Source organism: Balaenoptera borealis (genome assembly GCF_965194805.1).
Source record: "Balaenoptera borealis genome assembly, chromosome: 1".
Taxonomy (NCBI): domain Eukaryota; kingdom Metazoa; phylum Chordata; class Mammalia; order Artiodactyla; family Balaenopteridae; genus Balaenoptera; species Balaenoptera borealis.
The window spans coordinates 155,085,695-155,310,821 of NC_138860.1; the positions used below are offsets into that span (position 1 = coordinate 155,085,695).

The 225,127-nt window shown below is 44.4% G+C and overlaps 5 protein-coding genes and 1 long non-coding RNA gene across 34 annotated transcripts in view; 1 reads left to right on the forward strand and 5 right to left on the reverse strand.

Annotated features, from left to right (window-relative positions):
• LOC309618222 (uncharacterized protein) overlaps positions 1–57,015 on the reverse strand; it is a 221,892-nt gene extending 164,877 nt beyond the window's left edge. For 7 of the 25 annotated variants that reach the window (XM_082371658.1, XM_082371657.1, XM_082371654.1 and 4 more), the window contains exons 1-5: positions 34,097–38,706; positions 32,615–32,705; positions 30,120–30,332; positions 1,917–2,103; positions 1,720–1,827 (exon numbers count right to left, since the gene is read on the reverse strand). In XM_082371658.1, coding sequence (XP_082227784.1) covers positions 1,720–1,827; positions 1,917–1,974 — 166 coding nt within the window. In that variant the 5' untranslated portion in view covers positions 1,975–2,103; positions 30,120–30,332; positions 32,615–32,705; positions 34,097–38,706. Of the gene's footprint in view, positions 1–1,719; positions 1,828–1,916; positions 2,104–5,326; positions 5,454–30,119; positions 30,333–32,614; positions 32,706–34,096; positions 38,708–51,470 lie in introns of those variants that run through there. The other 18 variants (XR_014238354.1, XM_082371665.1, XM_082371666.1 and 15 more) reach the window with 12 other exon arrangements.
• Positions 57,016–59,630: 2,615 nt separating this feature from the next.
• On the reverse strand, positions 59,631–65,811 carry FOXD2 (forkhead box D2). The gene has a single exon (XM_082371312.1). It carries the CDS (start codon positions 62,160–62,162, stop codon positions 60,705–60,707), a length of 1,458 nt encoding a protein of 485 aa, XP_082227438.1. The 5' UTR covers positions 62,163–65,811; the 3' UTR covers positions 59,631–60,704.
• A 9,385-nt stretch (positions 65,812–75,196) lies between these two features.
• On the reverse strand, positions 75,197–83,301 carry FOXE3 (forkhead box E3). Its single transcript, XM_082371590.1, has one exon. The coding sequence runs from the start codon at positions 79,383–79,385 to the stop codon at positions 78,432–78,434; it is 954 nt and encodes a 317-aa protein (XP_082227716.1). The 5' UTR covers positions 79,386–83,301; the 3' UTR covers positions 75,197–78,431.
• A 6,197-nt stretch (positions 83,302–89,498) lies between these two features.
• LOC309618438 lies at positions 89,499–104,022 on the reverse strand. The gene is made up of 4 exons (XR_014238480.1): positions 97,225–104,022; positions 93,855–94,001; positions 92,712–92,865; positions 89,499–92,016 (listed from the first exon to the last, which is right to left on the reverse strand). It is a non-coding gene; the product is annotated as an uncharacterized lncRNA (long non-coding RNA).
• Positions 104,023–110,069: 6,047 nt separating this feature from the next.
• On the reverse strand, positions 110,070–143,423 carry CMPK1 (cytidine/uridine monophosphate kinase 1). Its single transcript, XM_082371939.1, has 6 exons — positions 143,111–143,423; positions 117,768–117,914; positions 113,886–114,038; positions 112,562–112,638; positions 112,220–112,316; positions 110,070–111,155 (listed from the first exon to the last, which is right to left on the reverse strand). Exons 1-6 carry the CDS (start codon positions 143,279–143,281, stop codon positions 111,114–111,116), a joined length of 687 nt encoding a protein of 228 aa, XP_082228065.1. The 5' UTR covers positions 143,282–143,423; the 3' UTR covers positions 110,070–111,113.
• Positions 143,424–143,580: 157 nt separating this feature from the next.
• STIL (STIL centriolar assembly protein) lies at positions 143,581–211,110 on the forward strand. Of its 5 annotated transcripts, none has more exons than XR_014238107.1 (20): positions 143,581–143,758; positions 144,085–144,188; positions 154,480–154,981; positions 157,055–157,141; positions 160,915–161,022; positions 163,053–163,165; positions 163,485–163,672; positions 164,627–164,874; positions 167,431–167,514; positions 169,201–169,287; positions 175,298–175,448; positions 177,942–178,051; positions 183,410–183,524; positions 184,668–185,636; positions 191,527–191,692; positions 192,915–193,146; positions 197,497–197,710; positions 198,996–199,246; positions 207,170–209,761; positions 210,255–211,110. XR_014238107.1 is itself a non-coding variant. In XM_082370215.1 (20 exons), exons 5-20 carry the CDS (start codon positions 157,098–157,100, stop codon positions 207,957–207,959), a joined length of 3,870 nt encoding a protein of 1,289 aa, XP_082226341.1. In that variant the 5' UTR covers positions 143,581–143,758; positions 144,085–144,188; positions 146,927–147,111; positions 154,480–154,981; positions 157,055–157,097; the 3' UTR covers positions 207,960–211,110. The 5 variants fall into 5 exon arrangements, 4 of the variants coding, with proteins under 4 accessions (XP_082226341.1, XP_082226340.1, XP_082226342.1 ...); XM_082370215.1 differs by adding an exon at positions 146,927–147,111 and having other exon boundaries at positions 207,170–211,110; XM_082370214.1 differs by having other exon boundaries at positions 207,170–211,110.
• Positions 211,111–225,127: the final 14,017 nt, after the last annotated feature.

The window sequence follows — 225,127 nt, forward strand, 5'->3', positions numbered from 1 at the left end:
CGGTATTTAATATCTGTAAAACTGCCACTCGGGCAGCCAAGGTAAACAGCGTCCCTGGCAGTTCAAAGGTGAGCGAGTTTGAATGTTTCCCCTTTGCCTGAAAGGAATCCGTGCCGGGCCTGTGGCAGCGGGCCCCCGGGAGGCCTGGCCCCCCGCGCCGCCAGCCCACGGCATCTGTGCACACAGAGGCGGCGTCTCCCACGCAAATACTCAAAATTTCTCATTAAAACTTACGACTGTGTCAACAGCGCGGGCTGGGCCCCTAATCTGGAAAAGACATTTCGCCACCCCGCCAGCCGGCCAGCCGCCCGTCCCACGCCCGGAGCCCGAGCCCGGCCGCAGCCCGCTCCGCTCATCTCTCCGCCGCCCCCCGCCCGGCCGAGAGCGCTGCCCACGGGGACCCCGCGCCCAGGCTTCCAGCCCAGGGGATAGCGCTGGCCCCGACGCTTCCGCCTGGTTTCGGCTCGGAAAGAGCTTTCTCCCAGCGGGGGTTCGCTTTGCAGTCAGTTAAATAACGCAGCCCCCAGCTGCACCCCGCACCGCATCTCCCCAGACCTGTTCCCAGGGGTTCCCTCCGGCTTCTGCCGGGAAGATTTAGCTCAGCCCCCGCCCCATGCCACGGAACAGCTGGCACACCTGAGATGTGAACACAGGGACCTCAAGGCCCTCGGCCAGGGAGGTGGGAAGCCCCTGGGCAAGGGTGCAAGATAAGGAAGGATGAACTCCAGTCTCGGTGGGTCTAGACGTACCGACTCCAGTGCAAGAGGGAAATCAGAGAAACACTTGGGAGTAGAAAGAGTCCACCCTGGGTTCAAATCCCAGCTCTGACACTTGGGATACCTCCCTTTCCTCCGCTATGAAATGCGGTCAATAATAGAAAGTTAATACCTGTTCCCACATACTCCAGCTCCTGGCACAGCTAAGCACTCCACACACAGTAGTTATTCATTCAGGCAACCTATGTGTGTTAAGGCCCTCCTGTGTACAGTCATGAACAAAACAGCTGACAGCCTGGGGAAAACGGGCAAGCAGTTGGAACAAAAGAGCCTGAGTGTTATGAAAGGGGGCATAGAAAATGCCAAGTGGGTGCCCAAGGCAGGGGTCCCAGAGAAAAGGATAGATACACTGTGACTGAAAGGTGAGGAGTGGCAAAGGCAGCAGTGGAAGATATTCTAGAAGAAACAGCCTGTGCAAAGGCCAGGAGGCAAGAGACAGCATATGATCACTGGTGAAGGCACCGAGACAGAAATGAGGCTGATGGAGAGGGGCTGGGGGAGTGTAATACACAGTGTACAACTTTCAGTGAGCACTTTTAGATTTGATTCTTTGTTGTGTGTGTGTCTGTGCCTGTGCGTGCATGTGCACGTGCACCTGCTTATAAGCATGTGAGTATACACCTAAGGTATGTGAGTTTAAATATGCCTCCAAATGTGCACCATGCATGTGCTTGTTTCAAATGTGTATGTCCTCTTGGATGTGTGTGTGTGTGTGTGTAAATGGGTAAGCATTTAGATGTGAATATGAGTGTATTTGTGGGTGTACCTATACCTGCGACTATACGTCCATGCTTGTGAGTCTGAATAAGGACGTGTATATCCATGTTTGCACAAGCATCTGTACCTCTTGATGTGTGTCTTTAACAAATACTGATTCCCCACTTCCCACACCACCTTCTCTGGTGTCCGTATGGGGGAGCTGGGTGAACACACACACTCTTACCTTCCACGAGGGCACACATTCCCCCAGAGAGGCCATTCGACAACTGGTACTCATTGGCCTGATGGACCCACTTCCTTTTGAGGCAATGCAGACATTCTGTTTGCTCCACTTCGGGGAAACAAGAAAAAAAAAGCATCTTAAGATTTCCCTCCAGAAAACTGAAATCCAAGCACCCACCTCCCACCCCAGCATCCTACCTAAGTCAAGGTTTGTGGAGACAGTGCCGTGTGGAGAGCAGGAATAACTCCTCAGCATTGGGAGTGGGAAACTCAGCCTCAAGCCGTCTCAGCTGCTCTGCTGATGTGCTATGTCCTGGAACAAGTCGCTTTGGCTCTCTGAGCTGGTGAAAATGAAGACCATGTTTCCTGACTCCTTCGTCTTGGGCTGAAATAGAACACAAACAGGGATGTGGCAGCATGATGGCCGTGCCTCCAAATTTGTCACTGGACTGGGCTAGCCACCTTTAAAAGAAAGAAGGAAGGAAGGAAGGAAAGAAAGGAAGGAAGGAAGGGAGAGAGAGAGAGAGAGAGAAAGAAAGAAAGGAAAGAAAGAAAGAAAAGAAAGGAAGAAAGAAAGGAAGAAAGAAAGGAAAGAAAGGAAGGAAGGAAGGAAGGAAGGAAGGAAGGGAGCAAGCCTCCGAAAAGCCTCATGAAGTCCAAAGGGTCTGATGCACATTTTGCTTCCAAAGGGGCAAGAATTTTGCCTTGTCACATGTGTATTCCCCTCCTAGAACAGTACTGGGCACATAGTGGGCACTCACCACATATTTTTTGAATTGAGAAATGTGTTCATTGAGCTATTTGCTCATTCATTCACTCAGCTAAGAATTCCTAGCCCTCGTTCCATAGCAGGACTTACCTGTCCCCAATCAAAGAAGGAACTCTCTTGCATAGGCTTCACTAAAATTCCAGGAAAATCGGTACCACTTTAAATCCGTGGCTGCCCACCTCCATCAGGCCTCAGAGCTATTGCCCTGCTCCTTCTACTCCTCCCTGTGGCTGTTCAAATCTTCCCCCTTCTCCTCAGAACCTCTAACCTTCTTCCTTCCCCTGACCTTTTAACAGGTGACCTTCAGGGAGAAAACAAAAGCCATCAACTTTTAGCCACAAATCCTGTATATTTCCCTGTGCCTCCTCCAACTTTCGTCTCCTTTTCTCCTATTGGAATGACAGATGGGGTCCCTCCCCAGAGGAAGCCCAGCCCCCGCCTCTGGATCCCAGCACTCACCACCAGAGAGGTCACCCCCTCCACCCACCCCAGTCTCTCCTCGTACCTTCCACCTCAGGGTTTCTCAAACTGACCGTGGTGAACCATTCAAGGATCACAAATTCAATTTGGGGTGCTGTGACCAGCAGTTTAAAAAAAGTAAAATAGGAGAGGAAATATCAGCGTGTCACACTCAGTAAAGGTGAGTACATGTCATGAAACTTTGTTTCTGGTGTGTATCTGTGTGCAGGCGTCCTGGGTCTGGAAGACGATGTAGGTCTGACCTGGGTGCAGTCGGGAAAGAGTGAAAGGCATCCTTCTGCCTCTCTTTTTCTACTTCCTCCTTCCCTTCAGCGGTTAAACATCCTTTAGAATCTCAGAAACAGTCTCTCCTTTAAGTCCACATTTTCCTCCAATGACTGCACCCCTTCTGCCAAACCACCCCCCCAGATCTCTTCACAACCAACCTTCTCTAGAGAGTTGTCTACACTCAGTATCTACACACCCTCACCTCCCATTCTTCTGCAAATCAGCATACCCCCCGCCCCCAGAACCAACGTGAGCCCGTTGCTCAATCCAATGAAGGCTCTGCCTGCGGGGCTCTCAGGACACTGACTGTTTCCTTGGCTCCCACGACCTCCCCTTGTCTCATTTTTCTCCTACCTGTGTGACCTACCGTCTCCCCTGTGGGCTCCTCTGCTCCTACCCAGCCCTTGCTGTTGGCGTTCCTGGGGTCTCACTCCTAGACCCTCTTCTCTTTTCATTCTCCCCTCAGTAATAGTTTCAAGGTCCAAAGGCTAAGGATGCCCAACTTGATCTCCACATCCAAGCTCTCTTCCCAGACCCCAGGCTCACAGCTACCTTCTGGCATCTCTGCTGGGTGCTGCACAGGCCCCTCCTACTCAGCACACCCAAAGGAACCCAGCTTCTTCCTGCACCTTCTCTGAGGTTCCTTGCCTTTGTGGCAGCACCTCCGCCCACCACATCACCCAAACCGGAAAGCTGGCCTCATTCTGGACTCCCCCATGGCCCAGCTGTCCTATCACTATGTCTCAGTGGTATCCTTTCACTCCTCTCCACCAGCCACCACTCTCAGAGTCAGAGCTGTCATCATTCTGTCTGAATTACTTCCAGAGTCTTCTAACTAAGGGGTCTCCAAGCCATCTTTCTATTAGGACCATGTTGCTCTCTGCTTTAAATCTTCCAGTATCTCTTCTCAGCTGCTGGACTAAAGCCCAGGCTCCTCATACACACTTGGAAAGATGTGTCCACACTGACCCTTAATCTTCAGCCCTCTCATTTTATATTCTCACCCTTACTGGTGCTCCTTGGGCTGGGGGGCCTGTGACTGGCTGGGCCCTCAACTTGCTCGGCCTCCCTAGATCCCCTCACTCTCAGGTTCCTCTGGCCAAAGCTAGGCTGACCCAGAGCACCCCAAGCTCACGTTCAAAGACTTGGGCCGGGCCCAGCTGCTTGGCCCCATAAATGAGGATTAGGCGACCCCCTTTGAGGCTGGCGGGTGGGCTGTGAGAAGAGTTGGTTTGGTGTAGATTTTATGGCAGGATCACATTTCGTCATCAGACCCCCCTCTGAAGCTGGCCAAGGGCAGGTCAGGCGCAGGGGAGTGGGAACTTGAGCCGCCCCATCAGCCCAGAGCACAGAACTGCTGGCACAGGAGGGAGCCATGGCTGGAATCAGGAGCCCGAGTTCCAGCCTCCCCTTGCCGCCCCTCCCCCGCCCCCCACTGTGTGAACTTGGGCACATCCTTCCAATCTCTGGTCAGCGGTCTGTAAAGTGGGGGCCCTAGACTAGTGGGCACTCAGGCTGATTCCATTTCCAGGTCCCCAGGCCCCCGCCCCGTCTAAGCCGCAACAAAAGCATCACCTTCCCCAGAAGGTTTCAGAGCTGTTACGTGCTTACAAACTCATGGATTAGGGTTGCCAGATAAAATAGAATATTCAGTTAAACTCGAATTTCAGATAAACAACAAATAATATTCTGTATAGGTATATCCCAAATATTGCATGGACATATTTATATTAAAAACCATTCATTGTTTATCTGAAATGTAATTTAACTGGGTACCCTCTACTCTTATTTGCTAAATCTGGCACCCCTACCTCGGATGCACTGAGGTTTAAGGGCCATGGCCTCATGGTCCATCTAACCAAAACAAGTTAGGTTTTGACAGGTTAAGTGGTCTTGGGAAAATCATCAAGTTGGGTAGAGATCTGTGGTCAAGAGCCAGTAGGGGTTTTGTGGAAGGGTGCTCCAGGCAAAGGGAACAGCATAGGCAGAGGCCTAGAGGTTGGATTGTATTGGGCATGTTCCAGGAAAGGCTAATAGGAGCCGGAGGTGTGGGATGCAGGCTGTAAGAGGCAGAGATGCATGGAAAGATCACCTGGAGTCAGATCACACCACATCCGATCTGTGCTGCTGCTGATGTCGGGGGTGGGGGTCTGGTGGAGGTCTGAGCTGAAGCAGGATCACAGCCAGACACTGGGGTACAGGGAGCAGGATCCAGCCACCTGGAGATTAGGGGAAGGAAAACTGGCATGGCCTAGGAGGAGGGACCTCCAGGATCCAGCCAGGGAATTTGGGCTCAAATCTCTTCTATGTACAAAATAAATAGTAAAAGCAGTCAGTAAATGGTAGCTGTTTAGTTGTCATTATTATCAGGTGCTTAGTATATGCTGTGGTTTGGAACAAGCCGACCTCACCACCAGACTGTCCCCATGGAACCAAGGCCATTTCTTACCCACTGGGAGCCCAGATGATAGAACAATGGCAGCTGGAAGATTCCATACTCTACCCAGCTATGCCACCCCTCTCTCTCTCCTTTGTCCAATATCAGTGAGAGGTAAGCCATCAGGGAGACTATTGTTTCAGGGACCCAATGAAAATTATCCAAGGAAAGGAGCTGCTTTATTAGAGACCCTACAAGGTCTACTTACATGAATCTCTCATGCCATTTTCACAGCAACACTAAGAAGTATTTCAGCCCCATTTTAGAGATGTGAAAACCAAGGTCCAGAGACAGATACTCTCTTGCCCAAGGTCCTTAACTAACAGTAGGGAAAGGCTGGGTTTGAAACTCAAAGGCTCTTTCCTTTACATAAGACTGAGCCTGTGGATCAAAACAACAAAACCTGAAGCCAGTGCCCATGTCAGCCTGTGCAGGCACCCTCACCCCTAATGGGCCCATCCAGCTCAACAGACACCAAACCTCCCACCACCTGGTCCATGAGGCCTTGAAACCTATCTTGCCTCCAGGTCACACACAGGCTTCTTTCCTTGGTGCTATGAAAAGCCTGGAGAATTCAAAAACTTTGAATCCAGTCTAGAGTCCCCAGTTCTTGGTTACATGGTTTCAACTTTCTGAGCTTGCACTTCTTCATCTGGAAAAAGGGGTTAACAATGCCTTCCTCCCAGGAGTGTTGTGAAGATCCAACGTGATAACATATAGGAAAGTGCTTTCAAAACTGGAAAGCATTGTGCAGACTTGTTTCATTGCCCAAATCACAGACAAGCAACATCATCCTACAGACTGAAGTGCATTTTCTAGTTCAAATCTCCCAGATTCATGAGGAGTCCTTTGCTCTAACAAACAAGTCTAGCTCAGGGCTGATTTGTAAGACAGGGGTGATTGATGACACTTCATTTATTTATTTTTCAAACATTTGCTAATCTCTCCTTCTCAGGCCCTATACTGGGCAGTGGTGAATAGAGACATAGTCCTGGCTCTTAGGCAGGTGGTCAGTGGGAGAGAAAGAGACAGACAATAATGCTACAGTTATAACCAGTGACAGAGTATAAGCAAGTATAAAAACATTATAAAGAAGTGAGGTGAACTTGTCTGAGAATTGGAGAAGGCTGTCAAGTAAGACCTCTGTGATGGGGATATTTGCACAGGGTCTTAAATAATGTATTTGTGCCTTCATTCAACAAATATTTTCAAATCTCTTCTAAAGTATTGGGCTACATCAGTGAACCAAATAAATAGTCCCTGCCTTGAAGGAGCTTAGCAGAGAAGACAGATAATAAAAAGATGAATAAATAAATTATAACATAAAATCATACCCTATATATTATATGTATGTAATATGTAACTATATTGCAATATAGCAGGTGTTATGAAAAAAATATTTCAGGGTAAGGGATAATGACTGGTAGGGGTGAATTGGATTACATAGATTGATCATGAAAAGACTCTGAGAAACTGACAGTTGAGCACAGACCTAGTGGAGAGAGAGCATGGACACTGAATGATAATGAAAATAAAACATAAAATTTGTAGAATGTAGCTAAATCAGTGCTTAGAGAAAATTTTATAACTTTAAATGTTATTTGAAAAGAAGAATGCTTTAAAATCAGTGATCTAAGTTTTCATCTTGAGAATCTAGAAAAAGAATAGAAAAGTAAGTAGAGGAAAGAAATATTATAGATAAGAATGGAATACATTGAAATAGAAAACAAACAATAAAGAAAAAACAATGAAATAAAAATCTTGCTCTTTGAAGGGATTAATAAAATTGACGAGCTCCTAGCTAGACTGATCAAGAAGAAGATACAAACTGCCAACATCAGAAATAAAAAGGCTTCCCTGGTGGTGCAGTGGTTAAGAATCTGCCTGCCAATGCAAGGGACACAGGTTCATGCCCTGGCCCGGGAAGATCCCACATGCTGTGGAGCAACTAAGCCCGTGTGCCACAACTACTGAGCCTGAGCTCTAGAGCCCGCAAGCCACAACTACTGAACCCATGTGCCACAACTACTGAAGCCTGTGCACCTAGAGCCCATGCTCCACAACAAGAGAAGTCATGAAAATGAGAAGCCCACGCACCACAACGAAGAGTAGACCCCACTCACCACAACTAGAGAAAGCCCACGCACAGCAACGAAGACCCAACACAGCCAAAAATAAATAAATAAATAAATTTATTTTAAAAAAAGAAAAAGACATCACTATAGATCCTACAGACATTAAAATGATATAAGGGAATATTATGAACAACTTAATGCTAATTAATCCAACAACTTAGATGAAATGAACAAATTCCTTAAAAGACACAAATTGCCAGTACTAACACGAGAAGTAGAAAATCTTAATACAGCCTTATGTCTTTAAAGAAACTGAACTCATAATTCTTTTTAAATTCCCACGAATGAAGCTTCAGATGTTTCCAATGGTGAATGCTCCTAAGTGTTTAATGAATAAATAATACAAAACTGTTCCAGAAAATGTAGGAGGGAACTCCTCCAACTCATTATATGAGATAAGTGTAATCCTGATACCAAAACCAGACAAGGACATTATAAGAAAAGAAATTATAGATCAATATCCCTCACAAAAATCCTTAACAAATTATTGTCAAATCAAATTATCAAATTCATATATATATATATGGCAAGTTGACAGATATAATTCTCCACATTAACACAATAAAGCAGAAAATCATCTCAGTAAATGCTGGAAAACCATTTGATGAGATTCAATACCCATTCATAATAAAAACTCTCAGAAATCTAGGAATAAAAGAAAACTTTCTCAATCTGATAAAAAGACATTTGTGAAAAATCTACAACTAACATCATACTTAATAATGAAATATTAAATCCTTTTCCCCCTTGAGATCAAGAACAAGGCAAGGATGCCACTCGCAGCATTTCTCTTCAAGGTTGTACTAGTGATCTCAGTCAGTGCAATAAGGCAAGAAAAAGAAACAAAAGGCATAAATATTGCAAAGGCAGAAGTATAATTTTCTATATTCACAGATGACATAACCGTGAACATCAAAAATCCTAAAAACTCTATAAAAAATGTATTAGAACTAATACATTACTTTAGCAAGAATGCAAGATACAAGGTAAATATTAAAAAATCAATTATATATGATATATATGCAATGAACCATTAGAAAATGAAAAAAATTTTAAATTACATTTAAAATAACATCGAAAACAAAAACTTAGAGGTAAATTTAGCAAAATATGTGCAAGACCTCTACACAGAAAACTAAAAAACATTGCTGAAAGAAATTAAAGAAGTCCTAAATAAATGGAGAGGTACACCATTTTCATGGATTGGTCTGCTTACTATTGTTAAGCTGTCTCCCACATAAACTGATATATTCAATACAATCCCAATCAAAATCACAACAGCTTATTTGAAGAATTTTTATGGAAAAACAAATAACCTAGAATAGCCAAAACAATCTTGTAAAAGAAGAACAGAGTTAGAAGATTTAAGACTGCTTGATTTCAAAGGTCACCAAAAAGCTACAGTAATCAAGAAAAGTTGGAACTGGCATAAGGATAGACAAATAGATTGATGGAACAGCATAGAATCTGGGATAGATCCATACGTACATCAATTGATTTTTGATCAAGTCAATTCAATAGGGAAAAGAAAGTCTCTTCAACAAATAATCTTAGAACAACTGGATATCCATACGGGAAAAACTGAACTTCAACCACTACCTAACCTCATACCGATTAAAAAAAAAAAATTCAAAATTGATTCTATACCTAAATTTAAAAGCTTAAACTACAAAACTTCTAGAAGAAAACATGGACTATAATTGTGACTTTGGACTAGGTAAAAATTTCTTAGGACACAAAAAGCACCAACCATAAAGTAAAAAATTGACAAATTGGACTTTTGTCCACCAAAGATATTATTAAGAAACTCAGTATAGCTTGCCTATTACTTGTATTCAGAATATATAAGAAATTCTTAATAATAAAATGACAAACCAATAAAAACTGGGCATACACTGAAGAGTCACTTCACAAAGAAAGATATACAAATAGCCAATAAGTGCATAAAAAAGTACTCAGTATCCTTAATCATGTGTAAATGCAAGCTAAAATTATAAAGTGTTACAAGTACACACCCCAGAGAATGGCTAAAATGAAAACAGATTGACAATAGCAAGTGTTGACAGAAGCAGCCAAAATGCTCATATATTGCTGGAGGGACTGTAAAATGGTACAACCATGTTGGAAAACTCTTTGGCAGTTTCATATAAAGTTAAAAATGTATCTACTCTATGACCCAGCAATTCAACCCTTAGGTATTTACCCAAGAAAAAGGAAGACATATGCCCATTTCTCTTATACAAAAGATGTTTATAGCAGTTTTATTCATAATGGCTTCAAACTATAGTCAACCCAAATAAATGAATAAACAAAAAGTGGTATCTCCATACAATGAAATACAACTCAGCAATCACAAAGAACAAGCCACTGGGAATTCCCTGGCGATCCAGTGGTTAGGACTGACTCTCACTGCCGAGGGCCTGGGGTTCAATCCCTGCTAGGGGGGAAACTAAAATCCCACAAGCCAAGCAGCGTGGCCGGAAAAAAAAAAGAACAAACCACTAATCCACCAACAACATGAATGAAGCTCAAAAGCATTATGCTGAGCAAGAGAAGCCAGACATAAAAGAATACATACTGTTTGACTCCATTTATATGAAGTTCAGACAAAAACTCATCAATAGTGTTAAAACTGAGAAAATTGGTTGCCTCTGGGTAGTGGAACTGATTGGGAACAGTCCTGAGGGAGCTTTCTGGGGTGATGAAAATGTTCTATGTGCGATTTGGGTGGTGGTCACATAGGTATATGCATACTCATCCAATCACACTTAAGATCTGTACATTTCACTGTGTCTTAAATCAGCTTTAATTTTAAAAGTTGTAAAACTTGTGATGAGATCCATGAAAGGGGGGCAAAGGGAGTACCAAAGAAGTCTAGGGAAAGGTGGACCAGGGGAGGCTTCAAGGAGGAGGTGGCATTTGCACTGAGCGTTGAAGAATCTGAATAGGAGTACTGTGAGAACCAGACGAGATGCCAGATATGAAGGAACTTAGGGAATTGCTAAATATAAAGGATTGCTCAGCTCAACCACTGATGCCTCTCAACCACTGACGCCTCTTCCGAACAAAAGAAGAAAGACCAGAATAAGCATTTGGGGTGGGGGTTTCCACATGGAGCTCTGAGTTGCTGAAGAGAGATTGATCAGGGCCAGGTCCTGGAGACTGGGTATGTGTACTCCTGGGGGTGTGCAGCAATGTGCCAGGGGTAGACTCGGCACCTAGTCAATTGCTGGGCACATGGAAAGTACTCGATAAATGTTTTTCAAATGAATGAAATATAAATAAAGGCACTGCTGACAGATCTGAGCTTGAACAATGGCTTGGAGCCCCAGAGAGGACCCAGGGCTGGCTCTGGTTCACCCTGCAGAGAAGCCAAGCACAGTCCTGGAGTGCTGAACTTGGACACATTCTATCACGCAGCTCAAGCCGCCCTGGGGGCGCCATATAACTTTATTGTAAGCTCGTGCAATAACACAGGCAAATGGAATAACAATGTAAAGTTGGCTTTAATTAAAATGAAGGGTGTTTGCCTCTCCCTCCTTTTCCTACTAAGCCAGGGCAGCCTGCTGAGCCGTGCAGAGCAATCAGAGGAATGTTTCCAAAGCGGGAGGCAGCCCCCACCACCCCCCTTACGAGGTTCACCAATATTCGAGTGGCCCTTCCCCCTCCCCAGACCCCACCACTCTCCCTTCTTACATGATCTGCATGGCAGAAGGGCATGAAGAAGGAGAACAGGAGAGATGATGCCTTTCTAAGGGCATCAGGAAGGGAGAGAGAATGCTGTTAAGCAGTGTGGGGAAGGAAATCTCGTCCACTTAGCCAGTCTACAAATGTCTCAGGCACTACCATGTGCTAGACCTTGTGCTGGGTGCTGGGGCCATCCTCAAAGGACTCACTGTCTGGTCGGAACTCATCAGTGCAGAAGAGGTATCCACCCAGCAACACATGAACAAGCCACGAATCCAGGGATTCGGTTCTGACATGTGTCCTGACATCTGGAGAATAAAGTCGATGCTAAGAATCTGCTAACTGGGGAGAAGGACCTCATGCAAAAGGACCAGCAGAGATGGCACAGTGCTAGGCACACTGAATACCTCCTACCCTGTGCTCTAGCCTGTGCTGTGCTGGTGAATGTTAACCACATGAAGTTGCTGTTTCTAGGGAAAAGGGAGTCCCGATTTGTAGCCTTTGCCAATTTCCATGGTGTAAATTCTCCCACAGTGGTGAATTTCTAGTTACCAATGTTATATTAACCAGCTTGTAAAATTCCCAACAAGTTAACAATCAGCTAGTATAGGTCAGTTCCAACACACCACTCATCCTACCTGTCTGCAGTGCTCTGGGCTGGCGAGGGGAATTCTGAACACTAGCATCTCAGCCCAGGGTTTGCATTCAACCGAAATTTTTTTTTAATTTATTTATTTTATTTATTTATTTTTGGCTGCATTGGGTCTTTGCTGCTGTGCGCGGGCTTTCTCTAGTTGCAGCGAGCGGGGGCTACTGTTCGTTGCGGTGCGCGGGCTTCCCATTGCGGTGGCTTCTCTTGTTGCGGAGCATGGGCTCTAGGCGTGCGGGCTCAGTAGTTGTGGCTCTCGAGCACAGGCTCGGTAGTTGTGACACACGGGCTTAGTTGCTCCGTGGCATGTGGGATCTTCCCGGACCAGGGCTCGAACCCGTGTCCCCTGCATTGGCAGGAGGATTCTTAACCACTGTGCCACCAGGAAAGCCCTCAACTGACATTTAAAGAGTATCTTCTCTGTGCTAGGCCTTGGGCCAAGAGGTCTCGGACCTTTAATAATAATATAATAATAATTCTAGCTAGCACCTATTAAGAGTTTACTATATGTCAGGTTCTCTTCTAAGAGCTTTTTTCACAAATCAGTGCATTTAATCCTCACCACAACCCTCTGAAGTAGATATTAGTATTATCCCCATTTTGCAGATGAAAACACTGAGGCTCAGAGAGAACAAGTTACCTGCCTGAGATCACACAGCTAGTAAGAAGCAGTAGCAAAGGGCTGTCATCGCTGAATGTCCTCCTTACAGTTTGGCTATTGCCTGCATTTTGAGTCCAATATTCTCCAAGTAGAAGCCAGAAAAGCCTCATCCTCAGACCCCTTTGTGGCTCAGATGCAGACATGTGACCCAGATGCACACCAACGTGAAACCTGGATACAGAGAGGATGGATCAGTGGCCAGGGCAGTGGCAGAGGCATCCAGTTCTTCGGGAACGGCAGTGATGGAGCCTCTGGCTTCCAGCCCAGAACGCCATAGGGACTGAGTGACGGCGTAGTGATGTTTTCACTCAAAATGCTCCCATGGTTTAGTTAGGCCTCATTCCTGGGGTCCTCCAGAGATTCTGCGAGCTGGCCAACATCCTGTAATAAATTCCCCTCTGCTTAAACTAGCTATAATGAACTCTGTTGTTTGTAATTAGGAACCCCAATAAGATGGTGGATCCAGGGTTCAAACTTGGCTCCAGAACTCAAGCTTTTACCCACAATGCCACACTTCATTTTCTCCTCCCCCTGACCCTGTAACTAAGGCTCTACTCCCATTTCACAGATGAAGAAACTAAGCCTAAAAGAGATCAGATCAGCTGCCTGAGCACACATATTAAATTGAGCCACATGAAACTGTTGCTATTCAATAGTTTGGGGCTAAGACATGGCAATTTCATGTGGTTCAACCTGACAGAAATAGGATTTTAGTCTAGATTTGTCTGACTCCAAAACCCTTGCTATTTCCACTGCCTGTGCTTTCTCACAATCAAACTCGCTCATAGGATCTAGTGGGTGAGAATCTGCTCTCAGGTGGTACAAGCAGAGGTAGTGAGGAATGGGGCGGGAGGTTGGGGTGCCTCCCAGGAGAACCTGAAAGTCCAGGAGAGATGGAAACAGCAGACAGGAGCTTCGGCTGACTCAGTACACCTTCACATGCATCTCTTGCACCAGCCCTGAGCTGATCACTTCTGGGGAGAGCACTGAAAAAGAGCACCTGGTCCCTGCCTGCATGCAGCTGAGGTCAAGGATTCTTGCACGGGCAGTATTGGAGGAGAAATAGCACAGGACAGCAAGAAAAACAAGGGCTATGCAACCTGTTAGGAGGGAGACCTCTTGGCAAGTGGAGGCCAGAGCAGAGCCTCGAGGAATCTATAGGTCGTGGATGAGTGGGGAGAAGGGGCAGGGCGTCAGGCGGGAACACCAGCAAGGGCAGAGGCGCAGAGGCTGCAATGAGTGTGGCTACGTGAAGGGGAAGAAGGGAAGCAGCTTAGGTGAAGCGTGACGCGTATGAAGGGCAGCAACAAGCGACAACTTGGAAAGAAAGGTTGAGAATGTCATTCGCTTGCTCTTCAGCACTTACTGGGTGCCCACGATGTGTCAGGTGCTGTGCTAGGAATACAGCTGGGAACCACTCAGGCCCAGGCCCTGCCCCACAGACCTTCTGACCTTTCAGGGAAGCCACGTGCTCAACAAGGAAGGACCCAGACAGTTAGCTAATTGCAGTTGACGTAGATGTCGTCAACGTGAAGTTCAGGGAGCCATGATCATCTAACAGGGTGATGAGGCCTGAAAAAGTCAAAGAAGGCTTCCTGAGGACATGACGTTTAAACTGAAACCTGAAGAATGATCGCAAAGCCAGGATGAGGCTGGCTGAGGGAGCCTCAGGAGGGACACCCTGAGCAGAGGAAGTGGCAAGTGGCAGGGACCTGAGTGGGAAGGGGTTTGTCATATTTAAGGACCCGAGAGCAGACCATGGGGTTGGTGTGAGCTGCGTGAGGGCCGCGGGACAAGTCAGGAGGGGCAGCCAGGAGCCATTCTGGACACAGCCTGGCAGGTCATGGTAAGGAGTTTGGATTTTATCCAAGAACTGTGGAAAGTGATGTCATCAGCTCTGTATTTTCTTAATCACTAAGGCTGCTCTGGGGAGAAGAGACTGGAGAGAAGGAGAGTGGAGACCAGTTAGGAAACTATAGGAACAATTGGAACTGGATGGGGTTATGGCAGAGGAGATGGAGGGATGTGGAGCTTCTGGGTAGATTCTGGATGTGGAATTGACTCGGTAAAGCAGTTTAGCACAAGTGTTACGTGACATAACCTCCCCCTTCCTGGTTCTCTCGTCTGTAAAACGGGGCTGTAACAGGACCTTACTCTTAAGGCTGTTGAAAGTACGCAGGTGAGTTGATACACTATGAAGGGTGTGGAACGGTGAAAGGTAGCTATGACTGACAGGCAGATTTGGGGGAGGATGCGGGTCCTGTTTTGCATGCATTCAGCTGAAGAGGTATACGGGACATCCCGGCAGGGATGTCAGGTAGACTGCTGGACGTCAGGAGAGTGGTCTGAGGAACTCAGGGAATTACTGGGGTGCAGATGGTCTCCAGAGCCACAGAGAAGGAGGGACTGTCCTGGGGAAGAGAACAGAGTGAGCCCCACCAGTGCCCAGCTGAGCCCCGAGGCCCCGCTCGGCTCTGCATGCCAGGCTATGGCATTGGGCTGCTCCTGGGTCCCAGGAAGAATATTGGGAGCGACAGTGGCTTTGGCAGCGCCCCTGGAGACACCAAGCGGTTCCTTCTGACTCTGACCCAGGCTGTCTCAGCTAGTGGCCTTTCCTTGATTCCCTGGGGAGCCAGGCCTGAGTCAACTCCTCCAGGCCCTGAACCTGTCTGAGCCTTCAGACCCACGGCTTAGGCCGCTAAGCCCCAGCTCGTGCTGACAAATCCCTTCTAATAGGGAGATCAACCTTTCAATACTACTGCTGCTGCTCAAGAGACATGTCGCAGGGCAGTGGGAGAGTGGGCATCCCAGTATCGTGGGCTCTCGCTGCCTCTCTGGCTTGTCACTACCCACCCCAGCAACTGCAGGGGCTCCCAGGGCCCCGGCTTATCAAAGCCACGTGCTGGGAGCCCCGTGGGGAGATGCAGAGAGCAGATGAACAAAGAATCTTGTCCCTGAAAGGCTGAGAAGATCAGACTCACATCAAAAGGAGCTCTAGAGCCCCTGGGAAGCAGGGGGGCTCCAGCACACTCCCACCTCCAGGCCTTTGCTCTTCCTCTGCCTGGAACATTCTTCCTCCAGATATATGCAAAGCTGGCTCCATCACCTCCTTCAAGTCTTTATTCAAAACTCATCTTCTCGGGGAAGCAGTCCTTAACTACTCCACTTAACACTGCAAACACAACCCCTCTGTGCTCCCTGTCCCCCTTCCCAGCTTCATTTTTGTCCATAAGATCATCACCTGCTATACTATATGTCATCTTATATTTGTAACTGTCTGTCTCCCCCCACTAAAGAGACAGCTCCATGAGGGCAAAGCCTAGACCAGAGCCTGGCGCACAGTAGACAGTTGATAAGTATTTGTTGATTGATTGATTGATTAAAAGGCTGCCGCTTCAGCAAGTCACTGGACCCAGGATGAGAGTCCTGAGTTTGAGACTAATTGCCCCTTATGTCCTTGGTCAAACACTCCCTCTCTCAAAGCTTTAGTCTTAGTCTCCACATCCATAAAATGGGGATTATGTCACCTACTCTGGTTCCCATATAAAAAGAGCCTTTGAAAACCTCTTTAATATATTAAATTATTATTATATTAGTATATAACATATTGTATTATTTTTTTAATTTATTTATTTTATTTACTATTTTTTATTTTTTGAATTTTATTTTATTTTTTTATACAGCAGCTTCTCATTAGTTATCCATTTTATATGTATTAGTGTAGATATGTCAGTCCCAACCTCCCAATTCATCCCACCACCACCACCATCCCCACGTTTTTTATTTATTTATTTTTGGCTGCATTAGGTCTTTGTTGCTGTGAGCGGGCTTTCTCTAGTTGCGGCGAGCGGGGGCTACTCTTTGTTGCGGTGCGCGGGCTTCTCATTGCGGTGGCTTCTCTTGTTGTGGAGCACGGACGGGTTCTAGGAGCGCAGGCTCAGTAGTTGTGGCACTCGGGCTCAGTAGTTGTGGCGCACGGGCTTAGTTGCTCTGCAGCATGTGGGATCCTCCTGGACCAGGGCTCGAACCTGTGTCCCCTGCATTGGCAGGCGGGTTCTTAACCACTGCACCACCAGGGAAGTCCACTGTATCATTATTTAAATAATATTAAACATGTAAATGTGGAACAGAGAGAAGGAGAAGGTGGCAGGAGATGGGACCAGAGGCTGTGGGATCAGAGTACAGAGGTGGGGGGCACCCGGTGGCCAACACTGTCAACCAGGGAAGTGAACTAGCCTGAGACTAAATTGGGGAGGGCTTGATGGGAGTTTCTGGAGGGCCATCCGATTCATCCCTGAGGCCCCAGTGTCCAACACTGGGGAGGTCCCTTCCTGGGTCTGAGCCTACTCTGAGCACAGTATGCTCAAGCAGGCCTGAATCATCCTCCAAGAGGAGCCCCTTCATCTTGTGAAGAGAGGACTTCCTAGGGAGCTGGGAGAACCCCGACATCACATCCAAATGGCCAGACACCTTAGAGAAGGGGAGTTTCAGATGCGTGGCCCAGCATCCTGAATGAGGGACAGATTTGCCAGCTCCCTGCACTAAGGCAGCTGTGGGGTTAAGCAAGAGTCCCTGCTCCAGACCTGCCTGCTCCTCTTCACCATCTGCCTGGCAAACACCCATGATCTTTACGACTTGGCTCCAATATCACCTCCTCTGGGAAGCCTTCCTTGATAGCTCCTCCCCACCTCATTGCACCTTAAGTAGACTGACTGCTCCCTTATTTGCACCTCCTGTGCCCTGTTCAGTCATTCATTCCCAGAAAAAAAATATATTTATGAAGTGTTCACTATGCCCCAGGATGTCCACTGGCCAAGGACTGGGGATATAACAGTGAAGGGGACAGATGAATGCAGTGGCCTGCCCTCGAGAAGTTTACAAACACAATGCTCTCCTGACCTCGTGGATCCACGTTGGCTCTCCCACTGCACTGGGTGCTCATCAGGGCCAGAAGCTCTGCCTGATACTTCTCTGTATAATTGCCCAGGGCTCTTATAGAACTGGTACTAAATATTGAGAAGCTTCTGACCTGAGCCCCCCACCCCCGAATACCCCCTGAATTCCCTTGGCCAGCCACACTCTCCCCTGAGACCATCTGGACCTGCTTCCGTCCGCCACTGAAGCATTACTGCCCCGTGCCATAGCTGGTGACCTGATGATCTGACTGGTCAGCGCCTGTGCCCATTGTCAGGTATTTTAAATATCACTCTCTCCTGCACCTAGAACCACATGAAGCACACAGTAAGCACTTGGCTGGTATTTGTTGAAGGAAGAAGGAAAGGAATCAGTTCTGGCTCTCACACCTATGCAAACTTTGAGTTACTCATTCTCATTATTCAAGGGTGGTCCGTGGATCTACAGCATGGGTGTCACCTGGGGGTCTTGTTAGAAATGCAGAATCTCAGGCCAACCCCAGACCTATTGAATTAGGATCTGCAGTTTAACAAATCCCCGGGTGATCCCTGTGCACATTCACGTTTGAGAAACACAGTTCTAAGCTACAGAAAAATAATGTCAGCCCTGTTGCCCTATCAGGAGAGTTAAGAGTGTCAGATGGGATGACTAATGTGAAAACGGCTTGAACATTGGAACATGCCGGCCAAATGAAATAGACTGCTATGATTATTCTTATGATTAATAATAGTCTTTGCAGAAAAACCACTTTATAGTTCTGTCATTAAATTCTGTTCAAATGTGCTATTAAAAGTTATGTTCTAGTCCGCTTAGTTTTGTAAACCCCAAGGCTTTTAAAACAGAATGGAGTCTGGGCTCCAGGACAGGAACATGGGCCCTGCTTATGATGGTTGCCATGGGCATGATTGAATGCAAATTTCTTTCCCACAACACCCTGCCAACTGATTGATCCTGGGGAAGGAGGAGATGTTGGGAACCCAGTTCCTCAGAGAAAGGAAAAACTAAGTAGAGGCAGAGGGTGGAAAAAGACAACCATGGGGTTTCACGCTGGCTTGCGGGGTTGTACTGCATGCCTATAATCTTCTGCCTTTCAGCCTCTGCCAAACCACGTGGAAGGAAAAGAAGGGAGCTGAGGAGAAGGGAGCCGACTCCGGTGGGGAATTACCTCAGCTGCGGGCCGGGGCAGCGGGCTCCGCGGAAAGAACCCTTCAGCTGGAGCAGCCACGGTTGCAGCTGCAAGTCACTGCAGAGGCTTTTGATGCAAGGCTGGCCAAAGCCCAAGGCCCTGCCAACAGCCCTCTCGGCAGCTTTGGCCCCAAGACAAAGGCTAAGACCGAGTTAGGAAGATGCATCTCGGACTAATGTTTGGGCGGGGGCACAAGAGAACCAGGATGACGTTAGGTGGAGATTGATAATGGGTCAGGACTGGTGAGAAAAGCAATAACTACCAGGTGTGAGAGGCTCTCTCGGCTCTCTCCCTGCCCCCAGCCATGGTCCCACACTCAGCCTAGGCTGACCACCCCAGGGCTGGCCCCTCCGATGACAGACAGTGAACGAAAGCCCCAAAGTGGGGGGAACTTTCCGGCTGGGTCTTGAGCCTGCGGCTCAGCCTATGAACGCTGATCTAGCTTTACAGTCTCCTTCTCAGCTTCTCCTTTGTCTTTCCAGTTATAAATCTCCCAGCCCTCTGCCTGGTGCACACTGCCCCCTGCCAGCATGACCTCTCAACCCTTCAAAACCACCACCCTGATTCTCTCCATCAGTCAGTCAGTCATCAAACATTCCCTGGCACTTTCATCAGACCAGGCCCTGTGCCGAGTGCCAGAGACGAGGAGATGAATTAAACCTGGAGGCGACCCCAAAGGACCCCCCAGTCTAGTGGCAGAGACAGATGATTACCATACGTTAGGACATGTTCTATTGTGATGGAGAGCACAGAGGGTTAAGGAAACAAATGGGAGGCCGGAAACGCAATGAGGGGGCACAGTCAGGGCAGGCTTCCCAGAGGAGTGCACTTGCAGTGACACCTGCAGCACCAGCATGACTTGGCCCAGGTAAAGACGGAGGGGAAAGCCAAAGGGCAGCAGGTATGGGAGTGACGCCCAACCTCACCCTAATCAGAGGTATGCAAATCAAAACTGTGAGGTTCCATTTTATACCCATCAGATTGTAAGTGTGAAAGTTGAATAATACCAAATGCTGGCAAAGACTTAGGGAAACCTGAGCCGTTGGGCACTGTGGGATACAATGCAAGACTCAGGAAAATTAAATCCAGGTCTGGGCCCTCTGAGCAATGCTCCTCCTGGATATTCACCACAAAGCAACTCACACCCTGCTCCTGAAGGGAAAGGTACCAGAATATTCATTAGAGCACTGCTTGTGGCCAAGGAGCAAGGAGTCACAAGGGAGCGGGTAAGAAAAATGCGGTGAATGCACACAGCGTGTAGGCAGTTAGATGCAAGGAACTAGACTCTAGGGGGACATACAATGATACGGATAGATCTTAGAAACATTGTTAAGTGGAAAAAAATAAGAAACAGAAGGCGCTCGAAAGCAAAATACCATTTATATAAATTAAAAACATACACAAAGAAAACAACACCATGTATTTTTTCAAAGAAATGTGCATTTCCAAGCTCATACACCAAACACATTAGAGTTGGGACCTATGAGGAAGAGGGAACTGAGAGGAGGAATTGGGAATAAATGGGGTAGGAAAATCATAAACACAACAAAACAAGAGCAGGGCCTTGCAGGAAACATGAGACGGATGCTTTGCCATGTGGAGAAGGGTCATCAACTAAACTTGCTGCACCTACCTGAGATTTAAAAAGAAAAAGGAAAGGCAGGAAGGAATTGGAGTTAGGCAGAGAGAACCACAGGTGCAGAGACCCAGAGACAGTAGAGAGGCCTGGGGGAGGACACACAGGAGAGCAAGCATTCAGACAGAGGGCCTGGAGGTCAGGGGAGGCTGAGGTGGGCAGTGGGTCACGGTGAGGACTTTGAACTTCATCTCACATCCACCAGGCATCCCTGGGAGGGTTTTAAACTTTGGAGGGACTTGCTCAGATTTGGGTCTTAGATACTCTCATAGAATGACAGATTTGTGGAATGTCATAAAGAGAAGGGACCGGAGAGATCACACAATCTGCCCTCCCCCCCTGGAGTCACACACCTCCAAGGTCAGGAAGGTCACCCGAGCACTTGACTGTCTGCAAAGCACTTTCACACTCACAATCTCACTAATTCTCACAATACCCACAAAAGAGGAAAGGCAGATGTTACTGTTCCCCTTTAATAGATGAGTTCATTGAGGCTTAGGAAAGTTAAGAGAATCTTACAGTCTTCAAATTCTAGGATTGCAGCCCACTTGTCCAAAGGTTGCAAGGTCCAAAAAAGTCTTGTCAAAGTCCAACTGAATTAAAGTGCATTGAGTTAAATATGCTAATTAGGGTTAAATCAATTTGCATTATGCTCAGTTGAATCCATTTATTCAAAAATTTGTTTCCAAGTGGCTACTGTGTGTCAGCACATGACAGAAGCAGGGAATGCAGCCACATACAAGACAGTCCCAACCCTCTCAAAGCTAACAGACTAGCAGGAGAAAAATCTCTTGGATGTCACACTGCTCTAGCTGCACTGGCCTTCCTGTCTCTTGAACAAACGTAGTTCATTTCTGCCTCAGGGCCTTTGCACTTGCTGTATCCTGATCCTGGAAAACACTTGCCCCAGATAACCAGAGGGCTTGCTCTTTTGTTCAGGTCTCTGCTCAAATATCATCTCCTCAGAGAGGCTTTCTATGACCACCATATTTCTTCATAGCATGAAGACCACTGTTCCACCTCCATCATTCTCTACCCCTCTACTCTGCTGTATTTGTCTTCACTGTACTTATCACTACATAACATTATAACGTGCACACACACACATGTATATGTGTTTATATATTTTTATTTTATTCTTGTCATTCCACCTAATGTAAGCTCAAGGAAAGACTTTGTCAGCCTTTTTACTGTGATACTCACAGCACTGGAACCCTTCCCAGTACATAGTTGAATAAATACATGAAATTTTTACAAGTTGGATGTTTGATATAAGAGGCTGTAGAATCCGATTCAAACTAAGACTGAAAAGTGGAGTTAAATGGAGTCGGTTTAAGTTGGCCCAGGAAGGGTTCATTCAACTGTTCATTTTACAAAGATTTATTGAGCATCTACTATGTGTCAGATGTTGTTTTATGCCTTTGGGAAACCTGGGTGACTAAAACATACAAAATCTCTGCCCTCAGAGTTCATATTCTAAGGAGTTACTGAAGGGTTGAGATCAATTAACTCAAATCTAGAAAACTTTAGTTGAACCTAATTGAGTCAGATTGGGTTGATTCAATATGGACTGAGTTGTTTTGAACTGGGTTGGGATAACTGGGCAGTGCAGGGCTAGTCTTGGCTCAGCTGACTTGGACTGGGCTGGATAAAGCTGAGCTAAGGTAAACTCAGTTTTGTTGGGTTGAATTAGGTTGGGTTGTATTGATTAAGTCAGGCTGAGCTGAGGGGAGAGGGGTGAGTTGAGTCAAGTTGGAAGTGTCATTTGTGCTGAATAAAGTTCTTGTGCTGAACTGAGTCAAGCTCCTAGATGAATAGATGTGGGGTAGGTGAGCTGAGTTTGGTGGTTGGGATGGATTGTCCAGAACAAGGTTGGATGAAACAGACCTTCAATGAATTGGGTAGAAGGGAGAGAGTTTGTTCGAGTTTCTGAGCTGTGTCGATTTGAGTCATATTGAGTCAACTTTCCTTGAGCAGAGCTAGGTAGAGCTCAGACTAGAGGAGGTATGTGTAGCTGGGCTGAGCTGAGCTTACCTGCTGAGTCGAATGGACCAGTGCTGAGTTAGACTGGCCTGCAAGGACCTGAAATAACGCAGCCGCCAACAGCACAGACGCAGATGGCCTGGAAAAGAGTTACTCAACCTCTCCACGCAGTGTGCTCCCAAACCGGCCACAGCCCTCGGAGGACCGCCTGCCTTCCCCGCAGGCTAGTGGAGCCCAAGTCCTTCAGCCCCTCAACCTCAAACCATGCTGACAACTTTCTCAGACATTCATTTAAGACAAGTCTCTTGGAGGTCCCCAAACACAGATCCATGGACCATCCCCTACCCAGATGCTCTTTCTGCAGACTCCGGCAGGCAGTAACAGGCTGTGTGTGCTCAGACTCCTCCCTGCCCTTTCAGCCTCCCCATGAGCTCCCTAACTGTTGTTTGCTTGCAGCCCTGAGCCGTCGGGAGACTCGGCTGCAGGGTGTGTTCAGCTCTCTTGGCCACGTACAGCACACAGTAGGGCTTCAGGCAGCAGCCCCCAGGCCCTGAGCGAAATCATAGCCATGCCTGGCCAAGGGGACTTCAAGGTTGGGAGGGTCTCTTCTTACCCCCTTCTCCTGTCACCCACAGGCTAGTCCCAAAGCCTGAGCAGGGCTGAGGGCTGAGTTCTCCAACCCACAGCCTCCTGACAGTGACCACCAGCACCCACTCTTATCACTGCCTTTGGTGTGGTTCCCCCATCAACTCTCAGAACAGGGTAGGATTTCCCTGGACCTTGTGGAGGCCATGACTTCATGAAAGAGGTATGCGTGTGCACGTGTACACACACACTTCCTCTGGGTCACCTACACTGAGAATGAGTCAGTTTGACACAGATAACAGAAACAAAAGTTCTACATTTTTCTCCTCCCAACAGACATTGATAGGAAGCAGGGAGAAAGAGCCAGAAGCAGAGGAGAATAAATAAGAAATAAGAAAATCCCAACTGTCATCTGTCATTTCAAGATTGAGGAAACGGGAAAGAGAACCCAAGATACAAGGAATGTCTTGATGAGGCTTGAAGGAGGAATGGAGCTTCCCTTCTCCAGCTTCCTCCCTGCCCCTTCCACTCTTTCGGCCCACAGAGAACAGAGGAAAGGAAGGCCTAGTCTGAACATCCCATCTACTGTGAGAGGCACTTCCCATGGATCATACGAGAAAAAGGGTGCGTGTCAAGGACCCTCAGGTGGTGGAGCTGAAATAGTCCTTGTAAATCATTTGTGCTCTCTCTACCCCATGACCTTTGTACATACTGTTTCCTCTGCCTAGACCTCTCTCTTGCCCTTATGCACACACCTCTTTCTTCCCTTTGCATAACCAACTCCCACATACCCTTCAGGCCTGGCTTAGATGTCACCTTCTCAGGAATGCCTTCCCTGACTCTCCCCCGCCATCACTATCAATCTTAGAGAACTCTGCTCCTCTCCTTGAGCATTTATCACAGTTCTAATTACTTATTTGTTTGTCTCTCCCATTAGAATGTAAGTTCTACAAGGCCTGGGACCTTGTCTTTATTGCTCACCACTATATCCCAGCACCCAGTACATAGTAAGTATTCAACAAATATTGACGAATTAATAAATGAATCCAATACACACACACACACACACACACACACACACACGTGCATGCACGCTCATGCACAATTTACAAATGAGGAAAGTAGTCTGGGAGCCAGGGAGTGACATCCTGGTTCACACATGGAGTAGGCAGTTGAGCCAGGACTAGAACTCAGACCCCCCAACTGCCAAGCCAGGGGACCAACTCCCTTCCCACATCTGGACAAGCTGGTATGTTCTCCAAGCACGGGGTGGGGTAAGCACCAAGCAGAGGCTGATGTGAATTAGGGCTCCCCGCCTCCCCATTCCCACCCTCAGCTCTGAAAGTCTCTCCTCCCCACAGTCACTGCCAAGGGCTGGGCCTGGAAACTCCTCCCAGCCCTAATCCACTGCATCCACCATCAAAGTCCCGCTTGATTACCCACCGCAGAATGACAGGCTTGGAGTGGAAAGTCATAAGCCTTCTGTGTATCAGAAACAACTGTTCTGACAATTAGTTCCTGAGTCTCAACCTGCCGGGTGGGGGTTCAGCATCCCAGCCTGTGGACCCCCTCCCTGCTCTCCTCACTCCACCTGGAGATATCCATCTATTATGTACCAAAGCTGCAAGGCCATTACCGCACTTCAATTTCACAGGGTCATACAGGTGTAGATACTATTAGTATCCCATTTTACAGATTAGGAAACCAAAGTTTAAAGAGGTTAAGTAACTTGTCCAGGACCACAGAACCAATAGGAAACAGAGTAGGGTTTGGAAGCCAGATCTACACGACTTCAAAGCCAGTGGGCTACACGACCTTCAATCCCTCCTCCCTGGGCCTAGCACCAGATTCAACACTGTAAATCTCACGGATGTTTGCGGGGTTCAGCTTCCTTGGATCAGCGGAGCCCCCAAGACTCTATGAAAATTTCTTGGAGGCACTCTGGAGCAGAGGAGGAGTGCCTGGAGCTGGAGCTTCAGAACCCAAGCCCAAGAACACAGCTGTGTGGGCACACGTACATGCACACACAGACATACACACACACGTGCACATACACACGCCTCCGTCAATAGGAGCAGGGCCAGTCGCCATCACTTTTCCATGTATGACGTATCTGAACGGAAGATTCTGCTACTAAAAACCATCTCAGGAGCAAACCCTTGCCTCCTGAGCCTCTCCAGGGGAAGGGTCCCTGATGCCCTCATGTCTTCTGAGTGGGCAGGACAGGGTGGCCGCTCCACTCCTCCCACTCCAGTCCCTTGGTGCCAGAGCAGGTCTTCTCGCTGACCCAGCACCTAGGGCTGGGAATGGGGCTGGGCATGGGTGGAGAAACACTGACAAGATTTGGTGAGGTCAAGGGCAAGGCCTGCAGCAGCAGCGTGGGTGGGATGATCCAGAGAGAGAGAGAGGCTGGGGGCAGGGAGGACAGTACTCCTGCCAAAAATGGTTAACCTGAATCTAATCATAAGGAAACACTGAGGCAAACCCAAATCAGGAGACGTTTCCCTAAACCACCAATCTAGACTCCTCAAAAATGTCCCCGTCGGGACTTCCCTGGTGGCTCAGTGGTTAAGAATCTGCCTGTCAATGCAGGGGACACGGGTTTGATCCCTGGTCCTGGAAGATCCCACATGCCACAGAGCAACTAAGCCCGCGAGCCACAACTACTGAAGCCCGCGTGCCTAGAGCCCATGCTCCACAAGCAGAGAAGCCCCCGCAATGAGAAGCCCGGGCACCGCAACAAAGAGTAGCCCACACTCACCACAACTAAAGAAAGCCCCTGCACAGCAATGAAGACCCAACGCAGCCAAAAATTAATTTTTTTTAAAAAAGTTATTCTTTAAAAAAATAAAATAAAAGTCCATGTCATGAAAGATGACCAAAAAGGCTAGGAAACTACTCTAGATTAAAGGAGACCGAAGAGACATGACAACTAAAATAAAATGTTCTAGAGGACATTACTTAGAAAATTGGGAAAATTTGAATGTGGACTATGTATTAGATAATAATAGAGTTTCCAAGTTAAACTCTTAGGGCAATAATTGTACTGTGGTTATGTAGGAGAATGTCCTTTTTTAAGAGATACGTACTGAAGTTTGAGGGACGGTCTGTTATTCACTCACAAATGCTGAGAGAGAGGGAGAGAGAGAGAAGGGGGGAGAGAGGGAAAGAGGTGGGGAGGACGGAGGGAGGGAGGAAGGGGAGAATGTATTCAGACGGGTGAATCTAGGGAAAGGGTATGGGAGTATTTGTTGTATGATTCTTACAAATTCTCTATTCTTCAAATTTTTTTCAAAATAAAAAGGGTGGGTGGCTAGACTGAGAAAATAGGAGAAGGCATCCCAAAAGCAGAGGTGGGCATGACTGCAGGGCTGGTGGGGGAAACAGTGGGGCCGGCCTTCATTACAGGAGAAAGGGAGGGAGCGGGGGTGGGCTTCCTGAGCCAGATACCACGGGGCTTAGAAATCCAGAAGGGGCTTAGTCCTGGTCCCACAGAGCTCTGGGCAAAGAGAGGAGGGAGATGAGGTCTAAGGGCAATGTGTGGGCAGCAAGCTGGGTGGTGAGAAAAAAAGAGAGACAGAGGCAGACAGACACAGAGACAGAGGGTGAAGCTGGAAGCAGGAGATGAATGAGGGGCCTGGCCAAGTGCCATGGGGCGAGATGGACCGAGATGAATCTGCGAGCTCGTGCACGGGCCGTCCTGGTAACAGGTGGGAGGGCCAGGAGGGGAGGGGGTGGTGGCTCACGAGCTTGGACACCAGCTCACCCCACAGCTGGCCTTTTGTGGTACACGCACGCACGCACTCGGGGTTGGACGCAGCCTGGCGAGGCAGCCAGGACCCAGCCCTATGCCACTTGGTGCCTCCTTTCTTTCGTCCGTGAGAGAGGGCAATAGAGATGCCCACCTTATGGACTGGTTGTTGTGAGCATTTGGTGAGCTTGTGTACGTAAAGTGCCCAGAAAGCACATAATAAATATTGGCTATTACACTAACAACCCATTAACTCTCATCTACAAAGCAGGCAGTCACGCATTCACTCCACAGACGGTCGGGCCCTTTGCTGTGGGACAGCACTGTTCTAGGTGTGGACGATGCAGCTGCGAATGAAACAGACAAAAATCGCTGCCCTCAGGAGAGACAGCCAATAAACAAAATCAATGATTAAAATACACGGTGTAGGACTTCCCTGGTGGCGCAGTGGTTAGGAATCCACCTGCCAGTGCAGGGGACACGGGTTCGAGCCCTGGTCCGGGAAGATCCCACACGCCGCAGAGCAACTAAGCCTGTGCACCACAACTACTGAGCCTGTACTCTACAGCCCGCAAGCCACAACTACTGAGCCCATGTGCCGCAACTACTGAAACCCGCGTGCCTAGAGCCCGTGCTCCACAACAAGAGAAGCCACCACAATGAGAAGCCCGCACACTGCAACGAAGAGTAGCCCCCGCTCGCCGCAACTAGAGAAAGCCCGTGCGCAGCAACGAAGACCCAACACAGCCAAAATATAAATAAAATTTTTTAAAAAATTAAAATACACAGTGTGTTAGCTGTAGGGAAGGGCTATGGAGAAGGATAAAGTAGGAGGGGACACAGAGTGCTAGGGGGAGGACAGGGGGTGCTGTCCAGGAAAGGGCTCACTGAGAAGGTGACATCTGAGCAAAAACAACAAAGAAGTAGGGGAGAGGGAGACCGGTCCAGACAGAGGGAACAGTGAGTGCGAAGTTTCTCAGGCTGAGGCGCAACCAGGAGGCCAGTGAGGCTGGAGCATAGAGGCCAGGAGTGAGCGAGGAGGGAGGTCAGGGAAGGAAGGCGCGGACAGATGATGGAGGACTTTTAAGCCACTGTAAGAATTTTACTTTTCTTCTGAGTGGCTGGGAGGCCACTGGAGGGCTGGGAGCACAGGAGTGGCAGGATCTGACGACCATTTAATGGACCACTCTGGCTCCAACGTTTGAGAACAGCCTGAAGGGAAGAGGGCAGGAGCAGAGAGACCAGTTAGGAGGTTAATAATCCGGGAGCAATAGGATGGTTCTTGGACACAGATGGTAGCAGGGGAGGCTGAGAAGTGGCTGGACTGTGGGTAGGATTTTGAAGGTAGAGTCAGCAGGGTTTTCTAACAGAGGATCACACAACTCCGCCGCTCGGGATTGTGAAGCCAGGAGGAAGGTGTCTGGAGGGTCTCCATGTGGATGCCACGCTGCAGGGACCGGATGGGAGGCACCTGACCATTCCATGAAAGCCTCTTGAATGCCGCCCAAGGGGGGTCCCCAGGGCCTGCGAGCCCCTCCCCACCGCTCCCTGCCCCGACAGGACCGCAGAGGCCACAGGTTACGGAGAGGGAGCTCACACCCTGGCAAAGATTGATGCCTTTTAAACAGACCCAGAGTGAGAAGGACAGAGAAAGTCAATATTTGTCCGAGCAAGCCAAACAGGCAGGCTCACCCAGGAATGTGAGGGAGGGAGGGAGGCCCAGCGCCCAGAGAACATTATTTCAACAGACAGATATTTGGAAACCGTCACTGTCCTGGTGTGGGGGAAGGGAACAGTTCATCCAGCCCTTGTTTCTGCCCAGAGATGGATGGGACCAGGCCAGGCAATGAGAGGGCAGGCAGACTCACCCAGTCACAGCAGAAGAGCTGGCCCACCGTTTCCCTCGACTGGAAAGCAAGGGTCAGAGAGGGGAAGGGATTTGACCCAGGACATACAGGTAACCCCAGCCCCATCCCATGGATCTTCACGTCTTTCAGGTTGAACTGCAGGCATCTCAGCCCACTCTCGGCAGCTCCAGGATCCAGACCCTACCCACCTGCTCCCTGTCACCCACGCCACACTCCAGCCATTCTGAGTAATTTATGGCCCCAAAACACACCGGATGCTAAGCTTATTTTCACCACTATGCCGTGGCCCACACCATTCCTCTACCTGCCACACCTTTTGTTAACTCCAGTTCATTCTTCAAAACCTGGTTCAAGGTTCACCTCCACCAGCAGCTTTCTTGTTTTAGGGCTAAGAGCTTGAGGCCTAAAACCAGGGAGTGCTGGATTTGCCAGTTACTGACTAAATGACTCAGGAAATTCCTTAACCTTCATATCCCCTAGTTTTCTCATCTGTAAGATGGCGCGGTAGGCTGAATAACACCCCCTCCCAAAGACATCCACATCCTAATCCCCTGGAACCTGTGAATGTGTTACCTTATGTAGTAAAAGGGACTTTGCAGGTGTGATTAAGTTAAGGGTTTTAAGATGCAGAGATTATCCTGGATTATCTGGGCGGATCCAATGTAATCACAAGGGTCCCTATAAGAGGGAGGCAGAGGGTCGGAGTGAGAGTAGGGGGTATGGTGACAGAAGCAGAGATTGGAGTGATGCAAGGGCCAAGAGTTGAGAAACACAGGCAGCCTCTAGAAGCTAAAGGGGCAGGGAAATGGATTTTGCCCTCGTTGCCTCCAGAAAACACCCGCCCTTGCCAACACCTTGACTTTAGTCCAGCGAAACTGGTTCTGGACTTCTGGCTCCAGAACTGTAAGATTATAGTTCTGTGTTGTTTTAAGCCACTAAGTTTGGTGGGAATTTGTTACAGCAGCAACAGAAAACAAATTCAGATGAGTCCAACGTTCATGCCTAACTGCTGGGCTCTTGAAAGACCAAATAGCATTCCACATAGAGACCACTTAGCGTGGTACCTGGGACAGAGGAAGGGCTCAGGAGTGTCGGGTGTCCGAGTTGGGGCTCCCATAGCCCCCCGACCCCTTCACAGTCCCTGACCACTTGGTCTTTAATTGCTCGTTTACATCTCTGCCACTCCAGGCTGTGAGCAATTTGAGTGCAGGCTCACGGTACCCTATCAGTCTTGGTATCCGCAACTCCAGCCACAGAGCAAGTCCTCAGTAAGTGCGGAATGAATAAATGAATGCATGCTAGCTTTGGCCCATACACGGTGTGGCTTTAATCATACAGTAGAATCTCAGATAGAGTAAGACAATTTCAAATGCTAGAATCCAGGGGACCAAACCTTAGAATCCAAATGCCAGAAGAGATCTCTGGAAGTGGCTGGGTCCTGCAGGGCCGCCAGGTGGAGGTCTGATCACCGAGCTGGTCCTCTTTCCACTTAGATTCCCAGGGGGCCCCTCCTTGCTGACGGTGTGAAAGGCAGTGCCCAGAGATGGTTTACTACCTCTGGATGCAGTTCGCATACTGGCTGCTGCCTCCAGGTTAGAGGTGGTGGCTATAAAGACAGCACGTGTGATAGGCAACTTTAGGCATGGATCGTGGTGATGGTGAAGCAGACAGTCACCATTTAACGGCCTTTACTATGTGCCACATATGGTATAAAGCACTTTACGTCATTATTTCATTTCATGCTTAGTGTCTATTTTTATTCCCATCTACCAGGGTAGAAATTGAAGTTCAGACAGGTTACACAATTTGCCCAAAGTCACAGAGCTCACAAGAAGCTGGGCCAAGATTCAAACCCCAGTCTGTTTGTCTGGAGAGCCTGTTCCATAACCACCAGCCTCCACTGCCCATCAAGCTGCCGTGTTCTCAGATTGTGTTGTCTCGTCTGTAGAAGCCGGATAGGACCTCAGGGCAGTTAGCTTGGGGTACTTATCTGAGTTCCCCTCTAGATTTGTTCAACAAACGCTTGTCAAAACTCCTCTGGGTCAGGACTTGCTCTGTGCACGGGGTACAGAGGGGCGACCCAGCCCAATGGGGGAGACAGACCCTGAGCAATCACAACTCAGTGGCAAGTGCTGGGATAGTGGGACATAAGAGGTCATGAGGACGCAGGCGTAGGCATCAAAATCTGATGGGCCTCAGAAATAAGCTTCCTTGGCAACAGCCAAAAACATAGGCTGTGGGGGAAGGCACATCCTTTGAAGGGGAAACTCCAAGCCAAGAAAACTGCATATGCAAAGGCCCAGAGGGAAGAGTATGGAACATTCAGGAAAACACAAGTCATTCAGGGTGGCTGCAGGGGACTGGATCAGGGAGTGAAAGCTGGAGCATGAGCAGGGGCCACATGCAGACCACAGCACTGAGAATGCGCTGGAGCCCGAGGGCAATGGGACACGCTGGAAAGATTTTAAGCAAGGAAAGGACTTGGCCAAATTTTATTATCTTTCTAAAGTAATAATAATAACAACAACAACAACAGCATCTATCACTTGTCCAGTACTTGTTATGTCTCAGCCATTCTTCTAATCCTTCTACATGGATTAATTCACTTAATCCTCAGTATAGCATCATCACTAACATATAACATCCCAGTTTACAGATGAGGAAACTGTAGCACAGAGAGGTTGAGTAACTTGTCCAAGGTCACACAGCTAGTAAAGTGGCAGAAATTAGATTTCAACCCAGATGATCTGGGTTTAGAGCCCAGGTGCTCACTCTACTGAACTCTTCTTCTAGGAGGCAGGGTTTAGACGTGTCTGGATGACACCAGGACCCAACACAGAGCAAAGTAAAGAGCAGGAGGTATCCAGGAACTCTGTGCTAGGCTGCCCAGCAAGTGGGCCTGGCTCAGGGAGAGGGACCCTGCTCTCCAAGCTGCTCCTGGCCCAAGGCAGTCGGTTAACTACACACATCCCAGCCTGCCTTGGACTCACTGCCGGGCGCCCGCCCACAGTGCAGTGAGTTCTCAGGGCAGTGCCTTATCTTCCCAGATTTCTCTGGGTTTTCTCCCAACTCCACTCTTCTGGAAGGTCTTTCCGCTTTGCTGCAGATCCTATCTCCCCGCGTGCTTCCCATTAGGAAAGCGATTAGCACTCATCCATTTGCATAAGCACATGCCCCCCCCCGCCCCCCCGCCCCTGGACCCAATTGAGCCGTGGCCTCTGCTTGGCTGGAAAGGGAATCCTTCTGCAAAACCTGCCTGATGCCTTGCTGGAAGCCACTTGCCTTCTTAAGGTGCCTCATTTTCCTCATCTTTAAAGTGGGGATAATGGATTGGATGTTTCTGGGAGTCTGGGGAAGAATGGGTACATGTAAATGTACGGCTGAGTCACTTTGCTGTGCACCTGAAACTATTACAACATTGTTAATCGGATATACTCCAATATAAAATAAAAAGTTTTTAAAAAATTATGACATGCAAAAAAATTGAAAAGTGGGGATAATGATACCACGTACTTCACGGGGCTGTTGTGAGGATTACATGTGATGATATATATGAATAATATGTAATCAGTAAACAACAGTATAGGAGGTGGGGGGGGATATTACTATTATGAATGTTATTATCACTGCCAATCAAATAATCGTTGCAATTAAAGAGATACACATAGAGTAAAAGTTCAACTCTGTTGTAGCCATTCTGAAAATCAAAAAGGAACAAACCACATTAATCACTGACAGGCTACTACTTGGCAGGCAGTGAGCTGGGAGATTTCATATGTCCTCTCATCTAATTTTCACAATTTCTCTATGAGATAAGAATTGTCCCCACTTTACAGATGGGAAAACTGAGGTATAGAGATCTGAGGTCACTTAACCAAGGTTACATACCTTATAAGTAGCTTAGAACCCAGGTCTACCTGGCTGCATAAGCTTGGACTTGCTCTACTGGACCATGCTGCTCCCCAGATCCAGGTCTCCTCTGAAATGCAGAGAAATCAGTGAACATCTGTGGAGCTGCTGCCAACCCCAGTCCTAAGACTCATAAGAGAGACTGACAGGAAGTGTTGTTGTGCAAAATAATACAAATGACTCTTACTGGATGCCAGTGTTCATGAAGTCAATCTCACAACAACCCTATAAGGCAGGTTATCCCCATTTTCTTGATGAGGAAACTGAGACACAGAGAGGTGGAGTGACTTGCCTAAAGTCATACAACTAGTAAGTGGCAGAGTCAGGATTTGAACCTGGGTACTGTAGCTCCAGACCTTGTGCCCTTAAGCTTAACCTCTACACACAATACTAGAGATGCTGAGAGGTGAAACATGTCCCTGTACACACACACACACACACACACACAGCATTCCCAATGACACAGGCCACTATACCTCCTATGGCCCCACCCCACCTTCCACTACATTATTTCCAGGATGTCCCTAGATGAGAATATGTGGGCAGACGTACACACCCGGCTACCAAGACACCAGGTTCCCAAGGCCCGCTACAAAAGGAGCCATCTCGGTGCACAGGCAGCCTCGGGGCACCACTTCCCTGTCAGGCCTTGCTGCTAGTCAAATAACCATGGGCCTCAGACTGTGATCATGATATGAGGACTTGGCGCTGCTTTCCGGTGCCCGCACTGTGGTCCATCTGTTACCCTTTAGAAGGGACTCAGCAGTCCTGGCTGAGTTGCTGGAGAAGCAGATGTGTGGGGCACAACTCTCCCTGCACACATCCCCAGCTTTCAGCTGTCTTTGAGGAGAGAAAAGCGCTCCAGACCTCACAACTTCCTCCTTTCCCCACGGGTCCTGGGTATCTGAGCCCTGCTCCTCTTTTCCAGGGACAATCTGGGAACCCAGCAGTCCTAGGAAATGCCAGCACGCCACCCATCCAGTGCCCACACCTCAGACCCTTCCCCTCCATCCTCAGCATCCCAGGACCCAGGCTCCTCCCAGACTCTAGGGGTCACCCGGGAACCCCAGCACAGCAGCTCCAGCACCAGCAACCTTTGTAGATGACAAAGGACTCCTCCAGGAACTTCACTAACTGGCAGAACCAAACAACAGACAGAGGCTCTGTCCACAAAAGGAGCACAGTTTGAAACAAAGAAGAAAAAAATAACTATTCTGCAGGTGGAAACACAACTGCTGAGAAAATAGCCTACTAAGTGATGAGCCCAGAAGCCCAGGCCTCCATCATCTAATTTATCTACTTCTTGCTCAGATCAATGCCCATTGGACAAAGAAGTCAATGAACTAAACTCAGCACAAGCTCAGAATTCTAGCATCCGAGTTCTGTCACTGCCTTTTTGTGTGACCTTAAGAAGAGCCTTCCATCCCTGGGCCCCTGTAAAATGAGGGGTTGGTCTCTCACCCTCCAAGACTGAAGGATACAGATGTCGAGGGCTCTGGTCCAGCATATCTCTGCTCTTACTAGCTCCAGATTCTTGGAGAAGCACTCACTAGGGTCCAGACAGGATCATAGAAGGTGGTTGCTCCCCCATCTCTCATTCCAATTTGCCCACATCTTGTCTCTTCAGTAAGAAAAAGGAAAGAGGCCTGACTCTGAGACAGGCTGCGAGAAGATTCGCAGGATGGAATGTATCTGCCAGGGGGTGGACCTGTTGGCTAGAAGCCCTCAACCTTGAGCCAAGCAATTGTCCCCTTAATTAAAGACATGCCCTGGATCACGGAGCAGCCTGTGGGGACTGACTCATTCACACTGGGACCAAGAGCCAGGCTCGGCTAAGGAGCCTGCTCTCTGGCTCAGGGGAGGAGGTGGACCTGTTTATGGAAATGACTTGAACTTTTCTTCCCCCGGGAAAAACAAATTTTTTTTTTTTTTTGATGGAGTAAACAAAACAGGATTCTGCCATACGCCAAACCAAGAATTTCAAGCCTCATTCCAGCCTCCTTCCCTGGGTTTCCCTCCTCTGTGGGAGTATGGGCTATGGGGACAGTGAGGTATAAAGGGACAGAACTCCTCAGGTAAAGCTGAGACAGTCATGGAGAAGGATCTCTCCCCATATACATCCTCTCAGGATTTAGCCGGGGTTGAGATAAGCTGACCTCAGCATTCCTGCCCTTACTTTCCCTCAGGGACTCCCCAGTCTGACAGGGGAGACACAAGCCAGCCCACCCCTAAGGAGAGGGGGATAGGAAGCCCTAGCCCCACACACTCATGACAAAAGCATTGGCTGTAGCTATAGTCACAGATAGAGATGATGGGTCTTGTGGGAGGAGGGAAGGAGAATAAATGGAAGGGGGGGGGTCCCTGCTCATCCTGTTCCCAGTGACCCAGGCAAGAGGCTTGCCAAGGGCCCCCTCCCACTGAAAGAAGCAATCAGGAGAACCACATGTATATTTGCATAATATTTGCATTCAATTTGCTTCTGATTTACATAAGTCCCTTAGCCTGGGCCCATCCTCTTGGACAGTTCTCTTGGTGAACATATCCCTCCTATCCTGGAAAGGGCCAGCTTTGTCTCAGCACCTCTGAAGGCTCCTCTCTTAGCCTGCCTAGGTCACCTGGGACATGGGGTAGGGGGTTGGGGGGAAGCTGGATTCCCAAGGATCAAGCATGCCAGGCTGGTCAGGGGCCTGTATAAGGACACACAGCTAAGACAGAGGAGAAGTGGGAGGAGAAGAGAGGTGCCATCAGTCTCCACATGCTACCTCTTCCCAGTCCCCCCTCCATCTCCCCTTCAACAAAGCACTGGGACAATTAGAACAGGGAGTGGAAATTCTGACTGGGGCAGCGAAATCAAGGAAGATTTCATGAAGCACGTATCTGAGCAAAGCTTTCAAGGAAGAGTGGGGTGTGACTAGGTAAATGGAGACCACAGCGGTGAGGGACAGAGATCATTTACCCACAGAGTGAGTTAGTTATTCATTCCATAGATAGATAAACAGATTGATTGATATTAGACAGGCAATAGATAACAGATAGGTGATAAATGATTGATAGAAAATAAACAGATAAATGACTGATTGATGATAAATAATTGATAGATGACAAATGATGGATAGGTGATGATGATCATGATAGATAGATAGATGCTACTACTAGCCCAGCTCTGTGCCAGGTACAAGAAGTGCAGTGATGGGTTAAGCATGCTCCCTCCAGCCAGTGAGACAGACAAGCAAGCAATTAATTAAAATTCAGAGTGGTGAGTGCTGGGCTAGAGAGATGTACAAATTGTTGAGGGAGCACAGAGGAGGGGACTGTTAATTCAGCTGGAAAAGGTGATGTGGAAAGATGCGAAAGAGACAGTGTCACAAAAGAGTGACATTTGAACTAAGTGTCCTGGAGGATAAATAGAAAGTCACCAACAGGAAAGGGCATAAGGAAGAGCAGTCCAGGCAGAGGAAATGATCTGAGACAAGGCACAAAAGTCTGGATAAAATACAAAAAGGCCAGGCAAATGGGGAGAATTCAATAAGGAGACAATAAGACTGAAATTCTGGAAACAAACCAGGCCAAGGTGGTCCCTGGTGGAAGGACAACTGAAGAGTCCAGAAAATCCCCTCTGAGCTAGAAAAGGTGGTTACAGATACTCTGTAGAAGGTACCTACAATTTCAAACAGACATTTCTAAATTGGAAGGCTGAGAGATTGGGGAGGCCACTCAGAGAACTGAGGGAGTTGAGGTGAAGAAACGAGAGAGATATAAAGAAAATGGTGAAGGATGGATGGATGGAGGTATGGTTGGATGGATGGAAAATTAAATCCATTATCTAGCATACCATCTTTATAACAGTGGGTGAATTAAGAGGTCTTGGAGATTTTTTTTTTTAATCTGACACCAAAAGCAAAAACAACAAAAGCAAAAATAAACAAGTGAGACTACACCAAACTAAAAGTTTCTGCATAGCAAAGGAAACCATCAACAAAATGAAAAGGTGACCTACCCTACCAAATGGGAGAAAATATTTGCAAATCATATATCTGATAAGGGGTTAATATCCAAAATATATAAAGAACTCATACAACTCAATAGCGAAAAAACAGTCTGATTAAAACTGGGCAAAAGATCTGAATAGATATTTTTCAAAGAAGACAGACAGATGGCCAACAGGTACATAAAAAGATGCTCTACATCACTGGGAAAATGCAAGTCAGGACCACAATGAGCTATCACCTCATACCTGTCAGAATGGCTATTGTCAAAAAAACTAAAAATAACATGTGTTGGTGAGGATGTGGAGAAAAAGAACCCCCTGCACTGCTGGTGGGAATGTAAATTGGTGTAGCCACTATGGAAAACAGTACGGAGGTTCCTCAAAACATTAAAAATAAAATTACCATTTGATCCTGTAAGTTCACTTCTGGGTATTTACCCAAAGAAAACGACAACACTAACTAATCTCCATCCCCATGTTCATTGCAGCAATATTTACAATAACCATGATATGGAAACAACTTAAGTGCCCATCAATGGATAAAAAAACTGTGCAATATATAGACATAGACATAGATATAGATATAGATAATGCAATATTATTCAGCCATAAAAAGAATGAAATCTTACCACTTGCAGTAACATGGACAGCCCTCGAGGGCATCATGCTAAATGAAATAAGTCAGACTGAAAAAGACAAATACCATATAATCTCTCTTATTATGTGGAATATAAATAAATAACCACGCTTATAGATACAGAGAACAGATTGGTGGTTGTCAGAGGTGGGGGCTAGGCGTGGGGAAAATGGATGAACTGTTTTCGGGGGCGGGTTATTTTAAATAAATTGAAAAAAATGGTGAGTGGATGGTCGTTGGTGGATAGATCAGCATACATGATGGAGGAAAGGCAAGAAGGAAGGAAAGCAAGGAGGGAGGGAGGGAAGAAACTGATTGCATAAGCAGTTGAATGTGGATGAATGGATGACCCAGGTGCAGGAGCGGAGTCTACTTGTCTATAAGGAGATCTAAGAAAAGTGAAGCTTGATAGAGAAGGTAATTTCTCACCTTGAGAGAGATAGAGAGACCTTATGGATAACAGTAATAGTAATAGTGATGATGAAAGTTTACCTTTGAAGACAGCCCTTAAATTTGCAAAGAATGCCTACATATTTTTGTCTCATTGAAAATTTTCATAGCTGTGAAGCTCAGGTTTGACATTCTAGTACTCCCTCAGCTGAGGTTGCACAGCCATAGCAACAGGATTTTCTGAACTGAAATTCAGCACACCTGGCCAACTCCAGCCTCTAGGGAACAGAGTGACAACAGAATGGAATGTACGACAGGTATCGTCCTGGGGAATCTGGGAGTGTGGTTCCGGTCCACAGCTGGTCAGTGACAGCAAAGGTCTGACCCACAGGCAACCTCTGGGTCTGGAGGTGGGTAGGAGTGATGAGGGTACATGAAAGGACAAGTGGGGGCGCACACACACACCCTAGACCAAGGCCACTCAAGAGATGTCAGTCCAGGTAAGTCTGACACGACCAGAGGCTGGCAGAGCGAACGGGGGAGGCTTCCTGGAAGAGGTAACACCTAAGCTAAGGTGAAGGATGGTGTCATTTGCTGAGACAGGGACACCAGAGGAGGAGCACTTTGGTGGATGGGAGAGGCGACATCAAGTTGGGAAATATAAATTCATTTAGGGACCAGTTGATCCTGAAGTCTTTCTGTCCGTGCTTTCGCTTGTGCAGATCTCACCACCTAATGGACCCGCCCCTGTCCCCTTCTTTCCATCTCCTCCATCTACCTAAAAATCTTCCCATCCTTGGAGCGTTCCAAGGGTGAGGATGGCCCGGTAAGGGGTGACCACGAATTGTGCCCTGGAAAAGCAAACCCGCAGCTGGAGAGGGTAGGCTGCACACACATCAAGCCTCCTGCCTGAGCTCGCATGTCTTCTTGCACGTCTGGGGCTGGCCCAGCTGCCTTCCCCTCTTCCTCTTCCCCAGTCAGTAGCCCAGCTGCCCACACTCCCCAGCTCTCCTGGCTTAGTTGGAAGGGATTCCTCTCTCCTCCATCCAGAAGAAACAAAGTTAGCTGTGTGGCTTCAATCAAGTCAGGAACCTCTCTGGGCCTCAATTTCTTTGCCTATAAAACAAAATTAATAATCCCAGCCCTGCCTGCCCCCCAGGACTCTGATGAGAATGAAGTGAAATGCAAATGGTCACCTCCTGAACATCTGTTAAAGGTAAACAGGTTTTCAATGTTTCAGTAGAAACCAAATACATAATTATATTAAGCTGATTTTTAATTTTCTTCTCTTTGCTCATGGTAGTTTTTAATGTTGTTACAGTAAAGAATTATTTATTTAATAACGTGGGAAAACTAAAGTTTGAAAAAGTAAATTCTACTTAGGAATGGAGAAAAGTTTAGCATTTTGAAATTATACACAGGCATTTCCTGTTTTGCTATTTCTTGTGATGATTCTCATTTATAGGTATTGTTATTGTTACCATCATCATCATCATTGATAATGAATATTTATCCTCATCTTACAGATAAGGAAATCGAGTCTCAGGAAGACATACTTGCCCAGACACATAGCCAGTTACTGGCTGAGCCAGCACCCAAATCTTTGGTCTCCAAGTCTAGCGATCTTTACATTACAAAACAAAACACTTTTATATGACATCTTCCCGATGTTGGCAGTGCTTACATTCAATTTTTAATTATCATGTGTGTTCAACTGCCACATATCTAAATACACATATGGTGAAACTTCAGCTATCTAGAACCTTTGATTAATGCATTATTCCAGATACCTGAGCTTTTGGACAGCTACAGATTTAAACATCAACTTTGTTTTTTAATTTTAATAATTCTTAAAAATTGTTCTTTAAAATATGTACTCTTTCCCTGACTTCTTAATCAGCATATACAGAAAGTAAGGTAACCTTCCCTAAAGCCCAAAGGCAGCCATTCTAATCCCAGCTGGACCTGAGTGTATATAACCTCATCATGTCCTTTCTCTGACCTCCATTTTCTCAATAATAATAATAATAACAACAACAACAACAACTAACATTTATTGAGCACTTACCACATGCATTGTTCTAAGGAAATATTAACTCACATAATTGTCCTAACCCTGGAAGATAGATGTTGTGACTCCTGTTTTACAGACAAAGAAAGGGAGGCACCAAGATGTGGAGCAACTTCCTCAAGGTCACGGAGCTGGCAGGCCATGGACTCAGGATATCAACCCAGGCAGCAAGGCTCTGGCAGTGAGACCAGGTGCTTGCAGCCCTGGCATGGAGGGCCTTACCCTCCACACCCAAAGAAGTGTTTGATGGGCACGGGTGCCAACCCCCAGCATAGCCCAGGCTCCGGAGAGAGCGTATACCCTCTCCAGACACTCCACATGGTCTTCCACAGGCCACTGCAGAGGCTTCGTGGAAATTCCTCTTTCTTTTTCTCCCCAGCTCCCAGCTGTTGCTGCAGCTTCTGAAACGCAAAGATCCTCAGCCCTTCTCCTGTTGGTCCTCCAGCCCTGCCAGTTCTGAACTTTATACCTTCAGCCTTTTCCTGGCTGTTGACAAATGGAAAAAAAAATCATTCTCAGGATTGATGTGTGTGTGTCTGCCCACAGAGGGAAAATGACATTTTTGTCCCTTCCATCAACACCCAGTTGCGTAACACCGGAAGAGACGAGGGGCTGGAAAGAAACTCAGGAAGGTGGCCGCAGCCTCCTGCCACGCATCCCCAGTCTGCCATGGGCCACGCAGCAAACCCCGCTGCTGCCCTATCCTTTCCCCTGCCCTTCTGCAGGGAATCACTGCTGTGGCCTCAGACCCAAACTGGAAAATATAGCATTCCTGCCCACCTTCTAACCTCATCGCCCACAACTCCCCGGCACACACTCTATTTTCCAGACAAACCAGGCTCCTCATTGATCTCAACCCATGTTTCATGCTTTCCTACCTCTGTGCCTTTGCCCACACTACTTCCGCTCCAGGAATGCCTTCCTTTCTCCTTGCCCTGTGTCCAAACCCACCATCCTTCCAGGCCCTGCTGGGGATATAGAGATGAATAAGGGAGATAGGGTCTCTGCTCTCAAGATAGTTATTAAAAAGTGATTGTACAATTGCAAATGGTGAAGAGCCTTCACTGCTACACCTGTGCTCACATCCCCTCTGCCCCAGTGCCACCACCATCACCTGGCAGTGCTCAAAAATACCGTCAGTCTCTCCTTCCACCACTGTCTGCATTTAACGGAGATTCTCTTAAACCTTTAAGGCCTTCGACCAAAGCCCACTTCCTCCAGGTAATCTTCCAGAACCCCACTGTCCAGATATAATCATTCCTCCTCTGAACTTACTCCTTGCTGGTTTCAGTGGACCTTCTCTGTGGGTAGCCCTGTGCTGAATCTCATGATTCCATTTACACAGTGAGTGTAACCCCTGATCCCCACAATCTGGGGCTTCTGACCACAAGCCCTTTCCACTTACCCCAGTGTGCCATACAAAGACCAGGATGGTCTCTGGGTGCCATGTCGAGGCAAGGTTTGGATGCATCCAGTGAAGCCAGGATGTTCATAGGGCCCATCTGATTCTGTAATGTGCAAGCCTGCAATGTCTCAATGTTGACTGCACAGACTGAAGTCTGTGCCGAGCAGTGTCATTCTTATGGTTAAAGTCAGATCATTTATTTATTAAAATTTTGCTCAAAATTATTATCTTGGGTAGTGTTCTGAAACCTTTTCAATAGTTTGTAAGGGGGCTACTTGACAGACAAAACACCATAGGGCGGACAGACGCAGCTTCAAGCAGCAAAAATCACCTTGCCATTGACTGGCCCCAAAATTGTTCAGGAATTGGAACAATGAAAATTTTTCATGAATGACTGCTGTCCAAAGATAATTTGGTAGGACAAGGTAACACAGTGAGTAAAAGGCCAAATCAGGGTAAGGCCATGTTCATTTTAAAATAAATTTAAAAGGAGGTGAAAGATAAATCAAATTCTGTAATTATGACAAGCACTGAGGAGGGGACTATATCACACAAAGGTAATGAAAATCCAGTATGAGATGCAATCGTGTCCCAGAATTCTTGGAGAAACTGTTCAGCTTTCCTGGGGTGTTGGCTCCTCAGGGGAGTTAAGTGCCCTGCCCTGTTTGAAACAGGATGGATGGGAATGTGAGCTGGCGGGAAGTAGGGAGGCTTGGCCGCTGAGTGAAGTGGTGGCATAGTGTTGCTGCCAGCCCACCATACTCTCCTACAATGATCCCACGAGACGACCACCCAGGCAGCCGCGGGGGGACTGTGCACGGGCAACCATGTGCCACGCTGAGGATGATCTGCTCTCCTTGGCCAACTGCTTTAGAAGCCACTGTCCCGGGTGGCAAACCTTCATCCCACATCAGAAGGGCAGGTCTCGTGGTCCAAGGACTCACCTCCCTCAGTAACTTGTGCTTGGAACACTCCACACCCATATCCACAGGCAGAGAGTGCTCAAGACTCATCCAACAGACCTATGACCGAAGGTCCAGATGTCGTGGAGGAACAAAACACATCTGGAAGCCAAGGCTTCCTCTAGGATGGAAATCTCTCTCTGGCTGCTTCCAGCCAAGCACCTGTCCAAGACACCATCACCACAGACAGGACTTCTCACAGGTGAATTCAACACACAAAAGCCAATAATTGGAAGAGAAGCAGGACCGCTCACAGGAGCACTGAGAAAGTGGTCCTTCTTGGCGCTTTCACTGCCAGGGCCTGGGTTCAAAAGGGGAACTAAAGATCCCGCAAGCCAAGTAGCATGGCAAAAAAAAAAAAAAAGCTAAAGAAAAAAGAAAGAAAGAAAATGGTCCTTCTGAAAAATGGAAAGCTGTAGAAAGTCATGGTTATTATTTTAACTATTATCACGATTATTAACTTGAGGAAGAGGAGGAGAGAGATTCACTGCATCCTTACAAAAGAAAGCAAATAGTCTGGTGACAACCAACTGCCTTGAGCCCTGGAGAATGGGCTGCTGGAGAACCTTCCATCGTCCTGGGAACGCCCTTCCTCAAGGGGTCTGACCAGGAAACAGTTAACATGGTGCAGGAGGAAGCCAACAATAAAAGCTAAGCAACCACAAGACCTAGAAGGATCTTGTGATAACTTTCCATAGAAATGCAAGAAAAGACACTATTGCTTACAATATATGATAATTATATCAAGTTGTTCTGAATAAAAACAAACATCTCCAAGGGTATATATAGTTCAGAGCGTGCTCAGAAACCAGTGCAACTGATGCAATAATTCCACTCTCCCAAAATCAAAACAGGATCTCAGAAAAAGTAGAGGATAGATGAAGCAAAATCTTGATAATTATTGAAACTAAATGATGGGTATATAAGAGGTTCATTGTACTGTTCTCTCTGAAAATGTTCATAAAAAATTTTGTTAACAAGTATTCTCAAAAATTCAGAGGCCTGTGACAACTACTGCTCCTACTTTTTAAACACTGTTGAAGTCTTTGTCGTTTAGGAGACTGTTGATTCTTAGAACTACCCTCTTTTGTAGTACATGCAAAATAAAGATTCTTATGTAATTGCAGAAAAAAAGAAGGAAGAGAGGGAGGGGAAAGGGGGGAGAGGGGAGGAGGGATGGGAAGGGCAGGACAAAGCAGGGGAGGGCATGGCAGAAAGAGCTTGAGCTTCCACAGGAGCTGGACCCAGTTCCCATCGCACCTTTAGCTGTGTGACCATGGGTAGGTTTGTGATACTCTCTATGCGTCTATTTCTTCTTCCCGAAAATTAGGATATTGTCCTCCACAGGAGGAGGCTATATTTAAGTAATAGATGTTGAGGCTATAATTAAGTAATAGATGTTGAGTATTCAGCACATAGTAGGCACTCAAGAAATCCTGACTATTACTACTTAATAACTCTCTGTGCTTTACAAAATAGGTACATTCAGGAGATGCTATGCTTTACAAAAGAATTCACCCCAGGGTCCCTTTAAGCTCTCAGCCCTGCTAGCGCATTTTAAACGGGATTGAGTTTGCAGAAAACCATTTACACAGGACTTTTCAAGAACGCAGCAGCCAAGGCACTAATAAAGGCAGGCAGATCTACAGAGAGAGCTCCCTGGGCAGACTCTCTCAGATCCTGTCCAGCAGGATTCTCTGAAAGACTGGAAACTAAAAAACATCTTCTCTGAAAACCCACAAAGACCCACGGGCTGCCCTCTGAGAAGCCTTTTTTCCATGCATATTTGGAAGGGCTGTGGTACCTCCAGTTATGGGTCCAGGCTTACGAAGACAATAGTACTAGGCTAGGCTAACAGCATTGGTTAATGTTTATTGAGAGCTTCCTATGGGAGGGCCACTGTGTTCATTCCCAAGCATTATCCTACACAAGGCAGTAAAAGCTAATGTCTCTATAACTTCAAGTGCTTTCAGATGAAAGAAGTTCCTATAATTCCTCACAAAGATCTCTATCGGTTGTTTTTTTTTTTTTTCCGGTAGAGAAACCGAGGCACAGAGTAGGTAAGTCATTTGCCCAAGGTTACCCGGCTGTAAATGATAGATTATCAGAACCAGTCTAGCTCTGAAGTCCACCCCGTTACAGACCCACTGCTCTGTGCCCCGAACCCCCTCCCCACCAGCACTCGATCCAGCAGAGGCAGGACTGTAGGGCAGAGCATCCCTGCAGGAGGCACTGTCCCTCCCTCTGTCCCCTCCCTATCTCCCTTAGCCCTCCACAAGCTGTTGTCAATTGCACTGAAGTATTTACAGCAACCAGCGACCGCTGACACCTCTGTCCACGTGGGCTATAATTTGATGCTCAAGCTGTTAAACAGCCGCTTTCGAGCGCTGAGCTCTTCATTCATGAGTGTCTCTCCCAAGAGCCAGGCTGGTTGCCTCTCAGCTTCTCCTGATGCTTGCACAACTCTCCTGCTGGCCCCAGGCGTGCACACACGTGCACGCATGCCAAATAAGCCATCACACACAGACACCCCTCACACACACAATTACCATCACAAACTGATCCGAGTTCGCTGTTCAGGACACACCCACCAACACATGATATGTATCACAGATTCCCAACCCACCCAGTTCACACCCCTCTTGTCATCAACACTCAAGACACTACACGGATAATGGCTGAGGGTATTCTGTGACTGCTAGTAATGTCCACCTCATACCCAATTCCATGAAATATGCCCTCCCTGCGTAATTATTCATGGGAAAATTATCCACACACCCAACTCTGCATTAGTGTGACCAGAAAAATCCTGAATAAATTTTTTTTTCACGTACTTGTGCTAAATACAGCTGTCACTTGGATGTACCTGTACCTGATCGTTGTTTTATCTAAGTGGTGGCTGTATAGGGCGTTCATTGTACTATTCTCTCTGCTTCTGTGTGTGTTTGAAAACGTTCCTCCTGGTATGTATATCTAAACCCCTGACTACATCTGTGTGTCGGTGCCTGTGTGTGTTGTGGGACGGGGTGGGGCTGAGGGGTGTGCATGTGCTCTCACACTAGCACGGCTGCCTCTCTCTGTGTGTTTGCACAGAGCAGACCCAGCGCTGTGGCTCTGTTGCCAGCCCTCTCCCCAGGGAGTCTTTGCAGAGTAGGGTTGCCCTCTGCATAACTATCCAAGAGCAAACACATCAGAAACCAGATCCCCTCGCCGCCCCCATTAATGTAGCAATTGGGGGAGGGGCATTCTGAAAGAGGCGAGGGAGCAGGGGATACAGGAGAACAGAGGAAGGAACTGGGACCCGTCAGTCCAGAGGAGAACAGATTCAGGAACACGTGCTCCTCTGTAATCACCAAGAAGATGGTCCAGAGCCGTGGACACTGACCGGTTGAGGGTCTGAGGAGGACATGGGCTTCCAGCCCCTTGGGAGCCCTCCGGGGTCACCAGATCTGTGAGGACAGGGGTCAGCCTCAGCCCCCTTCCTGGAGCTGCTGAGGTAGGGTGCCTAGGAGGCTCCAGGGGATGGAGGCAACAGAGTGAGCCTGAGCTGAGAAGCCCCGCAGAGCTGCCTCCTGACAAAGGAGATTCAGACTGGGCGCAGAGATCCCGGAAAGATGAATGGGTAGAGAAAGAGAGGGAAGAAAAAGGGAGGGGGGAGGGGAGAAGGAACGTCTGAGTAGTATGGGTGAGAAGACTGAGGCCCAAAGAGGACCCAGGGCTGAGCTGAGAGATAAGGGGCAGGAACTCTCGCAGCAGGAGCAGATGAAAGGACCAGGGTCTCTCCAGCAGCCTTAGCAAGCCACTGATGAAAAGCAGGTGCTGCCCTACCTGTGCAAGCTGCTAGAGTCCTCAAGGAAACCTCCCTGGGGTCTGGACCATGCAGAGTAGGGGGAGGGGTGAACGTACTTCCCTCCGCAGACCCCGCCTGGAGGCCCAGGGAGGAGCAGGAAGCCGGTGAGAGGGAAGAAAAAAAAGACCTGCCAGTAGGGGAGAGGGAGCAAAGGGACCGGTGGAGTCGGAAGATCAGAGTTCAAGTCCTGTTGCTGCTATTTCTGGTACAAACTTGCAGCAGCCCTGCAACTTCTCCAAGTCTCATCTGGAAAATACAGATGCCTATCCCAAGGCCCCATGTGGACCAAACGAGACAATGGTGATGGAAATGCTTTCTAGCGAGGTCTGTGCACCTCCTCATTGTCGGAGATGCACAGCAGGGGAGAAGCCATGAGACAGAGCGTAGAGATGACAGAGAGCGATTATCTGCCAACATGGAGATTTTATTCTTAATACTTATGTGTGCTGATATGTCCTGCCTCATCCCACAAAGGATCTGAGTTGTCTGAGAGGGAAAAAAAAATCACTGACAGACTGACTGAAGGACAGATGGGTGGACAGAGGAATAAAGACAGAGGCAACAAGAGGGCAAGAGACTTCCAAGGGGAAAAGGTCATTCCTTCAGACATTGAACCTTTCCTTCCCAAGCATCTTCTATGTTTGGTTTCAGATGACCTTCCCCAGATAGAAGTGTGACAAGGTCAGTCTACTCCTCTCCCTATTCCTTCTCCTCCTGCCTACAAGACCAGACACTATTTCCCAGCCTGCCTGCAGTTAGCTGGAGCCGTGTGACTACTTTCTGGCCAAGGGAAATGGTCAGAGTGATATCTGACGCCTGCAGAACTGGCCCTTTTAAAAATTCCCCCCAGAATTCTCTACTCTCTCTCCTCCTCTGCTGAGTTCAGAAGGTCCAGTGGAGGATGCCAAGCACCTAGAACTGGGGTCCACAACCCCAGGGGGTCAATTATAGAATCTGTCATGTGGGAGCTCCATAAATTTGGATGAGAAAAATTTTACCTTTATTTTTACAAACCTCCAAACTGAGATTCAGTATTTTATTCGATTACAAAGAGAGGCAACAAACCACGGTGCTATTCCCCATACCTGTAACGGTGCCACCCATAGAAATCACAGATATTTTTCTATATCATGTTAAGTGGCTGCAGAAATATCAAAAGGTCATTTATGCTGAAATTGTACTATTAATCCCTTTGCTGTTTTCTATTTAACTTGTTACATTGTTATTATTATATCAAAATTTTAGTGTATTGTTTTATCACACATTCTATTGTGTCAAAAAATTTTTAAATATTTTGATACTTGAATTTCAGTATAATTGGTTGCTTTTGTAGTCCTGTGAATTGGATTTTATGCGTTGAAAAATCTTTATTCTTTTTTTTTGGCTGCGCCGTGCAGCATGTGGGATCATAGTTCCACGGATCGAACCCGTGCCCCCTGCAGTGGAAGCGCTGAGTCTGAACCACTGGACCACCAGGGAAGTCCCAAAAAGTCTTTATTCTTAAGGGTCCATTGGCTTCACCAGTCTGCCCAAGGGGATCTAGGACACAAAAAAGATAGGAACTCCTCCCCTAGATAATGATGGAGCCCTTAGAGGGAAGTCCCTGGGTCTCTGAATGACTCCCCACCCACTACCACCACCACTGATCTGACATTTGGATTATGAGATGACTGAAAAATAATCTTTATTTGTTAAATTACTAAGACTTTGAGGACCTTTTATAATACAGAGGGGACTCCTCGTGACTCCAAGAGGAGTCCAGGGCAGACCTCTCCACTTAAGTTAACTCTGAACTCACTCTTAGCTCTCCTAAATGCCCTTGCTCATAAAGGATGGAGTGCCCTGGATGCCTTCCCCTCATACCCAAACTTCTACTGTCCAAATGCTCCCAGACTTTCAAAGCCCAGCTCAAACGCCACCTCCTGCAGGAAGTCTCCTGGGCCTTCTCCCCCTCCCAGAAGTCCCTTGCCCCTGAGCTGAAGCACCGAGAGCTAGCAACATCAGACTGTGAGCTTGCCCAGGGGTAGGACGTTGGATAAATTCCCTTCCTGTCCCCCAACCTACACCCACCCCTACAGTGGGCCCAAGCCAGGGAATGCCCAACCATGGTAGGGCTGGTAAATGTTTGCTGCATGGGAAGCAGATGAGTGGTCAAGGAACTGTCTGTTTGATTCAGCTCTACTCCCTTATAACCTGGTCCAGGTCCACACTGTGTGCTTCCTTAAGGAAAATGGGGGGAAGGGGGAGGAAGGCACTAGTGCTTTCCCACACTGGGGCCCCAAGTTCCCTTCTCTTGAGATTATTTCTGCTCAGTCTGGATTTCCAACCAATACATTTTGTCCTCTAGGTCTCTGTAGTTTGGGTAGCCAGATGAGACTAGAAGTCATGAAGGAGTTAAAAACAAGAGGAGTCGGATGAAAGATACCTCCTGTGGGTCCCAGCTGAGTCATCCTCTTTGTCTCACACCCTTGAAATCCACTTCCTCTTGCCCACTCCCTTCTCTCCCACCCCACCCTCACCCTCAACAGGCACTTGAAGCCTCTGGCCTTGGACAGGGAGCACTCATCTTCTCTGTGCAATTCTGGAAGCCCAGACCTGCTCCCCAGACAGCTGCTGCACCATGGGAGAGTGGGGATGGCGGGGAGTGACTCTCTGGTCCCCTCTTTCAGAGGGTGCCTCCCAGCCCAAGCTCCTTTCAGCATGGAGAAGAACTGAGCTAGAGTCCAGGCCACCTTTCTCCCTTCAGGTTATCTTGCTACACTGCCACTCAGGGGCCCCCAGGCCCTGCCCTGGATACTGCTGTGCCCACTTCTCCCCCACCACACAGGGCACCAGAGACCATTACTGCTCTATGAAGGGTCAAACTTCTGAATAACATTAACTCCACTTGGCTTTGAGCAATGTGACGCATTTTTGGAGCACTTCCACACACACATGGTTGATTCATTCACTCGTGTGCCGGGCCTTGTGTCATGTGCTAAGAACACAGTGATGCACTGGATTCAACTCCTGCCCTCAAGGAGTTCCCAGTCTGGTGAAGGAGGTGGAGCAGTGAGCAGAAAACACTCCACAATAAGTTCTTTAAAAGCACCAGGCGTGTTAGAAGCACCGGGGACAGGATCTCACACCAGGCTTGGGGGATAGGGGTCAGAGAGGATGGAAGGCTTCCTGGAGGAAGAGACACCTGAGGTGGGATTGAACCAGGTAGAAAGGGGGAGAAGGGACAATCAGATGCATGAACCATAGAATCACTGGCTCTTGGGCTCATCAAAGGGTAGACTCAGACTCCTAGAATAATTCTTCTAATAAACAACCATTTATTGTGCCAGATGCCATGCTGGGCAAAGAGATCTCGGAATCAAAGGGATCTCATATCCCAAAGCCAGCCTGGCTTCCATACCCTGCTCTTGAGGGGCAGACTGCCTCTTCCAACTCCAAGGACCTGAGGAGAGGAAAAGGGGTCTGAAGATGCCTTGGGTGTCAGAATGAAGGGTGAATCCCTCCTGATGGTATTAAAGGATCTCTCGGGGATGGACAATGGCACACCAGGAGGGGATCCTGGCTCCCTGCAGATGCAGTGACTGGTAGCCCAATGGTCAGAGCTCTGTTGACTGGAGGCAAAGTCAAACAGGATGGAGTTTTGGGTGATGGCCACTCTTGCCAACAGGTTCCAGCCTGGCAGAGTGGGGAAGTGATTCACCTCCTCAATTACATCCTCCAGCTAGTCTCTCGCAAAGTCCCAGGTATCTTCCTTCAGAGCCCATATTACAGTTTTAATTAGATATGCACTTGTCTGTTTCTTCCTCTCCTCCGCTAGATCATCACCACCTTAAGGCCAGTAACAACATCTGTTTTATTCACCACTGTATGCTCAAGCACCAAGCAGGTAATAAGAGACTTGTTGAAACAAATTGAGACTGATGAGTGGATATGGAAGGACATTCCAGCAGATGAGGGGTAGCCTGGTGATAAGCTCATTTCATTTCACAGAGAGCGGCACTGGGTCCAGGAGAGGATGGAGTTGCCCCAAGATAGAGCTGCCAATGTATATGGAGGGGTGGGAGGGCAGGGAGGATTGTTGCAGAGGTGGGAGCACAGACACAGGAAGGCGCTCAGAGCCCTGGCCCCCGAGATGCCCCAGCCTCCACGGAATCAGTTCCCTGTAGGAAGCCCCCCTCCGCACCATCAGCCACCTTCACGGCACGCCCAGCCTTCTCTTCAAACGGATGTCCCAGAATCGGCCTATAGAGCCAGAGGGGGAAAGGCTGGAGCAGCGACCGGTGTGGAGGCGGGGGTGGGGATGAGGAGCCCAGTTTTGATGCCAGAGCTAGGGGACCTACGACAAGGATTGGACAGCTTCAGCACCTAATCTGTGCGGAAAAGCCTTGCGAGCGAGAGCACAGAGCCACCCCGGTCAGCCCAAGAACATCCCGTTAGCACTTTAGCACGGATCGGCCCGGGTCAGTGCAGGGTCACGCCTGTTAGCGCAGGGTCAGGCCCGCTCAGAGCTGGGTCGTCCCCGTCAGCGCAGGGTCATCCCTTTTAGCGCTGGGTCGGCCCGCTTTAAAGCAAGAGCTTCCAGGTTTGCAGAGTCAGCCTCTAACGGAGGGTCAGAGCGGGCGGGGCGGGGTCACCTCGGTAAGCGGTGGAAAAGCTCCGGGTACTTTGGGGCCAGCGGCGCCCCCAGGTGGCAGGGCCCCGCCGGCGCCCGGATCCGGGTCGGGGAGGGTTTCAGGAACCTCTCGTCTTTCACATTCAGGTGGGGAGCCTCGTGGACCCAGGCCCCTGGCCTCGCCCTGCAGGAAGTGCTTTGCTTCCCAGTGTTCCTTACACGCATCTTTGGGGCTCTTTCTGCTCACAGCATTCAACTGCGTGCCCGAGCGTATCTGAGAGCAAGAATCCTAGATGCTGGCGGAGAGCAGACAAGTCACCGGGAAACTCCAACCCCAGCTCCAGGGGAAGCGACCACGGAGCCCGGCCCTTCCTCTCCCGCCTCTCCCCACTGCCTTGGGTCTCAGTCTGCGGGCACACATTCTGCGGACTTGTCTCTGAGACAACGGTCCACCCCCAACCCCCAGGCTTTGGGTACTTCCCGCTACGACCCCACACACTCTGAAGTTCTCAAGTTTGGCCTGGGACGGGACACTGGGGAAGAGGCAGAGCACAGCCCGGTTCCCAGCCCGGCTTTGGAACTGTTCTTCTCACACCGCGGGCCACCTACACTGGCTCCAGTCCGTCCAGCCCCTCTCCCACCTCCTGCTAAACACAGGAACTCACCCAGCGCTTCCCAGAAAGGGGGGCGGGGTCTCTGCGTGAACAGAGACCGGAGCAAAGGGAGCTGCGGGAGAGGCTCCCGGTCACTTTTTGGGCCAGCCTCCTACCCCCTGCCACCCTATCCCGATGCCACAATGGGTGGGGCTGGGAGCTCAGCAGGCTGCCAGGTAGGCTGCCAGATGGTGACTCACCTTCACACTCACCCACATGGTCCACAAAGGAGATAGGATTATGCAGAATCCAGGGACAAAGACATACCTGGAGACTCGGCCACCCCCTATGGCCCTGGTAGGGGAGGAGAAGTCACAGGGTCTCGGTTGGAAGTTTCTTGGGTCCAGAAAGGAGGGAGCCAAGCCCATCACTCTCCTGCCCCTCTGTTCAATGGAAGCCCTGAGGTGGCCACCTGGACTGTGTCTCTGGAGTCCCAGCACAACCTGTGGCAGGCCAGCTCTGTACCATCCTGCACCCTCGCTGCAGAGTGATAGCTGAGGGAGGAGCAAGAACTCCTCAGCCAACTAGAGGGAGGAGCTGGGCAAAGTCACTGACTTCAGACGGGGAAGGCGAGTCCAGGCTCACATAATCCAGCTCATTTCTCACACAAAGAAACTGAGGCTCAGTGAGGGAAGGAAGGACTGGCCCAAGGTCACAGAGAGCACTGTGTCGAGAATCAGGAATCCTCTCCCCTCCTCCCCTTCTCTGCCCCCAGTATTAATCATCTTCAGGGTAGGTGCTAAAGTGAAGACTGCAAAGGAGGGGAAAGAGCCATCAAAGCCTGGTATCTTTTAGGGGTCAGTGTAACTCAGAACTCCTATGTGCCCCTGTGGGCGCATGCGTGTGCCCCAGCCACACACACACACACGCGCGCACGCGCGCGCACACACACACACACACACACACACACACACACACACACTGGCCTACAGTCCACCAACACCCTTCAAAGCCCTGAAGCTGGGCCAGCACATCCATCCTGATCCAGGAAGGAATGGTTCCAGCCAGGGCAGCCTCAGGCCTAGATGATCCAGATTTTGTTCAGTTATTCTCCAGTGTGTGAAAGGTCTAGATTCTGATGGGACATGGGAAGGAAGGCTTAGAGTAGCCAGGTGGATGGACTAACTGACAGATTTGCCAACAGACTCATAGAAGCAAGGAGGGAAGGATGCTACTGCCTAGGAAAACTGAAGGGAAAGAGGCAATTTACTGGCAGACTCTGACCATTCCCACTCCCCTTCCTCACAACCAAGCTGCTGCCCGGAATTTGGCTCAGTCTGGAGCAGGGTGAAGGACTCAGCTGCCTGCCCCAGACCAGGGACCCAGCGGAAAGCTGAGCACAAGATGCTCCTGCTCACCCACACTCCTCCCGACTGCCACCTCGTTCACTTAAGGGCAACCTATCTCATGCCCTGATTTATCCAGATAATTGTCTGCTCTCCCACACCTTGATCTCAACATTCCTCCAGTCCTGCCTCTGGGAAGAAAGGAGAATTCAGAAACATCCATAGTGCAGACAACACTTAAGATTTCCCTAGAGTACCAGGGGAGATGCTGGGTTTTTAGTTCCCTCAAAAGATCTAGGGGAATAATTATTGATGCCGGTGCATAGAGGCTGCAGGCTCCAACTTTACACCTGGCATCCTGCTGAGCAACTTTGGGCAAACCCCATCCTCACCCCTCCTCTAGACCTGTTTCCCCATCCATTCAATGTTAGCCTTGGAAACCTTGCAAGCTCCGGTGTTACCGGCTCTACAAACTGTACTTGCCCCCTTGCTGCAGGAGATTAGTTTCCTAGGAATGGAAGGGAAGACTCCAAAGCACCTGGGGACTGCTGACCAAGTCCCTGTGTGCAGGCTGGAGTGGGGCGGGGGCATCTCATGGCACCAGGCAGGAGAGCAGGTCAGAGGCCAGACAATGGAGCCTCTTAGCTACTCTGGAACAACCTGGATCTACCCATCTAAGGCAGGCTAAAGGGACTGGACACCAGCGGGTTAGGGAGGAAGCGGGAGCTTTGGGTGGAGGCTAGCCTGATCCACTGCTGGTCCGGTCACTGTGCCCCTCAGCACCTTCACTGGCTGCTCCGCAATCCCAGCTTTGTCTGCAGTGGGGAAGGAAGTAGGGAGAAGGTGGGCAGGTCTCAGTCTTAGGTAGAAGAATAAGGGAAGAGGCTCAAAACTGAGGCCTCCTTCCCACCCTCACAGAGACCCATTCCTAACCCTTCCACTCCAGTCCTCTGCACCCACATCCCCCCAGCCTCTGCCTCTGCCCAAGGAGGAGGGACCACACTCTCACACTCACAGTGATACAGTCACAAATATATGTGCTAGCACACACAAGTATTCAGCCCCAAGCAGTCACCCACACAGACACGTTTCCTCTCACACACAAACATATACACAAACACAGACCCCAAATACCCAAAAATCACATACACATGGACTGTGATACCTGGATACCATCATCACAAAGTGGAAAGCTACCATCCTTAACCCCTAAAATACCAAACATTTTTTTTAGCCTCAAATATGGTGAAAATCACTTCTTTTGCCTTTTCTTCAGTTCTCAACTATCGGAATTAGACTGCATCTAATGACACTAGGCACGTGTTTGCTGCTTGTACCTCCAGTACAATGTCCAGCACACAGTAGGTGCTCAATAAATATTAGTGGAACGAAGGAGCCAGAGAGTTAAGAGATGTCCAGGGTTGGAGGCAAATTAACTCGCTGGTGTTTGATCCTTACCAGGTACCTCCTCAGACAGGAAAACTGTTCTTCACACAAACTGAGCCCTGACGCTGGCCTCACACTCTTCAGATGGTCAACAGAGGGAGGAGGGATGGGGTAAGTAGATCAGAGGCCAGAGCTGCTGCCTGGGGCATCAGAACCCAGAAGCGGCCTCACACACAGTCCATCTGCCCTCTTGTTGCTGTATCGAAGACTCATGGGTTTGCAAAAGGACCCTCCGAACGGTCCTCTGATCCTCCAGCCTGCCTGGGGCTCCACAAAGCATGGCTGGCTGGGGCGTTGGGTGGTCCAGTCTGCAAGGCCATCCTACCAGCGTCTCCAACCCTGGAATCCTACTCCTTGTACTGGGAGCCCAGGTTCTTGGATCTACTCGCCGGCTCTGCAGCTGTTCCGCTGTGTAATCTTGGTCTGGTCGCTTCTGCTCCAAAGCAGTAAGTGGAGCCACGCGGTCCTCAGGACCCTCTAGGCTCCTGCCATCTGGGTCCGAGGCTAGTTTAAGCGATAACCTCACTAGCTGCCCTCTGACTGGAGTGACACGTGGGGATGGGAGAACTAGCTCAAAAAGATTGGATATTTACAAGGAATTCACAGTTGAGACGTGAGCCCGCAGGGCCCTGAAGACGCAGCCCGGAAGGAAGGCGTGGACTAGGGTATGTGTGTGGGGCGGGGGAGAGGTGATTTCCCCCCACCCGGCCGGGACCTGCACATCTGCATCTGAATGAGATGGGGGGACTAGTCAAGGAGTCCTAACAGCACCGACACCTGCTGGGGAAGGGGACACAAAGCAAGGGCCCTCTGTAAGGGGCGACGAATTAATTTGGACAATAAGCCCCGCTCCGGTACCCTCAGAGGCCCCCACCGCGCCGCACACACACTGTTTGGTAGTATCCACACATCGTTTGAAATACGCTTTTCAGGGCTGCGGTGATTTTTAGGAATCGAAGGGACTGATTTAAATGTCTTGTTCCCCCAATAATTCGCCCTTTCCAGTCCTAAGATCCATGTAACCGCAATTCCCAAGATACTTCTGCCTGCGTAGGCAGAAGTGCCCCGGAGGTGAGACCATCCTAAGGCGTTTTCCAACATCGCGGGAAACGAGCACAGACCTCCAAGGCCCCGGCTTCCCAGGGCGAAACGCTCAGGACCCCTGTAGCAGCTGCTGTGAGCATCTCCCCAGCAGCCCAGGCGTGCGGAGTCTGACGCGTACCCCTCGGGAGCCGAGCATCTCCGAATAACTGGGCGGGAAGGAGGCGGGTACGGGCTGAAGACCGGGGTCCTGTCGACCCCCTGCAGGAGGACGAAATTGCGGCGAGGAGGCTGGCGTGGCCGGGAGGAGGGCACCAGGCTCAGACCCCTGACGCGTGGAGAAAAGCAAAGGCGCAGACAACGAGCGACTTCCGCTCTGAGTCCGTGTGGATCGAAACGAGAGAGCTCCGCAGACACCCAGGACTCGGAGCTGAGAGCCGAGCGAGGGTCAGAAACAACCCCGAGGGTGTCGGCGCCCAGTCCAGCCCGGGGGCGCAGGCACCAGAGGAAAGCGCCTTCCTTCCGCCGCAGTCCGAAGCCTCCGGGGCTCCGGAGCGGCCCCAGCCTCGGGCCGCCCTGCTTCTCCGCTACGAAAGGAGGCGGTGCCCGCTCCGCCCTGCGCCGCACCCACTAGCTCGCGGAAAAATTCGTTCCCTAAACCAGAGCTGGGAATCTCAATCCTGCCTACATCTTTCTATATTGGTACGTCTATGTCGACCTTAAAGAACAGAATAATTCCGCTCCAAAACTCCAATTAGCATTTGTTTTGCTCTCAGATGCCCTGATACACGAAGCGCTAAGGACGCTGAATTATCCTGTACGACCTCTGCCCACCTTTAGTTCTCTTTCACCGTTTCCCCGGAAATCTCAGAGCTCCAGCCCCAAGGTCAAATGTGAGCTCGGTCTCAGCATCCCGGTTGGTCCTCCTGGATGCATCACCAGGCCCCAACCCAGACAACCTTTTGAACCACGTATCGGAATAATTTAGGCGCAAACCCAAACGCGCCTCGCTTCTCTTGGCGGCATGCGCAGCGTTTGAGTTAAACTCCGACTCCGGTCCATAAAGACCCTAGTCGATCTGCCTCCTCACACCGCCCCCCTAAGCTTGAAATCCTACGAGGCACGCTCCACACGCAAATCTTTTCTCCCTTTTTCTTGCCGGGTCCCTCGTTTAAATAGCGTCGGCGCCTTTATTCGCCTGACCCTAAGCAGAGGAAAACCCGCCTGATCATCATTGTCTGGTCCGCGACCGGCCCCACCCCCGCCCCAATCAGTGTCACAAAACGCCCCTTTCAACAGATTCCAAACCCTCTTCACCCGGGCTCACCGAGCCTTCAACTTCATTAAGTGCGCGCTACGGCGGCGCTGGAGGAGGCGAAGTTTAAATAAACCGGAGCGGAGAGGGAGGAGGGGTGGGTTGCTAGTTGAACGGGAGAGGGAGAGAAGAGTTTTTGAAAAGGGGAAAAAAGTCATCAGGGGAAAAGCGCTTTGTAACCACGAAGACGCGCCCGCTGTGGCGAGAACAAATTGGATATGGAGGGGAAGTGTCCGCCCCCACCTCAGCTCCCGCTCCTGGGTGGTCCGAGGAGCCCCAGGAGAAAGAAAGATGGGGAGGAATCGGCGGTGAAAAGAATTAACCACTCTAATTGGGCTGCAAGAGAGAAATGGGGAGAGGCTCACCGATGTGCCCCGATCACCCAAACAAAATACCCTTCAGTAAAATAAAATAAAATAAAATAAAAATGAAATAAAATGTCTGCCTTTAGCCTTGGCTGAAAGACGTATGTCAAAGTTTGAGAATCAAGGCTGTTCTCAGCCATAGAAAGTAAATCTGCAAGATGGGGAAATTCTGCCCGGAAAAACCCCCTCCCTCTTCTGTGGCCTCAGGCCTCCCGGCGCCGGATGAAAAGGAATGAAATTGAACGAAATTGAACGAAATGAAGTGAAATTGACCAGTGAAATTCGCCAATTTTCTTCCCCTTTAAACTGCCCGCTCTCAGCAGCACTCTCTGAACCCCAAGCCGATTTCTTAGCATTTTTTTTCTCACCTGGAGACATGAAGGTGTGCCCTGGATATTTTCTTATTATTGTCACCGATCGTTGTAGCTTGCGGGGGCTGAGGCTCAGCTGTATCCACCCAAACAGCCAGGGAACCCACAAGAGCCGCTCCAGATGGAATGGCCTATTTCTCCTCCCAGGAGGCTGGCCTCCCTCCTAGGTAAGCCGACTTACACTGAACACCCATCCTTATGCACCCAGAGGGTGGGAGGGAGCCACTTACAGAACCTCTCCGGTCTGGGGGAGAAAAAAAAGTCCCAGGACTCTACCATACAAACGTGCAATTCCCTCAGCCTTCTCCTTGCCCCTCCCTACAGTCCAGGTCCCAGGTGGGTCCTTGCCAGCTCTTAATTAACAGGTTCCCAGCCCACACAACCTGAAGAAGTCCTGAATTCAAAACACCCTCCCTTCTCCCCTGCCTTCAACGGTGCACATATCTCAACAATTCTTTTCTAGTATTTTTCAAGGCCAGTAATTATATCTGGCCCAGATCTGGCCTTCTTGACCCACGGGGAAACCGGGGTCTGAATCATTGGTCTGGGACCCCAAAGCTCCCTAGAAGCCCCCGCCTGGAAGGATGCATCTCACTCTTCCCCAATCCTCTTATTTCTCCCTCTTCCTGACGCAGACCCTCTGCCACATACATCTACACCAAGCAATAAGCATAGATAAATTCACACACACACACACCCTTCACAAAGACACACTGAAGAATCCAGAAGGATCTACTGCTTCTCCTGGAAGTAGCAGGTGTGGAAATATCTCATCTATCTACACCATCAGATATGAATTCTGGCTGACTTAATTTTCTCTCTTCTAGAGGAGAAACAAATTGGTGTCTTTTACTTGAAGCTCCAACCTACTATCTGGAAGTGACATATTCATGGAAAATGAGACCGTGTAAGCTATAAAGTGTTTTACTAAGGGCAAACACATGGTCATATTCAAATGTTCAACCTTCCTCAAGTGAAAAGAAATGAAATCAAATTCAGCAACAGAAGTCAATGAAGCAGCCAGCCAGAGGCCATTATCCCAGTATCAGCAGACATTTCCCTTTTTACCGTTGAATCTAACCTTACTTCTCCTGGACTATTCAATAAAATCATGGGAAGGTGGCTCCCTGCATTCAATCTCCCTCCACTCCTGCAGTCTCTCATCAAGATGGAGGAGAGGGCACCTCACCTCTGCATTTAACATACGTGCCTTGAACCTTGTCTCAGTTGGGGAAGGGGTTAAGAGACTTAGGAGTCCCAACCCCTCTTCCTCAGCCCTGGCGTGTTCTTCTCACCCTGATCCTGATTCTGACCCTCTTCGTACAGGGTACTCTGTCCTCTACCTCTTCCTTCTTTCCTACTGCTCCTAATGCCTGAGAATCTAGTTAAAGCAGCCTGTATGGCTTCTCCCTGTCTGCCCCTCTCAAGTTCTCTACATCTGGTTCTCTGACCCTTTCTTCTTCCTTCTCTGTCTCTCTGTCACTTGTTTCCCAACACTCGCCCCCAGCATGTGTCTATTTTCTGTGAAGGCTGAACTGCCTCTCACTGCACCTCCATATTCCTCTTTTTCTCCTATGACCGCAGTTGAATGTTCAGAGAAAAGAGCTAAGTAACCATCTTTGTTTCACCCCAAGCCTCACCTCTCACCCAACACACTTGCAAGTCTGGCCACTGGGAGTTCCAGGCACAGGGCTTATGGAAGACTCCAGCCAGCCCAATGGCTTTGCACTCAACTCAGGCAACAGGTTCCAGTTCTGAGCATGGCTCAAGGGTTGGGGAGGTTTACCTTAACAGAGCAGGGCCTCACGGACTCTCTCCCTTAGTTCATAGTGCCCCTCTAAGCTTCTCGGGCTAGAGGAGAGAGGGGTTTCACAGTCTCCAGTTCAGGCCTTTCACTCTAACTGTTCCATGTGCCAGGAGTGGGAGGGGGTGGCAGGGGGGAATGCAAAGAAGGCCCTACAATGGCCAGAGAGAGACCTCTCTCCTCTTAGGGACACAGAAAGAGATGGTGACAGAGAACAGAAAACACAGAGACACGTTCACAGACACACATAGAAATAAACACACAAGATATCCTGAAATACAACCAACGCCCCTGCAAAAAAAGGACAAAAAGCAAGGCTACATGACAACCCAGACAAACACAAACAGAAGCTCCATAAAAGCCCCCAAGTATAGAAGCACAGAAAGACTTACAGGATATGCATCAGTAAACACTTTCACTCAAATTGTACTTAATGGGTAGATAGTGTCCATGAGCACGAGGCACCCAGATCAGCCCAGGCCACGCTAAAGTCTAAACTGGAAGATGAGAATCCCCAGGTGCATTTGAAACAAAGCCTCTCTGCGGAACCCCAGGCAGAAACCTTCCTGTGACCAGAGCGAAAATGAAAGCGCTGGAGGGGTCACAGCCTTCCCAGAATCCTGGCCCCATTAACAGCCAAAGGCCAAGGCCACATTGTCCCCTGTATCTGATAAGCCCAAGCCCTCCTCTGCCTGCCTGGGCTGCTCAGGGCCCTTCCTCACTCCACTCTGCCTAGGAGTCCGGGAGACCCCGGACTGGGAAAGGGGAGTGCAGGCAAGCAGACAGAGCTGGTGACTGCTGGAGTTCACATACATTTATTCAATTGACACCAATGGGGAGTCGGGGGGTTGGGGGGAGACAGGTTTTTCTTTTCTTCCACACAGACCATCAGACAGTTTCACAGAGTCTCCCCAAGTGGAGAAGTCTAAATCAATGCACACCCAGTGGACAGAGAATGCAGATAGCAGCCCGCTGTACAGATATTTACACATAATTACAGGACCCCTGCCACAGGATGTGCCCTGGCCGCACCCCCGCCTCTCCAGTCCCTGACCCAGACCCTCCTCTCCCACCCCAACCTCACTGCCTTTAGCTACAATAAATATCCCAGGGCCTGGGACGTAGCAGACCGCTGAGAGGGCTGCTGACCCTGGATGGCTGGACCCAGCCGGCCACGGGAAAGGAGTAGAGTTCCTTCAAAAGCGCCCCAACACAAAAGAGGGAGGATTTTCCTCAATGGAGAGGGATTCCGGGATTGCGCAGGGATTGTGGAGATCCCTCGCTTCACCTGTCCGTTCACCTTCGCCTGTGTAGACATTGCTGTAGGCTTCCAAGAGAACGAAGTTCCTTGGAGAACAGCAAGGAAAAAAAAAAGTTGAATTTTTCTTTTAAGCACAAAGCAGATAATAGGTGTCTTTAAATTATAATATTGGACAATCAGGGCCTCAAAGTTGGGGAAGGAGTGAGGGAGAAGCAGAAAGGGAGACCTCTCTGCGAAGTTGGTGTTTCTGGCGGGATCTGCCGGGCCTGGGCGGGCACCTCTCCGGGAAAGCATTCTTCCGGGGCTGCCGAGAGGCGCAGAGACTGGGGAAAAGCGAAGACTTCCCCCTCCCCCTTTTACTGCTCAAACTGGAATGGGATCATGGCTAGCGACCTCGTCGCAGAGACTCGGGCCTCTGCCTGAGCGACGGAGCCCGCTTCGTCCCAACTATCGGACAGATTCTGTGCGTGGAGCCTGAAGTGCTAAGTCACGCGCGCCGGCCCAAGGTCTGGAGACTCTTCATAAATAGACTCCCTGAGTTCCGCTGCGACCGCAGGAGCTCTCGGGAGAGACTGAGGAGTGCGGGCTTAAGTGGCCCAGATCCCGACACGGTCAGAAGTGGCAGCCACTGAGGCCTGCTACTTTGCCGGCAAACGGGGGCCCTGAGGACAGGAGCGCGTCCCCGTGGTGCGAGAGGCGGATGTGGCCGGCCACTGGAGCTAGGGCCGGGGTAGTCAGCATGGCCAAGACCTGGGCCTGACCCCCAGGACCCGCCGCCGCCGAGAACGGCGATCCCGGGGAGCCCTCGCCCCCGCCCGGGGGTACTGCCCCGCCGCCACCGTGGCCCATGATGTGGTCTATAGAGAAGGAAGGCCTCTGCCCGGCCCCGGCGCCCCCGCCGCCCGCGTCCGTCTTGAGGCCCTGGCGCAGGAGCGCGGTGCCTGCTGCGGGAGGGCTCAGGGACGCGGGGTAGAAGGCTTTGGCGCAGCCAAGCTCCGCGCCTAGGAAGGCTGGCAGGCCTGAGGGGCCCGGGCCCGATCCTGTGCCCGGCGCAGGCGCAGGGGCCGGAGCCGAGGCTGCGCCCGCGAACACCGAAGCCGTCGGAGGTCCGGGTGGAGGCGCCGCGGCACGGCCTGGGGGTACCGACAGCTGGCAAGGTGCAGCGGCGGCGGCGAAAGCGAAGGCGTGCGGGTGTGGATGCGGGTGCGGAGCCGGGCCCGGCGGGGGTGCGCCGTAGGCCGGGAGCGCTAGCCCGTAGCCGTAGCCGTAGGCGCCGTAAGCCGCGAAGCCCGGCAGGAAGGCGCCGGCGTCCCCCGCCGCCGCAGCCCCGCCGCGCAACAGCAGCTCAGGGTGAGGGTGCGTGTGTGGATGCGGCGGCGGTAGCGGCTGCCGCTTAAAGCGCTTGCGGCGCCGCAGGAAGCTGCCGTTGTCGAACATGTCGGCCGACTCCGGGTCGAGCGTCCAGTAGTTGCCCTTGCCCGGGTTGCCCGGCTCGCGGGGAATCTTGACGAAGCAGTCGTTAAGCGATAGGTTGTGGCGGATGCTGTTCTGCCAGGCGGGGAATTTCTCCCGGTAGTAGGGGAAACGGCCGCTGATGAACTCGCAGATCTCGCTCAGCGTCAGGCGCTTCTTGGGGCTCTGCAGGATGGCCATGGTGATGAGCGCGATGTACGAGTAGGGCGGCTTCACCAGCGGGCTCCGAGTCGCCGCGCCCCCCGACGGCGGTCCGGGCCCGGGCCCCGCCGCGCCCCGGGCCGCCGCCGTGCCTGGCCCTGGGCTTCCCGCTGCGGCCGCCGCCCCTCGGGGCGCTAGAGCGCGGGGCTCGCCGTCCGAGCAGCCGCCGGACTCCTCCTCGTCCTCAGCGGCGTCCCCCTCGGCTTCCTCTGGGGGAGGCTCGGGGCCGTGGGGGAGTAGGTCCCGGGGGGCGCGGGGTCCGGAACGGGCAGGGGGCTCCCCCCCACCGCTGCCGCCGCCGCCGCCCACCACGTCTATATCTGCGTCGGCCTCGGACAGCGCGGCCGGGGAGCTCTCGGAGGACATGATCTCGCAGCAGCAGCTGCCCAGGGTCATGGTGCCGCCGCCGCCACCGCCGCTCTCCGGCTCCGCTCCGGCCGCGGCTCGGGCTCCGCCGCGCTGCCTCTGGGGCGAGTGTGTTTTGCGCGCGGGCGGGGAGGGGGCGGGGGACTGAGGCTGGCAGGGAGGGGTGTCCCCCAGCTCCGCAGCGCCCCCTCGTGGCCCACTCGGCCGCTCTCACCTCTCGATGAGCACCCGACTGGGGGCGGCTCTCTCCGCTGCCCTGGGAAACCGAGCGGGGGCCTGCGCCCCGGGCGCGGGCGGAAGGAGTTGAGGCCTTCCCTTACACAGCCGGTTTCGGCCCCCAACCGCCCCCCTACCCCGGGAGGGGAGGTCGGTAAATTAGTTCCTCCCGCCTGGCAGCAGCCTAAGGCGGAAGAGCGCGAGCCCGGGGCGGAGCTCCCTGAGCGGGGTGGGGCGGGGGCGGGCGGAGTGCCTCCGCGGAGGGGCCCGGCGGGAACAAACAGCCGCCGCGGCGGGAGTGCGGCTCGGGTGGCTCGAGGCGGGTCCTCCTTTCCCCGCAGATCCCGCAAACTCTCCACTCTCTGGGGCCGTTGCCTTCAGTGCGCTTAGCCCTGGATGTTAAGGTTCACGCGGGCTCCAGCCGGAGCTGGGAGTAGTAGCGACAGTCCCCACCCATCATCTCCCCAAGGCAGCGCCCGGGCCACCAAGGCCGAAGCGCAGTTGGCGCGCCAGCGGAGCCTGAGACGCCCGGACCAACGCCGCCGGAGGGGGGCCCGAAGGAGCCCGAGCGGCTTCCGGCCCAAGGGCAGTCGCACTTGAGTGATCGCGAGGAGCACACTTGGCATTCTCAGCCTCGGGCCTCGGAGAGGTGAGAGATTCCGGCTGCGCCCCTCGCCTCCCCTGCAAGGCCGGGACCCCGCCACCCATCCCGTCGCCGCGCCGCGTGGCTCCAGACGCGGCAGTGTGTGCGGGGAGACCCGGGGAGCGCTCCGCCTGCCCGTCGCCCGCTTCCTAGAACTTTTCCGGGGCGCTTCGGTTGTATTTCGGGAGCGCGGACCGGTCCATCGCCGAGTTTGCCTGTATCCGACCTTTTTCTGTCTTGGTATCCGTTTGTCTCACTCAAGCCCTGTAACTCTGTGTTTCGCCCTCGGTGAATCTCTGCCTCTGTTTCCTGTGGCAATCCTGCATTTATCTGGATGTCTGTTCGTGGGTCCGAGAATCCCTCGCTCGATTTCGTCGTTTCTCCCACCCCCAGTCGCACTGCAGGGCCACTAGCCCTCCTCCCCACTCCCCCCTTTTCTGGCCGGTCTTGCAGGCTCTACAGACAGGCAGCAGGACCCCCACCGAGACGTCCGTCAATGAACCCTGATCTCAACGGCAAGCCAGTGTTGCCTTCATCTCTCAGGATCCTGTGCACACGGTGTTGGTCCTGTGCCCTTTTTCTCGCCAGCTGGGGTCCTGCCCATAGTCCTCCTGCTCCCCTGGCCTTCCTCCATGAACCCAGCAACCAGTAGCTCCAGCTCACACTGGGCCCATCTCAACCTCTGGGGGTGACAGGGGAGATGGGCACTGGACGTGGTCAAGTACTGAGCCGATGGACGGGCTGCTGCCCCGACAGCGCCCCGCCGTGGTCAAAGCTCGGGCATGCGAGGCGCGAGACCCGGCTGCGCTCAGCTGCCACAGGCTGTAGGACAGTCAGCAACTTACTTCCCCCTCCCAGCCTCAGTTTCCTGCTCTGAGTAGAAGTTAAGAGCCCCTGGCGCCAGGCTGCTGGGATCCCAGTCCTGGTTTCACTACTTACCTGTTCTGTAATATGTTGCTATAATTCTTTGTGTCTTTGTTTCTTCCTCTGTAAAAATGAGGTTAAAAACAGCCACCCCCTGACAAATGTGTAAAAGTAGCCATATCACTCTAGGCTACTTACAAAGGAGGGTATTGAAGGCACTTTGCAGACTCTTGGGGAGAGAGAAAGGGGTTAGGGGTGCTATAGTCTCCCACCTGGATCTCAAACCATGGTCTAGCCCTGGACTGGGTTACTGCTGCTATCTAATCCTCTCCAGTGCTGAATTAGGTCCTCTATAGATAAGTGCTGGGAGTAGGGTGGGAGGGGATTTGCAACCTCTGCAGGCTGTATCTCAGCAGAGTCATGTGAGGGTGGATGAAATCTTCCTTTCACCCAACAGTAGTCTCCAATCTAGTGTATTCCACAGGTGGAGCAACAGAAGCCCGCGGTGGGCGGGTGGGCGGGTGAGGACTCAAGTTTCCTACAACATGATAGAGCATGGCCAGGTGCACCCTTGTCGTGGAATCCTCATGATAGAGTTCTCCATCCTCTCCAGCCATCCGGCTAGGAGCAGAAGAGAGTGGAAGGCAGGTCTGGCTGCTCATATCCCGTGAGAGCAAGTCCACTGGGCACCCCCTTCTGGGACCTCAGACCAAGGGGATCCACCCAGTATGCTGGGTCTGCATAAAAAGACTGTCCTTGGGGAAAAGAAGAGGTCCAGTCCTCAAACCATTGTCAGGAGATTGGACAGGGACTAGCGGCCCTGGAATCAGAATTTCCTAGGTGATAGGTCCCTCCAGGGGAAAAAAAAAGGCCTTGGAGAGAAGTATTGACATTTTGCATGAGTCCAGATAAACTCACATACCCGGCGGTGCTAGATTTAGCAGATTTATTTTATCTGGCAAACTTACACACACCCCAAGCTTGCTCATCACTACATGGAGCTCTCTCTGACACTCACCATCCACCACATACACACCAGCTCCAACCCAGCTCAGCTCTGCTAATGTCTAAGTAAATGGAGGGAAGTCAGCATTGACATCATGCTTCTCCATCTCACTTTCTAAATGTCTTCATTTCTAAAACGGCAAATGTGAACCAGTAGCTTCTTTCTCTGCCAGCACTCTCTCCAGGTTCCCCATGCTCCAGCACCCTGCCCAAGTTAAGGGTAAGACTAGCTGAGGCATTTGTTGCCCAAATATCCTGGTTCTTGCTCCAGTCAGGACTCTTAACTTCTCTATAGAGCGGCTGCAGCCACCAGCCCCCACCTCTGCCTGGCCCTGCTGCACACTCCATGCTGCTGAGACCCAGGTTAAGGAAAGGGGACATGGCCCCCCAACCCATTCTGCAAGGTGATTCTTAAGAAATCCTCCAGATGCTTAAAAACACCCACAGTTTTATAGGAGTGGAAACTGAGGGCCAGGAGATCCAGTGACTTGCAAGGCTTTTGAAGGGCCCCGAGTTGAGTTGGGCCCAGATGTCCAGGCTCCCAGTCTAGAGCTCCTCTATCCAAATAACTCTGCTTAACCCCTGGACGAGCTCGACTCTTGCCTGGGGAAGGGTGTTTCTGGGACCCTCTCATTCTTCCCAAGGCTCTGGGCAAATTTGTTTTGAACAATGCCAGGAGTACATGCACTGGAGCTGGGAGAAGGGCGACCCGGTATTCGGGGTTCGTTTAGGTTCCTGCCCGTCTCCCGTGGCTCCAGGCTTTCCCGTCTGCAGGCTCAGCCTCTCTGACGTCTTCGGGTCGTGTGTGCGTCCCCGGGTGAGTCTGTCACTCCGCTCCGCGAAAAACTGGGTGCTCTCCCAGAAGCCCGGGCACCAGCACCCATGCCTGCAGCCTCCAAGAAGCACGAGGCGACAGATTTAGCAGGTCTTGGTTACAATGTCACTGGTAGTTCCCAGTCCCCCTCCTTCCTCTATCTCACTATTTAGCCATCTCCCCTGAGCAGCTCAGAAACGATTGGGAGGATGCGTTTGGGGGGGCGCCTGTTCAGGGGTTTTCCACTCCAAAATGTTCGGAGCACCGGGGAGAGGTTGTTGCCTGTTTATTGCGATGTGTTGCTGTCAATGGCGTCCCTCCCCTTAGGCTCCTCCCTTCCCTTCTTTTACTCCCTGTAGACGTGCTGTTCTCCTCGCCTCGCGGGAAAGGAGAACTCTCGGATGGTTATGAGAATGTAATTAAGTCAATCGCGAAACCCGCCGAGCGCGGCGCTGAGCTGGCTGGAGGCGGGGGCGCGGCGCGGAGATTTCCCTCTGCCTTCCCAGGGTTCGAGGGCTCAAGTGCAGCGAGCGCGGAGGTCTGCCCTCGGTGCAGCCGGGCTGCAAAGCGCCGCCTGAGCCGGGCAGGGGACCCCACGCCTGCACACTTCTCTAATTTTATTCACAAACGTGGCCAGGCTCAGGCAAAGCGACGAGACCCGCGCAGCCACCCCCCCTTCCCGTCCCTCCCTGTGGCCGCAGTTCTGGAGCAAGACGGTTGTTTGGCCGCAGCGGGTTCATCTCCCGACCCCTTTCTCCTCCAGATTTTCGCCTGCTCAAAGGCGATCGGCTCTCTTGGCCCTGAGTGGGAGGCGGGAGACTCCAGATTGTGTGACCTGCAGGGGCGAACTGCAGGCGGCGGGGCTCCCCTCACACAGGAGTTCAGGGAGAGGCCGGCCCCTCTGCGAGCACGGAGACGGCAGGGCCTCCGCGTGTGCTCTTTCACCCCCGGGCGCGGGCTCAGGGGTCGGCGCCTCTGCGGCCCCGCACAGCTCGGATACCCTCCACCTCCTGGAGGAAACGTCTTTCTCTTCTTCCAGTGTGCACGGCCACCGCCCCCGGGCTACGTGGTCGGGACCCCCGCGAGTACCCTCCGGCCGCAGCACTGCACGGTCGCTGCTGGACCAGGGCGCCTCGGAGCATGTGCACTCTCGTTCGTTCGCGGGAAGAGGGCTGCGGGCTTAGGAGAGGGTGAAAACAGCGCGGCTCCCAAACCGCCCGACTTGGGGCGCCGGCTTCGCAGCGACCGGGGCAGGGCAGGCCCCACACGCGTGGGAGATGTGCCGCCGGGCCAGGGGAGTAGGGGACGCTTCCAGGTGTGTCAGAGCGTGGGCCTCAGGTCAAAGTGCCCTGCTGTCTACGTGCGTCCTGGGTTGCCGGGTCCGCGCGCGTGTGACTGCCCCTCCGGGCGACGGTGGCTTTGTGTGCCCAAGTACGTCCCTGAGCGACTGGCGCCGGTGCCGAGTTCTCCCTTCACGACCGCACATCTGTGACGGGGACAGCCCTGGAAGGCTCGCCAGCCAGGCCCACGGCTCCACCTCGGGGCCTGAAGGGGTGCGACCTGGTCGGGGGCTGCAGACCCACTTCGGGCCACAGCGTGACCCCGGCAGGGAAGGAGGATGTGAGAATGCGAGCCTGGGCAGGGGGCTGGGACAGTGGCGAGGAGAGGGAGGAGAGGGTACAGGGGCTTCGTGCGGAGAGCCAGGAAAACTGCAGCGGCCGCCTCCTTCCTACCCATTCCTCGCCGCCTGCGAGGGCAGCAGTGCCTCGGGAACCGGACGGCCTTTCGCAGACCGGAATTGGGGCGGCGAGGGAGGTGGGGGTGTGCAGAGCCGTCCGAATTCGGTCCCCTACCCTGTACACACGAACGCAAACACACGCAGTCATGTTTAGCCTTTCGGAGCCCCCGGCAGGGTAACTGGTGAGGCCGTAAGCCCCCGCGCGGGCGGGGAAACATTGCCGGGCCTGAGCCTTCCGAAGCTGCTGCGGAGTCACATAAGCCCCGCAGAAGCCGAGCGAGGGGACCAGCGGGAGTTCTGGCCCTGCGGCGCGGACGCTGGTGACGGATTCCTGGGAAACAGCGACCTCTGGAGGAACCGCGCATCCACGCAGAGAGGCAAGAACTGAACGACCGTGTCTGGGACCAAAGCGCCCCTTCCCCACCCCACTCCTTTGGCAAAGTCACCCAGAGACTCATAACCTCCAGACTCCTCTTTGCGCATGCTTGCTTCCTTTCCCAGCCTGTACCCAGGCTTCAAATCCTGGCTCAAATCCCGCCTTCTCCAGAAAGAAGCCTTTTTGAGAGCCCAACTCATCTTCCCCTCTTCCTGCTCTGAGCTCCTCAGAACCTAAAGCCTGAAGCCTTTACTCCAGCAGTACACTGCACTACACGACCCACCTGCTTCCTGCCTCCCCTTCACCAAAGAAACCATTAGTCCATCCACTCCACCCACCCTTTGCATTCCTCACTGGATGTGCTGTTTTTCTTCCCCACCCCACCCCACCCCACCAGTAAATAAAGAATGAAGTCATTTATCCCAAAATTGGACTGTAGATTTTCAAAGTTCCTTTCCCAGATGGGGAAATTGAGACCCAGAGAGCGGCTTACTTGCCCAAGGTCACACAGCAAATTGATTGCAGAGGTGGAACCAGATCCCTAGTCTCCCATTACTCAGCCCAGAGCCCTCTCCATTTCATCGGAATGGGGAGGGGAAATGCGAGAAGGAACTTGTGTGTGTGTGGCAGGGTGGGGGGGGGCGTGGGGGGGGGCAGGGGGTGGGTTCCTGTTCCAGGACCGGGCAGTAAGGAAGGAAGGGAGGGCAAAGTTGCCCTGGAAGGTCAGACTCTTCCTTCCCCCAACTCCCAAACCACTTTGAAGGGCTGCATATTTCAGGGGTTGGCTGAGTGTCTTACATCAGCAGGCACGTCTGCTGGAGGCTGCAAACAGCTTCAATTCAGGCAAATACCACCCTCCTTTCTGCCAGGGAAAGGGGGAGAGGGGGCATTAATAAATACCCAGAGGATGCTTCTGAGATCCCAGATCAGCAGGAGGAGGCCTTCTGGTGCTTGCAGTTAGAAAGTTAAAGGAGAAGCTGTGGGGGGGCGTGGATTTGCATGTAATTTGTATAAGGCTCCAGTGATACCTGCCTGGCAGCCTGAGGTCTCCTCAGAGATGCTTTCCTTCTGGGTAGCATGTGCTTCTCTGCACAGGCTACCAAGCAGCCTGGCCCCTGCCCGCTTGTCCAGCCTCATCGCCAACCCCTGCACTACACTACCTCTGATTTGCTTTTTCTCACCTCTTCAGCTTTGCATGCAGTTCATTCCTTCCTGGCTCATTCCTCCTAATCCTCTGTCCATTTCAAATGTCAAGTTTTATAAGCTGCTTCCCCCGATAACACCCCACACTGGCCAGGCTGTGAGGGGCTCCTGCCTCTGTGCTCACAAAATGCTAATTCCCTCTCTTGTCATGGTTTGTTTTCTAGTCCGTCACCCTCTGTAGACTGTGAGCTCCTTGAGGACAGGCATTATATTGTCTTCATCCTCATCTTTCCTTCTCTACAAAATGGGGACAATAATGTACCTACCTCATTTGTTGTTGTGAAGATTAAATGAGATAATGCATAGAAGGCACTTAGCCCAGTGCCTGAAACTTTGAAAGAAGCTCAATAAATGTTTCTTATCATTATCTTCATCATCATTAAACACTCTACCTCCTGCCAGGCACAAAATCCAACACATAATAGGTACTCAATTAATGTTAACTATGTGGAAACGTGAATGAATGAATGAGTGAATGAGTGCGTCATACAACATACTTCTCACTGTCTGTGACTCTAGATAAGGTTGTATCTAGCTTATGTCATCAACAGAGATACGTGTTCTCTAAGGACAGACATTGTTTCTCCCCCATCAGTCCCCATCCCTGAAGGGAGGAGAATGTGTGCCCCCATCAGAGAGAGTTATTCCCTGGTCCCTGACCCCAGCAGTCACTGGATTTCTCTCTCATGCTCTCTACCTCAGTTTCCTTCTTTTAAAATGGTTCTGACCAATCAAACCAGCCAAACCCTGCCAAAGTCTCCCAGGGGCTCTCCATTGCTTATGAGACAAAACTCAATCTCCTTAGCATGGTGAGCCGAACATGTTCAGTTTTGAGATGTCCCACCTCTCTGTTGGGTAACACCTCCCCTCCTGTATTCCATGTGGTCCTGATGGGACTGTCCAATCTCTGTACCCCTCACACTTACCTCCAGGAGCAGACAGGCAACCTGGCTGGATCAAACATAGCATTGCCCGTCCAAGGCCCGGTGATAGGTCTAGGCAGGAGTAAGTGACCTAAGCTGAGCCAATCACTCCTTCTACAAGATTCGATATATAGACTCTGAGACGCCAGGATATAAGGACTCTGGGGCTCTGGGAGGGGCGCTTCTCCTTTTGGATCAGAAGATTAGCACGTAGGCCTAGCTGCCAGCAACCATCCTTCCTGTCCTCTGGAGAGTGCTGTTTGACAGCCCATCCACAGAAGAAAACACCCTAAAGGGACACAGTTTAGTAACAATGTTGAGTCCTCTGGCTCTGCCTGAAACTAGAACCCTTAGACTTCCCAGATATTCTAAAGATATTCTCCTTTTTTGCTTAAGGTAGGTTGAATCAAATTTCTGCTTGTTTGAGTTTAACTTCACAAACAGCAGAGCCACAGGAAAGAAGGATCCTGGGTTCCTGAGACCATTGAGGTGCCATACCATCCTGAACTGCCTGCACAGACTTTTATGTGAAAAGGAAACAAACTTCAATCTTGGTTAAGCCACTGTTGTGGAATTTTCTTTGGTAGGCGAGGTTCGGGGGGAGGGGTGTCTGTTACTCACAGCTGAACTTAACCCTAATTAATACAGGGAGGGGTGGGGGAGTGTCCCATAGACATAAAGGCCTGGTCTGGGGTGTTAGCCTGGAGAATAAAGGGCTCGGGGCTGACACAGCTGCCATCTCCAAACCTCTGCAGGGTTGACCTGGAACACAAAGGCCAAGGCAAAAGGGAGCCTGAAGGTTGTAAAGAGACTCAATTTCTGTGACTCCATGGAAGGAAACAATTCCAACAGGGCTGTCCCTCAGAGATTCGATCTGCTACTTTGATGGTAGTGAGCTCCGCATCACTGGAAATGCATGAGTAGAGGCTGGATAATCACTGGGCAGGAATCTTAGAGGCATCCAGGTGTAGCAGAAGGAGTACAGGTCTTAGAGCTGGGTTTTAATTGAGCTCTCACCACTTATTAGTCTCAGACAAATAATCTCTCAGCCTCTGTTTTCTCATTTGTAAAGTATCCAGATAGCTGGGTTGGAGACAGAGACCAAGGAAATTTCCTAGCGCTACCTCACAGGGATTCCTGAGACCTAGTACTCTAGTTGGAGCAAACTATGAGTCAGGAGGCCTTTGTGAGGTTCCTCGCTCTCTTCAACCTTGACATTTCTGAGCATGCCTGCTCCAACCTGCCAAGAGAATGCACCTCCCCCTGGTTTGTCCATGAGACTGGAGAAGAGCAGTTGCACCTGAGTCCCGAGGCCTGGGATCTCCCAGTCCTGCCCCTTTCTTCCTGTGTAACCTCTGTCCCTCCCAGGTCCTCAATATCCTCATCTGACATGTGAGAAGTGCATCTTCTGTTCTGGACAGTCTGGATCCAGAATCAGGGCTCTTTTTTTTTTTTTTTTTTTTTGACTGCATTGGGCCTTCATTGCTGTGTGCGGGCTTTCTCTGGTTGCGGCAAGCGGGGGCTACTCTTCGTTGCGGTGCACGGGCTTCTCATTGCGGTGGCTTCTCTTGTTGCGGAGCACGGGCTCTAGGCACGCGGGCTTCAGTAGTTGTGGCACACGGGCTCAGTAGTTGTGGCACACGAGCTCTAGAGGGCAGGCTCAGTAGTTGTGGCACATGGGCTTAGTTGCTCCGTGGCATGTGGGATCTTCACAGGCCAGGGCTCGAACCCGTGTCCCCTGCATTGGCAGGTGGATTCTTAACCACTGCGCCACCAGGGAAGCCCCAGAATCAGGGCTCTTAACTACTGTGCCCTATCTATAATTCCAAATGTGAGCAATTACCATTCACAGCAATACTAATTATCATGTTTCTGCACAGCCTGGCCTTGTCCAGGTTCTTTCTCATCCCAGCCCAGGTCAGCCCCAAATGGCGCGCTATCTGCCACATGAGCTGATGTCACAGGTCTGAGATGACCCCCAAGGTTCCCAGGCTGTGGAGGGACTTGCTTTCAGCCAGGAGTTTGTCTCCCCTTAGTCACATGCTTGCCTCTCAAGGGGCTCTGCTTGATCTTCCCTTGTCCACTCTGTCTCACAAAGCAGGGGCTACTCAGATTTGGGGGATTAAAAGCAATGAAATGGGAAATCCGAGGCCAGAGAGGAGCAGATCTTAGAACGTGATTCTATGATCGGGAAAAGGGAGTCATGACTGGAGCCCGGATGGGGAGGACCAGGAGGGGAGATGGCAGCATCTGTCAGGAGGCCTGGAGGCTGGAACAGTAGAGATCCAAAGAGCTAGCTCCCTGCACCTGTCAATGATGCCCAGGGCTTGGGGGCTAGAAGGGAGAAGGGGCCATCACCTTGCACAGGTTGATGGCCAGAGCACAGACCCCACCCAGGTGGAGGTGGCAAGTGCCCGGCCTTCCCAAATCCAGAGGCCAAAGCATCTGCGGGAAGGCCACTGGGGAGGAGGGCAGTGAGGGTTGAGAAGGTGAAATTCTGACCACAGTCTCTAAGGGTCCCTTTGATAAATAAAAGAGGACAGCTGCCAAAAGAACCATTGTGAGCACACAGGGAGGTTGGTGTCTTGATAAGGGGTGTGTGGAAATGCACTTCTAGGAAGTTTTCCTGCAAATATACCTGCACACATGATATATGTACGAGGTCTCATTTTGGCTGGTTTGGGAATGTCAAAAGGTTGGAAACAAAGGAAATACCCATCAATAGTGGGTTTATTAAGCAAATAATGGCACATCTACATAAGGGAATAGTAGGCTGTGTAAAATAGAATAAAGAAGTTCTTTATGTATTGATTTGGAAAGAGTTCTAAGATATATTTGGGGTTTTTTTGTTGCTGTTTTTTGGTTTTTTGGCCATGCCACGCAGCATGAGGTGATCTTAGTTCCCCAGCCAGGGATGGAACCGTGTCCCCTGCAGTGGAAGCGCAGAGTCTTAACCACTGGACCACCAGAGAAGTCCCCTAAGATATATTGTTGAGTGAAAAAAGTCAAGATACATGACAGTGTAAATATTATGCTTCCAATTGTTTTTTTAAGGAGAAAATAATGTATATTTGTTTTGTTTTGTATATGCAACAAAAATATCTAGAAGGATGAATTAAAAACTAATAACTGATTACCTGTTGGGGCAAATAGGGAACACAAATGGAAGAGAGACTTTTCACTGAATACTCTTTTAACTTTCAAAGCCAAGTAAATGTATTGCCTATTTAACAATTAAATAAGTACTTTAAAAGAAACAGTGGAATAATTCCAATAAATAAGGCTGAGTGTGCAGCACATAAGAGTAATAAAAACCATTACTGTGCACTGAACAGTTTCTCTGGGCTCCAACCTGAGGAAATGGTTGGTGGCTGCAGTGTGGAAAGCAGGGACGTCAGAGCCCCACCTAGTGGGCACCTGTGAGCGTTGGCCTGCCGCCCTCAGGCAGAGCATTAGGGAGTCTGGAAGCTAGGACCCCAGACTTCCTTTCTTCCTTGCCCTCCTTCTCTTCTGTTCCCAGCCCTCTGTCTTTGGGACCTCTTGGTCCCACGTAAATGGCTTTGGAAGTAGTCAGACTTTTTCAGTTTGCCAGTCTGGACAGGGATTAGGATGGAGGAAACGGGATTTCATAGGAACTGGAGCAGCAGACTCTCCCCTCCCTTCCTTCAAAACCCAAACCAAGCTCACCTCCTCCAGGAAGAATTCCTTGTGAAACTCACCAAGCCCCAGCCCCTCCTCAACTCAGGGAGGTGGTCTGATGCCCAAGATGGGGCTTGTGTCTCCCTGAAGCAGGGTCCAGACCTCTTGTCTCTAATTCTCTTCATCCTCTAAACCCCAAGTCCAGCCTCTAGACAAGGGATATCTCAGGTGTGCCCAGCCCTGGCCAGGCTGTGCCCAGCCCTGGCTAGGCTGCCCAGTGAGGGAGATAGTGGACAGAAAAGACACAGACCCTGTCCTGGGAAGCCCCCAGCCGGGCGGGTCAGAATATCCTTACCCACGGTCGCAGTGGCTTGATTGGTTACAAAGGCCATCCCACCCAGGCAGAGAGGCCAGGGCACATTCCCCCTGTTTCAAAGGAGCCTGAGGCTGAGCTCAGGGCAGAGACCCAAGCCAGTGAGTGACCAAGGTGACCTAATAGCTCCCTCATCTTGTCAGCATTCTGCACACTACATTGTCACCCGCCGATACTTGACTCTTCTGAACAGGGCAGTGTCTGATTCAGCTCTGAGTCCTCAGCTGGGGAAGGGCACACAATCAGGGAGCTTGGAGAGAGTTGTGAATTGCTGTGAAGGACAGAGAAAGGAAAGGCCTTGCCTAAGTGTGTGACCTGGGACTAGACCCCAGGTTTCTGACCCCAGCCCAGCACGCTTTCTTCTCTTTCCCTCTTACAGAGTGGATCAATCCTTTGCACCTAGGACTGCTCACCCCACCCACTTTCCAAGCCCTTCTACAATGGGTCAGCATCAAGGGCTGCCAAGAAGAATGGGGGAGGACAGAAGATCTGGGAGGGCTTCCCAGGGGAGGTGGGAACTACAGCCAGTTTTCCTCTTCTAAAACAAATCACTGGGCTCCCCATGAGCAAGTGCCTTTCAGCCACCAGAAGCCACCCCCAGCCCAAAATAGCATCCAAATGGATCCTGGCTTCCTTCCACTGATTTTCTGCTCAAATCAGGTGCATACAAGGTGGCCAATAGGTGGCGCTTTTGTCTCCACAAAGTTAATGAGGGGAGAAGGGGGTAGAGAGAGAGGAGTTCAGGGAAAGGGGAGAGAGAGGGGAAGTGTCCAAGAGGGAGGAAGTGGAAAACTGGAAGAAAAAGGAAACCAGAACTTGTCATTTGTCTTGGAAAAGTAGCTTTCAAGATCAGGACTGTGGGTGTGAGTTGGGGGGGCATGGATATTGGGGTGAGCTGAGGAACTTTATTGGTGTCTGGGGCTTCCCATCTAAGTTTCCACCTCCACTGGCCTCTTTCTCAGAGGAAGAGAATGACTTTGGAGTCAGGGGAACCTGGAGTCCAGTTCTGAATCAGTTACTTTGCAGCTTGACCTGGGTAAGTCACTTAACCTTTATGAGCCCCAATTTCATCATCTATTAAGTGGAGCTAAGAATTCTAATAATACCATCCTGCATTCCAGGAATAAACTGTACTTGCTTGATTGTGCATTTTTGTAATACCCTACGGGCTTCAATTTGCTGATATTTCATTGAGGAACTCTGCATTTTCTTTCATATGTGAGAATGTATTTTGCATGTTCACCCCTTCTTTATCAGTTGTTTTTTAAAATAAATTTATTTATTTATTTATTTACTTATTTATTTTTGGCTGCACTGGGTCTTTGTTGCTGCATGCGGGCTTTCTCTAGTTGCATGGAGCGGGGGCTACTCTTCGTTGTGGTGCGCGGGCTTCTCATTGCAGTGGCTTCTCTTGTTGCGGAGCACGGGCTCTAGGCACACAGGCTTCAGTAGTTGTGGCATGCGGGCTCAGTAGTTGTGGTTCGCAGGCTCTAGAGTGCAGGCTCAGTACTTGTGACACATGGGCATAGTTGCTCCGCGGCATGTGGGATCTTCCCGGACCAGGTCTCAAACCCATGACCCCTGCATTGGCAGGCAGATTCTTAACCACTGCTCCACCAGGGAAGTCCCACTTGGTGATTTTTTAAAGACAGAATTGAATTAGGGTTTTGTTTTGTTTTTTCAACACCTCCCAAGGTGTCAAAATTCTTAAGGCACTCTATGACATGTAGCTTTCCAGACAATGAACTCTGTAAGGGCATAAACACTCTTGTATTTATATCTGTATTGGCCTCAGAGCCCAGCACAGGGCCTGGCACACAGTAAGCCCTCAATGCTGTTGAATAAAGGAAAATTAAAGAGGCATTTTTGAAATAAAATCTTTCTGATTTTCCAGTTCAGTAGTGACCTTTCTAGTATTTCTGTGCAGACATTTCCCATCTTGTCCTATTTCAAGATCCCAGGGACAGAGACCTACATGGTGGGGGCAGGAATTGAATTCAGAACTCAAGAAGCACTTCCTGGCTTCAGTAAAGTAAGAAGGGTCCTCACTTTCCCTTCCGTGGAAATTTTTTGGATTTAGAAGGAATTTTTCAAGAAGTGCTGTGAGGCAGGAGGAGGGGCTGTAACACCATTTGGAGCAGAAGAAAGTTTGCATTTTCATCTCTGTGGAGCTCTACTCCTTAGAGAACTGAGGGCAGGACCTTCGATACCTGTTGGGCCCCAGGGAGGGGCAATTTTCTTATTGGACCAATGGGGACCTAGTCTCCACCTCCACCTCTTTCACCTCTTTCAGCTCTTTTGCAGATCACCACGAGGACTAAAAGTGAGAATGGGTAAGAAGGTGCCAAAGTACTGTCAACCCAATCATTATTCAGTAAGTCAGGCACAATATTAGACACTAGGTGTTCATTCACTCAGTCAGTCAGTCATCAAATATTACGTGAAGGACCACTATGCATCAGGCAAATTAGATCTGACTCTTGCCCACAGGGGTTAATAGCTGAGGGAGCGGGGTCTATCCAGGGCATTTCATACCAGACTGTGCATACCTACTGCCCTACCTCCAAAGAGGGCCTTCTCCGCCTTCTCAGATTTCCTGAACTGGTCTTCTCTATGAGCTGCCTACGCTCCATGTTCACCCTCAATCACTGCCCCGGAGGTTTAAACTCTTGTATCTAAGAGAGGAGCACCAGGCACGTCCAACATGCAAATCACGTTCACCCTGGGCTCAGACACACTGATCCCCTCCCCCGCCCTTCCCCACACCTAATCCAGGCCCTACTAGACTGAAAACCCTGGGGCAAAGGAGCTTGGAAAAGCCTGATGCTTAGCATTTGGGTCAGCACCAGAGACCAGGATAGGGTCAAAGGCCAACTCCCTCCCTCATGCTGCAACCTCCTGGTCTCTGCTCAGTGCTGCCCTGTCCTTGGTGCTGGGGACAGTCATGAGTCAGGTCAGGTCCCTGCTGCCCCAGCTCCCAATCCAGCAGGGGAGGTGAGACAGGGGCCATAGTTGATGGTGCAGAATCAAGCTTCATCCAGCGGGGCATGTATGGTTCTGCAGCCTGGTCCCACTCCTTTAAGTAGGGAGTAGACTTTTAAACTGAGCCCCAGCCTTGGCACGGTGCCTTTCCCCCAGAAGACTATGCATATACTAATCACCCGGGAATTTTGTTAAAATATGGAATCTGATGATTCAGTAGATCTGAGTTAGAGCTTGAGATTATGCATTTCTAACAAGCTCCCAGGTCCCTGGGACCTGGACCACAGTTTGAGTGGAAGGCTCTAGAGCTCTTGTCTCATTTCTCTGAGAACTGATTGGTAATGTCTCTTCCCCACGGATCCATAAGCTCCTTAAGGCAGGGATCTTGCCCATTTGTTTAGTGATATATTCCCACTGCTTGGCACATTCAGTAAGTCCTTGTTGGAGGAGTAGCCAATGCTCCCTTATCCATGGGAGCTGGGAATAATCCCACACAGCAGACAAACCCACTGGCCAAATACACTCATTTGCACGCCCCATCTCATCTCTACCAGCCTCCGCGGCAGGTGGTGGCATTTTACCAGGCCTACTATGTGCACAGCTATGGCTTAATCACATCCTAATCCTACTTCATGAACCTCTGCCTAATAACTCACAAGGGGCTCACCCCATGTGGTGACCCAAGATCCTGAGCAAAGCTCCCCCACTGCCTCCCCAGACCACTCCCCCAAGTCACCAGCCGACACACCGGGCCCAGAGGAAGGTTTCTTCTTTCTTTTTAATTAAACTAGTTTTAATTAAAAATAATAATAACCTAACAAGTCCCAAGTTTTCCAGATGGTGGGGCAGCCCACTAACTCCCCTTGCAGTCAAGGAACCTCTGGTGCTGCTTGTCTCAGAGATGAAGAACTGTCCTCAGGGTCTGCAAGAGCTCAGCCAGGTGCGTCTGTGTGGAAGGGGAGCACTGTCCCAGTAAGAAACCGAGAACGTACAGATAACTGGGGGTGCAGGGACAAACTTGTGGGGGGATGAAGGGACAACAGCAAGGGAGTCATAAACCCAGTCTGACCTGGGTTTGACTCCTTGTCTTATAAAAACACCAGGGAAGGTTAAAGAAATGAGGAGCCAGTCAGGAAGTGGCTTGAGATAGAAGGTCTGGCTTCAGAAGGCTTGGAGTTCACCAGAAACCCGAGGTGAGGGCTCACAGGTGGTGATCCAGGGTCCCCAGACGTGGGACCCAAAAGAGCGCTGGCGGGTGGGGGGCGTGCACAGTGGAGGGAGAAGAAACGGGGGCCTCACAGTTCGCGGTGGGGAGGGGGGTTCAGTCCGGTGGAGAGACGGCGGGAGGCTCCCCAGAGATGGGGGGGGGGGCAGAGACAGATGCAACAGGTGTGCTCAGTCCATCAATCAGAGCTGGGAGCTCCGAGGTGCGCTCCAAGCCAAGGGGGCAGAGATGGGGGCTCCCAGGCAGCGCCCCTTCCCGGGGGAGAGGGGCCCGAGCCACTCCGCCGGGCTGGAAGGGCTCACAGGTAGCGCTCCAGCCCCGGCGCGTAGCCCGGCGGCCGCAGGTAGGCCTCCCCCGGGCCGAGCGGGCCGAGCGCGGCCGCCGGCCCTGCCAAGGCCAGCAGCGGCTCGACGGGCAGCGGTCCGGGGCCAGGACGCGTCGCGGGCAGCCCCAGGCGTTCGGGCGGCGGCGAGTAGAGTGGCGGGGAGGCGGCTGCCGCGCAGGGCGGGAAGGCGGTGTCGGGCGCAGCGCAGCAGGGCGGCTCGGGGGCGCCCAGCCCCGCCAGCTCGGGCGGCAGGCTCACCAGGCTGTCGACGCTGAAGAGGCGCGCGGGCGGCGTGGAGCCCGGAGCGGCGGGAGGAGGCGGCGCGAGCAGCGCGGGGCCGGGCGCGTAGGGCGCGTAGGGGAAGGGCGGCGGGCCGGCGGCGGGCGCGGGCGGCGCGGCAGGGAGCGCGGGCAGCTCGGCGCGCTTGAAGCGCTTGCGGCGCCGCAGGAAGCTGCCGTTGTCGAACATGTCGGCGGCCGCCGGGTCGAGCGTCCAGTAGTTGCCCTTGCCCGGGTTGCCCGGCTCTCGGGGCACCTTGACGAAGCAGTCGTTGAGCGTGAGGTTGTGGCGGATGCTGTTCTGCCACTTGCGCGGGCTGTCGCGGTAGAAGGCGAAGCGCTCGGTGATGAAACGGTAGATGGCGGCCAGCGTGAGGCGGCGGCCGGGGGCGTGAGCCAGCGCCATGGCGATGAGCGCGATGTACGAGTAGGGCGGCTTCCCGCGCTGCAAGGGCCGCCGGCGCCGGCGGCCCGGGCCCGGCGCTGGCGCAGGTTCCGGCTCCCCGCGGCCCGCGGCCCCCTCCTCGGGCTCCGGCCCGGGCTCGGCTCCGGCAAGCGGCGACGGCGGCGGCCCCGACGGCGCGACCGAGGGCGGGGCCGGGAAGCCCGAGAAAGCGGCCGGCGGCTCCATGTCGCTGCGCCCAGGCATGAGAATGTGGCGGGCTGCCCGAGCTCTCGGAGAGAGCTGGGGCCGCTGGCCCGCCTTATATGGACACGGCCCCCTCCCCCTGTGCCCCAAACCAGGGGCGAGGGCTCGGACCTTCTCCGCTGGCCAGCGCCTCCCCTCTAATTTGCCTTCCCAATCCTCTTAGGATGCTGACAATTCTTCCCCATCCCCATCCCCATCCCCACCCCCAACATTTCACCCCTCCCTTGGTCTCGTCCCTTTGGGTCAGTCAGTCCCAGACCCAGCCTCATCCCTTCCTCATCTCCATGGGGTCAGTCCCTGGCCCTGGCCCCATCCCACCAGATTCCGTCAGCTCCCTTCCCTTTCCGCTCCTCCCTCAACCTCCACCCCTTTGGCTCAATGCCAGTCACAAATCCACCCATTCAGAGCACTCTCTGGGCCCCCTCCCCATTATGCTTCTCCCAGCCAACTCCTGTCCCCTCCATCCTTCTCTCCTAGTCCCCTCCCGGTCCTTCCAACCCCAGCTGGGGCAGAGATGAGAGCCGCACAGGGCCTCCTTGCTAGCCCTCAGCATCCTGATACGGTGCTGGTCGGGGAGGTGCCAGGCCCACCCTGGGACATTAGGCAATGGAGAAAGGTACGGTGGGGGAAGGGGAGAGCAGGAGGCCGGCGTGTCTCAGGGGAGGATGTTTCCTGGCTCCAGGGTCAGCATCTCCGCTCTCTGCTACCTCCCCCACAATCTTGTCCCATCCAGGCCAGCATCCTTTGAAAAAACAAAATCGTGAAAAGTGGTCCAGCTAGCAGATTTGGGAACTGGAGGACTGACTACTTTAAATCAAGAGCCCCCTAGAAAATCTGTAACTTGGAATTGCCTTCTGGCTGCCTCTTCTCCATGCATCTTCTCTTCTAGAAAAAGGGCTCCCTTTCTCACACACTCATGTCATGCACACTGGGAAGATGCACAAAACACAGCCTGCACAGCGCAGAGTTCCAAGGAGCAGTTACTGGGTCAGAGAGTGACCCCCAAGTGCTTCCACAGACTGGAGGTCTGAGGGAGCTGCTTACTGTCCCAGAAATGCCAGACTCGCATCTCACTGGGGAAGGCGGGGTGGTCTTAGTCTTTATTAAAACCTGGCTCTAGGAAATACCACCACCCACCACATGGTTCAGAAGAGATGCAACCCTGAGCCTATTTCAGGAAACTTTTCCAAAGTGACAGGAAAGCCAGACCTGGCTTGGAGGGAACTAAAGGATGAAAGAGCCTTGTCTTAAAGAGACTTGTCTGTCTTAGAGATAGGCAAGTTCAAGGGAACAGGGCTGGGAGTAGGTAAGGCAACTGAAGTGGCCCAGATTTAAGGGGCCTCTCACTCTTGGGGTGGTGCAAGTGCAGGGTTGGCATTTGAGAGCCGACCAGTTCTGACCCTGATGTGGAGTGCCCCTGGGTACAGATGATCAAAGCTAGCTATAGCAGCCAGAGGGCCTAGGACTTCAAATTCCAAACTTGAAGCTCCAGGACTCCGCTCTCCCAGCTCCAATCTCAGCTGATAATATACCAGCCAGCATTACAGAGCATTGTGTATGTGGTAAACACTTATGCACATTAGCTCACTTAAACGTGAACACCTTGAGAGGTAGGCACTATTAATACCCCTATTTTGCAGATAAGGAAACTAAGGCTTTGAGAGGTTAAGAGACTTGTCTAACCTGACACAGCTAGTAGGTGGCAAGTGGGATTAAACCCAGAGTTCAGTGCACTGGCACCAAGACTAGGAACACCGTAGCGTAAAGCCAAGACTGTAGAAGTAATTTACTCTGGAGGCCTTCCAGCTCTCACGACTTCAGCTGCAAAGTTGATGCCTAGCCTCTCTGCTGACCTCCAGGTCAGCATGTCCAAGTGTGCATTGGACATGACGCTCAGCCTCATGCACCCCCGACCCCATCCTCCTCCCCTCCCTGCATTTCAAATCTCAGCCAGTGGACCCCTTGCCCCTCACCACCCAGATCAGAAATATGGACACCATCTCGGGCTCTTACCTCCCCCATCACTGCAATCTGCAAGTGCTGTCAATTCCACATGAATCCAAATCCGTCCTTCCTTCGGTTCTCTTGGCCTCATTAGCCCACATCATTCATCGAGCACTTCTGTGCTAGGCCCTTTGCCAGTGCTCAGGGGAGACAGAGGTGAAGAGACTCACAATCTGATGGAGAGATGGACACACAAACAATTACAACTCGGAGAGAGGCAGGCAGAGGGGGCTGTAGAAGCAGAGAGGAAGGAGAAGATGACACTCGGAGCTCTAGAGACAACCCCTCCCCCGCGCCACACTCACAGCAGTGAAGAGTCAGCCTGGTTTATACACAAACAGACCTGACCTCAGTACCCTCTCCACCTTGCATCCTACTGCCTGACACAGGCCTTAGGAGCATAAGATGGTACAGTTGCAATGAACAGCTGACCAAAGAGGAAGGCAAGACAAGCAGCGGCAGCAGCAGGGAACCTGGCTCCAAGAGCCGAGTGACCTGGACTGCCGATTGCTCATTTGAGCCGCAGTTTCCTCACCTGCCAAAGAGGGACAGTAATGGACCCTCTCAGCGTTGTTATGAGGTTCAAATGAGATCATGTATGAAAGTGCCTGGCCCACATTAGCACCTGGTAATAGGAGATTTCCTTTCTACTACACACCTGGCATGTCTGGTATTAAACCAGGAAGGGAAGGAGAGAGGCAGAGCCAGAGAAGTGATTTCAGAGCCTGCATATTTTCAACCAGGTGTAGCAGAACCCTGAAGCTAGACTCAGGCACAGAACCAGAGCCACCATCTTTCTCACCTTCCCTTAGGGCTGAAGCTCCCCTTCCAGATGCCTCTCCCACAGCCTCCTGGGGTAGGGGGCGGGTTGTGGAGAATGGCTCTTATTACCTCCCCTGGCAGACTGCAGTTTTCTTATACTTTCAATTTTCCAGTCCATGTGTAGAGACTGGGACATAGTATATGTTCAATAAATGATACTGAATGTGTGGTTGGCTGTGCTACTCTTGGGAAGGGTGGGGGCAGGGAGCTGGGCCAAGGGGGTGAGAACCCAGACTTTTCCAGTTCTCTGTGTCTGCCTGGCCCCCTCCATTGGGCCTGCTTCCCGGAGCCAAGCAGGCCGGTGTCAGGGAGTGGCCCAAGGGCTAATCCTTGTTTTCAGCGTGGCTGGGCCCTCTTTTCACAGGCCCTGGGCCGGACGGGATGCGGCTGAGCATCCGGGCATAAGATGGCCAGTGAAGGCGGCCCCTTTCTCATGGGCCTGGATTCCAGGCGGCCCAGCGTCTGAGTGGAGCCCCTGGGGCGGGAGGAACACAGTGGCTGGGCTGGGCAGGCCTTTGTCTGACCACGTTGGGTGGATATTCAGGCTGGCAGGAGGGATTAATGGCCAGGGATTGGCCCTGGGGCCGGCCTTCCCACTGCCCTTTGGAGGCCAAAGGCCCAGGTCAGGGCACGCAGTGTTGATGGCTCCCTAGATAGGAGTGGAAATTCCCACCCTGTCCAAAGCTGTTAGCGTCAGCCCCCAAGGCTCCCTGCCCCCAGCCCCACCTCTACAGAGGCACCATGAGCCAAGATGGGCTTCGAGGCAAGGAGCAGAGGGTGGGGGACCGAGCTTCCCAGCCACTCCGCCTGGGAGAGAGGGCTGAGGCTGAAAGTCATTTCAGGTCCTTGTCCCAAGATTCACAGCCACTCTAGGAGGGCCCCCTGACTGCCTCTCCAGAGCTCTGGAGAGAAAGAACTATGTTAACCCAATGAGGGTTCAAGGGACCAGCCTGAGCTGTCACCAGACCCCATCAGGCTTCCTAGAAAGTTTCTCAAATACCCCTAGTCTGAGACCACTCTAGAGCCATTTATTCCTAAAGCCCCCCATCATAGCAGCCACAGAACCCATAGCCCAGAGGCTGCAGAAGGGGCTCAGAGACACCCTCACCTCAAGCCCTGCCACCCAGGGATCCCAGGGGCTGCTGCAGGACCTCCCCTCTCTTCCCAGACCAGAGCTGTCCAAGATGGTGGTCCTTCCTCAGAAGCCTGGGGCAGGGACTTCGCTGGTGGTCCAGTGGTTAAGAACCTGCCTTTCAATGCACGGGATGCAGGTTCGACCCCTCATCGGGGAACTAAGATCCCACATGCCGTGGGGCAGCTAAGCGCATGTGCTCTAGAGGCCGCGCGCTGTAACTACTGAGCCCGTGCACCACAACTAGAGAGAAACCCGCGTGCCCCAACGAAGAGCCCTTGCGCCACAACGAAAGATCCTGCGAGCAGCAACTAAGACCTGACGCAGCTAAATAAATAAATAAATATTAAATAAAAAAAAAAAAAAAAGAGGAGGAAGCCTGGGGCAGACACTTGCAGCCTGGCGAGGGGGCATATTGGGTGCCCATTCTGGTGTGGCCTTTTCTAACCAGGCTTCTGCTGAACTAGGGATGAAAGCAGCAGCCCCAGCCTTACCCGCAGAGCCTGACCGCTGCAGTGCTCTCTGGGCTGGGGGGCCTGCGCCAGCCTCGGGAAAGGGAACAAGGGCAGGCCTGACTCTGGAGAGAGCATCAGAGAAGAACCCAGGAGGAGGTTGCCCCTCTCGGTGCCTCTTCATACCTCAAGCACTTCCATTCAGCAAACCCTGAGGATCTGTGTCCAGGCTGCCCTGGGTCCTGAGTCAGTGATGAATCAGACTGTCCTCTCCCTTCACTGTGTGGTCAGTGTGTGATGCGGGCAGAGAAGGGACTGCAGGGGCACAGAAAAGGGAGCCCACCCAGCCTGGCAAAGCCAGAAGGCTTCCTGGAGGGTGTAGAACTCCAGCTGCAGGGGTGGGGGGCGAGCAGGCCCAAGCTGGATGAGGGCTCATTCTCTGTGCCCCATCCCATCTCATCACTGCACTTACCTCACTGACTCTCCATGTGTCTGTCTCCCACACTAGACTCTGTACACTTTGAGGGCAGGTACCATGTCTCACTCATATTTGGATCCCTAGCACGTAGTGTAGTGCCTGGCACAAGTTGATGGCAGATAAATGTGAATCAGATGGCTGGAAGGATGGCTGGCTACCAGGACAAGAAAACCTCAGGTGCAAAGGTCTAAAGGCAAGAGGATATAGTCCATTCTGGGAAGTGCAAGACTTTCAGTGTTTTTCTACTAAAAATTAGATGAGCTAATATGTGTAAAGTTCTTAGGACACTGCCTGGAACATATCAATACTGTGTGGAGCTATTGTAGCTGTTGTTGTTTTTCTTGTTACTATTATAGTTCACTGTGGCTAGCGTAGAGTGTCAGGGGACTGAGACAAAGAAGGTAGATGGAATCAGATTGTAGATGACTTATTTGCCAGGCTAAGAAGATTACTTCTTTCTAGAGACAACAGGAAGCCTTTGAAAATTTTTCAGCAGGGGAGTGACAAGATCAGATTCCTTGTTTAGATCAGTGTGACAGCAGAGAGACTGGAGAGTGAAGAGGCTGGAGGCTAAGAGACCAGATGGGAGGCTGAGCATACGATGCCATGTGAACCGAGGCTCTGCTTCTGCGAAAGCATCAGACCCTTCACACCCATTCACTTCAGACCAGGGCAGAGAGAGGGCCTCCAGCATCCATCTCAGATGGTACCTTAAACCTCAACTTTGTCACACATCCAGGAACTGGCCATCACCCTCTCCTCCTTTCTCTCCCTCTCTGACCACCTCCACTCACCAAGACCTGTTGGTTCTCAGAAGTTTCTCTCAGTTGTTGTCTCTTCTCTCATCCCTCTGTCTCAGTCCTTGTTCAGGCCAGTGTCAGTTCTCGCACTGCCGACTGCGGTAGCCTCCTGGCTGGGACCCCTACCTCCCACTCCGATTCCTTCTCTCCTCAGCAGCTGGAGCAATGCCTCATCGGTTAAACACGTGCAGTGGCTCCCCATCAGCTCAGAAGTCAGCTGAATCCTTAACACGGCTGGCAGGGGCCGCACGACCTGACCCACCCGAGGCCCCACCGCCTCCTTTCTCCCCTGTCCCCCTGCACCCTGTTTCCCCCTCAGCACACACACACGTTCTCTACAGAGGCACTTTCAGCAAAGTGCCAAAGTGCGAGGTCCTCTCCCACTCGGAGCCTTTGCTAATTGAAGTGAGCAAACCCGCTTTGCCGGCTTTGGATACAAAGGCAGTCTCATCTACTTCTCCAGCCAGCCCCTCGATCTCCTAAGACTTTAATTAACGGGAAGGCCCATCTTTCCCTCTGAAAGATTCCACCTAACCTGCCTGGTGGACTCCTCCTTGTCCTTTGAGAACCATTCACAGAAGATATCATTTTTTCCTCCGGAAAACATTTCCCCATTTCTCCTTCGGCAGGTAAAAGGCCCACCCGCGCCTCTGGCCTGACTGAGCCTTAAGCACGTGCTCTGCGTTTGCTTTCCTCTGTGCCCAGTTCATCCCTGGACCCTGTGCCAGGCTGCAGAGCTGCACTGCTCAGTGAGCATTGTTGAGTGACTGACTGACTACCTTGCTGAATGAATGAATGAATGAATGAACGAACAAACGAACAAATGACCACAAGTGTCTGGAAAGGGAAAAGATCCCTGTGCCTGATTTCCAGCTAGGAATCTGCCTCCTGCCCTTGTTGCCTCTCTGCTCAGCTCCGTGGCCCTGGGCCGAGACCCCCAACGCAGTCCTTGCCTCTGCGAGGTCCAGACTCGGTTCAGGCTCAGACGCAGACAATGTTGGTGCAGCCCTGAGCGTGTAATTCCAGCTGCTCCTAAACCACACACCTGGCATCTGAAGCATGTTCCATGTCATTTGGGACTGTCAGCGTTCTGCCATCCACCTCACCTGCACCCTAGGCAATCTCAGGGCCCTCGGGCCTCCCTGCTTCTCATTTCCAGGGTAGCTGAGGGCGAGCGGTGCTGTCAGCCAGGCCGGCTAAGCCAAGGGAGTCGAGTGAGTTAGAATCCACCGCTCATTCGCTGTGTGATCCTGAGCAAGTTGCACAGCTCCTGTGGTCCATGTTAGACACATAAACCCAGGGCCTGGAGAACTCTGAGAGGACCTGGGCCACTGATTCCCAACCTACAGGCCCTTTAGCTAAAACAAGGCATCTGGAAACCACGTGGCACCCCGTGCTGTCTGTAAAGAGGACGCACAATGTATCTCACAGGTATGAATGCTTTGCAAATGGATGTCGAGGATGCTGTGACTGAGAAATACCCACAGTGAAAAGCTTTGTGGTCATTTTAATGTTTAATCCATCGGTGGATACTAGAAGCACAACTACTATCTTATGGAGTAGCTGAGAGGTTTTTTTTTTTTTTAAATTATTTATTTATTTATTTTTGGCTGTGTTGGGTCTTCGTTTCTGTGCGAGGGCTTTCTCTAGTTGCGGCAAGTGGGGGCCACTCTTCATCGCGGTGCGTGGGCCTCTCACTATCGCGGCCTCTCTTGTTGCGGAACACAGGCTCCAGACGCGCAGGCTCAGCAGTTGTGGCTCACGGGCCCAGCTGCTCCGCGGCATGTGGGATCTTCCCAGACCAGGGCTCGAACCCATGTCCCCTGCATTGGCAGGCAGGTTCTCAACCACTGTGCCACCAGGGAAGCCCTGAGAGGTATTTTTTAATCCCCATTCTTTTTTTTTTTTTAAGATTTTTTTGATGTGGACCATTTTTAAAGTCATTTTTTTTTTTTTTTTGGGCTGCACTGGTTCTTTGTTGCTGCACGCAGACTTTTCTCCAGCTGCGGCGAGCGGGGGCTGCTCTTCGTTGCGGTGGCTTCTCTTGTTGCGGAGCACGGGCTCTAGGCGCGCGGGCTTCAGTAGTTGTGGCGCAGGGGCTTAGTTGCTCCTCGGCATCTGGGATCTTCTAGGACCAGGGCTCGAACCCATGTCCCCTGCATTGGCAGGCGGATTCTTAACCACTGCGCCACTAGGGAAGTCCCTTGATCCCCATTCTTAAACTACCACTTTAGTCCAATATACCTTCTTCACAGTTTTGGATATTGAGGTCCAGGAAGGGGAGAGACTTGCCTAAAGTCTCAAAGCAAGTCAGTGCAAAGCCAGAAATGGAGCCTAGGACTCTGTCCCCCAACTCCTCCTTCTCTGCACTTATTCAACGGTATTTACTAGTACCTGCCTGTGGCTGACTCTGTGCTGGGCACCAGGGAGCCAGTGATGGAGAACCACGGTCCTATCCCGAGGGGCTGACATTCTCTGTCAGGGAGAGGAGACACTGAACAAAGACTTTATCCTAACTCCTCAAAGAAGCCATGGGAGGACTGGAATCAGGAAGTGATGTGATAAGATTGCTGTTGTCTAGTAATCACTGCATTTGCAATGTGGATGATGGACCAGAAGGGTTTTATCATTTAGGATGTTTTGGGCTTCAAGTACAGAAAATCTCAACTCAAAGTGATTTAGGCTGTAGGGAAATGTGTTTTCTCCCTAACAAGAAGGTCAGAGGCAGGATACAGTTAGGGCTCTGGCTCCCCTTTTCTGTGATTCTCTTGGCTCTGTGGTCCCTCATGGGTTGGCTTCATCTTCAGGCTGGCGACAGATAATTACAGCACCCAGAACTACAACACTGAGTTCCAAGTATCCAGAAGAAGAGAGGTTGTCTCTTTCTCTGCCTATTTCTTAGGAGAGGAAAGCTCCCCTCCCCCCACTCCAATGTCTCCTCAGCTCTCATTGGCCAGAGTAGGATCACTTCCCCACTCCTAAACCAATCACTGGCAAGGAGGAATGAATTACAGGTTTGACTAGGACTAATCAGAACCTACCTACTCCCAGAAGTGGGAATGGGTCACTTTCACATGAAGTGGGTTGCTGTGTGTTAGAGAGTGGATACTGAAATAAAACAGTTCCCTTAAGAAGGAGGAAGGGACAAAGTCTGTTATAAAGAGAGAAGCGAGGAGGCTGGAAGCCCAGCCTGGAGTCCACTGAACAGGGCAGCTTCTATAGAAGCTCTCGCCTCTCTGCCTCGGGTGTCTGCCTCCCTACCTGGCTCTCAGCTCCTTGAAGGCAAGGCCTGGGACCCAACCTCTTGTGGATCCAGGCACTGGAGTCACCAGAGAGGAAGAGGAGTGGTTAGAAGAGCCAGCGTATTCCCACAGTAGCAGGCACAGGCTCTCATTGAGAAGTGCCCCCAAGCAGGGGCCAGAGGAGAACACCCTGTGAAGGATCACCTGGCTGGGTGAGCTGGGGCAATCATCTCGACCTCCCTGAGCCTCAGTTTTTCCTTTAGAGACCTGGGAGATGGTGTTCTTGGTCTCTAGCCACATTCACGTCCCACAGAATCTTCCTTCTCTATCACCTTGGATGAGCCTCAGCGTGGGGGATGAATGAGGAGGGGTTAAGAAGAGGGAAAAGTGGGAGACGGGCAGGTAGAAAGACTAGAACTGGAGTGCTGGAGCTGGCTCCCACCAGCTGGTGAGATTAGTGCATCTCCTCCCAGCACTGCTTTCAGTGACATGTTGGTAGTTTGAAATCAGTCACGGTGGGAGGGTTTACACCAGAAATTGACAAATGCTACAAATCAGAAGCTACTCCCCTCTACTCCGTGCCCCTCCCCCTAATCCAGCTGTTCAACATTCACCAGCCCACCACTTGGCAAAGAACCAGTGATTAAAATAATAAAGCTCAGACAAGACCGAGACTCTCCTTTGTGGCTGTCGGAGGGCTCCAGGGAGGGAGGCCCTAGAGGACAGGGCCCCGGGGGAGGGGGAGGAGCAGGCATTGACCTGTCCTCGCTCTGGGACCCCTTAGCTCACACTCCTGGAACCCTGTGTCTGTGTCCAGCACTAGACCAGAGCCTTACAGAACATCCCTAACACAGCAGCTCTGTGAGCCAGACCTGACCACTCCCCCCCCCCCTCCATTTTATCCTGAGTTCTAATACTTAGTTCTTATTATTTGATTCAGTAATTCCCCTGCTAGGAATTCATCTTGAGGGATGTGCTCACGATGCATGTTCATTCAGGGATGGTCATCACTGTGTAATTTATAATAGGGGGAAAATTGAACCTAATGTCCTGCAGTAGGTTTGCTCTGTTCCTTGAAACATTGGGCAAACGTTGAAAGTAGAACATTTTTGAGGACTTTTTAATGACACGAGGAAATATTTTTGATATAATGTTAGATATAAAAAACAGCATACAAAAGTCACACAGTATGGTATCAATGTTTATGTATACATACATAGAAAAAGAATGGGAAGAAAGTACACCACAATATCAACAGTTTTATCTCTAGGTGATAGATTGGGGTCATTTTTCTTTCTTTCTCTCTTTTTTTTTAGGAATTAAAACTATAAACATTATTCACCAAGTTTTGCTCTTGAGATATATGCACTTTGCCGTGTTATGTGCTAATACCTCATTTAAAAGTTTTTAAAATTTATACATTTGATACACCAGAAACCAATAGCAGTTGCCAAGGTAGAAGAAAAATGGTGTGGTTATAAAACAGGAGTGAGAGGAAGGCATTACCAGGGATTGAACCCAGGCCCTCAGCAGTGAAAGCACAGAGTCCTAACCACTGGACCACCAGGGAATTCCCCCATTTGCATCTCTTGAATTGAAATCATATGAATGTATCACAAAGACGGGTTGATTACATATTTAAAAAATAGAGAATAAGCATTCATGAGTTCTTTAACAAGAGAAAAAAATGTTAATTTCCAAAACCATCCCCAGTTTACAGATGAGGGTATGGAGGTTCACAGAGGTGGGGCAGCTGCCCAGAGTCACCCAGCCAGGAGGTAGTTCCAAGCCCAGGGCTCATCCAGTGGCAGCCATCGCCGACTGTGTTTGGGGCTTCAAGTTTACAAATTACTGCTTCCCTATAGACTCATTATTCATTATAGATGCAGAAGCTGAAAATACTCAAGTTTAGAGCTCACCTCCCTCACCCCACCGTCATCTAGAGCGTTGGCTCCCAGCTTCCCGCCTGGCACCCTTCTTCCCCCACCGCACCAGGCAGGCAGGCAGGCACAGCCTCCACAGCAGTCTGTAAGGCAGAGATCCCCTAGACTGCCCCTCTGAGGCCCAGGAGGGCAATCACTTTCCCCACCCCAGCCCACCCCAGCCCACCATATGTCTCCCTAAGGACTAGAATCCATGGAAAAGTCTGGAACCTCAGGCAGGAAGAAGGAAGGGCTCTCCCAGAGACAAGAAGCAGCATCTGGAACAGTTTCTGCTTTGGAGCAGGCGTGCAGTCATTAGGAGGGCTTTGGCATGTTTGGGGGCAATAACTGCATATTTTCTCCAGGGTGCATCATTAACCGCTTCTGCTCAGAATGTAATGAGTGTGTTTCCTATGAGGTGGGGATGTTTACACTCCTCCCAGGCCTGCCTGGGCTGCTCTTCTGTCATCTGCTTGGCCTTAGGCTCCAGGCCTTCCTATTTTTAGATGGATCCAACAGCGTTAGGACCAGCCGCTGAATGCAACTGTGAGCGTGGATTTCGTGATGGGACCAAGGACCAATGGGGCAGCCTACTAGGGGAAGAATCATTCATTCCAGGGCTTTACTGTGGTCAGAAGTCACTTCTTTTCATCCCTGTTCAAAGACTCCACCCTGGGGATTTTCCAAGCTTTAAAAAGTGGAGTTTTTTCTTGTTTTCCCAGAAGTTACATAGGTGGAAAATACAAATAAGGTCATCTCCTGTGTCCCCTCCCCTCCGGCCCCAGGCAGCTACTTTCTCTCATTCTCTTTTGGACCCTTACAAAGGCAGGTTCTTCTGCCTGGAATGCTCTTCCTCCTCTCTCCGCGCCCACCCCCATCTAAAAAACTCAGCTCCCGCCACCTCCTCCAGGAAGACTTACAAATGAGGATATGTCTCCTTCTCTGACATCCCCAGTTTTTGTGCTTCCCTCTGTCACAGCCATTACCACACTCAGTACTGAATGGTTGCTTAACTCCCTCCCCTGCCTAACTCTGAGTCTTGAGAACCGAGGATGGGAATTATTCCTTTGCCAAGAGTCTCAGTGTCCAACATAGGGCCAGGGACAGAATAGATGCACAAGGGATGCTGACTGACTAATTGATGGAAAGAATAAATTAATGAACATAGTAATAGAGCATCAGAGATAAAGGGGGAAGGATGCAGCCCCATTATTTTTTTTTTAATTAATTTATTTATTTTTTGGCTGCGTTGGGTTTTTGTTGCTGCTCGCGGGCTTTCTTTAGTTGTGTTGAGCGGGGGCTACTCTTCGTTGCGGTGCGCGGGCTTCTCATGGCGGTGGCTTCTCTTGTTGCGGAGCACGGGCTCTAGGCGCACGGGCTTCAGTAGTTGTGGCATGTGGGCTCAGTAGTTGTGGCTCGCGGGCTCCAGAGAGCAGGCTCTGTAGTTGTGGTGCACGCACTTAGTTGCTCCGCGGCATGTGGGATCTTCCTGGACCAGGGCTCGAACCCATGTCCCCTGCATTGGCAGGTGGATTCTTAACCACTGTGCCACCAGGGAAGCCCCCCCCATTATTTTATAGATAAGGATACTGAGGCTTAGAAAGGGAAGGGAGAAGGTATTATCAGGAGCTGTTGGTTCGTGGCAAGGATGTAACTGGATTTAGTGATGTCTGGAACCAAGTACTCAAACATCCTCTTCATGTCAGCATCACTTTTCCAGACCACTTTCTCCACAAGGTTGGGGACCTGGCTGTTGGCAAGCTTCCTGCTCTCACAATTCTGCAAACAGAGACAAAAGGGCAGCAGTTAGAAAAACGCCCCCGAGAAGCACTTTGAATGATCCAATTTGGGACCCATGCTCACTCCTTGCAAATCACTATCAGAGGATGGCAGCCCCCAACTAAAGGAGAAGCAATTCTCCCAAACACATGAAGGCATCACAGTCATGACCCTTGGGGGAAATCACTGTGAGCAGGGCAGCCACCCCAATTTAAATCTACGAGTCACTAGTATTTCTTGAGCGTCTCTGTACCCAACCCTTGTAAGATATTTTCATGCCCATCTCTTACAATAACTCTGTGAGGTAGATATCATTATCCCATTTCATAAATGAGAAAACTGAGATTCAAAAAGGGTAATTGGCCCAAAGTCCAAGAGAGTTAGGGAGCCCAATAGAACACTTAGACCCACCCTCCTCGGTGTACAAATGAAGAAACTGCAACCCCAAGAGGAGGGTAGGGACTTGCCTGAAGTCACAGAGTAGGTCAGTGGGATAGTCTGGAACTGGAATTCATGAGCACATAGTCACATTACATTATTAGATACGTAACAGGCATCTTTGGGGTATCTGCTCTGCTCATGACAATTCCTTTCTCTCAGAACAGACCACTCACCAACCCCCAGGACTGTGAGGAATGACTCCCAGAGGGGTAGCCTGGCAGCCGTGTTAGCACCATGTGACCCCATTCCCCTACCAAAGCTGACTGGGCCAGAGTGGGACACCTGCTCCAATTGGTCCAATCACCCTCTCTTGGAAATGTGGAGATTCTTTCCACATGGCTGGACATGATGGGTGCTGTGAACTGTCATGTTTTCCCCCATCTGATCACAGGGGCAGAGAAGGCCAGTCTGGGAAAAGAAAAGAGCAAAGAGGCAGAGATAGAGGTGGGGAGAACTCCCCCCCCCCGCCCGGGGTCTTGAGCTAGGTCAAGTCCTTTCCTGCGTTAGGTCACTTGAGTCCCTTGTAATCAATCCCCCTTTCTTTGTTTAAACAGACTCTAGTGGATTTCTTTTTTTTTTAATTAATTTTTATTGGAGTGTAGTTGATTTACAATGTTGTGTTAGTTTCTGCTGTACAGCAAAGTGAATCAGTTATACATATGCATATATTAAACAGACTCTAGTGAATTTCTTGTTGTGAAAATAGCATCATTCTACAGCATGTGACAAAGCACCTTTACTGAAAAGGGGTCATTGAGTGAAGCCACATGGTTACTTCAGGCATTTCAGGTGATCTGATGAGGAGGCCACAGTGAGGTGGAGTGGTTAGGAGGGCTTCCCTGGAGGAAGCAGGACTCCTCTGTCCTTGAAGGATGAGATGCATGTAAGCAGGGCGAGGAGAGGCAGGAGCACATCCAGGGGACACTTGAGATGATGCAAGAGAGGCTAATTTGAAGGAGTCGAATGTAGGGCCAAGCAGGGCAGTGAAGTAGCAAACAAGAAAGACAGTGGTCTTCTGGTCCCCTAGGAGCCATCCAAAGCCATCCGAGGTGTCCGGCGGATGCAGGGAAGGATTGGGAGGCATTAGCCCCTGGGAGGGTTCCTCAGGGCTGGTTACAAACCGAACCGCTGTGGTGAAAGCAATTACATCACACCTGTGCTCTAGGCTGACATCAGGCATTTTGCCATCTCCTGCCGGCCCCTCACTCTCCCGCCTCTGTGACTTTGCGCAGTTCTACCAGCCTAGGAGCCCTTCCATCCAATCTCAGCCCAGCTTAAAGGCTACCTTATCCCAAAGCCTTTCCTGTCACCACCCTCAATCCCCAAAGTGTAATCCAGGTTTTCTTTCTGCAGGTTCCCTCTTGGACCCTCTACTGTGTAGTTTATATAGTAATTACCTGTGCAAGTATCTGTTGTCCCCAATAGAATGTGAGCCCTGAGGCCAGGACTCAGATCTGATTCATCGCTTCTCCGTTGCTTAACACTGGAGCCGGCCCACAGTACGCGAGAGTTTGCCACACGCCTGAGTGTAGCCGCTGTCCACGCTAACCACGGGAAGAAGTGATGTGTTTGCTGCCTCCTACCAACCTCCCTCCCCCACTTACCAATCAGGAGAGAGAGCAGGATGTGAGTGAGCAGGGATTCGTCATCCCATGGTGGGGGGCGCTGTGGAGCCGGGAGCTGTGTGTGGATATGCGTGTGCGTGTGTGTGTGTGCGCGCGAACAGGTGTGTGTGCGCGCAAACACGTGTATGTGCGTGCATGGGTCTGTGCTGGGAGCTCTCTCTAGGTTGTCAGTCAAGGAGGGCTCCTCCCAGAGCCTGGCAGTTGGCAACACTAGTTGTGTCACTAGCTTTGTCAGCCATCCCCCACCCCAAGCTTCATTCTAGTCACATGGTCCTATGATGGGTCAGCAGGCATCGGCCCGGAGGCTGATGGGAGATGTAGTCAATAGCTCCAAAGCCAACCCTGTTTGGCCCGGAGCCCAGGAGGGGCTGGGGCTCAGCAGAAATCAGTCTAATCCTCTGTCACATGCTGCCCCCAAAGGTCCTGTTCATGTCTGTTAACCTGCAGTTGACATTCAGGTTGATTAGATGCTTCCCTTCCTCATACTGCTCCCCAAGGCTGTGAGGGGCCAGGAGAGAAGGCGGAGCAGCTATTTGAAAAGAGACTGGATGTTGAAAAGTTCAACAGAGAAGAAAGGGGCTGGAAAGGAGCTGGCACTCACCAAGCACCTACAGGCTCCGGCTCTAACAAATATTTCATCCCTTCCTCCCGGCAGGCCTAGTTATCCCTTCTCCAGCCCACAGACAAGGAACCTAGTGCTCTGGCCCTGAGGTGGCTTGCCCCAGGGTGAGTGGCTGGGAAGAGGCAGAGGAGGGGGGACTTGAACCCAGTTTGCGGACGGCCGCCCTCTCGTCACAGAGTCCCGTTGCCTTTAGAGGGTCTAGAGGTGGCACCCCAAACTTCTCCAGCACCTTTTCCTCCTGAAGCTTTGCGGCCCAAACCCTCATCACCCTACATGTCCAATCCTCTCGCAAACAGAGGATTCTTGCGCCAAATTTCCGCCAACTGGCCTGTCTGGCCTGTGGTCAGATCACCCTCATTCCACCTGCCGCGTTCCCGCCAGCGTTTACCACAGTTGAGTCACTTAGTCCTACAGGTGACTATTTGCCTAACGTCTGCCTCTGCCACCAGACTCTAAGTTCCACAAGGGTGGGGGCTTTATCTTTTTCTCTGCTCTCTCCACATGGTTCATGGTTCATTCACTCAACAGATATTTATTGAGCACCTACCATGTGACAGCTGCTGTGCTAAGTGTTTGAATATAATCGTGAAAAAAAAAAGACAAAAACCCCTGCCCTTTGGAGCTTACCTTCTAGTGTAGAGAGACAACCAGCAAATCTTAGAGTGGACTGTATCTCAGAAGGTAATGAGCATGACGGACAGAAATAAAGTTGGGGAGGATAATAGAGTAGGGGTGCAATTTTACGTAGGGAGGTGAGGAAAGGCCTGGAAGGAAGTGAGGGAGGGAGGCATTTGGATATACTGGGGAAGGGCCTTCCTGGCAGTGGGAATAGCAAGGGCAAAAGCGCTGAGGTGGGAGGGTCCCTGGTGTTTTCCAGGAACAGCAAGGAGGGCCAGCGTGGCTGGAGCACAGTGGGCGAAGGGCGGGACATGCGAGCCGTGCAGGAGCCGCCTTCCCTTTGATTTGGAGAGTGATCTGATTCAGGTTTTAAAAGCACCACTCTGGCTACTGTGGTAAGAATTGGTAGTTTCTGATGCACGTCAGGGATTTAATAGATATTTTTGAATGAATGAGTAGAGGAGAATGAGAGGGAAGAAAGAAAGGAATTGCTATCGAGGGGAGAAGCTGGAGACGCAAACCCAGAGGACAGTTCTAACCTTGACACTCAGTGATTCTGAGTCCAGTTATGAGGCAGTGAAAGGCAAGAGACTTCTGCTGAGCTGAGTGTGAAGCTTCTCCCTGCCAGGCTACCTTAGTAGATGTCCTGGGAGGTCAGAACACCTTGTCGTGGGAGGTGTGCAAATCAAGATGGATGGCCTCAGGAGAACCTGAGAGCTGCGGCTTTCCAGGGACTAGGGACAGCCTGTGTTCTCACCTCCGCATCTCCCCTCCCCTCCCGTCCTTTAGCTCAGACGTCGCTAGTGGGTGCAGCAAGATTCCTCTCTCTCCTCCTTGAGGACCTCCATCTGACCCTCAGGGATGTCAGGCCCTCTGGCATTTGGTCTACCTTCCTTAGGCAATACCAATGACAAAGAGGTCCAGGGAGCAGGCCTGTGAGGAAACACTGCTGCCGAGCATTTGGAGCCGTATTTGCTTGGGCCAGGAGGCTGTCCAGGGTGGCAGGCTCTCTGTGGGCAGAGTCCTGGATTCCAGGGAGCCAAGGCCAAGGCAGGCCAGGAATTCCTTGCCTTAATTTTTGCCTCTAATTCCTCCCAGAAATGAGGCATGTCAGTCCTCAAATTCTTGGGTTTTTACGAGGCGATTATGGTGATTACTGTAAATCTCCCGTGTGTTGTTTTCAAAGGGGCAATTAAGTGGAGGAACCAGGCACCATTTTCATTTCTCATTAAGTGATTAGGGTTTGTTTGGCAAATCCCAACATCTGTGGCCAGAGGCAGGCTCTGCCGAGCTTGACTTGGGCAGTGCACGGCCTCCACACACGGTAAGCGTCCAGCACTTCCCTTCTGCCCCAGCTTCTCCTAGCGTGAAGGAGTTGGAAGGAATCCTTTCAGTGTGCAGACGAGGAAACTGAGGCACAGAATGGGGAACCAACCCACTAATACCGCGCCACTAGCAAGCTCTAGAGCCAGGTTCTGCCTCCCAGCGGGGGACTCCAGGCAGTACACCATGCTTCCTACCTAAAGAAGGAGTTTTCAATAAACTTGTTCCCACTGAGGCAGCTTCGCTTCTGGAAGGAGCAGTGAAGGTTCCGTCTTTAGCATGGGGTCATTTTCCCACCTGATTGTTCTTCCCCCTAGAACCACCACCACATCAACAAAGTATAGCCTATAGCCGACGCTGTTGGTTGCCCAAACGACAGCGATTCCCAGCCTCCTATTCCTTTGCCTACCTCCCACTAAAGAGGCTGTACCCAGCCTGTCCAGTGGTTAGGAGAGGCTGTGTGACCCAGTTCTGGGAGAACTGAGTGAGAATATGGGGGGATTCTGCTGGGTGACTTCTGGGTAAGATATTCCTCCCCCTTAAAGTCACTCAAGGAGAAAGACTTTGGTCTGTACTTACTTCCTTACTTCTGCTTTTAGATGTGGTTGTTTGTAATGGTGCTCGTAGTTGAGGAGGCCATCTTGTAACTTGAGGCTACAGGCGAGAGGAAGAAAGCCAACTGTTCCAGTCATCTTTTACTATGTAACAAATTACCTCCCCAAATTCAGTTATCTTAAAACAGCAACTAAGTATTATCTTTCACCATTCTGCAGGTTGACTGGACTCAACTAGATGGTTCTCACTTGAGGTCTCTTATGAGGTTACAATCTGGTGGAGGCTCGGGCAGGAGTCATCTAAAGGCTCACATGGTCTGGATGTCCTAGATGGCTCACTCACATAGCTGGCGGTTGATGCTGGATGTCCAGGGAGAGCTCAGCCAGGGCTCTTGACCAGGACACCTGCACATGGCCCCTTCATGTGGCTTGGGTGACCCCCAGCATGGCTGCTGGTTTCCAAGGGCAAGTGTTTCAAGCACTAAGCATTTTAAGAGGCCCAGACAGATGCTGCAAGGCTTATGACCTGACCTTGAAAGTTCAAAATGTCATTTCTACCACATTATATTGGTTAAGCTAGTCACTATGGCCAGCCCAGATTCAAGGGGAAGAGAATTAGATTCTACCTCTTTTTTTTTTTTAATTTTTATTGAAGTATAGTTAATTTACAATGTTGTGTTAATTTCTGCTGTACAGCAAAGTGACTCAGTTATAGATATATACATTCTCTTTCATATTCTTTTCCATTATGGTTTATCACAGGATATGAATATAGTTCCCTGTGCTATACAGTAGAACCTTGTTGTTTATCCATCCTATACATGCTAGTTTGCATCTGCTAATCCCAAACTCCCAATCCTTCCCTCCCCCACTCCCCCTCCCCTTTGGCAACCACAAGTCTGTTCTCTGTAAGTCTGTTTCTGTTTTGTAGATATGTTCATTTGTGTCATAGTTTAGATTCCACATATAAATGATATCATATGGCATTTGTCTTTCTCTGCTTGACTTACTTCGCTTAGTATGATAATCTCTAGGTCCATCCATGTTGCTGCAAATGGCATTATTTCACTCTTCTTTGGCTGAGTAATACTCCATTGTATATATATATACCACATCTTCTTTATCCATGACTCCACCTCTTAATGAAGGCATGGCAAGGTCACATTGCAGAAGAGCAAGTGGCATGGGAGATACTGTTGCCTCCATCTTTGGAAAATGTAATCTACCATACCTACACCCTGAGGACGATGATGTGGAAGATGGAAAGGGTCATGGTCCTTGTTACCTATGAGCCACCACACAGCCTCTGGACTTAAGTAAGCAAATAATGTTCTAAAGGTTTAAGCAAGAGTGAGTTGGATCTTCTGTCAAAGTCCAGGCCCAGGGGCAGGGGTTGTAGTGCAGAGAAGCAGCAGCCGCTCTCCAGCCACAGTTGGGCCGTCTCAGTCCTCTGGGAGAGTCACATTTGTGCTATTATCATCAGTGAGTAACATGGGAGCATTTTAGGGCCTCGAGGCATAGAAGACCCGCACTCACACCTGAGGTAGAACTTCCCTAAACTACGCCCTAGAACTGAGATCCCACCATTCACTCTTCATTTGTTAGGTCTGAACCAATGGGGACTGTGTTCTCTGAAGTTCTCACCCTCTGACAGGCACCTCAGAGTAAAGGAGTTTACGGTCCTTTCCTGAGGAGGAGAGAGCCTTGATGGGTGAGGAAGACGTGCCTGGGGCTAGGAGAGGAGAGAGTGTGCACAGGAGACACACTTGGAGGACCTCACAATTGGGCCAGTGCTGTAATTAGAGGGATAATAAGGAAGAGCTTGGGCTGACATGTCCTTGAGGATGATAAATTGACTGCTTGTTTTATGCCCCTTTTGCTTGAGAGACTTCTATTGATAAAATGACTATTAAGGAATACAAAGGATGCAAACCACAACAATAAAGATAATGGGTGAGGTAACCTCAGGAGACAAGCTATTACAACAGAACAATACAAAGCAGGTGGAGGAGTGGTAACTGATGCAGGAGGGCAGAGAAAGTCTTAGGACAGAGTGTTCGGAGAGGAAGATACAGCCAAGGAAGGAGGCAGCCTGTCTTGGCAGAACCAGCAAGACACAGAGCTTAAAACAGGGGATTAATTAAAAATCGACATTGGACAGTCTCTCCTCAACCCCAGGCACAGAGCACCAAGAGGTCAGGGTCTACTCTCCAGGGGGAGATCGGGGGGTGGGGGGGGGCGCTTCTGGAGCAATCTATTGTCCCCAGATGAAAGACCTTCATGTTCTGGTATCGGGGTGGGAGTAGGGGAAGCAAGTCCTCTACTATAGACTGACTGACTGCCCAGTCAACCTGAGGCATGCACACTAGTTAACAGCAAGCTCTTTAGTTCTTCATTTGTAAATATGAATGGACAGCCAAGGATTACCAAACATTTGAGGAAAGCCACCAAACTGAAAGAGTAAGACAAATAAAATGACCCCAAAGGAAATGGAAATAATGCAAGGACCAGAAAAGAACTAAAAAAAAAAAAAAAAGAAAAAGAAAAGTTCTACACTCAATAGAATCCTTATAGAGATTCAAGGAGACAGTGTATCCATAAAATAAAAACTAGATGGCATGAAGAAAAAAGAAACAACCAGACAACAAGAGAGAGCTCTTGAAAATCTAAATATATATTTCAAATTTTAGTAGGTTTCAATGTTTTCAAGTTAAGGAAATTTCTCAGAGAGTGAAATAAAAAGATAAGAAGGTAGAAAATATGAGAGAAAATATGAGACATAAAGGACCAATACACGAAGTTAAAAATCTAACAAATGGGAATTCTAGCAAAAACAGATAAAAATGGAGAAATTATTTAAAAGTTACCTAAGAAAATTTCCCTTGAACAAAGTTCACAAAGTCTCCATATTAAAAGAGCTCAATATGTGCCCCCAAAATGAATGAAAAAATGATCTGCCCTTGGGTACCATATCCTGACTTTTTAAATACAGGGAGATAAAGAGAAGATCTAAAAGCTTTCAGATGGGAGAAAGATAAAAATAAAGAAAAAAAGGTCACAAAGGAATGGTAATCAGAGTGACTTCAGAATTCTCACAGCAGCAACACAGGATGCTAGAAGTTAGTAGAGAAATGCTTCAAAGTGCTGAGGGAACATAGTCGTATGAACCATCAACTATACAGATATAGTAAAGACATAGGGAGACACGCCAGGAGAATATTTACATCCTATGCATTCTTCCTCAGGTGGTTACTTGGGAGGGTGTGGGTGTGCTCTAGACAAACATGGACATAAACCATGGAAGTGGGAAACATGTTTCAAAAAAGGGTGGACCCCACACAGAAAGCTGTGAAAGGAAGTTAAAGTGATGGATGTCCAGCAGGCTTGGACACGAGCTGATCACATTACAGCATGAGAACAGAGGGCCTTGGAAGGAAGTCTCTGGGGAGAGAGGAGGACTGGATGAAAGAGAGACTGGATAAATATGAGGGAGAGATAAAGGCAGTTAGGAATTTGAGGAAAAGAAAAAGGGGTGTAAGTAAGAATATGCAATCTAGGAACCCCCGGATCTGCAATGAACGATGATAACACAATTACATGAAAAACACAGTTTATTAGTTTCTAAGTTTTCAGATGCATCTATAAACAAAGCATAAAAGACTCGCTTGACCAGCTGGTGACAGAAGAGGAAGTCAGGGGTTTGAAGCGTGGGGAAGATTCTGTCTGCCTTTCTTGACTGGAAAATGGAGGGGACACATGGAAAGGATCTGAGCACAGCCTCTAGTGCCAAGAGTGCCCCATGACCAACAGTCACCAAGGAAACAGGAATCTCAGTCCTACAACCGCAAGGAATTGACTTCAGCCAACAGTGTGGAAGCTTGGAAGTGGATTCTTTCCTGAGCCTCCAGATGATACCTTGATTTCAGCTTTGTGATACTGTGAGCAGAGAACCCCGACTTCCGACGTACAAAACTGAGGTAACAAGTGGGTGTTCTTTAAAGTCCCCAAGTTTGTGATGATTTGTTAGGCAGCAATAGAAAACTAAAACACCTGGCATGCCCTTCCCCTCCCTGCTGCCCCCAAACTCTTACTTTATTTATGTCATAAGAGGTGTTTTAGCCTAGTGGCTAAGCTCTCAGACTGCAGATAGGCAGACACGGGTTAGAATTAGAATTTCACCTCTGAGGATGAGCAGTCACAAACACAGTAAACATTCAGTATACAGAACTATAATGATTGTTCTTATTCATTGTGAGTCTCAGTTCAGCTCTCACTCCCTCTGTAAATGTCTCCGACTCCCCACCTCACTCCTCTGGAAAGTTCATCACACCCTGCCCTGCACTTTGTACTTACTGTACTATTGCATGCTTCATGCTGTACTGGTTAAACGCCCTCACTGGACTAATTCGTTGAAGGGCAGAGATCTTGTCTATTCGGAGCCTGCCACAGCCCCTGTCATGAAGAAGGAGCTCTGAGAATGTTTATGGAGAAGGAACACAGAGGAACTTTCTAGACCCAGTGAGGAGGGCTGCTCAGGGAGGGGTGAGTTCTCTGTTACTAGGGTAGCTACCTGTCAGGGATGCTGAAAGGGGTTGACTTCTGCTTTGCTGTGTATTAAAGCTGGGATTTGTTTCATAAATGCACATAAAAAGCCGGGAGGCAGGTGCTAGAGGGTGACAGACCTCTCCAGCTGGGGTCAGTGGACGAGGCAGAGTCAGGTGTTGAGCTGGACATTAACTCATCCATTCAATTATTTTAACACGCATTGTTAACTTTGGCAGTCCTGCACAGGGAGATGCTGAAGTAGACTTTGAAAAGTAGGTGGGATTTTCACAGCTGCTCCTGGGAGAGAAGCTTTGGTAGAGGCTACATTATGATCAAGACCTGACAGATCCACTTCTCCAAAGAGCAGTCTGAGGACTGAGCAGGGGGCTCTGAAGTATATGTTCAGCTGGGAGGGAGGAGGGATGGAGACCTGTGCTTGTTTCAGTGGTTTGAGACAGGGACAAGGTGAGAATGAATACAGTGGGTCCTAGAAGGTTGGAGCTGGGAGCAAGGAGCCTCTCAGCTCTGTTCAGGGATCTGGAACAGGAAGATGCAGGCTTGTGGGTACAGAAACAACTGACGGGCTGACAGAACCAGCAAAAAAGTGGATGCAGTATGGATCCTGGGCGCCCCTTGGTGGCCACACTGAATAACTACACCCGATACCTCCCAGGCACAGCCAGTGCCCAGCTGAGTACTTTACTTACCTCTGGACTGGGAAGACCCACTCACCCACCTAGGAGGACCACTTGTTGCACTGGTGTCTGGGGTTGTGTGTCTGTGTGCCTTTGTGTCTGTGTGCCTGTGCTGCCCAACTGTGTAGGGGTATACATGGACATGAGTGCATGCATGTGCATTTGTCTACGTGTCTGAGTATGTGCACTGGTGCCTGTGACTGGGCACATGCGTTCGAGTTGTACGTCCACGTATGTACTAGGGGCTAGTACCCAAGCACGCATTTGTGTGCGCTGGTACCAGGATGTGAATCTGTATATTTGTATGTATGTGTATCTGTCGTCCCCTTGCTTATGTCTGAGTGCATGTGTATTAATGCAACTTTTGGGGCCTTGGCTTTCTTTTCTGTCACACATTGAAATAGTTAAGCTCCATAATCTTATTGTTTGTTTAAAGTTTGCTCTTGGATGCAGGCCTGTTCCAGAATAACTAGCAGATGCGAAAAGCATCCATTATGTATTTTTGCAATTAGCCGAAAACCCAGAAACTTTTTCATAAATAACAGACACAATTCTGTGGGTTGCTTATTGCTGGGAGCCGCCTCCTCTCCCCGGCTCGCCTGAGCCGGCCCCAGGCCCAGCCCCAACCAGGCCAAGCCAAGGAGGGTTTGCACACTGTCCCTAGTGAGATGGAAAAACCATTAAGTGTTCAGAATAGAACTCAAGGGACAGCTTACAGTGAGGAGGAGAAAGAGAAGAATAAAGAGGAGGGGTGAGAGGAGGAAAAGTGCAGCTTCCAAAATCTGAGAAGACTCTGTCACACTGGCTCATCCAGCCTAGCAGTTACCCAGCGTTCTGGTCTAGACCCAGCTAAACAGACACAGGACAAATCCACATTCTTTTACTTGTCTTTAAGGTTTGTCCATTGTATTTCTCCACCTTATCTTTGCATACTCCCATCTCCCATTGTTCGGAACATGGTCTCCCCTATGCCTCACGCATTCTCACTGCCATCCTTTTGCCAGTGCTGTTTCCCTCTCCTGGAATACACTTCTCCTCTTCTCCAATGCAAACCAGGCACCTCTTGACCACCAATAGCATTACCATCAGCAAACTTCTTTGAGTACCTATCCCAGGCACTGGGGAGGGGACCTGGAAAGCAGAAAGAAAAGCTTAGGGAAACTTCTCAGTATTTGAGTTCTTATGTGAAGGCACAGACTCTCATCATGTTCCTCCCTGCTACTATGGACAGAGAGCTGTTCTGTGTCCTGGGTTTCAGGAGGGACCAGAGAATGTGGCTGGGCTGCCAGGTGGACTTCAGACTGAGACTACAACTTGAACAGGATGGTCTGTGAAAGAAAGAATCGCTGGGCTAGAAGACACTAAAGCATCCCGCTGAGTAGAGTCCTAGGCTCTGCTTCCTCCAGTGATGGGGAGCTCATCAAGGCCTCAAGCAGATCAATTCACTGTTGGTCAGCTCTGACTTTCAAAGGTCTTCCTTATGTTGCTTCTGCTGCCCTTGCTCTGCCCTCAAGCCCACACTGAACACAGCTACTCCATCTTTCTTCAGAAGTCTAGAGAAAGTGACAGTGGCCCCCTGGGCTCGCCTTACCTTTCAAGACAGTGGCAGCTACTAAGAGAGATGAAGGCAGCTCTCCTATGTCAAGCTGGCGGCCATTTGACAACTTCCTTAGTGGGGGAACACTTGTGACCTTCTCGAAGTACTTCTCCTGCTTCAACCCATGAGCCTCAGGGATAGCAGGCTAGGCAACTGCTTGAGCTGTGAGCTTCCATTAAGGTTGTTATCAATTTGTCAATTCATCATGCACTGAGTACCTACACTATGCTAGGCACCGTGGAAACAAAGACCAAGAACACGTAGTCCCTTGCCCGTAAAGATTCAAGGCTGGGAGTTTCCAGTACTGTGTCTGGCCACTCTGTTTAGTACAGTGTTTCTCAAAGTATCAATATCAGCATCACCTGGAACTTTAAAAGGAATGCAAATTCTTGGACCATACCCCAGATCTACTGAACCAGAAACTCTGGGTGTGGGCCCAGCAATCTGGGTTTAAGAAGCCCTCCAAATGATTCTCATACGCTTGAAAGTCTGAGAACCACTGGTTTAGATTCACCTGGGGAGCCTTTAAAATTAATCAGAATTTCTGGGGTGGAGCCTGAGGCATTGATTTTTAAAAAATGGTTTAAAAGACGTTGACTAAAAGCTCAGCACACTGAATGAAATCCATTAAAAAGTACTGGTTCTGAAGCATCACAAGATATTACTTTGCCTTCCCAAATCCTTGTTAGTAATGACAGAGGTAAAGGCATATTGGTGTTAAGGAATGGGAGCTGGGTTCTAGGCCTAGCTCTGCTTCTATCTGGGGGGGTTTGCTAGTGCTGTTTCCCTCTACTGGAATACACTTCTCCTCTTCTCCAATGCCAACCAGGCACCTCTTGACCACCAAGAGCATTACCATCAGCAAACTTCTTTGAGTACCTATCCCAGGCACCGGGGAGGGGACCCAGGAAGCAGAAAGAAAAGCTTAGGTAAACTTCTCAGTATTTGAGTTCTTATGTGAAGGCACAGACTCTCATCACGTTCCTCAGTCTCTCTTCCGTGCTACATCAATAGCCAATAAAATGTATTAATAATAAAACCTATTATATACAGAGAATATACTCTGTGCCAGGTCAGTAAGAGAATAAAAATATACAACTAAGACCTCTTAGAAACTTCTTTCCCAAAGACTCCATTGATCAAGAACTACAATGCATATTTATTGAGTGACTACTATGTGCAGGTACTGGGAAACAGAGATGAACAAGACAGACAACATTTTTGCTTTCCTGGCACTTATAGTCTAGCAGAGATCAACAGGAGGTAAACAAAGAAACTTCATAAATTATGCATATGTGCAACAGAGAAGATAAATGTTGGTAATGGGCTAGAGACAGAGGAAGTCTGGTGGGGTATTAGAGGTCACACTTCAAAACTGGGCTTAATTACAGGTAGGCATGGACTACTAGAAAGACAGGAGGCAGATGTGGTAAGGCCCAGAGGACTGGGCTCCAGTTCCAGACGCACAACTATCTAGCCGTAAACATTGTGGGGCAACTGACTTGGGCTCCTTGGACCTCAGTTTAATCATCCATGAAACAGGTCGGTAAGAGAATCATTGCAGCCTACCTTGTTGGGAAAACAAAATGAGATCAGAGGTAAAAAAGTTTGCCAGCATTAAAAGCACTCTACAGAAACACAATACAGTTAAGAAACCAAAGGTTGTATACTGTTGTATTCCTCACAAACCTGCATCAAACATAGTTTGAAGGAACGGCCAACCAGTTTTTTTGTAATGTCATCACTTTAGTGCTACTGTCATCTCCTGTAACTAACCCTCTGGTCTCAGTCACAAGGGTTAGCATCTCTGAAATCTGGCTTGCTAATGTGACCAGTTAGCTCAATTAAGATGGCAGATCCTTGCATGAATGTGATTATAGACTGTAATAATGCCTCCTATATGCATCTATTATTTCAGCAACTGGCCATAATCTGTGTATTGTCATATAAAACAATGATTTAGCTGATGACTGTAAATTAAATAGCTCCTTTCCTAAGTCAAATACACAACCTATACTCAGAAATATCCATGAAATTACTCAAACCACAGGATAAATAAAGATAGAGGGTGTTAAGGACATCACCTAACACCTGAAACCCATCATGTATGAAGTAGAACTGGGCTCAACCAGCTCTTGCTTCTCTGTACAAATGATTTTATTCTCCCTACCCTCATCCCATCCCATCCCCTAAATTTCTGAATCTTCCATTAGTACACAGTACCAGCAGTAGCCTCAAGTCAGCAGTTACCTTCTTTCCCTAAATAGCACTTATCCAGACCTAAGTAAAGGCCCTAAATAGAGGAAGGAATACAGATACAGTCTCTGCTCAGTCACATTTGATATTGGATATGACAGAGACATTCTGACACAGAATTTGACACTAGGTGTTCATTTTTTTTTTTACTTTTTGGCCCACCACGCAGCACGTGGAATCTTAAGTTCCCAGATCTGGGATCGAACTTGTACCCCCTGCAGTGGAAGCACGGATTCTTAACCGCTGGACTGCTGGGGAAGTTCCAACACCAGAGGGTTTTGATGCCGCTGTTTTAACTTGGTCATTTTGATGTGGGAATATTGACTCAATCTAAAAGTTAGCCATGAAACTTTAGCATTTTTCCTCTTAAATAATGTAAATAATGTGTTCATCTTGACCACCATCCCAGTTGAGGATAGGATGACAGTTGTGCCTTTTGCGCCCATTACCTGATAACTTAAAAGAGGCTGGGACTTCCTGGTGGTCCAGTGGTAAAGAATCTGCCTTACAATGCAGGGGACGCGGGTTTGATCTCTGGTCAGGGAACTAAGATCCCACATGCCACAGGGCAACTAAGCCCACGTGCCACAACTACTGAGCTCGCGCGCCTCAACTAGAGAGCCTGCGTGCCACAGACTACAGAGCCCACGCGCCCTGGAGCCTGCGCGCCACAACTAGGAGAAAACCCGCATGCCACATCTAGAGAGAAGCCCGCGCACTGCAATGAAGAGCCCACGTACCGCAACAAAAGATCCTGCATGCCTCAAAGAAGATCCCGCGTGCCACAACTAAGACCTGATGCAGCCAAAACTAAATAATAGAATTAAAAAAAAAAAAAAAAAAAGAGGTTTACATTTTGACAAAGCCACTTTGATGCAGCCTTGCAATGCTCATAGGTACTCTGGCCAAGTTCTGGCAGCTGCTTTGGAGCCACTTATGAAAATGCTTCTTTATAAAACTAATAAACAATCTAGGGTGAGCCACGTACAAGAGCTTTGTGCTTTTCAGTACTAACTGCTGGACCGATTCAACATCTTTCCCCTCTGGCTCAGGAAGTCCTTGGAGCCAGGTGGCTGTGAGACAGCCAGTTCCACCCACAGTCCTCAAAGGGCTGTAAGTATTTACCAACTAGCAGGGAAACTTATCCAATTCAGGAGTTTTCTTGGAAGTCCACCCTGAGTCCACTGTAGCAATTTTTTCCCCTTAATTTCATAGACGCTGCCACCGAAAGCATATTTCTTCCAGGGAGCCTTCTAAAGGGAACTATATGTGTGTTCCCAAAGTTCACATACATGGCTTTATAAAAATTTTACATTCTCTTTTTAAATGTGGTTACTCAACCAAACAAGAATACATCTGCTATTCTGTAGTAGTATGCTGCTTAACTGCTTGATTTCACTGTGTAGAAGACAGCTCTTAATATTTCTTAGGGTTATCTACCATTAGGGTTGGGATGTAGTAACCCACCTCTGCAGATGCTTTTCCTCTGGTTGGTTAGGGCATCAAAGACCAGTGCTAAGAAGTTGCATAAAGTTACTTCAAAATGTATCACAAAATAAAAAACAATTTTCTGTGGCTGCAAGAACCTCACCACCTAGAGAAATGCTGATTTATTACCTGTCTCACTAAACAGTACAAAATAATTAAGCCCGCTTCTCTTATGCCTGAGTCTTAGAAGGACAAAGTCATGAAAGAAAAGCCTCTTTGAAGAATGAATGGGATGGAAGAGATCCCATAGAAGTCTGAGCCCTGGTGATAGCCTGGAGCTGGTATGGCTGACATAGGGCATAGGGTGGTAGCCAGAAATTCAACTTAGTCCTTCAGCTCTCCCCAGAACAGGAAAGATGATGACCTGCAGAATTTAGCTGAAGTCCAGAATTAACATCACAATCAAAATAACCACACCCCTTCAAAGGAAAGCAGACTTGAACCCAAGAGAGTACTTACACTGAAGTCAGAGATGAATAAAGGGATAAGTGATTAGGACCATTTTTACCTTTTCCTTTGGTACACAATATATGAACTTCCTTTCATTTAAAAAAAATTGCTTAGAATTAAGGAGTACTTAATTAAGCTGAAGTATGCAGGAAGGCTAGGGAGAATCGCAATAAGCTATATAAAAATGACTGAAGTTAGCCAACAGAAGACATCTGAAGGTCTGTCCACGTCGGAGTGTTAGTTTTAGATAGAAAACTCTTGGAAGGCAGAGTATGTGTTTGTAGCACTGTGGCTTGTGCAATTAGTATATGTTTGCAGATGAAGGACCAAACCTCCAGGGAAAAGATGCTGACCTTGTCTGGCCAAAACTGTCAACCACTATTATCTCCAGGGACCACTGGAATGTCAGGCAACCACTTAAATTACATGGACAAAGCTACAAGGCCACAAAAAACCCCGCATCCTGATGCACATTGCCTGCTGCCAATTTCCCCCTCAAAGAGACAAGCGATTAATGCTGCAGGCCAGTAATGAATTGGGCTACTTGTGCCTCAATCTGGATTACTTCTTTAAGGAACAGGATAAAGTCATGCTTTCTGCTTAATTCAAGATGCATAAACATCATACACAGAGCGGAAAATTCTCTTGGATCCTGAACTCTGCTTTTGCCCTGTGAGGACCCACATGTTAAATATGATACTTCTTGATCTTCAGTATGCTTGAGAGAATAGAAGTCTGAACCAGCAAACAGCAAAGCCCATAGCACAAAATTTATTGGGATTACTCACTAAATACTGATAATTCATACACATCCAACATCACTGAATAAAAATAATGTTAGTTAATTTTTTAAAAACAGCAAGCCTTCCATTGGGGTCTTTAAAGTCAAAAACTCATTGATGACTGTATCTTTAATAAATGAAATGACCAAAACTAGTGAAGTCAGATGTAACTCAATCAACTCCTAAACTCAATATTGCCAACATGTTTTTCTACTTAAAAAGCAAACAAAAAGGAAAGCCTTGTAATTTAGCAATTACTATGTTTCTGGGTTTTTGCTCTCAAATGCCACAGAAAGATATTTGATGAAAGGAAGCAAAGCACCTAGTCTCAGCAGTCTTCTTAAAAACCTTAAGTTTGCTTTCACAATATAAATATAAATATTTAGATCCCCATCCAATGGATTTCTTCACTTATGTGAGTAGGAATGTTCTCAAAATTGTAGTCTTTACTCTTGCTTCACACTACAGCTGTTTGATTGAACTACCACTACCAGTAAAATCCCTCAGTATTGGCTAGATTAAATCACTAGATAAGAATTCATTACAATCTCTTCCAAGAAACCAAGATAATCTTAGCACAGATTTTAGTGGCTAATATGTTACAGTACTTATGGATACTTTGTTTTCTATGGCAAGTATGTTGAAAATTCATCACTAATAAGTGAATTTCATAACACACATAGAAATAAATAAATCTATTACAATATAAGAACATCCATAAATTGTCCTCACTATTCCCAGTGACTTTAAATATAAAATCTGATTATACAAAGTCAAAATTCCTTGCCCAATTTAACCCTGTATACCAAACAGTATAAGTGCTGAAAATGAGAAAAATTTTAATAAATCTCACATTAAGAACCTTGGATCCCACTTTGCATTAGTGATGGCAGAAAAAGATAAGGAGAAAAATTTTTCAGAGATTTTTAAAGGAAGAATGAATTTAAGAGAAAATTCCTTTGGACTCTATATCTTTTTAAGAATTCTGTACCTTTTAATACTTCAACATGATGCCAAGAAAAGAATTTACTGAATAAAAGTAGCCAGGAAGGGAATCAAACATTTGTAAGATAAATTTATTATTTTTCTGACCAAAGTGCAATTTTTAAATCTTCTTAAACAACTACGAAAAAAAGTATTCAAGAAAATAAAATACAAATGGGAAATTTAACCATTAGATTTCTTCTGCTTTGTACTAACCCTATGCTTAGTCTAGAAAACAAACAAAAAAAACTTTGAAGTCTTACTAAAACACTAACCAAATCATTTTACCATAAATCTACTAAGTACATGTATTTCAAGGTTCCACTACTAGGAATTTTGTTAAGATCAGTTTAATCATTAATAACATTATATAATAGAGCAAAAGGAACACATGTCATTAAGATGTGATCCTTGCCCCTTACCCTCAGATTTATGTCAGAATAAAGCTGACAATTCCACCAGGCTCTGAACCCCCAGTGCCCCCATCCCAGCCCCTGGAAGCAAAGACTATGCCCTGCAAACAACTTTGTACAAATTGTAGTAAAACAAAGCTTAAGTTTTCTTACCTTTCTATAGGAAATGGTCAGCTATTTGATAAATACTAAAATACTTCTAGGAATTCATTTCATGAGTTTACCAAACACATTGTCCAAGAACTCACTACACAAAAAGTTCCTTAGAATTTGGTCCATAAATTCACTTAACAGGTTGGAAATTTAAAACCTGCAAGAGAAAGAAGACGTGGGGAATCCCTAATCCAAACATGTTGTAATTACTAAAGGGATATACACACATACTAAAAAGTTTCGCTCACAGAAGGCACAAACTATAAAAGGGATATTCTTTTTGAATAAAAATAAAGAACTAGCTAACACCCTTCTTTGTTTTGTGAGCACCATAGCTAAGATGAAGTTAGACTCGAATTCAGTCTATTCCTGTGACCAAAAAAAAAAAAAAAAAAAAGAAGATAAAAAATTTAATTTGTCTTACTACATACTTTCCAGCCATTAACTGAGATGTAATTATGAAAGATTAAAATTGCCTTAAAAAGGGGTTGTGATAGCAGCTATCAAAGCAATATTCAAGCATGATTTCAAGGATGCTTTCAGGTTTAGAGTTAGCCTTCTTTGTCAAAAATCTTCACAACTTCATCAAAAACCTGTAAAGGAAAAAGATAATAATAATAATTTAAAAGGCAAATATTGTTAAAACACCATATGGCTAAGTTCCTGTTAAAAGTCAATTTTACATGAATTTTCAAAATGGATTATTAAAAAAACACATTATAATTTCTTAGTTTCATCTATTTTACTTTAGACAGTAGTACAAAACCGTAAATAATTATGAACGTGTTGCTTCAATATAAAATTATGAACATGTTGCTTCAATTTTACTAGTGCTTTTAGGACAAAACAAACTTCTTGATAGGCTACCAATATTATAAAAAGTAAAAGTAAATGGAAGTGGCTTATCTTCCTAGTTCTGATTCTAAAACACTAAGTCTTCTGTATTACCTCACCTCTACAGGAAGGGACCATGGATAAAAAAACAAAAATTACCTCACCTCTACAGGAAGGGACCATGGATAAAAAACCAAAAATGACTATATGATAAAAAAAAGGTCCAGGGGAAGATGATTCAGGGAATCAGGGAAAGACTGGGTGAATTTAAGAGACACTAGTAGTGGCTGGGCACTGAAAGTCCGCAAACCACAGTACAGAGACGCAAGCTTCATGAAGGAAGAGGCAAGCATTGAGTCGTGGAAACCCTGTACCTCTGGAGCTACGTGCTCTGTGATGGAAGAGATGAAAGAAACCTGGGGCTCTTCAGCTAGATGATTTGCTATTCATGTTACAGATTTTTAAAAAATGATCATGGTCCAAATCACAGTTCTGAAAATGCCAATTTTCCAGTGCTTGAGAAAAGAGGTTTGGAATTAATACACCACCCACTTTTTACAAAGAACAAGTCTGAAATTGTAAAACCCATTTTAGACTCTATCCAAAAAGAAGTACACCTGAAACTAACACAATATTGTAAATTGATAAAATATACATACTTCAATTTAAAAAAAGAAGAAAAAGCCTAGCTTTTCATTCAGTCTCCAGTGTTTTGAAAAGCAAAATAATCTGTCATGGTACTTCTTTTTCTCCTGCATATTGCTCCCCTCCCTGCCCCAAATCACATTGTTACTTTACTATTAGGCAGGCTAGGGATACTCACTTCATCAACAGATTTAGAAGCATCTATTTTCTTAACTTTCCCCATTTCTTCATATAAGTCAATAATTGGCTTTGTTGACTGAAGATAGGTTTGAATTCTGCAACAGAAGCAAATATTGCAAAGTTCTAAGCATACTTCTCTCCCCTCTGTTATAGGACAGATCGGGGGACAATACAGAATAAAACCCAGTTGGCTCCCTCCCTTATCAGCTTTTTAGACAAGCCATTCTACATATTTAAGCATGACATTTTCTTTTTCTGGTCCAAAATGGGGCACGTGTTTTATCTGTTATTCAAGTTCCAAACTGAGACGTGGTGGCAATGTGTAAAAACTGCAAAGTACCTCTTTTCCAAGCTCTCTCTGTTGTCATCACTTCTACCACTACTCTTTCCCCTCTCAAGACATCGTTCAATACAGATCTAAAAAGAGAAATATATAAAAAGTTATTTTTAAAAAGATATGAATTTGCCAGTCTTTTAAACCTGAAAAGAGAAGAAAGTTCGGAGATTACCAACAAAACCCTGCATTAAACCCAATGTGTTTAATTCATTAATCAACATGCAAAGTTGAAACATGTGGTTCAATTTATATAAACTAGGTTAAATAAGTACAGAGCATAATAAGAATTCATTCATGACTCAGTTTTTCCTGTGTATTTTTTTTCAAACCGCAATAAAGAGATGATCTCTATGTGTATGGTTCCATCTATTATTATTAGGTATGAATTACATGCGTCAAACTTTGTTCCATTTTTGCTTACTTTTTGATAATTCCATAAATATCCAAATATTTAAGAGTTAACATATTTGCATTTGAATAAAGTATCCCTTGTTAATCGTGAATAAACATTCCTTAGTTATAAAGCTGTGGTAACATTCTAAAATTAACTCTGAAGAATAAGTGAAAACATATTTTTGGGGGTTGGAAAAAGAGAGTTACATTTTAAAACAACTCAAAGGCTGCAGCAAGTCTCTCCACCACAGGCACATTTGCAATTCAACCTAAGAATAGTCAACTTCCTTCAAGGCAGTACTGCTGATTCTTATTCTTTCAGGCCGTTGGCATTAATTTAATAAAGTTTATATTACAGCTGTCATACAGACTCAGGCCTTTTAATTAAATGATTCCGGGAAAAAAAAAAAAGATACCGAGAAATTCATTTAGTTATTCAAAAGTATGTCTGGGTATGTTATTAGAAGTACCAGAAAGAAAAAGACTGCTTTCCTGCTTTTTTTCATTTCACTCTTAGAAGACAAATCAGGCTATCATACATGTTTCTTTAAAGTAGAAAGTTTTCCCAACTTCCCAGAAATGTGTGTTTGTTTTCCAGTAAACGACATCCTAAGGCAAGATACTCTCTGATAATAGTGCCTACTCAAGAAGTAACAATGCAGCTTCATTACCTAACATGGTATGAGTCAATTCTTAACTCAAAACAAAACACAAATTCTTGTTATTTTGAAAATAAAGCAGATTTTAGGCCCACAATATTGCTGATGCCAAACAGCTTAAGACAGTGCTGTTCTGTGCATCCAACTTACCAATTCAAAAAATACTGCTGTCAATATAAAATGTAAATGTAAGTGAAACAAATCACTTTCTTTTCCTCTAACAGTTGACCATCAGCTGTTTAAAGCCCATATAGGCAGATGAAGATTTTCATTACCTCATTATTACAGTCAAAAAACAAAACGAAAGATACATCAGCCTTCCCATCCATGGTCTTGTTCCAACCTTGAAGGTTGTCTTGATTTCTTGGAAACCCATCAATCAAGAATTTATTCTTCTGAGCATTGGCCGCCATTGTCTGATCCATTTCCTAATGAAAAAGGAAGATTTAAGTTCAACACTACATTAATGCAATTTCTTAAGCAGAGTGGTAGCTATATGGGTGTGTTTTATTATTATTCTTTAAATCATAAGCGTGGAGGGTGCATAGGAAAAAAAAGACTTAAAGGAAATAACGTTTGCCTCAAGCTGGTAGAGTTATGGTTATGTATCCCCCATTTTATACACATACACACACAATTTTTTTTTCTGTAGTTTTAAAATTTTCTATAGTTAAGCATATATTATTTTCATGAACTTATAAACAGCAAAAAGAGAAAAATAAGCATTAACCAGTATCTTTGCTCCAGTCAATAGAGACCCTTATCTTGCCTTCCCTTTCCTCTTCCCAAGTCATTTTGCTATGGTAGGAAGTATGCTGCTTCTATAGGTACTCAGATTCTCTGCAATAATTCAAGTCCAACTGCAAGAAGCTTTGGATATATAAAGAGATTGCTAGCATTAATTATTAGTGTAGGAGTCAATAGTCTTTATTTTTTTTTTTTAAACTGAAGCTAATTTAAACCTAAATGCCACTGGCCACCCCAAAACACAGGTAGCAAAGGAAACAATACATTCAGAAAGACAGCAATAATTGCACATTTCACCATCCTCTTCCAAAGTCTGAATTTAGGTAGAATGTGGAAATATGTGAATGGGAGATGCAGATCTCGAATCTCCAAATCCTTACCACTATCAATCACCATGAGATAAGCACAGATGCATGTCTTCGACAAACTCCAGAGGAGCCTCTACTCTAAAGCAAAACGACATCCCGTTCCCTCAGTGCTCAGACTTTCCTGGTTCCTCAAGAAGAACAATGGCTGTCAGGACCCCTAATTCCTTTATCTGAGGGTTGGCTTTAACCCAGCATCTAGCTTCTCCAATATTCACAAAATTTCACAGAATGCTTTTGGACCCCTGCTATAGCATTTCTATCCCAATTATGGTAGTAGAAGACATCTGAAGGGGTACATCAATATTCTACTCACTCAACATACACTCATTCAAGGCCTACCATCAGGGAACATGAAGAGCAAGGTCATGGCTCCTGGCGGGCTCACAGTCCAGTGGGTAACAAATATGTGTAAGTAAATGTGCTAAGTTCTATACTGAGGTATGCAAGGATGCTGTGATAAAACGAAGAAGCAAGCACAAACTACCTGGGAAACTGCCAGGAAGAGCTCTACCAAAGAGGTGGCAGAGGAGCTGAATTCTGAATAATGAAATGGCAGGCAGACAGGGATCAAGGTACTCCAGATGGTGTCAACTGGATGTTAAAGGCTCAGAAATGAAGAAGCATAACAGCTTTGATGAATCTGAAATAAGCTGGTAAAGGTGAACCTTAGGATGCGTGTAGAGAGTGGAAGGAGAAATGACTAGAAAGTAGGTAGGGCCAAAATTAATGAAGAACTTATTATACCACACTAAGGATTTGGTTTTTATTCTGCAAGCAATACAGGACCACTGAGAAATTTTAAGTAGTAGAAGAACATGCTCCCATCACCTTTAGAAAAAAAAAATCACTGACTGCACCATGAAGGATGAATTAGAAGGGGACAAAGATGGATTAAAGGCAAAAGACTAATGATAAGGCTCTAGTGATGGTCCAAATAAGAAAAAAAGAGGATCTTGGGACTTCCCTGGTGGCACAGTGGTTAAGGATCCACCTGCCAATGCAGGGGACACGGGTTCGATCCCCGGTCCGGGAAGATCTCACATACCGCGGAGCAACTAAGCCCATGCGCTGCAACTACTGAGCCTGCGAGCCACAACTACTGAAGCCCGCATGCCTAGAGCCTGTGCTCCGCAACAAGAGAAACCATTGCAATGGGAAGCCCGCACACCACAATGAAGAGCAGCCCCAGCTCGCCGCAACTAGAGAAAGCCCGGAAACAGCAACGAAGAGTCAACGTAGCCAAAAAATAAATAAATAAAAAATGAAAAATATATTTCAGTGATTGATTTCCCAACATAATGTCTGCATTCTTCCCAATATTACTAAAAAAAAAAAAAAAAAAAAAGAGTATCTGAACTAAGATGATAGTAGTAATAGAGGAGAAAAAAACTATTAATAAATAGAAGAGGATAAAGAGAAAGATAATTGAAAGGATCTGCTCACTGAGTGGATTTGGGAAAGTGAGGAAGAGGTGGAAAATATAGGATGGCTCCCAGATTTCTGGCTTGGGCAGCTGGGTAGATGGTAGAACCATTAACCAGGATAGGAAATAAAGGGTGATCACATTTTAGATGATACAGTCAGACTCGGACATGTTGATTTTGAGATACTTGTGAGACATTCAGATGGATGCCTAATAGTTAGAAATATAGGCCTGGGGAATTCCCTGGCAGTCCAGTGGTTAGGACTCCGTGCTTTCACTGCTGATGATGCAGGTTCGACCCTTGGTCAGGGAACCAAGATCCTCCAAGCTGTGGAGTGCAGCCAAAAAAAAAAAAAAGAAATATAGGTCTGGAGTTCAGAAAAAGAGGTCTGTGCTAGAGTTATAGATTCTTGGATCATTAGCACAGTGAAAACCTTGGATATGGCTAACAACATCCAGCAAGAAATGTATAAAATAAGAGGAGAACCAAGGATGAAACCCCGAGAAGCATCATGGTTTAAGAAACTTGCAGAAGAAGAAGAGTTATCAAAGGAGACTTAAGAAATAGCAGTCACTGAAGGAGGAAGAGAATCAAGAGAAATGGTGTCACAGAGAACAAAGGAGGAACGAGTTTCAAAAAGACAGGAAGTTAAAGGCTACAAGAAAAATGACTGAAAATATCCCCTAGATTTGATAGAGATCACTGGTAACATCAGCAAGAATAGTTTCAATGAAGATGGAAATAGAGTCTTAGTGCAAACAGCTGAAGAGTAGAAAATGAAAAAGTAAAAAATGTAGACTACTCTTTCACAATTAAGCATAAAAGTGGAGAAAGGGCATTAAATCCAGAGAATAAGGAGAGAGGATTTAGTTACTCTGAATGGAAGCAGGTTACTCCACTCTCTGAGACAAGAGGTAAGAATGTGTGTGAATGAGCCACTCTTCAAGTTTCTCTGGTTCCAACCAGAAGCTCATGTATCTCTTTTCCATTGGGCTTCAACTATTTCTTGCTGTTCCCACTCTTCCATTTCTCCTTCACATTTCTTATATGTGAAAATATCTATTAATGACTATAATCTTGAGAATCTATAGTGGAGAGTTATCATGTAAATGCAAGGCATCTGTTTTTAGATGGGACCTATTTTAGTTTGATAGCTGTTAGTCTCAGCATTTCACACTGAAGATGGTGATGCATGCACCAGAAAAGGAAACATCAAGACTGAGAGAATGGCAACAATGGGAGGGTCATGGGAGGGAGAGAGGGAGGGAAAGAAAGAGGGAGGGAGGGACAAAGTCTGGAAGAAAACAGAAAAGGGAAAGGAGGAAAAAGAAATAGAAATGGAAGGAGGATGGATTCTCTGCATGCTGGGAAGGGTCAAGTGTACACATATAAATGTTCAGTTGTAGCTGATCCTAGACCAAGGTAGAGAATGTTTCCTACTGTACAATTTCTTCCCAGGTGAAAGTGGAATTTCCAGTTCTGCCATTCTCAAACACCATGACCACCCTCCACAAGCAAGAAATTCAATACTCTGATTTTTTTCATTACTCAAAGGGAGGGCAGATTTAATTTCTCATTTCCTTGTTGGTTTTAACTGGTTGGCATTCACACTCCTTACCCTCCTCAACAAACTGATGGTTATCTCAACTGGCACAATCTTTCCATCTTTAATGTACTTTTCAATGAGTTCACCATACTGTGAATCTGGGTTCTTCCTTTCATCACGAAGAAGTTCTCCTGCAGAAAGGTGTGTGTAGCCATATTTCTGAAAGAAAAAACACATAGGAAAAAAATCAAAATACATTCAACCCAGTGTTAGGACTACTGTTTGTTTCCCTTCATGGTAACTTCTATATTCTAATTTTTCTATAATAAACAAGCTTTGCTTATAGAATAAATAAATAATAAAGAAAAATTGAAGAGATTTCATACAATCCAGTTTGCTTAAAAAATATCCTTAACCTACGTAGCACATGGTAGCTATAATGTTCACAAATCATGCAATCGACCCGGAATTTATTTAACTATTCAAGGCATTAACAGCTCATCATATTCCTTCACAAACACAAAGTTTAAATGTTATTAATAATGTTCAAAGAAATGTCTAACAAAAATCTATATAATTCAAGGCAAAACCCCCAAAATCTTACCACAGTTGGCTGTACCCACCTTCTATAAGATCTTCCCTTCCTTAAACTCAACACATCTAAACTGAACTCATCAGCACTTACACAAACCCCATTCTTCTGTTTTGTTCCCTTTCTCAGTAAACAGTACAAGTCCTACCCCTCCATGAAATTAGCTTTCCTGACCACTCTGGAGAGTGGACACATAATCAAATAGTGTCTTAGAATATCACTGTCTCTCCGTCTAAACCAGTATCTTCTTTACCACTCTCAAAAGTCCATTTCCTACCTCTCTAGTTGTGACTACAGAGGTCTCATCTGTAAAATGGGAATATAGATACCTATTTTATAATTCAGTGGTGAAGATTAAATGAGATAATGTATTTATATAAAATGCCTACCAAAGAGCCTGACATGTAGTAGGAGATAAAAGCCATTTACCTCCTTGCCATCATGAAGATACTTATCTTAAATAATCTGGAAGCATTTTTATATTATATATACACACCATTTTTATATTATTACATACATGCGTGTGTGTATATATATGTATTCACTTTAAAGGTTTTTTTTTTTTTAAATAAATTTATTTATTTATTTTTGGCTGTGTTGGGTCTTCACATGGCTGTGCGTGGGGCTTTCTCTAGTTGTGGCGAGTGGGGGCTACTCTTTGTTGCAGTGTGTGGGCTTCTCACTGCAGTGGCTTCTCTCTGTTGCAGAGCACAGGCCCTAGAGCGCACGGGCTTAAGTAGTTGTGGCACGCAGGCTCAGTAGTTGTGGCTCATGGGCTCTAGAGCACAGGCTCAGCAGTTGCGGCGCATGGGCTTAGTTGCTCCGAGGCATGTGGGAACTTCCCGGATCAGGGCTCGAACTCGTGTCCCCTGCACTGGCAGGCGGATTCTTGACCACTGTGCCACCAGGGAAGTCCAGCTTTAAAGGTTTTGACAGAGAGACCAATCAAAGGACTTAAGTGAGATAACAGATATGAATATACTGTGAAAGGTCAGGAGTATAGTAGTATTACAATTGTGATGGTCATTATTATTAAGGATTTACAAATGATGTATTAGGTCAGGGTATAGGGTAATAGTTGAACTAAGTCACGTAAGATGTTATAGTGTTATTCTGCCACTTCCCCGTGGTTGGAATGAGAAAACAATACGGATCTAAGAGACAATTATGAATACTGAAAAGCTTCTTCCTCCATATGAACTAGCATGTTCCCTTTTATTAAATCAAAAGAACTATAAAATCTATTTTCATAATAATAATTTTCATAATAATAAAATAGATTATTTTTACTCTCAAATATCAGGATACTGAGATCTATATTCAATGTTCAATTAAAACAATCATCTAATCCCAAATTTTTACGATTCCCTAAATGGGTTTTTATCTCATTCATAGTAAGTGTACCATAAATATTTGATAACTTAAATTTTATCTTTAATTTCAATGTTAAGATTTGAGGCAGCCCACACTCCCACCCCTCCTTCCAAAATAGAATGTTTCAATTGCACATTTTACAAAACTTAACTCTCTCAATTACTGAGGCTACAGTGAGTTTTCTCTCTCTCTCTCTTTTTTTTTTTAGATTGCAGAAGCCATTCTTTACTCCTTTTCTATCTCTAAAAATTGCTGGCTAAACTTGTTCTGGTTTACTAAAGTAAGCCAACAATAAGGTAGTCAGCAAAGAAAAACAAACTAAATAGTTTATTTGCTGACTAAAATTGGATATAAAGTTTGAGGAGAATAAACAAAAACCACAGTATCACTCATGTCTCTCTTAGGCATACAGCTCCTTGCATTAAAAGAAATGATCAAAAGTGTATTTAGTTGTTGTAATAGGCTTTTAAAAACATTCCCATCATTTACAGAAAATGGAAATAAGTACAAAAGTACTTATTTATTTAAATTGTTATTTTAAAATTATTTTCACACCACACCATTTTTAAATGCCTACTTTTATCACCAAGTATAAACTTTTGAAAGACGGGTATGGATATGGAAAAGACTTTATAAAAAACAAGATGTGACCTACTTTCCCATTTACTATGCACAATTTTCAGAAAGCATTTTGCAACGGCTGTCCACAAAATTTTACAGCAGCTTCATTTTCCACTGCTTACTCTGGCTCCTGCTTGGAAGTCTATGCTTGCTGGATGCTCTCATCTGGTCTAGAGATTATAGCATATGGTAATATTGAATAAATGCAGAGACAAACAGTACTGAACAATGGCAAACGCTCAGTGAAACACCAACAATACAGATTGCTCTGTACAGATTGCCTTGGCTGTATGAACAACGTATACATTTAGAAACCCAGCTAGTAATTTAGAAATTAGTACACACACTGTTTGTTTCCTGACATTGAAGAGCTCAAATTTCCAAGCTTACATTACATTACAGTGGGTTTTGGCATATCACTTTTTTAAAAGAGAGACTAGTTGTAAATTGTAGAAGTGTACAAATGATATGTTTTTTAAAAATTACACAGAAAACCACCTTATCTGCAAAGTCCAAGGAGATAAGGAATTTAAATAAATATAACCATGCCAAATCTATATGTCTTTCTACTTCTCATCCACATTCCATTTTTTAAAATACTCTATTTACCAGTTACTTTTTTATACTATATTTTTCTTAAGGATTTTGCTGAAGCTTTCCTCTTACCACAGAGTTTCTACAACAAAAAAGCAACTATCACTTACACACTAGTTATTATGGTATTTAATAATAGCTAAACTTTAAAGAGCACGTTTTCAAAGCATTCTGCTGTCATGAAGTAGTCACTGATGCCAATTCTGAGGAAAGCAAGAATGGATATTTCCCAGGCTTAACCCAAACTTTTTCACATTCTCTGAAATTTCCTAGCAATTAAAATCTAGTGGGTCACTAATTACAGTCTTACGACCAACATTTAAACCACAGCAAATTATAAACACTATAAACTATAATAACTACAATTACAAGCCACTATTCAGCTAAAAATAGTAGTTTTCTAGTGACAAATGTATAAATTCAATTCATTTAGAGTAACCGTCTAAATTTTTTTACTTTCATTTTCTCCTTTAAGAAGTTGAAAAACAACTCAATAACTTCTGTGAATTAGACACTAAGATTTGGAGGGAGGAAAAATGCACCATATTCTCAACAAGTACAGAACAGCACTGTGTTACTACAACTAAGCAAATGTTGACAATTTTACGGTATCAAATCTCAAATCATCTTGATAACTTCTCTCCCTTCTTAGCAATTCTCTTTCTTCCTTTCTAAATTTAGGTAATGTCGTTCTATGTGAATAAAAACAACAACAAAAAGAATCAAAACCAAAACAATAGCAAAAAAAAGAGTTCAAGGTACAAATGATGCGTAAATGGCAAGTCCTTGGGGGCAGAGGAGATCCACATGCCAGGCACCTCCTCCTGTGAGTATGGCAATTAGAAAGTGCCATTGGACTGCTACTGAGCCTTGAGCTACATAGAGGGAACACAGCAGAGATAGCAGATACAAATATATTTTTAAAGCAACTGAATTAAAACTATTGGTGTCCTTTAAATAGCTGACACATCTATGAAGCATCTAAGACTAAGTTACTTTGCATTCCCTGTAAGATTAGTGAACCTTAAAAATCTAATTCTGATTATGTACTGTCAACAATGCACCTTCAGCATAACACCTGGAAATGCTATCCGGAGCCATCCAGACTCACCAGTTTGGCACTGTTGCAAACAATAGCTTTAGAGCTTACAGCATCCCAGCAACACTTCATGTAAGGCTATCATTTATTTCAAAAGGCATTTCCAACAGAACTTTTTCCGATTACTCTGAGATGTCTGATAAGCACTTTCCAGTAACATTATCTGCCAGTCTTGGAGAGCTTACTTTTGACTGTAAGAACTGCTGTACAGTGCCCAGATGCTTAAAATTGGTGAACTGTTTAGGGTTCCTTCCAGTTTTACCCACAGAGTGTTAGAAAAAGGATTTTTCTTATAATCACCATTTTACAGAGGTTAGAAAGAAAGAAAGAAAGGAAGGGAGGGAGGGAAGGAGGGAGGAACGGGAGTGGACGGAGAGAGAGAAAGGGAAGGGGTAGGGAAAAGAGGAAGGAAGGAGGAAAGGAGGTATAGGAAGGAAAGAAGACAGTGGGAGAAAGGTTAAATATAATATCTGACTTAAATTGCTAGCTGATTTCCAATCTCATTTTTAGTCCGCCCTCATTGTATTTCCAAATGTGTACATCACGTTTGACCATGCCTATTTAATTACAAATCTACATATTAACTATAAACTATGAAAGTTATAAAACAAGCTAAATCTTTTCTTAGGCAAAATCTTTAGCAGACAGACTCCAAATTAACATGAAGCATATTTCTTTCTCTAATTAAAGAGTGATAGTTTAAAAGCTTATATCCTGCAAAGGAGAAAAGAGGAGGGATATAATCCATTCAACTGCAGACAATTACAGCACTATTTTATTTTCCTCAATGTTTTGCTCTTCATGTAAGAAAACCTTAATTCAGGCAATACATGGAACTTATTTTAAATCCATAAATATTTATTAAGTTCCTATAAAGTGCCAGGCAATGTGCTAATTTGGGGGAAATAAATAGGTTATATTCACAAAGGATGCAATAATGACTTACATATTTACAGTGACTTGAGCCCTACTATTAATTAATAAAGTCAATTTTTCATATTTGCATTAACTTTTCCTAAGGAATTCAGTCTTTACCAGCACTGTCTGCTTGGGGAAGAGGTGATTCTTCAGAGGCAATGACAAGAAGGTAGAACAATAAATAAAACTTAAAGAAAGGGGTGATTTAGGGGCTTCCCTGGTGGCACAGTGGTTGAGAATCTGCCTGCCAATGCAGGGGACACGGGTTCGAGCCCTGGTCTGGGAAGATCCCACATGCCGCGGAGCAACTAGGCCCGTGAGCCACAACTACTGAGCCTGCGCATCTGGAGCCCGTGCCCCGCAACAAGAAAGGCCGCGACAGTGAAAGGCCCGCGCACCGCGATGAAGAGTGACCCCCGCTTGCCGCAACTAGAGAAAGCCCTCACACAGAAACGAAGACCCAACACAGCCAAAAATAAATAAATAAATAAGAAAAGAAAGGGTGATTTAGAAGCCATGAAATAGACTGTTTTCTCATTTGTGTAAGGCCTCAATAACCCTCTAACATTTTGCAGAAGACTTCTCAGAATATTGAGGATTTTGGCATCTGTTTTACATACCAAATGGCCCCTATAGCAACTGTGAATTGGAATTTTCACACTCCAATTTCATTCCAGTTGGTCATTTCCAGTATTTTTACTTCTTTTAATTCATCTCAGCCATTCTGAATCAATCCACATTCCCTATAACAGAAAGGGATGGAAAATAGTCAAAGATGAAGATGAGGCCCAGAAGCCTCCAGGGATTCCAGGAGCTCACAGGCAATAATTTGAAAATTTCCAACATGAATGGATAGGCACAGAGGTCTTGTTAATCTTAAGAAACACTCATCTCATCTTGTTAATTAAATGATCAATTCTTACAGTCACTGCAGAGCCTACAAGCAACACACTCATATCACTACAACACAAATACTGCTGCAGGTGGTCTAAGAGCCTAGAATTCAGTTAATTCGATTCCTGTGAGAACACTCAGAGGATATACATCAAACCGCTCAAACGAATCTCTAGCCTCTATTCACTTTATGAAAGAGAGGTTTCTTAAACACTAAGCAGTACAGTACCAACTGTACTTATTTTTTTTAAAAAAGGTAAGTAACATTAAAACGAGAATACCATTTACCCAGGGAATACCAAAAGTAAGAAAGTCACCCTAAGAAATATAACTACTTGGGAATACAATTTGTAAAGAGCCTCACTACAAAATAACCACAACATTTTAATAGCTTGGGTTCTCTTTAAGAACTAGAATTTATTTGGATTTACCAATCAATACTTGAGAAAAATGTGCAAAGGATAACAAACTCTGAATTCAGTAACATATGCAAACATAAAATTTGAGCACCTGCAACATTATCAAACAAATGGAGAAATGCATTTAGAGAAACACATAGGCTTCAGCAAGGATCAGAAGAACATAAGAACCTTGCATGAAGTCACATACTTAGAACACTGAACTAATAATTTGAGATAAGGTTTTATAACTAAACTCTGTCACAATCCAGTGTGACTCTAGGAAATTTATTTACCCTTTTTTAGATTTCAGTTTCTTCATCTGTAAAACAGAAATAATATCTATAGTACCAGAAATCATATCTATACTACATTACACTATCAGCCACAGCCAAATATCATTATTAGCTGTTAAAACTAGAAGTATGAAGAACATACTCCTAAAAACGTGGTCTACGCTACTAGATTCAAGACCTACTATGAGAGCACTCAGACGGGTCAGGGAGGAGTTAGACTAACTCATATAGGCTATTCCTGGAGCAAAGTCCAAGATAATCAGTGGCTAAACTACTAATTACATAGCAATAAAGGAGTGAAGTCAAAGAATAACTATAGAACAAGGAAAATATGATACATGAAAATGCAATTCACTATGAAAATACCCTCAAACACCCAGGCTCCAAAAATCGGCATCACAGATGTATTTGAGTACATTAAAAATTTTATGAGAACAAGAATGTATCTATCTTGCTTACTATCTTCTTATAAACAAACAGATCAATAGCCTTCCAAACAATTAGCAATGGCTAATTAGAAAATATACATTTTAAAAGATCCTATTCAAGTCAACCGTACCTCAATTTAAAAAATCCTATTCAAAACAGTACTAAAAACTTAAATTTAGGGATAAATCTAAAACTAATATGTAAGAATTATAAGAAGAAACTAGAAACACTTAAAATCAGTATCATAAAAAGAAGGCATTCTATGTTCCTGGATAGAAACATTCGATACTGTAAATATTTAAATTTTCCACAAATTAATCTATAAATTGATTGCATCCGCAATCAAACTTCACCTGGGATTATTTATTTTTTAATGAAACTTGATGAGCTGATTCTCAAGTTTATCAGGAAGGGTAAATGTGAGAGAATGACCAAATTCGAAAATAATATTAACAACTACAAATGGGAACTTGTCCTACCAGGTGGCATAAAATATTATAAAGCTACAGTAATTAAAACAGCATGATACTGGTATAAAAATAGACAAACGGAAAAATGAAATTCAACAGAGTCCAGAAACAGACCCAAGTATAAATGGGAATTCAATAAGTGATAGAGTCATCATCTAAAAATCAATGGGGAAAAGATGAACTATTTAATAAATGATACTATGCAACCGGCTACCCATCTGAAAAAAAATTAGACTCTTGCATCATATCATATGCAAAACTAAATTCCAGGTAAATTAGAGTTCTAAAACAACACAATATAAGCAAAAAACAAAAACAAAAAAAACAACAAAAAACAACCCTAGGATAGTACCAGGGGAAGATAATCTTGAGATAGAGAAAGACACTCCAAAACAAGAACCAAAACAGCTAAGATTTATGTTTGACCACATAAACAATAAAAACTTATCACAGATACAACCAAATGACAAGCAACAGCTTGGGAGAAAATATTTTCACCATACAAAGGTGACAGGGTAATATACATTATACACAAAGAGATCCTACTAACAAAGAAAAAAGCTCAATACAAAAATGGGCAAAGAAAAAACAATTCAGAGAAAAGAACATATGCTCAACCTTACTGGTAATCATGAAAATGCAAATTAAAGCAATGTGATTTCATTTTTCACCCATCAGATTGGTTAAAATAAAGACTTATATCTGGCTATGGCAAGGGTGGGGGTGGGGAAGAACCAGCATCCTGACAGTTTGTGGGAGTGTAAATTGGTTCAGCCTTTTTAGAGGGCAATTTGGCAGAGTTTAACAAAATTTAAGTTTGCATACCCTTTGGCTCAGTAATTCCATTTCTAGGAGCTGTGCTACTGAAATCGTTGCACATGTGCACGAAGACATATGTAATGAATGTTTATGTCAGCATCATCTGTAAACAGAAAATCTAAATGTCCAAAAATATATGAATAGCTAAATAAGATTATTGTATATATTATGAATGGAGTTGAGCTATCTGCATGTTCTGATATGGAAAGCTATCCAAGATATACTGTTAAGCAAAAAAATAACAATAGGCAATGTTTGTGTGCGTGCATTTTTATCTGTGTATAAATACATCAAAAGAGGACCAGAGAGCCACACACAAAAACGTTGGTAGGTGATTACATAAGGAGAGTAGGCTGGGACTTCCCTGGCGGCGCAGTGGTTAAGAATCTGCCTGCCAATGCAGGGGACACGGGTTCCATCCCTGGTCCGGAAAGATCTCACATGCGGCAGAGCAACTAAGCCCGTGCGCCACTACAGAGCCTGTGCTGTAGAGCCCGTGTGCCACAACTCCTGAAACTTGCGCGCCTAGAGCCCGTGCTCCACAACAAGAGAAGCCACTGCAATGAGAAGCCTGTGCACTGCAACGAAGAGTAGCCCCTGCTCACTGCAACTAGAGAAAGCCCATGCACAGCAATGAAGACCCAAAGCAACCAAAAAAAAAAAAGAGTAGGCTAAGGTTAAGGAGAACTTTCACTCTTTACTTTATGTACTTTTGAATTGTTTGAATCTCAATGTACATGTATATAAACTTACTAAATTTTTAATTTAAAAAAGCATATATTCTATCCACACATCTCTACATGGCAAATATCACAAAGACTTGGTTTTTCTTAAAATTTAATTTAATTTATTTATTATTATTTTTTTATACAGCATCACAAAGTAAGATTGTTGATTTAAGTGTTTTATTAATATCAAATCCTAAGAGAACACCAAAATGAACTGCCTCACATTAGGAATAAAAATCCCTACATAAAAAACATTATCTAAGTTCAAGAAAAAAGAAAAACAGTACCTGCACAATCACAAACTTATTTAAAATTTAAAACTAAATCACTGTAGAGAATAGCAGCAAAAATCAATTCAAATGTTTAGATAAAAATTTCTCTGGAAAGTGATCCATTCCTTAAACAAAGGAGAAACAAAAGTATAATATAGCAACACTGAAACACACTGCATGGGCACGAAGTCAAGAGTTATAGAAGGAGACAGAAAACAGTCCAGTTTTATAGCCTAGAAACAGATGGAAATTTAGAGACACACTCAGTTGAGAGGATCCAAAAGGCACAGCAGCAAAAGTTTAAAAGGAAACATATTTCAGTGAAGCCTTACTCTAGACACTAGAGTTCAAAATTATAAGCAAGATGTTCTGGAAATGACACCTCCATGACAGACAATGTACCCACCCTACTTCTAGTCTCCAGAATGACCCCTTGGAGCACTTTCAGAACTTTATTGTGCCAACCACTCTCATGATTTTTTTTTAAAAAGAGAAAATTAATCTAGCTTAAACAACAAAGAATCATCTTCATTTTTAGTCCATCAACCTGTGCTAATAGGAGAAAGTGTGAGGAAAATCAATATTTGGCTTTAAAAAATAGTATATGTTTCTAAAATTTTTTGGTATAAAATTTACCTTCATGATTACATTTTTCTCAATCTAAAATTAAAGTCAGTCTAAGAATATACATTTTTGATGGTATAGCCATCAAATCCTAGCCCAGCCTGGGATTCAATGTTGACCAGAGACAACTGTACCCATTTATATAATGTAGAACAGGACATAAGGGATTACTGGTTCTTGATTAGAATCTAACTTCTTCACACAAAGGAAATGTCCTAAAAAGTGGTAAGCTTATGGGAAATTTTTATGGAAAACTTTCTTTCCTGCCATGACTACACAACAGGAAGAATGCTGGAAACCATTTTGCAAAATGGGCAACCTCTCCCACCTCTCTAGCCTGACTTAACTTGGACCCGATTATGCCCTGGAATCAGTCAAGGAAGTAACAAGAATCTGTTGCCCCCACTCTTCCTTTCCATCTACCACTATCTCCTCTCTCTTCCACCCTCAACTCTCAGTCCCAGGCACAATACACTTACCAGTTATACCTCTTTTACAGTTCTGGCCTCACTTTATCAATCTTTTAATCTCTGCACCACAGGCAAGAGAAAGCATACTGTATGTTCTAAAGTGCAAGATATCAGACCTCATCAAAATTTAAAACTTCTGTGCTTCCAAGGACACTACCAAGAAAATGAAAAGACAACCCACAGGATGGGAGAAAATATTTACAAATCATATATCTGGATAAGGGACTTGTACCAAAAATATATTTTTAAAACTTTACAACTTAGCAATAAAAAGATTAATAACCCAATTTTAAAAATTGCAAAAGACAATTTTTTAAATGCAATATTCTGGGGGGGAAAAAAGAAGGACAAAGGATTCAAACAGACATTTCTCGGGGATTCCCTGGTGGCGCAGTGGTTGAGAATCTGCCTGCCAATGCAAGGGACATGGCTTCGAGCCCTGGTCTGGGAAGATCCCACATGCCGCGGAGCGACTAGGCCCGTGAGCCACAATTGCTGAGCCTGCGCGTCTGGAGCCTGTGTTCCGCAACAAGAGAGGCCGCGATAGTGAGAGGCCCGCGCACTGCGATGAAGAGTGGCCCCCACTTGCCGCAACTAGAGAAAGCCCTCGCACAGAAACGAAGACCCAACACAGCCATACATACATACATACATACATACATCAATCAATCGATCAATCAATCAGACATTTCTCCAAAGAAGATATACAGATGGCCAGTATGGAAAAGTTCCTTATTAGTCATCAGGGAAATGCAAATCAAAACCATAATGAGATGCCAGTGCATCCTCCAGGATGGTAATTTAAAAAAAAAAAAAAAAAAAGGACATGTGAGACATGAAAGATGCTCATAGCACTAGTCATTAGGGAAACGCAAATCAAAACCACAATGCGATACCACTGCACACCTTGTAGGGTGGTTATAATCAAACAAACAAACATAAAATGATAAGTGTTGGTGAGGATAAAGAAACCACACATCACGGGCAGAAATGTAAAATGGTACAGCTGTTGTGGAAAAGAGTTTGGCAGTTCCTCAACAAGTCAGAATTATTATATGATCCAGCAATTTCACTCCTAGCTCTATACCCAAAAGACTCAAACAGATGCTTGTATGCCAGTGTTCACTGCAGCATTACTCACAATAGCGGAAAGGTGGAAGCAGCCCTTATCCAACAACAGATGAATGGATAAACAAAATGTAATAAATACATACAACGAAATATTATTCAGCCATAAAAAGGAATGAAGTTCTGATACATGCTAACATGGATGAAACCTGAAAACACTATGCTAAGTGAAATAAGCCATAAAAAAAAAAAGACAAATGTATGATTCCACTTACATGAAGTACCTAAAATAGGCAAATTCAGAGGCAAAAAGTAGATTAGAGGTTACTAGGGGCTGGGGGAAGGGAAGAATGGGAAATTATTGCCAATAATTGATGAAAAAGTTTTAGAAATCGTGGTGATGGTCGCAAAACGTTGTAAATGCAATTAATGCCACTGAATTGTACACTTAAAGTGGTTAAAATGGTAAATTTCACGATATATTTTACCAAAGTTAAAAAAATAAATAACATAATATACCAAAAACACTGAATTCTATGCTTTTTAAATTTTATTTCTTTTTAATAAATTTATTTATTAATTTTTGGCTGTGTTGGGTCTTCACTGTTGCGTGCGGGCTTTCTCTAGTATGGCAAGTGGGGGCTATTCTTCGTTGCAGTGTGTGGGCTTCTCACTGCAGTGGCTTCTCCTGTTGCGGAGCATGGGCTCTAGGCACGCGGGCTTCAGTAGTTGTGGCACACGGGCTTCAGTAGTTGTGGCTCCCGGGCTCTAGAGCGCAGGCTCAGTAGCTGTGGTGCACAGGCTTAGTTGCTCCGCAGCATGTAGGATCTTCCGAGACCAGGGCTCGAACCCGTGTCCCCTGCATTGGCAGGCGGATTCCCAACCACTGTGCCACCAGGGAAGTCCCGAATTCTACGCTTTAAATGGATGAGTTGTATGGTATATAAATTATATCTCCAAGTATTTTTTAAAAAACACAGAATACAACTTCTGAAAAAATCAGAAACAAAATTTCCAAAACAAGGAATCAATTAATTAAATAATGTATGTAATCTACAGAGTACAATATCATATAGATTATGTGGTAAAAGTGCATTTATTAACATGGTGATATGTTTGTGATATTATTATAAGTAAAAAGCAGGTTTCCAGAGTATGAGCCTACTAAAAAAAAAAAAAAAATCTCTGGAAAAATATGTCCCTAAATATTGATTAACGGTGGTTTTCTCTGGATGGTAAGATTACTGGTAATTTTTACACTCTTCTTTTTACTCACCTGTATTTTCTAATTTTTCTATAATGTATATGTACTACTTGTATAATTAAAAAGTAACCAAAAGTGGGACTTCCCTGGTGGTGCAGTGGTTAAGACTCTGCACTCCCAATGCAGGGGGCCCAGGTTCAATCCCTGGTCAGGGAACTAGATCCCACGTGCATGTCGCAACCGAGAGTTCACATGCCACAACTAAGGAGCCCATGAGCCGCAACTAAGACCCGGTGCAACCAAATAAATTAAATAAAAATTTTTTTAAAAAGTAACCAAAAGTAAAAGTATGCATATTTTTAATAACAGGACAGTTAAGGTACATATACAGGCTTAACTTATGAAACTTATCCAATCATTAGGTCATTAGCTCCATCTGGCAACTAGTAACCTATTTTGAATATAAAGAGCATGTATACTATAAACTTTTCCTTAAATCCACTTGCCCTTTCTAGGATTTTTAAATCTAAGTTAACTCCAAACATTTTCTCTAAGTAGAAAAGACCTTTCATATTTGATAAACTCTAAAATACCATCCTGGGTTTTTAAAAATCTGTAAACTTATTAGTGTGGGTAATCATTTCCTTATGCTGTAGTAAACAATGGGAATACAATGCTCCCCAAAACTACCTTAATCTAAATTACTCTTTGATCTCTTCACTGTAGATCTTTTCTAGAATTATGCTAGCCTTTACAAATTTACTGAGTGCCATGTACTGTGCTGAACACTGTAGAAGCATTATGCTGTTTCATCTTTATAACAACCTAGTGAAGTTGTCATTATTATCATCACTTTACAAATGAAGATAACAGAATCAGAAAAGTTAAGCAACATAGCCACAGGTGTTAGACTGAGATGTGAACCAACAACTGACTTCAAAGTCTACATTCTTTCTACTACTATGCTATATTGTAAGAAAGTTGGCTCCAATGTCCCATTTCTTAAATATTTTTAATTAAAAAAAATTCATACATACACAATTGTTCTACTTCAAAAAACTATTCCTTTTCCTGCCTTTACACATTCTTTTTTATCACTCTGAAGTTCTACGCAAACAAGAAATACAGTGGGAATTTATTAAATACAATTCCTTGGTGCTCCCATTCATACAGCATAGAATGGCAAAGAAGATACACATATTCATAGTGATTGGATAACATGCCTCTTGAATGTGACTACACAGGATTACAATACTATCTAACAATGAAGTCTCAGTATACAGAACTGTTTTAGGGCTAGCAAGACCACCTATTTCCATACCCCTCATTTTATGAAAGGGGAAACTGAGATAAGCTGACTCGCTAGTTAGCAGAGAGGAAACTGGCACTTGAACCCAGGTCTCCTGACTCTCAGTGACGATTATTCCACAGTGGGCCTCTGAGGTAACTCCTAGGTGACAGACATGGAAATACAGAGTCTTGCCATCAAGCTACTATGGCCTTCGCATGACAGAATCTGCTGGTGGAAGTTAAAAAGGAGACTCCAAGTTCATGGACTTTATCATTTTGTTGTATCCTAGCATGGAGAGAAGATCAGGAACTTTATCCACACACAGAGCCAGGCATATCTGACCCACCATTCAGCCAGATTCTGACCATCCTTGCTTCGTTTGCTTCCTTCTTGCCTTTCTCCACTTGTGACACCATTTCCATTTCCACTTGCCTCACCCAATAATCATTAAATAAGTAGCAAATAAAAATTTCCAATTTAAAAACCTAAATTAACCATCAAGTCAATTCCCAATTACATAATATCAATAAAACATCTTCTGGACTGTCTCTTTACTCCCAGTAGACACCAAGAGAACAGAAATTCATGTTATTATCTACCTAATTATACTTAAAGTCTTATAGGTTAAATTAAGCACATAGAACTTTTCAGTGGCAAACATCAGTGACTAATACATCATGGAAATTCCAAACACAAAGTGAGCAAAGAAGCAGTCTTTTGTAGAGTCCCAAACTAAGCATATTCAGTTGCTTGTTGGTATGGAATATACCTTAATGATAAATGGAACCAACTTACCGGTCTTCTGGAGACAACTGATGGAAACCAAGCATGGAACATGTGTTTTTTTTTTGGGACCCAGTTCCTCAAAGTGAAAGTTTCTAAGAATGGTACGTAATAACTGGGGCTTCTTCCTTTACCAAAGTGCTGTTTGGTTAGCTTTGTTCACCAGCAGCAGGAAACTGTCGGCAAACAGTATGTTCAGTCACACCTGTTCTCTATTAAGTTCTAAATGCTCTTATCACATGTTCAGTCTAGAAAAATGTCCTTAATTTAACTGAAATGTTAGAATAAATACATTCTCATATGGCAACTGGGCTAAAAGTACTAGCTTTAAGGTTAGCAAGAGTCAGTGTGATCAAGCTAACATGACACAAAGAGTAAGATGGTTATCCCGTCTCCACCTTTTCTCTCTTATCTAGTCTAAAAGTCCCACTACTAGAGTGGTTTCTCTGAAATGCTCTCAATTTCAATTCAGAAGGACAACCATTAAAATACTGTACTCCTATGTGACTTTCGGAGGTCTTTCGTGACTACAGTCCTCTCCTATTAGCATCTTAACTAGGATGTGGTGTTTAATCGATTACCGTCACTAAAACTTTAATCCAAAGGATGTAAATCAAGTAGATTTCAATGGGAGTAAGGATAAAGGGAAGAACTGACATTGAAGAGGTGTTCTGAGCTAGGGCAGACTTAGGTAGAGGCGTCTAATTTTGATGGGGGTGAAATATATACATTCATTCAGAGAAACTCCTCCCAGGACTTCCCTGGTGGTGCAGTGGTTAAGAATCCGCCTGCCAACGCAGAGGACGTGGGTTCGAGCCCTAGTCCGGGAAGATCCCACATGCTGCGGAGCAACTAAGCCAGTGCGCCACAACTACTGAGCCTGCACTCTAGAGCCCGCGAATCACAACTACTGAAGCCCGTGCGCTTAGAGCCCGTGCTCCGCAACAAGAGAAACCACCGAAATGAGAAGCCTGCACACCACAATGAAGAGCAGCTCACGCTTGCCGCAACTGGAGAAAGCCTGCGCGCCGAGGACCCAACACAGCCATAAATAAATAAATGAATAAAGAGAAACCCCTCCCAGCACAACACACCCATGTAGTTGGATATATATATAATCTCTAATATTTGTATATTTATTAATATATAATTTTATTATTATTTTTTAATGTATGACTGAGCTGGCCAAAAATTAAAGGAGTAACTCAAATTCAGATAAGTCAAGAAAGCACAAATCCAGAGGAGAGAGTGCTGGAGCTATGGCTGCCCTGGGGACTTTCCCCATCCCCAAATCACAGGGGGCTAGACCCCAGGATTTAATCAGCCACAGAGAGGGGAAAGGAGACAAAGACTGAGACCTAAATAGGATTGGAGGTCAGATCAACGAGCTCCACGTAAAGTCAGGACCTCTGAAGGATGATACCCTAGGTGCTTGAACTAGGAAAAAAGAACCTACCATGTAAAGAATACAGCAAAATTTCCTAACCACAAGCCCATACTGATTAAAGAACCGTCTAAAGGATATACTTCAAGAAAGAAAATGATCTCAGAAGGAAGATCTGAGGTGCAAAAATAAATGGTTAGTAAAGAAAATGGTATGTATGTAAGTTATTCTAAACAAACATTTGTTATAAAACATTAACAGGTCATTTGCGGGGATTAAAAAGAAAACTCAATATAGAATTAAAATCCTAAAAAAAAGAACAGGATAGAAAATAGAGTTGTGTCCTAAGGTATTTGTATTGTTTGGGGGAGAGTAAAAATATTAATATTAGACTTAAGTTAAATAATATGTGTGCTTAAAATTTCTAGGGTAACCACTAAAAACAGATTGTATAGCTTCCAAAGTACAAAGGAATAAATCAGGAAGGAAAAAAATCTTAAGCAAGTCAAAAGAAGGTTGAGCTAGGTGTGGCAGGAGGGAAAACACAGAAAAAGTAAGATGATGATGATAATAATAAAAATAATAGTTAACATTTATATAGGAATTATCACATGCCAGGCACTGCTCTAAGTACTTTACATACATTAGCTCATTTAGTCCTCACAACACCCCTCTGAGGTAGATACTATATATTATTGTTCCCATTTTACAGATGAGGAAATTGAGGCAAAGAGAGACTAAACCTTTGCTAAGATCTCACACATAGTAGGTGTTAAGATAAGATTCAAACCCAGACAGTCTAACTCCAGAGTCTGAACTCTACATACTGCCTAGTAGACAATACACTGGTATGACACTTCGATATTTGTTCATATCCTTGCAAATCAATTTTTCTTCAGTCTACTAACTAAGAATGACCACCGAAGTGTAGCTACTGACACTGCTCAAGATATTTCTTTCATTGACTATTTATAGATAAGCACAGAATAGGCAAGGACAGAGATGCTAACATATATGAAGTACCAGACACAAAGTAGGCACTGTGTCAGACATTTTATTACGTGGATTCTCTTGGCTAATCCTCATAATCACCCTGTAAAGTAGATTAATATCCCAAATTTTCAGGGGAGAAAACCAAAGAGCCAAAAATTTAAATAACTCACTAAATGGCAGAAATCCAGGTATGACTGGCTTCAAAATCTACTTAACAAATGTTCATTGAGCATCAATTTATGCCAGACATTGTACTAGACACTGAAGATATAAGAGTAAATTTAGAAATCTAAGGTTCTCATCCTTATGGAGCTTATGGTGTAACGAGGGAGACAATCCAATAATCATGAAATTAAACGTGAGCTACAAACAGATAAATGTTATAAAGGACAACAGAATTAAAAACTGAAAGGACAAAAGAATAACAAACTGACAGATGTTTTGAAGTGCTATGAGATCACATAATAGAGAAATCTGACCTAGTCTAAAAATGTGAGGGCCAGTTTCACTGAGGAAATCATTTTTAGCTCATGGTTCCCAAACTGAATGTCAAAGTACCCTGGAGCACTGCAGCGAATTCACAAGAGTGCCCTGGGTTTACATTTTTAAGGGAAACAGAGCAACACTGGACATCTATTAGATATCATGTGAACTATCAGCTCAGGGTAGTTCACAATTTCAACTTTAGATCATGCACATTCTTTTCAAAGACACATCTTTGTGATGCTGACTTTTTGGTGGGCAGTTGCTGTGATAAAAATAAGTACCACGTGAAAATTAATGTGGAAAATAAAATGAGTATGGAAGCGTCTAATCTGATTCCAAGGTATGAGAAACTGGGCAGTGCCAACAGGCATTTACATCCCATTAGTAAGTGACTGTGGTTACATAAGAATGAAATTAAGTTGCTACCTCTTCTTTTAATGTATATGTACTGTTTCTTCAAACAGCTACTAAGTTGTTAGAAAATACTTATTAAGTATTGTTTGGATCCAATTACTTAATAAATACAACTGTTAGATACTTATTTTGGACTAAGGTGTTTGTGAAAAAAATTACTGAGACACTAAGGGGACCATGAACTGAGAATGTTTGGGAATCTCTGTATTAAGCTAAGATCTGAAGGATAAGTAGGCACCTCAAACACCATGCAGTAGAATGAACAGGAGCAAAAGACAGGGTCCCCATCCTTGAAGACATTACAATCTAGTTAGGGAGGCAAATCTAAAAGATAAACAGTTTTTGTTTTTTTTGGCCACGTTGCACGGCTTGAGGGATCTCAGTTCCCTGACCAGGGATTGAACCCAGGCCATGGCAGTGAAAGCCCAGAATCCTAACCACTAGGCCACCAGGGAACTCCTGATAAACAATTTTAAAACAATTTAATGTTAAACTTTAATATTTGCAAAAATCTTTCATATCTTTTCTCATGAAATTCTATTAAGTATGTGTCTATCTCTACTCTAAATTGAGAACCTCTAGAAGCCAGTATCCCCCAACACAGACAGAGCAAATAGTTTGCATTTAGGAAGTGTTTTCTGGGTCAATCTCACTTGTGTCCGTTTACTCTCCTTAGCCTTTTCTCAGAATTGAAACCTCCAACTACCCTATGCAAGGGTAACTCTGCTTAAGTGTTCTCCACTCCCCCACATCTCCTGGCTGCTTCTTTCCTACTGTCCTTCTAAATTCAGCTCATACATATCACTGCCCCCCAGGAAGCCTTCCCTGACCCACTGAGCTGTAACTTAAACGTCCCTTATCTAAATGGTCTGTGTGTATATTTCTGTCATAGGACTTACCACTCTGTCCTGTCATAGTCACTGTTTAACTTCCATATCTCACAGCTCACTGTAAACTTTTGACAGTAGGGTCTGTGTCTTATTCACCTTAGCAACTATCACAGTGCCTAGCTCTCAAAGAATGTTTTCTGAATAAACGACAAGTAAAGGGAAATTTTTTTTTAAGTCTAATTATGCTTTTCACCGTAATGGACTTCTTGGAAAAAATGAGTAATTTACTCAGAAAAACTTTGAAGAGGAGATTAACAAATTTGAAAAAATTAAAATGATTGATAATCATCCAGTGCTAGTAAAAAAAAAAAAAGCATACAACTGCTGATAGAAATGTAAGTATAATGTTTTTGAAAAGTAATCAAACAATTATCAACTAAAATTAAAAATGCACTTATCTTCTGACTTAGCAATCCCACTTTTAGGAATTTTGCTTGCAAAAGTAAAAGCATCCATATGCAATATTATATTTACAAGGAAATTTATTGAAGCACTGTTTGCAATAGCAGAATAATTTCCTGAAACTACCCTGAATGTCCATCAATGGGGGGAATGGTACAACTATGCTATGGTAACATCCATATTATGGACTATTCTGCAGCTACTAATAAAAATGAGTTAAGTCTAGGGCTTCCCTGGTGGCACAGTGGTTGGGAATCTGCCTGCCAATGCAAGGGACACGGGCTCGAGCCCTGGTCTGGGAAGATCCCACATTCCTTGGAGCGGCTAGGCCCGTGAGCCACAACTACTGAGCCTGCGCGTCTGGAGCCTGTGCTCCAAAACAAGAGAGGCCACGATAGTGAGAGGCCCGCGCACCGCGATGAAGAGTGGCCCCCACTTGCCACAACTAGAGAAAGCCCTCGCACAGAAACGAAGACCCAACACAGCCATAAATAAATTAATTAATTAATTTAAAAAGAAAAAACATTAAAAAAAAAAATGAGTTAAGTCTATGTGGAGAGGCCTGAGAGGATAGCCATGATACATTCAGTAAAAAAAAAAAAAAACAGAATAATCCCATTTGGAGGTAAAAAAGGTAACTATATGCACTTTTATTTGTAAAAATATTGAGAAAGAGTTAATACCAGACAGTTAATACTGGTGACCTCAGGGTTAGAGGTCACCAACAAATATGTATTACTATTGTAACTTAAAATGCAATGAAAAAAATGAAGTTTTCAAAAGTAAGAATAGTAAATAATCTGAACATATTCTCCCCTCCTCCAAATTCTTAACAACAACAACAACAAAAATCCCACGTTACCATCACCTTAATGAAAGGGTGGTGCTTCAGGAGAGTCGAGGATTCTGTGGACTCTCTTTTACAGATAATTTAAACTTTCCTTTAAAAAAAACAAAAAAACCTATCTCTCACTCCAGCCCATCCCACCAAAAGGAGAAAGGCCTGTTCTGAAGCAAGCTTAATGTCCAGTGGATCTTCCTATCTCGTTTCTTTAATGAGTGGTAGTCTGCTTTAGGGATTTGTAATCAGGAGCTTAAAAATTTTAGAATGCTCATCATATTTTTACAACTATACCATTTATTCACTGAGAGTAAACTGAAGTGTTACATGAGAAATCAGAGTAAGACAGAGGTTTCATTCAAATACTTCTGGTCCTGAAATTGGGAGTACTAACTGCTCCTTGGGTGCCCCCTGGAGACCGAATTTTAAATTTTTTTACATCTTCAGGACAAACTGGTGTGCTATATATTCATTCAAAGAATACTTATTAAGCACCTATATGTCAGGTACAATGTTCAACACTAGAGACAAAAAGATAAATAAAATCAAATTTCTGATTTCTACATACTTAAAGTCAGTATCACCCAAAACTTTCTAAGCATAGCAGGTAGGATACAATGTATAAGTTACCCATACAGGTCCTGGAGGAAGTTAAAACACAAGATGATAAAAATGCTTCTGGGGTGCTACAGAAAGCAATTTGGCATGGATATAAACTTTAGCATAATTGTTCATTTAAGCAGAATGTTCACATCTTTAAAAGAGAGTGGGTTTAAATATCCCAGCTAACACATGCAAAATTGTGGTTGTTATTTTCAGACAAGTTTAGGTTATGGCACCATAATTTTTCTTGGGCTAAAACAATATAAATAAAGCTTAATTTAAAAAAATTCAAAAATGACATGGTATCTTCCATCATGATTTTTTAGTCACACGTTATTCCACAATAATAACTCCACTCTGAGCACTTGACTCCTGATTGCACTGATTTAGAAAATGGCTAATTTTCAAAAACAAATTTGAGTATGAGAAGACAGACTTAAAAATTAGTTAGAAAATAAAACAAAACTGAAAAAGATCAGTTCAACTAAATGGGCAAAATTCAATCTCAAAGCCTCCCTCAAACCTTTCCTTTCCAGTTCACAACACTTTCAGAAGATGCTGCATCAGATCTGCCTTTTCTTCCTCAAGGTCTGGGAGAGCAAGTAGCACAGGTAGAATTCACAGCTAGAAAAACAAAAAAAAACAAGCAACAGCTTCCCTCTGGTGACACCCTCAACCATAACTGCAATGTCCCAGGATATTAGAGGGCCAGATATTCTCAGGTTCTGTAGCAAGGGTACAAAGATGTACTTCTGGTGGCCTGAGTTGGAAATTAATGTAATCTTCCCAAAGAAACAATTCTGATTCAGCCACATTTCAGGTACCCTGTTAGCTAAATTAGTAATGGCATGATAGTTGGGGAATTTAACCTTGATTTATATAACTTTTCCCCTACAGAAAAAATTAGCCCCCAAAATTACAATCGTTTGGGATTCAGCTTACATTTGCCTGTATAATAAAACATTGAGTCAAAATGCGAGACTCACAAAAGAAACAAAACAAAACAAAAAATCCTCTGACTTAACTGACCATAGACATTCCATTGTTTAATCCACTAGAAGACAGCAACTGCTGAATTACAAGCTATTTGGAATTGTAAGAAAACAGTTGAATTTAAGCTCATATAAGTGTTGAAATCTTAAAGAGTAAGATAATACATTATAGAACATATCTCATCATGGAAATCTTATAATTCTTAATTAACAGGTTTAAAATATTATCCATTGGGCTTTCCTGGTGGCGCAGTGGTTGAGAGTCTGCCTGCTAGTGCAGGGGACATGGGTTTGAGCCCTGGTCTGGGAAGATCCCACATGCCGCGGAGCAACTAGGCCCGTGAGCCACAACTACTGAGCTTGCGCGTCTGGAGCCTGTGCTCCGCAACAAGAGAGGCCACGATAGTGAGAGGCCCGCGCACCACAATGAAGAGTGGCCCCTGCTTGCCACAACTAGAGAAAGCCCTCACAGAAACGAAGACCCAACACAGCCAAAAATAAATAAATAAATAAATAAATTAATTAAAAAAAAAAACTTTAAAATACTATCCACCATTATCAAACAGAATAAAGAATAAATACTAGTTACAGAATGTGGAGATTATTTTTAACCCAGTGGAGTAATATGGGTATTATCAGTTTGGGTGTGAACACTTAAAGTCACATTATGATTCAAAAACAAAATATTTAAATACATTCCAATACATCAGTCATAAACCAATTTTTAAAAAGTAAAACTACAGTGCACTTCAAAGTAAAAACAACCAATCTCATAAATTAAGAACAGGAACTCTAAAACAGAGGAAAATATTATTTGCATCTATACATGCCAGATACTTTACCTCATTTCATATTCATAAATACCATACCAGACAGGTATTATTTCTTCCTTCTTACAGAGGAACCCAAGGTAAAACAACAACTTCTCTGGGACTAAAGAGATAGTAAATGGAACAGTTAGGGTTTGAACCCATATCTGTTTGACTCTAGTGAAGTCTTTTCCCCCTCAGAATGGGAGAAAATATTAGCAACCGACAACAGATTCATCTCCAAAATATACAAACAGCTCTTGCAGCTCAATATTAAAAAAACAAACAACCCAATCAAAAAATGGGCGGATGATCTAAATGACATTTCTCCGAAGAAGACATACAGATGGCTAAAAAGCATCATTACATCATTGCTAATTATTAGAAAAATGCAAAATAAAACTACAGTGAGGTATCACCTCACACACATCATAATGGCCATCATCAAAAAATCCACAAACAATAAAGGCTGGAGAGGGTATGGAGAAAAGGGAACCCTCCCACACTGCTGGTGGGAATGTAAATTGGTACAGTAACTATGGAGAACAGTATGGAGGTTCCTTAAAAAAGTAAAAACAGAGCTACCATGTGATCTAGCAATCCCACTCCTGGGCATGTATCTAGAGATAACCATGATTCAAAAAGATACATGCACCCCAATGTTCATTGCAGTGCTATTTACAATAGCCAGGACATGGGAGCAACCTAAATGTCCTTGACAGAGGAATGGATAAAGAAGATGTGGTTTATATATACAATGGAATATTACTCAGCCATAACAAAGAACGAAATAATGCCATTTGTAGCAACATGGATGGACCTAGAGATTGTCATAATGAGTAAAGTAAGTCAGACAGAGAAAGACAAGTATCATATATCTCTTACATGTGGAATCTATAAAATGGTACAAATGGACTTATCTGCAAAACAGAAATAGAGTCACAGATGTAGAAAACAAGCTTATGGTTACCAGGGGGAAGGGAGGGGGAGGGATAAATCAGGATATTGGGATTGACATTTACACACTACTGTGTATAGAACAGATAACTAATAGGGACCTGCTGTATAGTACAGGGAACTTAACTCAATACTCTGTGATGGCCTATATGGGAAAAGAATCTAAAAAAGAGTGGATATATGTATAACTGATTCACTTTGCTGTACACCTGAAACTGACACAACATTGTAAATCAACTATACTTCAATAAAAATAAAAACAAAAAACAAACAAAAATAAAGTCTTTTCTCCTTCCCCTACTATGCTATTTACATGTAAGAGTTATTTCATATATACAACAAAAATCTGAAACTATCCAATTGTCATGTCTTTTAAAAAGTGAAAAGAACGAACAAAAATAAGGAGAAAAATGTTTATGTATTTTTTGGTTGAATTAGCTCCACTTAGTCTTACAAATGATCAACAATTATAAATATAGCTGTAAAACACATAATGAAGATGCTACCATCCGACTTTTTCTGGATGCTCTTCAGAGAATAAAATATAGGACAGGAGTGGGTTGTATGAACCTGGGAGAGGAGTAAAATCCCAAAGCTAATAAAACTCATATCCTGGAAAAGAGGAGGAAACTATTTTAGAAGTTCTGGGTCAAAACTTTTGCTGGTCACCGAGTTTCACAAGGATTCTTTGGGGTTTTACAGCACTACTGGTCTCCTCTTCTGTTTCTAGATATCTTCTGTTTTCCTTCTCTCCCAAACACTCCCCCGATTCTCCAATAAGCCTTTCACCCACACTGCAGCTAACCACGTACCTGTTCGAAAATTGTTAACGGAATTGAACCATTAACCTTACCACGCTTTTGGGGAAAAAAAAAAAAAAGTAACACCATTTTAGACTTGGGAGGCATTTCATACTGAGTTTAAATCTGTGTGCACAGCCTCTACTGTTCTAGTGGGGACAACCGAGACTCGGAGAGAGGAAGTGACTTGGCCATGGACTAAGTGTAAGTTGGCAGCCGGGCCAGAGGTTGAAGTTTGATCTCAGACTCCACGTCTTTTTCCAACCACACCAACCCGGGCTGAGCCTCAGGGATGGTACTGACTTGGACGGGTTCAGAACACCTAAAGTAACGCCCTGTCGCCCGGGGCTCCTTTCTAGGATAAAGACCAGTTAGCAGACGGTTCAGAGTTTAGAGGGCCTGCAGGAATGGGCGTGGTGGAAAAACCGGTCTCCCCTTCAGGCAGCGGTGGGCGCACCCAGCCTCTAACCCAAATCGACGCTGCTGCCGCCTCCGGCCGCCCCACAACCAGCGACACACTGACCTCTGCGCGCTGGGGTCCCCGGAAACGGACCCTCCCGGGATCCCTCTCCCAGCCCACTCTCGAGACGAACTTGGTCCCCAAAATGAAATGAAAGAGGGGCGCAGGAACAAAGCGATCCCAAGCGGTCCCCCTCCTTTCTGGGTCCCCCCGAGGCGGGCGGACGTGGACTACCAGTCCCGACATACCACGCGCCGGCGGACCCTCGAACCACCGCCAAGCCGGCGGTGCGCCGGTCGCCGGGACTCGTAGTCCGTGGCTCCGGGACGGTGGGGGGTGGGGTGGGGCGCGTGGGGGAGGCGCGGACAGCCGCGCGCTGCGGGACGGGCCGGCCCGGCGTCCGGTCAAGCACAGGGAGCCGCCGGCTGCCCGGGCCTCACCTCGACGATGCGGGCGCACTGGGTCCCCTTGCCGGCGCCGGGACCGCCGAGGACGAACACGACCTGCGGCCTCATGAGGCGGTGCGGGCAGAGGAAAAGCGGCCGGCCGGTCAGCAGCGGGAAGCTAAGGCCTAGGACGTGCAGCAGCCGGTGGCCGCAGCGGCGAAGCATGCACCGTGGCTCGGTAGGACGCTGATGCAGCTGACAGCGGCCGAGCAGGCGTTAGAGCGGGAGGGGGGCACGGAAGAGGGGGCGGGCCAAGCCGGTGCCAGCCGCGGTCCAGCCGCCGTGGCTGCCGAGGCGTCCGCGCCGCGGCCGGAAGGGGCGGGCTTCCGCTGCTAGCTCGTTGGCCGCGCCCCTACGTCCCCTACGCGGGGCCGCGCTCGCGTCCTCCCCGCCCCTCAGCCGGCTGATTGATTCTTTCGGTCCGCGGGTCCTTTATACTGAGTCTCCTGGTGTCGGGCCTGGGCTGGCGTCTGGGATGTGACCCACGGGAGAGCAAAGCCCATTGTCTGTGCTCGCAAGTTTAAATTCCAGGGGCCAGGCAGCCGACCTGAACAAGTCAACACACGAATAAATAAATGCAAATAGCAATATCGGCTTTGAAGGAACCAAACGGAGGAATAACAAGAGATGAATGTAATTTGGGTAAGGTAGTCAGACCTCTGAAGAGGTGACATAGAAGACAAGGCATAAGGATAGGAAAGAGCAAAACTAGGCAAAGACTGGGATAGAGTGTCCCACAAAGGGAGAAAAGGCGAGTGCAAAAAACCTAAAACTTTCAACTGTTAGAGCAATTGAAAGGCCAGTGAGATCAGAGCTGTGTGAAACGAAGGAGGGAATGAAAGGTGGGAGAGTTTGGCCGACGGCAGATCAGTCAGGCCCTTTGGTTAAGGAAAGGAGTTTGGATTATATTCTAATTGCAATGGGAAGCCCTTTTAACTATAACTCCATTTCCCTGCCCCTTGCATTAGGGAAAAATCTTGAGAACAAAAGGAGTCCAAGGAATGAGTCTTAGTGAACAGACCTTTAAAAGTTGGAGAGAGGAGGAGGAACCTGAGAAGGCAGAGCCAGAAAGGTAAGAGGAAAACCAGGAGAATGTGGTGTTCCAGCAAAGAGTGTTTGGGGTGGGATTGTGGTGGTGTAGTAGTGAACACTGTTAAAAACAAATGAGTAGGGCTTCCCTGGTGGCGCAGTGGTTGAGAATCTGCCTGCCAATGCAGCGGACACGGGTTTGAGCCCTGGTCTGGGAAGATCCCACATGCCGCGGAGCAACTGGGCCCGTGAGCCACAACTACTGAGCCTGCGCGTCTGGGGCTTGTGCTCTGCAACGGGAGAGGCCGCGACGGTGAGAGGCCCGCGCACGGCGATGAAGAGTGGCCCCCGCTCGCCGCAATTAGAGAAAGCCCTTGCACAGAAACGAAGACCCAACACAGCCAAATAAATAAATAAATAAATTTATTAAAAAAAAAAAAAAAAAAAGCTTAAGGTCAGACACTTACATTACAATTAAAGAAAACAAAACAAAACTCTCGGGCACTTACACTACAAACTGCTAGAAAATAACATAAGAGAAAACCTAGATGAGTATGGCAGTGCCTTTAAAAAAAACAAAAAACAAAAAACAAATGAGTACAGATAAATTGGATTTGGCAGCAGGGAGACTTAGAAACTCTACATTTCTGCCCAAAGCAAATCATACACTATATCTAATTTGAATCCCGACTGAAAAAGGAGTGGATAGGAGATGAGTAACTGAAAACAATACTGAGAATAAGGGTCAAGGCAAAGTTCATTTAGGATGGGAGATAGGGGCCATGCTGTCTAATATGGTAGCCCCTAGCCACATGTGGCAATTTAAATTAATTACATTAAGAACAATTAAAAATTCAGTTCCTCAGTCACAATAACAACATTTCAAGAGCTCAGTAGTCACATGTGGCTAGTGGAAATTGTATTAGACAGCACACATACAGAACCTTTCTGTCATCACAAAAAGTTCTGTTGGTCAATGCTGTACTCAAGCTTGTATTTAAGCCGCTAGGAATGATTTGACAGAAATGAAGAAAGGTAACCCTTGAGAAGAAAAGTCAGATGGGCAGGTCCAAAGGGCACATGGAGGGCCTTAGATGATTTAAAAGGTCTTAGAGAGGAAGATGTTCATTTGTAACAGGAGTTACAAGAAGGGTAGAGCTGCAGGAAGGTTTGAAGGTAGGAAGCGTTCCTGTCTGATAACTTCTGTTTTCTTAGTAAAGAAAGGGCGATATTACCTGGGGGGAAGGAGAAGGGACTAGGATATTTGAGGAGAGAGAAGGTATGAAATAGACATCTTTGAGATTGGAAAATGTGTTTTTCTAAAGAAAACTAATCAGTAGGACTTCTGGGAAGTATTAAGAGCTCATCTGGTTTTTGAGACCATAGGTTTAAAATAATTGAAAATATTTGTTCAGGTGCAGGCAGAGAGAAGGCAGACTGTTGAGTTCATCTGGGATTGGGGTTTTGCCAGGGAAGTACAACAGAGGGAGAGAAGACTAAGGGATTGTTTGCAAGAGAATGTTTATGATGATGTATGCAGAATCAAAATCATACAGAAAAGCAAATGGTGGCATGTGAGGGCTAATAGTGGGGATGTGGAGGGGAGCCAGGAAAGGGGCCAAGGTATTAGAAGTATCGATGTCAAAGAATGGTTGCAGTGGAGTACTTGAGCACGTGAGCAGGCAGGCAGTACAGATGCTGGTGGTCTGAGTTGGATATTTGGAACTGAGGTATCAGAGCTTGTGAGTTTCTGCTGATGCTGAGATCCGGGGTGAGCCCATGGGAGTGGAAGAGTGAAGCAGACGCACACCCTGTTATTAGAACTGAGAGGCCCGGGTGTTCAATTTATTATCCAAGTAGAAGTTTAAGTGAGATAGTATTGGCGTGAAGAGAGAGACTACAAGAGAGAAACTAAGTTGTTGAGGGCAGAGTGCCAGGAAGGGATACAAACAGGAGAGGAGGATAGTGGTACAGCCTTCTGTCTGGCTACCACCACTCTCCTTTTCCCTGTACTACCCCTTTCCTCTTCCCTCACAGTATTTTCAGCCTCTTCCCCATCTTTTCCCCCAACTCCTCCACTCTTTTTTTTTTAAATTTATTTAATTTATTTATTTTTGGCTGTGTTGGGTCTTCGTTGCTGTGCGCAGGCTTTCTCTAGTTGCGGTGAGCGGGGGCTACTCTTCGTTGTGGTGCGTCGGCTTCTCATTGCGGTGGCTTCTCTTGTTGCGGAGCACGGGCTCTAGGCGTGTGGGTTTCAGCAGCTGCGGCTCGCGGGCTCTAGAGCGCAGGCTCGGTAGCTGTTGCGCATGGGCTTAGTTGCTCTGCGGCACGTGGGATCTTCCCAGACCAGAGCTCGAACCCGTGTCCCCTGCATTGGCAGGCAGATTCTTAACCACTGCGCCACCAGGGAAGCCCTCCACTCTTTTTTATTTTACTTATTTCCATTCCCCCTCCCCTTCTTTTCCCATTTCTAACTTCCTCCCCTTCTCCCCATCTACTTCTCTTTTCCTTTTCTCCTCCCCACCCTCTTTCTTTGCCCCTCTAATCCCTTCTCCCTTCAGTTCCTGCTTTCTTCCTTTCCACACTTCTACCTTTCCCTTCCCATCATGGAAGAAGGAGTGGAATATCTCTGATTATCATAGCTAGAGAAGTCTTATTATTAATAACTTATTATTCATATAGCTTCAAAATAGTCCCTTTTTTGCTTGTTTATGACACCTGTCATAGCTACTATCTTATCAATTTAGTGACATAGGTGTTACTATTATACTCATTTTGCAGATGAAACCAAAGCCAAAAGTTGTCTGAAGACAGCCAGCCAGTAAGCAGCAGGAGCTGGAATTCAGCTTGTTGTTGTTGTTGCTATAGAGTTGGCATTATCTCGTTTAAAAAGCAGAGCACATCAAGGTTGAAAGGAACTGTAGAGTTCATAAGTCCAAAGTCTTCATGTTACCAAAGGGTAACAGGTAAGAAAGTAAGTTCCTGATCCAAGATCTCTTCCCACTTAGTACGACAAATAATTAGGACTCAGGGAGGATTAACAGGCAGGGGCATCTGACTAAGAGCAGGGAGACCTATGTTTAAGTCCCTATGCTACCAATAAGTCGCTGTAACCTTAAGAAACTCCTGTGAATCTCGGAACTTCAGTTTTTCATCTTTCAACTAGGAAATGGAGAGAAGGGTAAAATGAAAGCCTTGGTGTAGATGACCTCAAACCATCCTACTGTGTTTAGTTTTTTGATGAGAAGAGGGACAGTTATCCAATTGCTGCTACTATGCCTCTTGAGGGCATGTCCGTGGTAGCTAGCATAGGGATCTGCAAATTTTTTCTGAAAAGAGCCAGATAATAAATATTTTACGTTTTGTGGGCCATACCATCTCTGTTCAGCTACACAACTTTGCCATTATAGTAAAAAGCAGCTTCAGACAATACATAAACAAATGAACGTGATAATGTTCCTAAAAACTTTTTTTTATGGACACTGAAATTTGAATTTCATATAATTTGCACATGTCTCAAAATGTCATTCTTTCTTTCATTTTTTTCATCCATTTAAAAATGCAAAACCCATTGTTAGCTTGTAAATCTATACCAAAACACGTGCCCACAGGCTATAGTTGCTGCCCCATGGCCTAGCAGAATGCCTGGTGTTAGAAGTCCAATCCAAGCTCAGAGGAAGGCTCCAAATCCTCCACCTACCAGGGAGGAGGACCTAGGACATGTCAGCTGAAAGTAAGAATGACTGGTCATATTATAAAGAGGTAGTAGGAGTACAAAAAAAAAGGCCATATTGAAGCAAATGTGCCTCTTTTCCATTGTGCATGTTCTCTTAAGTGACTTTTCTGTATCTCTTATGGCATAATTGCCAGAGTTGAAAGATGTTAAGGGGATGGGCATCTGTGGAAAAGGGTCTAGAAAGCTATTCTTTGGCTTTTAGTGAAAGCCTTGTGCCCTTTTCACATGCGTTAGGAGAGAAACAAAAAGATAGTCTTTCTGGCTCCCATGATAGAGTCCACCAGTATTAATGATTGCACATAGGAGTCTGGGTTCAAAACTTCATTGTATACTTAGAGCAATATGTAGTGACTTTTCTCTCTTTGACTCCCTGGAGAACTTGACTATAGTAGGCTAAGTCCTAAGTATCCTGCACCTTGCCCATCTCCTGCCAACCATGCTAGGCAACTGAAGAAAATACTAAAGAAGAAAGATATAAAAAAAGTGAAACCTAGATACCCACATCTGCCAAGGGTTTTCCAGGAAGTCATTTCCAGGAAGAACAAGACTAGGCCAAAAGGACAGTTTATTATTTGTTGGCTCTTTGGGCCTATTCTGGTTATCTGTTCCTACGCAGCACACCTTAGTGGATTAAAACAACAAGGAATGCTTGGCACGGGAACACCACCCCCAGCCCAAACGGCACACACATTTGGTGACCAGAAGTGTTCAGTATGAGTAGTGCTGTGGGTAGAGAGAGGAGACACATGGAAGTGTTTTTCCAAGACACCTGTTTACCACACCAGGCAGTCCCATGGAGCCAAGCCAAGGAGGCTAGGATCCGTAAACGACACGGTGCTACTCTGATGCTCGAACATTTAACCCGCCTGCTGGTCTAGAGTGAAAGGTCTAACTCTTAGCACCTTGGTCCTCATTTGTCCCCAAAGAATTCATTTTGCCTTAGCCTTATATCAGTGCTCCTACTCCTTGGAGGTGGCAGAGAAGCAATGAGTTCCACCTAGATGCAAACAATCAGACCCTCAATAAGAAAATGTCTCAGTAAGAATATATTAAGTAAATGGCTGTCACCTGTAAATGGTAGAGGGCCATTTCCTACCTAAATCCATAGATTGAATCCATAGATTACATAAATTTGATTAATATCTATTGAATATCCACTATGTGCCAAGGATTTCACTTATATTACTTAGTTTTTGGATGATATTCAAACTTTTAAATAATCAGTACAATCAGAATATTTATAGAGATTTCTGTGCTGGGGATTTGCTGTGCCAGGCATCAGTCCTCTAATTGTGGGGTCTTGAGGAGGTCCTAGGTGTCCCAGGAGAGGGGAAGAGGGCATTCAAAGTTCTCAGGGGAGAAGCTATATACAACTCATATGGAAATAATTCACTTTTAACCACCAACACAATATTACCAGTTGTCTGTTGGCTAAACATCAAGCCTGCCTTATAAAATGCTCGTAATGCTATGAAGTTAGTACTGTCATTTTGCAGATTGAAAAAGAGAGCCAGGAAGTGGAAGTACTTTGTTCAAGGCCACAGAGGCAGTAGATAGCAAAGTCAAACTCAAACTTAGCATGTATAGCTTCAAAATATGCATTCTTTCTATACATTACTGACCCTTTATGAGATAAAAAGTTCCATACTCACAAAGTCCCTTCAAAGTAAGTTCTGTTACAGATGAGAAGACTGATCTCAGAAAGATGTATAACAAGAGCTATCCTCAAAACCCACTCCTACCCATATGAGTTTATTTATCAAGTACGTTAGGTCTTTGGGGCATATATTCAGTGTATGCATACTGTTCCCAGAGTATAGCTATGTTCCTAGTGAACTCTTGAGGGTCTTGAGAAGTAGGGCCTTGTCACCATTTATGTCCTATTTATCATAATTGTCCTTTAGATATCTGTTCCCATACTTTCATTTTCCCACTCTTGACCACACCTGTTTGCTGGTATGTGCTGTTCATTTTTCAGGATTCAGCTCAGATTTTACTTCCTCCAGGAAGCTCTCTCTAAATTCCCAAGACTGGGTTAGGTGCCCCTCTTTTGTGTTTCTACACCCACTACCACCACCACCACACTTACTCTGTTCCTTGTTTACTTCTGGCCTAACACTGTGGTGTATTGTGTATCTCCATACTAGATTTAGAGCTCCTTGAAGGAAGAGACTATGTCTGATTACTCTTTGTACAACATAATGTGTTACTGTTACAACGTGATTTGCTCTCTTAAGGGAACTCCAGGGTTCTTGGAAGATTCAGAATATATAACTTGGTTGCTGCCACTCAAGTTCTATCTACAATGGTCTTTGGCAAGTACTTCCTTGTAATTCCAGAAATACCTTTCTTGAGTATACCTAGGAACTGGTTTCTAGGATCAGTCTGGGTGATGGAGCAAAGATAGGGCATGTGGGTGGCACAAGTGGGTGGGTGGCAGGCCATATGCTTTGTGTTCAGGACTTCATAGCCATCTGTTATATTGTGATCTATTTCCTGGAGGGATGCTTGGCCCATTACACAGCCTGATGCTTAATGGAGGTTCTAAGATGAAGATTCACGTTATTCAGATTTGCACGGTTATTGCTGTAATGCTTTATCAAAGGAGCTTTTATCAAAGATTCTGAGAGCATTGGTTAAAAGAAACATGGTCTTTTAAAAGCTGATGTGCCAAATCTGGCAACAGACAATATGCCTACCCTTCTGGGAGTGACTGTCAGCTGAGCTCAGTCCATACTGCAGAATGGCAGCCTGACCAGTGAAGGGAGATTGTCTTTGGCAGGTCTTACAGTGTTTTTGCCTGTTAACTTTGCAAGCCTAGGTAGTTTGGTTATGCCTACAGTGTCTTTGTCTGCAAAATCAGGATGATGGTAAAAAAAATCAGTGTGGCCAATACTTACAGAGAATTTACCGATGTGTGTTATTTGCTCATTCTAGTCTTTATTCCAAACAATCCAAGCTCAAAAAATAAGTAAAATAAGTCAACATGACTTGACACATAAATTGTTATTATTACCTCTCCCAAGAGGTTTGAGTCTCAAAGGAATTGTGCATAAATTAACAGATTAACAGTCCCCCTTAAAAATATGATGTTCCTTAAAAGCAAAGCTGTAGTTGTTTTGGAAAAGCAGCAGTCCAGCTTAGCTCAGAAGTGTAAATAGAGAAAGGGAAAGTTGGGTGTTTGGAGAAATTTAGTAAATAAGGGCAGAACCGGTAACTGATTCCAACTTCCCTGTTCCTGGTGAAAACAATAGCACTTTAATTCCCACGACTAGCCTATTAGCAGGCACATCAGGGTTTATAACACTGAACATTTACCAGTTCTAATCATAAAGAGCATGTCACGTGGTCAGGGACTGAAAGGGAATAAGGAAAAATGAAAACAATTGATATGTTAGAATGTAGAATTTTGGATTAATTTTTCCCTTTACATTTTTTTTCTTTGTAGCATCGTTTATGCAACAAATTCATACATTTTTTTAGAAGTATGACATACTGGAAATGGCTCTCTGTGAAGCAAATTAAAGTGCTTAGAAATTTGAAAAATAATACCGGTAGCTTTTCTCTGTAGGGGCCAATAGCCATAGCAATTCCATGGTGTCCTGAAATGACATAAATATATATAAGCAAGGATCAAAGAATAGCACAGTATATATTCAGTCTATTTAAACTGGACTATAATCTAACAATAATTCATATTTGCTTTGGATAATTACCTCTTATTACCCCCCCCCATAAAATTGTGCCTTCCTTGTTCTTTGCTTGTCATGTCCTTCCAATTCCCCATGCCATCTAGCACAAAGCTTAATGTGTAGTAGATCCTTGGTAGAACATTTGTAGATTTTATTAAGCTTATTCTCTAATTTAACAAATCATTCCCTTAATCTCTATGCTTATTCTCTAATTTAAGCTTATTCTCTAATTTAACAAACCATTCCCTTAATCTCTATGTATGTACAGCAATGTGTTGCTCATTTATTAACACTGTCAGTTGTCAGTATACCTGGACTAATAATATATGGGCAGCCTTTTAATTGACTTTCACACTTATTATGAATTAACTCTTTTACGATAATGTACAATATACAAACGAGGAAAATCAATCTTAGAGAGTTTAAATGGCAGAATTGGGGCCAGATGCCCAAAGCCAATGCTTGTTACATCATACCATATTTCAAAACAAAATTTTTAATACCTAAGGAATAAGCCCTTTGGACTCCTCCAGGTTGTCCTAAATATGAGGCTGAGTCATTCCAATCTAAAAATGAAGTCAGTAATTACTTTTCATTCAATTCAAAAAATATCTACTCCATCCATAGCATTTAATGTATATCCTGCTTAGAAGTCCAGTGGTAACAAAATGGTTAATTGAAGTCTTTTTGAGTTATTATTAAGCAAAAAAGAAGGCATTTATCTTATTTTATTGCTGTTCAAAAAATTAGTGTATACTTCAACTCTCCTCTTGCCCCCTCCTTTCTTTTTTTTTAAACAGAGTTTATTTTTAAGAACAGTTTTAGACTAACAGGAAAATTGAGAATATAGTAGAGTCTCCTCATACCCACTCCCCCGCCACCCAGTTTCCCCTATTATTAACATCTTATATTTAGTATGGTACATTGTTACAATTAACTATCCAATATTGGTCACTGTTATTAAGATCCATAGTTTATTTACATTTTCTTAGTTTTTAACCCAGTCTTATTTTTCTGTTCCATGATACCCCATTACATTTAGTTATCTCTTTAGGCTCCTCTTTGCTAGTTTCTCAGACTCTCCTTGTTTTGATAACCTTTACAGTTTTGAGAAGTACAGTTCAGATACTTAATAGGATTCCCCACTGTTGGAATTTGTCTGATGTTTTTCTCAGGATAAGTCTGGGTTTATAGATTATTTGGAAGGAAGACCACAGAGGTAAAGTGCCATTTTCATCACAGCATATCAAGTATACATACTATTGGCCTTGATCACCTGGCTGAAATACTGATGGTCAGGTTTCTCCACTGTAAAGTTACTCTTTTCCCCACTCCTTTACATACTGTACACCTTGGAAAGATGTCAACATGCCCAGCCTACACCTAAGGAGTAGAGAGTTGTGTGTTATGCTTGCCCCTTCCTTTTTGTCTAATTCATATCATCTTACATTTCTCTTTCAGATATTTTAAAGTAGTTCTTAAAAGAAAACATAAATCATGAGGGGCCCACACAAAGTTTTTTTCTTTTACATCCTAAATTCACTCTGTAATCAAATTCTATTGAGTTTACCTTCAAAATATACACAGAATCTAACAACCTCTCACCACCTCCATTGTGGTTCAAGCCATCAATCTCTCCCTTACGTTATTGCAGCAACCTTCTAACTGGTCTCCTTGCTTCTGCCTTTGCTCCCTACAGTTTATTCTCTATGTGGCAACCATAGTAATACTTTTAAAACCTAAAATCAGATCTTGTCATTCTCCTATTTAAAATCTTCCATTGGCTTCCAGTCTAACTGAAGAGTGCAGGTAAGTCCTTATAATGCCTTATTTGATCTACCAGCACCTCCTCCCTCTTCAGCTGTTGATATTCTTCTAACCCACTTTGCTCAGCACATGCTGGCCTCCTGCTCTTCCTTGAAGATGCCAGGGAACTCTCACCCCAGGGCCTTTGCACTTAATGTAAAGCATGGCAGCCATCAAAGTCTGCCACCTGTATCTCTAGAAAGGACATGACAATTAGCTGCGCAGAGTACACTTGGCTGACAGCCTCTTCTTATGGTCTTCTGGATCTCCCTTAATTTTGTGCTTGCTCTTTATGGGAAGCTCCAGGCAATGACTGAGCACAGCAAGGGTTCTAGTCATTTCTGCCTAATGTGGGACTCCTCCAATGGGCAATCTTTGCTCCAAAGTTCCCCACTGGGTCAGCCAACTTTGTCAGACGTGCATCACTGGCTGAGGCTCTTCCTGTTCTCACACCAGAGCTGAGGAACTCACCAGCATTTCTCTTAAAATGTGTGCCCTAGATTCTAGGAATTTTTCCAGGAAAGCAGAGAATGACACTCTATGGAGCATATATTTCTTGGCTAGTTTGATACATTTTTCAGGATAGTGTTTTCACTCTGTCAAAAGGGTGGATGCATATTCAGAACCAGACAGCCTACAAATGCAGCACAGACTTCAAGACACTCCCATATTGCTCAAGAAACTAACAAAAGTCTAGAGAAACGTAAGTGACATTTGACATTTCGAATCTGGACTCTGCACTAACTAGCTGTGTGATCCCTTGTTGAATAGGGATAGTAATACCTACGTTGACTGTTAGGACAATCGAATATGATAATGGAGAAGGCTCAATTACCAACAATACTTGTGGAGATAACTATAAATCATCACACTAATACTAATAACATATGCTATATATATATAATACCAATACTATATATAATACCAATACCATACATAATACCAGTTTTCGTTGTGGAGATAAGTATAAATGGCTTATAAATTTGTCACGTTCTTTTCTGCTCAAACAAGAAGGAATTAAATTTTTTTTATGTTATTGAGAGGAGAGGACGATTCTTAGGGAAGAAATCTAACTTCCCCTCTCTTTTTGTCCAATCAAGGGATTTGGTACGCTTCTAGTCGCCGAGTGAGAACCAGGGCAACGAGCACTTCCGGTTTCCTCTGCCGTCCTCTCATCCGCCAGGCTAGGCTTTCCACTGCGCGTGCGCAAAGCCCGCCCCACCCCGGAACTTAACCGTTGACGAAATTGAAGTGTTTAAATCCTCCGGAACCTAATCCTGGAGCGCGGGTGGCGCCCTCCTTTCTGCACGGAAGCTTGGGATTGGTCGGTATGGGACCGGTGCGGGGCGCTGATTGGCTAGAGCGCCAAGGTGTCGCGGCGACCGTGCGTGACGCCTTCGGCACCGCCCTTGCTCCCTGACGGGTTGGGCTTCTGACCAGTTAGCAGGCGTGGCGCGGACTTCGGTTTTGCGAGCTTCTGTTTGCCGCCCTGGTTCCCGCGACCTCAACGTCCCAGAGGCGGGGCGGAGTCGGCGGAGGCGCTCTTTGGGGCCGACCTCTGTTCCGGCCCAACAAACAAACCTGGACTCGGCGGAGGTTGCGGTGAGTGGGGCTATGTGCTTCGGTTCCCCTGAGGAGCGGCAGCAGGACGGGGGGAAGGAGGGTGGGCAACACTCAGGGCCCAGTGGTGGGTTCAGGCCTCCAGGAGCCTGGACTAATGAAGTGAAGGGAAGCTAGTAGGAGAAATAAATTAAGCGGACCATGAATTCCTTGGGAATCGTTTGTACGTAGGTGTGTGAACGAGGTTTGCAATCGATAACGTGCCGTTTAAAGTTTTTACTGTGAAAATTTATTGACTAAAGCCCTGTGTGCTCGGACAGCTACATAGTAAGGAATCAGTTAACGTTTGAAGTTCGTGGTCTACTGGAAGTAATGTATAAACAGCAAAGCGTGAAAATGCTGTGTATGTGAACACAGGCGTTAGTAACACCACCATGGTGCCTAGGAAATGGTTTCACAGAGGAGTTGACATTCGGATTGGATTGTGAAGGATGATGGGGGTTTACCAGGGCTTTCCAAGTAAAGGGGACAGCCGGTGTGCAAAGATACTAGGAAACTGCAAGTAGTTAACTTTGATTGTGTTGTTGGAGGAGTAAATAGGGGTTAAGTTTGGAATAATAATAGGGTGGGGCCAGATTTTGAAGGTCCTTTTTTCTGTACATAGAGAAGAGCCATCAACTCTTCAAGCAGAATAACTTGACCAGATTTATATAGAAATATCCTTCTAGCAGCACTGTGGGGACATTTCAGTAAATCTGGTGAGAGCTGATGAAGTCAGGAACTGAGGTAGCAGAGATGGAAAGACAGAATTTACATCGGGGAAGAGGGAGGAAGGAAGAGGTAAGGATGACTTGATGGTTTCTATTATCCAGGGAGAATATGTTTTGCTAGGTATAGGTGTTATGTTTCACTAGCTTTAATTGCTTGTGTGTTACTGTCAGAATAAATTGTCTCGTGTGTTTTTCTAAAATGAGAAGTAGGTCAACATTATCTTTTTACCCTAATGCATAAAGGAAGAGCAGACAGATATGGAGTTTTAAGACTCTTTTGTTTAATGAAGAAAAACGGCACTTTATTACTTCCTAGAGTTACAACTATCAATCTGAATATTGTTATCCATGACAACCAAGTAGCATAGAAGGACTTTAGAGTTTAAAGCATGCATTGCCTGGAAGCTGCGTGAAGTCCAGATACCTCTAACTTTTTATCAACCTTACAAGGGCACTTTCAATAGGATTTTGTTCTTATAAATATTTCCAGCTTCTGACTTTAACTGAAAAATTCTTCTAGTGACTTCTGCACCAGCATGAATAACTCTCTCCTTCCTTATCTTGATTTACACAATTCATTTTTGCTAGAATTGAAGTAGAAGGTACAGGGCCTAAAGATTAACTCTAAGATTTAGTAAAAAGACATAGCAAATAATGAACTGTAAAGAAAGGACTTTGAGGTTTGTATTTTGCTTAGGTAATATTTAGATTTAGATATCCAGTGGGCAATTAGAAATATGGGCTTGAAACTCAAAAGAGAGGTGGAAATTGAAAGTTTGTTATATACAGATAGGTGTGGAAACAATTGAGAGTGGATGAGATTACCCAGAGAGGGTATGTGGAGCCAAAGAAACACCGCTGACTTGGCACTGATACAAGTTAGTTTGTGGGTATGCAGCATTTGCCTCCCATCTCCACAAGACTGAAGATTCGTTGACTTTATTATAGACCTGATAAACATCTGGCCCGAATTGTTCCTATTTGCTTCTTTGTGGTTTTCTGAATATTATGAGGCTTTTGGTCAAAACCTCATGCCCAAAATACTACTGCCCTACCCAGCTCACTAAATTCATACAAGGATCTTGGGGCAGTATCTGTACTTTCCTTAATGAATAGATATATTGGTGGGTTTTGCTGCCTAGAATAAATATTAACATTAATTATACTGAATACTGTAAAGTATGAAAATGATCAGAATCCACAAGCACTTTATTAATTATGGATGAAGACACTTCACATAAGTAACCTAACTTTGTCTATTATTTTGTTAATATGTGGTTAAATCATGTTTCCTTTTAGTTTTTGTTTTTGTCACTCATTAATAACATTCTTTTTACTTCTTTAGGATCCTGAGCATGTGAAATTGAGTAAATCATTCACTAACTATCATGGAGCCTACGTATCCTCTCACAGGGACCCAGATGAATACCAGGTATAGAAATATTTTTACAAAATGTTTTTTTTTCAGAGCTGCTCATATAACTTGGGTTGGAATAGAGGGGAAAAAGTAATCTTTAGAACCAGGAAAATCTGAGTCCATATCCCAGCTCTACCACTTATTAGGTGGGTGACTGTGATCAAGTTATTTAACTTCTCTAAGCCTCAGTTTCCTCATCTGTAAATTGGGGACAGTAATATCTAACGGAAGATAATTGTGAAGGGTTAAATAAGGTTACTAAACTAAAGGGTCTGGGACATAGTAGGCAGTCAGTAAATATTAGTCTCATTTCCTCCTTCCCTTATTTTAGTTTCACAGAGGGTCTTTTTATTGATGAAAAATAGTACCTGAACTTTTGAGGCTAAAGATCACATACATATTTATTTACATCCTAGACAAATGGGAAAGTGGTTGAGTTCCTTCCTTCTTCTAAACCCTAATTCCTTGATGGGAAAAATTTCACACTGGATGTATCAAGTTTCCTACATGTCCCTAAGCCTTTGCCCACTCAAGTGGTGTAGGAAGGAGGGGCTTGCCACCTGTCTCCTGATTTTCTCAATCTGTCACTACTGTGAGGACCAGGCAAATTGGCTTGTGTTATTTGGCTCTTTGGATCATTTATTGTTCTTTTTTCCCCCAGAGAAGAACAATTAATGCTGACGTGTGGATTTTTTTCTTCTAAACTAGAGTTGCATCCATGAGTTACCTTTATTTTCTGTATTATTTTTCTTTGTGCCAGATGTTCTTGATGAAGACAATGGGAAACATGACCCAAAGAGGCTGTCATATTCCTTTTGCTTAATTTTGGCCCTTCTGTTCTGTCCTGTTGCTACCTCTTATTCTTTGAAAATTCGTCAACCTCTGTTCTTCTCTTTAATTTTATTATTGGGTCAAATCCATTCCTTACATTCTAGGGAAGATAATATACTTGTGTGATTTAAACTGATTATTCCTGGTATATTCAACTCTAGTTTTTTAATTCATTTATTGAACTCTGGTTTTCAGTAATCTGTGGGCTTTAGGGCAGCAGTTTTGAATTATTTTTGGTTACAGACCCCTTTGAATATCTGATAGCCATGAATCTCATTCCCTATAAGGAAAAATACTTTTATACATACATGCAACATTTTGCACCCAATTTCAGGGCGTTTGTGTCTCTCTTGCCTCTAAAGTCTACCTGTATACCTTAGATTAAGAAAAAGACTAATAACGGCATTTATTGAAATCTTGCTCTGCCAGGTTTTGTGCTGAGCACTTTGCATACATTATTTTTATTTAATCCTCACAACAAACCCATGAGGAGTAGGTACTATTATTATCCCCCTCTTTTTTTTTTTTAAATGAGGAAGCTAGCATAGAGAGATTAACCAATCCAAAATTATATAGTTGGTAAATGGTATAGCCAGTATTTAAACCTGGAATGATTTCTACTCTGTACTACAAGGAAGTAAACCTGAAGTAGTGTAGGTTGGGCTTTAAAGGTACAATGGACTACTTAGAACAAAAAGAAATAGCTAACATTGAGCACTTACAATAAGCCAGGAATTTTTCTAAGCATTTTACGTATATTGACTCATATTCAATATAACTCTACCAGGAGATACTGATGTTATTCTGTTTAACAGCTGAGGAAACTGAGGCACGGAGACATTAAATAACTTGATCAAGGTCACACAGCCAGCAAATTTTGAAGCCAGGTTTCAGACCTAGGCAGTTGATTTCCAGGCTTTGCTTTTAACCCTTATGTCATAGTGCCTCTCACCAATTGGTAAATAATAAATATATTAGATATAGAGACACAGATAACTTGACAGTTGGTCACTTACTACCTTTGTGACCTTGAACAAATTTCTTAATTTCAGACTGTGTCCTCATTTCAAAAAAGGGAGATTAAAAATCCTTATAGATATTATGAGCTCAAATCAGACAAAGATTTGAAAGCAAATAGCTAAGAATGTGGTGGATAAAGCACTACATCATTCAGTTTCTAGTAGTATAAGCTTTGAAATCAGCCACAGTTAGATTCAAATTCCAGCTCTGCCTCTTAGTTGCTGTATCAAGTTATAAAAGTTACAGTTTGTTATCTATAAAGTGGACAATAAAGTGTTTCTGGAACAGTTTTAGTGAGAAATATTGTATATGTAAAGTGCCCAGTAGGATGCCTGGTACATAGTAAGTGATCAGTAAATGGACTAATATATATATATTTTTTTACTGCAATTGACTTTTTAAAAAAAAATATTTATTTATTTATTTATTTGGCTGTGCCAGGTCTGAGTTGCGGCACGCGGGATCCTCCGCTGCAGTGCATGGGCTTCTGTCTAGTTGTGGCCCGAGCACTCATTAGTTGAGGGCACAGGAGCTTAGTTGCCCCGAGGCATGTGAGATCCCCGACCCGGAGATCGAACCTGCATCCCCTGCATCGGAAGGCGGATTCTTAACCACTAGACCACTTGGAAAGTCCCTGGTGCTAATATTTTAGTTGAGAAGTTTTATCAGATGAAACATGAAAGTAAGATCTAGAACAAGATATTCTTAGTGCATGATATGATAAATATTTTTTCAGTTCAACTATTTCATAATCTACCATGCAAATGCACTTCTGTAAGTAGCTCACTGTCAGAGCTTTCTTGCTTTAGTTACATGTGATTAAAAACTCTGTGATGATATCCTATATGATTTAACATTGAAACCTTGCTTTACATTGCTTGTGTGATCTTTGTGGAGGAATTATTAATGATGTCCTTTTGATGCTTCATTAATTAAATTTATGTGTGGGACTTCCCTGTCCATCCAGTGGTTGAGACTCCACGCTTCCACTGCAGGGGGCACAGGTTCGATCCCTGGTGCCTGATGCCACGTGGCACTGCCAAAAAAACCCAAAAAATACACAGAACAGTAACATAAAAAACTTACGTGATAGGGCCCAAGATACCAAATTTGAAAACCCTGAGAAGTTTTTGTGCTTTTCATAATTTTTTAAGTATTATCTAGAAATCATCTAGAAATCAGTTCAGGGCTTCCCTAGTGGCGCAGTGGGTGAGAATCCGCCTGCCAATGCAGGGGACACGGGTTCGAACCCTAGGCTGGGAAGATCCCACATGCCACGGAGCAACAAAGCCCATGCACCACAACTACTGAGCCTGCGCTCTAGAGCCTACGAGCCACAGCGACTGAGCCCACATGCCACAACTACTGAAGCCCGCGTGCCTAGAGCCCGTGTTCCGCAACAAGAGAAGCCACCGCAATGAGAAGCCCGTGCAGTGCAACAAAGAGCAGCCCCTGCTCGCTGCAACTAGAGAAAGCCTGCGCACAGCAATGAAGACCGAACACAGCCAAAAATAAATAAATAAATAAATAAATAAAATTTTTTTAAAAAACAGTCTTTAGAAATCAGTTCAGAAGGATGGATATTATTTTAAATTTAAATGTAAATTCATGGTTTATATTCATTTTTCAGTTACTTAAAGAAGATTTTATAGAATTGATATTCCCAGTTCTTTTTAAAAAGACTCACATGTATATAAATATATATATGGATAGGATAAAAGGACAGAAAGTCATACCTAAATTTTGAGTGCTTATTCTCTTGATAGTAGAGTTACAAGCGATTTTTCTTTCCTTTTTACTTTTTAAAAATATTTTTCAAGTCTTCTAAAATTACAAAAGTAATCTGAAATCCCTATCATTTACAGTTAAACTGTTTCTTATAAAATTTCTACTGTTTTTCATTGTGCTTTGATTTTTAAAAAAAAAATTTTTTTAAGGTTTTCTTCAAGCAGGATGGTGCCTTTCTATTTTCCTCCGTCAAAATGTGCGCTTTGGAACCCAGTGCCAATTGGAGATTATATCTACTTACATCTCAATTACCACAGGTATAAAACGTTTCTCTTTCCAAATCAAACCAGTTTAAACAGGAGTCAAAAGAATATGTAAGGCAATGATTACAGTGATCCATTTTTCTTTTTTAAACTTTTCCATTCAGGAGCTCCCCTCATACAAAGTATTCTTTCTGCTGCTTCTTAAATCTGTTCCTTGTGCTTTTGAGAAGTAATCTTAATTTCACAGTTAAAATATTCTGCAAATCTAAAGTTCTAAGTATTATAGGAATTCAAAAGAGACAAAATATAATAAAAACTGAGTTTTTCGTCATGCTTCCGCATGGTGTCTTTGAAGAACACTGAGAAGATTGATTTTGAGTTGAATAGCCCATTTTAGAAGGGACATAAAATATTTCGGTATGGCCAGGATCGTGAAAGACATAGAAGCTTAGTCTTCAGGTAATAGAAAATAGAGATCCACTGAGATTTTATATATAAGAGAGTTACTTGCTAAAAGCAGAGTTCTAAGAAGGATGGATCATAGTGGGGAGACCCTAGAGTCAGCCTAATGCGAAATGATTTTCTATAATCCAAGGAATGTAGATTTATTCTGTAGTGGTTTAAGGTGGTGTAACTGGAGTCAGACTTCCTGGAGGGTCAAATCCTGATTTTACCCTTTCTTATTTAAGTGACCTCAGTAAAGTAGCCAAGGATCAGTTTCCTTATTTATAAAATGGGGATATGACACTTATTTCATAGTACTCTTGTAAGGATTAAATGAGACAGGCTGTAAAGCAGCAGTTGGCACAGTGCCTGGACATAGGAGGTAGTCAATAAATGCTAGCTCTTATAAGGGTTTAGAGCAGTGTAGCAGTGTGGAGACCAAGAGGAAAGAATGAAACAAGGTGTTTTGAAGAAATGTATAGCATTTGATGATCAACTGAATAGAGGAACTAAAGGAAAATTACAAGTCAAAAAGTATTTAAGGGCCTCCCTCATGGTGCAGTGGTTAAGAATCTGCCTGCCAATGCAGGGGACACAGGTTCAAGCCCTGGTCCAGGAAGATCCCACATGCCACGGAGCAGCTACGCCCATGTGCCACAACTACTGAGCCTGCACTCTAGAGCCTGCGAGCCACAACTACTGAGCCTTCGTGCCACATCTACTGAGCCTGTGTGCCTAGAGCCCGTGCTCCGCAACAAGAGAAGGCACCGCAACGAGAAGCCCACGCTCCTCAACGAAGAGTAGCCCCCGCTTACCACAACTAGAGAAAGCCCATGTGCAGCAACGAAGACCCAATATAGCCAAAAATAAATTAAAAAAAAAAAAAGTATTTAAGTTCTCAGAGAAGGATGGTATCATTGACAAAAACAGAGAGTGTCTTGTGGAAGTTTAAATATTTGTCAGACTTGTTCATTCTTTTCTATGTGTCTGTTAACCTATATTTTCTATTGCCATCTTTCTCTGCTGCATTTTGAGTAATTTCTTTTATTCTTCAGCTCTTCTAATTTTCTCTTGAGCTGTGCTTAGTTGCCATCTAATCTGTTCATTTAGGTTTGTAAATGTGGGAGTATACTCTATATGTGAAAGATTATTTATAATATATACACACAGTTTATGGAATAATAAATTTGTCTGGTCTTTTTTGATAGTATCTTGTTCCTTACTCATATTTTAGAGTCCCTTTTATATTTCTTTAAACATGTGAATTGTATTTATATTCTGTATTCAATAATGCTAGTATCTGAAGTCCATAGATCATATGTAAACAAATGGATGTGACTATTTCAATCAAACTTTGTTTACAAAAACAGGAGGGCTCATAGGTTCTTGATCCTAAAATTCATAAAATTAAGAATTTTATGAATGCCTGGAGAACAACTATAACTTCAGTGTCTGCTTATTGCAATTCTGCTTTCCAGGCAGTCCTCCTTACCCGCTGCCTTTGACCCTAGGATTTCCCAAAAGTGATCTTTCTATACATTTTAAAAGATGTGTATTATATTTTAGGCAACATTTCATGGCAGGAAGGTTTTTTAGGCTATCAGATCCACCACATTTGTAAAAGACTTGTTATTTTTTAGAAATCCAAAGCTTGTGGTAACTGAAAAGACCATCCGACTTGCTTGTCGTCATGCTAAGCAGAATAAAGAAAACTTGCCATGCTTTTTACTTGGTTCTCTCACAGTAGATGAAGGTAATATACTTTGAAAAATTATTTTTATGAGTATAATAGATTTTATGTTTACTGTTTCAGTCAATTACTGTAATGTACTTTGGCTAATTTTCTTTACTGTATACCAACGTTATGAAGATGAGTAAAAGTTGACACTACTCATCATAGACTTTACAGTTTGGTCAGGTGGATAAATATATATGAAAGTCATTCTTTTTAAATGAAAGTTTAGTGTACTCTTAGTATGAACAAAATGCTTTCCTGTAATCTAGGCTTGCTTGGTTAATTTCACATTTCATAATTGGCGTGCAATATAATAACTGCTATTTTTGTTCTTCAGATGAAGAAAGTGTGACATTGACAATAGATCGTTTTGATCCTGGTCGAGAGGTACCTGAATGCTTAGAAAGAACCCCTACTGCTTCTCTTCCTGGGGACTTTGTGATCCCATGCAAAATTCATACTCAAGGACTTTGTTCAAGAGAAATAATAGTGCATAATGCAGATAACTTCAATTCAGCTTTTAAGGTGAGATTTGTTGATAATGTGATTATTCCTTATTCAACACAAGAATCAAACTATGTGTACTGTGTTATATTTTAATAAACCCATATTTAATAGGTATTCATTTAATTTCTGACTAAATGATGTTGACCTAAAATGCAATTAGATATGGCTTCTGAGGACAGAAATCCTAGGTAGGTAATATGGGTAGCATTCCAGAAGAGGAAGCAACATGACCAAGATAGCAAAGTGCAAGATGTGCTCAGGGTAACATTGAGGGTGGAGATTTTTGCTGGATTTGTGGGCAGTCAGACTTGAGTATTAGTTTGTTTAGATCATAGAGAGCCTTGTCTGCCAGGCTACGGAATTTGAACTTTATCTAATGGGCCATGTTTTTCATTGAAAATTTTTGAAAAGAGGAAATACTGTTAAATCAGGGATGGTTAATGTGATAGGGAGGGCTGACTGAAGTCAGAATAGTTAGGCCATTGCAGTAGTCAGATGTGTATTAGAGGTGGGTGTATTAGCCTATAGCAGAGTGGTGGCAGTGAGACCAGAAAGGGCACAGTCTGCATGAGCAACTACAGAGGAAGAACTAACTTGACAATTTGGGGTAATAAGAAAAGAATCAGAGAGGAATGGACCTTAGATTCTCTGAGACTGAGTCAAAGTTAATTTATGCCCATTTTTAGCCACGTAATAAATATTTATTGAAAGCGACATTCTCCAGTAAGAGTTTAAAATGCTGCTGAGACATATAGGTTGGAAATATGTGATGGAGCTTGGTTTAGTAAATCTTTTTTGCTTTAACATAATTATTCATGTAACCTTTTGGTCACATGGAAGAAATAAGAGAATTGAAATGTTGCAAATCAGAAATTGTTTAATTTTGTTAATGTAAGATATATGAAACAAAACCTTCAGAGATAAGGACAAATTTCAAAGCTTTAAAATAATTGTATAATATTGATTCCTCAGGCTCTGCAGCATCATGTGTGTAGCAAAGATTCCTTGGATTGTGGTAAACTGCTTTCCCTAAGAGCTCATATCACTTCCAGGGAGAGTCTGGACACTGTGGATTTTGACTTGGATTGGGCAGCAGTAACTCTAGCAAATACCTTTAAATGCACACCTGTGAAGCCCATCCCCATTATTCCAACAGCTCTGGCAAGAAACTTGAGCAGTAATCTGAATATTTCTCGAGTTCAAGGTACCTATAAATATGGGTAAGTAAAAGAGCTATTCATCCAAAATTTTAAATATTCGTCACATTAGTATATTTTCATGTTATTCACACAATATGAAATAATTGTTTGGTCAGTTTACATGCCTGAGATCTGTGGCAGCTAGATAAATAACCAAGGAAGGTGAAAAAGTTGTTAATTTTTGCTGAATATAGTTTTCTGATAATGAGCCTAATGGAGGCTGGAGAATTATTTATAATATGCAGGGGTTTTAAAAAAAATTAACTTATTTATTAATTAATTTATTTTTTGGCTGTGTTGGGTCTTCGTTGCTGTGCACAGGCTTTCTCTAGTTGCGGTGAGCGGGGGCTACTCTTCATTGCGGTGCACGGGCTTCACATTGTCGTGGCTTCTCTTGTTGCGGAGCACGGGCTCTAGGCACGCAGGCTTCAGTAGTTGTGGCACGTGGGCTCAGTAGTTGTGGCTTGCGGGCTCTAGAGCTCAGGCTCAGTAGTTGTGGTGCACGGGCTTAGTTACTCCGCGGCATGTGGGATCTTCCCGGGCCAGAGCTCGAACCCGTGTCCCTTGCATTGGCGGGCAGATTCTTAACCACTGCACCACCAGGGAAGCCCTATAATATGCAGTTTTGATTGTGAATAATGAGCACTGCAGATAAAGGAGATTATTAAATTATAATGTATAATACTCTTGCTTACCAAATTGTCAACCACTTGAGGGTGGAGTTTCCTCACATAGCTGAAGCAGCATCCTCTCTAGCTTCCTATTAACGCTCTTAGATTCTTAGGAAATGTAAGCCAAATTGCTTGCTTTCTGATCCTCAGCAGGGCTGCTTCCCTGAATCCTCATCCACTTTCTTTATCCATTGTCTACTGAGCTAAGTCAGACAATGTAAGCACCAACTGCTTTAAAGTCTAAGCAATTCACTTCTGGCTTCCTTTCCCACTGACTCCACCCTAGTTCCTGTTAGGTCTCTAGAGCTGAAAATGTTTGGCAAGGTAAACTCAACTTCAAGTCTTGTCTACCAAAAATGCCTCTTCAAAAGAGGGTAAGAAAAAGGATTTTCTTTTCAGAGGTCCCTGGAACAGCAAGAAAAGTTCCCACATGCTGATCAGAGCACCTTTCTGGTTGGGGTGGCACAAAAGAAAAAGCGTTGCTATATTCCAAAATCATGGAATGGTCAAAGGTGATAGTGATTAAAAAGTGTTTGAATTAAATTGAACATTTAATTCTCTTGGAGTAATAAAATACTTCTCAATCGGTACATAGAAATTTGTGTTAAAATTAACCAAAAAATTAATTTATTTTCCTTAGTACCTGTGTCTATCTAGTGAAGCCTGAATTTACCTTTCTTTGAATTATTCCTTTGTGACCCCTTGGCATGCCAGTAGTAACCCTGGATGTTCAATATTCTATCTAATCACTTATTCCTCTTGCCCCTTTCTACCTAGAATTATTTAATTTATGACGTTTGCCTTTTTCTTTGACCACATTCACTTGTTTACCCTAATATTTATTAGGATCCATTGTGGAATAGTATTGTGTTATACACTGGCACTAAATAGATTAAAAAACCATACTTACTGTCCACTAAGTATATTATCATGTAAACATGATGTGGATAAACGTAATAGGGGTTTATATATAGTGCAGGGAAAGCAGGAAGGTGTGTCCAAATTGCCTGGGAAAATCATGGAAAGCCTAAGCTGGTTTATCAGGTTGTCAAGGCAGAAGAGCTCTCAAAGCAGGTGTAAGGGTCATTGTTGATACATAAATCTTGTGCCAACTCAGGCTTAATCATCTTGTCACATGGCTTGATAAATTCATCATCTTTGTGTTTTAGGGTTATTATAGCAATAAAATGTATCCTCAGTGATACTATTAAGACTTTATATCACAGATGGCATTGTTTTTACTTTTGTGTTTTAAAGCCATAACAGTAAACTCTTGACAGTTGTACTTACCATATTCTTAAAACTTATTGTCAGTAATAAGTATATTATATTAACAAAGTATAAATGTAGTATAATGTCCTTTTAGGGAAAAGTGAGCTTTGGGGTTCTATCATGATGGTTGCAAAATTCTTTGATAGCGGTTGGAGGAATATAGTACATGGAAGATTGAATATCCCTCACCTAATTCAGCCTCCTTCAGTGAGAAGTCACATCTGTTGCAATCTTGTCAAGTCACCTGCATGCTTGAATACTTCCAGCAACAGGAAATTCATTTCTCCCAGGGAAACCTATTTGGTTCTGAAATTGTTAGCCTTGATTTTAATACTTTTGATTAAAAAAAGTTGATACTTTTAGAGCAAACTTTTTCAAAAGGTATGTAATCTTCAATGACCATTTTAATATATAGAAATTTTAAGATATTAAATATCTTCCATGTCATCCTCATAATTACTAGAATCTTTTTCTACACTTTGAACTGTTTTCTTTGTGTGCATGTGTATGTAAGAGAAATTATTCATTTGAATCCTCTCCTCTGCTTGAAATATACTTCTTCAGCACTCAGATTATCTCTTTTAGGTAAAAGTGCATATTTCCAGTTGTTTTTACATGAATGTCTTCTGTTTAGATATCTTACCATGGATGAGACACGCAAATTGTTACTTTTGCTGGAATCTGATCCCAAGGTTTATTCTCTACCATTAGTGGGAATGTAAGTATTGCATTACTTATGAAAACCTTTTCAGCCATATATGTATTCAAATGTATATTATAAGCATGTGAATCATTTGTTCTATGAATATGTCATTAATACTTGGATCACCTTATAAAACCATAAATGCCAATGATGCTTAAGCTTTCTTATTTTAACAGCTGAATCAGTTAAAACAAGATTTTTTTCCAATCTTAGGAAGAATTCCAGTATATAAAACAAAGCTGAATTCTTCTGGTTGAAGTTGAAGCCTTACAGCCCTGTTTCTTTAACCTTATTCACTACCCCTGTCCTTAAGGCACCATGAAGAACTCAGGAGTCAGGATAACACTGTTTAAAATTCACTGCCAGGCAATTTTGCAGAAATTCTCTTTAGTGTTTATGGCAATCTCTTTTCGAGTTGGTGGTTAATGACATTTAGATAGATTATTCAATCAGAAATTTATATTAATTCAGTATTTATTGAGTGCTTACCCTATACATAGTATTATGTTTTATACTGTGTTGGGATTTAAAGCTCCTCAAGGAATTAATAAAGGTGAGGCGATAAAATATTCAAATATTCCCACATAGAAAGATAAATAATAAGAAAGTATATGATTTACTATGAAATAAACAATTTAGACAGTGAGCACTATTACTGTTTGCAAGAGAGATGATAGGGGACATTTTCTTAGAGAAGGCAAACTTGAGCTGGACCTTTAAGTGTGTAGATAATAGAAGGGAGGATTGATTGGGAAGGGAACCCATATGTGGGAATGGTATGCGCAGACTTAAAAAATGAGAGTAATGGGAGGAACGGAGACGCAAGAGGGAAGAGATATGGGAACATATGTATATGTATAACTGATTCACTTTGTTATAAAGCAGAAACTAATACACCATTGTAAAGCAATTATACTCCAATAAAGATGTTTAAAAAAAAAAAATGAGAGTACAGAAATGTTCTGTGGACCATGAAATCTCCTTACAGTCCTTTTGCTCTGGTCCTGGTAGTGGCTGTGTGTTATTGCTGCTAAGTGAATATCTATTAAGAGTTTTCTGAGACTTCCCTGGCGGTCCAGTGGGTAAGACCCCGTGCTCCCAATGCAGGGGGCCGGGGTTTGATCCCTGGTCGGGAAGCTAGATTCTGCATGCATGCCACGACTAAGAGTTTGCATGCTGCAACTAAGAGCCAGTGCAGCCAAAATAAATAAATAAATAAATACTTAAAAAAATAATAAAAAAATATTTTAAAAGAAGAGTTTTCTGTTTTTCAGCCTACCTGTATATTTATAGACTTAAATCCTCTCAATAACTCTATGGTTTTAGGCTGCTAACTTCTTTCTCCCCTAATTCAGCCTATTCTTTCTAATGCAGGCTAATTGATTCTAATTGATTTCTGCTTTCACCTCTATTGTTAACCATTTTCTTTCCCACAGTTTTACCATCATTTCAGGTGGAAGAGGACAGAAAGTAGTGCTCTCTCTCTGTATCTGTCTGTGGTTATAGGTATATCTATAGTCTCCCTCTTAATTATCAGCATGGTTTAATGTTCATAGATTTCTTATTTATGAGCCCTTTAATCTGTTCCTGGTGAATGCCAAGAATTTCTGCCACATTACCTTGAGAAGAACATAATCTAAAGGATGTTAAGTACTATTTTGTAAAATGACTATAGTTTTTAATTTCTATTTTTTGTTTTAGCTGGCTGTCTGGAATTATACATATCTATAGTCCTCAGGTGTGGGCTTGCTGCTTGCGCTACGTATTCAGTTCTTCTATTCAAGAAAGGTAAGTGATATTTTTTTCTGTAGGGTTTTATTTTGATCTTTACCTCCATTCATGTTTTACTGGTGTTATTTAAAGTTCATGCAATGCCTTAACCTTTTATAATACTTACAAACCAGAAGGACACACTAAGGAAGTCAAACATTATATTAAACGGGAATAAAACCAGACAAAAAAGGTGACATTGTGCTATACGTGGAAATATGAAGGAATTCACTTGCCTAACGACAGTACTGTAACACAAAAGACATACTTTTTATGAGTGGAAAAAAGACCCTAGGGATCATCTACTCTAGAGTCCTATTTTATAAAAAAGATTAATTTTCATTGAAGTGGCTGAAAATGAGTTTGAATTTGTTTCAAGTGTTTTATTGTTACCCTGTGCTACTGATAGTACCTTAAGAAACACTTGAGATGAAGTTTAATGTTCTTGGAACTAAAGCACAAGCATTGGAACTAATAGGGAAACTTTATTTCTAACCTCAACTCCTCATTTAATTTTGTTATTTTGTACATGGTACCATTATTTGCCTCTTACTTTCTTAATCTATTAAATGAAAATTCCAGAGTCTGTTTCTGTCTGCTTTGGTGGCTATAATACACTTTTTAAAAAAAACTTTAATGAAAAGGCAGTATAAGTACATGGCAATCAATCAGACATATATAAAGATACATAATAAAGATGTCTCTTCCACCCCATTTCCCCAGACTCTATCCCCAGAGACAATCACTGTTAAAAGAGTATCTTGTGCTTCCTTCTTGAAATACCAATGCATAGACAAATAACACCCTTCCCTGGTCTGTAAAAGTTAAATCACAAATGGGATCAAACCGTTCTCCCTTTTCTCTGTTGCTTTTTTCTTTATATCATTATACCTTGGAAATCATTACTAAATCTTGGCACATACAGATTTAATACACATATTTTACAACTGAATAGTAAATAATATATACTATATTTTAAAAACTACTCCTTTTGCTTGCGGACAACTTTGTGTATACAACTTTGTGTGTATATACTAGTATATTTGTGGAATAAATTCCTAAAAGTGGTTTTTCTGGGTCAAATAGTATATAATTTTAAATTTTGGTAGATATTGCCAATTTGTGCTTCAAAGACTATCAGTTTATAATCTTTCCAACTGTTTGAGAGTGCCTGTTTTCTCTGTCCCCTCACTAACACTGTGGAACAAGTATTTGTTGAGCACCTACTGTGTACCAAGCACTATTCATGATATTGGCAATAAGCAGTAAACAAAATAAAGACCCTGCAGAGATAGGCAGTAAACAGAAAAAATAAGTAAAATAAATAGTATTTTACAAGGTGATGAGTGCTGTGGAGAAAAATAAGCAGGGGAGGTGGATGTTGTGTCTATGGTAGTGGCAGGTAGGGTTGCAGTTTTAAATAGGGCAGTCAGGCAGGCAAAGACTTGAGATGGGGGAGTAAGCCATGTGGCTGTCTGGGGCAGTATCACAGGATGATGGGTACAAAGCTGTGGGTGAAAGATCACCTTGCATCTTCAAGGAACAGCAAGGAAGTAGCGTGGCTGGAGTGGAATGAGGGAAGGGAAAAACAACAAGACCTCAGAGAGGTAACTGGAAGGCCATTATTAGACTTTTTTTTTTAATTTTTGGCTGCGTTGGGTCTTTGTTGGGGCGTGTGGGCTTTTTCTAGTTGCGGGGAGCTGGGGCTACTCTTCATTGTGGTGCGCAGGCTTCTCATTGCAGTGGCTTCTCTTGTTGCAGAGCACAGGCTCTAGGTGCGCAGGCTTCAGTAGTTGTGGCTCGCAGGCTCTAGAGTGCAGGCTCAGTAGTTGTAGCGCACGGGCTTAGTTGCTCCGCTGCATGTGGGATCTCCCCGGACCAGGGATCGAACCCGTGTCCCCTGCATTGGCAGGCGGATCCTTAACCACTGCGCCACCAGGGATGCCCCCATTATTAGATTTTTGATCTTTGCAAATCTGATGTTTTATAATCTCATCTTCTGGGAATCTCCTAATCATGTCTCTTGCCATTATTCTATTGGGTTGTGTATCTTTTTCACATTGCTTTGTAAGAGCTCTCTTATTCTTTCTCACTCTCTGTATATATACATTTATATAATATGTAAAGTATACAGAGAAGTATATATTTATTAAAATATATGTGTTATATGCTGCAAAGATTTTATATATGTGTATATAAATATGTTATAAAAATGTGCGTGTGTACATATGTATATGTATTTGTGTTGGTATAGATATGTGGCAAAATTTTATATCCCCCAGATTGTCATTTCATTTCACTTTGGTTAATATTTTTTCCCAGACATTTTTTAAAGTCAGATTTATCCATCTTTTTTTTTTTCTATTTTGCTTAGAAAGGATTTTTATTGAAATGAAAATCTCTTGTTCTTTCTCCAGAAGCTACAGTTCTACTTTTTACATTTTATTTTAATTATATAATATAGTTAGTTTTATTTGCAATAAAAGAGAAATTAAATATTCATTTTAGCTTATTAGTAAAATTAAGTTTTATTATCAGTGACTGGTCTTGCTTTAATTATCTATTGTTAGTAAATGCTTGGTGAAGTTAGTTTTGAAGTTCTCTCTGTTAATCTGAAGCATTAGGGAATTTCTTTGATACCTGGACTCTTTAATTACTGCCAGCCTTTAACCAGGGAGGCATCAGCACTGCTTGGCATAGCTTAGGTTAGTACTTTACAGCATTCTGATCAGTGGTCTTGTCTGACCCTAGAGAGAGGAATTGAGCAGAATAGACATTCTGCCTCCTAAACCCTCACTGCTTTGTTTTGTTAATAGTGTAATATATCCCCAAATTATCTTTTTTTTTTTTTTATAAATTTATTTATTTATTTGTTTGTTTTTATTTTTGGCTATGTTGGGTCGTCGTTTCTGTGCGCCAGCTTTCTCTAGTTGCAGTGAGCAGGGGTTACTCCTCGTTGTGGTACGTGGGCTTCTCACTGTGGTGGCTTCTCTTGTTGTGGAGCACAGGCTTAGGCACGCAGGCTTCAGTAGTTGTGGCTTGCAGGCTCCAGAATGCAGGCTCAGCAGTCGTGGCGCACGGGCTTAGTTGCTCCATGGCATGTGGGATCTTCCCGGGCCAGGGCTCGAACCCATGTCCCTTGCATTGGCAGGCAGACTCCCAACCACTGTGCCACCAGGGAAGCCCCCCAAATTATCTTTCATTCAACATTTTACAAAGTAGAGACAACTACTAAAAGTATTTTTATTTTTTTATTTATTTTTATTTTTTTGAAGTATTTTTAAATAGTGGGTTTTGGTGTGTATTTTAAGGACTCTTGATTACTTTACAGATATTTGTTGAGTCATGTAGTGAATAAGAAAATAAATGTTCATTTTATCAGTGTTTATAGTAGTGAAATATTGTGAATAATTTAAATATCCACTTTTAGAAGTCTAGGTGAATCAATAATAGCACATCTATAAATTGTAATACTGGATAGTCACTAAAAAAGAATAAGGAGGTCTAAGGTATAATATAGAATAGTGACATGGAAAGAAATCCAAGATTGTCAAATAATAAATAGCAAATGCAATTAAGGAAGCAATCCCATTTACCATTGCAACAAAAAGAATAAAATACCTAGGAATAAACCTACCTAAGGAGGTAAAAAACCTGTACTCAGAAAACTGTAAGATACTGATGAAAGAAATCAAAGATGAAACAGATGGAGAGATATATACCATGTTCTTGGACTGGAAGAATCAGTATTGTGAAGATGGCTATACTACCCACAGCAATCTACAGATTCAGTACAGTCCCTATCAAATTACCAATGGCATTTTTCACAGAATTAGAACAAAAAATTGTACAATTGGTATGGAAACACAAAAGACCCCGAATAGCCAAGGCAATCTTGAGAAAGAAAAACAGAGCTGGAGAAATCAGGCTCCCTGACTTCAGACTATACTACAAAGCTACAGTAATCAAGATAGTATGGTACTGGCACAAAAACAGAAATATAGATCAATGGAACAGGATAGAAAGCCCAGAGATAAACCCACGCACCTATGGTCACTTAATCAATGACAAAGAAGGCAAGAATATATAATGGAGAAAAGACAGTCTTTTCAATAAGTTGTGCTGGGAAAACTGGACAGCTACATGTAAAGGAATGAAATTAGAACACTCCCTAACACCATACACAAAAACAAACTCAAAATGGATTAAAGACCTAAATGTAAGGACAGACACTATTAAACTGTTAGAGGAAAAAACATAAGCAGAACACTCCTTGACATAAATTGCAGCAAGATCTTTTTTGACCCACCTCCTAGAGTGATGAAAATAAAAACAAAAATAAACAAATGGGACCTAATGAAACTTTAAAGCTTTTGCACAGCAAAGGAAACCGTAAACAAGTTGAAAAGACAACCCTCAGGATGGGAGAAAATATTTGCAAATGAAGCAACTGACAAGGGATTAATCTCCAAAATATACAAACAGCTCATGCAGCTCAGTAACAAAAAAAACCCAAACAATCAGAAAATGGGCAGAAGACCTAAGTAGACCATCTCTCCAAAGAAGACATACAGATGGCCAAGAGGCACATGAATAGATGCTCAGCATCACTAATTATTAGAGAAATGCAAATCACAACTACCATGAGATATCACCTCACACCAGTCAGAATGGCCATCATCAAAAAATCTACAAACAATAAATGCTGGAGATGGTGTGGAGAAAAGGGAACCCTCCTACACTATTGGTGGAAATGTAAATTGGTACAGCCACTGTGGAGAACAGTATGGAGGTTCCTTAAAAAACTAAAAATAGAACTACCATATGACCCAGCAATCCCACTCCTGGGCATATACCTGAAGAAAGCCATAATTCAAAAAGATACATGCACCGCAGTGTTCATTGCAGCAGTATTTACAATAGCCAGGACATGGAAGCAACCTAAATGTCCATCAACAGAGGAATGAATTAAGAAGATATGGTACATATATACAATGGACTATTACTCAGCCATAAAAAGGAACGAAATAGTGCCATTTGCAGAGATGTGGATGGACCTGGAAACTGTCATACAGAGTGAAGTAAGTCAGAAAGAGAAAAACAAATATTGTATAATATCGCTTATATGTGGAATCTAGAAAAATGGTACAGATGAACTTATTCGCAAAGCAGAAATAGAGACACAGTTGTAGAGAACAAACTTGCAGATATCAACGGGGGAAGGAGAGGGTGGGATGAATTGGGAGTTTGGGATTGACATGTATAAAATAGATAACTAATGAGAACCTACTGTAGAGCACAGGGAATTCTACTCAGTGCTCTGTGGTGACCTAAATGGGTAGGAAATCTAAAAAAGAGGGGATATATGTATATGTATAACTGATTCACTCTGCTGTACAGCAGAAACTAACACAACATTGCAAAGCAACTATACTCCAATAAAAAATAATTTAAAAAAAAAACTATATCACAGACCTATTGAATATGTGGTTTAGAAACACCAGTAATCACATTGTGTGCTTTTAATTAAATGTTATTTCTCTTTTCCCTCAAAAAAAAAAAGGAACAAATGCAAATATTGTGTATAGTACCTTGTTTTTGTTAAATTGTACAAAATGTTTGCATATGCCTAGGGGAAAATTCTGGAAGTAAATACGGTAAACTGGAGAGTGGAGTGGGATGGTTTTCATTTTCTATTTTATACATTCCTGTTTTTGTTTGAAGTATTTACAAGGAATATGTATTCCATAATAAATGTATTTTAAAAATTAAAAATCAGTAACATTAAAAAGTAAGCATAGCGAATTCCCTGGTGGTCCAGTGGTTAGGCTCCACACTTCCATTGCAGGGAGCATAGGTTCGATCCCTGGTCAGGGAAAAGTAAGCATAAATTTGCCCCTCAGTTTTCTTCCAAAAATTGGACTGTTTAGTTAGTCTATTAACTAGATTGAGAGACTCACATAGAATTCTTTGAGTGTACTCTTGTTATTCTCAGTAAATTTTAATTAAATGGCATTTTTTTATCCAGGGTTTTTTCAGAATCTGGAAATTTCATTATAGTTCTTTATTCTGTGACACATAAGGATCCTGAGTTTTATGAATGCCTCCCTTGTGATGGCAGGTCACCTGACCTTCGATTCCAGCTACTAACTAGTAAGGAAACATTACATCTTTTCAAAGTAAGTGATTTGATTACCTAGCACACTAATGACTATTCAGGGTTGTACTCAAATTATTAGGCTTTATTTATAATCAATCTTACTGAATATTAACTTTATTCATTTATGGTTAATTTTGTTTTGTAAATTTTAGGCCATACCTCCAGAACCAAATTCTAATGCAGGATCAAACGTTATCTACAGAGTAACTTTCCCATGTTTTCCTAAAACCTTTGAAGACTATATCAAGAATTTAATGTATATGTTGTATCATTTTATGATATTGAGAGTTAATTTGTGATCTTAGTGTTTTCTTTGTCCTGACTGTTAATTTCTAAATGTATGGGTATAACAAATGGTTTCTCATACTTAAAAGTCAGTGTCTATAATATATAACCCAAGGAATCAGGATAGATTAATATGACTGGCAAAAAAATTCGTTCGGGTTTTTCTGTAAGATCTTATGGGAAAACCTGAAAGAACTTTTTGGCCAACCCAATACATTTAGGTGATGGTCGCAGAAAAAGTAGATCTTTGAAACCGTAAGTGTTGTTATGTAAAAACATTCTAAGGCCAAAAATGAACAATAATTCTGCTTTTTTTTTTTTTTTTAACAAAAATATTGACTATCCCGGGCTTCCCTGGTGGCTCATTGGTTAAGAATCCACCTGCCAATGCAGGGGACATGGGTTCAAGCCCTGGTCCCAGAAGATCGCACATGCTGCGGAGCAGCTAAGCCCGTGTGCCACAACTACTGAGCCTGCACTCTAGACACCGTGAGCCACAACTACTGAGCCCACGTGCCAGAACTACTGAAGCCCACGTGCCTAGAGCTCATGCTCTGCAACAAGAGAAGCCATCGCAACGAGAAGGCTGTGCACTGCAACAAAGAGTAGCCCCCGCTCACTGCAACTAGAGAAAGCCCATGCACAGCAACGAAGACCCAACGCAGCCAAAAATAAATTAATTAATTTAAAAAAAATTTTTTTACTATCCCTAAATAACTGTGTGGTTCCACTTAGATCTTATTTTGTGCCTTTAATTTCATTTATAGGGTGTATTGATTCATGAATCAAGTTTTTGTATTTTAATTATAAACATAATCATCTTAAATGAGGTCTATTTATTTCCATTTTAGAGACATATATCATTCACTCATTTTATTCTTCAGATTGTATGTTCAGTTTAAAGTTACTATTTTAACTGAATCCCTGGTTATTGAGTAAGTTACATAGTAAAGGTAATTAAGTTTTTACTTTCATTTATGTAGTAGGGAGACGGATAGTTTTTTAAAAAGGTTGCATAAAAATAGAACCATATGATTCAGCAATTCCACTTCTGGGTATTTATCCAAAGGAAACAAAAACACTAATTCAAAAAGATATCTGTACCACCATGTTAATTGCAGCATTATTTACAATAGCCAAGGTATTAAAGCAACCTAAGTGTCCATGGATGGGTGAATGGATAAAGAAAATGTAATTTATATTATATTATATTACATTGTATCATATTATATCAATATAATGGTAAAATATTCAGCTGTAAAAAAAGGAAGGAAATCCTGCCATTTGTGACAACATAGATGGACCTTGAGGGCATTGTGCTAAGTGAAATAAATAAAACAGAGAAAGACAAATACCGTATGTCACTTATATGTGGAATATTTAAACAACAAAAAAAACACATTTAATTGAACTCACAGACACAGAGAACAGATTGGTGGTTTGCAAGAGGTGGGGGGGAGGGGGGGTTTGAGGGTGGCCGAAATGGCCAAAGGTGGTCAAAAGGTACAAACTTCCAGTAATAAGTAATGGGGATGTAATATACAGCATGGTGAGTATAGTTAATAATACTATATTGTATTTTCAAAGTTTTTTTTTTTTAATTAATTTATTTACTTTTTGGATGTGTTGGGTCTTCGTTGCTGTGCGCAGGCTCTAGTTGCGGCGAGCGGGGGCCACTCCTCGTTGCGGTGCGCAGGCCTCTCATTGTGGTGGCCTCTCCCGTTGCAGAGCTCAGGCTCCAGGCGCACGGGCTCCAGCAGTTGTGGCACGCGGGCCCAGAAGCTGTGGCTCGCGGGCTCCAGAGCACAGGCTCAGTAGCTGTGGCGCATGGGCCCAGTTGCTCCACAGCATGTGGGATAACCCCGGGACCAGGGGTCGAACCCGTGTCCCCTGCATTGGCAGACGGATTCCCAACTACTGCGCCACCAGGGAAGTCCTTGAAAGTTCTTATAAGAAAAAATTTATCATTCTGCATGGTGATGGATGGTTAACTAGATTTATTGTAGTGTGTGTTTCACAGTATATTCAAATATTGAGTCATTATGTTGTTCACCTGAAAGTATGTCATATGTCAATTATATCTCAGTTAAAAGAATGATTTTTTTAAAAAAGATTATAGTTTCAGAAGTCGCGTTCCCCCCAGTGTTTCAGAGCTACTTGTCATCTAAATAGAATTCTCTGGTATTTATGTAAGTCACATCTCAAAGTATGACCTACTTTATTTCAGAATGTTGAACCTTCTGACAAAAACCCAGCCTGTTTTGAACTGAGTGCTGAAGGCCAGAATGCAGAAAGAGAGTTTTTTAACAAAGTTTCCAAGAATCTTTCAATTAAGAGGTAAAAGATATTTTATTGTCATGTGTACTTTTTTTATTACTTTTATTAGTTTTTTGGTGAGTAATTAAAGTAACTCCCTCATTATTTCTGAGGAAACTCTTTGTAAATCTTATACCATAGGTATCCTTGCTTTAAATGCATTCCTTCATACTCAGAGGTTGGATGATAATTTTAATGAAGTGACAAGTCTAATACGGTTCTCATTTGAGTTGATTTATTACATAGGGGAACAAAAGTATTTGTCGAGACATTATCTTGTTTAAGAAGAAGCATCCTGTTTTTGTTTAGTTTGCCTTCTGTTCTTCCCTTCTTTGTAGTATTAAACCTAGGCCTATCAGATAAACTACTATAAAAAATAACTCCTCTACCTAAAAAAGAAAACTTTTAAAGCAAATGCACTTGGAGAATATTAAATAATGGTTGTGAATTTTTGGGTCCATATATACCTTTTATGGTAAAGTAGATATTCCCTTTGTATTAGGGTTCTCCAGAGAAACAGAAGCGACAGGATATATATACATAGAGATTTGTTTTAAGGAATTGATTTGTGCAGTTGGGGAGGCTTGTCAGGGCCAAAATCTGCAGGGTAGGCTGGCAGCCTGAGAAAAGTTGCAGTTAGAGTCCAAAGGTGGTCTGCTGGCAGAATTCCCTCCTCTTGGGGAGGTCAGTCTTTGTTCTATTAAGGCATTCAGCTGATTGGATAAGACCCACCCACATTATGGAGGATTACATGCTTTACTCAGAGTCTACTGATTTAAATGTTAATCTCATCTTAAAAACACCTTCACAGAAACATCTAGAATAATGTATGACCAAAAATCTGGCTACTGTGGCCTAGCCAAGTTGACACATAAAATTAACCCTTCACATCCCTATTCCAGCTTTCTCATTTATTTTACTATGTGCCAGATAATGTGCTAAGAGCTGGGGATATAGTGGTATTAAAAACAGATGCAGACACGATCCCTTTCCTCATGGAATTTATAGTTCAGTAATGGAGTGTTGAATTCTCTGTATTATTTGAGAGGTCCATTAATTTAAGTTAATATTTGCCAAGTATTTAATAACCTCATTTAAAAGTTACTTTGGAATGCTGGTTTATTCTTTGATTCTGTAGCTCAGAAACTATTGTTATTTTTAACTTGCACTTACAACTGATTTGTCCTTTTCTCAACTTTTTGATTATAACCATAACCTATCTTTGGGCCTCTTTAATACTATCTGTTTAGTATCTTGCATGAGAAACAAGCAGGTATAAGGTTCATTATAGATTATTGCAATTATTGAGAAAATAGCTCGACTTTTTTGTGGCCGCGCTGCCTGGCACGCGAGATCTTAATTCCCCAAACAGCGATTAGACCCATGCCCCCTGCATTGGGAGCACTGAGTCTTAACCACTGGACCACCAGCGAAGTCCCTAGCTTGACCTTTTTTTAATAGCATTCATTCATCTGTCCTTAACACTTGATCCTGTAGGTGGAAGTTAACTATGATACAGTTTTAAAATAAATGCCAGCTATGCCAACTATTTATAGAGGCTACATAACATAATAGTTGTGAGTTCAGGTTATGGTATAAGACATACATGTGTTCAAGTCTTGGTTGTAAACATCACTATCCCATCTGTAAAATGGGAATTATGACTATATCCGTATTGGTTTCCTATTGCTATTCTAACAAAGTACCACAAACTTAAGTGACTTCAAACAATACAAAGTTATTATCTTCTTGTTCTGGGGGTCAGGAGTCCAAAATGGATCTTTGGGGCTAAAATCAAAGTGATGGTAGGGCTGCGTTCCTTTTGGAAGCTTTAGTGGTGAATCCGTATTCCCTTTTTCAGCTTCTAGAGGCCACCTGCATTCCTTGTCTTACTCCATCTTCAAAGCTAGCAGCATAGCATCTTCAAATCTCTCTCTGACTTCTTCTATCCTCCTCATATCTCCTTCTCTGCCTGACCATCTTGCCTCCATCTTATAAGGACGATTGTGATTACATTGAGCCTCCACATCTCAAGATACTTAATCACATCTGCAAACTCCCTTTTTTCTTTTACACTAACATATTCACAGGTTCTGGGGATTAGAAAGATGTCTGAGGTATACTCTATCTTTGGGCATTTTAAGTTATCCTTGAAACAGGTTAGATCAGCAGAAAACTATATTCTTACAGACTTGCAGGACCACCTTCATTGTCTTAAGGTTTAAGGTTTTATTCAAGATTTTATTGAATGTTTATGGAAGAAAAAGCCCAATTAAGGGGACACTTGCAGTTTCTTTAACATTGTTGAAAAACCGTGTCTATTTTCTTTTTTTAAATAAATTTATTTATTTACTTATTTATGTTTGGCTGCATTGGGTCTTTGTTGCTGCGCATGGGCTTTCTCTAGTTGCAGCGAGCGGGGGGTACTCTTCATTGCGATGGCTTCTGTTGTGGCCGAGCACGGGCTCTAGGCCCACGGGCTTCAGTAGTTGTAGCACGTGGACTCATTAGCTGTGGCTCTTGGACTCTAGTGTGCAGGCTTAGTAGTTGTGTCGCACGGGCTTAGCTGCTCCGCGGCATGTGGGATCTTCTGGGACCAGGGCTCGAACCCATGTCCCCTGCATTGGCAGGCGGATTCTTAACCACTGCGCCACCAGGGAAGTCCGGCCGTGTCTCTTTTCAACTCTGACCAAAGTTTTGATAAGGATCAGTCATTTTTAGATTTTAATTTTAGTAAAATGTTAATCTCACCTAGATAACTGGTATTAAAATTATACAACATTTTTTTCTTTTTGTCTTGGGTGCTAAAAAAGCTCAGAAATGGATATTTTTTGTTTTTTGTGTTTTTTTGGCTGTGGCACGCAGCATGTGGGATCTTAGTTCCCTGACCAGGGATTGAACCTGCACCCCCTGTAGTGGAAGCACAGAGTCTTAACCACTGGACGGCCAGGGAAGTCCCTCAGAAATGGATTTTATTGCTCAGCGTTGGGAAATTTTATATGTGTGTATCTATGTGTATATTTGTATATGTTTATCATAAGTAAGTATGTAGCAAATATTAATTCCTTGCCACAAACTCAGGTGTACCAAAAATGTAACTCTTTTTGTTTTTATTCTTTTCTCTTTTTTTTGGTGCAGCATGTGGGATCTTAGTTCCCCAACCAGGGATTGAGCCCGATTCCCCTGCATTGGAAGTGCAGAGTCTTAACCACTCGACCGCCAGAGAAGTCCCTTACTTTTTTTCTTTTTAAAAGTAATTGAGGGAATTCCCTGGTGGTCCAGTGGTTAGGACAACGTGCTTTCACGGCCAGGGCCTGGGTTTGATCCCTGGTTGGGGAACTAAGATCCCACAAGCTGTGCGGTGCCACAGCCAAAAAAAAAAAGTAATTGAAGTTAATTTCTATTTTGAGCCCCTATTCATTTTGCTCAGTTATAGAAGCCAAATTTCAGTTAATTCAAGGTCTGTTTATCCTGTTTCTTCTGAGGTTATATGTAATTTAGAGGGGACTAATGCTCTGCCACTACTGGTGATGTGGGGTGACATGATTATCATCCATCCACACCACTCAGCCATCTGCTGGGGTGTTTTCTTTCTTTCTTTCTTTTTTTCTTTCTTTCTTTAGTTGCACCAGGTCTTAGTTGCAGCAGGCAGACTCCTTAGTTCTGGCTTGCGGGCTCTTTAGTTGCTGCTCGCTGGCTCCTTAGTTGAGGCATACATGTGGGATCTAGTTCCCTGACCAGGGATCGAACCCAGGGCCCCTGCATTGGGAGTGTGGAGTCTTACCACTGCGCCACCAGGGAAGTCCCTGAGGTGTTTTCATTTGTATCTGGTTTTTGGCAGTTGGTTTGTGCAGGATCCTGCTGCGACCTCCTTACCCTATTCAGGTCACTGGCTCTCTGAGTCATGTCCGTGCTGCACTGAGGCATATGGAATATCATTCTGTATTCTCCATGTCCTTCTTGAGTGTGGGTGGAGAGCTTTGTGAGATTGTTTCATTGCAGCACCTTGGCACAGAAAGAACTCTGTGTTTGCCTCTACAGACTATTAGGGTTTGGGACTAAGGTCTATTCTGCTGTCAAATCTTCCATATCTACCTGGGGGTTTCTGTTGTTCTCCTGCTAAGGAGACAGGACCCTTTCTTAGGAATTCCGTTAATGTCTAAGCTCTTTTAGCTTCCTTCTGGCTTTTCTTTTGTCTTCCCTACCTCATCTTCTTGAGATTTTATTTAGTTTAGGATGGAAAAAAACTGGATGCATATAGTCTTTCAAATTTTAGTCTTAAACTCTAATTTCAGCTTTTGAAACTCAGTACCAGCACTCAAAATTTTTCTGTGTTCTATTGGGACATGGCACCTGTGACACAATAACTTCAACTGACTAAATGGAAGGAGGTATTTCAATTAACGTCTCAGAGTATTTTACCATCACAGATATAAGTACATAGGAAAATGTAATTCCTTACTTGATTTTTCTTTCCAACATAATGAGTGTTTAATGCAGTATGTTTAATACAGTGAGAATACATCTCTCTTATCAGATGGTAAATTTTTGATGGCAAGCTCTGTATCTTATTAATTTCTATACTCCCCTAAGTGGTGAATCAGAAAATGCTCAGTAACTATTGCTTTATTATGACATTAAGAATAACTGGGTTATGGATGCAACTAGAGATTATTATACTAAGTGAAGTAAATCAGAAAGAGAAAGACAAGTACCATATGATGCCACTTATATGTGGAATCTAAAATACGACACAAATGAACCTATCTGTGAAACAGAAACAGAATCAGGGACATAGAGAACAGACTTCTTGTTGCCAAGGGGGAGGGGGGTGGGAGAAGGTTGGGTTGGGAGTTTGGGATTATCAGTGCAAACTGGTATATATAGAATGGATAAACAACAAGATCCTACTGTATATAGCACAGGGAAATACGTTCAGTATCCTGTGATAAACTATAATGGAAAAGAATATGGAAAAGAATGTATGTGTGCGCACGTGTGCGAGTGTGTGTGTGTGTGTGTGTGTGTGTGTGTGTGTATGGATAACTGAGTCACTTTGATGTACAGCAGTAATTAACACAACATTGTAATTCATCTATGCTTCAATTAAAAATAAATTTAAAAAAAAAAGAAAAACTGGGTTAAACTTGCCATGATCAGAAGAGGGTAGATTATTAAGCATCAAACTGACTGGCTCAGCTTTCCTGATCATCTGGCACTGGCCTGAAAAAAATAAAATAATTTGTGGTTGTCAGATACGAAATTAAATGATCCCGATACTATTGTGGCTTATTAAAGGACTTTATTCAGCTTCAGAAAGAAAGAACAAATGAAAACTAAATTACTGAAGACTTACATTTTCTCCCCTCTGTTCTTTAGGTCTTCTCAAAAGTTACCTCCAGGGAAAATGCCAATAAGTGATCATGACTCTGGTGTTGAAGATGAAGATGTTTCTCCAAGACCAACTCCTAGTCCTCATCCAGTGAGTCAGAAGGTATCACTGATCTTAGAACTCACCTTTGTGATTAGAAACCTAAAAATCTCTTCATGTTAAAGCACTCAATAATATTACCTAAAACTTCCTTAAGTTCATTCTAAGATATATATAGCTATCTATATGTATATGGCTTTGACTATATATAAAGATATGGATACATTCCTCACAGGTACATATAATTATTATATGTAATAATATATATGAATATATACATATATTGTAATAAGTATATATAATTATTATTCCCAGAGAAAACTGAGGAACAGATTGGTTAAGTTACCTGCTTAGGATTACATAACTATTAAGTAGTAAAGCTGGAATTCAGGAAGTTTGGGATTTGGTAAACCTCGTGATTTAGGAGGTTTAGTTTCAGAATCTGGTGCTTTTAACCCATTTAGACTCAACATTCTGTACATTAACCAGAGCTCAACATTGTTTCTTATTACCATATTCCGAGAAAACATTCTACTTCCTTTTAGAGATTGCTAATAACCTGTCATAATTTTTTATTGAGGCCAACTAGTGGGTTATTTTAGAATTGTTGTGTCTTAATTACTTATTAGAAGAAAAAGGAATGAGAAAGCCTTTTTTAAATTAATATTAAATTATAACCAAATTCACCACAGTGAGTATTTTGTTTATTCTTTTTGGCTCTCTTCCAACTCTTTTAGTAGGTATCAGTAAAAAGAATAGCAGTGAATAATTTCACTTAGTAGAATATTCTGAATACTTATTGGAAGACCCTTATTTAAAATGCAGAAACATTATTCTTTACTAGATGTGTTGAAGCATCAGGTCTGATAATTTTTTTTGCAGGGAGGGTAAAAAAAGTCTGTTATAACATAGTTTCCCATATTGTGTTCTGTGATCTAAGCAACATTAATTAGTGTTCCAATGAAAGGAGTTTCATTGTTAAATAAGTTTGTGAGGGCAAGGACCTTATTTATTTTGTTCACAATTGCATTTCTAGTACTAGCACATAGATGCCCAGAAAATATTTGTTAACTGTCTAAATAAAGAATATACACTTTTTAATAAATAATTGGATGTAATTTGGAAAATACTAATCAAAGGAAAATGAAGCATATATCATTATCTTAAAAAGTACTTTTTCCTCTTTCATTTCTTTCTCACTTACAGGTTTCTAAGATCCAGCCATCAGTTCCTGAACTTTCACTTGTATTGGATGGCAACTTCATAGAATCAAACCCTGTGCCTAACCCATTGGAAATGGTGAATAATGAAAATCCTCCTTTGTTGATTAACCATTCTGAACACTTTGAGCCATTGCAACCCCAGCTTTATGATGAGAAACACAGCCCAGAAGCTGAAGCTGGAGAGCCTACCTTGAGAGGGCTACCAAATCAAGTAAACCAGGACACTGCTCTTTTGAGACACTGCACAGTAAGACGGCCATCTACCTGTAAGAAAGGGAACCCCCATATCAGGAACAGTGTTAAACCGTCTTCTTTTAATGGACCATCTCCTGAGGCATCTGAAAAGCTTCAAACAGTTTCTGCTGGAAATGTACACAAAGAAGAGTATCCTGTAAGATCCTCCACATTTAATTCCAGGCAGTCTTCCCTTGCCCCACAGTCCCACCCACACAATTTTGTTTTTTCACCCCATAATTCAGGAAGACCGATGGAATTTCAGATACCTACTCCCCCCCCACCATCTTACTGTTCCACAAATGTTTGCAGTTGTTTTCAGCATCATGGCCGTATTCAATATAGTCCAATAAATTCTTTGCAAGGAATGAATACAGTAGGATCCATTCAAGACCTCCAGCCTGAAGCCCTTCAGAAACATTCATTATTTCATCCAAGTGGATGTCCAGCTCAGTATCATAATGCATTCTGTTCCTCAAGTAGTCCTGTAGCCTTGAGACCTCAGGGAAACATGGGGGGTTGTTCTTCCCACAGCAATGTAGAACCATCGCCTGTGGCAAGACTACCTCCACACGTGGACTCATGTAACCCATGGCCTTGTGTAGTATGCGTGCACACACCCAAGACTGGGTCAGATAATGGAATGATGGGACTATCTCCGGATGCGTATAGGTTCGTCACAGAGCAAGACAGACAGCTGCGACTACTTCAGGCACAGGTTTGCTAGCTTTCTTCTGTTAAATTCTTGGTATTAATAGGGTTTTTAAAAAATAACTGGCAACTCTTCAGTAATTATAGTTTATGGAGTAGAATTGTAGAATGTCAGAACTAGAAGAGACCTTGAAACTGAATTCTAGTCCCTGTTGTTTTACAGGTAAGTAAAATGAGGATTAGAGAGAAAAAATAATTTACCCAATGACACATTGCTAGTTAGGAGTAGAACTAGGCCTAGAAAGCAAGTCCTCTCTTCTCTGTCTTGTGCATATCCTAACCTACAACATAATTGTATTTTTCTTTCACTTTTTGCCTCTAATGAGAAGTCTGTATAATTTACTAAACTTTATATACAACTAAATATAAAGCCTGCACAGTAGGTTCTGATACTCTCTAGTTTGTCAACCCTATAGTGTGTAAACTAACCTTTAGCCAGTGTACCTTTACAGAATACAGGTAGTGCCTCCTCTGTGTATCTATACTAGACTTGTTCTACTCATTTTATTCTGAAATGCTTCCTTTCTTCAGGCCTTTATGACAGAGTTCTTAGTCTTTTAATTATATCCTTGCACAGTTTAGTCTTTATTGTATTGTGTCTTTTTCTTTCTTTGCTAACTGACACCCTTCTTCCACATACCTACCACAAACCCCCCACTCCTTCCTTTCCCCCTAGTACCAATGGAAACAACCTGAAATAGATTCTCTCATAGTTTTTTCCATGACCCTATAACTATACAAATATATGTAAAATGGACATATATACATGTGTGATTTTTTTTAAAAAAAATCTTTTATAAAATTGGGGTCATAGTGTTCACATTTTGCAAAAACAAGACAGTGACATTTTTCAAATTCTGCTTTAAAATGCTTTAGATAAGACACCCAAGAAAAATTCAGCTTTGCTGTTTTTTTAAACCCAGGTATATCCTCTGAAATTGTAAAATGTAACTTGGATTTTAACAAATGATTATAAACATTTGGCAGAATTTTTAATGTGGCTAAATATTTCACGTTGAAAAGAAATTTTTCTTTCTTTCTTTCTGGTCTTGTTTTTTTTTTTTTTTTTTTTTAATTTATTTATTTTTGGCTGTGTTGGGTCTTCGTTGCTGTGCGCTGGCTCTCTCTAGTTGAGGCGAGCAGGGGCCACTCCTCGTTGTGGTGCATGGGCTTCTCATTGTGGTGGCTTCTCTCGTTGCGGAGCACGTGCTCTAGGCGCGTGGGCTTCAATAGTTGTGGCACGTGGGCTCAGTAGTTGTGGCTCACAGGCTCTAGATCACAGGCTCAGTAGTTGTGGCACACGGGCTTAGTTGCTCTGTGGCATGTGGGATCTTCCCGGACCAGGGCTCGAACCCGTGTCCCCTGCATTGGCAGGCGGATTCTTAACCACTGCGCCACCAGGGAAGCCCTTTGGTCTTGTTTTTTAAAAAAAGATATAGCGGCTAAAAAGGTCTTCTAAGCTTTTAGAAATCTTAGTACTTGGGATTTATATACTTAAAATGTAAATTACAGACTACTGGCTCTGGTGTAGATTATGAGTCATTATACTTGGAGAACACAAAAGATGATGTAGAAAATGCTTCTATGATAAATTCACATAGTATTTTGCTAACGTATTTTTAAAAACTTTTTTAAGGTAACATATTATTTAAATTTTTTTTTAACTTTTTTTTTTAAGCTGTTTTTGATGTGGACAATTTTTAAAGTCTTTATTGAATTTGTTACAGTATTGCTTCTGTTTTATGTTTTGGTTTTTTGGCCACGAGGCATGTGGGATCTTAGCTCCCCGACCAGGGATTGAACCAGGCATGTGGGATCTTAGCTCCCCGACCAGGGATCGAACCTGCACCCCCTGCATTGGAAGGCAAAGTCTTAACCACTGGACTGCCAGGGAAGTCCCTATTTAAATTTTTTAAGAGTATCATAACATTTTCTATATACGTTTCTATAGAACTATCTTATTCTGCATAGGATTCTCTTGTTATGTACAAGAAATTGTCTAATTGGTCTCTTATCAATTATTTCAGCAGTTTGAAGTTTCTACTTTTGCAAACAGTGCAGCAGTGAACACCCTTATACTTGTATCTTCCTGTATATATGCATGTACCACTGTGGCATAGATCTCTAGAAGTAAAATTTTGAAGTCAAAGAGAACACACATTTAAATGTTCGAAGATACCCAAACTTTCTCCTCTTCTAATATTCAAAGTCTTATTTTGGTGTAGTGGTTAAGAGAGTGGGCTCCTTGGGTTCTCATCCAATTTTGGTGTGACATAAGTTATACAATCTTGGGCAAGTTACTTTATGTGTCTGACTTAAGTTTTCTCATCCACAAAAGAGGAATATACGTAAGTGTATGGAGTTCTAAGGACTGAATGAGTTACTAGGTAGGGTCCAAGAATAGTGCCTGGCATATAGTGCTCAGTAAATGTTAACTATTACTATTATTTTCATTATTGTTATTATCTCAGTTAATGACATCACTTCTCATCCTGCTGCTCAGGCCAAAATCCTATGCATAAAAACCCAGGCTTTTACTTTTCTAGCTGTATTGTGAACTGAACTATTCTTTACCATCTTTCCTGCTACCACCCTAATTCAAACCATCATTTTCTCTTCTCCGTACATGCTGCTTCCAGTACTGTTCCCTCATGTTTTCCTGCAGTTGGAAACATGAGGGCCATCATTTTAAAGCCCAAGTCAGATCATAGGGATCCTGCTTAAAACACAATGGTTTTCCACTGCAATTAAAATAAAATCAAAATTTCTTACCTTGACCCTCAAAACCCTTTGGGTTCAGCTTCTGTCTCCCTCTCCTCGCTCATCTCTTGCCACTGTCTTTCATGTTGACTACACTTCAGCTGCAGTGGTATGCTTTTTGTTCTTCAAAAACACAAGCATCTTTCCACTTTATGTGCTTAAGCTTCTAGTCCCCTTTGCCTGAGACATTCTTCTAATTCTACTAATGGCTAGCTCTTTCTCTTCGTTCAGTCAGGCCTTAATTACATGTTTTAGTTTTTTGTCTCTAGGGAGCTCTAGGCAGGGAGCTTACAAGATTCATCACTGTATTCTTTAGCACCTTGAATAGTACTTCACTTAAAACAGTTGTTTAATACATATTTTGTAACTTGAATGAGTGAAAAAGGCCACCAGAAAGGCTATACCAACTTAATACTTCAAAAGTTTTCCCACGTCTCCAATACTGGACATATCTACTCTTAAATTATTATCAGTCTTTATTAATAGAAACTGTTTTGATTTGCATTGTATTATTATAAGTGAGTGATCATTTTATTGTTTATTGGCCATTTGTATTTTCTTTCTATAAAGTCTCTGTTATTTACCCATTTTTCTATTAAGTCCTTTTCTAATCAATTTATAAGAGCTTATTGTATATTAAGGAAATTGGTTCTTTATCATCTGTATGTGGTATTTCTTACAGTTTGTCTTAAGTGTTTTGTGTTTTAATCATTTGTACAGAATATTCCAGCTTAGACATAATTAGATTTATCAGTCATTTTCATTTTGGGTTTTGTATTGTGTTTAGAAGAGCCTCTTCCCTTTAAGATCATAAAAAATTTAGTCTTCATTACCACCACGCCCCCAGGATTATATTTGTTGCTTTATTTTGGTATATGAGATAAAAGATTTTTTAATTTTTAATCCTTAGATGACTGACTCCATATATTTACTGAATAATATATCTTTTTGTTAATGATTTAGAAATGCCTTTTTTATTGTATAATGAAAGTATCATGTGTTTGTATCTGTTTCTGTACTGTGTTCCCCATTGATCTGCCTGTCTATTCCAGCACTACTACCATTCAGTTTAATCTGTATAGCTTTATAATAAATCTCTTATCAAGTACTTCCTAGGCAGTCTCTCTAAACCTCACTTTTCTCAACTGTAAATTGGGAGCAGTGATTGGTATTATATGTAGATTTGATGGTTAAATGAATTTATATGTGTATGTATATATATTCACACACACACCTGTCTGTCTAGATAAAGTGCTTACTGTAGGATGAGGCTATAGTAAACACTCAACAAATTACAATTATTTTGTTTATCTCTTAGTCCTCACAACTACCTTAGTTTTAGGTAATGTTGAAGCTCATAGTAGCTAAATAGCTTTTCCAAAAGGTAGCAGAGTAGGATTTAAACTTACGTCCTCATGACACTAAAGCCCATGCTCCAAACCACTATAAGTACATATGCCACTTTGTATTATTAATGCAGGTCGTATTTCTACTGATCTCAACAATTATTGGTAATACTTATTTTCCTATATTAATAAAGTTAATCTGCTAAAGTTAATGAGTTGAACACAACAGTATAACTTATAGGGAAATAGAAAATTACAGTGTTTAAAAAGGGAGGCTTTTCCACTCCTAGGTGTATATCCAGGAGAAATGAAAAAATATGTTCACACAAAAACTTGTATACACATGTTCATAGCAACATTATTTTTAATAGCCAAAGATGAAATAATCCAAAGTCCATCAACTGATGAATAGATGAACACAATGTGACATTATCTATACAATGGAATATTTTAGTCATCAAAAGGAATGAAGTACTGATAGGTACTGTAGCACAGATGAACTTTGAAAACGTTATGCTAAGTGAAAGAAGCAAGATATAAGGCCGCATATTGTTTGGTTTCATTTATATCAAATGTCCAGAATAGGCAAATCTACAGAGACAGAAAGTAGATTAGTTGCTGCCAAAGGCTAGGTTCTGGGGCCATGGAGAGTGACAGCTAGTGGGTACAGAGATTTTTCAGGGGTTGATGAAAATATTGTAGAGTTAGATGGTGGTGATGGATGCAGACTTTGTGAATATCCTAAAAACCATGGAATTGTATACTTCAAAGGGATAAGTTTTATGGTATGTGAATTACATCTCAATTTTAAAAGGAGGAGGGGAAGCTTTTTTTTTTTTTTTTTTTTTTTAATTTATTTATGGCTGTGTTGGGTCTTCGTTTCTGTGCGAGGGCTTTCTCTAGTTGTGGCAGGCGGGGGCCACTCTTCATCGCCGTGCGCAGGCCTCTCACTATCGCGGCCTCTCTTGTTGCGGAGCACAGGCTCCAGACACACAGGCTCAGTAGTTGTGGCTCACGGGCCCAGTTGCTCTGCGGCATGTGGGATCTTCCCAGACCAGGGCTCGAACCCGTGTCCCCTGCATTGGCAGGCAGATTCTCAACCACTGCGCCACCAGGGAAGCCCGAGGGGAAGCTTTTGATGTTTGAACTTCAGCTTTGCTACTTGTTAGTTATGTGACCTGGGCCAGTAACTTTATTTTTAGTGCCTCAAGTTTTTTTCTCTGTAAAGTGTGCTTAATAGTAGTACATTCTTCATGGGGTCATTGTAAAAATCATACATAAGAGCTCTTATTATAGTGTCTTGTAAACAGGAAGCACTCAGTGTTAGAGACTGTTATTAATATTTCCAGTTTCAGCATGACCAAATGCGGGCAATTCTGGTTAACTTTTATAAGATGAATCTTGTGTAAAAAATTGTTCAAATTTGGTATATGGAGTTAGAGTATGCCTCCTATCTTACTTTTGGTTTGTAAGTGAAATAGGAATAAAATGTTTGTTTGAAGTGTTAACATTAAGGCTTTTCTACGAGAGTGTCAATTTATGAATGCTAATCTAAACACCTGTATGTTTTTACTTTTAAATTTATAGGTAGCCCACTTAAGTGCTTAATAACTAATGACAATGATTTTCGACATTGAGTAAGTTTTTTTATAATCTAGTTGAAATGTGAGAAAATATAGTTAAAAGTCAGTTATTTATAATGGGGGCACTTTGTAATTCATTTTTAAACTCTTATGCCAATTTGGTTGATTACTTCACTGTCAGTGTAAAGTATGTTTTTAATTGATACAGATTCAGCGTTTGTTGGAAGCACAGTCTCTGCAACCCTGTTCCCCTAAGACAACCACTGTTGAAGACACAGTGCAAGCTGCCAGACAAATGGAATTGGTTTCCATGGAAGCACAGTCTCCCCCTGCTTTGCACATGAGAAAAAGTGTAAGCATTGCTGTGAGCACAGGTAATTTCATTTTTTTAATTTGTACGTGGTACACATAATATCAAAACCAAGGTGATGAGAGTATAACTTAAGTCTTTGTGTAATTTTACTCTTTCTGAAAACTATACCTGAAGACAGATTGGAAACCATATAACGTAATATATTGTTTGTTTTTGCTGCTTTCTCAAGATGAACCCCCAGTTCTAATGAGAGAAGTCATCTGTGGTTTGAGGGATCAGGGAAGGTTTCATCTATGCAGTGTTATTGATTCTGGACTTTGAAGGGAATGTAGAATCTTAGTTGGTGGAATTGAGAGATGGCAGAACAGATGGTAGAGAAAATAGGGCTCAGTGGGAAAACACAGGGTTCTGAGTTGTCTAGTACTCTACACATTACTGTGTCATGGAGAGCCTTTACTGCATATTTCACAAAGCCATGTCTACTTCATTTGGTAAGCAAAATAGAAGACATTTTTTTTTTAATTTTATTTTTTATTTATTTATTTTTGGCTGTGTTGGGTCCTTGTTGCAGCATGCGGGCTTTCTCTAGCTTCGGCGAGCGGGGGCTACTCTTCATTGTGGTGTGCAGGCTTCTCATTGCGGTGGCTTCTCTTGTTGTGGAGCACGGGCTCTAGGCATGCGGGCTTCAGTAGTTGTGGCACGCGGGCTCAGTAGTTGTGGCGCACAGTCTTAGTTGCTCCGCAGCATGTGGGATCTTCCCAGACCAGGGCTTAAACCCGTGTCCCCTACATTGGCAGGTGGATTCTTAACCACTGCGCCACCAGGGAGGTCCCGATATTTGATTTTTAAATACTTGCCTGATATTATGTATGTCTGATACATCTCTAATATAGTATCATAAATATTGTATTTAAGAATCAAAATCAGAGAGCCTAGGGATTTGCATTTTATATATTTTCTCCTGTTTTTCAGAACAGTTTTCAAAACACATATACACCCCGAATCATATTCAGAACCTTGATAGGTAAAACACATCATTTGAGAGCCACACCTCTTGAAGAGGTAGGGCCCAGAATGTCCTCTTTCCCTTTGTACCCCAGTTTTCTCTCTTTTCACCTTTCACTTACCTCTTCATGGCATTTCTGAGAAAATATAATCTGAAAACAGTTCTGGGTAATTGTGTTAAACTAATATAGCTAGTGTTACTTAACAAAGGTTTGTCAGAGAATTATTTTTATAAGTAAATGTTTGTTTCAGTATCTGTTAAATCATCTAACATCTAGGTGCCAGCTTGTTTTGGAATGCGGCAGGTGATGATCAAGAGCCTGAATCTCAGCTGAGACAAGATGATACCAAGATTTCCAGTGAGGACATGAATTTTTCTGTTGATATTAATAATGAAGTCACAAGTACTCCTGGTAGTGCATCTTCATTAAAAGCTGTTGATATTCCCAGTTTTGAAGAGAGCAACATTGCTGTGGAAGAAGAATTTAATCAGCAACTTTCTATATCCAAGTAAGATCTCTTTGATTCAGTATTCGTCTTACCTCTTTTTTTCTTTTTAAATTCTAATATTCTTCTGGTATTCTAACTCAGAAACTGTTTTCTAAAAGTATTTTCATTGGTATCTTTCCTAATGTGATTCCTATGTAACAGACAGTTCTTTTCTTTTTTTTTGAATTTTCTTTTTTGGCCACATTGCGTGGCATGCGGGATCTTAGTTCCCTGACCAGGGATTGAACCTGTGCCCCCTGCAGTGGAATCAAGGAGTCCTAACCACTGGACCATCAGGGAATTCCCTGTAACATAATTCTGAGCCTTCTAGAACCATTCCCAGATGTCAGTCATTGGATGTGTAAAACAGTCTGGCTGAATCAGAACATTTGAAGAAAATTTCAAAAATATGTATGCTCAGGCCTCACTGTAGAGATTCTGATAACACTAGATCCCAGTTGGAACTGGGGTCCTGAATTTTGTAAATTTTTAAAGATTTACCATATTGCAATTATATATGTATAACTAAGTCTTTATTTCTGAGAGATACAACCTGTTACCTGAGATATACTTCAGAATAAGCTGGTGGGGATGAAATGGCTAGGGGTATAGTTGAAGTAAGATAGAGTAGGTAATTTTAAAAAGTGATGGTACATAGTGATTTGTTAAACTCTTCTCTCTTGTGTCTAAAATTTTTCATTTTGAAATTTTCATTAAAAAAAAATAAGGATTGTGAAGTAATTTAGATCCTTAGCAAATTTGGAAATAAATTCAACAAATATTCTTTGAGTTTCTGGTACGTGCTGCCACAGAACTAGGCCCTAGAGATTGAGCAGTAGGTCAGGCAAAGCTCCTGACATCATGGAATTTCCATGAGTTGTAGAGACAAACAGTAACCACATCAGCAGGAAATCATATAATTTCATATAATGACAACTGCCTGAAGAAAATAAAGCAGGGTGACCAAGTGGAGTGTAACTGGGATAGTGGCATGGGAGTGAGGGGCATTATTAGGTAGGGTGGTGAAAGAAGCCTTCCCTCAGGGGGTAACATTTGAGCAGTGGCTTGAATGATAAGAAGCCAGCCATGACAATATCTGGCGAAGAGTGTTCCAGGTGGAGGAAATGGCAAGTATAGACCCTGAGGTGCGCCTGAGCTTGAGAGTTCCAGAAACAAGCAGGAAAGCCATTGTGGCTGAACTTAGTGACTGAGAGAGCACAGGAAATATGGTCAGAGATATAGGCAGGAACCAAATTATGTAGGGCTTTGTAGGTTGTAGAAAGGAGTTCTGAATTTATTTTGTGTTCATTAGAACCAGGGAGGATTTTAAATGATGGAGTGGTATGATCTGATTTTCATTTTTTAAAGGCCATTCTAGCTGTTTTGTGGCAAGTGAACTGATGAGGGTTAAGAGTGGAAGTAGGGAGACTGGTTAATAGACTAAAGACCAAGTGAGGTGAAGGTGCCTTGGAATTGACTGTGGTGGAAGGAATCAGGTGTAGAATAAATGTTAAAGGTAGAGGAATAATGTAGGCTAAAACGCTACAGGGTAATATCACATGAAACAGTTTTAAAAGAGGTGAATTCAGTGGTGGGGGTGGCATGTGGCAGGCAGTTGATTACTTTTTAAAATTATTAGCCTTTTGATAATATTTGACATTTTAAATTATTCTGATTACAATAATGATTAAAACAATAAATACACCCCTCCACAAAACTAGAAATATTTATCTGCTTTGCTCAGTAGAGTATATGTCTTAACCTTACAATTCAATTAAGTACTCATAGTATGTACCACAAGTGTATTAAAAAGATCTGTATATGTGTCTCCCCGACTAGACTGAATTCCTACAGGATAGGGATCCTACTCATTTCTGTATCTTTAGGACTTGACCCAGTGTCTGTTTCCCCATGTTAGCTCCTTCATAAACGTTCAGTGATAGGAAGAGCAATTTGGGGTGAGCCCCAAAATAAGTCCACATTTTATTTGGAATAATTATAGAAACTGAGAACAAAGAGGCATGAACTGTGGTTATCCTTGTTTATTCTCCCTAACTTCTGTAAACTGTAGACTATCAGGAATTAGGAGGTTTTACCCCTGAAATAGTTTTAAGTCAGAACTTTAAAAAATCTCCAATCCAGGGACTTCCCTGACGGTCCACTTGTTAATAAGACTTTGCCTTCCAATATAGGGAGTGTGGGTTTGATCCCTGGTTGGGGAGCTAAGATCCCACATGCCTCGTGGACAAAAAAACAAAACATAAAACAGAAGCAATGTTGTAACAAATTCAACAAAGACTTTAAAAATGATCCACATCAAAAAAAAAAATCTCCAAGCCATTGTGGTTTTTAACTTCAGAAACAGATCTGAGTTCATTGATAGAATGCAGTTAATTGCTTTTTCAGGGCAATTAACTAACTCTGTTGATTCCAACATATAACAGATGTAAATCTGATCTTTGTTCAGCATAATATATGACTTGGATTAAATAGTATCTCCAGTGTTGTATATGGTGGTTTTGGTGCTTCTTTAGGAGATTCTTCCCAAACATCTGGTCTGATTCATGCTGTGGTTCCCAGTGCTAAGTATTCATACATGGCACCTGGCCACCTGGGTTCCCTGCCCGCTTTGGGTGTCTTGCTGAATCAGTCAAATGTTAAAACAGTTTGTGAAAGATAAATTTTTTGGCTTGCAGCATATATGGTAATTGGTTGCTTCTTCCCAGGGAAGAGTGGTAGATGATATTTCTTTTGACACAAGCTTGCTTTTTTTTTTTTTAAGAAGTCGTGCTTTGGACATAACTACTAATACTTGCCATATTAGAATCATCTTTAAACAATTTTTTAAATTTGAAATCTTTAATGTTTTGGTTCTTTTCTTCTTTTTTAGCTTTTATTTTTGTTTGGTAGGTTAGACACCAAGACACATATTTTTAAATTCTTGAAAATGCAATATAGTAGAGTGATTAAGAGCATGGTGCCAAACTGCCTGGATTTGAATCACAGCAGTGTGACCATGGACAGGTCTCATAATGTCTGGATGACTCTGTTTCCCTGTGTATAAATGGAGACAGTGAAAGTAGTACCTATCTCAGCATTGTTGTAAAGATTAGATGAGTTAATGTATTTAAAGCACATAGAATAGTACCAGAATTAGTACCTAATTATTGTCATCATTTAGCTAAAGGTAGAATAAGGCAAACTCAGTAACTGACATGGACTCTCCTTAAAAATAAAGTACTTTTGCAAATGTTTGCATGATAAAAATCCTGCTCAGTACAAGTACTTTCCCAAAAAGCCATAAAATCTCTACAGGCTGGATTTCTGCTTCTACATTTGAGTTTTGGTATTTTCACTACAGTGAAATTAGTTAACATGGTTGAAGATAAAAGTTCAATGTGATATTTAGGAAGCAAGGGGATAGCAGCAGGAGATGAAGAGAACTAGCAATTACAGACCACCCACTATGTTTATCTGGTACTATGCTAGGTACTTTGTATCTCCTTTAATCCTGTCTCATGTTTTTCAACCCAGGGAGGTGGATATCATTTTTCCCATTTGATGAATGAGGAAACTGAGGCCCAGAGAGATTAAGAAATTTGCCCCAGACACGATGAACAAACTGTAATATAAATGAGAATATATGTGACCTGAGAGATAAAAGGAAGTGCTAATGGGGGTTGAAAGAAGCAAGAGGACATACCCAGTTAAGGTTTTAGAACATCATAGAGGAAGCAGAGTTTTAAAATGTCCCTCGAACAGTAGATAGGATTTTGATGAGAGTGTGCCAATTTAAAGGCATTAGAACAGTAAGTCTTGGCTCCATGGCACTTGAAAATACAGGTAAATTTGGGCCCTTCACCAATTCAGACTCTCTGAAGGGAGAAGTCCAAACAGTTGTATTTTTTAAAACTTTACAAGTGATATTGATGTGTAGCCAAGATTGAGAACTGTTCTGTTGTAGACGAAATTTATGGGCAGAATTCAGAGTACTGTTAGTAATCCAGTTTGTTCAGAATATAAAATAAAACAGGAGGCATTGAAAGAGATTGGCTGAAAAGCCAAGTTGACTACCAAATTTCAGAGAGCTTTGATTGACAGTATAAGGAATTGTGTTTGTTTTAATAAACCTTTTAAGGTTTTTGCCTGTTTTTTTGTTGTTGTTGTAAAACAAAATAACATAGAATTTACCATCTTAACCATTTATATACAGCCTATCAAGATGAAATGCTTATCTAGTATCACTAGGAGCTGACGGTACAAAGCAGAATGCTGCTGAGTCTTACCCTGTTCTCCCAAAGTTACTGCACTTCAAATATACTTTAAAGATACCTTGATAACTAACACTTACTTTATATATGTCCTTTCAAGCAGCTCTTCTCCACTTGTGGGAAAAGAACCTGATGTGCCTGTATTCTTTCCAAATCCTCTGCTGGCAGAGAGTGTAAGCATGTGCTTCCAAAGTGGACCAACAGAGGGTGCCACTAATAGCTCTGTAACATCAGGGGAACCCAAAACTGAGCAAGTAATGCAACCCTTGCCTCATCAACCATCAGATAACCAGAAACTATTCCAGGATGTGTTGGTAAGAAAATGTAAAGCATTTCATCTTTTGTGAGATGGTTATTTAGTCTAGGGTATGCTAGTTAAGCCTTTCCTATCCTTAAACTGATTGGGACCTTGATATAAAAAGATTTTCCCCAAATTAATGATATATCACTTATTTCTTTTAGCTTTTCATAAATTATGATAACCTAAATTCAATAACTCATTGTAAGCATGCCAGTCACCAGATACTTAGATAGCCAGGAAAAAAATGTCTTACTTTAAAAATATGTTGACATTATGTCAAATTCAAACTAAAGTTAGTACCAGAAAAATAAGCGAGAGTTTGCAGGAAGCTTGAAAATTGGAAAGTAGTAGAATATTTATGATAATATTTACTGACTTTAGTTCACATAAGCAGATTTTTATTGAATACTTAGCTTAGTCTAAGAAAATGAACTAAGTGGATAATATACAGATGAATATGACCGTCTCTGCCTTTGAAAACCTGGGGGAAATAGCCCATGGATACCAGTAACAAATAACTATAGGACAGGCTGAGAAGTGCTGTAAGCAAAGGTAGCACACAATAAAAAGGGGTAATTCTGGTTGGAGGAAATAGTCATCTTGGAAAAGCTAGAATGTAAACTGGGACTTGAAGTTCGAATGACTGTGGCTGTCACTTACCAATTGTAGACTTTGGAACATTTGATTTCTCCATTCATAATTGAAGGCTAATTAAACATACTTCATAGGGCCCTAAGTATTCATGAGTTAACACATATTTGTTATTTGCCTGCTAGGTCCTAGACTGGTGCTAGCAGCCGTGTGCTCAAGGGAATGAAATATGATTTAAGGTCAGGAAGGCAGAGATAGGATCACAGGTCATTCTCATTCAAAGCGAGAAAAGAGAGGAGTCAAATTCTCAAAGTAACATAAAGATCAAACTTATAACTCTGAAACATTATCATTTTTCAAATGAAGGCATGATTTTAAACTTTTGTTTATAAAGAATTTACTATAAATCCTTAAAAATACTTGAAATATTACTCAAATGATTTTAAATCTTTTGGTTTTAAAATGAACAAGTTCTGAACAAACATTCTAAGTTTTCTCTAGGATCTGATGAAATCATTCATTCATTAGGATGGACTTCTTTTATAAAAACTCCATAAAACTTGGCAAATGTATTTGATATTTTGTAGAATTTAGCAAGATAATATTTTGCTCTTCTCTGGCATTACTTACCACTATTATTTGCATTTTTGTTTCCTAAGACTGTTAATAGTGATTTTTCAAATATGTCCTTTTTCTTTTTTCATCAGGGTCAAGGGAACCACCTATTGAATAACTCCCACAAGGAAACTGAGCAGCCATCTACCAAAGCAGTAATTATCAGTCACGAATGCACCAGAATGCAGAATGTTTACCATACTAAAAAAAAAAAACATGATTCAGGACCGGTGGACAAAGATTGTGTTCTTAATGCAACCCTTAAGCAACTAAGAAGCCTTGGAGTAAAAATTGATTCTCCTACTAAAGTGAAGAAAAATGTACATAAAGTGGATCATGCCAGGTAAGTTTAAAATTTGTTTTAAAAGATAAAGAAAAATTTAAATGTATTGCAGCTGTCTCATGAAAAAAGGTATAAGCTTGCCACTCAATTCAATTGGCTTATCCTTTTTTCAGGGTCTACTATATGATGAATATAAGAGATGGTTTCTACCCTTTAGATTTTTCTAGTAGAGGAGAAGGTTATAGACCTAAGTAATTTGAGGGTTATTGGGGGATATCTCCTGGGTAAAGATGCCAACAAAATGCTCTGGGAGTCTTACAGAAAGAGAAATGAGCTTTTGCTCATTTTTGGTGTCTGGAAAAGTTTTCCTGGAGGTGATGAGGTCTGCGCCAGCTACTGGATGTACAGTTAATGCAGTTGTGCCATCTAAAAGGCAAAAACATTCCTTTTTGTGGGACTCCCCTGGTGGCGCAGTGGTTAAGAATCCACCTGCCAATGCAGGGGACATGGGTTTGAGCCCTGGTCCAGGAAGATCCCACATGCTGAGGAGCAGCTAAGCCCGTGCACCACAATTACTGAGCCTGCGCTCTAGAGCCCGCGAGCCACAACTACTGAGCCTGTGTGCTACAACTACTGAAGCCCGCACGCCTAGAGCCCATGCTCTGCAACAAGAGAAGCCACTGCAATGAGAAGCCCACGCACCGCAACGAAGAGTAGCCCCCGCTCGCCGCAACTAGAGAGAAAGACTGCGCGCAGCAACAAAGACCCAACGCAGCCAAAAATAAATAAATTTTAAAAAACGATTATTTCCTTTAAAAAAAAAATTCCTTTTTGTAGAAATGTGTTTTGAAGAATATAGTTATATGAACCTTACTTATTGCTCACCAGTTCCAACTGGCCATGTTCTGTTTAGATTCCTCTTCATCGAAGATCACCTCAACACATACTTGTTTTTAAAGAGGATAAAATCTGGAAATTATGTTATTAAGGCTAGTGTGCTTTCTATGAATTATTTTTGATGTCATTTTCTAGTTACAAAAGTAATACAATTTCATGATTTAAAAAAATATCAGGGGCTTCCCTGGTGGCGCAGTGGTTGAGAATCCGCCTGCCAGTGCAGGGGACACGGGTTCGAGCCCTGGTCTGGGAGGGTCCCACATGCCGCGGAGCAACTGGGCCCGTGAGCCACAACTGCTGAGCCTGTGCGTCTGGAGCCTGTGCTCCGCAACAGGAGAGGCCGCGACAGTGAGAGACCCGCGCACCGCGATGAAGAGTGGCCCCCGCTCGCTGCAACTAGAGAAAGCCCTCGCACAGAAACGAAGACCCAACACAGCCATAAATAAATAAATAAATTAATTAAGTAAGTAAGTAAGTAAATAAATAAATAAAATAATCAAATAACATGCAAGAATATCAGATAGAATGCAAAAGCCCCCACTTCCCAAACTCCTCAGTCTGACTCCTCCTAGGTTATTTCTCTTAACTGTTTCTTTGGTATTCTTCTAGAAATGCTCTAGGCATGTTCAAGTATGTATCTGTGTGATAAGTGTTGCAATTTGGGTTTTTTGCTTAACGTTATATCTTAGGTACTTTTCTTTATAGGTATATGCAATTCTTTCTCATGCATTTAAACAGCTGCATAATATTCTCTTGTGCTCATGTACTATAATATAGTGAACCCGAGTTCTCTATTAATGGACTTTTAGGCTGAATCTCTTATTTCTTATCTCAAACAATGCTAAGTGAACATCATTCTACACGTACTTGTACAAGTGTCTTTGTAGGATAAATTCCTGGAAGTAGGCAGGATCAAAGGATATGTGCATCTGAAGTTTTGGTAGATGTTGCCATTGCCCATCAAAATAGTTTTACTAGTTTATATGCCTACCACCAGTGTAGGAATGAGTCTAGCATTTTTGAAGGTTTATTTCAATACTCTTGGGATAGAGGCTATATACATCTGTTAGAATGCATAAATCACCCTGCTATCTGTGTGGAACCCTTACGTTTTGGTATGGCTGTCTGTAGGGAATAGTTTTTAAGTAATGTATTTCTTCATAGTGGCCACCCTGTTTTAATGTCTTAAGTGTGAAACATTGAAATGAATAAATTTTCAGTATATAATGAACTTGATTCTGTTTTTAAATGCCTATAATGAAATGGAAAGTAAAGCCTTTTTGATGTATCAGTGTGGAGTAGTCAGATTCTTCTGCTCTCTATTTAAATGACAGTTTATATTATAAATTTATACTATAAAAATAATACATGCTCAGGGTTGGAATTTTACAAAATGAAGAAAATGTCATCTGAACTAATAACACCCAAAGAAAACTATGTTTCCTCATAGTTGCTGTTTTACTATATATATAATTTTGTTCATTTTTCTTTACTTACCATTACAAAATAGACATTTTCATTTAATATTATGGGCTGTTCCCATTTTTAAAATTCAGTTACCTATATGAGTTGAAAAATCCATAGATATACATTCATAGATAGGATTTTAGTTTCATGTAAGATGATTTTCTCAAGGAAGTAAAAGCTGATGTGAAAAAAATTGTTTTCAGTTCAAAACAATATGTTAAATTAATCATTTCCATAGAGGGGTAAGCTGGCTAAAATTTTACAATAACATAGCTATATCTTCACATGAAAACTTTTTTAAAAAAAGCTTTATTTTATGTTATAAATTGTGTAAAATATTGTAGAGCTTTGGAAATAGAGTTTGATATTTGTTTTGTTTCCATTGTCAAAGTAATATGTTTATTTTGGAAACCTTGGAAAATTTAGAAAAGTAGACAAGGAAAACCCATATTCAGGGGAATTCCCTGGCGGTCCAGTGGTTAACACTATGTACTTTCACTGCTGAGGGCCTGGGTTCGATCCCTGGTCGGGGAACTAAGATCCCACAAGCCGCGAGGCCAAAAAACCCAAAACAAAGCATATTCATACCAACCAACTTCATTTATTATTAAAAATTTTGCTTTTGTATTTCCTTTTATTTTTCTAAAATAATTTTAACAGCAACCATTTATTGAGTGCTCATAATGTATAGGAACTGTGCTGAAGTTTTATGCAACATTATTTCAGTTAATCCTTGCAATAATCTATGTGATAGATACTATTATTATACATGTGTTATAGATGAGGCAATTAAGTACCAATTTACTCAAGGCTCCACACCTGTAATTTTAAACCTGCTCTTCTAACTCCAAAGTCCATAGTTTTTTTGTTTTGTTTTGTTTTTTTACTATTTTGCTCTATGCCTATTGCTTGTTTAATTTTTTGGTGGGGTCTTAACGGTGATGTATATTTTGCTGCTTTGTGTTTTGACCATACTGTATATACCCTCCCAAAAAAATGTTTTTGGTTTTACACTGGAAAATAATCATGTTTTCAAAGTTGTTCTAATGTTTTCTAAGCATCATCTTTAATGGGGAACTAATAAACCAGTAAGTAGGACATAGTATTTGTTTACTTAACCCTTCCCCTCTTGTCAGAACTGAGTCAAATTGTTTTCAATGTCTTACTATTTTAAATATTGCTATGATAAACATCCTTTTGCAAAGATTGCATTTTTTAGGTTTAGGGTTATTTCCTTAGACTAGAGTCTCAGAAGTGGAAAGACTAAGTCAAATGGTAGGAAAATTTTAAGGCCGTCACTACATTGCTTTCTGAAAGAGTAAGATTTTTACCTTCCTACCAGCTATATGTATTAGTAGTTCACCAATACTTTTACTCATTTTACTTCAATAAATATGTAATGAGCTGCTACTGTGAGCCAGCTATGAGAAATATCATGGTATACAAGATAACCTAGGAAAGACATCTTTCCCCTCATAGATCTTATAGTTCAGTGGAGAAGATGCACAAATAAAGTCAATTATAAAATACTCTGATACCTGCTGTGAAAAGGAAGGATATAGTATATCATGGAAGCACATAGGAGAGGTACCTAGCATATTTTCATACTGTATTATAATTACCCTATATTAAAATTGACCATTTTAAAGATCTGTGCTAATTTAGACCAAAAATTCTTAAATTATCTTTAATTTATATTTTATGCATTATTAATGGGTTCTATATATTATTGTGATTAAAAATGAAACTGCACTGAAACTATTTCTCTAACACATATAAGTCATATTTTGTTGTCAATAGTCTTAGGCTGAGAGGAGATTCCAAGCATAAGACTATCTAAAGCCTACCTAATTAATTCACGTTGTTTCACAGTTTGTCTTGAACTTAATTTTTTTAGTATAATCTCCTAACACTCTCTACCAAATTCCAGTTTACCCATCTTTGGCATTTGCAAAGTTCCTTGCTGTTAGTTTTACCTGGGATGCTCTTTTTTATCTTTCTGCTTGCCAGAATCCTTATCCTTCAAAGCTAAACTCAGACGTCACCTCCTTTGTCAATGTTTCTGGGACCCCTCACCAGAATATTGACGTTATGTACTCTCAGAGTACCTCGTTTCTAATAAATTATATAGCATGTTCTTGTGATAGCCTTTCCAGCAAGATTGTGAGTTTTATCTATCTGTGAATCCTTATTGCCTCTACCACACTTGGTGGGTCTTCATGGATTGATAAAGGAAGGAAATCCAAACTACTCAGGTCATCACTGAAGTTTACAATGAATGCCTTATTTTTATAAGTACCTCTGTAATACTTTTTGTCAGTATTTATGGCCTTGTTATCTTTTAACACATATTGGTATAATATAGCTGGTGTGCTAAAAGTTCATAAGGCAATTGTTTAGAATTTAAGACACATTTTTCCTATAGAAATAGTGTATAAATTGTAGTTTGGCATTCCAGAAAAGTAATCTTTATAGTCCTTGTAATGCCTGTTGTTGTTCTAGTTCTATAAACCAGCTACCTTTGTCATTGTACCTATGGAAAACTTATTTCACGTTCCAGTTCTGGACTGCAGGAGCATATCTTCCAGCCAGAAGAGTAGCTGAGACAGGGCAAGGAAGATTTCCTTTCTGCTTTCCTGTTCCATAACACTGCAGATTAAGAAGGTCCAAAAACAGGAAAACAATGAAAGAAGGTCCCAGACATACCTAGAAATTGTAGGGAAGATGGAGGACTGGCAGCAGCCTCCCAGGCATATTCCCAATTGGAGTGACCTTTTGAATTCAGAACAGATCCTTAGCAGTCTCTCTAGTTATTTCCTTGCTCTCTACTTGAAAATGGTATGTTTTCTCTAGTTGAAAACCCTATGTAGGATAAGTAGGGGGTAACTAATCGGGATTCAAGCAGGACAATAGTCAGGGTTGGTTTTCATCTTTAAGTAAGTTGGAATAATTCCCTTAATTATTGGCATGTGACTCTCATATTTAAACATAAATGGACTCTCATCATCCTTTTGTGACTGCGTATCTAATGAGATTCTAATATAGTATATCTGTGATCAAGGCTTTTAGGATTTGATCAGTGGAATGGCCTACTTTTGCTTTTCATCTTAATTACGCTAGTGTTGTTTATATGCGTTTGTTCTGAGTATTATTGATTTGTTTTGTTTTCAAAGTAATGGTGTTTCCTCCAGACCCCAAATCGAAACTAGCTAGCTGTGTTAGACAATGAAACTTGAAGAACCTTCTAAACTGATATTGATTGTTTTCATGGATTTATATAGACCTTTTAACCATTCTATAAAAGATCTATTATTACTCAGCCATAAAAAAAGAATGAAATAATGCCATTTGTAGCAACATGGATGGACCTAGAGGTTATCATATTAAGTGAAGTAAGACAGAGAAAAACAAATATCGTATGATATCACCTATATGTGGAATCTAAAAAAAATGATAGAAATGAACTTACTTACAAAACAGAAATAGACTCACAGACATAGAAAATAAACTTATGGTTACCAAAGGGGGTGGCGGGAGGAGATAAATTAGGAGTTTAGGAGTTTGGTATTAATGTATACATATTACTGCATATAAAATAGGTAAACAACAAGGACCTACTGTACAGCTCAGGGAACTATATTCAATATCTTATGATAACCTATAATGGAAAAGACTCTGAAAAAGAATATATATATAAATAACTGAATCACTTTGCTGTACACCTGAAACTAACACAACATTGTAAATTAGCTATACTTCAATTTTTTAAAATGGTTTAAAAAAAAAGATCTAATTCAAATTAGATCTACTTTTTCTCAATATTTAACCTTTTGAATTAGAAGTTTTTATTTGCCTTTTCATATTATTTACATTAATATTATCTATAGATATTATATATTTTTAATATGTACAAGTCTTCTGATTTAATATGCAAATTGCTTATGATTTTGAGGAAATAGGCAAAGAAAGTAGAAAAATAACTTTATATTCAGATGATATTAGCACTATGAATATATCATAAAAGAATAATATCTAGATAGATTGGTACTATCTCTTCCATCTTTTTTTTTTTTTTTCTTCCATCTTATTAAGACAGTCTCCAAAGCAGTAAATACCAAGAAGGTTGAGGAAGAATTCCAAGGTAGTTATAAAGAACAGCATTATTAAGCACATTCTTCCATTGTTTGGTAATGACATCACTGGTTTTAGGGGATATTGATGGTTGAAAATAGTTTCTTCAAAATTTCAGGTACTTGTGAGAATAAAAATACCTGATAGTTATTTGGGTTTTGTGAGGGTAGGGATGCAGGCAGTGGCTGGCATGTATAAAACAGCTGAATTTCTTCATTGGATGGTATGGAAAGTCATAGCATATTCTTTGACTAGAATATAATAATAATATAATATATTGTATATTATATATATATTATATATATAATATAATAGTACACAGAGGACTCTGATTTTTAGGGAATAGAAAAACTCTGATAGCAAAATACAAATTGCTGAATACAGTATAGTGAAACAGTGGTTATAGAGCCCCAGAGAGTAAGGCAGACCTGGGCTTAGCTTGCCAGTTACTAGCTGTTCAACTTAGGGAAATTAGTTAAAATCTCTAGTCCTTAGTTTTCTCAACTGTAAAATAAAGATAATAATACCTATTTTATTCATTCAGTAAATATTTATTGAATGCCTACCCTGTGCCAGGCACTGTTCCAGGCACCAAGGATACTGCAGTGGTGGGGGAAAGAGACAAAAAAATCCCTTGCCCTCATGGATTTTCATGAGGGAGCTAGACAATAAATAAGAAATATGAGGTAAATATATAGGTAGCCATAAGTGCTGAGGAGAAAACAGAAAAGTAGGGGAAGGGAAATGTGAATTGTTGTAATGGAGAATAAGGTTGAAATACATGATAGGGACAACCTCCCAGAGAAAGGTTTATGCAAGGATTAAATGAGGCACTGAATGTTTAGCAGAGTGCCTGGCACATAATAAGGCATCAATAAAAATTAGCAGCTATTATTGTATATGTGATATACAGGAAAAGGCAAGTCAATTGATTACTGTTAATGAGATAAACCAACCAAAGTGAGTGAGGATTATATCTAACAAAAGAAAATTAGTGTATACACACACACACACGCACACACGTCCATATCCAGAGACTGGTTGATATTTTTCATTCATTACAAATGGAATCTCTTCAACTATGAACAATGTAATATTCTGAGCTACTCACCAAATCTTTTAATGTTATATAATCAGATGTGTTTTCTGTTTGATTTTATTTTTGTTTTACTTTATCAATATTAAAAAGCTTTACATCTTGGGGTCTTATATTTGGTCTTAAAACCATAACTGGTATAAATTTAGGAAAATTAATTTGTGTTCCACTTTCAGTCTTTGCATCATGGATTACCTTCTAGGTTATCATAGTTACCCCTTGAATGTATCTGGATCATCAAGACTTAGATGTCTGAGCTCTCAGATAAAAAGCACCATCAAGCTTAAAGCTGAAGACTTACTGTTACCTTCATAGAATGGAACATATTTACAGTAACACTGTTTAGTACCCAGAATAAGATAAATGATGGCCTGCTCTGTTCTGTCTTTCAGTGTGTTGGCATGCATCAGCCCTGAAGCAGTGATCTCTGGATTAAACTGCATGTCATTTGCTAATGTTGGCATGAGTGGCTTAAGCCCCAACGGTGTGGATTTGAGCATGGAGGCAAATGCTATAGCTCTGAAATATTTAAATGAAAATCAGCTGTCACAACTGTCTCTCACTCGATCAAACCAAAATAACTGTGACTCATCTTTTAGCCTTCTACATATTAATACAGACAGAAACACAGTGGGCCTTAGTTTAATTTCACCAAACAACATGTCATTTGCAACCAAAAAATACATGAAGAGGTATGGACTGATTCAAAGCAGTGACAATAGTGAGGATGAAGAGGAGCCTCCAGACAATACAGATACCAAGAGTGAACATTTAGTGAATCAAAACCTTACGTGCATAGCTGAACAACTTGATTGTCAGAAAGAGCCTTCTAAGAATGCTTGTGAGATAACTACTCGTTATAACTATGACTCCATGGGCACCCACACAGATATGCCAGTACTGAGAAATATTACAAATGAAGTTGTTCGGCCAAAAGCAACACCACAGTTGAATGAAAACCCAGATTTCTTATTAAAGAACCTTAAATCAAGTCCTGCAGTGAACCTCCGAACTGGAAAAGCAGAATTCACCCAACATCCTGAGAAAGAAAATGTAAGGGACACTCCGATTTTTCCTGAAAGTTTGAAACCTTCTGATACTTTAAAGCAAATGAATAGTATGAATTCAGTAGGCACCTTCTTAGATGTGAAGCGTCTCAGACAGTTGCCAAAATTATTTTAAACTTTTAACTCCCCTGCCCTCCTGATATGAGGATGGGATGTCTCCTGAAGATACTTATGGAAGCCAGAGCCTTTTGATAGTTTGGGAATTCCTAGTCATTCTAGGGATCTCTCTGTTTCTTGGTAGCAGCTGATGGCAAAGAGCTGAACAAGTGACCTGATTGTCTATGACATGGCTGGCTATTAGGAGGGCTAAGTGCTCTTTGTTCAGATAGTGGCGTTCAGCATCACTGGATTTTTTTTTTTTTTTAAACAAATCCTGAGATCAGTTATTTCAACAAATTTAGATAAGCAGATGCTATCCAACTATGAATCTGAATTGCTCTTTTATACTGTACACTTTGAAAAGTAAGTCTGTTTTCCTAGCATTTTGCATCTACCCAGTATCACCAAAAGAATATAAAGTTATCATGACCCATAAATTAGCTAAATCAACCCTTATTGAATTTAAGGGGAAAGTTTTATTTTTAAAAGTAACTTAACATCTTTTATACAAGGAGTATAGATGTTGTCTTAAGATGCATATTTGTTAAATACTGTGGAAGTAAAACTTTTGCACTCTTGTGGGTTGATGTTAATGTAACATTTTCAACATATAGCACTAGCTATCACATAATAAGAAAATTATTGAGTATGAGTGTGTTTTATAAACTTTGTGAGTTTTTCAGATGTTTTAGTATTTTTTAATGGAACTTAATAAAAATGTCTAGATTGACTGCTTTCCTTTGTCCTCTGCTGTAGCATATCCTTCTCCACTTCTTAAAAAAAAACTTTTTAGACTCCCCCAAAATTACAAAAATGATACAGAGAGTTCAGGTGTACCCTTTATCCAGCAACCCCCAATGATAATATCTTATATAACCATAGTAAATGATCAAAACCAAGCAATTGACATTGGGTGCAATATTAGTAACTAAACCACAGACTTTTCAGGTTTCACAAGTTGCTGCACTCATTTATTTACTTTTTGGTATATAACTATGAAATTTTATCACTTATAGATTTGCATAACCACCACCACAGTCAGCATACAAAACTGTCGCATCATCACAAAGAAACTCCCTAGTTCTACTCTTTTAAAATACAGCCTCCCTCCAACACTAACTCCTGACAACCAATGATCTGTTCTCTATCACTAGAGTTTTGTCATTTTGAGAATGCTAATATAAATAGAATCATAGTATGTAATTTCTTGAAATTGGTTTTCACTCAGCATAATATCCTTGAGATCCATCCAACTTGTTGAGTGCATCAGTAGTTGCTTCCTTTCCTCACTTTCTTAAAAAATAAATTTTAAATTGTTTTTTCTGAATGTAAATGAAAAAGTCCTCATTCACTTGAGAGAGAAAGCTCTTCTGCTGAAGTTAGATTAAGATGTCATTGCCTTATATCAAAATTTGATATGTAAATTGGAAAGAAGTGGACTTTGGGTCTCTAAATACCCAACTGGGGCCTTCTAAGGTAATAATCTGATGAACCAATTTATACTTAGCCAGCCAAAGTACGGCAACATGGTGCTCTCTGCTGTTCCCCACTGGAGCCAGGCACCAGTTAGTGTACATTTCCCTGTTACATTGCTCTTTCAGGTTAAAATCAAGATATAGAAATGTCACTGATGGTGATTCTCTGTGTTTACCTTTGTTCCCATAGGCAATGTCTGGGGCTTCGGTTATTTTAATAAATATTTTTAAAATCCACTTATAGGTTTCACTGGAGTAAATTTTTAAGTAATGGAATTGTCATCGCCACTTCAAGTGTGTTCTGTTTAACTTTAGCCCTCAGTGTTTCACCCAAGAAGTGAGTGTAAGTACAATTTATATTGCATATTATTTAAAAAACTGAGAGAATGCTGATTCACTGAAAGCCTCATTAACTATACCATTATCTCTGGTAATCCTGTAATTTTCACACCAAACAAGAAGTTCTCTATCTGAGCAATGAAAACTGAACCCGAGGCTTTTTAGGCAGAATCTAATTCCATCACTGCTGTTAGCACATCTAATTCAAGGCCTCTGATAAGACACTTAAGCAGTTTTGGAGACTGAGTTTAGACTGTAGATTAATTCAACAAAACATGTCTCCTACTAACATCCAGAGAAGAGGGACCATCACTGAAGCCTCTCTAGAAGTTCTCTAAGAAGAGAACTCACTCTGGAAGTTATTGGACAAATTAGTATCTACGATAGCTTTTCAGCATCTTTGGATAAAGCATTAATAAGGGAAAAGTTGGATTAAAAGACTTTGGAGATGACTGCCTCTCAAGTGACATTTGTCTGAATTTCTTTCTTTCATCCAGTCCCACAGAATACTGTTTATAGATATGTGGGCACTACATCAAATGGAATAAGGAAATGATGGAGCTTCTATTACCTGGGAAAGAAACCTATTAGTCTAGGTCCTGGCCAGTCGGCACCTCCACCCCCTTCATCAAATGTCCCTTCACTCAACCTCTGAGCCCCTTGATGGTTAATTACTCTATGCTCACTTGTCCTCTGCCTTTCCCTGCCTGTGCTAAATAAGCTCCAGAGAAGTGGATGTAGACATGTTAGACATAAGTCTTGCTTTTGCCAGCTGTAAAGGCTCTAGGGAAAACAGATACACACTGGAAACAGTGGCACAACAGTATGAGACAGTGTATGATGAAAAGCCAAAACGAGCGATTCAGACTATGAGGAGCCACAACAGTGTAATCACGACAGCTTCCATCTTTTAAGACTTAACTGCATGCTCACAGGGCGCTGTGCAGAGCACTTCACATGCCTTAGTTCATTTAAGCCTCCTGGCTGACCCCAGCTGGTGATTGTCATCCTCATAGTTGAGGGACTGACCTTAGGGAAGTAACTTACACAAGTAAGTTGTTACCAGAGATTCAAGCTCAAGCTCCTGCTAAGCCACTGAGAAATGCAACTTATCTGAGGCCTGAGGAATTCAGGAAGAGCTTCCTACGAGACACAGATCTTGAGCTGAATGAATGATTTTGAATACTACAGTCGGTGCTATTTCAGGTACGTGCTGTCCTCCAAGCTGCCGGCCTTATTTTCTGCCAAGAAGTCCCCCTGCCCTTTAGCCAAGACCAGAAACTACTGGTTTTTTAGTCAACAGTCCTGAAGAAGGGAACCCCAGCTCTGTTAATGTTAATGAGTTCACGTCAATGATTTTACATCGTGGTAACCTCTATTGAGTACCGTAACGGCTCCAGGAAATTAGAGGAGCAAAAGAGTTTTCTATGCCCTTGTTTTCTAGACATTACTCTTCTTTTTTTTTTTTTTTAGATTTATTTTATTTATTTATTTACTGGCTGCGTTGGGTCTTCGTTGCTGTGAGCAGGCTTTCTCTAGTTGCGGTGAGCAGGGGCTACTCTTTGTTGTGGTGCGCGGGCTTCTCATTGCGGTGACTTCTCTTGTGGAGTACAGGCTCTAGGCGCACAGGCTTCAGTAATTGTGGCATGCGGGCTTCAGTAGTTGTGGCTCGCGGGCTCTAGAGCGCAGGCTCAGTAGTTGTGGCGCACGGGCTTAGTTGCTCCGCGGCATGTGGGATCTCCCCGGACCAGGGCTCGAACCCGTGTCCCCTGCATTGGCAGGCGGATTCTTAACCACTGCACCACCAGGGAAGCCCCTAGACATTACTCTTTTTTTTTTAATTTTATTTATTTATTTATTTATGCCTGTGTTGGGTCTTCGTTTCTATGCGAGGGCCTTCTCTAGTTGTGGCAAGTGGGGGCCACTCTTCATCGCGGTGCGCGGGCCTCTCACTATCGCAGCCTCTCCTGTTGCGGAGCACAGGCTCCAGACACGCAGGCTCAGTAATTGTGGCTCACGGGCCTAGCTGCTCCGCGGCATGTGGGATCCTCCCAGACCAGGGCTCGAACCCGTGTCCCCTGCATTAGCAGGCAGATTCTCAACCACTGCGCCACCAGGGAAGTCCCCTAGACATTACTCTTGAGGGCAGAACCTTTCCTAGCTCCTAGATTAACAGAGACCTTTATGCCTGCAAAATAAATTTAATGATAATGTCTTAGATTTGCAGACTGCTTCACACTCTTCAAAGTGCTTTCCCACACATTTCCTCATATAATCCTCACAACCAAAACCCAACTGAAGTATGTATGGCAGACATCATCAACCTCTTTCTACAGATGATGAGACAGACACAAATAAGGTATAAGTGGGCCAAGGTCACACATTTATAATTAACAACCTAGTCCTTCATAGCATCCAGCCCAGCAGCAGCCATTCCCTCCATTCTTCCTCTCCCCACCGGCACCTTTTATACCCCTAGTCAATCAGCAGGTGTCTAATGTTGATTCTGCTGGGCTCTGGGCTGGGATGCTGAGCATACCGTGATGAACAAGACAACTTGTCCTGTAGGATCTCGATCTAATGGGGGAGACACATGCAAACATTAGCAATACAGTGAGGTCAGGGCTTATAATAAAACTATATGACATGAGGATATATTAAGAGGACGGTTATTTTGAGAATGCTCCAGGTTTTTCCAAAATCTTACAGGAGCAATATGGAAGAGAAGGGGAAGATGTGATATTTCTGATAGAGGGAACAGCTTGTTGGAAAGCATGGAGATCTGAATAGGTATAGCATTGGAGGAGGGGGTTGGGGGCAGGAAACCAAAGATGGGAAGGGAAAAAAATATACATCTAGAAAGAACACTGAGTTAGGAGTCAGCAACATTTGGGCTCCTCTTGTCCCTCTGCTCAAAATTCCATAACATTGGGCAAGTCACCTCATATCACTAGGTTTAGTTTCCCAATTTTTTAGGTGAAGGGGTTAGCCATGTATCTCTAACATTCTGTGATTGTATGAAATGTTAATGCAGAAATAGGCTGTGAGGAGTGGTTTATAAGTCCAGAGGAGGGAAAGGCTTCTGCAAGGGATAGCATTGGAATTGGGCCTTGAAGCATTTTGAAGGATTTCCACAGTCATCGGTGAGGAAAAGGAGATTTCCTTACTTTTAATAATACCTAATTATTTAACACTTTAAAAAGAAAAAGAATTCCGTTTTCACCACCAAAATTGTTGAGTAATAATATCTGTTCGAAGAGGTACCAACATGTCTTTCTCCAGTTCTGAATTAATACATTCCCTGACTTCAAGGAGCTCAAACTCCAGTGTGGAAGAAAATATCAAACCCACAGAAAGGGGCTTAAGTGTTTGGAGGCCTGGGTGATGTTCCCTATCTCCTCTCCGCTCCCCAAACGGGAACTGTTTGGATCACAGAAAACATCCTCACAGGAAATCCTGCTTTCCCACCTCCTGGTAAGAGGCTGAACTCCAGGAAAAGGACGGATTTGGGGAGAGCCCTGTGTCCTGCCTCTTCACGGGAGGTCTGGGACCAGGAGGACAAGAGGAACTAATTAAAAACACAATGGAAAAGGCGATGTCAGGTATTCAGAGCTGCAGGGCCCTCAGAAATCACTTGGTCCTCATTGTACAAATGAGGACATCGGGGCCCCAAGAAAAGGGACTTGCTCAAATTCACACAGCTCAGTAAGCACAGAGCTCAGGCTGGAACTCAGGACTCCAGCCTCCCAGAGCATGCTGTCATATGCCGTGGTATTTGAGTCAGTAAATCAGGTACCAAGCATCAAACCTAGCCTCGCCTCCCCCGCCCCCCATTTCCCTTTCTACCATAAAGGAATGAAAAGGCTGTGTGTGCACGCGGGCACGTACACACACACACACACACACACACACACACTCCAATTGCTCCCTCTGCCTCCACACCCTCCATGGGCTCAAAGCCCTATTAACTCTTCAAAACACAGCTTAGATGCTCGCCCGCTCCACGACTCCTCCCCACCCTGCAGGAAACCTTCCCAGAATCTTCTGGTGAGAATGATTTTTTTCCTCTCTTTTTTTTTTTTTTAACATCTTTATTGGAGTATAATTGCTTTACAATGGTGTGTTAGTTTCTGCTTTATAACAAAGTGAATCAGTTATACATATACATATGTTCCCATATCTCTTCCCTCTTGCGTCTCCCTCCCTCCCACCCTCCCCATCCCACCCCTCTAGGTGGTCACAAAGCACCGAGCTGATCTCCCTGTGCCAATCCCACTACTGGGCATATACCCTGAGAAAACCATAATTCAAAAAGAGTCCTGTACCAAAATGTTCATTGCAGCTCTATTTACAATAGCCAGGACATGGAAGCAACCTAAGTGTCCATCAACAGATGAATGGATAAAGAAGATGTGGCACATATATACAATGGAATATTACTCAACCATAAAAAGAAACGAAATTGAGTTTTTTCCTCTCTTGACTTCTCATTACCCTCTCTCTGGTGCTCTTTTTGTCCTCTTCCAGATGATTATAGCCAGCTTGTATGTTGGTTTGTAAGTACCCACGGCTGGGAGCTTCTTGAGGGCAGGGACCATGTATGATCGCCTTGTCCAATGAAGAGTCACAGGGACAAGGTCTGTTGAATGTCCCCACTATGTCTGGGACCTTGTGCTAGACCCTTGGGAGCAAAACCAAGAAAGAGAAGGTTTCTGGTAGACCCTGCCACTGTAAAGATGCATCTATGCACGCACGGACATATGTGCAGAATCCCACTCATCGAACATTTATCTTAGTCCTACTCAGTCTCGTTAGACCTCACCCAGCCCTGCGAGGTAACAGCAGCAAATGTGCAGTTTCTCATGCAGTCACAGAGGTACTCACGACCACAGAAAACCGGGACAAAAGCAGAGGAAAAGACCTGCAGCGAGAGACAAGATCCGGGTTCAGGGCTGTGGTAGGAGCATGTGATGGGGGAAAGGAAGACGAGATTATTCTTAGAGATCTTTCTGAAGATCAGAAACTGCCTGTTACAGAGTCAGTACAGTTTGCTTATTGCCTTGCGGATCATTCAGGTCACAGAGGAAAGCACGATTACATTTGTTTTCTCATCTAATCACCATAACAACTCAGTGACTTAAGAACAATAGTTAACATTTACTGACTACATCTGCTATGTACTAAACCCTTTACATTGTTAGCTTATTCCTCACAACAACAGTATGAGGTAGATACTCTTATTATCCCCCATTTTAGGGAGTAGGAAATAGGAACAGGGGGGTTAAGTAATTTTCCCCAAGGTCACACAGCCAATGTGAAGAACCAGGTTTCAAACCCTGGCAATCTCGCTCCAGAGCCCTCGCTCTTCACTCGAGCATTCTATCGGGACTATCCCTGAGAAGAAATGGACACTCAGTGCTAAAGTGCTGTGCCCAAGGGGCACACGGTGGAAGCCAGGATTTGAATATAGGTCTGTCTGGCTTTTCATCTCCTTTTTCTCCTCCTCCCTCAGAGCAGAGGGTTGAGGGAAGCATGTGTTTCCGTTCCCTAAAGATCCTGTTCCTACCTTGATAAGGTGATACCAGGTCATAGATGCTGGCTGCACCACAGCTGAGTCACTCCTGGTGAGTAACTTGCTCCAAACTCCCAGAATCACCCCCAGGGGGTGCGCTGTGACTCTCCCCTCCTTCCCCTCCCCCACCCCCAGCACGGAGAGTACCACCGAGCCAGGGAGAGTCCAGCGCCCCACCCCCATCAAGGCCTGCATTCCCGGGGCCACCCAGGAAGGGACTGCAACTCACAGCCTGTGTAATCGCGGAACCATTTCTCTCTCCTACAAGGGCCATACAGGACGCACTTGCACGTTCTCTGGGGCTGTTTTCTAGAAACCGGAGGGCTGACCAGTTCTGTTTCCTCTAAGTTCATGGCCCAGGTTCCTGCTGGGTGGTGTCGCTCTCCCTCAGTTTCTTTCTCCAGTTCTGTCTCTGTCGCTCTTATTTCTTCAACATACATTTGTGGTGCTCCTGCTCTGTCTCTGTGATAGTCTGGGGCGCGGACAAACCAGACACGGGCCCTGTCTCCAAGGCCCCCATTGGGGTACACAGAAGCCCATCACGTGTGGTCGGCACCACAATGGAGGGAGGTTTAAGGGCCACAGGAGAAGGAGCTGGAGGCAGGAACTTCTGCTCTGCTGGAAGTCCCAGGCCAACCAGAGTCCCTGGCTCCCTCTGTCTTCCTCCAGGAGATTCACTTGGTGTTCACCCTTGTCCCCGCCTCCTCCTGCCACCCCTGTGCAGCAGGGCCCCAGCGCACAGTCCTGGGAAAACAAGACAGTGATGGGACTAATCCAGGAGAAGCAAGGTACCCAACTGTGTGCTGCCAAAGGCCCTAGATCATGGACATGATTTCATTCCACTCCTCTCCGTTCTCCTAAAGGTGAGCCTTGGCTCCTTGAGGGCAGCCCAGCTGGGCTCTGCGTCCTCTCCCATCCCCCGCAGCCAGCGCGGGGTCCAGAACTACCGCTCCAAAAGTGTTTGCTTAAAATGGACAAACAAGCAGGGGCTGTGCCCACTGTGGAGATGGGGAAACTGAATTCCAGACAGGACAGGAGATTGCTCCCCCACCACGGCTTTTAGTAACAGAATGAGAAGGAGCCCAGGTTTCTTACCCTAGTGCAGGGCATGCTGTCCAAGAAAGGGGAGCATGTCTTATTTGTCTCTGTCACCCAGGCACCTAAGATGTTGTCTGGCACGAACCAGATGCTTAGCAAATGTGGAATAAAATGAACGAATGGAGCTGGGTGGCATGCGATGTGGAGAGCCCTGGCCCCCCATTCTCGCTGCATCTACCACGGAGTCCCTGTGGATCACTTGAACCACGGTCACACTGAGCTGCTTGCTGTCCCCATCCGTGCCCTTCACTTCCCACCACTGGGCCTTTTTGTACTTGCTATTACTCTTCCCTGTCATCTGCCCCTGTTCCTCACAGTGCAAGACAGATGACACCAGTTCTGTAAAGTCTAGAAAGTCTAGTCTGATCCTTCTTGGCAGAATAAACATACACACACGCGCACACACACACACAGTCTCTCCTGGGTTCCCAGCACACTTTGCACACTCCGCCCTAGTTGCATACTGATTAAGCTGCACTATAATTCTTTGCTTGTGTGTCTGTCTCCTCCATCTTAGGATCCCTAGGCCTAAACACAGAGCTGGTGCAAAGTAGAGGCTTCTCATAAAAAATAAGAGCTTCTATGTATCAGATGGTGCTAGGCTCTGTGCTAAGTTCTTTCTATATGTCTCATAATCTTTCCAACAATCCTGTGAATCATATGTTATTTTTACCCCCACTTTAGAGGTGAGGAAACCGAGTCACAGAAAAGTGATGTAACTTGCATAGGGACACCACCTACTGAGTAGCCAAGGAGGAACTCTAGCCTAGGTTGGCCTAACAATCAGTAACATATGCTTAACCACACCATTAGGCTCTGTCCTGTGGGAGGGTTCCGGGCTGGACACACAGGACCCAGGCCATGTGGACAAGAGGGCTCCTGCCACAGTGTTTTCCTGGTGACTCAGAGCTGGTGACAGAGTCCAGTAGGCCCGTGTGTGTCTTTAAATGGTGACTTTATAAACTCTCCCCTTCCCTTTCCACCTTCCTTTCCATCACCCACCCCCTCACCCTGGCCCAGAACAGCTGACAGACCAGCTTATAACTCTCTATCAGGTCTGACTTGTTAGAAATGTGACAAGGGAACCAAGATGTCTGTTGGTACGGGTACCTGTGGGGGAACTGGAGTTCTCAGTGAGAGCCAGAGCAGAGACCAAAAAAGAGGAAGGAGGCAAAGATGAGAAGTAGATTAAGACAGAGACAGAGAGTGAGGACCAGAGGCAGGAAAAAGAGCAGACTCAGGGAGAGAAACAGAGACAGAGACAGAGAGCGCAAGCTTGAGATAGAGGTGGCAGAGATGAGAGGCAGAGTGAAAGAAATGATAAGAGATAAAAGGGAGAGAGGGATCCTGTGGTCCTCTCACCCCATTACATTCCCTATTACAGATGGGGAAACTGAGGGTCAGAAGAAATGACACTACTTCCTGGCAGATGTCTCTGTCACTTTTCTAAACACCATTCATTTAGTTCCTCTCGTGTCCCCAGATACGTTCGAATTCCTCCTGTGCTGGCCCTGAGCAGCACGAGTTGGACTGTAGTGGAGGGTTCGGGGGCATGCTCATCAGAAGAGCAAGAGGTGAGAGGAAATATCCACGCAGGATTGACCAGGGAAGGCTCCCTGGACAAGATACGATTGAAACTGGGCCACAAAAAAAGGTTTATAAATGACTTTATTGAGGCATGATTTATGTACAATAAAACACATCCAGTTTGAGTGTACAGTTTCTTGAGTTTTGACATGCATACACTCATATAATCACCACCACAATCAAGATATAGAATATTTTCATTACCCAGAAAGTTCCCTTGTGCATTTTGCTGTCATCTTCCCTCTCCCACCACCCCGATCTGAGCTCTGTCATATTATAGATTAGCTTTGCCTTTTCCAGAGTTCCCTATAAGTGGAATCAGACACTAATATGCTCTTTTGTGTCTGGCCTCTTTCACCGAGCATAATGTTTTTGAGATTCCATATTTTTGCATGTATATCGTAGTTTGGTTCTTTTTGTATTGCTGTGTGGTATTCTATTGCATGAATGTACCACAGTTTATCCATTCACCTGTTGCTGGGCATTTGGATTGTTTCCAGATTTTAGCTATTATGCATAAGGCTGCTATGAAGATTTATGTACAAGAGGTCCTGTGGATATATATTTTTCAATTCTCCCAAGTCAGTGTATGTTTATAAACTGCATGTTTATAAGGAACTGCTAAAGATCAACCAAAGTGGTTGAGTCATTTCTGCACTCCCTTCAACAATGAATGAGAATTCCAGTTGCTCCACATCCTCATCAGTACTTGGGATTGTCAGCCTTTTAAATTTTAACCATTTTAGTGAATGTATCACGGTATCTCATTGCAGTTTTAATTTGCATTTCCCAAATGCAAGTTTGCGCATCTTCCCATGACATTTTGGCTATTTGTTTATCTTCTTTAGGGTCACAAGGGATTTAAACCAGGACATACCACAAGATTTTTAAGTAGTTCTCCCAATGTAGCAAACATTTCCTTATAGCCAGCAGGAATGGAAAGGACATTGGGTCCAAGCTGACATGGGTGCGACTGGCTGAATCACCTTGGGTAAGACGTTTCCTCACCTCTTAAGTTGGGGTCACATTAACAGCCCAGCAGGGTTATTGTGGAGGATGAAGTAACCAACAGAGGCAGAAGCGAGGAGCACTGCAGGCACACACAGCAGGTGCTCAGCACATATAGTCCCCCTCATTGATCCAAGGATCCCACCCACAAGTATTTACATTACACAAGGGCCAGGGCCCCATCTGGGTGACCAGTAACAACTATTTGCTGGCCAGAGGGCTGGTGGCTGCATCCATGTTCTTCTGTCCTTTTCTGACAGTTCTGGGAGCAAAATCATTGATGGCAGAGCTGTGTGGGGTTCTCGCCTTGTGAGGACAGACCCACTTAGGTACTATTGGCGCTATAAGTCTGGGGAGCAGCTCTGGTCTTCTGGATGCTCCTGTACAAAGCATGGGTTAGGGAAAGGGAAATGGCTTCAAAACATTGGGAAGCACAGTGCTTTCTAAATACATTCAATTCTTTTACATTGGTCTTTGTGACACGAGGGCTGTAAACCAGAGCAGTGGTTCTCACCATTTTGTGCTCATCAGAAATCACCTGGTTGTCCTGTTAGAACACAGACTTCTGGGCCTCACTCCCAGAGTTTCTGATTTAGCAGGCTTGCGGTGAGGCCTGAGAATTTGCTTTTCTAACAAGTTCCCAGGTGATGGTGATGGTCCCCTTTGAGAACAACTGAATTAGAGTGAAGTCCTTTCCATCCCTGAGCATTGTGATGGCAGCGCTGGGTTTGGCAACAGAGTCTCCCCACATCTCAAGCTTGGAATTCTGGGCTCAGATGTGCTTACTGAGGGGGCAAGGTTCTTCCAGGGCAAGGAATGGAGACAATGGTCATATGGAGGTAGAAGGGGGAAACAATGACATCTCAAATCGGAGTTTTTACTGTTAAAAATAATCCTAAGAACAGTATGATGTATAGACAATTATCATCTCCCTTCTACAGATGAGGAAAGTGAACCTCAGAGATTAAGTAACTTTCCTGGAAACATACAGCAGGCAAGTTGGGGAGCAGGGTGGGAACTCAGGACTGCCTGACTATTGTACTCATTCTGCCGCCCTAGGTGTGCAATCTGACTTCACCACCTACCAGCTGGGTGTTCTCTGCAAGTTGCTCAACCTCTCTGTGCCTCAACTGGCTACTACAATAATGGAGGTAATGGTAGTCCCTAGTCACTGGGTTGTTGTGAGGATTAACTGAAATTAATATTTATGAGGTGTTCAGGACAGCACCTGGCACATAGTACCACCATATACGTGTACTGAAAACAAACCTGGCTGACCACAAGAGTGCACACACACTGCATCCCTCCAGGGGACAAGCTCTGGGGAGAAAGCTCAGAGACTACCTAGGACGCAGAGACAGGGTAGGCAGAAACACTTGAAAAAAATTTAAAGCCTCGAATCTGGGGGAGAATCCAGCCTTTGGTGGGGGTAGGGGACAGGTAGGAGAGTGGCAACGACGCCCTCAGGCCCAAAGCCCCAAAGCCGGGCTAGGCTGTTCTCTCCAGGCTGCTCCCTCCAGGACCAGACTCTAGACGCACAAGTCCCCACGTCCCCTCCCCCTCGACATCCCCAGCCCAGGAGCTCCGGGTTTCCTGCCCGTCCGAGGCCCCTGCTTGGGGCGGGCGGAGGAGGGGTGGCATTTCCTGGCGGGGCCGTGGGCAGCGTCACTCGCTCCCGGACACTCGGACAGCTCGCTGATCGACAGGCACCAGACGCTATTTCGGGCGGCTCTCGGCTCAACGCGCAGTTTCCGTTTTTCCATCGACCATCGGAAATGGGGAAGGGGGGGAGGGTGTAGACGTCACGAGCCCCCAACCCCAGGCGGGGAGCTGGGGACAGGTCGGGATGGCTGCCAGACTGTCAGAATCTGGAGCTTTGAGAATAGAGGGGGATGGGGAACATCACCTCCCCTCGCGTCTCTCTCTCCCAGCTCGGCAGGGCTGACAAAAGCCTTGCCTGTCCAACAGCCTGTAGGTGCCTCAAAGTCACCTAAACTCAAGAAATTTAAAACCAAATGCAGAATCCCTCTCCGTTTCCCTTGGCTTCCAAGCCCCCGTCACCTGGAATAACACTCCCATCTAGGCAAATACAGCCAGAAACCCAGAGGGTTCCTGGATTTCTCCTTCCCCCTCATCCCTCAAACCCAATTCTTATAAACCCGATTTTGTATCCTAAATACATGTTATCTGCATCTGCCTCTTGCCATGTCTCCTGGCAACACCCTAGTCCATGCTCCAATCCCCTTTATTTGGACCACTGCATCAGCCTCGGAACTGGTATCCCCACATCATTCCACCCCCACATACCCCTTCTCCACCGTGCAGCCAAAGAGCTTTCTAGAAATGCAAATCTGATCTTTTATAGGACGTTACGCACCCCCCCCCAACCAAATGAACAAAATGGTGCCCCCCCCAAATTCTTTGAATTGTCCACAGCCTTGCTCCAGCCAGTACTGGACTCTTCTCTATGCCTTTCATGAACCTCAAGCCCTTCGGATGCAGCCCTTGGCTTACCTGGAAGGTTCTCAATGCTCACTCCTCTACCTACCCTCAGAACCCACTTTCCCATCTCAGTCCAGGCATCAGTTCTCAGAGAAGCATTCCCTGGCTGGGGTCTCCTTTTTTGGAGGGGCTCAGAGATGTGAAATGACTGGCCCAGTGGTGCCACAGCCCAAGGGTGGCAGCGCTGGGCTTTGAACTCAGAATTATATTTAGTGATGCAACCAAGCAAAGACAACAGGAACCAGAGGAGGGAGAGATGAAAACCAACCCCCGTTGCAGAGAGGCTTCAAGAAGGAAGGAGCAGAAAGACTGAGTCTTGAAGGATGGATGTGAGAGGAGAGGGTGCGGTAAAGCAGAGGCTGACACATAATGGAGGGTGAGTTGAATTTGATAGCAGTGGGTGATGTGTGGCTAGAGCCGCGGGGAGAGAGTGTGAGATGGGGCTGAGCAAACCACAGAGGTCGGTCCCCTGAGTCCCTGCTGAGCAGTTGGTGTGGCTGGGCCAGGGGAGGCCTTGTGGCAAGTCCAGGAATTAGACTCTTTTCCTCAGGACATGGGTAGCCCTTCTCCCATGGGATTCTGTAAAAGTTACCTGTATCCACATGGCATCCTGACTTCCACCAGAGAGCACGAGAGGAACAGAGGGAACGGGCTGCACTGGATTAACTGTATCTTCACGGAGAGTTGCCTGATGGCCAAGGAGGGGCCAGACTCAGACTGCAGCCACACTCTGGGCTCAGTCCTCGACTGGGACTCAGTCTGTGAATTCTCAGGCGCCAAAAGGAGCTCTAAACCAGAGATGCTAGAAGGACAAAGCAGCCTGGCATGGTGGGTAGAGTTGTGGACTGGGAACTGGATAACTGAGTTTGGGTCTTGGCTTTTCCTCTAGGTCACTGTAAGCTTTGGTCAAGTCACATCTCCTCATGACCTAACTTCCTTCTCTATAAGGATAGACCAGAACTCCTGTGTGCAAGTGCACATGATGTCATGCTGGGTTCCAGGCTGGTAAGTTTCCACAGATTATTGCCCTCACCACCTTTTAAAGATCATCTTGTGTAATCCTCATAACAGCTCTCTGAGGTGAAACTGAGGTTTGGAACTAAGTGACTTCTATTTATTTATTTATTTATTTTTGGCTGCGTTGGGTCTTTGTTGCTGCACGGGGGCTTTCTCTAGCTGTGGCGAGCAGCACGGGCTTCTCGCGGTGGCTTGTCTTGTTGCGGAGCATGGGCTCTAGGCACGTGGGCTTCAGTAGTTGTGGCTCGCTGGCTCTAGAGCACAGGCTCAGTAGTTGTGGCGCACGGGCTTAGTTACTCCGTGGCATGTGGGATCTTCCCAGACCAGGGATTGAACCCGTGTCCTCTGCATTGGCAGGCGGATTCTTAACCACTGTGCCACCAGGGAAGTCCCTAAGTGACTTTGGGACTCCACCCTAAAAGAATGAACCCAGATACCCTCCATGGGCTGAGCCCATTGCCTACCCCTCACTGAACCCAGATTTCTAGGACACAGTACAGATCTCAGCTCCTGCAGTGAGTTGAGCCCAGATCCCTCCTCCAAGCCTAGGCTCTAGCTGGGCTCCAGAGGACTCTGGTGCCAGATTTGCTTCAAACCCAGGTTCTACCGCTCACTAGATGTGTGACACTGCGGAAGTTACTTTCACTCTGCCTCAGTTTCCTCATCTGTAAACTGAATAATTGCACCAACCTCTTAGGATTGTTTATGAGAACTAAATGAGTTAATATTTGTACAGTGCTCAGAAGACTGCTTCAGTAGCGAGATTAAAATGTTAAATTATGAGGGGAGGGATGTTTCCCAGCTCTGGGCTCAGCCTGAAACTCAGTAGAATGGGTATTTTAAACTCTTCGTTGACACCAGTCCTGCCTCCATAGAACCTCTTGGGTGTGACCTCAGTCCCAGCATTCAGGCAAGCAGTCTCCATTTTAGAACAGAAAAGAGCCAGGGTTGAAGGGGGTGAGAGTCGGGGGGAGCTGGGGAGCTTTCTGGGATAAGAGGAACTGCCCATTGAAATCCGGGTATCCAGGACACTGGTATGAATGAATGTCAGGGAAGGAAGGGTTGGATGTGATCATTTTGGTGTTGTGGTCTTGCTGGGGTTCGAGTCGTTGGAGAAATGTGTCTGGAAGGCCGAGGGACTGAGGTTGTGGGGAGCCCGGGTTCCCGAGAGGCCTCGGGATCAGTAATGAGGCTGGACCCACCGGGTCCTAGACAGAGTGCCCGCCCAACTCTCTTCGTGGCGCATTACGGAGACGGTCCCAGAGCCGCGCAACCAGTCCCCACTCCCTCCGGTGAAACTGCCAAATTAAAATGAATCATTTGGCCCGTAATGGCCGAGGCGCTTATCGGGGGCGAGCGGACCCGCGGCAGTGCCTTATCTCCGCGGCACACACGGCCCCCGCGCGCCTCGGCCCATGCTAACGAGGCCTAGAACGTGAGCGGGATTAGAGCGCGGCGGTGGAGGAGCCGGGCGCGCCGCGGCGCGGAAGGGGGAGACTGGGGGGGGGGGGGGCGGCTGGGGGAGGGCTCGGCACTAAGGACCAGGCCTCAAAATGGCCACACGCGTACCCCCTTAGCGGCAAAACGTGAGCATTATGGCCTTTTTCTAGGGGCAGGCAACCTACAACCTCCCACGGAATCCCCCATCCAGTTCCTCCCTCTTTTGCCCGTTCGCAGAAGAGGTTTCGCTCCTTTTCCCTCGGTTTCTTTCGATGGGGGGCATTTTCCACCGACGCCCTTGAGCTCGCCGCCGCCGCCGCCCCTCCCGCCTCGGAGACTCTCTTCCTTCCTTCCCCTTTTCCTTACGCAATATACAGAAATGCGCGAGGCGGTGGTTGGTTTTCATTTCTCCTTGGTGGTTGTGTGCATGCGGTGGGATTGTGAGAGTGAGTGTGTGAGCTGTGGGCAGTGTTGACTTCTTCTGAGTGTGGTCTTCTAGGCGATAGGTTGTGTGTCCAACTGTGATAGTGTTTGCCCTCTTTGGGGTGTAGATTTGAGTTCTCCGAGGCCCTTCTGCGTTTTCATCGTTGTATATAATTATGCTCGTTTGCCTTCTCGACATGTGTGTTGGGTTGCTTGTCCTTTGCGATTGTGTTTGGATGGTCTCGTTGTTGTGTCGGGCGTGTGTGATCCTGACTACGTTGAGTTGTGCGTCCCTGAGCGACTGCGTTTGATCGATTTCGTTGTGTCGTGCTGGACAATGTTTGGGCCTGACCGAGTCGGCTTGTGGGGCAGTGTTGGGTTGTGCTTACTTTGCTTCCCTTCTATGGGGCTGGACCGCGTGTGGCCCTGTCCGCACCGGGTTGTGTGCCTGTGTGCTGGTGTCCTTTGGAAGTGCGTTTGTAAATCGCTGGGGGGTGGAGGGGAGGGCGAGCGAGCGAGAGATGGATGCGCAAGTTGAGGAGGCGGCATGGGGGCGGGGAGAGGGATTTCACGTTTTATTCCAAATTATGATGTATTCGGAAGCCAGTGTTGGCTTGGATGAGCAGCCCGAGCAGCGGCTGTTCTGTCCGGAGGCCACTCTGTGCCTCGGTGTTGGAGGGGTTGTTAGTGAGTGGGAGGCTCTTCCAGGCTGGAAGCTGAGCA

Bases quoted from the DNA above. Each gene is read 5' to 3' on its own strand.
- FOXD2 (XM_082371312.1), bottom strand. From the start codon at position 62,162: ATGACCCTGGGCAGCTGCTGCTGCGAGATCATGTCCTCCGAGAGCTCC.
- FOXE3 (XM_082371590.1), bottom strand. From the start codon at position 79,385: ATGCCTGGGCGCAGCGACATGGAGCCGCCGGCCGCTTTCTCGGGCTTC.
- CMPK1 (XM_082371939.1), bottom strand. From the start codon at position 143,281: ATGCTTCGCCGCTGCGGCCACCGGCTGCTGCACGTCCTAGGCCTTAGC. The intron at 114,039-117,767 runs GTAAGGAGTGTG...CTTTTTCATTAG, and splicing joins CCATCAGTTTGTTGAGGAGG to GAAATGGATCAGACAATGGC. The intron at 112,317-112,561 runs GTACTTTGCAGT...CTTCTGTTGCAG, and splicing joins AGAGAGAGCTTGGAAAAGAG to AATTCAAACCTATCTTCAGT.
- STIL (XM_082370215.1), top strand. From the start codon at position 157,098: ATGGAGCCTACGTATCCTCTCACAGGGACCCAGATGAATACCAG. The intron at 185,637-191,526 runs GTTTGCTAGCTT...TAATTGATACAG, and splicing joins TGCGACTACTTCAGGCACAG to ATTCAGCGTTTGTTGGAAGC. The intron at 191,693-192,914 runs GTAATTTCATTT...TCTAACATCTAG, and splicing joins AAGCATTGCTGTGAGCACAG to GTGCCAGCTTGTTTTGGAAT.